The sequence below is a fragment of the Gymnogyps californianus genome, chromosome 5, assembly GCF_018139145.2.
Source record: "Gymnogyps californianus isolate 813 chromosome 5, ASM1813914v2, whole genome shotgun sequence".
Taxonomy (NCBI): Eukaryota; Metazoa; Chordata; class Aves; order Accipitriformes; family Cathartidae; genus Gymnogyps; species Gymnogyps californianus.
Window position 1 is genome coordinate 58,268,940 of NC_059475.1, and position 288,358 is coordinate 58,557,297.

Sequence of the window (288,358 nt, forward strand, 5' to 3'; positions counted from 1 at the left end):
ATTTTCTTAATAGGTATTGAATGGTAGGTCATTATTTTAGCTTTATAAAGAACTAGTTTAGACTTCCACAGTGATCTCACTGATTACTACCACATACTGCACTAAGTAAGGTCTTTCCCCATACATGAGCTGGTAAGAGTCAGTATTTCAAGTATAGGATATGTGTTCCATGAACACGACTTCAAAGAGTTATTAAATATTTATTGCTGTATTCTGCCTCTTACAAAGCAGCAATACTGAAGCCGGGAGGGAAATCCACAGGATTTCCCTTTTTCTCTTTTTTGTTTTTCTCCTCTACTCCTTTTGCTCTTTCCTTTCTGCTGCTGTCCAAGTTGTACACTCCTTAATGGTGAAATGGTGAGAAACAGAAAACTCGGTGGAGGAAATGCAAAAAGTACAGGTAAAACTACAGCTTCTCAGAGCCGGGGGTGAAATTCCCATAGGCTGCAGAAGGTCAGGCTTTCCTTAAGCTTTAGAAAAATCTCTCTGTTAGAAATACCAAGCTACATATGAAAAAAGGGCAACTGTGGAAGGTAACAGTCCTAAAGACCTAAAAGATTGTGTGAAGTATGTGTGTAATGGAGGAGGAGCTTAAGTCACAAGTTTTCAAGTAGTTTTCAGTTTTCTTTTCAGTGTGCAGAGCCCTGCCTAGTGAATTCAAGCCTGTCGATAAACAGTTTGTTTTCCTTGTTTACTTTTCACAGGCTGATGAGAAGCTGTCCCCCTCCCAGGGGCCACGGACTGAGAACCAGTGCTCTGGAGCTTACAGAGAAAGAGAGACTCCTTTAGAAAGCAATCTAAACCAGGAGCTTTACACATTAACTTTTGCTGGACTGATGCCACCCAGAGCAATCCCATGTTCTATTGTCCAGGGTATGTTTTAATGAAGGGAAAAAAACCCCCAAATATCTCCACTGGTGTCTTTTATTAAGTAATGCAAAATACAGTATTAATTATGACACTGCATGCATTTTAGACAATATAAATGCAAGCCTACAGAAAATGTGACAAAGAAACCCTCAATTACTTTTGAGGTAGTATACAAGGAAAAATAGGAAAGCAGAAACACAGTGGATTAAAAGAACAAAATATTAGTATCACTTTGTGCATACATTAGTCACTCATAAATACATTTGTATGAAATAACTTAAGATACAACTCAATTCCTTTTAAAAAATATACTTCTTCAAATTCACCATTCTTGTTTGTTTTGTTTTCACATGACATTTCATGGTATTTTATCAGGTGGATTTATCTTTTATCACTGCTGTCATGATTTTACCCATTTCCTCCAAGAGTTTAGGCACAGATGGCCTCATGCACAAAAATAAATAAGAAACCTGCTTGAAGGGAAAAGAATTCTGCTCAAATAGCTTAGGATAGTTTAATAAATACCATTTTGTATATAAAAATATTTCAGGTTTATAAAAGAGGGGAGGGGACGGTCTCCCACGTGGAAAGGAAGTTAAGTGAAAAGTGCTGTATAACATTTTTGAAGAGATTTTGTTTTAAACATATAGTACCATTATGAATATATATTTTATAATAATCCTGTTTCTTAGAACCTTATTGTTCACTACAAGTATCAAATGCTGTTTGCTTCCTTTTGTTTGTTGTCTTATTGCCATTTTGGAAGATGCCTAGTTCAGAAGGGTTCCGTATAATTGTGCTTTTGTAAGGCTGTCCTTCCGACTCAAACCAGTACTCCCAGTCCGTTGAAACTGCTGCTGTTTGCTGTGAATGCCCGAATGGCTTCCTTGCTCCATGGAAGACTGGTGGATTTCTGAAGCCTCCACTGAACTCTGATTGAGGGACTCTGCGGAGCTGTTGGGGCTCACGTCCACGTACTCTCTTTTCAATACCGGGCTGTTTTCAATGTTTTTGCTACTGCATAACTGGACGGTGATCCTTTCATTTTTTTGGTCTCTTGATTCTTTTGTTTTGTAAGTGGGCAATTTTTCCTGTTTACAGCTAGTGCTGATGTCAATATTCAGGCCACTGTCTGTTCTCAGGAAGCAAGAATCCACAAGTCTGCTTTGGCAGATATCGTCTCCCTCTGAGCAGCTATCTGCTTTGTAACTAGCGTAGATGGGGCTTGTTCGACTGTCTCCCTTCTTAATAGGGCTGCTGTAGTACTGCTCTGAAAAACTACAGGGCGACAGCCTGCCAGTGTTCCTGTAAGGGTACGCACCAATGTCCTCCACACTCAATTGTCTCCATCGCCCAGGCAAGTCTTCTTCTGAAAGGTGGCTGCTCCTGCACTCATTCCTCATTTTCTGGTTCGCTAAAGCCTGCTGTGGTGTTATGGCTGAGAAATGAAAAGGTTCGTTTGCATACGGAGGCAGAGTCCTGGTAAAAGTGGGTGAGTTCTCGTCGTCGGCAAGCTCCATGTGCTGCGCAGGTTTGGACTTGGCAAACCTAGGACTTCCCTGATGCTCGTAACCTGCAGGTGACTTTCTTTCAAACAGTTCGTCTCGGTTGCTCATGTAGATCGCTTGCTGAGAGGCTGTCAGAGTGTTGGCTTGGGCGTTCTCCTTCTCCTCGGATGTGACGCTGAAGCTGGAATAGGAGCTGGAAGTCGGCAAAGAGGTAATGTACTCTGGGAAGGCTTCGTGAGAGAAGCTGGAATGGAAACCGTCTTCTTCGACGGTGCTGTCTGTGGAGTTCTGGGACCGCAGGAACCCCACATCTTTCACTTGCGTGTCCACACTCTGCCTCCTCTCCCTCCTCCTCTCCTCGGGGCAGTAAAGGGCGGTGTCGCTGCAGTAGATGTCCGACTTGTACTGGGGCCTTTGTCCGAGTTTTCCGGCAGAGTCCTGAAAATTGAGATCCCTTGTAGATGGGCTTGACAAGTGTGAAGACAAGCTGTTTGGATCTGGTTTTTCCAGTACTTTGGCAATGACGCAAGTGGGTATGGTATCAGCGTAAGATGTGTGGCACAAGGGGACAGAAAGGCTGCACCCATGTTTTTCCAGATGGATGCTGACTCTTTCCTGAAAGTCAGATGGCAACTGTAATGTAAAGAGATGGCAAAGGGGAAAGGAGAAAAGGGTACATGTCAATACTGGTGTCTGCTTGGGCTTATACAACATGGATAGATGAGTGCTGTTTATGACATTACATAGCTCGCTATATATTTTTCTTTGACTAATGTGATGGCCACAATCTTTGTGCATTTCTGAAAACAAACGTAATCAAATAACTTTCATTTATTTACTTAACATTTGGAAATCTTCATCTGCTTCCCCTCATGGAAAACACTGTGAAACTGAAAGGTTTCCTTCCAAGTTAATTCAGGTTGGATAGGAAAGATGTAAAGAATGTAGTAAACAACGATCTTAAAAAGGCAGGTAGGGAATTATGGCCTACAGCAATACTTTCCAGACTGTGTGCATGGGTGTGATTTGCAGTTGGAGTGTGGGGGTGCAGAGGGCTCTGCTGGGGTGAGGAAAAAAGAGGAAGAGATCAGATCTATTCTGTTGTTCTTTTGCCTTTCTTTGAGCTCGTCTGGCCTCCAACCTGGTGCCAAATTGGCTCCTGCCCTCCAGCATTGCATTTGATGAACAATGCTGTTTGAAGAGGCAGGAAAGTTGGTTTCACTGACACTTAAAGCAATGGTACTGGCTGCTATGACAGGAGTGTTCCTGTGCTGGGAAGAAACAAATCAAACTGGCTTCCTTGCCCCAGCAGTCGGACACTGCTTGTCAGATCAACCATCCGCATAAGCCTCAACATGTTCCCCTCTTCCAGCAGCTGCTAGCTGACTGCTTTTCTAGTTTCTTAGTACACAACAGAAATAAGAGATAAGACCTGAATTTACATTATGATTCCTGTGACAGACTAGTCAGAATTAATCAATAAGTTTGTTATGCATCAGAAATCATATAGTTTTTGGAGAAAGTCAGGATCAGCTCTGTGGACGGTGGTTCCACCTGCCATTCTGACATGTGGACCAGAAGAGATTGAGAGACCACATTGCTTGTGCAGCTTGGAAGTCTGGCAGGTAATGCCTACGCAGGTATCACCAAGCATGCTTGCCAGTCAAATTTTATCTGCCTTGCTCATTTCAGATCTCTATCAATGATCAGACAGGGATATGAGAGAGCTGCATGATGGCTGTCTCTCAGTATTTCTTGTTGGAAATCAGAACAACTCATGTTTGGACTAAGTTTTGAGTTTGTGACTGTGATAACTCCTTTGATATCCATGTTGATTTACGCCACTTAGAAATTTAGCCCTTGAATGCTTGGCTGAACTCTGATTTACTCAGCACTTTCTTTTTATACGTAGAAATCAAGTTCCTCTTCACCAAATAATCAGCGGTTACCCTTATATCCCTAACAATCTCACTCCCTCCTTAACTTTGTTTCTCTAGAGGAAAGAACCCTACAAATACTGAGGTAGTCCCCTGCCCCCCCTCTATTTTAGGCCACAGAAATTTAAGATGCCTGCTCCTTGTAATGATCTCACATCCTATAAGATATGGAGCTCCTCTTTTAGCTTCACTGGGAAGTTTTTCAAGTTGGTTTAATCCCCAAAACTCAAAGTATTCAAAATATGGCATGTTGTGAAATGGCATTCTTGTTAATGTGGAGTAGGATGAGTGTTTTTTCAACCAACAGACCTTCCAGGATATTTTGGATTAATCATTATGTTGTTGATTAGCTCACATGTCTTCCATTGGAAATAAAGAGTATGATATTGCCAATCTGCTGTCAGACAGCAATATTAGTCATAGTAAGTACAGATGCAACAAAGATTGAATAAACAGATTGTAAAATAGGGCTGCTGTAAATTGCCACAGAAATGAGGAAAAGAAATACAGTTCATTTAACGTGAAACTGCTGTATGGGGCAGCTATTGTTTTAGTATCCTGTAACACCACTGTTTGGTCTATTTTATATACATTATTTAGATTATGAAATGAATTAAGAAAAAGAACATTATCTTCTGGGCATTGCACTGGAAACTGGAATTACTAAAATGATATTGCTGTCACATTACTATATTGTACTATAGTTTAGGCTTCTGGGTAATATACAATACTTTGTCAGGCAATATTTGCATTTGTAAGGAATTCATTGGCTATAACAGCACATTCACACTTGCTAAATTAATAAATACTTGGACTTATGAGTGGAGACTTTGCCTATTTAATTGAGTGTATGACAGTCTGGGAAATTGTGGGGAGATCCCACATTTGTGGTAGTTTTCTGCAAGTGAACCGCTAAGTACTTTTAAGGTCCTAGGGAGCTTTCAAGTGGGAGTAATGTCATGATAATTCCTGGATATGAATTGCTAAGGGAAGTCAGTTACTAGGAAAAAATAACAGGACCACGATAATGGTTAATTTGGAAGTTCTGTCTCCGTTCCAGAAAATCCTCACCCATTTGACAGAAGAATCTTGCTCTATCCTTATTTACCAGGGTTGTTTAGTGCTCTGAAGCCGTCTGCTGGCTTAGAAATGGTTTATACATTCCACATTCCATTTTGCATTATTCCGTTGCAGAATTGCACAAGAGAGACCGTTTGGGGGGGACATTAACCTGATGGGACTGATAAGGGAAGGCTTTTCTCTGTGACCTTCACCGAAGCAATATACGTGAGGAAGGTGCTATTGCTTTGTGTAGGGCCTGCATCCCTAAAGACAGTGTAGTTCACCAAGATAATATTTACCTCCCCTTTAAGGAGTCTGTCTCTCAAGCCTAGTTTCCTTGGAAGCAAGGATTATTAATTGAAGTTTACACCTTGGAAATCAATCATTCAGTGCTCTGGTTGCTTTAGAAAAAGATATTTGTTCTGTCAGTCCATTTTAAAATTCAGGTTTAGAAATTAGCTGGACTGGAAAATAGCTTCAGGAGGAAAATTGATTATATCAGAATCTCTGATGCCTGCAGCTTGTCATTTCCCTGCTCTCACCCCCCTGTTCCCCCCCAGCATTTTTCAGTCTAGAGTTCTCAGTACTTTCGTTTTGCTAAAACCTTTTTTTTTTGTGTGATCAGTGCAGGCCCGTTCTACTGGATAGCAGAGATTTTGGGGAAGAGAGTACCTCCAAGTTCCATCAGTGGCTATGATTTTGTCAGCACCTCCCTCAGCTGCACAGAATACCAGTAGGTGCACAAGCCCTCCTGTTGCTTAAAGGGAGGGGAGGAGAAATCAAAGCCTTAAGGGCAAACAAGTTCTGGAATTGATACATGTAAAATAACCTGTTTTCCATAAAATATTTATTTCTTTGAATATTCACCAAGTTCGATCACATTACCTCCGAAAGCTTATGTGCCCTGTCGTAATTCTTGCTGCACTGGAGCAACTGAGCAGCTAAATTGCAGTCCTTCCTATAGAGCTCCTAGAAAAACAAAAAATAGCCTGTTTTTTAAAGCTTGCAGATAGCTTGTGGCTTTGAGCCTTTCTCCCATGCCTGAGAAATCTTTTAAAAATTGACTTTGGGGAAATTTGGAGCATACTTTAACTTTTAAATACATTAAGATTCTGTGTTTCTTGCACAGTCCTGAGATGTTTGCCCCTTTGCTCCGTGAGGTCGGATAAAATTACTAAAAAGAAAATTTTGAGAACTGTTGCTACAGAACAGTAATCTGCATTTTAAAAGACAGATACTTACCGTTAGGAACTGGACTTTATACTCTTAACATGCATGGCACTATGAAGGCTAAAATAAACATGATCTTTTAAGCAAAAAGAAAATTTAAGAACAGACAATTTTTACTGAGTATTATCCAGATTAGCACTAAGATACTACTTTAGAAAATGCTTAAATAATCTTATGAGACTGTGGGAGAAATTCATTGCAGAAATATACATTGTATTGTTTTTTAAAAAGAAGGCCTTTGTCTCCTTATGAAACTTTCTTGCTGGTTCCTGGCTCCCTTCATATCTTGCAGAATGCAGCTATACAAATATATTAAATCTCACTGCAAATATTTGGTGCTTCAGAACAGGATATTTTTACTGGGTAAGAAATTACCATGAGAATTCCACACAGGGAAAAAGAGAATTTAAACAAGCTGCTTGTACCATTTTTGTATTGAATGGCTCCCACAGCCTATTTAATGGGAAAATTCAGTACATAGACTTGCCCTTCGTCTGAATTTAATTTAGCACATGTGATTGTGTAACTGTATCCTTCAACCAGTATCTCTGGGTCCCTGGAGGTAAGAGTTGTATGTTGCTTTTCCTGATCTAGCTGCCATTAAAAACAAAGTTGGCTTCAGAAGTTGACTTTATAGGTGGGCATAGATGAGATACAGATAGACAAAGCATAAAGGTACTACGGACACTAGGCTGTGTTAATCTGTAAAAATTAGGAAATGTTTATAGAAAAAAGGTGTTGAATACTGAAATGATTTGAATTTTCTCTGGAGTTAATGTTATAATTTTATTGCATACTGATTTTTACTGTTCCACTTGTTCTTTTAAAAACTGGTAAGGAATTTTTCTATGAAAAGGAAAGGTGGAAATTCCCTCTGTTTTGAAATACCATTTTAAAGGTATTCTGTGATAACAGGTGCAAGAAGATGTTCCTGGGAGTCTGTGAGGCATGGGGGTAGTAAATGTAGTTTTCCTATGATCATTAGTTCATTATATCTTCATATTCAAGGGCCTTTATATACTCTTGGTTTGTGGGGGTTTTTTGTGTCTGTGTGAGCTTTTATACATGCCACTTCTGCCTTAAATGTACTGGGGAGATGATACATTCATTTATGTAGGTCTTAAATTTTATCTTAGTACACACTATTTTTATTCCTGAAAACAGCTGCAAACAGTAGGAATCCAAGAATTCAATTTAGAAGCAAAATCTGTTGCATGTGCGTGTGATTCTGACACGTTACATGCACATCAAACACATAATATATTGCTGCACGATGTACAGCACAGACAAGTAGTCCAAGTCCCATATGGCATTACTAGGCACCTAAAAATGAAATCACTCCAAAATCTAATCCTTTCTTCAAAAGATGTGTGCCTCTGTTTCTGTGAAGCAGTTGTCATGGAGAGTACAAAAAGCATTTCTGACACTTTATTTTTAGCAGCTTTAAAAATTACTACAGAAAAATTACATGTGAGTTAAATGTGCCACGTGTACTTTGTTCTCAACATGCTGGGACAAGCCATGCGACTGGAGTCACTTTCTCTCCTTTAATGTATATCTAAATGGAAACTAGCCACATCTGTGGCAACTAGAACAATAATTGGCAATTAATGCCAAAAGTGTTTCCCATAGTCTAAAACATGTTTTTGCATCAAAAGCATCATTTTACGTATCTGTCAGAAGAATAAGGGGAAATATAATTGAAGGAATAAATATTGGCAAGACAAAAACATGTTCTCCCCATGTAGAATTCTTCAGTTTAACACTGTCTCTACATTCATATTAATGGTTTGTTTCATATTTCTTTATCTTAAAATTTGGAATTTAACCTTTAGTTTCATTAGTGATGCTACATAACTAAGGGCAGAATTTTGTCTGTGGATCGACCTAAAGTATGAAGAAGTGGTACTGTTATTTGAAGCTTCTGAACCATACTCTAATGTTCAGAGTAGTTCAGAATAATTCTTGGAAGAAGAGTACTCTGAACTCCAGTCCAGTCTAAGCTGCCTTAAAAACTATGAATAGTGAAAACATGTCTTCAAATGTGGGCTCAAACCTGACTCCATGAAGTAGTGCAAATGCATGCATACTTACTGGGAGAGTTTTACAGTTTTTGTCCCCCTCTGTTTTAGATCTGAAATAACTCACTGATTTCAGCTGAATTAGTCTGGACATATACCTGTGCTTCTAAAACCTAAATGTAGCCCATTGCATTTACCACCTTCCGTTAGTTTATAGCCATTAGAGTTATGAGGTAACTGTTGTTTCAACACAATTTCTGTAAAGTAAAAGGCCAGACTGTGAACTCTTTGTTTCCGTTGGAAAGCTATTAATTGCATAGGCACAATTCACATCAACAGGTGTATTAATGGGATCAAATGCTCCCTGCTATGATTAAGAGTTCATATGAAATATGGGAAGATTGAATGTAAGATGCTGAGAAATAAGTGCTAACAGAAATATGTCTTCTGTAGATGAATTTTTTATTAAGTGTCTAAGGAATGGCACAGTAATGAACTAAATGCCTGCAATCTTCCTTTCTTTGCTGTCTTTTTAGGTTTGTCCCTGGAAGGATTTCATGAGCTTGGTTGCCAGCTGCAGTATGCATGCCGGTTTTCAGCAGTGTTTAATGAGATGCAGGGTGACAATCGCCAGAGATGTTCCCTGTTTCGTTCCACACAGAGATAGGTAAATTGTTACACATGAACCACAGCTGAGGAAAACCTGGCTCCCGCTCCCTGCAATAATCTGAGTGACCAGGTTGGGTCAATCCTACCTTTTGCTAGTAGAGCTCAGTTGCGCTGTGCATCCCATTTCAGTGAGCAAAGACTGAAAGATCAGAGGAACTGCAGGAAATGTAGGGCTCTACACTGTGCCTAAAATCCTTATGATGAATCCTAACTCCATACATGTGTCCACGCAACAGCTCTGAGCATGTGCTTCCACCAGTTTGCTCTACTTGACCGAAACTGATGGCAAAATCAATCTGGGAATATTGCCATTTCTTAAAATGTTTTTTTCATAGTTTTAGGTTAGACATAAGGAAAAAAATATCAATGAAAAGTCTCACCCCAACCCCATAGCATAGGGAGAGCTGAATTTACAAAATGATGGGAACAATCAAACATGAATTTTAACTGTCGAGGTGACAAATTACATTTTACGTAAACAATAAGAAAATATTCTGTAATTTCATGGGAAGTGCATGGCCTAATTTATTTCTGAATATAATCTCAAGATGTATCCATAATTAAATACTTACATTGTCTTCTGACAACTTATCTATTGTCACCTTGGCCTCTATTAAGTGATTATTGAGTGCAATTATTTCATGGCTCAAAGCCCGTTTTTCCTCTTCGTAATGTTGACCCTGTGTAGAAAATGGAGTAGTCAGTATTTTTTCTACTGTCAGAATATTTCAGAAAAAGGCCCAAAGGTTGATGTCATTCTCAAATCCAGGGAAAAGCACAACAGACAAATATTTCTTTTTTTTTCTTAGTATTTTTTGCTATTTTCACTCAGCAGATGAGGCAAAGTACTTTACTTTGAAAATATGGAGGTCAAATTGAGCTCACATTAAGAACCTTCACAAAAGGCTCTAGCTACCCTGTGCAAAAGCATTCACCTGAGCGTCAGCTATTCCTTCCTCGTCACAAGGCAGGGTTTCTAGCCTGGAAGGGACTTGGGCTGCTCTTGGCTTTTGCTACAAGAATGTTTCACTTAGGCCATTAGCTCCCATTCTCATGAGGGAGGAAGAACAGTATTTAAAAAGGAAAGTAGCTGTGTTTGAGCCAATTTCTTTTTAGCTGTTGACTATGCTGGCTGCTTTAAAAGCCCTGAATGAGGTTGTTCATTTCTCAAGATGAATGTTTGCCTGATCGCAGGGTTAACGTTCATTAGCAGAATGTGACCCGCTGTGGGATAACAGGAAAATAGTCTGATTCAAACTTCTTGCTGCCCACTAATTTAATCTTGTTACCAGTAGGCTGAAACTCTTCATTATAAATGCAAAGAAATCAGCAGGAAGAGTAAAGTGCCGCTGGCCCTTCCCATGCTGTGTCCCATTTTCATATTGCAGTTTTTATTGCACCGCCTCATATATCAAAAATTATTTTGTAAAAATAATTTATAACTCTGCCTCCAGCCTTACCTTAGTATTAAAAAGTATGGTAGCGTCTGAATGCTCTAGCTGAGATCAGGGCATCTTCCTTGCACTCAGAGCTGTACAAGACCATGATAACATGAAGGTTTGCCAATTATCTGGAGGGGTCTTTTAGAAAGCAGCGTTGCAATAAGAACAGAAAGTAGGGTAAACTTTAATGTACATCTGTTTTGTTTAGTGAACTCAATCCAGTGACAAATTCACAATCTCACTTCCCATTCTAAAGTTGTTAGAGTAATTTGTGAAGGACTTTCTCCAGCAGGACGATTGTATTAGCTACTGAAATTTCCCAAGTGCCATATTGCCAGGGTCACACAAAAATCTTCCATCAACACACACTCGACATTGTCAGCTAATTGACAGCAATGGGAGTTGTGTGTTTTGAAGTCCGAATGAATATCAAGGTTAATTATCCAGCTGCAAAGCACCAGGCTATATTAAAGAAAGATGATTAAATTGGAAATGGCAACTCTCATCCTAAGTTGCTATTTAAAGAAAAACACCTTCTCAAATGCTCTAAGCAAACCTACAGCTTGCTTTAAACAGTGTAGATATGATTGAAATGTCTTTGTGAAGGTCTGGACTGTCCTGTTTTAATGTCAGCTTTTCTACAGACCGCCTGTTCCCCGCTGTTGCAAGACCTCCGTTCTGACAGCCCAGCTGTGCCTGGAGGCTGGTGCAGGCTTGACACCTCTCCCGTTCTTGTTCTCATTGGTCAGGTGCTCCTGCTAGCTGCCTGGGGACTATATCATGGAAAGCCAAAACGTAGCTTTGAGAGCTTGCAAGAGCTCCAACCTCACTCATTTTAACAAGACACATGATCTTAGGGGCTGTGGTTTTTAATTAGGCAGATCGACGTGGTTTTATATGAGGCCCTTAACTCTCATTGATTTTACTGTGAACTAAACAACTAGGCACTTTGTAAACCTCCTGGACATCTGTGCACCTCTAGAAATCTGTCTCCTTTGAGAGTATGACTGAAGATTACATTTTCAAAGGTATTTAGCTGCATAATGAGGTAGACAAGTGACTACCTAAGTATCTGGGAAAAATGTGTCCCCTCAATTTTCCAAGTCATTTCATGCTTTTGAAGGATCCAGGTCCACTGAGTACAGACTTAATCTTCCAAATAACCATTTGTATTGAAGACTTTATCAATCCTTGTATGACAAGTTGTCAATGTCAGGGCAGCTGATTTGTAGGACCCCCTTTTGCTCTAAGTCTCTCTGATTTCAGTAAGTGTTGCTCTTGCCTAACCAAATTGAACATCACTCAATATATTTTACAGTTCAGGAAAGATCATCTGATCAAGGATTTATAGTCTTCAGCAGAGAGAGAAACTCATAAAAGGGCAGAAGATTCAGGTTTTGGAAGCAGTACTTTCCATTGCATTGAGTAATGCTGAATCTGACTGAATTATGGTTTCATTTTATTTCAGTTATGATAACTTTTGGGCTGATGTTTTCCAGACTTTGTATCTGACCAAGCGTGACTTTAAAAAATATTTTATACTTGTTGAACTGTAAAATTTGCCTCAGTCCAAATTTATACTATACAGGTCAGCAGATAGACACCAAAGTAATAAACATCTCAGCAGTGCTGTGGAGGAGGGGGAATGAGAAAGAAAGGCCAGTCCCAATCTTCTCCACCTGTATATGGCCACATCTTTCTCTTGAAATCACTGTTGTTGACATGAGCAAAGACTCTGTCTCACTGTGGCAAAATGAGGTAGTCTAAGGGTGGACAGGACCCTGAAAGGCTTTGGCATATTGACCGCATACTGTGTGTCCATCTTTGAAAGTTCAGGGCTTCAGCCAGATATTATTGTGGTCCAGTGGTGGCAACAAGAGGGCAGAGGCTTAATCCTGACACCACCTTGGGGAAAATGGTGCAGCTGGAAGACATGGTATGGTAGTGCTGGATCACTGCGTTAAAAGGATTGCTGGTTACTGGGGACTGCAACTTTGAGCTCTCCAGTTGCAGTTGGACAATCATATTTTCAGCATCAGGTATAGATGTCAGAGAGGGATGAAAGGAGGACGGGAATCATAATATTAATGCTGTGATTGTGAGTTACAAATAGAAATGCTTATTTTACTGATAGCTACTTTTGGCAGATCACTCTATTTCTGGTAGCTTTTAGATGGTTGGTCCTCCTGCTCTTCTATAAGGCTGGTGACCTCTCTTCTCTCCTTTTGGCACTGCTTTCCGCTCTGCAGGTGCTAACAACCTATCTCTCAAAACTCAGTAACAGATTAAGTTAATGGTGTTATTGATATGCCAATAGCTTGCAGCTGAGCTGAGGGTTCCTGAAGTCCACTCCAAAATGCCATAGCTGTACTATGTACCAGGCTGAGCTTCTGGTGGGTCTTTGTTCAGAAATCTTTGTTGAGTCAGCTCAGTGCATCTTGCCCCTGCCTCCTCCCCCGGCACAGAGCCAGCATAAAAGAATACAGCTCCATAGTGTCTGACTAACATGAGAGAACTGCAATCATGTGCCCACGTCTGAGTCAGATCAAATTCGTACTGCTGGGTGACTCCAGCAGTGCACAGTGCTGATATTAATGTTAGGAGAACCAAGCGCTCGGAGCCCTGGCTCCTAGCCTGGATTTAGCGTGAGCCTCACTGCTTCCTTCTCAGATCTGGTGAAGGAAATGGGTATCATTGATATAATGGGATCAAAAGATATGGAAAGGGATCAAATGATATAATAAAAGAAATCATCTCTATCTGGAACCTTGTTTTTCTTATAATTTGTATCTATCACAGTGACAACATCCCTCACATATTTACAGATCCATTAAAATATAAGGTGTCACTTTCAAAAGTGTTTGGTATCATCTAGTCCCTGCATCTGTTATCTGTGATATAAGTGGGGTGAAAAGAGTTTTGGTAGGTTGATACAGCATGAAATAATTAATAGATAAGTGTATTTTGGAAAGTAACAAAAGCTGGATGAAAACATCTGCTTTTCTTGCGTATTAGTGGATCCACAAAGGTTCCTACTCCAGTCTTTCAGCAGAAATGGAGCAGCCTAAAAGTTGGCTGTCTCTCTGGTAATGTTTCAGTCTCCCTTCAATGCTTTCCAGCAGCTGGAGAGTGTCCTACCGTAAAGCAGTGTCAGCCTATTAGTCAAGGCTAGCCTGCTTACTGTCATCTCTGCTGTCCTGCGGGAGCTTTGAGATGTGTATAGACCTTTTGAAATCAGTCTCAATTTTGCAGATAAGCAGTGCTGGTCTGTGGAAATGTCAGCCTTTTCAAATATGGCAAAGTAAATCTCTTCTTGATATTCCTGTAAGGAACATTTCAACGGATAGCATTTCAATGCTACCGTGAGAATCATATAATGGTAGTAGTGACCATGAAGGTATTAGTGGCCAGCAGCATTCCTTTGGAAATACCTCTTAATAAGTAATGCCTGAATGACAGACAGAAAGAGAGAGAGAGTTGTTCTGTTACAAATACCACCGAAGTGGCATTGATATCCCATCCTGAATGCCTGGACAGAGGTTTACTGCGATGGTTTTGGATGTGGAATACAGGTAGAACTTTGTTCCCTTTTTTCTTTACTACTGTGCTTGTCCAGGAGGAAGACAGCACTTCCACGGGAGAAATTCTCCACCTTTTTGGACCAATGTAACACTGTTAACTCAGTACTTTTCTCACAGAGCACCAGTCATGATCTTTTCATTGCAAATAGTAATAGGTGCTGTAAGGTATCTGCTAAGCAACTGCAATGTATTTACTATTGTTCTGTGGATCGTAGTTGGCGAACAAGTGCTTATGGGGGTATACTTTCAAAATAAGATCTGTATATTTTAAGGTGCTATTTTATAATCTCTTTGAAATCATCTTATGCAAGATAAAACAGAGCAGTTGCAGATGACACAAAACTGGGAGGAGTGGCTGGTACACCAGAGGGCTGTGCTGTCATCCAGAGGGACCTCAACAGGCTGGAGTAAAGGGCTGACAGGAACCTCATGAATTTCAACAAGGGGAAGTGCAAAGTACTGCACCTGGGGAGGAACAGCCCTGTGCACCAAGGTATGCTGGGGGCCACCCAGCTGGAAAGCAGCTTTGCAGAAAAGCACCTGGAGGTCCTGGTGGACACCAAGTTGAACATGAGGCCAAAGGTAACCAGGGCTTCATTAGGAGAAGTGTTGCTAGCAAGTTGAGGGAGGTGATCCTTCCCCTCTACTCAGCACTAGTGTGGCCACACCTGGAGCACAGTGTCCAGTTCAGGCTCCTCAGCACAAGACAGATACAGACATACTGGAGAGAGAGTCCAAGAAATGGCCAGGAAGATGATTAAGGGATTGGAGCACCTCTCTTATGAGGAAAGGCTGAGACAGCTGGGACTGTTTAGCCTGGAGAAGACAAGGCTCAGGTGAGATCTCATCAATGTGTATAAATACCTGAAGGGAGGATGCAAAGAAGACAGAGTCATGCTCTTTTCAGTGGTGCACACTGACAGGGCAAGAGGTAATGGGCACAAACTGAAACACAAGCGGTGCTGTCTGAGCATGAGGAAACACTTTTACTGTGAGGGTGACTGAGCACTGGAAAAGGTTGCCCAGAGATGTTGTGGAGTTTCCATCCTTGAAGATATTCAAAAGCCGTCTGGACACAGACCTGGGCAACCTGATCTAGGTGCTTGAGCAGGAGGGTTGGACCAGATGACCTCCAGAGGTCCCTTCAAACCTCAACCATTCTGTGAGTTCTGTAACAAATTATGGCTACCATACCTCACTTGACTGCTGTGATAACTGGTATGTGGCATCTGGGGTTGTTATGATATACAGTATTTTAAAATCCTGTTATTAGCAAATACTGACATCTGCCATAGAAGTAAATGCTTCTATTGTTATGCAAAGATTATTTAATATATAATTAATACATCTCCAGGTCCTAATAAAATAGGGAGCCAGTATGCATTGAATATGGTATAAGTTCATTTATGTTTCTCCCTGTATTCCATCAGGACTTCAAGCAGACCTCAGGTTAGACTTGGTGCATTTGAATGCATGTCTTCTGGAGTTAATGAAGCAGCATCTAATTATTACTGATAATTACACTAATAATGGAGGATGAGAGTGTGTTATCTATCACAAAGAAAGGGCACCCAGATGCTCCATGCATTCTCAGTGATTGTTCAGTGACAGTACTTCAATGATGAGTGAGGATGAATTTGTTTTATAACATCTGTCAGTGCATATCTCATATCCTGGTGAGAAATAAATAAAAATAGTCATCTCTTATGGAACTGAAGGTTAGGAGAGTATGTAATAGTCTCTCCTACCAGGTATGGAAACTTTTCACTGTTGCAGAGGGTAATAACGTAGCTTAGTTCAAGCTTATGTGCACTCTTCTTCCCATCCAGGTGTGTCATGGCCTCTCCTGAGCAAGGCACAGTTTTGAAATACAGTGTTTGAACCAAGGGACCTCTTAGCTTGCTGGCAGACTCTTAAATAGAAACCAGGGTGGTGGTGGGGATGACTAGGCCGGGGCATATCCGACAATGTAAAGAAAACAAGAATGAGAAAACTTGTGGTGGAAATAAAACTTTTTTTTCTATTGTAACTCTTAAAGTTAACAGCTGTTCTATTTACAGTACTTCCCCATAAACCATATACATAACTGCCCTGGTTTCAGCTGGGATAGTTACTTTTCTTCCTAGTAGCTGGTACAATGCTGTGTGTTGGATTTAGTGTGAGAATAATGTTGATTGATAACACGCTGATGTTTTAGTTGTTGCTAAGTAGCGCTTATCCTAAGCTAAGGACTTTTCAGTTTCCCATGCTCTGCCAGCAAGCAGGTGTGCAAGAAGCTGGGAGGGAGCACAGCCGGGGCAGCTGACCTGAACTAGCCAAAGGGGTATTCCATACCATGGAACGTCATGCTCAGCATATAAACTGGAGGGAGCTGGCCGGGAGGGGCGGATCGCTGCTCTGGCATCGGTCAGTGGGTGGTGAGCAATTGCATTGTGCATCACTTGTCTTTTCTTGGGTGTTATTTCTCTTTTTTTTTGTTATATTCCTTTTCATTACTATTATTATTATTATTATATTTTTATTATTAGTTAGTTAGTGTTATATTTTGTTTTACTTTAGTTATTGAACTGTTCTTATCTCAACCCATGAGTTTTACTTTTTTTCCCGATCCTCCTCCCCATCCCACTAGGAGGGGGGAGGGATGAGCGGCTGCATGGTGCTTAGTTGCTGGCATGGGGTCAAACCATGACAATAACATATTTTATCAGTTGGCCCATAAAAAAGCAAAGTATGGTTTAGATTTGCAGATATTACTGAGTATTCTCTGCAGTAATTCATGATTTTAAGCATTACTGCATGTTAGTTTCTGCTCTGCAGATCTTCATGTTATTATGACAGATTATGTGTTTGTGTGTGTGCATGTTTATGGATGCTTTGGAGCTATGTGAGTTTATCTGCCAGTTAAGAGCTTAGCTGTGGATATCCCCTAGTCACACTCCCTTGCACCCCTGGGCAGAAACTGTAATAAAAACAGAGAACTGACAAGATGAGAACAACAAGTAAGAATAATGAAAAACATTTCAATAAATAATGAAACTGTATCAACAGATACCAGTTCATGACATGATCCTTGGGGTGCAGGTGCGCATCATTGCTTGAGAGCACCATTTAATATGTATTGCGTTTTTGGTTTTACTGCTTTGTATAACAATCTTATTTTGGTTTAACAGTAAAATGAGTATCCAAAGGAGCCATTCACTTACAGACTCACTGAACCCACAAGTCTGTTTAAGAATGTGCATCTTTACAGGCAACTAGAGGAAAAGAGCCAAACGTTTAGCTAATTTATTAGGTAATTCTTTGTCAAGTTACAAACAAAACTGCAGGAACGTGTAGGGACATATCAGGATGCTGCCACAGCCTCTGCATTGTACTTCATGATGTACCACTGTCTCATCTTTGCTTCCCACTGCAGTAATCCCCAGGACAGCCATCCTTGTCTCAACACCTCTTCATAATGCTAATAGAGCCTGGTTTTCAGGAATGCCCTTACATTACGGTAAGGAGTAATGACTAGTTCATTATATTTATTCTACAGTATATTAATATTTATTTAAAGTTAGTTTCTGTTTCCAGGCTGCCAAGGGTGCAGACAAGGCTGCATTCTTCAGAGACAAATGTATGGCATTAAGGATTTTAAAATGCTCGCTTTTCTGGGAGGATTAGAGAAGATATGTTGTTGATGTGTCTTGTGTCTGAGGCCTTACCTACTGCAAAAATCTGTCATGTGGGAGTTCTTCCAAGTAAAGAAGATAGTGGCAAGAACATTATTCCAATGTGACAGGCCTTTCTTATGATGAACACATGGGATAAAAGGAAGTGACAGCTGTATGAGCCTTGGGTTGGCTCAGGAAGACACTAGATTGTCTGCTCTTGCCATAGCTTAAGTTTTTTTGATTTTGTAATTTTACCTAGGAGCTCATCAAAATAATTAAAAAGAATTATATGGTCATAGTGAAATGAAAGGAATAAAGGCTTCAACTGAGCTACTGGTAAGGAGCGAAACATTTTGCAAAAAGAAAAAGAAGATATGTGAATGGGTAGAAAAGGAGAAGTACCATTACTGCAGGCCAGACAAGGTAGGCTCATCAGGCTTGAAGCTGTCACTCTAATAACTGATTGTTTGATACTCAAACTTTCTAGCCACACAGGTTCATCTGTGGAAATGGAGAAATTACTAGAGACAGGATGTTGCTTAGACTCTACTTAAATGGACTGGGAAGAGAAAGTTTCATTAATTTCTCTGAGTAAAGAAGTAAAATGGCCTAGGAAGGAAAATGTGGAATTCTGAACTTTGAAATCTTATATTGATTCATATTAGTTGCAGGTCATTTTAATACGCAAGTGAATTCTAATTCGAGTTGGCTACCTAAGCAAGGGCAATTTCCCAACCAAATAACAAAACTAAGGCTAGACTATTTACAGTACTTTGCTCTTTAATATTTAGTTCTGCTCTAGGAATTTTTAAATTCACATTTCCTGTTACCTTTTGACATTTTTTCTTAATAATTAGTTGGGTAGAAGAAAAATTAAACTCCCCTCCCCTTCCCGTTGTAATTGCTGTCTTAAAATAACTGTTTAGCTAAATGATCTCTCTTGGGAGTTAAGCTGCTTCTCTCAGAAAAGTTTGCTCTGATTTATCACACTCATGTGGCAAGGCTGACTTTTCTTCTCTAGGTTTATACTTGCACTCGAGTGCACAAGATCCGTTCTTGCAGTGAAGACTTGTGCTGAGCCAGATTTGCGTCCAAGCCCTGCTCGGTGGTGCCTGGCCAGCTCAGAGCCAGCCCCAACAGGTCTGCTCTCCCTGCAGTGCCTGTCACGATAGTAACCCTGGTATTAGTCTTATTGCTTTATTATCGTTATCCTGTAAGCTTCTGTCTCCTGACTACCCCAGTTCACATCTAGGGCTCTTCCTCTTGTTGACTTCAATCCTTAAAAACATGTCCACGTCCAATGTGTGTATGCTGTTATATTCTGCTCACCTCTTGAATCTATTTAATACACATTGAAACATCAACTGGGATATTGATTCGAAAGATTTGGTAAGCTGGCTGAAAAATTGCAAGTGTACTACAGGGAATAAGCATAATGCACTTGTGTCTTTTCTGTGTGAATTAGTCCCTCTTTTTTATTAAAAAATATCTCTGCTATTTACTTTGTAAAATCTCATGTTAGGCAAAGCTGTTTAAGGTTTGGTGGTTTTTTTTTTTTCCCCCCAATCAACCCCAGCTCCTTGAGAACATTGTGAGAAAATCCCTATAAGCTCTTTTCAAGGCAGAGCAGGGCAAGTTCATTAAAGTAAAATGCTCTGTTCAAATATCCAGCCCCTCAGACCCTTCTAAATAGTGTCTTTTTGGCAGCATCCCAATTCAATCTGCCATAACCAAGTATAATGACTGTATGAAATAACTAGTGTGAAAAAAGTCTAAAAAAGGAAAGAGTTATTATGTAAATTGCTTGAACAAAGAGAGAATTTTGCTTCCAATCTTGCTAATATGTTACTCAAGTCTCCTCTGCCTCCTAATGCAGTTCTCTGCAGAGCTGTTTTGGTGGTTGTTGTTGTAGTGCTTTTTTATATGGGTTTAATTGTGGCTCTTTGGAATTGCTGAGAAACCGTGGGTGGAGGGACACGCAGGAGTGTGCTAGAGAGCTGGAGTGACGTTTGCTGCATGGTTGTGGTCACATGAGGCTTTGCTAGGTATAGTCACATTTGATCCTCATATCAGGGGCACTGTTTCTGCTGACTAGTGTTTGAGGAGTAAACTCTCCTGGTATAAGGAAAGGCTGCAGAATGGATCTCTCAATGTACTGATTAAGCTTTACTATAAAGGAAGTGCAACACATCCTCCCCATCAGACTGCTGGGATGAAATCCAATGAAAATAAAACACAGATATATTTTTATGAAAGGATTTGCTCCTACAAGCAGATGGGAAACTCACTGATGTATGTTCCTTATGTTCCTATTCAGGGTGGTCACTTGAACCGTTGCCTCCAGAGTTTGTGTAGATGACATGTTGACTACCTTTTGGTCAAGAGAAATGTCATAACCTTTCATACATGTCATAAGATCAACTGTCTTACTTGAATCAGCTCTACTCTCCTCTGTGCCGTTTCAGAGCTATGCTGGGCTTTCATTTGCCTCCTTATCTGTTCTGCATTATACTGTAACGCCACAGTCCTTTTTTTCAGTTGTGAATCTGCTTTAAAAGGCCTTTGCTGCCACACAGTTCATGGCCCTATCAGCTGTGCTGGCACAACTTTGTTGCCATCCTGAAAGCCAGTCTGGTGAAAAATAACCCTTTAAAATGGAAAAAAAACTTTGTTTGGGAAAAAGGTCTTTTAAGCTATCTTTGCCATTAAGGAAAGCGTACATGGATTCAATACCCTCAGTATTTCTTCGTGGCATTCAGAGATCTGCCTCACAGTCTGAATGTTGTCCTGTACTATGTCAAGATTCAGTTTTCTTTCACCTTAGAGCTTTGCAAAAATTTGAACACTGTGAATTCTTGATACCATTTATCATAGCTATTCATATATTTCCTAATAATATTAAGTCTGTAAGGTATTATTTTCACAGCAGCTTATAAATATTAATATCCTGAATATCCTCTGCTGAAGCAGAGGTTAAGGCAGACCTTCCCTTATTTATATGTCTAGAGTGTCGTTGTCCAAGTCTAAGCCAGTCACCTTCCTGTCTTCCTTCAGTCAGCATAGAGATTTCTTCAAAACGTGAAATTCCTCATTGTATAGTGATTTTTCTGAGAATTGTCAGAGGAACAGCTCTCCAACGGTGCCTCCTTCTTTCCACTGTCTGACAGAGATGCTGAGGATAAAAATGCTTCAGACATTTACATGCTAAATAGATATCTAGCTTTTAGATACCTAAATGAGGTAAAATGAAGCTTGCTTTAAGTAACTAGCTCAATGGCATACAAATTGTGTTTGGCAGAGGCAAGGACTGAATCCATATCTCCCAAGACATAAGTCTTGTAATTCATGGGAAGCTCACTTTTCTGGGTCTGTAACTGTCCCCAGGGAAAAGCAGCATGAAGGGATTTTGCAACTAATGTGAATCTACCTGAGACAGTGTCGTGGTTTAACCCCAGCCGGCAGCTAAGCACCACGCAGCCGCTCGCTCACTGCCCCCCCACCCCTGGGATGGGGGAGAGGATCAGGAAAAAAAACCTTGTGAGTTGAGATAAAGACAGTTTAATAGGACAGAAAGGAATGAAAAACAATGATAATGATGATAATAATGTGACAATAGTAATACTAAAAGAATTAAACTATACAAAGCAAGTGGCGCACAATGCAATTGCTCACCACTCATTGACCGATGCCGAGTTAGTTCCCGAGCCGCGATCTGCCCCTCCCAGCCAGCTCCCCCAGTTTATATACTGGGCATGATGTCATATGGTATGGAATAGCTCTTTGGCCAGTTTGGGTCAGCTGTCCTGGCTGTGTCCCCTCCCAGCTTCTTGTGCCCCTCCAGCCTTCTTGCTGGCTGGGCATCAGAAGCTGAAAAATCCTTGACTTAGTATAAACACTACTTAGCAACAACTAAAAACATCAGTGTGTTATCAACATTATTTTCTACTAAATCCAAAACACAGCACTATACCAGCTACTAGGAAGAAAATTAACTCTGTCCTAGCTGAAACCAGGACAGACAGGCTTTCAGTAATTGATTGGAAATGACCTGTTGCCAGTTTTGATGGGAAAACCTCAAGAAATGGAGAATATGCTACTTCCCTGGGTAACAGGAGCTTTATGCCTCTGCATTTGCAAACACTTTTCCCCATTTGAACATGTCTGGACCCTGAGTGTAGTCATCATTCTTGTTTTGTCTGATTAAGAAGCTGTCTGACGTTTAGCATTTTCTCCCTGTGAAGACATTTATACAAGTCAGTCATCTTTCTTTGCTGCACTAAACAAGTGAGATCCTTGAGTCTCTTGCTGAGGCAGCTTCTTTACTTCTCATCTTATTTTTCAGTTGTCAGGCAGCTTGAGTGGTTTTGCACACCCTTTTAGAAAATGTAAATATCAGAACTTCAGCCACTGTCTTCAAACTGGATTTTCCCTTGTCTGAAACTGTGGCAAAATCACCATTCTACTCTATTCACTTTTTCCATGGTTATACAAATGCTACTTTTTTCATCTTTGTCATGGCATGCTGCTGGGAGCTCATGTTGAATTGTTCAGCCAGTCTGACTGAAGTCACTGACCTTTCCTGAGTTTCTGCTTTCCAGAGTATGACCCACTCCCTCCACTTCCCCATTCCCATTTTTTTGTTATGGTCTGCAAAGCACCTTCATAGATTTTATGCTTCTAGGTGTCTGTGGGAAAACGTATTTTGACTGAAGGGGCACAGCTTATGAAAGGCACCGGTCATTCTGAATGATTTGCTTATCAACATTTAACAATGTTGCTAATGATTTTTATGTCATTTTATCAGCAATAATTTTATGTTTACTTTTAGGACACTGTTGAAAACACTGATTAATGCTGAGCACTGTACCAATCACTGGGCTCCCCTGATCCAGCACTCTGAAAAGACTCTTTTATAATGGAAATACCCCAGTGCCTGCTACTTTTTGAGGTGGTTTTTGGTAATTTTGCAACCCATCTACTAGCTGCTTTTGATACTGTAGTTTTGTAATCACAATCCTATGAAGTGGTACTCGTCATGTATTACTATCCAAATGTATCTACTTGATTGCCTTTGCTAAAGAAATAGTGGTTTATTTAACAATTTTTCATAAAAACGTGTTGACTTCCACTATTTATAGTCCTGTGTTTCAGTTTTCCAGTAGCTGAACATCATAAACAATCACTTCGTGTTTTGTACAACCTCTATTTACCCCATTCTGTGCTTGACCTCTTGGAAGTTGGTACAGACGAGCATTTTTTTCAACCTCTCAGAGTTACCCCAACATTCAGAGACTTACTTAAAATAAACATCAGCTTAACACATTAGTATGTATTTTTAATTTAGCTTGGAGTAGGAAGCTGGGAATCTGCTCAGCCAGTTCTTTTAGGACGCTTAGGTGGAAGCTTATATAGGCTGCTGTTTTTAAAAAATGTATTTTTGCAAGTGTTCCCTAAGACATATTGCTCAACATTGTCTGTAGTTTCCATTGAATTTGGAAGTTGGATTGCAATCAGTAGGAAAAAAAATGTTCTGGCTTAAAGTAAAATGTGGCACAAGAGCTCTGCCTCCTGCTAAGAGCAGCTGAGTGAAGAGGGAAAGATGCTCATCTGGTTTCTGGCCCATGTGGCAAGGCAAGGACTTGAAGTGGCCGTCCAGGGGGACCTTGACAGGCTTGAGAGGTGGGCCCCTGCGAACCTCATGAAGTTCAACAAGGCCAAGTGCAAGGTCCTGCACATGGGTCGGGGCAACCCCAAGCACAAGTACAGGCTGGGCAATGAGTGGATTGAGAGCAGCCCTGCGGAGAAGGCTTAGGGGTATTAGTGGATGAAAAATTGAATATGAGCCGGCAATGTGCGCTCGCAGCCCAGAAAGCCAACCATATCCTGGGCTGCATCAAAAGAAGCGTGGCCAGCAGGTTGAGGGAGGTGATTCTCTCTCTCCTCCGCTCTCGTGAGACCCCACCTGGAGTACTGCATCCAGCTCTGGGGCCCCCAACATAAGAAGGACATGGACCTGCTCGAGTGAGTCCAGAGGAGGGCCACGAAGATGATCAGTGGGCTGGAGCACCTCCCCTATGAAGACAGGCTGAGAGAGCTGGGATTGTTCAGCCTGCAGAAGAGAAGGCTCTGGGGAGACCTTATAGCAGCCTTCCAGTACCTAAAGGGGGCCTGCAAGAAAGCTGGAGAGGGACTTTTTACAAGGGTGTGTAGTGATAGGATGAGGGGTAATGGTTTTAAACTGAAAGAGGGTGGATTTAGATTAGATACAAGGCAGAAGTTTTTTACTGTGAGGGTGGTGAGGCACTGGAGCAGGCTGCTCAGAGAAGCTGTGGATGCCCCCTCCCTGGAAGTGTTCAAGGCCAGGTTGGATGGGGCTTTGAGCAACCTGGTCTAGTGGAAGGTGTCCATGCCCATGGCAGGGGGGTTGGAACTAGATCATCTTTAAGGTCCCCTCCAACCCAAACCATTCTATGATTCTGTGATTTTATGAAATGCCTCAGTTAGGTCAGAAGGAGACATTTTCCAGCACAGGCAGTTTATGATAGAGGCTTTGCAAAGCTGGTGTAAGAAGCGCATGACAGTTATAGTATAGTCAGGAGGGAGCTGCTTCACATTTGGACAACACAGGGCCACAGAGACGAGATGGGGGGACTTTGCCTAGTATTATTGTCCCTGAGTTTTGAAGTGCCCCAACAGCAGAAGAATTTAGTATATCTTTGGGTGCTACACTGAGTGATTTTGAAAAATTCTTCTGCAAAGCATCAGAGATGGAAACTCTGTCTGTAATGAGCTTTTCATTCTAACCTTAACGCACTTGATTTCTTTTTTTAACTGTCGTGTTTGTCGAGTAACATTGCTCTGAAAGTTCATTACTGCTTATAACTAATTCATTTACTTTCAGACACAGCTCTCCGGGAAAAAGAAAAAACAAAACCCAAAACTCAAAACAAAACCAAAACACAAAACTTCCTGGTAAACACACAATGTTAAAATGAATTATTTTGAATTTGCTCTTTTGGTAATTTGGGTTTTTTTCCCTTCTCTAAAGGGTGGTCCTTCAATCATGGATGCTGAAATCATTTGACAGCTACTTCCTTCCTGCCAAGAGAATATGAAAAGCCCTGGGAGCCTGGTAGGTAAACTATTATCTGGCATTTGGATAATGAGATTTAGATACCATAACCAAATCCTCTCTCATTGTGAAGAGTAAGACTTTATTGGCTTATGGGAAATATAAGTATTGGGCAGGATGTTAGGCCCCCGAACCTGTCAGAAAAGGAAGGAAAAAAATAGGCTTGTGCTTGAGAACGGTGCTGGTTGATGCTTATGGCTTTGATCTTAGGAAGGAACTTTAGGGGGACTCTTTTTAATCATAAAGTTTAGGAAGGAATGGGAACTATTTGTCAGAGAATACCCCCACAAAATTAAAGGTTGGAGGCTAGACCCAAAGGCACCCCTCTAGAAAAGTCTGTATCCTTCTCCTCCTGTTGCTTGCCTTCTTATTCCTTCCACCCTCCATCTCGCTGTTGTTCAAAAGTATTTCTAGGATCATAGTTTTAAGTTCAGGGAAACTTTTAATTTAATTAGTCTGACTTTGTCCTCAACTTTTCGTTTATGACTTTTGTTTGTGACTTGGTTTATCGGCTTTTGTTTTCCTTGTATTTCCACATTGTTCTGTTTGAATGTATCCTCCACACAATGTAGTACATTGCATGTACCTGTTGTCTTCAGAATTGACATCTAATTTACTGGTCCTTTTCTAAGGCTTCCTGTCATAACATTTTATGCTTTAAGAGTAGCGATATAATTTGCTTTTCAGCTCCTGGGGTCTGTTTATCGAGAGAAAAGTGCTAATGTGGAAGGACACTGAAGAGCTGTGTTGGTTCTCATTAGTGGTAAGAAATTTGTGTCAAGGCTTTAGACAAAATCTCTGATTGTTAAAAGAGTTCCTTTATCCTAATTTTTAGCTCTAGCTTTGAATCTTAACAAACATCCTTTCCGTTCTGCCACTCCAAAATAAGGGAATGAATACTGTCCCCTTGCATGAGTATATTTGAGGTGAGTAAGAGGCTAACCTTCAGGCAACCTGACAGCTAGAAAGTAATGTTGGGATGCCTCTGCACTAGTCTCAAGTTGCAGCAGAAGTCATAGGAGTCGTTCTTAGAGGTAAGGAGGTCATGTACATTCTGAATCAAAACTTTAAAAAATCCCCTTCTGTAACCTGCTATGGTAGGGAAAAGTCTTGGTGTGCTCCAGAATCTAGCTCTAGCTTAAAGTCATCAGCAAAACTACCGCTTGGTTCCCTCTCAATTTACTTGTTATAGCTGTAGGAAAAAATAACCTAATATGGGTATTTTTAAATGTGTTAAAGTATAATTTAATACAGGTAAGTAGGAGGAAAAAAAAAACTTTCATTGCAGGCAATGGGAGATCTATACTATTTAAACCTCATCACAGGCTGTGCTAACAGCTTGTGGTGATAAAACTAGGCAGTATCAGAAGGTACAGAAACACTTCCTACCACTCTGGCGTGATTTCAAAGTCCATATTTTCCAGCAGATTAGATACGGGAGGTTGATTCTAAGCAATGTCCTAATTGCTATTTGATAGCTAACAAAAATGCAACTTAAGAGCTGGCATGAGGTGCCATGTCAGATTTTAGGTTCTCTAGATCTGTCTTGTGTGAAAATCCAGGCATTCATAAATACTTTAGCCAACCCAGTCAAAACAACATGTTTTTTTAAGAAGTTTTCTATGCCAGCAAGAAGACCACTGTGATCAACTCATCTGATCCATCTAGCTCATGCCATAAACATTTAAATCAGCAATTCCTGTGTTTGAAGAATCCATATTTTTTTCTGTTGGTGAGTAACTCCTTGAAGATCCTGCAGAAAGCTGGCTAACATTTCATGAGATGCTTGTTGCCTAGTTGAAGAAGGCTGAGTCCATACATGTTCCCTGCGTGTCCTGGTGCAGTGAAAACCACCGTAGAGGTGTCTCACTGCTCCATGTAGCTGACGGTCATTACCAGAGCAGCCTGTCTATTCCTTGGGTTTGGCGTTTTGTGAAAGCTTTGAGCTGTGGTGGGCTGCTCTGAATGGCCATATGAGTCTGTCCAGTCTTCCCTGGGAAAGCCTCAGCAGGGGTCACCGCACATCAGCCTCAGCGAGAAGAAAGGCTGCCATTGAACGGGACCTAGAGTCAGGTCATTGACATGAGGGTGAATGGGAGTGTGAGGACTGTAGGAGAAATGGAAATGAAAAATGAAAGTCAAACGGTGAGATCTTTAAACTCTACAACATGTTAATTGTCACTATTTATCACTGTCAAGTGACCACGGACCTGTTAGAAGTTTAGAACTGAAAACCTGAATGTATTCTTTATAGGGACAAAAGCTCCTGAATTATGCAGCAGCCTAAAATGTTCCTGCTGCAGGTGACTCAGCTGCTCTATGCATTATTTAAAGAGTCGTATGATATCAGTCTGCTGCTATGTAACTGCAATCTATACCACCCTTTTTCAGTGGCGGTTTTACAAATCCCTTATTCTAATTGCAATCATTGGAAACAGTCCTACTAATGGACTTCAGCAGTATGCATTCATCTTAATCTAGCTTTGTGGCTGTCTCCAGCAGTATTTTACATATATAGTAGAACTGATGGTGACTTCTTTCTAATTTTGGAGAATGAAAGCTGGAATCGTATTTGCATTTCTAGTCTAAGAAAAGACATTTCAAGAACATCTAAGCTCTGTGCTAGGGGATTGTCTGGAAGATGTGGAGCAGCATCTGAACAGCAGGTTAAGATGCTCAAGTCCTCTGTGAATAGGAAGGAAGAGGTGGAAACAGCACCTTGCAAGTGGTTAAACTATCTACCAAGACAGAGCCCTATACCCTCGCTCAGGTTGGTCTTTAATGTTAATGTGATGCAGATGCAGAAAAAAACCTTGAGTTACGGCTTCTGTTCAAGCTTCAATCAGAAAATCACTGACCAGAAGCCACACTTCTCATACCACTTCAACAACTTCTACGTCTCTGGAGGATGTGTATTTCTTTTGCTGTTGTTGTTGTAGTGTTGCTTAAATAAAGTGGCCTGAACATTTAAAAATATTAAAGGATTCCCTCTAAGGGTCATTTTCCATTATTCATGTGTTGCTGAAAGATTTTCTTCAAATTATCACTATAGAAATCCTCTTCTGTATTTCAAAATGCAACGGACAAAACAGAGCTTTAAAAGAGAATTTGCTTTCCGGGCTTAAAACTGAAAAGCATTACTCTGTGTTCATAACATGGATAAGATGCAGAACATTTCTTTTAAAAGAGGATTAAAATCCAGTAATCTCATTGGGAAATATTATGGTGTCCAGAGTTGATGAGAGAACCATTTTATTATCATACCACTTGTTGTGAAGATGAACAGGAATTTCCAAATTAAAGAGCCAAGTGTGTGTGTGTGTGAGTAAAATCCCTCCAGCCTGGACCTTTTCATAACACTGATGTTAATATCTCTCCTCTCCCAAATCTCATTTTTAAAAGCACTTTTCAACTGTCCTGAAAGTGGGGGAAAAAATATGATTGGCTGTTTCTATAATGATTGCAGAAGCTGCCACCTCCTGACTACTGGGAAGAACTGCTGGATAAATCAGAACTGAAAATCGAGTCAGAATAGAAAATGTGGTCATTTTTCAGCTCCTCAACTACATGCAACAGTACTTCTCGATGATATTTACTATCAAGACCCATTCTCAAAGTTACTCTAAGTTACTCTGTATATTAACCTGTGCAGGACTCTGAAAGTCCTGCTGTTCTGGTATTTGTAACTATGAAAAACCAAGGGTTAACAAGTACTGAATATACTCCTGCTCCCTCAGGTTGAGCACAAAGAAACTTTAGTGATTGACGAGAAGCTCAACGTGACCCAGCAATGTGCACTCGCAGCCCAGAAAGCCAACCGTGTCCTGGGCTGCATCAAAAGAAGCGTGCCAGCAGGTTGAGGGAGGTGATTCTCTCTCCTCCACTCTCATGAGACCCCACCTGGAGTACTGCATCCAGCTCTGGGGCCCCCAACATAAGAAGGACATGGACCTGCTCGAGTGAGTCCAGAGGAGGGCCACGAAGATGATCAGTGGGCTGGAGCACCTCCCCTATGAAGACAGGCTGAGAGAGCTGGGATTGTTCAGCCTGCAGAAGAGAAGGCTCTGGGGAGACCTTATAGCAGCCTTCCAGTACCTAAAGGGGGCCTGCAAGAAAGCTGGAGAGGGACTTTTTACAAGGGTGTGTAGTGATAGGATGAGGGGTAATGGTTTTAAACTGAAAGAGGGTGGATTTAGATTAGATACAAGGAAGAAGTTGTTTACTGTGAGGGTGGTGAGGCACTGGAGCAGGCTGCTCAGAGAAGCTGTGGATGCCCCCTCCCTGGAAGTGTTCAAGGCCAGGTTGGATGGGGCTTTGAGCAACCTGGTCTAGTGGAAGGTGTCCATGCCCATGGCAGGGGGTTGGAACTAGATCATCTTTAAGGTCCCCTCCAACCCAAACCATTCTATGGTTCTGTGAAATCTGGAAGATGAATGGCCTGGAAGATGAATGGCCTGAGAGTGCTGAGGAGCTGCTTAATGTTCCTACCTTCTCAAATGCCTGCTGAGATCAGAACAAGTAAAATGTATTTTGACCTTTAGGAAAAATTAGAGATAATGTCAATTATGACAGTAATACTGGCAAAAAAATGCAGGTGCCATATGGCGTTATGACATATACAAGCACTGCAAGGATGATCACCCACTGAAATGAGTAGAAATTTACTACTGGGATGTTACTGCATTCCCTAGTATTGCAGTAGTGCCTGGGAGCCTTATTCATGGACCAGGACCCCAGTCAAGAGCAAAATGCCATGCAGGGAAGAAAAATGAAGATGCCAACATCAGTGAGGATCACCGTAGGCCTCAATCGCCTAAACATACCTGAGCCAAATCCTATGTTCTTGTATAAAGGAGCCTGGTTTTGTTTCTTAAGAGAACACTTTGGGACTCATGCTGTTACATCTGCATCATCCCTTTGGATTCATCCTTAAGATGACTCTTGCCAAAGACACACAATTCTCAGACCTCTTCAGCTGGTGGACAATCTGGCAGGTTTCTAATATGTCAGCTAATGTATATACATTTTGTAGGAACAATGCTCAAAGAGTGATGGGTGGGGTCTGCTGCATTGCACAGGAGACGCTGTCACGGAGATGCTGATGCTTCCCTAAAAATGTAGTTACATGGTGGTATTCAGAAGAGGAGAAATTACCTTTTATGTTCTATTTTAGGCACTGTTTCTATGTCTTTGGATATAATATTTGGTATCAAAACTGTGTATGTTGGTAACTCACAGTATGTCCTCTTAGGCTTCATCATTGCTTTGCTTTCTCTCCCCCCACTACCTCCTTTTTGCAAACAACCAGCCCGTGTCACTTTTGCCTTAGCCAGACTCAGCCTGCAGCCAGCTGGCTTTCAGCCGACTCCCTGACTTCTGTGAAATATCAAGGAAACAAGGACCTCTTTCCTCTGGCTTAGATTATTTTGGTTGTAAGCCCTTGGTAGCCTTTATTTTCATTTCTGGCACAGAACATGGCCCCTGAAAGATATATGATAGGAAAGAAAAGTCTTCATCTGCTGAAGGGTAAACACATTCAGGTAGGTGTATCCAAGGAGAGTAGCCCTATGACTGCAGACCACTTCTGAAAATTTGGCCTTTGTCTCTGTGAGGCACGAAGGTCTTTGAAAATCTGGCACTACACATATAAATGCATTGAATACAGAGCAATGCTGAGAAAATGCTTAGTTCACAAAGAGAAATGCTTGAGGCCAAAGGTGCATTGGACTAGAAAGGACCCTGTGAGTTAATGAGTCCCACTCCTTGCTATTGCAGGCAGCTGTGCTGTAAATCCTAACCGTAAACTGATCACACTTCAGCATCAATGTAACTAAGCAGTGGAGCTGCCCCTAATAAAAGTTGTTCTAGTCCTCTGGGAGTTTGCAACCTTTGTCTAATATTCAGGCTAAATTTATTAATGGCTAGTGTCTATCCATTTGTTATTGTAGCAGCAGTGTCTTTTAGTTTCAATAGCTCTTAGCCTCTGCTAAGTTTATAGAAACCTAGACTGATGAGTTTATAGAAAGCAGTCAGAATCCCCACAACCTTTATTCTTTCAGGCTAAACAAGCCAGCATCTTTTAATCTCATTTCAGAAGATAAATTCTTCATTTCCTTGATTATTGTAGTCCTGTTACAGACTGAATTAATCTTCCTTGCATCTGCAGTCCCCCATCTGGGACTGCATATTGTATTCCAGATGGCCTCATCACGGCCTTGTTCTCTAAAAATGCCTCACAAGGGACATCTGAAACCAAATGACTTTTACAGCTATGATTGACTAATCAAGTCAGAATTTTCTTCCTTTCTGGCACCTCCAGTGGGCGATCCCTAATTTATAACAGATTTTTTTCATTAGTTCGAGGTCATAGCTTTGTCCTGCCTATGGGTGGATACATATCTGAGAAAAACATTGAAGCACAAGGCCCTTGCTGCTCATGCAGTCAGCTGAGTAACAGAGCCAGTTGCTCCAAGAGACTGATTCATGTTCTGACTGATGCTGGAAGTGCCTATCTTTCCTTGTTGACTATAGAAGGAACACGGGAGTTTCATGTTCCTAAATTGGGCTACTTGGTCAGGTGTGCCAACGTCCGGCCAAAGATGTGCAGCACGCACCTTGTAGTGTGTGCTGCAAAATTTCATATTGTTCCTATGACTCAGGGGCATCCATTCTCTCGTATGCTTCCCAGTTCCCACCATGGCAACACAGTTGCTGGAACTGATGTAGGACAAGTGATCACTGATTGTAGAAAGGCCTTATACTGGCTTTCTCTGACCGTAAAACTGCATCCTTTGTTCCCTAGAATGTCAATGGTTCAGCTGTCTTTTCCCTTAGCATGATCATGTCCTGCTTCCACGTGGTAATTTTCTATTTTGTATCTTCATTTGTACGGGTGAATTTTTTTGCTTTGTTCCACACAAGTGTCTCCTTCACTTCTTTCTGGGCTATCCTGAACACCAATTTCTCCACTCTCCTTTTAGATGACTTCTTTTTTTTCTTGTCCTACTATTTACACAGACAAAGTTCCTTTTGCTATATGTTTTACTTTCCCTTGTGAGGTCTAGCTCACCTTGAGTTTTGGCAATTTTAACTTTATTTCTATCCTTTATGACATACAGGTTTCTCCTTCCAAGCCTTTCAGATGCTCTGTTTATTCAAAATGTTACCTGCAAGGCAGTTCCTCATTCAGTTAATCCCTGAACTGCTCTATACAATTTTCCCCCCTAATTTGCAGTACATAATCCTGTATCTTTGATTTCAAGAGCTTTCAGGCCTTTTTCACTTTCCAAGTTCTTGAATTCTTTAGTCCAGTTAAACAGTCCTCTTAATTCCTCTGAATTTTGTCAGTCCAGATAAATGTTCCTCTTAATTTCTCTGAATTCTGCTGTAAAATCCAAAGTCAGAGCTGCACATACATCTCTAATGTTACTCTGACTCTAATGTATTTCTCAACAGAGTGTTTTTCTAAACATTAATTTCATTCTTTAATGACAACCATTTGAGTGTTTCTGCAAGTTAGTACTAGTTGAGCTTCTCAAACTACTTTTCCTTAGTGTGGATATCCCATTTACAACTGTGTGGACCTTTTCCGTGCACAGATCTCATGGTGCTGTTGTAGTGACTAAGCAATCTCCTTTAATTGCAGTCTGTGCTCTGTCTTCAATAGATATTCTGATAAAAATTAGTAACAAATAAGGAAGAAAAGAAGTAAACTTGTGTTCTGTTACACTTCTAACTGTGGCGGTAGCTGTTCCCATGACAATCAGTAAACTTGTTCCAACGTAACCATTACCCCACATTTCTATTTACTGGATTTTACTTACTTTTTCAATTTTATTGGGAGAATTATGGAAGAAAACACTTATATTATGGGAACTGTTCTTCCAGGCAATTCACATCACTATGGGATGAACAATTTCTCACCTCTTCCTCTAAGTTTACAAATACATCTGTCCTGGCTTCGGCTGGGATAGAGTTAATTTTCTTCTTAGTAGCTGGTACACTGCTGTGTTTTGGATTTAGTGTGAGAATAATGTTGATAACACTCTGATGTTTTAGTTGTTGCTAAGTAGCGCTTATCCTAAGTCAAGGACTTTTCAGTCTCCCATGCTCTGCCAGCAAGCAGGTGTGCAAGAAGCTGGGAGGGAGCACAGCCAGGGCAGCTGACCCGAACTAGCCAAAGGGGTATTCCATACCATGGAATGTCATGCTCAGTATATAAACGGGGGGAGTTGGCTGGGAGGGGCGGATCGCAGCTCTGGCATCGGTCAGTGGGTGGTGAGGAATTGCATTGTGCATCACTGGTTTTTTTTTCTTTTTTTTGTCCCTCTTCTTTTTTTGTTATATTCCTTTTCATTACAACTATTATTATTATAATAATATTTCATTATTATTATTGTTAGTATTATATTTTACTTTAGTTATTAAACGGTTCTTATCTCAACCCATGAGTTTTACCTTCTTTCCCAATTTTCCTCCTCATCCCACTGGGAGCGGGGGGCAGTGAGGGAGCGACTGTGTGGTGCTTAGCTGCTGGCTGGGGTTAAACCACAACAACAGCTCAGATGAAGTTATATCTTTTGGCTTGGTGGGGAGAGAATAAAATTAAAAAAATAGGTATTGTTTACCCAGATCTCAGTTATCTAACTAGGTGACTTTCAACTAGATTAAACTAATTGCATTGAAATTACAAGGTGCGTAACAGCAAAAGAACTTAAAAAATTTACGGATTTATTTATTAGGTTTACAGTGCTATCCACAGCAAATGACTATCCCAGCTCTATTTTTTCTTACCATTTCTTGCACAATGAGGCCCATTCCTTAGGCATATGTGTCTGTCCTGATACACCAGAGACTGAGCAGAGGATCTTTAAAACTCAAGACTTTAGCTAAAAATCCTCCTGTACAGGTAAGGCCGGGAGCAGACTGGTGACATACAGCACATGCTGACCACTGGGTTTCAAGTGCTCATTTAAAATAAACCATGGGTTATGGACTTTGGTTGACAGCTTATTTGGTTGACAAAATAAGCTGGTGTGCTCACTTGCGTGTTCTTTCTCTCTCTCCTTCTCTTCTCCCTCCTTCCCCTCCTCCTCTCCACCGGCATTAAAGCTAGCACCTTGGCGATTCATATGTGATCACCCAGCCAAACTTCAGTGAGACGGCTTTGATTTCTTTCACAGTTTATATCTTGGGATGTTTGGCTGAAGGTAATTTTAGCTCCTTGAACCGTATTAAAGCACGGCTGGGATTTCAGCTATCCTTGTAGGAACTAATTAATAGGTCATAAAAGTGTCACTGGAAGCAAATGTTTGCCCTTAATTTTGAAAAGAAGGTAAATTTGGAGATTTTTTCATCCTCATAGGAGGAAAAAAATCTGCTACAACACCAGTTCTATGTAGCTTTTAATTAGGTTATTTAATCAAGATGCTTTTGATCTAAACATTATTGTTCTGTATTGGAGTCTGGAGGGACTGATCAGTCTGAGATTCAACTTCCCATGGATAACCAGCAGCACTTGGCTGCAAAGCAGGATGGTCTCTTAAACTACCTGGAAAATTCTCTTAAGAGCTGCCTCAGAACAGGGGGATTAATCTTGACTGTGTATTATTTCAGCTCCATTTCAATTCTTTAACTGTTTGCTCACTGGAAAGGAAAATAAAACTTTACTGCCATTCTGAAGGGCTTTTTTTGCAGGCATCTGTGCATTTCAAGCACATAGGAACTTATGTAGAATACAAGCTGGTGATTTAAATAGGGTTGTGGGAATAGCACTGGGAAGGGCTGAACAAATAAAATGGAACTAGTTCATTCATCATTTCAATAGCACTTAGCTTGCCTCATAAAGAAAGTGGCAGCTTTTATTGCTCATACAAGGACTTATGCCACCATTAAAGAACGATGCTTCAGCTACTTCTGCTCTAAACTGCAGAGTGTAACAAACCCCAGTGGACTGAATTCCGTTTACTACTTAGCACCTAAATGCTAACTAATAAAGCAAAGTGGAAGGGCAGTGTTTGGAAACAGCAATTGCAACATTTAAAACCTGATGGTAGGGAGAAGAATAATACCTTAAACAAAAATATTTGGCTCAGCATGTTGAGATGTTAGATGTTTCGAGATTCAATTCTGTTGACTTTTATGACTTCAAGTGGCATTAAAACAGCAAGGTGTAATAGGACTAAACCTTCGTCTAAACGCGACTTCTGCTCTAAAAAGCTTAGGTGGTATGACTCTCAGTCACTGTGGAGAAATCTTGCTAGATAACTCCTAACTCTTCCTAAGCCCGCCACTGATTTTCACCGAGTCTCTGCATCCAAAGTTTTAAAGAAAAGCCTATTGGCATTGACAAATCATTTAGGCTCCCACAGATTTAGCACTTGTGCTGCAAAAATGAAGGATGCAGAAGAGAGGTAAACTCCCTGTTTTTGGCCAAAAATGTCATTTCAGAAGTGTTCCCTCCAGAGAACTGCAGTGTAGATAGCTCCTGCATGCTTCTGCTTTGTGAAATGGGATCCCTGGGCTACTGATGTATTCTGTAGTCTATTTTTGCTCTGAATCACTGCTGTACCTCATGGGAACTGTTGTTCATTCAGGGCAGGTGGTGCAGAGAAGTCAGGAAGACAAGGACCCAAATGACAAATCCCTGAGACACTTTGGTGCCATTTCTGACACAGAGTGTTCAGTTGAGTTTGCAGTTACAAACCGAACACCTTTTGATTACTTTCTAAATGAAAAGCTGAAGTTTGCCCTTAAAAATCTGACACTGTCTGAGAATAAAATCCAACTTCATCATTTTGGAGATCAAGGATCAGACTGGGTAATTTTCCACTGAAAAAGAGTTAAAACAAAACTTTTCTACCAGTCTTATAGAAGGCCTTCTAGGCTTTTATTCTCTGTTTCTACTAAGTTAAAGTTATCCACTCCTGCAGAGAGCAATGTGGGTGTCTGTCTGTCTTGGATGTTTCTAAATCATATCCAAATTCTGATTAATCTTTACTGATACCTTTACTCATGTGTTTCCCCCTCACGAATAGCTGGGGATAGCTTCTAACTGACTGTTGACCCCCTCAGTACAAATGGAGTAGCAATTTGCTAATGGGCTATGTAGAAAAGGATGGAGCAGGAAAAGCTGTGGGAGGTGGATATAAAAATATACTGGTAAGGTATCTGACCAGGAAGGAATGAAATACAAGCTGTTCCTCTCAGATTTATTTTGTTTTCATGGTTTACCCTTCTGGCCTATAGGTTGCATCAGCTTACATTTTCCAAACTAAATATTTTACTGAAACCAATAAAAGGTCTAAACAACAGAAGAATTGTACTCGTCAGGCCAGAGGTGCATCTAGCCTACTACCTGTTTGAGAGCAGAGGTGCTCGGAGTAGTGTACAAGAACAGAGCAAGCACAGAGTCATAATTTCCCAGAATATCCTCCCAGCCTCTAGTAATTTGCAATTTAAGGACTTCCTTACTTATAGGTGATACTATACCAAAGTAGTATCTTCTTATCACTTTCTTAATCCAGATGTGATTTTAGCATCCGTAATATCCTGTGGCAGGAAGATCTTTAACTAAGTGCTGTGTGGATAAGTGCCTCCCCTTTTTTGTTTAGAATCTGTCACTTGCTCCTGTCATTTGATGCCCTCTGGTTCATTTACTGGCTGGGATGAGAAATCATTCCTGTTAACTTCTTCCTTGCTTTCCCATGACTTTTCAGACGTCTTTCCTGGAATCCTCCTCTCTCTGCCATTTCTTCTACAAGCTGAAGAGTCCTGTTTGTGTATTTGCAGTTTGCATGGAACACGGTCCACAGTTTTCTCATCCTGTTGCTCTTCGCTGTATTTTTTCTATTTCTCCTATATCTTTTTTGAGGTGGAGAAACCCAAGCTGCATACAATAGTGAGCTTATGGATGCACCATTGACTTTTACTACGGCATAATGATGTTCCTATTCTGTTCTTCTTGGGGGTACTGGTGGATGAAAAGCTGGACATGAGCTGGAAATGTGCGCTTGCAGCCCAGAAAGGCAACCGTGTCCTGGGCTGCATCAAAAGAAGCGTGGCTAGCAGGTTGAGGGAGGTGATTCTCCCCCTCTACTCCGCTCTCATAAGACCCCACCTGGAGTACTGCATCCAGCTCTGGGGTCCTCAGTACAGAAAAGACACGGAGCTGTTGGAGCAGCTCCAGAGGAGGGCTACAAAAATGATCAGACGGATGGAACACCTCTCCAATGAAGTAAAAGCTGAGAGAGTTGCGGTTGTTCAGCCTGCAGAAGAGAAGGCTCCGGGGAGACCTTACTGTGGCCTTTTGATGCTTAAAGGGGGCTTATAAGAAAGATGGGGACAGACTTTTTAGCAGGGCCTGTTGTGATAGGACAAAGGGTAATGGTTTTAAACTAAAAGAGGGTAGATTTAGACTAGATATAAGGAAGCCATTTTTTACAATGAGGGTGGTGAAACACTGGAACAGGTTGCCCAGAGAGGTGGTAGATGCCCCATCCCTGGCAACATTCAAGGTCAGGTTGGACGGGGCTCTGAGCAACCTGATCTAGTTGAAGATGTCCCTGCTCATTGCAGGGCGGGTTGGACTAGATGACCTTTAAAGGTCCCTTCCAACCCAAAGTATTCTATGATTCTATGATAATATACAAAATAGCTTTAAGCTGGTGTTTTATTAGAAGTATCTATTATAACTCAAAACCCTGAGTGGTAATAGCTAGTTCTGAATCTCTCTGGGCATGTGTGAGGTTAGAGCTGGGTTTCTGACTTGCTGTCAGTCACTGCTCGGAAATCCTTCTGCGGATTGTTGCAGCCTCCTTTTACCCCCACCCCCCTGTGTAGCTCACTGCTGTCAGGGAATGCTCTCATCGCACTGGTCATCTGCCTTTTACAGGTCATCTCTAAACATGCACAGGCCTGAGATCAGATCTGCCCCTCATTTTTCTTCATTGACAAAATGGACCGCTTATACTTACATTTCATTTCCTGCCTTTTAACATTTCTTAACAAGAGAAAAATACTAATTTATAACCGGCATTATCAGTTATACCATAATTTAAATTTAACCACTCATGTCTTCTGTACCTTTTCTATGTGTAACATATGTTTAAGGTAGAGCAAGTTTATAACAACAACAACTTCAATACCTTTATTCTGGTTGCCAGTAAGCACTACAAGGGACATACCATGACTTCCACATGACGCATTTCTGGTGCAGATAATTAGAAATAATGAGTATGAAGATATGAATCTGGAGTTAGCCAGTTTGTTTAGACATATAATTGTGTTGTGTCGATCCATGTGTCATGTCCGTGTCATCCCGCCCCCTTCCCCTCCCCCCCCATTCTTTTTTATTTTGGATAAGTTTTGTCTTTAACTGTTGAAGACAACTTGGAAAGCGAAGGCTATGACATTGCTCCTGGATCCACCAGTCATCTGCTTGGTATCCCATTCTGATTAAGTACGTGCACTGCCAGATTGAAGGCTTTAATTTTCATGTTTTGCTTAGTGTTTGGTTGGAGAAGAAGTAGGAATAATTGGCTGTAATAATGGACTGTTCATGCCTGCAAAGTAAAATGAACACATTCATGGGCTCACTTCCTTCTGCTGTTGGTGCAGACTGCTTTATTCAAGCTGATTTGCAGTGGAAGCTTATCTCTAGGTTCTGGCTGTGAGAGGAAAAGTAAATAAGCCTAAGCAATTAGAATAATGTTCATGCAGGTGCAAAGAGCCTTCACAAAGCTCTATTTACTTTTGCCTTCAAGCCCCTTTAATCATCATTGCGGAGCTTAAGTTGTACATGAGGCTTTTGCGTGTGTATATTTCCCACATAGAGTATTTGAGTGCTTCTATTTCACTATAGAAATCCTCAGCCCTAGAGACATATCTGGTACCAAAATAGCTCTGAGCATCTTCTCAGTCCTTGATGGAATGAACCACTTCAGTAATGAGTGGACAAGTTGTAGAGTCTCCAAGGTCATTCAAAGGTTTATAGTACTGCTTAGTAACACTGTAAAAAATAATAATAATTCTGATCTGTGTAATTCTACAAACAATAGATAAAGGCAGCAAATGTAAAATGATGGGAATCAAAGGCTTCTGGAAAACATCCGCGCTACCTTGGTAGTTATCTGCACATCTAATGAAATGTAAACCCCTATGGAAATCAATGTACCACTGGGATTGTCTTTTCTGTAGTTTAATATTTTTTATAATCCCTTATAATTCTTTTCCATTGGTAATGGAATCTCCTTTTGTTTGCTTGCCCTACTGCTAATTTAAAATTGAGCAGTTAAAACTGTGTTGCAAGGATTTCCCAAAAAAGCTGTATTCATGTTACTGAAATTCACAATAACTGCTTATTTCTTTATCTTATGATGCATCCTAAAAAGTGAGCGATTTATCTATTAGGTTTACATTAGTGGTGGCCTGAGGGGATAATTTCAGGCAGAGATTCTGTCATATTTTCTGCAGCAAAGCTCTTCCTTTAAGGGCAGAAAAATCACAAAGCTGTTGAACTGATGCTTCTATTCTCTGGTAAACTACAACAAAAGAGCAATTTTAGCCCATTTATTAAGAAAGCTTTAAGTATAAGCAAATATTTGAACAATGTGTACTTTATTTTTGGATGAAAGATATGTAAAATTGACTGAGTCATAGATTTCAGGGTTTAAATTTAGTGTTAAATCAGCTAATATAATCTCATCTATAAATTAGTTCATTGAATTTCAGTCTTGCACCAAGACCGACAGTATGTGTTGGCTGAGGGACATCTATAATGTATGCAAATTTGATTGTACCTCCTGTCAAAATAATCCTTGGGTTCTTGTGTGTGTTTCTCTTTGGGGTTTTTTTTTGGTTTGTTCCTCCCCCCCCCCCCCGACTGATCTCAGACACAGAACTTAAAGGTAGCTGCAAATTTTGGGCATTTATCATCATCCCTGGTCGGTCATCAAACTTTGCCCCCATCTGCCACCACATCTCTCATCAGTTTTATTCTCATGTGAAAGTGTCTGCATATCTGTTTTTCTGTTGATGTCTTCTCCTCCCAGGCTGACAGAATAACACATTTTTTTTTTCCCAGCCAGGATATTACAGGGAGGAGAGAGGCAAATACTGTTAAAAAGGGAGCTGGAGTAATAAGGGAGAAGAGCCACCATCAAGCCAGTCTTTTTATTCACCCTTTCTCTTTGGGAATTGCAGGCCAGCCTCATATCTGAGTGATAATACTGGCCCAAGCATCTCACTGAGGTAGGTTATATTGGGATTTTGGAAGAACTATAGATGATGGGCTAGAAACAGGCAAGGAGGTTTTCAGGGGGGATCTACACAAGATGCTCGGGCTCCTACCCTCTTTCCCCCATTCCTCTGGAGTATGGGACTTCATCTCTCGTCACTGCCATGTAGTTGACAATCCCCACCATTTCCCACAAGAACTGCCTTGGTTCTCCCTCCTTCCTTTCCAAACTCCTGGGAGAGGATAAGGAAGATGGAGAAGGTGAAGGCCAGGGCCTACTGTGAGGGAAAAGAGATAAAGGCCAGGAAGGGGAGGAGAAAGGAAGCTGTGGAGAGCGATGGTGAGTGAGGCTTTCTGATCCTGGTACTACAAAGAGTAGCAGGGACATACGGCTACTTGAGAGATGTATTGACTACTGTCCCATGTCCTCCCCAGGCCATACCATAAATGTATGCCCTCCATGTTCTGTTTCCTGTGCTTGTGCCCCCCTCCTAAGCCAGCAAACTTGAAACCTTTTCTAGACAGCAAGACTTCAGGTTTGCTAATTTTGCAGTCAGTAGTACTAATTTCCAGGAATGATGACCGAACCCTATGAAAATAGTCATTTTGATGATTCATTTTTACTACGTCCATTTTCCTTTTCCTTCTTATTTCAGTAGTACATATATGTAACTTCCTTCTGTTCCCTGTGCAGAACATATCTGGCACCTTCTCTTTAAGTCAGTTTTAACTTAACTTCTTGTTTGTATGTCATGCAATCTTTTTTTTTTTCCAATGACTTTTGTGTCTACCCTTCCACGTTTATCCAATTCCAAATCTGCCCAAATCTATCCTATTCCGAATCTATCACCCCACAAGCCCATGCTGTCCTCCTTTTTCATGGGGAAATGGTACACCATATGCCTGAAAGCCATGTGTATCTCAGACATATTTCTGTTGTAATTCTGGCTGTTCTTCGCTGAATTAACTGTTATTATTTTCTGCAAATGCACTAATTCTGCTTCTATGGGTAGAGATACTCAGCATTGTCTAGGTTGCTGTATGTACATGATGGGTAGCAGAATAAAATATATACTTGTGGGTATAGCTGAATGTAACAAGATCCATGTATAAGGAACTCTAGTAAGAGCACTTCACTGGTAGCTGGTTCTACATTCAGGCCATGAGTAATATCTGATTCATTTGATACTTGCTTGAAGAGATACAGAAGGCATCTGCTACAAGAAGTGGAGGATAGTAACTTCTGGCCTAAGTCATAAGCCTTTTTGGTTGAGCATTAGTTGGTCTGTACTCAGTGCATTCATGTATTTTCCCAGTTACATGTTCATGTTAACCTGACAACTGACATGTAAGATTTACTTGCCCTTTATTTTGGCTTTTGTACAAATATGTTTAAATTATCCTCTTTTTCATAGTGCAAATGTAAGGTGTTTTTTCAACTATCATGAAGTAATTAATCTTGTAGACACCTGACTGCTTACTCTTTTGAATTATTTGACTTCTACACTTGTTGTTAAAAAATTAAAAGTTATGTATTAAATCCATCAGCTATTTTTTTGAGGGGAGATGTAGTTGAAAAACAAATTTGAGAGTTGGAGGGTTGCTAAATGCAAGAAACTGTCCTTTTCCATCTTGGACATTTTTCATTCTTCCTTATGGCAAAGCAGGTGTCTGAGTTTCAGCCCTAAACCTAGATGATTGCTGCAAGCATACAGCCAGTCACTTATGAGTAACCAATATTATGCTTAAGAAAAGGGTGAAGGTTTTGTATAGAACACATTTAAAAGAGGCTTAAGTACAGCACTGTCTAGTTGAAAAGTACTGAGTAAGTTGTAATTTTTCTTTGTGAGCGTACAGCAGCTGGAGAGGTCTGCTCTGGGAAGGAAATCGGGTGGACATGGGGAAAGGTGGAAGATGCCTGGGAGAAATAAGCCTGGAGTCTGTGGAAGTGATAGGACAACCATGCATGGGAACTGGTGAGTGAGGCTGTGGTTCTTCAGATCCGGTTAAGCACTTTGCCATTCAGCACCCACACTTTGAAACATCAGGAAGTGCTTTGAAAACTAGCATCTCCATAAGACATACCCCTTCTCTGGAATGCATTCTTTAGCCCCTATTTATAGAAAAAGTGCTGCTGAAGTTACATACAGGATAGCAGAAGTCTCAGACTGGATTTAAGTGAAATAACGCTAAAACTCCCTTGAAGTGCAAATTAATTGGAAAGAGTTTAATTGGGATCACCAGTTTATTGGGATATCTCCCAGGGAACTGATTTAGTCCAATGAGAATGGATGGCAGTATCTGCTGATTAACTGGAAGAGTGTTAGCATATGTTAAGCTTAATGGGGAGGGCTCCGGCAAGTTTCAAAGTGTGTTCAAGGTTTTTCCTAGGTCAGAAGGGTAAGGTCTGCTTTTGTGTTACTATTGTCAGAAGAGATTTTATTTAGGAATGAATCTCATCCAGACTGTTTTGCATACAAACTCTTCCTTCCACCAGCAAATTCCCCAGCTGTGATATAATAAGGGAAATATATATTTTTGAAAAGTCAGATCATCTGTCTTCCTACAATAAATATAATTAGAGATAGCTATAAGGTACCTTAGTAGAGAGAGGAAAAGCAATTCTGCTGTCGATGGACACAGCAGACAAGATAGGATTGGCAGATGCTTGTGATATTTTAACAGCTTTGTTCCTAGACTTTCTACTCTGTCTGCCTCAGTTGGGTGCTAAAAAATTATTCTTACTCTGATCACTTCAGGAACTTATTATTATATGCTTAGCTTTATAGAATTGTTGAAACCCCAGCTAGATCATGTATAAAATTTTGCCTTGAAAGTTCCTTGAAGTGCCATGTCCAAGATACATCTCCAGTCCTTGGTTGTACTGACTTTTCATGTTCTTTCCCTGTGAAACAATCTGTGTTCCTCTAAAACGCTTGGCATCCCAATTTAATATAATTCAGAGTGTCTTATGCAGTGTATGCTGTAATAAGCTATGCCTTAATATCTATTGATATTCCCCTTTGGTTATCCTTAATTGCTTGTATAAAGTCACTTAGGTTAAGAGCTTTTACTTTGAGTTCAAAAACTCTCTCCTGGTACAACAATGTCCTGCTGAGAAGGTTTTGATTTAAGACCTCCCTCTGTTTAACTTGGCTCATGCTTAAATATTTGTACTACTGAATTTTAATTCTTTGTACTGTACCCAGGGATTCAGGGCAGAAAAGTTTGAGTGCAACAGTAATACGAATGATTGATACAGCCTCTACCAAAGTTGCCAAACTTGCTAATATCTATATTTGCAATGTTAATGTTTTCCGTAAAATTGTCAGTTAACCTGTCTATTATGATATTAAATTATCCTGGCTGCCAGAGCCAAGCTGTGCAGAAGTCAGCTACACAGTTATTAAACACATTGAAGTAGAAGATATCAACAAAGAGTATTTTCCCTTCCTCCTGGCACCTTTCATTTGGTACAGGTGTTTGTTTGTATTTCAAGAGTTCTAGTAGAAAATCCATGAAAACAGGTTATTCTCCAGGGTCCTGTTTTACTCTAAAGACAGCAGTTTATATCACCATTCTGCTCCTTCTTCATTTCTACTGTCAATTCCTGTTACTTCTTTCCACTTCACAATCTATTGCACTCTTCCTGTGTGAGACCAGACCTCCCACTGACAACCTGTGGTCATGGAGAAACCATTCCTCTTTTCTCTCTAGCCATCATTTTGCAACCACTAGCCTGCTCCCATTAAGGCTGTCAATCATCTGAAGACTTCTTGAACTCAACGCCTCTGTCTGGACTCAAAGCTTTCTTCCCTGTCAGTGATATCCTGCTCTGTCCTCAGCCCATTGTAAGCATGATTTCTTTACTTTTGTACCACGCCATCCTCTCTAGGACAATAGCTGGTCCTATTCTGTAACTGAGCACCTACTGAGGCTACTTTTCTTCTGCACCTCATGCTCTAGCTTCAGCTTTCTGCTACACAGGTGACTATGCGTTACCAAGACAAATATACAGCATACGTTTCTAATCTAGGGGGAATGTGAAAATACAGTGTTTCCTACTCCATAAGAAGTGGTGTAACTTTATAAGGATTTTCAGACTTTTTGAGCCTATACAAACAAACTGTATTGTCAAAAAAACCCCCAACCAAAAAACCAGCGAAAAGCAACAACCCCCTGCCTAGAGTCCCCCAACCTACTATTTCCTGCAGCAGCTATATGCCAATAAAAGCATTTCATACTCCAGAAGGAGAGGTGTGGGGTAGAGCTTTGTGTTTTGAATAGAAAATAATGGATCTCATCAAAAGGAAGTATTCATCCAATTACTGAGTCATTTTCAACATTAAAAAGTTGCAGCTAAGAGCTGACTTTAGTATCTATATCTGTCCCCCAGAGTTTTGCTCTTGAATTCTATGGATGCAAGGTTATGGTTAAAAATACCTATTGCATTTACACTATGAAACCTACATTGACACTATTAAAGCTGATCTTCTCACTCTTCCTATTCAGGCGAATACTTGCTTGTAACTCACTTGATAGTGTAATGGCACAAATAGAAAATCCTAAAAAAGTCCATCATTTAGAAGACAGAGTCAGGAATCTTGGTGTCTCCTAATTCCGTTAGCAAATTTTGACATCATGAGCAAGAACTTCCCATCCTGCAGGATTGGAAATCTCTGAGAATTACTTAGGGCATCTGTTGTTAATGCAGGAGGAGGGAACAGAGTCTGAGTAGGATGGGAAAAGATGTGCGGACACACTGCAAACTCATCACACAGCATAGGACTACAGCAACTCTCTTCAAAACCCAATATGCTGCTACAAAGCTGAGCTGGCCTTAGTGTGTTTGGCAGAAGAAGGATCGCAAGCAAAGAAGAGAGCAGGTGGAGAGGCTCAGAAAATTTGTAAGAGGATTTTTGTAGAAATGACCTTCCTCTGAGGCTTTCTCCAACAGTTGAGACCTTAGGAGAGGATGATCTAAGCCCTTAGAGCTCATCAGATTTTGATTTAAAAACCCACAGGCTTTAAGCTACAGGGACACCCTTCAGGTTGTGCAAAACCTTTGTTCACTTCAGGTTAAATCTGATCTCCCCTTTATAATGAATCAAAGCTTTTATAACCCTCAGGCCTTGGTAAAGGAACTGTTTTGTTTTAAAAAGCACTGTTGGAACAACAGGAACAGCTAAGCCAGGAAAGAGCAAAATACGAGATTTTGTACCCTGCTAAACATAGAGCGATATTTAGGGATGCTACATGTACAGTCATCTATACAAGACCATATCCTCTCCCTCCAGCATACTATCAAACATTTATTGACATTGAACTTAGAGAATCATGCCTGGAATATAAGTATAATGTTTAGATAATGTGTGTTAAAAGAAAACCATCTGAAACTCTCATCACCAATGCCCTAGCACTGGGTAGCTATCCACTAATTCTGCAGTGCTCTTGGCTTAAGAGAGGACAGTAAATATGAAAACCATATTTAGAAAAGGAAGTATGTTTCAGGCCCTTGAGGAAAGTTCTGCATACTTAAGTAATGATTCCTGACTTGTTTTTAATAGTTGTTTTGCTATTCTTCCCAGTTCGATACATTGTTTTCAAGAAAATAAAATTTCATGGCACAACTTTTTAATGGATCGGACTATATTTTTTTCTGCTCTACTTAAATTTTGGAAGTCTTCAGTCTTTTTTTCTTCTTAAGAAGGATCATTTTAAATGTATTTCTCTTTTAGGACACAAAAGAAGAAACATAGATATCCATGGTGAACATAGGAAGGGATTCATAGCTTTGAATGACAGAGTATTATCGCAATCACAGGAGCCTGGTATTCATTTCTGGTAACTTAACCTCATCTTATCATCTACAGGTAAGGCACTGGATAAAGGTGCTTGTCTAGTCTGTAGTCATTTGAAGAGGTGTGTCCAAAGGGTGTTTATGCCCATGTACTTAGACACCTGTTTTAAGATGACAGTCACGCTGTAGAGGTGTTTCTATCTCTTATTTGACTAGAGAGGAGCCCAGAGACTAGCTGACCCCTTACACTTAATTAATAAGCTAGAAGTAGGTGACATGAAACACACATTTTCTCTTAAGTTCCAACTAGTTCTTCCTTGCATTAACTTTGTTGAAAATCTAGTAGGTGGCCAAGAGTGAAACTCTTAGGAAAAAAAAAAAAAGACCTCTAGTTCACTGCTCATTGCATTTCCATTTTTTATATAATGGCATATTAGTTTTCTTTCAATCTTCTGGAAATTCTCCATGATTCTCAAATTTCTTAGTAATACATATTAAAATCTCAAATGCATGTTTGATATGTGTTTATAAACTGTGTTTATAAAGAGTTGTTAAGTTAAAACCATCCATTTTTAGTTATGTGTTTCCTATCATCCTCAGTTACTGTCAAAATACAGAATATTGTCATCTCATGATATAAAAATAGCTTATCTTCCTGAACACAAAAAGCTCATTGTCTTCTCCTCCATTACAGTACTAAAACCAATGCACACTCCACCATGCCTAGTAGGTAAAATACTGAAGTCATTGTTTAAATTTCTTCTGGTTATATGAATTTCGGCTGCATTATTATACCTAATATCTTACAAATTCTTCTCCTGTGTTTTTTTGCTTCCTTTATCTATTCTCTGTATTTCAGGGCTTGTAATTGGTATTGACTGCTATCAGTTCTTCTTTCCACTTGCTACTTGTACAGTTTCCATTTTACATAGCAATTTTTACTTCTTCTCTTAAAGTTTTTTAATCATAGCTTTCTTTTTTATTCCTAAATGTGAGATCTGTTTTTAGCAAAACAATGTGAATGGTGATTGGTAAGTGTTTAAAATCTTTTCTCCCAGATGGTTTGGCTCAAAATAATTATCAGTTTTGCAAGATTCACTCTTTTTTGCATTAAATACCTGTATCATCAGTTTGGATTTTATTCTGTGTACAGATATCAGATGCAATAAATTCATGATCTCTTACCCTTAAGCTACAACTCATTTTAGTTCAAAGATGAGTCCCTGTATTTATCATAATGAAGGTGAAGAGAGAATTCCTTCATGTTTAATGCAGCATTTTCATAATCAGGCAATTGTTACTATAATTTTTTTTAACCACTTCTAAAAAGCTCGGTACTGGCTGTAAGTGACCATCAGCATAGGTCATTAAAGGTAAAGATGACAGCATTTTTTTCTCCAGTGTGCTACAAATACCTGTTTATAGAGATATTGCACAACTTGTTTAGTGTTATGGTCTATAGCAGGCACAGACCAGCATGTGATCTGCCTCTGGCTTTTATTAATAATTGAGGAATATTCAAGACTACTATTTTAGAGTTGCCAGGCACAATACAGAGTGCCATTCCCAAGCTCTGCAATCCACTTGATCTAGCCCAAACAAGCTAATTTAATCATTTTAGTTGCACGAGTCTTTTCCATGAGCTTCAGTCATAGTTTGACACCAATGCACACGCATTGCTTCCAATTCTAGTTTATTCCTAGATTCTTAGTGGTGGCATATAGGCAGCTAGAGAGTCTCTTTTCATACCCCTTGGTGACTGGTTTGGTTTTATCCTTGACACCTTGATTTTATGGCAAATGCGAACACTTTATTTTTTCCTTTCAATCCCCTTTTTGTTATTTAGGTTGATACCTGGCTGCTATAGCTCATTGGTTCCACAGATGGTACTTTGCTGTTTGCTTTAGCAGAGTACAGCTAAACCAAACAGCTTCTTTTCCTCATAGCAAACGGATCAGGATTCCAAAGAGCCCAAATTCACCACCTAAAGCCACGTGCCTAGTTAGCAGCTCTCTTCCTGGGCATCCTGCTTTCTATCGTGTTTTCCTTGTAGGATAAGAAGGCTGTCTGACCAGGAATTATATGGATGGCTCCTGTCTTTCAGCAGTCTAACTAGGAACTCTTCTTCTGGAGACAATAAAGCTAGCTGGCATTAGCCCCTGTGGGGAAATTACCATTAAAATTCCTCATTCTAATCTCTGAGCCTTTAGAACTGTGTTAAATCAGCTTAACGAAGAGTATATGTAGTTAAAATATTGGAGGAAGCAGGCAGATCCATGCTCCTTTAGCACTCTTTTCCAAAAGGGCTTCTGACCTGTATTTCTTCTTCCTCATGGAATATATTCTCACTCTTTATTTTTCATCTCTGACTATTTACCCAGAAGAAAAATTTCTGGAAGTTGAGCAATGGACAGCTGGGCAAGACCATGTAGTGAGGGTTTATCAAAATCTCATTGCAGCAGAGAAAGCCAATTATGTGTGTCACCATGGAGTAAAATAAGCCTTGTTCAAATGAATTTTCTCCCCGTGATGTTGTATTTACTGAGCTCCTGCATCACTGTAACTGGGAACCCTGAGATGTAGATACATTAATATAACCTTATGAAAATTCACAGAGGAGCAGAGCAGGTACTGGGGAGGCATCTAACGGGGAGAGAATTCTCCAGTCATGCTGGGAAGGGGAGACATCTGCTTTCCTTGGCGCAGAGTGTCGCACAGGGCTGTCGGCATCTCTCCTGCCTACAGACTATTTCCCTCCCCAGTGCACTCTAGGAAGAAATACGTAACTGGAGAAAAAAAGGAGTGATTAAGCAGAGACATTCAGCCTGAGGAGAAAAAGTTCTGCTTTTTGCAACCTGCTGGCAGTACCCAGCGCAGGGGTCTCTCCTGCTCACGGGGTGAGCTTGTCCCAGGACTCCAGCCAAGGACAAAGGGGTATCGCCACTCCTGGGGTGGCTCCAGGGGAGGGTTTTGCTTGCTCAGCTTCCCCCTCATGTCAACCTCATAAAGTCGGATGGCTTGAGCTTTACATGTGGGAAATCTTAGCGCAGCAGGTTGACACGGCCATATTTTGCACTCCCTACATTTTCTTACTAGGCTGTTTTTGGAGATCTAACAAAACTGAATTCCTCGTTGAGACATCTCTCATTAGCATCTCGAGTTGGGTATTGAATGGCTGCACCCTGTTAGAAGGAATTAAATCTATCTTGATAAGGTAGATTTAATAATTGATAACTTAGACATCTCTGATAGCCTTTAATCTACTTTCCTGGCATCTTGTATAGAAATTAAAGTTTTACTTTATTTGACATCCTTTGTCTATGTATGCACTGCATTCATTGATATCTCTCTGTATCAACACTAGAAATGTAAAAGAAAAATTGCTAAAATTTTTAAACAGGAAAGTATAGCAGTTTTGAAAGAAGCCTTAAAGTATCAGGTAATTTGAGATAAAACCATCCCAATGAATTGTACTGTGCTCTCTTCAATTAGTCCCACAACACAGAAAGCTACATTTTGTGACAAAACAGAACCTGTTGCTACTTTAACATCACCCAGCATTGGAACAAACTTAATTGAGCTTCCTACAGCTGGTGCATAAAGATCCATTCAGTAAATTATGCTTTAAAAACTGCATTGAGAGATTTGGGCTAATTTTATTAGAGGTTTTAATTCTGATTCTCTGTCTAGTAGTTGGGTAACTGTAAAAGAACTATTTATTAATTTAAAGCTCATGCAGCTGATTGATGCGTGCTAATGAATTTTAGATTTAATAATCACATCTTCCTTAATTGAATTGTACTTGCTCAGACAGAGCATATAATTAAATCAAGTCTTTTCTAATCCTTCTCATGCCAGATTATTCTATGGCACTTTGGGAAAGAACAGTCAAAAGTATGAATTTAGTTAATTTAAACTCATTGAAAAAATCCGTAGTCACATTGTGAATGTTTGGGATATTCATCATTTTCCAAAATAAAGAGATGTATTTTTCCATACATATCTTCTGCAATAATTAAGAAGTGTATAGAGGCAGCAAAACTGCAAATACGGCTAGGAAGGAAACAGTTTTAAGAAAATCCAGCAAATTTATACAGCAGATGATAGATAGTGAAATCTGCATACCACATGACCAGCAAGCTACTTCAGACAATTGCTCTCAAATACCTTTATGGAGAACAAGGCTATCAGAGAGAAAACACAGAAAACAAAGCCAAGGCATAGCTAAGAAATCACAGAAGAGAAGAATGAGAAAATACTTTGCTGAAACATTCTGATGTGCTTGTGTATACCTGGTCAGTTGTTTCCAAGACGCAAGTCCAGGACCAAGGCTATTCTAAGATGTAAAGGATTAAAAAACGTGGCTTGAATGAGGGGGAAAAGTAATTTAGAGTTGGGGATGTATTTCAGGAAGACATACCAGGGAAAAGACAAAGCAAGAAATGTATTTGTCAGGAAAGAGATTTATCTGTCACCTGAAATGGTTACAATCCACTTTGCCCCTCTACTAAAAGAGTTGCAAGAGGAGGAGGATAGAGTTTAGGCATACAGAGGTTTACTTTTTTAACACCTGTTTCTGATTGCTGTGGACCTTTTGATAGAAGAAAAATACAGGAATATAATTCATAGTGGGATGTTCAAGCTTGGCATTTTCTTCTTTTTATGATAAATAAGAGGAAATGGATATATGGATGTACTACCAATGCATCTTCTGTGTCCATAACACTTTAAAAGATTTATTCTGCAAAACAGAGCTATGGAAATAAGCAGCATCTTTTTCTCTGATAAATGGTGTGTTGCCTCAAGTCTAAATTACTGACCTGATCTAATTTGTCCATCAGAGTTAAATTATAGAATTTATCCTTTTTAATAAACAACACTGGTTTCTGATTGAAAAATGACCTGCAGCAGAATCTGATCTCTCTTCTTGATTTCCAAACAGTATAATGTTATTAAAGATAACATTGTGGGGCTATAGTATTTTGTCTGAGGATTTTGATCTCATGCTCTATGGCATTTCACTTGAAGAATGATTTGCTCTTAATATCATATTCAACCTTGTACTAGCAAAGGCCTTATAAAGATTTGTTTCCTTGACTACCCCATGTCACAGGCTTGAAATGTAATTCCATAGAAGTAAAAGAAAAATAATTGGACACTGGTGTATAATTAATAACATATCACAGAAAGGAATCTGGTTAGCGAAGTGCTGTCAAGGTGCTGCTTGTGAAGTAAAGGCATGCTTTTCTTTGCAAGTGATTTGTAAAACATATGCAGGATGATTGTTTTTCTTCCCAGTACAAAAAAAGTACTGGTGTTGGCCTTTAATGTTTCTCCATGGGGGCAAGCATGCATTTACTGAGGTCAATAGGAATATTGCCTTTCTGAGCAGGGTACATCAGTTCATACAACTTATTACTGACAGCTGTAGGGGTTTGCTCCTTATTTGAAATAAGGCCAACCTACACAGCATACACTGTGTAAAAGGACATTAGAATAAAAACTGCTTACATCTGCACCTCCTGCTAAAGGTCTTCCTGTCACAGTGTCATCTGGAAGTATTCCTGACGTTTTCAGTTCGATGAATACTCTGTGTCTAACAGGAGCTCAGGATAAAGGCAACTGTTGCCTCTTACCCAGCTCTTTTGGAATGGAAATCTGAGCAGCAAATTTAAGTTATGAACAGGGATACTTTATCTAAATTCAATGAGTGCAAACAAACCTGGCCCTAGGCTGGGGAAGGGTCCTGTCATTCCTGGCCTGGGTTCTGCTTAGATATACTCTTTGATATAAAATATGGATGAACAGGGTATCACTGCACATGCTGATTGCTCCTCAAAGCATGAGTTAGCTGGCTGCTCATCTTTTTCAAGTGCTCAGGACTTCAGGCACTAGATATCTTCTGTGGCAAAAAGTTTCTTCCTAGTTTATAACTGTTTTATCCTGTTGACTTAGGACCAGTTCTTTAGGAAATCAGCAGCACTGAGGATCTGCTGTTTATAAATGAACATAATCAGTTTGTTGCTTAACCCCACTGACAGCAGCACCAACTTGTTGGAAGCCAGAGGGGTGGTTTTACTTGCTGTCACCTGCCTTGGTCTCCTCCAGCATTGCAATTATGCTTGAAAAAAATATCTTGCCTATCAGCTTATTAAAAGACTTTCTAAGCTGGCTAGTCAGCTTCCCAGTCTGTGCTCTTTCTACTAGCAATTGAGATGAAGTTGACAAAATGTGCTTATAGTCTTTCTGTGTACCTATTGTCTCCCACATTTCACATCAGTGGCATGCCTTGCCAGGGTAGAGCCCTGCTGGATAATAAAATGCTAAATAAATTATAGCTGGAGGGAACAGAGATGGTATTGATTGATGCTAATTCCCTGAAGCCAATGTAATAGTATCTTCTGAGGCTGTGTTAGTGACAGTAGGTTGAAAGAAGAAATGTTTGTTTCTGGAGGAGAAAAAGAAAAAAGTACAAGATTACATATTACATCTCCAGTGAGCAAAGAGGACTCTGCTGGAGGTACAGGCCACTTGTGATAATAAAATTGATGAAAGATCTTATGATGTTGATGATCCTACACACCTGTAGTACTGTTCTGTGAGCATAAGGGATGCAATTAGAAGAAGACAATATACAAACCAGTCTTTCTCCATCCCTCTTTTCATTTTCTCTCCACAAAAGTCATTGTCTTCTTATCTCAATTAGTTCCACATTCCCTCCTGTACGGATGAAATGACATGGTTTTGAGTTCTGTAGCTGCTATACTATTTCCAAAAAGTAATTTTCTTTATTTAGAAATAAAATAGATTACAGAAACAGATGACAGAAAACCCCTATAGGGACCTGGACTAAATGGACCAATACTCCGCTTGTATATGCTTTTTTCTTTTCTTTCTTCTTTTTTTTTTTTTTTTAAACTATGAAAAACCCTGTCTTTGCCATTTTCTATTTATTTTGTAAACAGGAGATAGGTAACTGGCATCGTAAATTAGATCTAAGAGAACCTAGGAAGTCCTTTGATCTTTTTTGTAGACAGTGGATTTGGATAGAGAAGACCTAGAAGTTATCTGGAAATTTGCTCCTTGCTTCTTGATGACCTTGGCCAAGACAATTCGCTCTTCTGTGCCTTGTTTTCCACATTCATAGATGACACCAGCTTTTGTGAAGGTCTTTGAGATGTGAAGTGCCTGCTACAGAACACCTTTTCAGGCTTATTCTTATTTCTTCTTGCTTTCCTTTTCTTTGTGGTGAATTGGCAGATAATCACAAAGGACCAAGGCACAAGGAAGGCACAGGTCAAAGATACCACATCCCCAAAATATTTCTATTGTTTTCAACTGCTTTGAAAACAACAGCTTCTTCTATTCCCAGCTGGTCAAGATGGTAGCCCCAGGGGGTGTCCTGAGAGACAGAGACCAGACCACAGAGATCAGGATGAATAAAATGATTGAAAACCTCAGGTATCAGAAATGCATACCAGTGGCCAAGAGATAAGACGTATATTGAGAAGGAAAGAGTTCTGTCGTCATGCAACAGAGACAATGTTGGAAGTGAGAAGTGTCCATCGTCACTTTACAGCTTCTTTAGGCTACTCATACTTTTGGAAGATGTCCTACTAAGAGGGAGACACAGAGTAGAAGAATAGTCCCATGGCTTCAGAAAAAATGGAAAGTAGTTTCCAGAACAGTCTCTCATGATGTCATATTCATCTACAGCAATTAGGAAGAGGCTGGACTGCCTTATGAGTCTTTTGGGAAGAAGGATTGCCCTGCCAGCCGCATAACAATGGGATAACAATGGGAAATGAATCTCTATTCAGAGAGAGAGAAAGGCCTGAGGATGTCTGAAAGCCTGTGTGTTCGTGGGAGGTGGAGTCACGTTCCCAACTTACCCAGGAGGATTCATTTATTTGACTGCAGAACTAATGGATCTACTCAGTCTGAGCCTGTGTAGTTGCTACAGGTGTTAATGCGTGTAGGTTTAAAAAGCTGGTCCTATCTTCTATTTGGCAATTTTTTTTTAACCTGGAAAATGAGTGTGAAAAGAGTTAGTGAGAGATGCAGATCTTTAGCACAAAATGCCTGTAAGCATAAAAAGATGAAACCTAAAGTCCTCTTAGAAATGCATTTTTTCAACTGCTGTTTTTATAAATGACTTGTTTCTGTGGCATTTACAGTCATTTCCTTCCTTAGAAATGTTGTTTTGCAGTTGTTTTAGTCCACAAAGCACAGACCTTCTCTGGCTTCTGCCTTAACTAACCAACCAGTATAAATTTCTCTTGAAATTCACAGCTGTCTTCACTGAATGTGAGCAAATGAGCCTGTCAGGTTGAGCTGACTCTAAACTTTTCTTGTCTTTGGGATGCAAATCCTTTTAAGTATATTTAGGTCATCTCTATTTGATTTTCATGGGACACACAGTAGGGGGGGGAAGCAAGTTATTCTTCATGAAGGAAAGAAAATGAAGATGTGCTTTAAATCACTCCGTTCAAAGTCACTGTCAAAGTCGTCATGTTCCATGCAGGAACATAAACATGCTGGGCTTCTGCTTTCCTTAGGTTTGTGTCAGAAATAGGCTTTTTCTCCATTGCCTTCATCTTTCACTTATGATTTAAACCATATTGGGGGGTGACTGGTAGCTATCATGGGAGACTTAGGTGCAATCTAGTGACTGGTTTAAATTCCAAAGCCAAAGCACTGGGCTCGCCCTGGTAGTTAGGTGCTTTCAATGCTTGACTGAAATTGTTCATCAAATTCCTCACCACTTTCCATATTCTTTACCCTTCTGGCCTGGACACCCAGCAAGCTGCTTCCTTTAAAATAACATTCCCCTGACACAATGTCTCAGAGCACCACTTAAAATTGCCCAGCTCATATTTAATTCATCTTTGGATTTCCCCAGCTGGAGATGCTTAAGTACATATTATGGCCAGCAGACTGGAAAGCCCCAGATATTCAAGAGCTGGATAAATAACTCTTAATAACATAGAGCATAAAATATTTGCTGTACCTCTTAGTCCTCCTCCAGCTCATAGGCAGAGGAAGAAACAGGATAAAAATCAGTGCAGTGCTCAGATAGTAGAGCGTTTCAGACCTGATCGTCCTTAACACAAATCCCTCTTTACTGCTGGTTTATATAATAATTTCTTCCAACTTTATGGCTGAGTCACACCCCGCAGGCTGCCTTAATGTAAGTGAAAAATCAGGCATTACTGTGATGTAACAATTTTCATCTTGACAGATGATAAAACGTATAATGCGCTGTGTGCAGAGGGGTGATGCTGGCTTTGCAGAGGGGGGAACCAAAGCCCCAGTAGCTGGGGCTGTGCCAGGGACCCTGGCAGGGTTGGCAGAGCTGGTGCCCAGCATCTCCTACACCGCAGAGCGTAGGAGTCCTGTCACGTCTCTGATGTCTGACAGCATTCAGTATCGCCTATGCTACCGAAAGGTCCTGAACTGGCACTGAGGGAGAAGAAAGCAATTTCCTTCCTTAAAAACAGCAACCAAACCCAACAGGACTGGGGATGACACTTTGAAGAACCAGAGCTTTCGGTTTGGCAGCAGGCTTGAGGGAGATGGGTTGGCAGACCAAGGGGTATGTGGGACTAAGGGTTTGCGAAGTGGGTGCATTGATTTATCTGCTGGTTCCCCTGGTCATCAGAGGGCTCTGTCCCTTACCATAGGGCTGTCACCTTCCATATCCACCTCTAATGCTGCCTGTGTCTTTTTGTATTAGATGCAGATAGCATGCACTTTAGACCAAGCAGAGGTTTACATTCTGGCCTCTTGAAGGACTCTGCATGAGAAGTGAGCTTATACCATCGAGCAGTCTGTCTGTCAAACTGTTACTTTCTAGTTACAAAAGACATATTTTAGGGTTTTTCTGGAGAATAAGGTCTCATGAGCTCTTTGCAGCTGGATTTCTGTGATCAAGTTTTCAAGAACATTCAAAATGCAGATGGGGGAGGAGAAATGGGTGCGATTTTCATTAGCAGTTAGATTTATTAAGCAGCTATTATTAGGTATCAGTTCTTCCCAAATGTAGATACCATTAAAAATCTGGCTTATGGCTTTAAAGGTAAAATTACAGAACTAACTGCAACCAAAAGCCTTAAAACTTCAGAAACTTTTTAAAATACATTGCTTAATTCCAGTGAGGATCGTATGGGGGATACAGTTGGATTGAGATCATATACAGGATTTCTTAACATGTGGTTGGGATGACTTGCATAATCTACTTGTAATTGCAGTTTGTGAGCAACAAGACCATGGCAGAGCATCCTCGGGAAACTCAGAGAAGTGTCAGGGAAAGTGAAGACTACTGGTGACAACTGGAACTAGATATTATAAAAAGCTCTTTAACTGAACAGTCCTATAATGGAATCACAGTGCAAAATCTGAGGACTCTGCTTAGTCTTTTCCCACATCTTAATGGAAAAAAAGAGTTATAAAGCTTAATTATTTAAGAAGACAGCCTGTATATTCCCCTGCGTAACCAGTGCTTACAAGACCAAACAAATCTCCAGTTAAAGACCCCAACTGTGCTAAAAACGGGAGTTTTATGAGTAGTGACAGCGGAATTTTAGTTCTGTGCTACATCTGCCTCTACTGTGCCATGTGTTTAGTCTTGCCCGGTTTAATACAGCAAACTCTTCCCTGATTTCAGGATTGCATTTTTTAGCTCTTAGCCAACACAGACACTGTAGTTTATATTTTGTATTTTTATTTCGAGTTCTGATGTGACAGAGGTTTCAATCGGATACCATTTGCTGTGATCAGAAGTGTGCTTTCAAATATTTGTAAATATTTTATAGATGAGCACTCAAAAGGAAGCAGAGCCTAGAAGAAAAATAACTGCTACTTCAGCTTCTTTTCTGTGACTGCTGATGAATTAATGATAATTTTTTACATCCCTTATACCAATAGCAGGCATGAAAAGCTTTAACATTCAGGATACCCAAAAACATTAGAAGAGGGAGGCCAAGGTGGAGTCCTAGATTAGTTGTGATGAGCTGGGGCCAGTCACTGGGAGAGGGGGAGTTGTGGGTCACCTGTAAGGGCAGGGAGAAAGTGGTCTCCCAGGAGCATCCCAGGTCACCTGCAGGCAGTGGGAGTGAGGGACCACTGCCCCGAGGGTCTTCTTTTCCCTACTTGTTGCATTTGGACACTTTAAATGATCAAACTTGTGTAAGAATCTGAGTATATAGGTGTGTGTGTATACATATATATGTGTGTGTGTGTGTATACATATATATGTGTGTGTATAGAGGGATGGGGTAAGGGAAAGAGGGAGAAAGTAAACACAAGGTTTATATATTTGGATTTGTACAAAGGTAGAAAAATCAAAGGCTTTTGATTTTGGAATGACAAACTGACTAAATTAGACAAAAAAATAAACACAGCTGTTCCTCCGAAGCAGGAAAAGAAGAGAAAGGTATCCAAGAGCCCAGTCCACCATAAGCTGTTGATTAACCAGACCAGCTGTTATTTAATCCAAATTTCTCCTAAGTATTGAGGGTTTTTGGAGTGCCCTGAAAATCAAGTGGTTTGGCTTATCTAAATCAAATATGGTACTATTTTCCTCATCTTTTTGCTTTTAATAGACTTTCCATTTGACGTTTGTTTGGTTTTGTTTTGTGTCTTCAGTTTCAGTGTTTCAGAAGGCAAAGCAGCCTGGAGTTGTGGTGTACAGAGCCTGGCTGATCTTCTTCAAGCCTCTAAAGCTACCTTCAATGACTGTCATATTAGTGGGATAAAGAAAGGTACAGTGCTCCATGGAACCAGTCTTCCCTCTTTCTCTGCTGTGCTCTGAAGTAATTTCTCAGGGTTTTAAGTGGATGCTGACAGAGGAGTTTAAAAATTCTTTGCTTTGATCTGAAATACCTGATAAAAAAGCATGGATTTTCTGGAGTCCTTCTTTCTATGTTTCTAATCTTTTTATTTCATTTACCAGTCAGAATGCATCTACTTTATTTATCTTTTGTAGCGCATATGTAATAAATATTAAGCCACAGATGAAGACAAAATCCCTAAGCGATTTGGGTAAAAGGAGAAAGAATATAACAAAGGAATAGCGGAGGAAAAAACCAATAACATGAGATCAAATGTTATTTGTGCTTGTACAGTGTTTACACGTATATTTATAAACAACCATCAGCTACAACCCAGCTGTAACTTTGCCCTGTTGTTAGCCAGTTACAAAAGCATCAATACTCTATTCAGTCAGCTGTTTAAACAGACTCCTGAGATAAGAACAATGACATTTTCAAAAATTTGTTTCCCATTTCTTAGTAAAGGTTGATGTCTCTCCAGTATGTTGCCATAGTCCCTATTTACTCTCAAAGCACAATAATCTGTTCCCCTCATTCCAAGCTGCCCACCCATGCAAAAGTTACATATGAGACTTGTGCGAAATGTGGGCTTATCCTAACATCCTTATAGCTGTACATCAGGACCCTGTCTGGACCTATAAACCGTGTGTTTATGTGTGTGCACTGGGCTTGCTAGGGCCATGCTGGGTATGGGGCTGAGCAGAAAGGGAGCAGGGAATGACTGATCATACTGAGCCAGGAGAGGAGGAAGCAGCTCAGGCTGTGCTCATGACCTGAAGATCTTTGGAAGTTTAAAACTGTCATTCTTTCCCCTTTAAACATTACCCTCACATTTCTCTGTAGATTTTCTCCTAACAGTGAGTATGATGTCCCAGCAGCGTTAGCAACAAGCCAGGGCACTAAAGGTGCTGCCATTTCTTTTTAACATCTTCAAACTATTTTGAATGAGTGGTGCTGTGTCTTGAAATATTAGTCCTAGATGTGGCACCCATAAACGGTGCAGTGATTTCCTTGCTCAGTTATTAATTGGCCTGTGACAGTGACATTGACATTGCGGTTGCAGACACATGCAGATCGGAAATTAATGCACTGAGATTGATAGTTATGACAGCATATAAAAGTCAGACCATCCAAGCTCTATTAAATCACTTAATAAAAGCTGAGTGAAAGTATCTAAGAAGCATGAGAAAACCTTGGACTACCTTATTTAAATTTGTTACTTAATGAAAACATAAATATTTTAAATCCATGAAGTTATTATCTAAATTAACCAGAATTACTTTAAAGGTACAATTTACTCAGCCAGATCATCAGCCAATGCAATCTCCATTTAAACTGATGGAGCTGTGCCGTCGTACACGGCTTGAGCTCTAGATCATGATACTGATAAAGTCATATATCTTTTTTAAGCATACTGCATTTGGAGCATGAGGGGTTTTTTTGACAGCTACATATATGTTTGTCCTATGACTTAAGAACCATAAAAACACATTTAATATAAAAAAAAAAGTTCACTTATGATAACTTACCATTCTGTAAAGCTTATCCTCCAGATCCTGATTAATTCTTTGTAAGGCTAGGTAATTGTTTTGTATCCTAAAACAAAGATGATACGTAATTGAATGCATTGTTTTTCATGTTGTTTTTTACCTGTAATTTTCACATCAGTACAAAACGTTGGCTTGCACTACTTGAAATCTATTTTCTTATCACTCCTGTTGCCAGTCAGTGGTTGCCTTTGAAATGTAATTACCACCTACTTCCTATGCAAACTACTTTGTCATGTTTGCTTACTATATTTAGCAGCAAATTCCACTAGGAAGTGAAAATATGTTTGCTGTTCTGCACTTGTGTGCAGACATGCATCGCAGCATGGGAACTTGCACAAAGAGATTGTAGCTTTACATCAGGCTCAGGAATAATATGTTAGAGAGGAAGCTCGAGCTGTATGCTTAGTACAGAAAAAGATTTATGGAGCTCTCTTAATAAGGAGAATTGCAGCAGAAACTTAACGACTGTAGCAAAAGCAACATGTGGGCATCACCACATGACTTAGAAGAGAATATTCCTTCTTTTGATGGAAGTTCAAGGAATTACCTATTCTCAAGAGCTAAACACATCCTCTTTCTTCAGGAAATACGTTTAGATAGCTTAGCCTGGAAAAGGTGGGTATTTATTTTTATCAGCACTGAGGGATTCAATGGACTCACAAAATGAGACTTCCCTGCTTATTCCAGAATGATACACCAAAGAAAAATTTCAGTCTGTACATCTTTAGGTTGCTTAGATGGTAACTTTGGTATTGTAATGAAGAAGCTGCGCAGCCTGTGGGAAATTGGAACGAAGACCTGCATTCGAACCATGCCATGGCTGCAAATCGAGGGGTCCAGCCCACCCCTGGCAGTGAAGTGTCTCTCCCTGCTTCCGTTGCAGTGGAGATTTTCTTTCAAGTTAAATGATCAAAATTCTCCGTTCAGGGTCAGGCCAGCGGCTCGCGGTGCCCCTCACGAGGCATGCAGCGCTCCCGCTGGGGCTCCCAGTAATACCATAACATCCGCCACACAGACCTGGGAAGAGAGGTCTGTGCTGAGGACAGCTGCTCTGTGGGCATAAATAATGACATCCCCACGAGTGAAACTCCCCGGGGTACCAAGGGTCAGCCCAGACTCCGGGCAGCTGTTTCAAACGTGCATTGCAAGCCTGAGGGAAGTTTCAGTGTCGCGTACATTTTACAGAGCTGCTGAGCAGAGATTTCCTCCCTGTAAGGAGGATCTGTGGTAAAAAGTGTTTGCTAAGGTGGTGAACCAAATGGGCTGAAAATCTGTGAGACTTGCACTAACCTGCGGCTTGGTCATTACTCACCAGTTCTCACAGTGCCATTGTGTAAATGTCCAGGTGACTTAAAGGATTGACTGAAGTTTACAGATCTCTGCATTGTCCAAGCTCTTGTTAGATGCAGCATTTGCTACTAAGCCTCTGTATAGACATTTATTTGTGCAGCTCTAGGTATACTTGGGATTTTCACGGCTATTTAGCCAGAGTCAACACAACAAAGAGAAATCTTAGGGTACCCTGTACCCAGCTTTTCATGGCAAAGAAGAAGACAGAGATGATCTTGGTAAACCAGTGGAAGCAAGGAAGCTTAAACTGGTTTTGCCTGCAAACAGCTACTCAGCACTAACATAGTTAGGTTTTGCTGGTAAGGCTGCATGCCATGGTGTAGGGAACAAGGACTTAGAAAAACAAGATAGGGCCTGCTGGCTGAGACCAGAGGTGCCCCAGTATCTTGTCTGTCATGGTCTGCAGTTTTTCTCTAGTAAGGCAAAATAGAACAGGTTAAACATGCTTTGCACTAGGCAGCTTGTGGCTCAACTAGAGATGGTGTAAAAAACTGATGTAAACTTTTAGCACCTGCAACCTCCTAAAAGTTTGCATGGGTTCAAAAGCATCTGTATAAATTTCTGAAAGAAAAGGGGGAAAAAATTATTGGTTCAGGACTTTTCTAGCTCAGGCCTCTCTGTACCCCAGTCTGTTCTGCAGTATAGACCTATGTGGAGAGCTCAAGGGAGACATTGAAGGTTCCCTTTCCATATCTTTGAGATCATGAATTACCAGCAGTAATTGTTACTTGGATATTTGGCTTATGACAGTGGCAATGAATCACTGGGTTTGCTCCTTAGCTTCTGTTGACATTGTTTTTCTCTTGATATGGATGACTGGAAGATTGGTTACCGTTAATATAATTGTTCTTGGCTGGCAACACTTCCATGCCATAGATGGTAGAGGGGTTTTGCACGAGCTTATTACAGTCTGCTTCTCTGCTTGTAACTTCTTTTGTCTTTGCCCATCACATTTTCCTCTGTTGTATGTTTAGGTGAAAGTAGCCTACAAACCCTAGTTCTCTAACACATTCATTTTGCACTGAAAAAATTGACCACTTCCCAGTAAAATTAAATCCAATCTAAACAAAAAATCCACAGTAAGTAGGAAGCTGAGCTTCAAAAAGTGTTTCTATTGAGAACATTATGCAAAGGTAGTCAAAATAAGCACAAACGTGCACACACACAAGCACATACACATGCACATATACGCATAAAACCCAAACTGGAAATCCACTGTGCCAAAAGAAGTGTCAGCAAATGTGGGTGGCAAGGAGAGAAATGGACCCAGAAATATATGGAAGAAAGTGTTAAAGAGATAAAAGAGGAACAGGGTAATCAAATCAATCTTTGGGCAACACTGTAAAATAAAGGAGGAGTAGGGAAAATTATTCCAATTTGAAAATGATCAGATGAGCAAATGGTAACTTAACCTTGTTTGCAGAAAAAATACACCCAGATAGCCTGAACCTTGTGAAGTATGAAACATTTTAATGTTGTAAATCAGGCTTCTTTGTAAATAAAGTGAAGAATAGGTCAGCTTCACTACCCTGTGAAACTGTTTTAAGAATAAACTCCTGTGAATCAATAACTTACTATAATTTTTGATAGCTTTTTCTGTTGTTCGTATTATTAGGTGATACCCATGAGCCTCCAGGTGCATATATGTGCATGCATTAAATGCATGTTTAGATTCTTGACTAAATTAGGGCCTGATGAAAAGTATTCTAACCAAACTGAACATTACATATCTGTGCTCTAACCCAGCAGACAACACACTCCTCTCTAAGACTGCAGATCACCACTAAAGAGGAAGTCTGCAAAAGCCTCTGTTTCTCTGCTTCCGCTCAGTCTCAAGCCCTCTAAAGGCCATGAAATATATCTAAAGTAGAACACAGTCTTGGGCTGACTTTCTCTAAAGAGGGGAATTTCACCCAGAGTGCAGTTTAGCTTTAAAGGGTGACTGTTAAAATAGTAACTTCTTGTTCAAAAACCTTTTCCCTCTCTGTTATCACAAGTTACACCGACTTCCTTATGAAAACAAGAGAGTTTTTCCCCCATTTATTCCAAAGCTAATACAGGTACAGGATTCCTGTTCAGAACATCACTTCAGTCTGTGAAATGTCTTGCTTTTGGTGAAACAATTATGTGTGGGGGCTAGTCTCAGTGCTAAATATATGCTTGTATGGGTTTATTTCTTGTGTCTTAAAATAACTCTACTCTCTGGTAAAAGCTAGGACGTGGACCTCACTAAGTTGATACCCAGGGTAGGGTCTAAAGCAGGAAACCCAGCATGACCTTTGGAGATCAGTTTTGGTTCCAAGATTGGTATTTGAATATTTTTAAAATTTTACTTAAAAAAGCCATGCCGATCATGTCAGATAGGGCGTCACTGTGAGGTATATGAAATCCCCAATCTCTTTTCAGTCACTTTTCAAAGCCGAACCTATGCTTTCCAGCTAATATTTTCAAACCCACTCAGCACTCCCCTGATCTTGCTCCCACTGGGCTGTCCTGGTTTCAGCTGGGACAGAGTTAATTTTCTTCTTAGTAGCTGGTACAGTGCTGTGTTTTGGATTTAGTGTGAGAATGATGTTGATAACACTCTCATGTTTTAGTTATTGATAAGTAGCGCTTATCTTCAGCCAAGGACTTTTCAGTTTCCCGTGCTCTGCCAGCAAGCAGGTGTGCAAGAAGCTGGGAGGGAGCACAGCCAGGGCAGCTGACCTGAACTAGCCAAAGGGGTATTCCATACCATGGAACGTCATGCCCAGTATATAAACAGGGGGAGTTGGCCGGGCGGCGCGGATCGTGGCTCGGGAACTAACTGGGCATCGGTCAGCGGGTGGTGAGCAATTGCATTGTGCATCACTGGTGGGTTTTTGTTTGTTTGTTTGTTTGTTTTTTTCCCTTCCTCCCCCTCCTTTTTTGTTATATTCCTTTTCATTACTATTATTATATTTCATTATTACTATTGTTAGTATTATATTTTACTTTAGTTATTAAACTGTTCTTATCTCAACCCATGAGTTTTACTTTTTTTTTTTCCCCCCTCTTTCCTCCTCCTCACCCCACTGGGAGGGGGAAGGGGGAAGCGGCTGCGTGGTGCTTAGTTGCTGGCTGGGGTTAAACCACGACATGGGCCCAAAGAAAAAGGCCACCACTAAATGTTTGTAGAGAGGTTGAAAACTTGACCATCGAGCTACGTAAATGACCAACCTGCTTGGGTAAGAGAGGGGACATCTAGCAGCAACACAGGTAATTCTCAATAAATTAAGACAATAAAGGCTTTCAGAAAGGAGTAGAAAAGGGTAGCCATTCAGCCTCTCGGAAAAATTCTGCACTTAACAGTAACAGAAGTTTAATAACAGAAATGTTCTCTAGTATGCAAGTGGGATCTTGTTACACAGGGCTTCTTTATTAGGGGGCTGAATTTCTCTCCCTGTGCCGTGAATAAAGCAAGACACATTATTGAAACGAATTCTAGTTCCTTGTTTTTCTCACACTGATCTTCCTCTGTGACATGTTGCTGACACGCTTTTGGATGACAGTTTTGTTTCAGACATTATCCTTCTCCAGGTTGAGAAACCTAGTTGTTCAACTTGCGGTATGTCTTGCTGTTCTCAATAGAAACATTTTTAAAGCTCACTTCGTAAAATATTTTGGGCTTCCAATATGATGTGTCTTCAGGGGAGTAATCACTTGCCTGAAACATAATTTTGAATGTAAATTTTCTTCATAATATGGTACAATGTTCCGTTAGAATATTGGAAAGTCAGTTCTACTAATCTGATGGTATGAGTGCTAGACTTTGCCATGAGCAAAAAAGACTTTCTGGTCCAAGTTTTAAAGGGTGCTTAACTCATCAGTGCCCAATGAAGTTGATAAGAGGCTTCCTACTGACCAGGAAGACCTTTTGTTTTAACAGAAGTGGGATGGTCAGCCCCTCTGCTAAATATGACAGGATTTATGGCAGCCGTTCCTGAAATAATGTTTCAGGAGAAAAGTGTACCAATGTTCCCTGTCCTTAAAGCTGAAATATATTGGAACAAAACTATGTCAAGAGCAAAGTTACTTTCAATAGCTCTGCTCTAAGTGAAGTGATAGGAAAAATAGTGTTTGCAAGAAAACTATATGGACAACCTTCAGACTGCTCTTGATGCGTGTAGATTTCAAGATCATCATGACACCTGCTTATTTTGGCCTTGTTTTAAGAAGTCTCCCCAGTTAGGGAAGCATTTAAGTTATAAGACCACACTAGGATGTTTCCTAATTTGAGGTCTTACATCCTCATTCTGTTTAAAATTTGCATAAAATGGTTTGGTTGACTCAGTTTGTTGGTGGTTTCTGGCTTTGTTTTGGTTTGGTTTTTGCCTTCTGCAAGGAATGAAAAATATTTCTTTGGGTATAGCCCTGGAATGATTTGTTCTGAATTTCATTTTGACCCATCCAATGAACTAAATCAAACAGTTCAATTATCTACATCAGTTTAGGAAAGTCCTCACAAGAAATGCAAATACATTCCTGCATAAATGGATAATTGTAGATTGAGAAGTTTTGCAAACAAATGAAAAAATGGATATTAAGAATCACTGATAAATTTAAAGCTAGATTACAGACCATTTTAATCAGTGCCAGGAATGTCAGGAGTGCATGCTTATTATAATTTGTCATTAACATTAACTGTGCCCCTGATTTGCAATAGCACTGTACCACAGCTTCGACAATTTTAAATAATAAGTTTTCAGTATCATTCCATTCTACTTGGGACTAAAACCCAAATGATTTGCTATAGCATAATGGGATATTTCATAATATTATTTGAATTGAACATAGTCTCAGCTTTGAGCGATGGAGGGCCAAATTCTATTCTCTTGTATCAGTGCAATGGAGAGTAACAACAGAAAATATGCAGCCAAACTCACTAAAAAACATTTATCTGTATATATACAGTATACGTATATATATCTAGTGTGTTTATAACCTTTGTATGTGTAACACAATGTAGCACTAACCCACATGTATGTTTACATGTAAACAATGTCATATATGCACCTATATAGGTATATTTCTATTTGCATATTTACTTTCAATAGAGACATCTTACATATCACAAGTAAATAACTTCATGTGGTATGTAATATATATTCAGATAAGTGAAATATATATATTCAATGTGAAAACACAATGTGTAATCAATAAATAATAAATTATGTATGTTTGAGACTGTATGCTTATATTTTTACTTATATATGTCTTTAACACAGCCACTTGTAAATTCCCAATAACTCCGTTTATTTCAAAAAGTTAGCTACTAACCTTCTCAGTTTTTCAGTTACTTTTTCAAGTTCCTCCTGAGCCCGTCTCAATTCTATTTCAAGATACTGACGTGTAGAATCAAATTCCGTTTCAAGCATTTCCAGCTTATGGGTAGTGTACGATAGACGCTTTCGTAATTCCCCCTTCTGTTCTTGCAAAGTACTAGAAAAACAAAGACCACAGCTGTAGAATTTAGCTGCTCCCAAAAAGCTTTTCATGATCCACTCTTTGACCAATTCCCTAGAGTATAGATTGGCATTAAGCCAGAGAAGTGTGCTTAATAATTTGTTTACTGCACTTTGAAAATCTTCTGATTTAGACAGTTGACTATCTTCCCATCTGTCCTTTCTAGCACATTCATTGCTAATATCTCATTAGCCGTAATGGAATATTTTGTGAAAGAATCCTCATTGAAATACAAAATACAGTCTAGAGTTTGGTTTCACACAAGACCTTTCATTTAGAGTTATCTTAACATACTGTGGTTGAAGTAGCAGATATCAATAGAGCAGCAACGCTAAATAAACTGTGCAAAAATATTTCCTTGCCAATATTCCAAGTTACAATATATTTTGTGGAGAAAGCAAATTTTGTCTTATTTGATTCATTTTCCACCCCAATCCCTGGCCACAGAGCTGCTAGGGATGTTATCATGCAGCATTTCATCCGGAGAATGGTAATCAATTAATATTATAGTAATTTTAAAGTTATGGCTCTTTCCCCATTTTCCCACTTATTTGGGAGCAAAGACTTCCCAGACTCAGGTGTGACCCCTAATTTTTCATAGTTCTTTCACTAATAAAGAACTTCTGCTCTGCTTGTAAGCTAGCTTCAGTTACACTCTTTGACAAAACAAAGCACTAGGCACAGAATTTGGACAGAGGAGGTTTTTCACTTTGCTGTTTTCTCTTTGTTTTAGAGATGACATAAGATAGCATAAAGCCAGGAGATCCAAGCAAAATTTTTATCATGAAGGTCAAAATGCCATCTGCACCCAAACAGTCCATCTGGATTTGCAGTGATGAACCTGAGGATCCTTTCCCTGCTTTACTGGAGCTCGACTGTGTGTCTTCAGGTGACCCAGTCTGTTCTTGCCTCCATTCTTATCTGCACAACGGAGATCTTTTATCCTTGTCTATTTAGTTTGTAAGCTCCTCAGTCTTCTAGCATGTTTGCCAGTTGCACAGCAGGACAGGGTTCCAGTCAGAGCTGGTGTCTCTGGAGGTGACTGTAACTTGGTTCAGATACTGCAACCTCAGTATTGAGCTCATCTCTTGGCTTCAGGTAGGACCTCTGAGGCACTACAGAACTGGAGTCTGCCATCACCTAGAGGCAAAAGTGCCACCATGTGATGCATTGTGAATTGCCTTGCTTGTTTTTAATCATATGATAAAAATAATTCTTCATAAAAAAATAGCAAATCTTGATTCCCTTTGATGTCAAGTGAGTACTGCCATCAGCTTCAGTAGAATAAAGTTTTGGGTCTTTAATCAGACAAGAGAGTTGGGAACAACATGCCATTCTTCAAGAAACACTTATCTGAGCTGGCTTCAGTGTGACTGCCTTCTCCTCTACAAGCTGCGATAGGAGCTTCAGTAAGTTAATGCAAAAGCTTTACAATTGCTGCTTACTTGATCCATGCAGCTTAGGTCTACAAAACAGTCTAATGTTTTGCCAACACAGTGCTCTATTTCAATTACACATATTGCGTGGTTACAGTTATACTTAGATTACCACTTGTAGTTATATTCTCTTAAAATAATATATTCTAATTCAGACATTTAATGCAGCTCCAGTTAATGCAGTCATTTAGTTTTTATATTTCACTTGGTGAATAAAACCCCCAAATTATCTAGGGAAATGAGAATCTGAACCCATGCTGCTCATTTCTGCATTTCCTCATTCATGATGTTACCACACCGTACTGCCTTTCACTTGCTCTCCTCTTCTGGCCTGTTGTTCTTGCTACTCATCTGCTCATCTTGGGAAAGAAGAGTGGTCAGTTTTCCTTCCTGTAGCCTGGCAACTTGGATTTTCTTCTGTGAAGTGGGAGTTAGAGTGTCAAAACTGTTCAGAGTGAAAAGAGATTTGATCTCTAGTCTTCTGCTGTTCTAAAAATATAATCACTAGGATTTGTACAAAAAGTAGACAGTAGGTCCTCAAGCTATGGTTTTGGATAAAAATGCCCAGGCTGCTGCTCTATGCTGGGCAAGTGCAGTTAATGCAAGTTAAGCCAGATCAGGGCCAGTTACAACATCCTGCTGCACTGGAGACTTTTGGCCACAGGCACAGTTTGACCTCTGGGGCAAGGAGGGGCCCTAGGGGTACAAATGTAATGGGAATGCCAGGGATGTTTAAGTCAGTAATAGCTGGCGACTGCTTAACAAAAGAAGAAAAAGAGGAAAGTTAATGGCCTCCAATAACTTTGTCTCCTGCTTCCTCAGGTAGGTACATTCTTGCTTTGGGTCTCAGCTGTGTGAAGATTAGGCAGGAGCAAAGCACCTGACTCCTCAAATGAAGTTGCTTCTGCATATACCTGTGTGCCTAGACCTGTCTATGTGGGGACATTTGGGGTTCAAAATGTGAGTTCTGGGTAAATCTTGATCCTCAGGTGGAAGGCAGTGCTGGTCTGAGCTGCCAAAATGTGCTTTGGGATTCAGGTCTGGATGGCTTGGCAGGTTTTGGCAGCCTGAAGCTTGTGCTAGGGCCCCAGTTCAGCAAAATTTTGAAGGATAAACTTAACTTCAAGCTCAGCTTTTTTTTCCCTTTAAGTTCACTTCGAAATGTTTATATTCTTGAATTCTTTGCTTTCAGAATGGGATTATTCATTTCATTAAAATCAAGCCTATTCTAATGAGCTTTACCGAAACAGTCTACACACATGCACTCTTTCACATAACACTTTGAGTAGTAAAGCATAGCCGTAACTTTGTAAAAAAAAAGAAAAGAAAAAAGGTGGTTAAGGCATAAGTTAGGCAACTTCACAGATCAAAGTTATTCTCATTCAGCAAACCATAATTCTGAAAAAGCTCTACTCACTTCCACCCAAGCTGAAAGATCCTGAAACCCTCCCAAACCTAGCAGAACTCCTGCTCAGTGTGTACTTTGATTCATCTGATACACACAAAACTGGCTGGCTGTTTTTAAGAGGACTTATTATTTTTAGACAGGAACAATAACACCTGGTTTATGATGGGATTATTTAAGATTTAGTAGTAGTTACGTAACAGTGAATCATTATTAAAATACAAGTTATTAGACAGAAAGGTAAAAATTATAGAAACAAAGAAATCATGTTCTGACAAGAATATGCTGAATGGCAGGAAACTTATAGCCACTTTCGGGGGGGGGGGAGAAGAAAGAAAGAGAAGACCCCAACTGGGAAAGCACTTAACTATCTGCTTTAATATCCTAATTGAGCCAAGCAAGTTCTGAAAAGATAGCTAACTTAAGCAATGACACAACAAAACTTATGCTTATGATGGGCACAAATAGGGAAATTTTCCTGAATCTGGGACTGAAACCATTGAATGGGTACTAAAAGCTGTAACACTGAGAGCAGATTGCCCAGGATTCCCAGGACGGTTTCAATTTTTGCATGACTTGAGCCTTATCTAGATACATTATTGGTTTAAGGTAAAGCCTGTTGTTTTCACTTGCTTACAGTTATATATGAACAAATACCTAAGAAGCAAAGGCAAGGCAAGTGAGAGAAACAGTAGAAAGAAGAACAGACAATGTGTCAAATTTAGTATCTCTAACAGTAGGATCAGAGGTTCAATTTTTGTTTTATACAAATCAAAGGTATTTCATGAGCTTTTTATTTTTTTGCATTTCTCATGAAACAGATATTCTTCCTCTGAAAACCTTCCCCTTACTGTTAGCTTCCAGTGGTATCACATAGTGCCATGCCTGAATTCTCTTTCCTTATGCTGTGTTGCATACTTTCTTGTTCTAGAAGTCTGGACTTTTCATAAGGAGTGCTTAATTTTGTTGTGTACCCCTGTAAATTTGGTAGTGGTAATTTAGACAGGGTTGAAAAGAGGGAAAAAAACAAAAAGTCAAAATATGGAGACATGAAGTCAAGCATTTAGCATTTTCCCTTTTCTCCAAAACAACCAACTCCACAAACTAGCTGCATTTTGTTTCTGCTTGTCACATACTAGTTAATTACAGAAGTTCACTACACAATTTTTTTAATGTTGGTAAATTGATATATTTTATTTCATAATTTATCTCCTATGGCTAGTCGGCCCTCATGTTTCTTTATTATGTATTTAATAAAGAATATATATATTCAGCAAATAATACATTTTTTATATATATATATATTTGTTGTTTAGTTAAAAACTAAGAAAATAATTCAATGGAAAAAGTACAGCCAGGAGAAAAGAGAAGACTTATTTGCAAATAAAAAGTAGTCTTGGGAAATCTGGTAGTATTATGTCTTAGAAAACACCAATCCTATACTCCATGGATTTCCTGAACCTCTGACAGCTGAGAGGAATTACAGGACAGGATCCAAAATCCTGTAGAGTAGAACCTTTTGCATAAGTGGTTCTCTCTTTCTTCTAATGATCTCCAAAGTTCTGCTCCTGTGACAACCAGTGGTTTGCAAGTCATTACCCATTTTGCTTCATTAAGCTATTTCTCTAAAACCAAGGACAGTAAAAACAATATTAAATATTTATACTAGTGAAAGGAAACCTCTCAAGGGAAGCTACTTTAAAGGTTATTAAAAACAGGTCTTCAGACTTTCCAAAGCATTATATTCACCAATTAGCTCTGTTTATACTCATTGAAAATATAAAATAGATATGAAAACATATATTGGCACAGAAATTTGTGCCCGCAAACATTGTAATGCTGCCAGTAATTGCCAGGTTTGAATTCTGGAGTTACTCTTTGCCAGGGAATTTGAAGCCTTCTTCCCTTGGGCAGTGCTCCTACAGAGAGATTCCAAGCGTCACTGTTGAGTCCTGTTGCTGGAGTTGATCCTCAGCAACAGTTCAGAGGCCGTTCAGGGGAGATATTACCAGGTGGGAGTTAGCACTACTCAGGTTCTACGTTTAGTGAAGAGAGGTCTGTTTTACAGGAGAAAGATAAGAATACTATGCAGGCAAGTTCAAGTACCACCAAATACTCCTGGTACTTTCCTGGTGTTAAAATTTTGCCATCCCAGCTTGCGCAAGACTTGAAGCAAAGAAACGTTTGCATTCCTGGTGTTACCTCTCTCTCTCCAATAGACCTCTGTCCACAAAGCGTGGTGAGTCGTCAAAATGGATTTTTTTTTTCCCTAGATGTTCCCGCCAGCCTATATGTTAAGCTGAGCATCGGTGCCACTCTGCACAGCTTCAGCCCCAGGGAAGGGTGCGCAGGTCGATGAGCAGAAAGGAGATGGACAACATGTGTCTATCTCAGCCTGCAGCCGTCAGTTGGTATTCATCTGTAGAGCTGGCTGGAGAAGCTCCAGGTGCACATACTTCCACTGGAGCATTTCAGGCAAAGACTAAGATGCCGTGTGGTGACGGCTCTATTCTGAGGAAGGTGTGCTAGAAAACAAGCAGGTTTTCATTGTAGCTGTCTGATCTTCTGCCAGCTCATCTGCCTGGCAGATGGCCTGATGACAGAGGAGTGCTGGCATGCAAACTTGGGGCTGTTCAGCTGCCTGGAGGCTGGAGGATTTCTAGAGCTTGTTACCCTTGGACAGCCCACAAAGAGGGTGCTCCCTGAGCTGTTACTCTCTGAGAGTCAACGTCTATGGGGCTGCCCCATTGGTGGAGCATCCTGGAAACCCCATGTCACCACTCGGCTGGTGAACTGCTTCGGCAGCGCTTTCATGTCTGCCTGCCACCCCAGGGCTTTGCTTTGTAGATGGTTCTGCAACGTTGTTTAAAACAGGAGCAAACCCATTTTTTGCACTATTGAAATTCTCCCTGAATGGACTGATTACATTCCTTCACACAGCTCTAGGAGTGAGTAAAACAAAATATGATTAATGGTGTTAGGAGGGAAATTAGCAGTGAAAGAAATGCAAAACAAGGGCAAGATAGATGCCCATGTCAAATATACTGAAAAATATTGAAGGTTCTTATTTCTGGGTAGTAAAACAGAAGTTTTAATGCAGCTGTGAAATCCTAAGTCAAACTAATTGTATTTTGTGGGTAAACATCCTGCCTTGGGAGAAGGAACGTGTAAGTAGGAACTAACCTGGTTTGGGGTTTGGGGCTCTGAGTCTTGTACCTGGCTTTGCCAAATGTGTCCGGTGTTATACGGGTTGAGTGAGTTAAGGCAACACTGACCTGACCAGAAGCAAATGTCAATACTGCTGGTCAGCTCTGGCTCTTGTTCTTAGTCAGTCATGATGAGCAGGCACTATCAGGATGAAATTAATCTGACCTATTTTAGAAGCCTACTTTTAGATGAGGTGCCGCCAATCTGGAAGTACCCATTTCTGTTAATTACAAAGGGAATCTAGTCAAGTAGCTCAGATGTAGACAACCGCATCTCATCAGATAACTCCCCCTCTCCCTGACCCAGTACTGTGTGTATGAGATGAGGTAATAGTATTCCCTTTCTTGTTTGCTTAGATTGCATGGAGGCCCGCAAAAAAGAACCACTAAATGCTTTTAAAGTGTTTATCAGATCTGTTTCATGTCTACAATGTGTCACATTCTAAAAAAGGGCTTCATAGGATCAGGAACTTGGGAGCACTGAAGGACATTTAAAAAATATATTCTGGAACAGAATTTCAAAAAGCATCTTTTCTTCTTCCACCCTGTGGTTTTTTTTCTAGGGAAAAGTCAAAACCAGTCAGCCCTGCACAGGTACTTGCTGTGAAGGAGTCTAAAGACCAGGAGAGGGTCTCTGGGAAGGGCCAAGGGACTGCCTGTGAGCCCAGCCATGCTGTGCTGACTTAGACCACTGATGACAGCCAGGAGCAGTGACGTGGTGGGCAGCCAGAGAGCCTGGGACCAGGTTTGTGCACTTGCTTTTCTGGAAGCACTTTCCCAACAGTGTGAGGCTGCTGTGGGCCTCTGCAAAGAGATGGCCTGTTTGGCTCACAGCGAGCAAACAGCCACATCCCTGTTTTTGTGTCTGATCTTTGAATGGAGCCTATCATCACAGAGATGAGGGCGGTCAGCCAGGCAGGAGGCAAGGCCCTGGGGGACCTCTTCCTGATATGTAGCTCACACCCCAGGGAGCAGCAAGCTGGGGACAGAGAGCTCTGGGGGTGTTCACAGCTAGCAGAGATGCCAACAGGTCCTCAGTGCCACTGCTTTGCTACTCAATGGAGCTGGACTGCATTGCCAACTTGATCTTGGGGCTACCAGGGAATTCTGGCTTCAGCAGGTCCTGCTGATCCATGGCTGGTGGTCTGGATTACCCAGGACCTTTTATTCCAGCACAGCTCTGCTGCTGGTCATGGGGCATGGCTCTGGCATAGGTCACTCCAGATCTGCATGCTGCCCAGGGTGGACATGCTCCAGGAAAGGCACCCAAACCTTGCCTTAGGAGGAGTAGCTTTGAGACGATAGTTGTGTCATTGAATCTGACCCCTCAACAATGTTTTTTGGATTTGTAGTTGTTGGGAAATGAAGTCCAAGCATTTTATAAGTGTTTTCTAGATTAATGAAAGTTCTTTAATGAAGCAGTAATTGGATTTCTATGTTAATCAAGTTTTGATTATGTGTTACATGCTCAGGGTCACCGTTTCTAAAGGGTAATGGCAAAACTATCATGTTCCTTGTCTGCAGATTTTGTGGCTAACCTTGCGCTTGCTCCATCTGATTAGGAGGGGGATGGGATCAAATTACAAAGTCTAGATCCAGATTCTGAGAATCCATCTACAGACTTGAAATTAGTTTTACTGGGGAAATAGATTACGTTGCTGCAGCTCAGACCCAGAGCCCAGTCCACAAATCCCAATGCTCTTGTGCTCTTTATTCAGCAGCTTCATTTGTACCCAAACAAACGCCTCGGCAAATGTGTATCCAAGTTCTACAATAAGTATTTTCCCATAAATTCAGGCTCACACACACTTTGTTCAGCTCATCTATTTTTTGCAAATTTTCACCAAGGTCTGTCAGGTTTTTTTTCACTACAGCACATCCACCAAATTTCTCCATTACTTTCGAAGAAGTTAGTTAAATATTTGAAACTTTGGAGTATGAAGTTTGCCTGTCAAATTGCATACCCATCTTTCCTTCCTATAGATATATATACACACATATAGACACACATATATAGATAGATAGCTTTTGGAGGGGTATTTTTGCAAGTATTAAACTGTTTGAATTTTCTTTCCTGTACTCATTTTCAAAATAAACAACCTGAAGCCGGGTTTGGATAGTGAGAGGGAAGGCCTGTACATATGTTTCAGAACAAATGTGTGGGTGATCCAAATCTGGAGCTCAGATAGTTTCCAGATGACCGATGGACACATAAAAGAAGTAACAGAGTCCTTTTCTTAGGTCCCAGGCATTCTGGCAGAATTTAAACCAGAGAAGTGGGATACTTTACCAGAAACATTAAAGAGAGTATTTTGGAAGGGAGGTGGGGAAAAAAAGATGTTTAGCAGTTGAAGTCCGAAGTGCTGTGGGACAGATCCTTAGCATGAGAGCCTTTTTACAGCACCTGGAGAGCTGATACAGCTACCTTAAAACAGAAGTATAGCTGGATTTTGGAAGGTAGCTTTTCTTCACTTAGGAAGTGAGTACCTGACTCTTGCATAATTTGCACAGCTAAAAATTCAGACCAGGCAAGAAATATTATACGGTAAATGTGTCTAAACTGTGCTGGGCTTATTCATAAGAGGTAGAAAAGAGAGAGATCTCTTAAAAATAAAACTGAATTATGTTTTTGTTATATTGACCTGACAGTCTTTCATTGCAGAAGGGGTGACTTCTATAACAAGTATCCGAAGCCCACAGACACATCTATCCAACAAGATCATTCAATATTAACTGTAATATGAGGCAATTAAGATATGAAAATTCAGTCACATGTTGACATACAAAAAACCCTTAGAGGACCAGCTGTCAGCACTGAGTTGTCTTAAGTGAGTGCCATTATTGTCAGTGAAAAGTGGTAAGATTTTTGAAATATGCTCGTAATAAAGACATACAAATTGTCCTTTATTTAAAGGTACTATCCATAACCTGAGGCTCTGAATGGATTGACTAGAAATACCAATAATAAAATTACAGCTTTCAGAAATAGACACTAAAGGTGTTTTTATTATTTTAGATGAAGTTTCTTCAGCAGGCAATTGAGATTCCCCCAGTGTGCTGAAAACTGCAAAGTGCAAATGAAAATGAACAGTGAGAATCCAGACCTGCATCTACAGAGCATGTTTTTGTGCAGAGCACTAAGAAATCAAGGGTGCAGAGCAGCTCATGGAGAGGGAAGAACGGGGACTTACACACCGGGACGTGCACCGTCCACCACGAGCAGCTGCACTGGCTAGCCCAGCACTATGCTTGGTACAGGGCTGCACAGAGACTGAAGAGCTGAGCCAGCTCTCTGAGGACTGATTTAATACTTCTGCTAACTTGATTTGGATCTGGAGTCTTCAAAATACATTTCTGTTTCCTGTTAACGAGAAGACCACTTGTGCTTACAAGACTCTTTTGAGGTTAAATACCTGAGTGTAGTCAGGCTGGCCGTATGTGAGAAATGAATGCAGTGCACAGTGAAAAAGCAGGAGCCTTGTGCCCAATTCAAAGGTGACTAAAGCAGAGTGAAACAGTGGAAGCGGCAGAAGCTGTTATGATCTCTGCTTTCTTCCAAGCTGCCTCCTAGTGCCTCTGTTAGGGTCTTCCTAAAGTCTGTGGGGACAGACTGATTTCAGGTCCGGCAGGTAGACTCTTAGAGTCAGTGGCTTAAATGCAAACCGTTAGGTTCAGTAAATGATCCTACAGAAGTTTGAATAAAGACTGTCCCTGTTCAATTTGTTTCTCTGTGTTGCTAGAAAATGAAGGGATGAACAGGTGGAAAATAAGGTTGCAAGAGAAGAAAAAAGCATGCAATTCAAGAAGGAATACATGTTTTCTGACTCATTCTCTAGAGGTAGGAAGAGTATGTTTATTTTCTCATGATAATGGAGGACTCTGCTCATGTTCATGCCCTACTCCAAATTGTTTGCATTGTCCAAATGTTGCCTAGTGCTCTGGACCACTTCTGAAATGAGTCAGCTGGTGAAGCTGGGAGAGAAGGGAGTTAAATTCTGGCATGGTAAACTTCAGCCAGCATCTGTCCAACAGAGCAGAGACATAATGACCCTGACCATTTCTAGGGATGAAGGGATCTTCACACTGCTTGCTGCCCAGACTCTGCTCTTGACATGACTCTGGAAGAAGGTTCATCTCTGTAAGATGAACCAGAGAAAAAAGAAATAAAAAAACCGGTTGGACTCTATGATCTTGAAGGTCTTTTCCAACCTAAATGATTCTATGATTCTATGATTCTAAGAGCTGCTATTTTCTGGCTTTCCAGAGGCCAATAGGTTTACATAAAACATTTGGCTAGAAGAAATGGTGAGTTACAATGTAAAGTTGCAGGGTAACAAAGGATAAGAAAAGCAGCAGAAAAGGCTGACTGCAACGAATACTTCTTGCTGTAACAAAGGCTATTGGGGGGGCTGCCTCACACAGAAAGTCATTTGAAGTTGTTGAACAGACGTTTCCTGCTTTTTAATGTCTGGCAGAGTCCTAGCACTCTGCACTGCATCTCACTAGGGAATCCAGACTACTAAGCAGTGATGAGAAAGGAGAGAAAAAAAAGAGTGAGATATTGAGAAATTGAGGTAGCAAAATTAGAGGTAGACTTCAATTTATGATTTGGAAGCCAAAGAGAGCTCTCCAGGCAATTGAGCAAGCTGCCTTCGGTTGCAGCAGTTCTCCTTACAGCTTCGAGTGGCCAGCTTCTAGATTGCTTTGGTTTGTAGTCATGGATAAGCACTCCCTCTGGAAATTACTGAAAGCAGCCTGCCACATCAACTCACAAGCTTATAAAGTTATGTTTTAATTGTGTTATTAAACCTTTCTCACTTTTGCTTTCTTCTGTTTGCCTTCCTGATTCATCTGGATCAAGCTGTGCTGGAACAGAATGTGGTTCCTCCTAAATTGTGCTGTTTATTTGTAATAGGACATGTAATGAGAATGGGTGAAACCCACTGCGCAGAAGCAAGCTAAAATTTATTTTACTCCTTCTATTAAAGGACTGAGGTTGGAGGTGCGGTACAGAAGTACTATAGAAATGTGCTTTAGTAGTAGGGAAAGAATTTTGTTCCTGTTTCATTTGGTAGAAGACATCCAGGCATAGGTTGATGGACAGAGGTTATCATCTCTGTTCTCACCTTAGTTATTTCCTTCCTTTCCCAATCCTTTTCTCCTTCCTCTGATTTGAAATTCATCTTTGTCTGGCTCAAGGGACTCATTTTGGTGGGCTGGCTTAGCACTTCCCATCTGAAAGGTTATGCTAAGCAATTGAAAAAATTAAATATACTCTTTTGGCTCCAGGACCAGTCAGATAGAATTACAACTGGGACTGGGACTGGGGGGGAGGAGGAACTGCAGATGCCACTGCTTTTTTCCTTTATAAGCAGTGTATATTACCCTCTTTGAATAAATTGCTGAATTTTCTTTTTAATTATATCTCATCACAGTTGCATTCTGATCCTCTTTTGTAACAGAAGTCCTACAAGACAGAAGTTCCTGTTGTATCTTGAACTTGAATGCATAGGTGCTTGCCTTTAAAAAAATGCCAATGCTTGTCAGATATTATTACTAAAGAGTATAGGAGATAATGCTGCTGTTGCTTAGAGTGAGACACAGCACTGACCCCTCAGACACTTTCAGTAGCCATCGGTGCAGTCAGTTCTGCTGCAGTCTCTGTTCTTTATCATTTAGATCCCCCATCACACACAGCTATATGACGTTACTAAAGCAACATGCCACAGAGGTGAGCTCTAGGGACATTTTGGAAGGTTTTCTGGCAGTAGAATAGATCACTGGTTTGTTAACACAAGCAAACAATTAAATTAAATAAATTAATACATTGATTTAATAAATTGATTAAATAATACTCCTTAGCCTGGACACACCCAAATTCTCAGCTGTGCATATGTAATTCAGATTCTGAGGGAGACTATTACTACACACAGACTCATATATAAGGTGTTGAACAGGAACAATGAGAGCTACCGGCTGTTATCTGAATGAACTTATTTTGCCTGAATATTTCAAGATATTTTCAGTTTTCCTACAATAACAAATGATCCTCAGCTCTTTGATCAACTTGATATTACAGCAAAAGAAGAGAAGGAAAAAAAGAGAAAGGAATTGCCATCTGTCGTCTTTGGCTAATTATTTCGAGCTCTACCTTGTTTTATACACTGCAGCACACTATTTTAGGACTTGTTAACTGAGAAGTCTTCTACTCTGCAAGAGTATAAATGAGTTCACCTCTAGCAAGTTCCCCACCGCTCAGCATGTTGTGCCGTCATTTCATACAACCTTCCTCCCAACCTAATATCATGATTTATTAGTTCAGTCAAGTCTATTTTATCCTGCTCCCTCAGCTGAACTGGCTTTTCAGTGTAAGACTCTGTTTCGATGCCTTTTTTGTGGGTGTATGGGGAAGGAGATGGAACAGGACTGCATTCCTCCGAACTCCTGTCAGCAGTCCAGAACCTTGGCATTAGCTCTTCTGTAGTTTTTGGAGCGAGCCAGTAAATGAAGGAGGTCTCTGCAAGTGTGGAGGGACCAAATCAGGCAGCAGGTATTCATCTTAAAAGATGCTTGCACTATTCATGTCAAAAGCAATACACAACGTGCTTCTTCAGAGGTGACCCAGGAGCCCTCTGCTTCCACCTGCCCTGCGGACGTAGTGCCCCAAAGAACCGTGCAGGGTGGGGAAGCAGCTTCATTACTACAGACTTTCCCAAAAATTCCTCTTGTGCCCTGAGATGTGGATTACCTAAACACAGGCCACTTTTTTTTTTTTGCCTTATAACTGAACTACTTTAGCATTCTGGGTGAATTGAGACTTGGGTTTTTTTTGACTCTTTTGCTGAAATTTTTGTTGCTTTCTTATTAATTTTTTAAAGGTGCATCAGACTGGATAAAATAGAATCTATCCTCATTTTGTAAGTGCTGACAGTTGTCATACTATCTTTCATTTTTGCAAACAAATATTTTTTTTTTTAGTTCCTTCAGCAAGCTGCTATTTTTCAATATAATTGGAAAGCAAGTTTCCAGATAAATTTTTAAAGTCTAAATGTGTTGAAACAGTGTGATTAAGATTTGAGTTACTCAACAGGAAAGAAACAAGCAAGCTTTCAGGAAATACTAAAATCTCTCTGAAAATTTAGATCCTTGTGAGCTTTTTAAAAAGCAGGGAGGGAAATGAAAATAATCTTTCAATGGCTGTTTGTTTGGTTTTTTTTATAAAATAGTTAAATAGCCTGAGCTACAATCCTGGATTTGTGCATTTTAAGCTTTCGTATACTTGGAGATAAACTGTGGTATTGTTCTCCATTAAGAGTAAACTTATTTTTTTTTGAAAGTAAGAACTACAAGTGGACAGTGATGGTAGGAAAAGAGATTTTTTTTTTTTTTTAGAGCGCCCTACAGAAAGGCTACTAAATGTCATCCCAAGACTCTGAACTTCCCCACGGGCATCCATTTAAAAACACCACATAAGGTCAAACTCAGTGTTTACACTGTGGCTATGTGAATTTGTTCCAATTTTAAAAGACTTCCAAATATTCAATCAAATTGGAATCAGAGTCAAACATTTTGAAAAACAGCTTTATATGCCCTGTTTATATTTCACTTCACTGGTCATCTCCTGGTTTTAACAAAAACAAGCAGTAGAGCAAAGCCATTTTTGCATCAAGCTCATCTAAACCCAGGTGAGAGTAGAGTGCATGTGCAGAGCCCCAGGGGACTGAAAAACAGGAATTCAAACCACTTTTCCAAGATTGTTGTTTTTTTCATGCCACAGAGTATAGACCGTGCCAAAAAATACCAAAAGAATATCATTTATGTCTTTCCTACACTAGCAGTGCTCTTAAGATGAAAATTCACACACATTTTTCAAAGAAAATCAATAGACTGCAAGAAGGCAATCTAAAGCTTAGCCTGTCTTTATTTTTTTCTCTAATTAATTTCTTACTTTGAAATATATTTCAATATTTTGTATGTCTTTGAAAACTATAGGATCAGTGAATGACATTTCTTCTACATACCTGCCATTTGAAATAAAGCCAAGCAACAAAGAACAAAGAGTATATTCAGGAGAAAAGTAGAAGAGAATCTAAGCAAAATATGGAAAAATGAGTCATTACTTAAACTTATACTATATGTGCTGCATAGGAATGTGAACTAGAATCAGTCGTAACTCCTCCATCCTTTCAACATGTCTGTATCTATAACACTGAAAAAATTCTTACTTCAGGAGACCAAAGATTAATGTAAACCTGATAAAGGAGAGAGAATATATACATACCAGCAATTAAAAAAGGTGGGTGAACTGCTCGGATAGCTCTGGCATCAACAATGAAATGCAATGCACCTGTATTATGAGAACTACTCCACCAGAAAAAATATTAACTGGTAGTAGGCAGCTGTGGATTTTGCAGCTTCTTAAACAACTTTCAGTTTTTATACACGTTAATAACAATTATTACAGGCTTGACTGAGGCAAGCATCTACAGTACTATAATAAACAGATCTGCTGTTATTCCCCTAGTTCAGAAAATGTAGCACAACTGAATGATGAGAGACTACAGACTGACATGAAGAAATGAAACATTTTTACGGACATCAGAAAGTTAGAAAGAAAGCATAACTTCACAAAACATCACTTATTAGTTACCTGTCCCAGAGAGTAGGTGAAGATTTTGCGAGCCTGCCCTGGAGAATTCTAGGTTGCCATAGGCAGGTTGGCACCCAGGAATTTCGTACCCTGCAGCATGAATAGAGGATAAACCATGGCTAGGTATGGCTCATAAGACATACGAGTGATAACCTAGCTAGATTTGCTGCATATTAGTAGGCTATGGCATAATTTGGTACTCGTTATTATTCAGGTTATCTTACTTTAAAGCAGTATTAAATCTACAAAACAAGGTGATGTTACAGCACACACATTTAGTGATTTTCTTGTACGACTATTGTAGGTCAGAATAAGCATTTATAATTGACCTTATGATGGCTGTAAATGGGTGCTACTCCATCTATTTTACTGGAGAAGCATTTGGTCTTGAGATTTGTGAATCAAGCCCTTACATTTTTGCATTATAAAAACATTAGATTAAACAAATTTATGCTTCATTTAAAGAGGGTCAGCAAAATTCCTTCTGAGCACCGTAGTGAGAACATGTTTAACAGTGTTAATTAAATCTGGGCTGAGGTTCAAGTTCCACATACCAGGTTCCATGCACATCTACCAGCAGCAGAACAATAGCTGCAAAATATTTGCTGGAAATGAAAAGCACAAAGAGAAGCAATCTGAACTAACAATATAAGCTATGAATAACACACAGCAAAAGCAGATCCAGAGCCCAGGAGAAGGGCAACGAGGCAGGCAAATTAGCATTGAGAACTGTTGCCCAACATTAGCATCAAGCAATGCTGGTAAGATTCAAAACACTCTGTTCAGTTCTTAGTCAAGAAAATTCTCACTCAAGTCAAAGGTGGTTTTTCCTGAGTAAAGTCTGAGTAAGAACTACAGTATTTGGCCGCGCAGAATACCTCATACAGTATTGCTGTGTTCCTTTGCAATATCAGAAATGCAACATAACATGCTTTGAAGGATAAACTCAATAAAAAATCAGGTTTTCCTCACTCAAGCATATTCATATTTATGAACCAGAATTTTTGCATAAGCTTTCCCTGTGGTCAGTGATCACTACACATGCAGAAAATCCTACCTTCCAGTATTCACCATCAATTACCAGTGGGTACTGCAAAGTAGGGACCTTCTGGACTGTGAACATATCTTTACATAGAGGACACATTTCAGGAGCAATAACTGTGCTACAGAGAGCAGCAGAGAATCTCAGTGTTTATGGGAAAGGAGAACTGTGCTGAGTCTCTTGCCACTGCTTTAAGTCCACCCTGGGATCGGCTTCATGTCAAGAACTACTGGCAGCAAGATGATGCTCTTTATGGCACTCTGAGGAAAAGCACTAAGTGAATTCCAGCACATTACTCTAGTTGTACCACTAAGTTGTTCATTGAATAAGGAAGGAACATTTAAGTATCTTTTAACCTCTTCCGTACTGGACTTGGATTAAGTATATGAAGACACCCAGGGACAACAGAAAAAATGAAATGGCCCGAGGTTTAGGTGTTGTCGTCACATGAATCTACAGCAATATTAGCTTTAAAATCAAAGTGGAGGTGACAATAAATCTCTGCAATCTGTAATACCTTGGTATTGTCGGTTCTTCAGTGAACTGTCAGTATTACTTTAGATTATGTATCTCTCTCAGCTTTTCTGATGTTCCCAAACTGCAAATCTCATAATCAGTAGGTGTGTACTTGTTTAATACATACCAGTTCTGTGATACTTCACTATGTATTTTCATTCTCAACTATGGGTGTCAGGAAAGCAGTCCATTGTAGGAATACAGATTTGAAAATGGTCTCTAGCTGGCTCTCCATTTTGTATCTGCATACTTTTAGGTACAAAATTGTAAACTGCTCCTAAAAATCAGGTCTTTGAAATCTTAATTTTGAAAAAAAATCAGTGAATTCAGCCACAGGTTTTTCCAGAACCAGTGGAGATTTTTCCAGAACCAGTGCATCTTGCATGTTTCTCCACACCTCACTGAGAAACCCTCCATAGTAGTTTTCTAATGAAATAATAAAACTTGCAAATTCTGAGATGGATGAAATGAAAACATTGGGCTTTTCAGGCCCACAAAATTAATTAAATTGGGGCTCTTGGAGAAAAGAAGCCATTTGAGCAAGGAGAAATCTCTGCTGTCTTCAGATCCATTACCACCTCTCTTCCATGTAGTCTTAATCCAACCTATCTCATACCTTTTAATGACATATAGCAAATAGCTTTGCTATAGATAATCTTGACAAAACATTTTAAGGCTATGAGGTTGTGAGATGTTTTGACAGAGAGGGGAGCGGTGTGAATTCCACTTTAGCTGCTTGCTCAGTGTTTTTTCCTGACATCTTTTCGGTAGTAAGTCCCGTGTAATTGCTCCATAAATGAGCTAATGCAGAGAAAATCTCTCTGCTCTAAATGTGGTGGGTCTTTCAAAAGCTTCCCAAGGGGATTTAATAACATCCTGTCTCAGATAATCAGTGTCAGTTGTAGTCAGTCTAATCACATTCTCATGTGCAAGGTTGAAAAATAATTAGTAACTGTAAGTTTTACTTATTTGCCTGATATACAAACACAAAAATTAATTTGTCAGCTTCTGCAATTTACATGGGATATTGTTTTATCATTGGCAAATCAGAAATCAGCAAAACACACATACATTTTTGTCTAAAGCAACTGTAGATTTTGAAGGAAACAAAATGGAAAAAGCTCCCAGTTCTGTTACTGTGGTGTTTGTTTTCTGAAACAACAGTTGTAAGAAACTTGTAAGTACTGAAAATAATGAACAAGCCTATTTAAAAAGAATATTGTATAGTCACAGTATACAAATAGTAGTTTACTACAGGAAAAATATCAGTCCCCAAAACCTGATGATAAAGTACGTCAGATTATCAAATTTTAAAATGACTTTTTATTATGCCTTAGCATGATAAAGTAACTCATTTTCCTCTTCTTTCTACAGAGATTCCCTTATCCCTCACTGATGTGATTGAGACCGACTTCAGTGTCAAGTGAGGTTCGAATTTGGGCATACTGTTGTAATAGTCTGTTTCCTTGTCTTGTCCTAGAACATGCAGTATGTTACTTCAAATATTGTCTGTGGCTCATCTGACAATAATCACAGAGGATACTTACAAACCTATAGTCAATCTGAAAAAAAAAAAAAGATGGATTTCTCAGTGAAACACGATCAACAGTATTTCACTGTCTAGAGAAGAACAACTAACAATTCATCAGTTTTGGTGGTAGATGGTGATTGATCCACTGTGGCTGGAGTAGACTCATACAGACTGCTTTGTCTATTTAAGAAAGACTGTTATGAGAAAAGTAAACACAATGCACCTTATTCTCCCCTCTCCATATTTCGTAGGTGAGTAAAATTTATAACATCTGATATGTTTAAAGATCACTGGTTCACATACTACTCCTCAAACACAATGGTTTTTTTATGGTAGGTGTATTGGCTTTGCGTGGCAAGGTTTTGGTAGTGGGGGGGTACAGGAGTGGCTTCTGTGAGAAGCTGCTAGAAGCTTCCCCTATGTCCGACGGAGCCAAGGCCAGCCGGCTCCAAGACAGCCTGCCGCTGGCCAAGGCCGAGCCCATCAGCGACGGTGGTAGCACCTCTGGGATAACATCTGTAAGAAGGGGGAAAAAAACCCTGCAGAACAGCAGCCAGAGAGAGGAGTGAGAATATGTGAGAGGCACAGCTCTGCAGACACCAAGGTCAGTGAAGAAGGAGGGGGAGGAGGTGCTCCAGGCACCGGAGCAGAGATTCCCCTGCAGCCTGGGGTGAAGACCATGGTGAGGCAGGCTGTCCCCCTGCAGCCCATGGAGGTCCACGGTGGAGCAGATATCCACCTGCAGCCCGTGGAGGACCCCACGCCAGAGCAGGTGGATGCCTGAAGGACGCTGTGACCCTGTGGGAAGCCTGTGCTGGAGCAGGCTCCTGGCAGGACCTGTGGACCTGTGGAGAGAGGAGCCCACGCTGAAGCAGGTTTGCTGGCAGGGCTTGTGATGCCATGGAAAGGACCCACGCTGGAGCAGTTCATGAAGAACTGCAGCCTGTGGGACGGACTGATGTTGGAGAAGCTCGTGGAGGGCTGACCCCTGTGGGAGGGACCCCACGCTGGAGCAGGGGAAGAGTGTGAGGAGTCCTCCCCGCGAGGAGGAGGGAGCGGCAGAGACAATGTGTGATGAACTGACCCAAACCCCCATTCCCCATCCCCCTGCGCCGCTGGAGGGGAGGAGGTAGAGAAAATTTGGGAGTAAAGTTAATCCCGGGAAGAAGGGAGGGGTGGGGGGAAGGTGTTTTTAAGATTCGGTTTTATTTCTCATTATCCTACTCTGATTTGACTGGTAATAAATTAAATTATTTTTTTCCCCAAGCCGAGTCTGTTTTGCCCATGACCATAATTGGTGAGTGATCTCTCCCTGTCCTTATCTCAACCCATGAGCCTTTTGTTTTATTTTCTCTCCCCTGTCCAGTTGAGGAGGGGAGTGACAGACCGGTTTTGGTGGCCATGTTGTATCCAGCCAGGGTCAACCCACCACAGTAGGATATACATCGTTATTTTACAAATGCCAATGCAAATCTGAATGTTCTTTCTGAAATAATATGTTTTTCAGAAGATGGAGATTTTCATGGTTGCTCCACTTGTGAGTGGAGGACTTACTTAGTGAATAGACTTTGGCAGTCTCTAAGCAAAAGCCACCCCAAATCTTGCATCTGTTAAAGGGAGAAGGATTTTCTGTAGAGCAGGAAAGAATGTGTCCTGGTCTGATTTTAGCTTAAACTCAGTGCTCTTTAAGACCTGAAGGGGATTTGAAAGTCACCCTTAAACTGGGTTGTGCTATTATGATTTCTGTACTTGCCCAATTTAGCCCTATTTTACCCCAGTATGAAGAAGTTAAGCACAAGAACCGCTATTTTTGCTTCTATTAACACCATGCAGCTATTTTAAGGGCATGCTTTTATAAACACTAATAACCCCAGATGAAACATTGACAGAGCAAGCTGGAAGAACCGCAGGGACACCTTGGAACATACTGTCACGACTCTACCTCCACATCCTGTCCTCATTGAAGAGGCACGTGGCAGTGATACTGATTTAGCATCACAGACTTGCAAGATGCTGTCAGCTGTGCTTGCTACCTACTTTCCTACCAGTCATGCCAATGTAGGTAACTGGCTGTCATCTCCATGGAACAAAGGCTGGAGCTAATAACAATGTCAAACAATCCATTTTCTCTGAGGGGGTGGCAGTTCTGTTCCTGGAGTTACCCAGAACTATCTATGACCACAGCATTAAATAATGTAAAACTGCTGCAGGGACTGCAACAATATATCTTAATGAATATTTTAAATATAATTCCCTAATTGAAAAACAGGGTCCTACGGAACCATGCATCCCCCCCACTTGGGGTAATCTGCAGGGACTGGACCAGCAGCTCCACAGCATGGACACAGATGCTAACAGAGTAGCTGGGAATACAGGAGGCTGGGAACGTCCATCGAGAAGAAAAGGGGGGAAGATGAGGACACCTGTTATCAGTGAAGTTAATAACTATTTTCTGACAGTATAGGAATACAGAGATGTTGCTCTGCCAGCTCAGTTTAACACATTTTAGGAGAAGGTGTTTCACTGGCAAAAGGCCTGCTGGCTTGGGTACCTCTCAGTATCTTTCTGACCAGGCACAAAAATCCATCCTTTTTCCTCATCACATTTCTTGTCTTTTTTTGCCCCACTCTTCTAACAAGTTTCTGCCATGGTTTATCTTCATCGCCAGGTTTGCCCATCTGTGCAATCCCCATCTAATATGTTTCTGGTACAGTCACTGGCTCCTCTTGGTGCATCAGCTGCTGCAATGCTGAAGGTGAAAGACCACTCCCATGTCCCCTCTTGGGAAGCCAGACACTACAGCAAGCTTCATCTGCCAGGAGGAATGAGGGAGGAAGTCTTCTTCAGTCTTGAAACTCTGGGGTCAAGACCACTTAACTGAGATTGAACATATGTGAGATTTAGTTGCCAAACTAATATGTCTCTGTTAAACAGCTATGATCTTTTTTTTTCAGATGCTTTTGAAGTGTGCAACTTTGAATGTTTATAAAAATGATAGAATCATAGAATCATAGAATCATAGAATCATAGAATGGTTTGGGTTGGAAGGGACCTTAAAGATGATCTAGTTCCAACCCCCCTGCCATGGGCACGAACATCTTCCACTAGACCAGGTTGCTCAAAGCCCCATCCAGCCTGGTCTTGAACACTTCCAGGGAGGGGGCATCCACAGCTTCTCTGGGCAACCTGCTCCAGTGCCTCACTACCCTTATAGTAAAGAATTTCTTCCTTATATCTAATCTAAATCTACCCTCTTTCAGTTTAAAACCATTAACCTTTGTCCTATCACTACATGCCCTTGTAAAAAGTCCCTCTCCAGCTTTCTTGCAGGCCCCCTTTAGGTACTGGAAGGCTGCTATAAGGTCTCCCCAGAGCCTTCTCTTCTGCAGGCTGAACAATCCCAGCTCTCTCAGCCTGTCTTCATAGGGGAGGTGCTCCAGCCCACTGATCATCTTCGTGGCCCTCCTCTGGACTCACTCGAGCAGGTCCATGTCCTTCTTATGTTGGGGGCCCCAGAGCTGGATGCAGTACTCCAGGTGGGGTCTCACGAGAGCAGAGGAGAGAGAGAGAATCACCTCCCTCAACCTGCTGGCAGCGCTTCTTTTGATGCAGCCCAGGATATGGTTGGCTTTCTGGGCTGCGAGCGCACATTGCCGGCTCATATTCAATTTTTCACCCACTAATACCCCTAAGTCCTTCTCTGCAGTGCTGCTCTCAATCCACTCATTGCCCAGCCTGTATTTGTGCTTGGGATTGCCCCGACCCATGTGCAGGACCTTGCACTTGGCCTTGTTGAACTTCATGAGGTTCGCAGGGGCCCACCTCTCAAGCCTGTCAAGGTCCCTCTGGATGGCATCCCTTCCCTCCAGTATGTTGAACACACCACACGGCTTGGTGTGTGCTTGGTCAGCAAACTTGCTGAGGGTGCACTCAATCCCCCTGTCCGTGTCGCCGACAAAGATGTTAAACAGCGCCGGTCCCAATACCGACCACTGAGGAATGCCACTCGTCACTGATCTCTGCTTGGACATTGAGCTGTTGACTGCAACTCTTTGAGTGCAACCATCCAGCCTATTTCTTATCCGCTGAGTAGTCCATCCATCAAATCCATGTCTCTCCAATTTGGAGACAAAGTTGTCATGCGGGACAGTGTCAAATGCTTTGCACAAGTCCAGGTAGATGACATCCGTTGCTCTTCCCTTATCCACCAATGCTGTAACCCCGTTGTAGAAGGCCACCAAATTTGTCAGGCATGATTTGCCCTTAGTGAAGCCATGTTGGCTGTCACCAATCACCTCTTTGTTTTCCATGCGCCTTAGCATAGTTTCCAGGAGGATCTGCTCCATGATCTTGCTGGGTACAGAGGTGAGACTGACTGGCGTGTAGTTCCCTGGGTCTTCCTTTTTCCCTTTTTAAAAATGGGGGTTACATTTCCCCTTTTCCAGTCAGTGGGAACTCCACCGGACTGACATGACTTCTCAAATACGGTGGATAGTGGCTTAGCCACTTCATCTGCCAGTTCCCTCAGGACCCACGGATGCATCTTATCAGGCCCCATGGACTCGTGCACCTTCAGGTTCCTTCGATGGTCTCGAACCTGATCTTCTCCTAAGGTGGGTGGTTCTATCATTATCCCAGTCCCTGCCTTTGTCTTCTGCAACTTGGACGGTGTGGCTGGAGCACTTGCCGGTGAAGACTGAGGCAAAAAAGTTATTGAGTACCTCTGTCTTCTCCATATCCTGGGTAACCAGGTCTCCTGTTTCCTTCCAGAGAAGGCTCACATTTTCCCTAGTCTTCCTTTTATCACCAATGTACCTATAGAAGCTTTTCTTGTTGCCCTTGACATGTCTGGCCAGATTTAATTCTATCAGGGCTTTAGCTTTCTTAACCTGATCCCTGACTGTTCAGACAATTTCTCTGTATTCCTCCCAGGCTACCTGTCCTTGCTTCCACTCTTTGTAGGCTTCCTTTTTGTGCTTGAGTTTGTCCAGGAGCTCCTTGTTCATCCATGCAGGCCTCCTGGCGTTTTTGCTTGACTTCCTCTTTGTTGGGATGCATTGCTCCTGAGCTTGGAGGCGGTGATCCTTGAATGTTAACCAGCTTGCTTGGGCCCCTCTTCCCTCCAGGGCTGTATCCCATGGTACTCTACCAAGCAGATCCCTGAAGAGGCCAAAGTCTGCTCTCCTGAAGTCCAGGGTAGTGAGCTTGCTGTGCGCCCTCCTCGCTGCTCTAAGGACCTTGAACTCCACCATTTCATGGTCACTGCAGCCAAGGCCGCCCTTGAGCTTCACGTTCCCCACCAGCCCCTCCTTGTTGGTCAGAACAAGGTCCAGCATAGCACCTCTCCTCGTTGGCTCCTCTATCACTTGGAGAAGGAATTTGTCATCAAGGCATTCCAGGAGCCTCCTGCATTGCTTATGCCCTGCTGTGTTGTCCCTCCAACAGATATCAAGGTGGTTGAAGTCCCCCATGAGGACCAGGGCTTCTGAATGTGAGGCTGCTCCTATCTGTCTACAGAGGGCCTCATCCACTCGGTCTTCCTGGCTGAGTGGCCTGTAGCAGACCCCCACTGTAATGTCACCTGTCCCTGTCCTCCCTTTAATCCTGACCCATAAGCTCTTGGTTGGCTCCTCATCCATCCCCAGGCGGAACTCCATGCACTCCAGCTGGCCATTGACGTAGAGGGCCACATCCCCTCCTCGTCTCCCCTGCCTGTCCTTCCTAAAAAGCCTGTATCCTTCCATTCCAACACCCCAGTCATAGCAGCCATCCCACCACATCTCCGTGATGCCAATAAGATCATAGCCCTGCAGGTGTGCGCACGTCTCTAACTCCTCTTGTTTATTCCCCATGCTATGTGCGTTTGCATAGATGCATTTAAGTTGAGCCTCCGATGATGCTGACTTACTGGCTGCAGTGGCTGGAGTTCCTTTGTGCTGCTCTTCAGGTGCTCTTCTGCTGACCTGTGATCCCCCTCCAGGCTCTGGGCATCTATTGCTGGCACTGTCATCAAACTGGTAGGAGTGTGATGGATTGAGGTTCCCCTCCCCTGGCAACTTTAGTTTAAAGCCTTCTTCACCAGCTTGGCAAGCCTATGCTTGTTATAGCACAAATTCTTGACACTCTGGAAGGCTCCTTGGAGTATTTTAGGTCCCAGCTCCAAAGCAGGCAGGTTGAGGGCTTCTTAATGAAAAAAAATCATTGGCTATTTTTTTGGTATGAGTAAACTCACATTTTTTTCCTTAGTTATATTTTCAGAAATGTCTAAGGCTTTTTAACATAAAAATATGGCACGCAACATTCCAACTGATACAGTTAAAATTTTGCAAAACATTAAGCAATCTGTCAGTGGAAAATTTTGGGTGACCTCAATGATCAGTAATGCTACCGGGTCATCATATCTACCTTACCTAGCTGTTTATCTATCTATATTTATCAAACCAGGTGGGCAGCCTTTTGTGGAGTAAATATGTATGTATACGCACACACACATGTATGTGTATGTACATACTATTTTAAAAAACTTTAGAGTTAAACTTCCATGCTCGGACTATAAATACGTGAATGAATAATTATCACTGTATTAGGCATGTTGACAGAGCAGTTGTGGTAGGACTGGAGCTACTTGCAATGTTTGATTTTCTTTGTTGATGCTTTCAAATACTTGTGTAGCCAAAATAAAAATTATGTTTCATTCAGACACAAGGCCGCTGGTTCAATACAGGTGTATCAACAAAATGTAAGGATTTATGACTAAATGAATTAATGAACTTTCTGTTCTCAAAATGCTAAGACGCCATACCCTCTGTGAATAACGGCACAGGAGATGACATGATCGAATCAGTTTTACGTACATTTCTAATAATTAACAACTGGTTTAAGCTCTCAAAAGAATCCGTGGAAACAGACCACATTTTTCCAAACTTTTGCTAACTTTATTACATTAACTGGGTACTCCAGTTTGCATATGAATATCCACCATTGGCTTGACTCTAGTTAGGTATTACAACAAAATCCAAGACTGTGTGAAGCTTTGCAAGCTTGGCGATCACTTCTCTTGGTATCACTGTGGCATTTTATTGTGGCTTATGACTTCATATTTTGTCAGTCTTTAAATGCATGAAATATACTAACTGATCTGAAATTTAACAGCTGGCTGAGTGCAATTTTACTGATGATTAGATTTGGGGGAAGAGAAACAGGTGCAGAAACACTCCCTCCTGCAACTACAGAACAATATGATAGGAATTAATCATTCAGTATCTACATGGAAATAATCATAAATTGTTAATAATATTTTATTTTGAGTCTCCTACTTGGGAAGCTGATCATCTGCATATTGTGAAAAGCATTAGCTAGCTTTACTGTCCTGCAGCTTATAAACTATTGCTATAGAATGAAAACAGTCACACTTTTCAGGGTTGTAGATCATCTTTGCAATACAATTCAATGACAGCTGATAATTTGTATACTGCTTAAACGCATTTTCTTATTTCCTGTGGGAAGCAATATAGGTGCCGAAATCTACCCGTTGTCTGTAGACATTTCCCATTGGAACTATACTTGCTTATATGTTTTATTTGTCTCATGAAGTTTCAGTATTAGTAATGGCTCTCCAATGCTGTCAATGATAACATCCAACAGCTTCTCTGAGGCATTTTTTTTGATGATGAGTTTTTGTATAACGGCAGAACTCAGTTTTCATGAGGAATGGTTTTCCACATACAGGAAAACAAATATCAAACTGACCCAAGGGCTGTCCTTTCCTCCATTTCCCTTGGGTTCTTTTCTTCAACTAGCTGAATAAGTGTTCTTTCTAATGTAATTAGGCCACCGTGAATCATTTCCCTCCTACTTTTCTCTATCATAAATGCTTTGCTCCAGTGTCCCAGCAGCAGATCCATTTTTCGCCCTTTTTTATGGTTTGACTTCAGGCAATCTTTACAAAGCTCCAGCTGCTTTCTCTGAGTGCACTTAACAAAGCTTTGTTTCAACATGGAGAACATTATAGGGTAGCTGGCAGTAAGTATCTGGCCAAGATGACTTCTGTGTCTAGAAGTGAATTTTTATCAGTCTTAATGAGACAAATTTGGAAAGATGTTTTGGTTTCCTAATACGGAATATTAGGATGCTTAAGGTATCAGCTGCATAAATTAGTAATACATTAAAAGCTACCTTCTAAATCCTTTATTGCTAGTGTAATTGTCCCTTTTCCCCATTTTTCCACAGTCTTCCTTGGAGCCTCTAAGTTTGGGAGCTTTGGATAATCACTGACTCATTTTGTCATCTAGGAATGGACTATGTAAGAGGACTTTTCTAAATATATAGATGTATTTACTGCAGACATCAACTGTGCTTGTATTTATAATTCATACCTTTTCCAAAATCTGCGATGATGTTTTTAAGTGGGCATATGAATGTGTGAATAAAATCATACTGAATATAGAGTAGGATTAACTTTACTGGGAATAGCAGCTCTTTTGTGCAAAGACTGGTCTGTGCTTGCATAGTTCCAGCAATCCATGCCTGGTGCCTCCAGAGAATCTGAAAGAACTAATAATTACAAGACATCCCTTTAAAATGGCACGTTTTACATGGTAAGTAGAATAAAGCTAACACTTAAGACTGAAATATACTCTTTTCACCCCAAAGAGATATCCTAAATTTTATCTGATAGCTCAATAACTTTCATTTGCTCACTGAATACATAGGCTAAAGATCTGTTTTCTAAGCAGCTCCAGTAAACTATCGTAAGAGGTGTTTCAGCAAGAGAGGGAAGTGCTGGCATGCCAGGGAAAGGGCAGTGGTGTCTCTCTGGGAACGCTATGCAGAATCCTGGTCACCTGTTTTCAAGAAATGGATTCAGTCTTGAAGAGATGCACAGAAAAGGCTTCTTCTGAGACTCAAGAGGCATCTTAGAAAACAAACTCAAAAGTAAAGCTGGTCTAGATCAGTCCAAGAAAAGAAAGACCGAGTGGGGATATGGCTGCCATTTTAAATGTAACAGGGAGAGGGGAAAAATTACTTTCTCTAAAGAAAAGCAATGGCTTAAGAAGAAAGTGAACAGAACTGATCATGATTACATTTTCTTCTGGAAATTAGAAGACTTCTAATGATGGAACAGCATGATTCTGGAACAGCCTTCCAATAAGAGTAGCAGATAGAAAACCACTTAGAAGATGGAGTATCTGGTTGCCTGTAACTGCAGATAACTGTTCCAAAATGTCCAGGTTCCTAAATGTCTTTTTTTCCTAAATTGCTTTTTCACAAAAAGGCTATTGTCAATAGATTTATTCTAACAATGGATCTCAGCCCTTCCAAATCCTTCTCCCTTCAGCGTTCAGTTACGTTCAAGTAAATTGGTACTTGTGGGAGAACAGAACCAAGCACCAGCTCAGTACTGCCAATGGTGCGAGTCAGAAATGGAAGAAATCTCATTGAGAAAGCCAGTTCTACATTTCAGAACCTGATGCAGCTAATGAATTTGTCATTTGATCTCTGCTAGCAATGCATTTATCAGTCCAACACTTTCACGTGTTTATAATACAAATGCACTGCAACAGAGCAGTTGTATTGTCAATTGAGAATGCTATGATTACAGAGATAATATCTAGAGAAACATTCCCAGGAGATGCTTCCAGGCAGCTTAAAATCAATAGAAATGATGACTATTTTACATCTTTTCAGATTTTGCTTCTGGTTTGTTTATATAACCCTTGTCTTTTACCCCTGAAGAGCATGGGTGCTTTCACTGTGGATAGATTTCTACCTTCCTTTTGCTGAGAAAATTAAGCACTGAGTGATCTGCTTCAGAAATCTGCTCACTGGAGAATTGGTAAATATGCATGTAAACAAGTGCCCTAGAGTATCATCTGAGCTATTTTCATGTTATAGTTTGGTAGGTTAGAAGAAGGAATTAATTAAAAAAAGAGAGACTAGATTTCCATTCAGAAATTGTTTTTCTGTCTGCTCAGAAACCCAGTCGAGTCCTCCTCTCCTGCCTGCCGCCATAGATTTAGATTATTTTTGCTAAATTCTGCTCTTAGTGAAGAAGTTATTCATCACTGACTATACCTCTAATGAAATAATTCAGTGGAATTGCCTGGGCTGGTTGGCATGGAGTTTATCCCTTGTATATCCATATAGGTTCTCTCAGTCCATCTTGCACTCTGTGGGGCTATTTGAAATTGATTCTTTCTAGTTTTATGTGTCTTCCATTACAAAGGACTGATTATCTGTTGTCGTAGGGTATACTACATTCATTTTGAAGACACTTATCTATGCCAGGCACTGTTACATTGGACTCTCGGGTATGTCAAATAAACAATATGGCTCCCAACGTAGAGAAAATCAGCTCACCTATCTGTCACTCGACTTGCTCTCCTACCCTTGTCCCTTCTCATCTGCTTAAAGTATGAGTTCACTGAGGGAGAGGAAATCTGTTAGGATTTGGGGAGAACAGCATGCAGTGTAATGAATCCTTATCTCAGGATGGGACTTCGAGCGATATAGTAAAGAGAAAATGAAAGAAAGATTCTGGTGGGGTCACTTAAGTGGAGGGTCCTTTGAGAAATCAAGAAAAAGGCTAGAAAGAACGATGTCTGAGGGATGGCAGTCCTTGAGATGTATTAAAAACATCCCAATACTCTCAGATTCGTTTGGGGTTAAATTTCAGATTAGCTAATGGGAAGATTTGAAAATTATTTCATTATCCTGAATCCCATTTTAAACCAGACATATATCAATGAAAAGGCTGAATCCAAAATAATGCAGGAACCAGAGCAGGCTCAGAGGTAAAAAAAATGCAGAATTTCACTACCCCGTGGATGAGCACTGCCAGGGGAGAGTGCAGTGCTGGGATGAAGCAGCAGGCATGGAGCTCCTTCTTGTGCCAGAGCAAGGGGCCATGACTGCTGCTTCTGCAAGAGGGATGAGCAAGAGTTTTTAGCCTACTCACAGCATCCTTTCCTTTGGCAGTAGCAGTGCCAGGTCTCTGGCAGAGGCAAATCAGGCAACTGCCCCAGCAACTGCATACTTTGTCTATGTCTAGAGCTGGCTCTGCAAATCCCATTCCATTTATTTCAGGGCTTGAATCATATACTATACCTGGCGCAAGGCCCATTCTAAGCTTTGAAAGTGCTTTGGGGGAAAAAAAAAGTGCTGCAAAACAAAATTGCCAGGTGTGAGCAATCAGAGCACAATTAAATCTATTATGAATGGAATGAATTACCTCCTTAAAAAAAATATTAGCTGTTGTGGAACATGTCTCATTTAGCAATTAAAAAATGTATACGTTCAGGTGAGTCTTATTACTGCTTGGCTAACTCCTGTCATGTGCTTCTTCATACTTTCTTCTGCCAGAACTGGCTGTGTTGCAGAAAACAGACTCAGTCTTCATCCAGATGTACATCAGTGAGTCACGGCACGAGACTGCTTTACTCCGTATAGACAATGTCTAACTATGATAACAGCAAACTCATTGATACTTTTAAAACTAGAGAGATATAAATGCAGAATGTGTAATGCTGAGAATTCAATGACATGGAATACACCTCTCAAAGGGAAGGCATCGAGGATTAAAGGTGAGACAAGATCTGAAGAAGTACTTGGCTGAAGTGCAGGTCCTGTTTTTCAAGACATGAATACAGAAAGGTTATTCTCTCTAACCAGTCTCACAGACACCTACATTTGGGATTCTGGAGTGCCCTGGGAGGCTGGACAGACACTGAGCTGCCTGGGGCAGTGCAGCCGGGCTCCCCAGCACTACTGTGATTCCTCTGCAAGGCAAGAGGTACAGGTCCATGGAGGACCTTGACCCATTCACAGTGCTTCAAATCCACCTAACCCGTTGGGACGGGCAGTACAGAGTTAGCACAGAGCCCTGCAGCTGTGATCTCTTTTTTTAAGAACCCAGTGGTGATGGTATATATCCCACAGTTTTGGTGATTTGAGCAGGGAGCACCGAATTGTTTCAATTTGAGAGACCTTAGTCCTGTTTCTACTTTTTCTCAGGATATACCCTTGCTAGGTGATTATCAGCACAGATTTCCATGCCTTCCATTGAAATCTGGCACTGGATAACCAGGAATACAAAGTCATGAAGCCAGCAAGAAAGGAAAAAAAAAAAATTGGTTCTGTAGCTCTTGTTTCCTTGACCAGATGGTATTTCTCTCTTTCTTCAGCTGTTTAAGGACTCAGGGCTCCTTATTCAGGTGGTCTGAAAGTCCCCTCTGGTCCCAGGGATCTCTTCTTGAGGCAACGTAGTGCCTGTATTTTGTGCCCAGAATATGATTTGGCTCAGATACCAGAAGAGCAATCATGCATGACTTTAGGTGCAGTACGCTAATGCTAACTAGGCTGTGCAAATAATTGAAATTTTAATACATTCCTTTGAATTTGGCTGCCAAGTGCAACTGATGGCTAATTGGGCCTGAGGTTTGTAACAGTGTTAACTTGTTATGGTACAAACATAGAAACCAGAAGGTCTGATCTGGTAGCTGATCCCCTCAAACAAAAAAACCCCCACATGCAGGAAGCCAGGGAGGCAGAATTTCCAGTATGATAGCGGGGGCCAAGACACATGGAAATCTGGTTCCTACTTGTGCAAGCTTTACTGGCCATAAGCAATTAGAATCAAATTCCCATCTCAGCCAAAGGATAGCATTGTAATACCTCTCTAATGTATACTGAGGCTCTGGCCCAGTGCTGAAGGAGTTGGAAGAGTATTGTGTGGCCCGTATAGCCAAATCTTTTAGTGATGCAGAGGTCAAGCGTGCCTGTTAATAGCAGACTGTACTCCCTTCACGCTCATGTAATTCTGGATCTTCTAACTTTCCCATGGTCCCTGCTAAAAGATATCATCTCCTTTGCCAGAAATGTGCTACTGCTTAGTAGCTGAGTAATGGGTTTTGTTTCTTTGTAAAATACCAGCTTCAGGCTCCTGCCAGTTCCAGACCAGAGCTGCAGCCTCTTAGCTCCTACAAGTGTAGAAGGTATTGGATTAAACCAGGGTAGATTAAAGGGTTGTGTCTAGGTAAAAGAACTACTTTGCTTGACTTTTGAACTGGGGAAAGCATCATGCCTGATAAACAGACACCACTACTCAGCTAATAAAAATGACAGGGATTGGATAGCACTTGATTAGCAGGTAAGCAGTCCTCCCTGACCCTGATCAGCTGGGTGGTATTTGCAGAAGCTGGTGACTACTTAATAACGTTATAGTCTGCAAGGGACCCCTGGGAATGTGAGAGGAGAGACGAAGTGTTTGTGGGAGAAAGAAGCACTAAATAAGTTGAATGACCCTATGGCCATGTTTAAGGTAGCTCAGGTGTGAAAACAGTAAGTCCTTAATTCTTAGATAGTTGATTCACAACAGTCTGGGTTTTCTTTTTGCTGTGACATGTTCTCTTTGCTTTACAGAAAGACAATTTTGGGAGCTGAAGGACTACCTCCGCTCAGTTTCAATGGCCTTGCTTGTACATTGCTCATTCCTAACATCCCTGTGATTTCCTCCACATAATGAGAACTGAGAGTACAAAATTAAGAGAGGTTTAACTTTCCCATGTCCTTGTATTGCATATGTACAGCACAAGATCGCAGAAAGGACTGAAATTTCTGTTCTGTCTGAGCAGTAGCTATTCTGCAGGAAGGGTGACAACCTTGACTATCACCAGAGGCTGCTCTGACTCACTGCTAACCACTGCACCATTGCAACTGGTGAACATCTGAGTTCTGGCATTAGAATTCAGAATTTTTTTACAACATATTATTCTCTATTTCTCTCCCTCTGAGCATAGCTAAACAGTGCACCTTGTTAGTTATTTCAGCAGCTGCTAGTCACTTTCTCTCAATCTATCCATCCTCTTTTGGAAAGAAGCTGCGCTCTTCCATTGTTACTGGAAGGCTTAGGCTTGATCCTGGCAGCTGTTTTACACCTTTAGATGAGCAGTCTTCTTGACTGCTCACTCGAGTATCCAGTTAAGGTCTTTACTGCTTGTTCTGACAGAATTTTTTCTTCCTGACTCTATTCGTCCTTTGCAAAGTGTATTTCAGCATCATCTCTGAACTTCCTACTGGCAACTACCTCTTTGCTGAGAAGTGACATCCTTTCACGGTCTAACGCCCAGTATCTTGTTCCTGTCTTGTTTTCATGTAATCTACTTTTAAGAGGTCCAGACATCTTGGCAGGAGGGCCGAAGCATACTCACTATCTGTATTTCTTGGCCTTTTTCTGATAAGACTTAGAGTTCCTCTGCTCCCTATGGACCCTCGAATGAACATGGAAGGGGAATACAAAATCCTACTCTCTTTCTCTCTTGCTGTGTTGAAGTGAAACAGGAATGCCAGTTCCTGCACTCCTGGGAATACAGACATGCTAAACTGTTTGGATAGCAAGAGGGTGGAAGGGTATGGGCCCAGCCCTGTCCTCTGCCTGCATCGCTGGCCAACATCTGGGAGAGCTCCATGGGAGTCTAGCAATGAAGCTCGACAATTTCTTTTTCATAAGATGTGTCTTAAAGGCACATTTTGATACTTCAGGATGAATTCCTGCCCTGGTGAAGTTAATGTTGAAGAGCCAGTGGGAATTTGGGGTTGAGTTTCTTCCCTGATTTCTTGGGAGTTCTCTGGCCAGACCTGTGGCCAAAGTTAACACTTAACACTTGTATCTCATGATATGACAAGAGCTTTATGCTCTTAGGTGATTGTCTACTAATAGATTATGCATTTATACCCTGGCAGAGCCATGAGCTGCTACTTTCTGACTCCTGAAGACTAATCCAGGTAGATGATCAGCTCTATCACCTCATATTAATCAGACCTGAGTTAGCAAAAAACTCCACATATTAGATTTTTCTGATATTTGGCCCCTTTTCCTTGCTTTTCTTTCTCAACATATTTCAGAAACATTTCAACCAAACGATTTGTCTTGGATGATTAGACTCAGATAAGGCTACAAAAATGGGAAACTGAGGGAGAAAAAGGAAAAATTTAACATTAGCTAGTGATGCGCTCACTTAGCTGTGCACATTTCTGATTTATAGCATGAGTTAAAAAGAATTAGTACATTGAGTGTCAGTATTAAGTGTGTGAATAGCTCACTAAAACAAATGTGGATTTTACACACCTTGTAGAAAGTTGTGTGACCATTTCAACCTGTGCTAAATACTTCATTAAGCATTATGGAAAATAAAAAAATTATTTCCACTTGTAAGGGTTTTACATCCTGGTGTGAAAAGGCCTTTCATTTCAGACAAGTCTTGCTCTCTGATTAACTCCTATGGGTAGGGTAAAAGTATTAACAGATTTTTCTGTCTTCACCTCACTGATGTTCAATCTCAGGTTCTTTCCAACTCTGCACTTTTTTAGAGGACAGTAATTTGCTGAAGGAATTCTTAGCAAGTTGATGTCAATCTGATTACAATTAACAGTATGTTCCATTTCCGTTTCCCTCCTTCAAATGAAGTTGAATGATGGCAGTACAAGTCAGAAAAAGGATTTAAAATAAGCTGAGATCTCTCTAGATTTCTATAAATACAAGGTTCATTCTTTTATGGTAGGCAGCTATTTTTTGTACGTATCCCAACACTTTTTTGTTCCTTTGGACCTGACAAGGTAAATGAGTAATAAAAGTGAAACAGGAGAGGTAGACGCAAAGAAAATGCAGTTGTCTGGATTTATTGAGGCCACTTGATGGTGTTGAAATCATTTTTTCTTATTTTTATAGCCATTCATTTTGTTCAGGCCTGCTAGTATATGTCAAACACCACATAAATGAAGAAACAAACCTTTCTTATGTGTTAATGGAAATGATGTACTCTAAAATTAGTGTCTACTGCGGCACAAAATAATAGATACTGAACAACTTGTTCTCTTCTCTGTAAATTGAATTTAAATATGAATATGAAATATAACAGCTTTTAGTTAGAATGAACAGTCTTACTAATTCAGAAGGTGGAAACACATGGGTAGCCCCACTAAAGACAAATAAGAAGCAGGCAGGCAAACCACCACAAGCGCTGGGGAGGTAGAACACAGGCCAAGTGTGTTAGGGTATGCTCTCAGCAGCACATGTGGCCACCAAATCATCAGACTCTGGTGGTAGCAATGGGCCATAGGAGTGCTTTGCTGGGAGGCTTTGACTTGCAGGTTACCTGGTGCAGGTGGGCTATGGGGACTGACCCCAAGGAAAGGAGGCTCACTCCCAGCATTGGCTCCCTCTAGCATTTGCTGAGGACTGTCTGAAAAGTTCTTGAGAGACAACACTAGGATTTGGGAAGGCTGCAGAAAGAGGTGCCTGACACACAGCTCCTGAGAAGGCTATCGGCAGCCTACATCTGTGCTGCTCCAGATGAACTGCGATGGGGAAAGGTCTTTGGAATCCCCATTTGGAGAGCCTGGACTGAAGCAGAAAGGTTAAAGGATGGGAGACAAGGTATGGAGACAGAAAAAGAGCACGCACTTCTTTCTCCAACAATTTGCTAGGTATTTGTGCCTCCTTCTACACCACAGCTGAGGTGTTTCTTTCCTGGGGCAGCTGTAGCCTCACCTGCCCTATGCAACCTGGGAAAGGAGCAGTGAGTGAGCTCTGTCAGTCACTCCATCCTTCCTAAAGCAGACACCTCTACCCTTGTGGAGCCTGACGCAACCAGTAAAATCTAAACCCAGGGTCCCCTGCGGAGAAACTTTTGGCTGAACCTTCAACTCACAGGACTGACGTTATTGAACCTACAGTGTCTTGTACCAGGTAAGCTTTTGGATAACGATATTTCATGCTGTCTTAAAAATAAGGATTATGTTATGGCTTTAGGTTTTGTTCCTCATCCCATTTGTTTAGTGTGACTGGGAGTACTGAGAAAAATCTGAGGTAGAGATATTTTAAGTATCTGCCGTCTTGGAACAATAGGTCTACACTGAAGCATCATTGGTGTGAAATATTCCAGTATGTTAATTTAGATGTAAAGCTGTGTTTGTTAGAATTTGGGTGCTTAAGGTTAGGGCCATATGCAGAAGCTTGGGTAAAATCTGTGCTTTTGATGCTGAAGTGTTGATGGCAGATTGAAAATACTTCTCTTGTGGTAAATGTCAGACACGAAGGTTTTAATCAAGTAATGTACTTTGGACCTTCCTCCTCCCCCCCAATCTATGTGCTTTTTTCACTCTTTGTGACACAAACATAGCTTCCATACAGTCAGAGAGGAAACCTCTGTATTTAACAAGATAGATGCAGTGTTGGTGTGTCTCTCCTGTGGCCCTGAAGTACTTTGGGTGTATGCAAATACTAAATGAGCTACATGAAACACTTTCAGATATGCACTGTAGTGAACAGGCTGCAAACACAGTCTTTGGGCCAAATTAGCACTGGTGTGTTACCCAGTGAATGAGTACATTGCTGCTATTAAAAATGAATACAGTATGGTGTGTTTACCTATTTTTCAACCATAGGAGTATTTTAGAATCACTAAGGGGCAAATTAAGGCCATTTCTGTGTGATAGTATAGCAGAGTATGCTTCATTCTTGTACTTCACAAACCAGATACAATAGTACAGGCAGTATTTGCAGAATGCAAGAGGAGTGCTTCATTTTCCCAGTCTCCACCATCTTGGTGAACATAAGGCTTTGAAATTCCAGAACTAATGCAAGGAAGGCAAATATTAGGACCCAAAATTATGAGCACCTTCTAACAGAATAAGGCGCAGTAATAAACACGTAATGGACACTCAATAGTGAACTACTTGGGTACTGCTGCCAATGCTAAAGGTAAATGGCTTATTGCCCTAATCTCCCTCTCCCTTATTGCTCAGGGGTAAAGAAAGATCATGCCTGAAGGTATATCGAATTTGCCTTTTATCGTGTAGTGTGAATAGGCTGTGGGCTATACAGTTTGTCACCCTCTGTGCCTGATTATCTGCCCTCCAATGCTGTTTGGCCAGTGCACTTCAAATCCCTGTTTCTCTTTCTCCAGCTTCTCACCTGATCAAATCTCACAGACAATCTGAACAGAAAACAAGGCACAAAGAAACAGTTAAAGAAGGTATCACAAACTTTATAGTAATGCAAGTCTGAAATAAGTATTTTTGGCCATAGGGATGTGCTCCCTACTATCATGTTCTATAATCCACTTAATCAACTGATCAGGATTTTTCTTAAAATTAATTTAGTTTTAGTCTTCAGCCCCATTTTTATGGTTACAAATAGTCTTTCAACTGCAAGACTAAATGTATTCCTGCTCAGTTCATGCTCATTTGTTTTTATACCTGTGCTGCCCTGCAGCTTATAGCATTTATCTCCCTCTCTGCTCGTTCATACCTTTTGTCTACTTATAAAGAACAAGATGGGGGGGGGAGGCAGTCAGAAAAATTACTTGGGAATAAGTGAGGTTTACCAAGGAATCTCCAGGCAGTTCAGGTGTTTGGTGAATTTGGAGATTGACCTTTTCTTCTCCTTTGTCTTCCTGCTAGTGTTGGCTTAAGTCAGTTATATCCATTGATTTGTGAGACTTGGCTCTGTGAAAAAGGAATCACAGAAATCCAACTGAGGAAAATGTAAGGACAACCTGCAAAAGCACCCTAACACCTCATGGGGTGAGGTTAGAGGGGACTGAGCAGGTCAGGACAGGGTGCTGGGGGGAAGGGGCTGACCAAGAATTGTGTGAGGTGAAGAGCACTTTTGCTCTGTTTCTATCTTGAAGACTGATCTCTTCTATTGGAACTCTGGATGTTTGCTGTTGTCAGTAAAGCAGTTTCAAAATTTCAATAAAGATTGGATAGTTATTTTGGTAGTTTTTTAAGGAGGGCTTGCTGATTGCTGCTGTTGGCACCCTGCTTCCCATGTTCTCCAAATGAATGGTGTAAATGTTTGTTTACTGCTCCCAACTTCAGAGTGCCTTTGTTACCACAGTAACAATGCAATGAGACTTATAAATACATCGTCTCTCCCGGTAAAGATGAGAGCACTGAGCTAAAGAGACCCAGGCTCAAAGCCCAGTGTCAGAGCCAGGGTGGGAGCTAAGATCTTCCTGCCCCTGAATTCTCTGTGCGATGCTGATGTGCCCCTTTCCCCAGGTGTCTGTGGTTTTGCCATGCTTTGCAGGCAGGCCTGTGGAGGTGGCAGTGAAATGAAAAGGGTTTCATCGGAAATCATTCCTTTTTAATCAGTAACATATTCCCTGCATAACAAGGGTGCAGGCTCCCCCAGAAGAGAAGAATCCATCCCTTGGCTTAAGCTAAGGAGCTTCCAAGGAAGAAGCCTGCTCTATGGCAGAAACACATGTGTTGTAAATGTCAAATCACTGGAAGATTTGTATTTTGTTGTGTCGTTTGTAGCACAAGCTACAACTATTTTTCATTCAAGTAATACATCTTGGCTGCGGAGCTGATAAGGAGACTCTGAGGTTTTTTTTTTTTCCTACCTTGCAGATACTTTCTGTGTGACTTAATCCCTTCCAGTCCTAAGGAAAAGCTTTGATCTTCTTATGTATTCTCATGAGCTGCACAAAATAATCTCAAATAAATTTTTGGTGTTGTGAGCTTCTTTGTTAGTGTTAAGTTCCCTGCCTTCGCTGGTCAAGTGAAGTCCTCTGGGGCAGGTTCAAAATTCTGGCAGTGGATGGCTGTACTTGTTTGCTCTGACCGGTCCCATTGACCGCTGGACTCAGTGACGCAACTCTCCTTCCCACTGGTGCCTGTGATTTTTCTTTTTTTTTTTTTTTTTCCCAGGGTGCTCTTTGATCTTCATTTTGGCTTGTTTTTAATAGCACACTCGGTCCTCTGGCAGGTGTTTTTATAGTGCTACAACCAAGTAACCTTCTTTCCCCTTGCAGGCTGAAACCAGTACTGGGGTGTTCACAGACTGAAAATGTTGTTCAGCTTTGCATGTCGGGGAAACAGCTTTTTTGTGAGATCACAGAGTGAACAGGAATCTTCGTTAAACACAAGACAAGCTAAAGACTTACCTCCTCCGAAGCCGCCTGAAATATGCTGGCTGTGATTATGGGATCTTGAGCAGGGATTTTTAAGATTTCCTCACAATACTAAATCAATATGGGTTATTGTAAGATCTTTTTAGGAAGAGATTGAAGCCTCTGGCTTTCCAAGTAGGTGCGTCTTATAAACTGAAATTCATATGAAAAACTTATAGTGAGAAGAGGGCAGGAAGGCACAGTGATGGACAGGCTGATTACACTATAATGGAAGACCTATTGATTGGGCAGTGCATCCAGTTCAGCATGTTTAATCACTTTCCACTTTGCGCAGGCTGCTTTATAGCCCTGAATTGGCACAGTTCTTGCCTGTACATGTGGGTAATGGAACAAAGAAAAGGGCTCTGAGGGATTCTTGAACTTGAAGAAACATCATATGCTACAAGTAATAATCTGTTCTGGGTAGGTGTGTACAGCTTGGTAGGGTTTTTTTTTATTGTTATTTTATTTTGCAGCATCAGGCACTTAAAAACTGTGCCTGGAACCACACCATTCACATCCCTATTGTAAAACATGACTGTCATCTGTCTATTAGTAGTAATGGCAGAACCTTAGCAGTGCTAGAAGAGGTGATTGGAAAAGGTGTCTGTGTTAATCTGAAGAACGCCACTGTTTGGTTCCAAGCAAAAAAATAATTTTATACAGCTGCGTGCCACACATTGATTAATTTTCTCCCTAGTGCTGAGCTGTAGCTAATCTATGTATTTGCAGCATACCTATTACTGCAACATTTAGACATTTTCAGATTTGGTGTTTAGAAGTGTTTGATGTTTATTTAACTAATTGGAGAAAATACAGACTATCCACTTTCATAAATGAAAGAGCAAAAATTAATCGAAGAGTAACCACGTTGTTCTGAAGTACTAGATCAACTAAGTTAAAATGGAGTTCCGCGCTAAGGTTAATTATGTTCTGTGCTTCCTGTTGAGTAATTATGTTCAATAAAAATCTTTCTGTACAATTCAGTACAAGCTGCCATTCCAGTGAGTATTTAGTGGTGTGTAATGGGCTGAGATGCGCACCCTGATGTGTTTTATATAAAAGACTTCCACAAGTCTGCTCCATTTAGTCTCTGAGAAAGGACTTCTGCATATTCACGGGAAATGTGGGGCCTGGCTTTACCTGGCTCTTTGGGAACAGCGATATAACAAATGTGCCCAGCAGCGGTGCTTTTCTAGCAGCTTGAAAAGCACTTCCCCCTGGGCAGTGGCTCTCAAATGGAGGTTTTTTTTCCTCTCCCATGTAAGCGCAACCTGAGGAAGTGTGCTTAGGGACTGGGAAGCATGCTGGGAACAGACTGGGAGAGATGGTGGTGTCAGGAATGGGACAGAAGGGTTCTTGTGAGGCACCACGGTGAGCAGGCGCAAGGGGAACTTTTGACTTTCGGAAGCTTCTTGGGCACTTACTGTTGTGACTATTTCCCATCCTTGGTTGGCATAGAGGGACAGAGAGTAGGATGCTTTCCAAACTGTCTGGCTGGAGTAGCCTTCTCTGAGGCTCCAAGTTTGTTCCTGTCATCTGTTCTCTACTCTGTTCCTTGATGTTTTCTCTAAAGCCCCTCAGATCTAGTCCCCAGATGAGAAAGAGGCCCTCAAATTGGGTCAGATAATATATCCCATTATCCTGGACAAATGCTGACCCCTACACTCCATCTGGTTCTCTTAAGCACCTTCTTCACCACAACTGCAGTTGTAGGGGCACTCTCTTGACATTTTTCCTCGAGGGACAGGTATCGGATCAAGAAAAGATTCATAAAGGTTTTTCTAAATATTTCTAAACTTATCACCCTTTAGATAGCATAAGATGGATGAAAGGGTCATCAAGAACTGGAATAGGCTGCCTAGGGAAGTGACTGAGTCACCAGCCCTGGAAGTATTTAAAAGACATGTAGATGTGGTGCTTAGGGACATGGTTTAGTGGTGGACTTGACAGTGTTAGGGTTACGGTTGGACTTGATCTTAAGGGTCTTTTCCAACCTAAATGATTCTATGAAAATAACATGTACATGCATTCGCCCCCCTCCCTTTGGTTTCCTGCAGTCCTGGAAAAGACTTTTCTGAGCCCTCTGAGACCGTTCCTTTCCTTCATTCAATTCGTCCCAGTTATGAACACTCTCTTGGGGCCAGACAAGTTCTTTGTTTGCTAAGACCTTCTGCTATGAGAGGGTGCTGCCCAAATTATTCATCTGACCTTCCCATTGCTTTTTACTTTGACCCTACTCTGAACAACAACCGAGCGGTGGTTTTGGCCAGCAAACCAGTGGCCAAAAAGTGGTCTGCTCTCCCTGCAAATCTCTTCAATTACTGTGATGCTCAGTGAGAAATGCAACAGAAGTATTAGGAGTCCTGCCAGAGTACATCCAAACAAACTGCGTTCAATTGCGTTATAACTGTATAATTGCTTTTGTTAAGCAACCCATATTCTGATGTCTCAAGTGATTAAAACTTTTCTATAGGTGTTTGGGTATTTACTTACCAGGTTTATACTCTGGCTCTCAGCTATATTCTTACATCGTATTGACTTCAATAGGGCTCTAGTTACATTGCCAATGTCAGACTTTTGGCTCTTCATCTTTACAATGATGCAGAGGAACTTCATCAGGTAAAACAGCACATAATATTTCATGTATTATGAGCATAAGGATACACAGAAATCTAATCTGCATGTGCAGACATGGAATCAGTCACCTAGCTGACCACGGCTACAACCACAAATATGATGTGCATAGCTATATATGAGAAGTGAGTGTGTGTGTTCATGTCTGCCTACCTCTGCACACAACTCAAGTTCCCTATTTTCCTTTAGAAATTTTACCACAGTCATTTCTGATAGAAACACTTTGTCTCTTTTTGGTAAATGCCTTTCTTTAAATGAAATAGAGTTGCAAAAACACATAATTATAACTGATTGAGCTTGATGTTTATCAGAAATTACTCTGCTGGATGACATCTTTCACAGGGGGGAAGAAGTAAATACTTATGTCCTTAAACTGAATCACATAAAAGAAAAACTACTGAAATGAAATACATCTGCAGTTGATACAGATGTTGCCCTTCAAACTCCAGTTCCCTCCAATTGGAATTCTAGTGTCTTTAGCTTGCTTCTTGCTTTCTGCTCTGATAGTCTGAGCATTTTCTGCCAGGCTTACAGCTTTTTCCCTACTGAGGGGAGGGTGGCAACTTTCCTATCACGGGACCCCAGTGCTGGTGGTCCTCCCATTGCGTGACAGAGGAGGTTGCTGGGATCCGACTATGCAGGCATTGATGGGAGCACTACTGCAATGGGAATCAGAAAAAAATCCATGTATGCTTGTCTTTCAGTGTCTTTAAGAGCTGCTGCGTAGTGAAAGGCTGGACATCCCTACTTTTTCAGTTAATGAAAATTTCTTCACTGAACTCAAAATAAATACACTGGATTAAGGAGGAGGCATATCTGTAGCATGCAGTAGACGATCCAGTTTTGTTCTTGTGCTTTAGTATCATCACTGGTGTGACTGCAGGAATGGTCAAGAAGACAGTGTTTCTCCCAGTTGCGTGCTTTTTAGCCAACTCTTCCCAGTGCAGTTGCAGCACTTATTCATTCTCATTCCAATCTTGTCTCCTTCGATATCTTTTTAATTGGATGCATGACACCTTCTCTGCTAGGGCAAAATGCCACGAGCAGACAAGGTGCTCACTTGTGAGGAAAAGCAGCCTGATCTGCAAATCACTTCCCCCTCCCCCCATTCCCTCAGTTGGAAAGATAAGGCTTACTGCTAGCATTGCAGAGTGCAAGCAGCTCTGGCTTAGCATTATTTTTAGGAAGAACTTTTAAAAGTGAATTTTAGAAAGACTCCAGTGACAGTTAGAAATGGATGTGTGTATAAGCACATGTACGTATTTACAATGTACCCAAGCCTAATGCTTGAATAGATGCAGAGCTGGGACAGTTTCCTTCTTGGAAACCACAAGAAGCTAGGGGTGTCTGTCTGGGAGCCACAGAAAAGGAAGGAAGGTGAGTGCCTTAGAAAGCAGAGCTGAAAGCTGCAACTACAGAAAGGGGACTTGGAGTGCAAGGTTCCCATTGCTGAACCCCGGGGCCACGTGCTCTCATGGGCTGCGGATGGCTATGAGCTTGGAACTGTCACCCGTAGGCTCTTAGATGCTGGGCTAGGGGAGCTGCAGTTGCTGAGCTTATTCATGTAAGTGCTGAATGCTTTGTTTTAAATTACATGCTTAAAATGTCCATTTGTTCCCATTTGAATGTATTCCATTCAAACTTGCCAAGAATTATGTTCTAAAATGGGAACTGATGTCCCATTCTTTACAATCACTGTATTAGCACTCAAATAGTCTTGCTACCCAGCTGGAGAGTCCTTTGAACAATCAGAGCACCTAAATATGAGAGATCCATATCAAGAATGCAGTTTATAATGCAGAACTTAAAGTCCAAACAGTACTTCTGAGAATGGGGGCAAAAGATACAAAGATCAAGAAAAGTAAAATGGAATGTTTCTTTCGAAGTCAAAGCAAGTGTATAACTCAAATGTGAAGAACTACACAGAAAGTACTGCAATACCATATTTATCTAATGAAGACTGAAGTAACTCATGAGCTTTTAATGACATAGCATCAAACAGCAAATATTAACTCATTGTGCAGTGACTCTTCTGCAGATCTGAATCTTCCTCTGGTGTAGTACTAATCAATAAACTCCCATGTCCTACCTGCACCTGCTATATTTGAATTAGATAACCAGTTTATGGAGGTGCCTCATAGTTTTCTATATGCTTAATTCATGTTGTCCTTTTTAGGCTGGGAAAGAGCTCTCCATCATCCCCATTTTACAGATGAAAACTGAGGCATGAAAATGTTAAACGTCAGATCCATACAGTCATTCGAACCTTGAATCCCCTCTGAGATGTTTGCAGTATCTATTTGCGTTTTAGTTGGTTTTGAGAGGTAAAGTAAATTTCTTAAACTTGTCCGCTTCAAGCATTTTCCTACAAAGATGCTTCCAGCTTGGGTACAAAGTTCACTCTTACTAAAGAGCCCTCTTGGTTTCTTTAACCTTTGCCTTTCAGACCTGTAAGGAGGAGTCTGTGTGGTGTACCCTACGGCACCAGCAGCTTTCTGCCAACAGCCATTGCTGTGCTCCTGCTCTTCCTGCCTGGGCGCAGCACGTGTTACCATCAGTGACTGGGCTGCAAAAATGCCTCAGGTTTTCCCACGTGGCAGAAGACTCTCTTTGCTTTGTTACATCCCTCTAAATGCCTCCTCTAGTGGTCTGTGCAAGAAGAAAAGGATCTGAAAGTCTATTTGATTGATATCTCAATCTGTCTTTTGATTTCTCCTGCTGCCTGTTTCACCTAGCCTCTGCCACTAGACAATTTGCTTTTAAATGTAATGGATAAGCTTCCGAACCATCCATCTCCTCCTTTAACCACAACTTCTTTCAGTGCATTAATGACTGAAAAGTTACATTTTCATTTCATGTGAATTTGCAAAGAAACCTTTAGATAATAGGCAGCTCTAATATTCTGATGTCGCTGAAGCTATTAGAAGAATAAATCAAAAGAAAATTCTCCTGCTGCTGCCTGCACAAAATGGGGAGAAGGATAGGGCAGAGGCCCCAATACTGTGACACTACACAACAGCAATTACCATAAGCTGAAAAGGGCATAGAAATGGTAGTTAGAGCTGGGCTTCTCTCTGAAGCTGAGAGATGTCAGGAAGAGGGGGGGAAAAACCCACTATTGAAACTGAAGTCATGTTAATTGCCTTCATCTCACACTATGTTTTTTATTCCTTATTGGCTGACCTTTTTTAACGCACAGGAAAACATCGGGATAAATCAAAGACGTTACCTGTAGAAACTGCAGTAACTATTTTGATCTGAATGCAGTCCACTCACGCTGGCGGTGGATTTAGCTCCTAAAGCTACTGCTAGTAGTACCTTGCTTGCAAGAACGTATGCAGTGATGCTTATCTGGTATCCCTAAGTGATATTAAGAGCCTGTATCTGTGCAACGAGTAGCACTGATTTTGCGGGGATTATTTATACTTGGGGACAAGTTAAGGACAAATCTGTGTATCTGGATCCTTCCTCATAAGGGGTCTATGCTACTGTGCTGTGGTGAGGAAATAGTGATGGGGAGAAAAACAATCACAAATGAGTTTTGAAATGATTTGTGAAACAGGGAAGAAGCAAGCAGTACCATGAGCATTTTGATTTGGTTGAGGGATGTTCTGCTTTGGAACTTGTCCCTGCTTCTTGGCTGAATGAAACTACTCATTTCAGAAATGGTTATTCTGCTCCTGAAGCAAAAACTGTGTTCTCTTGCTCTATGTCCTCTGCCTTCTTTGTCTTAAGGCAAATAACTTACATGTACACTCTTGGCTTTGACAGAAGCCCCTCAAAGAACTTGGAGAAGTCGCTTAACCATTCTCTGTCTTGCCTTTAAGAAGGCAATAATGCTTGCAGGAGCCACAGAGGGTTTCTGAGACATGGTTGACATCTAGAAGTGCAAATGTTCCTTTGTTGGCCAAACCAACCTACACAGTGCAGAGGCAGAAAGTAATGATTTCAGATTTCTCTCTCTCTCTGCTATGCTTCTGCTCTTTGTTCAAGGAAGGGTAGGCAAAAAAGGCATGCTTTATATTTCCTTTACATTACAACTCCAATGCAACATTTACAATTTTAATGCTTTGCATGCTGATCTAGTGGGGTTTTTATGTGACTGATATCCAAGTACTTTAATGATTACTCACATCACTCCCATTATGCAGATAAACAATCCATCTACCTTTACAGTGCAGATAATGCTGTACAGCTGATGAGGCTCCAGAATCATTAGTAACTTGACCTTCCTGTCTGATTTGTACTTATGAATCTAATAATAAATAATCACATGTGGAAGAGTCAATAGAGAAATAACGTAACACACTTCTTTTAGTACCCTAATTCAGCAGAATAAACCATGACAAGCATTTCAGTAATTTACTATAGTAAGTGCTCTCAGCAGCTTCTGTATTTCAGCTGTTTGGTGTTCCAGCATGAAGATAATTATCTTGGTAATTAGTTATATTGTTATTTAATAGTCCCCAGACAATATTCTATTTTTTGAAGGAACAGGCCTTTCCTTCTATATCTTCCTCCCCCATTACAAAAAATGTTTATCTATGAATCTTTCCCCTTGCCAAATGTTTTGTTTTTTTTTTTTTTTCCTGTCTACTACTTTCTCCAAAAAGATCCCAGCTATTGAAAGACAGCTTCTGCTTAGCAGCTGCATCAGTGGAGCTGCAGGAGACTCCCTCTTCTTGCGTCTCTCTGAGAAAGCCGTGGGAACTGCTCCTGAACAAGCAGGGCTGGCAAGGGAGCACAGGTGAGGGGAGAGCAGCAGTCAGCAGCACTGCAGACTGAGACCACAGAACTGTCTTCTAAAACCGGGGTTTCTCCTCACCTGGACTTCTAGGGAAATAGGTAAAGGTTGATGAAATGGACTGGCATTGAGGAGAATAGTGAACCTCAGTCTCTGAAGTTTGATGAAAATTAATCTCTGTTACAGTTGCATGACCTTAGGCAGGGAATTTTCAACTGTTCCTGGAGTAACAGTGGTGAAAAACAACAGTCCGAGGGTAGAAACCAGGAAGAGAAAGAATGAACTACTTCCTGGGAGGACTCGAGCTTTGGTAGCTTAAATAAGCGATTAATCTCCCAAAAGTTGCTGGAGTGGGAAACGTCTGAGGTCTGCAGAATGTCAGCTCAAGTCAACATTTGGGGAGGGGAAGGGGTAAAGCTGTTGATGGAGCACGAGGAGAATCCCTCCAGAAGGTGAAGGGGTGGGAAACACCTTAGGAAAAGGTGTAAGGCTAGGGAGAGGTGGGGGAAAAGGCTGGCGACTTTTGAGTTTGAGTGTAGGTGGTTATGACCTCAATAAAAAGACACTTCCTCCAGTGTCACCCTTGCTCTCGATGTGATTTTTATTCCTCCTGTTTAAGAGGAACAGACTGTCATCTCTCTTTTTTTCTGTCTTATATCACTCCCTCTGTGGTATTATTTCTTACAGCCTTAGCAGGAAATAGCTTGTTTGCATATACCTCTTATAATAAATAACATAGCTTCTAGTTTATTTAATGCCTCCAGATTTTGTGCTTTCTGGGTAGTGGCCTTGTTGCAGTTTTCCTTTCAAACAACTCTGGTTCTAAGAAGCCAAGCTTTTCTCTAACTTTTTGACTGTACAGAAGATGGTCTTTTTTTTTTTTTTTTTTTTTAATTCACTTAGTGACTCAAATTCCACAAAGTATCATTCCTACTTCTCACCAGCTGGTGGTCCATATGCCACTGCATCTCTACTCTTGTAAATACAAGTTTGAAGTCATGCTCACAGATCAGACTTTTGGTGGTTAATATGGCAATATGTTAAAATGTCAAATGATGCAGAATGAGTGAGTCGGGGCGGAGCGGAGGGGAAGGCAGTATTCTGCACATTTATAAAACTTGCCTTCTAAGGAGATCCCAGTGGTTTGCAAACATCAGGGAATTTCTGCAAGTCTGACAGGGTCAGCATAGGGCTGGGATTTGGGTTCCACAGCATCTTGAGAGAAGCATCTGTGAGAGGCAGTGGCTCCCAGCTTCTCCGTGTTGTCTACCAACATGTTTAAGCTCCAAATTAGGAACAAAAAATACAGGCTGGCACAATGCCCATGAAAGATTGCCAGCTTCTAGCTGAAACTCCTCATTACTCTGGAAAGGGTGGCGAGTGTTCCCCTGAGGAGATGGAAGATTGTGACTTATACAGTGCTGGGAAAAAAAAAAAAGAAAATCCTTTGAACTTTGACAGTGCTTCAGAGAGAATCCTAATGGCTGTGGCTGTAACCCGTGTCTGTAGAGCAAGACTGTCAGATCCTTCAAAGCTTTAGACCTCAGGCCGTGTTGTCAACTCAGTAATGGCAGCACCTTCACCACCTGCATTTCAAGCAGATGTACAATCTCTGACCTGTTATACTTCCTCTTTCCATTGCATAATTGCCCTTAATTTCGGCAATCAGGGCATGACTCTGCAAGTCAATGCCCTAATGTCTAGTGCTGAAGAAAATAGTCAGGGTAAGAATAGAAAATGCAAATAATAGCTTTCTGCAAAAGAGCTGCCACTAGTAAAGGGATAACAGTTTTTGTTGATTTTACTGATTCTGCTGTTAATAAGAATGTCTTCTGTCATTGTGAAAGTTTTAGTTAACTAGTCTCCAGTTCAGTGGCTCATAGCAAAGGTATGAGGAAAAGTTTGAAGTGGATTTGGAAAACCTTAAATAGTGTAGTAGCTTTGTGCCATGAATCCATGCTGCAGGTGTATGCCAGCTATGGTTTCAATTAATGCAGACTTCTAGCAGGCAACACTCCAGATATGAGTGACAGGAGTATCATGTGAGTGCTTTGTTCTTCACATGAGTGTAAAAAAGTATAAATAACATTGTCTTTTAGATAAAAGAATATGTTGCTTTCTCAAGTCTCTTTCTGATTCCATTAATCTCTCTGCAAAACTGTAGTTAACTGTTCTCAGTTTCTGTGTGGTCTATGCAAACCAGTACGTAATGTAACTAATCTATGCATAATGAGGTAGATAACACTCAAAAAGGAGTTGTAGTTCTGGGAAAAATTGGAGTCCTCCAAGGATGCGGTAATGGATTCATTCAGTTACTTAGAATTCAGCATGCAACCATATCTATGCCTATTTATATCCTAGGATGCTTTCCCAACGTTGTGTATATAGAGATGATGAATGAGGAGATGGGACAGTCTACAAATCCAGGCTGGCAATTTAATCAGAACTGTCTGCTCTCCATGCCATTATAATTAGTAGTTCAGTGCTATAGGAACCTTAAGATGAAAATCCTGGTAAACTTTGTTTTTACTGTGTGATAGGATTCGGAGAGCTCTTCAGGGGATGGAGATGAGAATGCAAAGCAACTGCAAAGCCACAGTAGAGAAGTCCAGTCCACATTGTATTACCAGCAAAGCATTCATTAGAATTTTACTATCAAAACTGTAACTGAAACCTTCCACATTCCTTGAATCTAAGTAACATGTAGCTGTTGTTGCTTATTTGCTACACCTTCCTAGGTTATAATAAAAATTGTTTTCCACAGTGGACCATGGGAGGGTTATCACTTCATTAAAAAAAAGAAATGCTTTTAGACGAGAACAAATGTTCTTCAAAGCAAAGTATATTAAGCAAAGCTGGCTGGATTAGCATTGTTTCTCTCAAATGGCTCCAAGTGCACTGTGTGCTGGAATTAATAGGACACCTCTCTTGGAGTCTTTTTCTTTTACATTTAGATGATATTCAGTCCTGGTTTGTAAAGAAAACCCTCCAGAAGCTCACAGCATGTGAAACCCATCAGTTTTAGTAACTGAATCTGCTGAGGCTTTGTCAAATTAGAAAGCTAACACAATTAAAGGAAAACAAGTTGAAGTCTACAGTTACTGTAAAAATCTGCATCAGCAGCCTAGTCAAGGTGGAGGAAAAAAAAGTGTTCCTGTTATTGGAAGTTACCTGTTATCTAGAACCTTTTGCATCATAGGCAGTGGACAAGACAGCTTTACTCCTCTAAACAGACATTTTGTTAGCAGACTACCTGTTTAGTGCTACAATTTCATGTACTTTTAATTTCTCAGAAAAAAAATTTCATGACTTTTAGGTTGTGATTTCTCTTGTAAATTGAGAAGGAGGGAAGGGGGCTGGGGGGGGGAAGTTGCTTTGCTACCAAACAGTATAGGTCAGCTAAATTTGGCCCAAAGAAACTCATGTCAGTCTTCTCTATGATTCATTTCTTCCCTCTCCTGCTCATATGCTCTGTTGCCAGAACTACCCCTTGAGTTATACAAAGGGCTAATTAACCTTCCTTATGGAAAAGTCAAGACTCTTGAATTTGGTCCTTCCTTCACATGGGACTGGGGAGGACTGTGCATCTCCTAGAGCCTTCCTGCTCTTGGTTCCTCCAGTAGGGAAAGAGTTTAATAAAGAACATTTGATATAAAGACAGGACCCAAACTGGTGGCATCTTGTGAAGAAATAAAACAGGACCAAAGAAACATGAAAACGTGCTTCAGGAGACTCCACAACTGGGAACATCATTTTAGCAACGGGTCTCTGGCACCTACCACAGCAGTTCTAGCTGCAGGGCAAGGGTACTGCTTTGCCTTCCACAAGTGGGAAAATGGAAGCAAAGCAAATGACAGGACTTTCTGTCAGCCCTCTTTACCACCTCACTTCCCTCCCCGCAAGCTTGTCAGATATGTAGGGGCTCCAGAGCAAAGACAGGCATTAACTGGGCTATCCTAGACTACATTTCAAAGCATGGGCTGAAAATCTACTCAGAAGCCTGCCTCTCGTGCCCATTGCACTTGGTGGCATTGGTACAGTAAGGACAGGGATAAGACAGGAAGATTTTGCTCTTCCTAAAGGCTTGTGAGGGGTCTGAAATGAAGTGGAACTGTTGAGGCTCAGATTTGGCAGGGTCGCGCTGCTGATGTGGGTTGAGAAACCAGGTGCTTCCCTGCGTGGCTCTGCCTGGCACTGTGTTTGCAAGGCTGGAAGAAGATGGCAGAGTGGGGGTACTAGGGCCAGCTGCTGTGCAGATTTGGACAAAAATAAGCCAGGCCAGTCAGACACCCCTTTCAGCAAGAGCCTGTCTATGAATTCAACACTGGAAAGGCATAGGACTGAAGGCCCATTTGGACTTGTGTAAAAACTTCTTGCTCGTTTTTTTTGACTAGGACAATCAAATTTTCCTGTGTGTTGAGCTATGTTATTGCTTTCCAAGTAATTTATTTAAATATCATTGCTGCTCTGTCTTTTGCCACTCTACTTGCATTGCTTTGGGCTAGTTTGCTGGGCTTCTTATTTTTATCCAGCCTTCAGAGTATTTGAGTCGCTCGATCATTCACTCTTTAATTGTTGGTCTCTCATCAATCTAAATCAGAATGTAAATACAAATAAAAGCATCATTGTTATTCACAAGCTGAGAGTCAAAACTAAGCATACAATTTATTTTGAATTCAAATAGGACTGTTTCAGTGCTATAGATTGTTTGTATGCAGTCTAAAAATCTTTATTTCCCTATAGAAAGCAGCACTTTCCTCATCATGAAGGATGTGCCTCTGTCCGTGAATATACTTTGTTACTAGTTCCCCACTGAGTTGTTAAGAATATTGGGTAGAGCTGCAGAACATTTATTTTTCAGCCACTCATGGATCTGCATTAAGTCTTGGAATATATTTGGTACATGTTGTTCTGGACTGTTTCTGATTAACTCGCTGGAAATACTACTTCCTTGTTACAGGACAGACATAGGATTCATACCATGAGGAAATAGTATCTCAAAGGGCAAGTGACCCAGCAGTTACAAATTTAGTTAAATATGCATGTGCAAAGTCATTTGCCATGCATTTAGTGCTACTTAAATGTCATTTCAAGTACCTACATCTGTAGGACTTCTTGGCAGTAAGACCAATTATACAGATATATAGACAATTTCTTTTTCTATCTGTAGACTACTCTGTACAGGCAAAGCATTGAAAACTGTTAATTTGTGCAGTACCTTGGCTAAGCCAGCATCCCTGAGTTAAATAGCAGCACAAAGATTTAATACTTTTTAAACAGAAACGCACAGAAAAGAGGAGTGCTGATTGCTTATCTCTTCAAATTGCCTACTGCAAGAATGAGCTCTTGGGGGATGGTGAGGGAAAAGATTAAGTTGCTATTCATTGCTGGGAATTCCAGTATAGCTCTTGGAAGGCCTTAAAAATAGAGCAGCTCCTTGAACTGATCCTCTTGTCTAAACGGCAGTTACAGCTAACAGAAACATAAAATGAGCTCATTTGTTTGATCTGATTTGTACAGAAACTTCAAAGTTAAGGCCCTTTGCTCTGACATGGATATGAAACTTGGTCTTGTTGAACAGAGGGCAGCAATTTGGAGCTGTTGACTCATGAGAGTTTCTTGTGAACATGAGGGTCTTTGTAGCACAGTAGGGACTCCCTGAAGAGCTCAGTGGATTCCAGAAAAAGTTCAGAAGCTCCTGTCTTCTTCTAAGACACCCTCCTCCTCTTCTTCCTCCTCCTTTTAAAGATGGGCAAAATCAAGGTGAGGTGGTCAAAATTTGCATTTTGCTCTGAGTAGCTGAAATGGCATTTGTGTAGTCATGACATCCTAGTATGTCACGTAAGTCAGTCAGCTACTGCTTTGCCAACAATATTCCTCTCAAATACCGTTTGCCCTCCTAGATGCAAGTCTGCTGTATGAGTCTTGTGTATGTTCTCTTGCACACAACTTCTCAGTTATGGTTTTGCTGACACAATGATGGGCAGGTTCAGGATGAAAGCTGGAATTCTCAATGCTTTTCGGAGCTTTGCAAATGCATATATGAAGAAAGTCATGCTCTAAGAGGCAATATAACTGCATGTGACATGGAGGCCCTTTTTATCCCAGTATAAACAGTGCTACAAATCAAGCAATGAGCAGTGACTCCGTGCACTGTTCAGTGAGGTGGATCTTGTTACTCCTGGAAGAGTTGAATAACAAGAGTTGTGCAGTTCACATGAGTGGTAGGATGGTCACACATATGAGAGAAATCCAGCAAGGAGCTACAGGCACTTATGATCCTGCTATCCCGCTCGAGGGCTCTGTAAATTATACAACCCTCATGTTCATGAATTGCCAAAAGCATGATTATAGCTCACTATCTGCTGCCTATTTTTCAGCACATTGTACTTCATGCTAAGCTGGCTCTAGGTCATCACTAAAACATTAAGACAATTCAGCCCCTTCAATTTTTTTAATGTGAAAAGCTTAATAGTTCTGATATATTTCAGATGCTTTTGATTTTTAAAGAACATTGAATCAAATGTGGTGATACAGAGTTTTTATTTGAATGCATTCTAAAGTCACTTGTGTGTAAATCAAGAATTGATTGGTAAATTAAATTGCCTAAGCCATGCCAGCAGCAATGGAGCTGGCAATTGCAAAAGCCTGTAATAAAGTGTTGCAGACAAGTTATCTCCTTCCTTTCATCTGTCTGTGCGCTGTAGCAGCAGCAAGCATTCAAATTGTACTTGATTTTACCACAGAGCACGCTCAAGCGTGGTTCACAAACTACATTGCCCTTGAACCATCTGGGGTTTGCAGCTTGGAACCTCTTACACTCTTCAGCTTATAAGATTGTTTTGTTACTGTTGCAGTCGTTGCCACTGTTTGCTTTGTGAGTCGGTGCTTTCACTGTTCAGCACTTATCCCCCGATAGCTTTGGTCAAAGCACTTACATAAACTGAAGCCTAGTCACTATTAGCAATAAAGGGGATGCAGAGAGCATCCAATTTTCCCACCTTTGAATTTTCTCACCATCAAGGATCATTGCATCTTTGCAAGGGGGGGAACCCAACAACAAAAAAAGAAACTGTCTGGAAGCTCTACTCCCTATGCTACAAGTTTTGAACTAATCACTAACACTATAAGAAATGGACCTTTTTTTTTTCTTAAATCTTTGTCCAAAATGCCCCCTCCTTTTTTTCCTGAGCAGCTTATAGTATTGCTCAGTGATGCACTTTGCCTTGCAAGAAAAGTGTAGGCAGAGCATTATTTGTAAGCTTGGTATCACCTAGGTCCAGCTTCTTCCCCGTGACTCACTGCAGCTCCCAGTTGATGGCATGGCTCATCTCCTCCTACCTACTTCCTTGGTCTCTTCAGATGTTTGCTCAGCTCCCACTTGTCCCTGCAGGCCACTTTACACAGCTATCCCTGGTTTCATTCAACTTGAATCTGCTCTGCCCTCTGTTCCTGTCATGTTTCTTGTTTGCTGGACACTTTTACTCCACTCAATATTTATCTAGAAGTAAAAGATATTATAACACAACACTTGTTACAGCAGGTGACTGGAGATGATTCCTTCCATACCGGCATCACTGCCTTTTTAGATCATTCTTCCAAGCAGCAGACAACAGTTCAGGGCACAAGGCTCTAGGACAACATAACAGTAACCCTCCTGCCTCAGCTGAAGTAGTGCTGATTTGACTGACTAGCACAGGTAACAGTAACAGTGGAAATGAAGTGTGATGGACTTTAGTATGAGCTACACAAGCGTACTGTGCCCCTGACAACATTAATAAAATTCTCAGAGGTGCTAGTATAGGTGGATCAGCATAGCTCTGCACCCCAAACTGTCCCAGTTCCAGGGCTATAGTTCCCCTGGGGGCTGTGAATATATCCTTATGTGTCCATTGCTCCCATTGCTATGGTTGACAACCACCAAACTTGAAGCTGAGCGTAGTCTCAGGGGGAGAGAGATGTGTGGTTTAGCTGTGCTGCAGTCACACCTTGGATGGCAGCGTGAACAAACCAAACGTGCTGGAAACAACGCTGCAGGGCTGTCACTGCTGTTGGGACTGCCTGGGAGATGAGGACATCTTGCAAAGCAGAGAAAAATGAAAACCTGCTTTACCTGTTCGAATATAAGTAGGCAGCTCTCTTTTTTGCTTTTCCTTTTTTCCCTCCCTCTTTCAAAACGGACCCAACATTCACCTAGCTAGGTAACTTTTCTACCATAACCCCTAATGACCCCAAACTCATGGTCCTTTCACACCAGCTTTTCCCTATGCTCTATTTCTTCTGAGCTTGCCCTATGCCATCTCTTTGCCTGTGTCCTCAGCTGCGGTTTCAAGTCCCAGCATCAGCTAGAGCCTGCAGACACTGCTGAGCAGATGCTGCAGCTGCTGCTTGCACAGCCCTGCCGCTGTCCTGTGGCATTGTGCCTCTGTACAAGGCAGTGGCTCCCAGCATATCAGCTGTGGATGTGAAGACAAGACCTAGGGTAAAGCAAACCATGTTTGTTGGTTAACTTTCTAGAAAAAAAATCCTCTCCTTGTGTTCAAGTAACTATGGCAAAATTAGTGTAGACACAGGCTGAGAGAAGGAACAAGGACAAGGTGGGGATGGCAGGAAATTGGAGTGTGTTCATTAGCATATGAAGAGGGCTATATTTATACCAAGTGCAAGGAAGGCAGCATGATCTAGTGGGCATTTAGGAAGGTATTCACATTTTCAGTAAACTACTGCAGAAGCTTTTCCCTAGGACTGCACGTGCCTCTGGTGTTCCTTTTGAAGGAACTGATATTCATTCCTTACCACAGATGAACTCAAACATGCTTGAGAAAAGTCCAAATCTGAAAATTCAAGAGACTTGGATCGAGCTGCTGACTTACTACCAGCTGTGTATGCAAAACAAAGCACTTGGCTTTCACATGTTCTGAAACAAGGACTACAATGAAATGAAGATGTTGCCTCACAGGTTCCTTGAGACATGGATCACTTTTACCAGAGATCCCTGAATGATTAGTAAAGTGCCACTACTGATGCTACCAAAATAAAGTAATCCTCAGCTGGGGAATACCATGGTTACATTGCAAAGTAGAAAGACAGCTTCCTTACAGATACTAATTATGTGAGCCTGGCAGCTGACGGTGGTGATGATGTGTCCTGTTTTATGTACTTTTAGATACACAGTTCAGCCTATTGTGGATCTTGAAAGCTTAGAACTAAGAATATTGATTTATAGAGTTTCTGAATTGTCACTGAAATTTCAGGAGTGTATTTAAAAAAAAGAAAAAGCTTTTATTGAAAAATATCTGTCACCTTAACTGGCATTTCCTGTGGAGTGAGATACTCTTCAGTGTAAGAAACACTGAGAATCTGGTCAATATTTGTGTACAAAAATATATCTGGAGGTCTCTTACGCCAAACCTTACAACATTTTCACTTGAAAGGTTGAATGTTATAACCTGTATTGCAGGAGGATTAAATCGAAACAAAGTAAAAGCTACCAGGAGTTTGTACAGGAGTTGTGGTGGAAGTGGTCTTTTGTTTGCACATCTAGCCATGCTATGGATTCAATCTGACTTAAAGGAGCAGTTTCCAGAGTACTCGCAATTTTGTGTGCCAGCCACCACAGATCTGCAAGGCCTCAGACTTGGAAGGCATGTGCTCCTCTTGAATATATGCACCAAAGATAGCACACTGCTAAGAGTCAAAATAAGATAGTATAGGTATGTTAGAAATTTACTTTAACTAAGATTTTCAGTTCTTGTTTATAGACATGAAAAAGAACCAGATCCAAAAACCTGTATTTAAAAGGTTGTAGTCAGAAGTAATTAATGTTTAAAGTGACTGTATAACCATACACAGCCAACCTACATAAGTGCAGATCCTCAAGAGGTTTGTGATTAGTAGTTAGCCTTACTTCCTGCCTAATATATTGGTACCTTGAGATGTTATAAACACTATGTACTGCTAAGAATTGTTTACAGTGTGAAGACTTCATTGCAGTAACTGATTCTTCTAGTTGAAGTTTTAGCACAAAATAGCATGTTTTCTCTTCTAGAGGAAGTAGTCCCTCTGTCAGGCTAAATACTGATAACCTCCCACCTCTGCTTCCTACTGCTCCTTCCACCTGTAACGCTGTCACAGCAAGTCCCTGCTGAAAAGGACAGGATGTGACGTTACAGGTCACAGCAGCTCCTTGGTCTGCAAGGGGAATCGTTATTGCCCTACATGAGATGAATTGCATCTTTCCAGCTAGATTCTGAGTGAAGGAATGTAACACTAAGAAGTGTATTAGTTCACTGCACCATTGCTTGTGCTGCCCTGGCTCAGTGAATTTGGGGCTGAATAAAGCATGGGTCATCAGTGGATCAATTTTGCAGGCTCCTGCATTTGCCCCTCTGTCTGAATGGGCCTGGCTACCCCAGTCCTTGGGGGTGCCCCAGATGCACTGGGCTGGAGAATGTGCAAAGCTCACCCAAAGACTTCCAGAGCTGCCGCCTTAAAATGTTTGGCCCTGTGAGCTCCCAAGGACTGTCAGTGTGGAGCAGCTCCTCTGAAAAGTGTGATTCTCTGCACCTGTTCTTCATATTTAAAAGACTTTCTTATCTTGAAGTGCACTGTTGAATGCAAACCTGGATTTCTCTAACCCTAAGGGTTTTCAGCCTGACTGTAGGTTGTCCTGTGGGTATCCACTTTGCTCCTCTTCTCCTGTTTCTCCAGCAAGGCTTTGGTTTGTTTCCTTTTTGCTAATTCCAAACCCCCTTCTCCTCCCTCTTTTGCAGGGGCCTCGTACCCTCTGTGCACCACAGCTCCGCAGCTGGTGTGGGCTCACCCTCTAGTCCTCTGGCCGACACCGTCCCAGCTGATGTGGGATGGCACGTCCTCAGCTGGTTGCAAAAAGAGAGTGGGGAAAGAGCTGGGCCCAGGGGATAGGGCAGAACAAGTATCATGTGGGAATGGCTTTTCCTGTGGTGTTAACACTGGTTTCTACCTGTAACAAAAAATGCCTCTTTTCTCCTGGTCTGCCATTTTCCCTCTTGTTTTTTTCTTCCTTCCCCTGGCTTCAGGCTATCTCTCTTCATGGCCTCTCTGAAGCCACTGTGCTTAAAAGACAAGGTAATTTGTTTTTTACCTGGGTGCCAGACTTGGACAGGTTTAGGAAAAATCTAATTCTCTCAGGTCTGTGGGTTCACCAGGTATTTAAAATAATGATTCCAGATTTGATTACTGTTTCCTTAAACTGCTGAGAGTTCTGTCAGTTTGCGTCCACAACGATGGCTATAGACAGGGAGTCTGGAAAAGTTCGGGATGGAGCAGTGCAGCTTCGGCGCTGGGTCCTGCCGGAGCTCCCCCAGCCCAGCTCGCTGTTCCGCTCAGGAGCACAGGGAGCCCTTGCACTGGCTTTGCACCGGCTTGGGTGATGGGGACAAACATCCATCAGAAGCAACTCTTACACACAAGAATTGTAAACAGGAAACTTCATTAACAAACTCCTGACCACAGCCTGACCCTTCTCTTGTTGGAGTTAATAGCTAAACTCCCACTTCCTTCAGCTGGGCAGTATGGGCTTTTCCATCTATACAGTGCTCAAGGAGTACTGAGGTAAGGGCTGCTGCATGCCTGACAGCTGCAAAACTAGGGTGCTAGGAAAATGGAGCTTTATGGTTGTTTACTCTTGTCATAGCAAATTCTTTCTTTTTCAATACATTCCTGAGCTCATTCTCCTGGGCTCTGCAGCCCGTTATTGCAAATGTGGCAAGAGCCTGTCTACTAAAAGCAGAGGCCAAGGCATGCTCAGGAAAGTATTACAAGTATTGTATTGCGTTTGTGCACACATGTTTAGTATGCAAACATGTAAATATATATTTGCTTGCATCTTCTAAGAGAAGACATGTAATTCATGACATGAGTGTGCATATACCACAGGTGATCTTGTTTGGAATTTTTACTAAACACAGGACCACATACCGAGGTGCTTTCTCAGTCATTACTCAGGAAAAACTCACAGCTTTAACATTATAGTGCTTATACACATGCAAAACCATAATACATCACACAGGGTTTTTCTTTCAGCTCAAAAGTTATAATACTTTCATCATCATGAGACACTACAAAAAATGTATGACTGAAGCACTTTATAAATATATTCTATTTGAAACTTTCATACATGCATCTTCAAGTCCACTGTAAGAGACTTAACCTCCTCCTTTTCAAAGGAAAAACAGGATTTCGTTTCCAGCCCAGAATTCATTAAACACTCGGTCAAATCTCTGCATTTCTACTAACTCAGGATAGCCATTCCAAACTCAAGGAATCTAAAAAGTTGTGCTTGGACAACAGTTGTCACTAACCAAACTGAGTCACCAGGTTCGGAGAAAGAATTTGGGCTTGTCCAAAAAAAATCAAATAAGAGCATGGCCTGTGTTTTGGGTTATTTAAATAAGATCCATAAAGTATTTAAAGGGTAGTAAAAAGTTCAGATTTTACCTATCACTTTGATAATACCTGGCGATTTTATTAGTAGACAGGATTTGATTTTTTTTTTAATTTATTTTTTAAAAAGGGCTAGAATGCTTTCTTCTTTCTTTTTCTTTCTTAACAACATACACAAAAGCAATATCCCCCAAAGCAGACTTGCACTCGGACATGAGATGGAAAACTTATGTTTATAAAAGCCATCTCCTTTTGCTTAAAGTAGAGAGATGTGCTGAGAAACTGGTACAGTATGACAACATTTTAAACACAGAGGAGACAAGATTTATCTGGCTGGTATACAATATAAAACAAAAATCGAACACCAATGTTACAGCATTATATTGAAACAAACCACAGTAATTAGATGCTTTGAAGTCAAGCCTATATTTTCTTCAGCTTTTTCATGAATTATTGATCCACTTTCCTCATTAAATGGAATGGCAGGCTCTTGCAGTAAATGGACAAGTGACTACAACGTTTATATAATCAAATATCCTCTGCATCCGGCAATAAAACATGTTTGTGTGTAAAACATCCTTTCTGAATTGACATCCCTGCAAAACAGATTTACTAGAATAACCACATTCCTTTTCTTTTGTCTCTAAAACACAGCTTCCCTTGCATCATCATGCAATCCAGTATTTTACACTGATCGTATTAAGCAAAATATTTTCCAAGAGCCTGTATCGTCCATTGTGCAACAGAACATTTCTTCTCTATAATGAGATGTAAATAAACTGTCTCACTTACCTTATTTTCTCCATCTCTGCCGCAGAGGCCTACAAGAAATCAAATAATAGGAGCAAGTGAATGAAAGAAAACATTCACTCTGCAGATTCATGCATAGTTAAGGCTTTCCAAATGGTTTTCGACAAGTGTCTACAAAGCGACGGTAAGCGAACCCCACATCTGCATTAGCCGAAAATAACATTGACAGATGAACTGGGGAATAATGCAGCGCGCTGCGGGAGCATTGTATACCCACGAGCCATGGGCAACAGAATGACTCAGTTGTAGCGCTGAGGCAGAAAATGGGGAGTGAAAAAAAAAAAAAGCAAGCAGCAGCAAGTAACAGGTTACTGTGCCTCCTGGGTTTCAGAGGAAAAGTTGAAATGCGGTGCTACCCTCTGCACAGTGGGCATGGCAGCAGTGCTCTGCTGGCTGGGAAATGACAGTGACTTCATCACACGTGAATTTTGAGTTCAATTCGTCATCTTTCACGGAGCCGACAGATGGAAGGGACACAAGCTTGCCTCCTTAGTGGGAGTTTCGAGTAATCAAATTACTTTCCTCAAGTAATACACTATCTTGACAATTAGCATCTCAATACATGAAGGCTTTTCGTTAACCCTTTCACTGGTACTTACCCGGGCTGTAGCTTACAACTCCGGTAACTCCTCAGGTCCCTCTGCCTGCCACTGCAGCCAGGCTCCCATTAACCCTTTGACAGCGGCTCGGCACTCCTATAGCCCCGAATCTTTACATCCCGGCAGAGCCGTAGGTGGTCATTTCATTAATCTGTCTGGTTTCTTTTTACCGTATAGATGCTGTAAATCCCTACTTATCTATAGCACGGAGACTCATTAATCTTTCTGACATTACTTATATCAAAAGCATAGTCTTGTTAACCCTTTGGTTTCTTTTTCATCATTATCTCGTGCAGATCCTTAATAGCTGCTTCCATTTCATTTTATCACACCACTGGCACAGAATCTTATCAATCCTCCTGGTCCCGCTTTATTGTAACTAAGGAATGAGCACTCGGAGCAATCCTGCAATCTCTAGAGCCAGATAAATCCCAGCATCACAGAATCTCTTATTTATACTGAAGGCATTACCCATTAATCATGAACACTTTAAACCTTATTGATTAATGGCTAACAATCATATTTGAGTATGAAATAAATTAAAGATTAAAAATAGGGAAATGTAAATTTAATCAGTTAACCAGCAGGAAATTTGTCAAACTGCCTAATAAAACATCCCAAATGACAAATTGCTGGTTCTTCATTGGGTCACTCATCTTTCCTTCTTCTCATTTACTTTTGATTTGCCCATTAGATAAGTTGTCAGTCAGGCTGATGTTTGCATGATAATTTCTGATGACATACATTAAGGATTTTAGGCATTCACCATAACTTGGTATGCAAGAAGCCAGCTGCAGGAAAAGCCCTCCTCAGCTTCCCAGTAACGGATGTAATACACATCTTACGTGGTCCCTGCATGTCTGTTGGAAGCACAGGGTTGCCCATGATAAATCCCGGATTTTGAGATTAAAAATCTAACCTAGGCACCCATAATTGCTTTCTCTAATTTATATCTGTCCATTGATTCTATCCGTATTCTGTAGTATGCAGGAAATAGTTTAAACATTGCTGACCAGAAAATGAACCACAGGGGCTTTCTCTCTGGGCATGGGAAGCTACTGGCAGCCCCATGGGCTTGCCAGTTTGGTTTTCTGGAGATGAACTCTCAAAAACTGCCCTAATCATCATGTTCCTGTTATTTTGGGGAGACTGCACATAAATTTTTCCAGGGCCACTCAGTATTGCTTTGCCTTGAACTGTGGGAGTTACCCATAAAGACAGAGTGCTTAGAATATCTGATTTCAGTCCTTCTATTATGGCAATATCTACAGACGTAAGGGGAAGCTGCCTGGCCTTGCTTTTGCCTAGTGCTTTGAATATTGCTGTACTCATGGGGTCAGGGCGGGGGTTGTTTTGTGTGATTAAAGCGCAGGATGGAGAAGAGGAGCTGTAGGCTGCCTTTCTGGCTATACTCATCTGTGAATGCAGGTGAGTCATTGGCTGCCAATCCCGACAGGAAATTAGTGCGGAAAAAAAGCACAGCAGATGCCTGACACCAAAACAAACTAGAAGACTAAACCAACCTGCAATTACTTCCGTATGAATTATTCACCTTCTTTTTTTTTTTTTTTTAAATGGTAGGGCTTTTTTTTTTACTTCCTTACAGTAAAAGGTGCTTGTTTCATGTAACATGGCCAATTTTCCTTTGGACCATCGGGGATGTTCTCCTCTGCCTTTCCCTGACAGCCTGTGCAGCGAAGAGAGGGCTCCTCTCTGATGTGGAAGCAATGGGTTCAGCTCAATCCTCCTCAAGGAGGATGCTCTGACCCTGGTCAGAGCCCTTTCTGGGCTGCGGCACTGCAACGCTCTGTTACTTCTTTTGATGGAGATCCACTTCTAGTAAATAAATAAGAGCACGCAAAAGGACTAGCGCCTATGTGTTTTTCGGGCGAATGCCCTAGCTTTCAGGCTAGAGACTCAAATGAACACATAGGAACTTGAGATGGGGAAAACAAAGATAGGAGCATCTGTAGAAATGTAGCTTTCATCCCAAGCACTTTATTTTTTCAGATAATTGTGTTCCTTATGAAAGTCCTTTTTTCATCCTTTTCTTTTTCCTATTTTCTTTTTCTTCTTCTTCTTCCTTTTCTTCTTCTTCTTCTTTCTTCTCTTCTTCTTCTTCTTCATCCTTTTTTATTTTTTCTTAATTTCTTTTTTCTCCCAAAAAAGCCTTAGCAACTCAAAATTATTTTAAAAGTCTGTGGTTTTCTGAAACAGCTCTGTTTTCACAAGGTGACATTTTTACTAAGGCAAAATTGCTGTTTCCTAGCCAGATTCCTGCCATTGATATAGCCCGTGGAAGTTTAGAGGTTACATCATCCTCCCACTGCTCTCTACAAAGGCTCCTATCCTCCTATCTGAAATATCCTACTGAACTGATTTTAAAATATATTTTAAACAGCTCTGAATTGGCTACTTTTAGGACCAATCTTGTCCTGGAAGTCTTGTGGGACCTATTTCAAGCAGAAAGACTGAAGTAAATGTTGCTATAAGAATGTCCTTTATGGTATGTCATTCATAAGTTACTGCTTGCTAGTGGGTTGATTCATTTCAAGTGCCTCTTGATGCCTGAACTGAGCAGTGTGATTGAAGCTGTGAGATTTTTTTTTTTTAAATAAAATATTTTTTAATTAAGATCAGTAATTACCTTTAATTACAGAAATATCAGATGTGATTTAAATACCTGTTTTTTTTAAACAATATCAATGCAGTGTGACTAAAGAATTTATTTAACCAGCCTAAAAATAACAATTTTTGCTTTTAACAAAAAGGTTGGCTTCAGTAATTCAATATGCTACATTTCCATATACAGTCTCCTACTTAAAATACTGAGATGGGTTTGAAGACTTCCCTTTTTACAGAAGTACGTGGTGTGGCAACTTTGCCTGGAAGCACTTTCAGGCACTGCCTAAGAGTACTGGTAGAAACTTGACTTGTTTCTGAGTATTTAAAGAAAGCAAGTGTAAAACACAGAACAACTGTCAAGACTCTCCTTTTCTGGAAGTGCTGAGCATTTAAAAGTCCATTTTGGAGCAGGTATTCAAAAGGCAAATCAGTTGGTTTTTTTTTTTTTTTTTAAATCATCTCCTCCCTTGCCCCGCTTATTCTAGATTGCAAGTTGATATTCTTTGATATTCCTTGAGATCAAAGTCATTCGCTGGCTTGAATGAAAGCAGGGATGCTGTTATTGGAAACCCCAGGAAATTTTACTGTGGTTTTTTTTCCCTTTAGAATATGGTTACTGTTTTTCAGACAGCATGACAATCTCTGAGTTGTTTTCAAGTCAGCAGAGCGAATGAAAAATACTGTGATCCCCTAATTTTTTATCTCCCCATGTTTGATTAATGAGTCAAACAACCTCAGGACAATGGCAGAACATTCTTAGTCATTGACATACATAAAACTTAACGTAGTGATTCAATTCTTTGATTTTTTGTTATATGATTGGTGTCTATAGTGTTGATTATTGAACCAAAACCTTTTTAAATAAAATAAAAAGTCATGCTGATAGTCTATTCAATTCACATGGTGACTGCATTGGTAAAATACTGTGTTTATGTTTTATTTCCTTTATTGTATTATCACTTTCTGAAGGACAAGCAATCATGAGATTTCAGATCTTCCAGATATCTAATGAAATTTCCTTCCCCTAAGATCTTGAGGTCAATTTTCGTCCTTCTGCATCTTCGCAATGTATGTGTGAAAAAGGAGGAATACCCTGGAGGTGACATCTTTTTTTTTTTCCTTCTATTCTTTTTTGTTTTCTTGGAAAGAGATGTTTCATTCTAGAGGGAGGGACAGGACCCAGAGCCTGGCTCAGTGCTCACCGGTCTTGCCTTTGAGTTCAGTGGACTTTGGATTGGCATGTTGGCTAGTTGCTACCAAATGTATGAGAAAAGAAAGAGTAGCAGGAAGTTACTGCCACTCATTTAGTCTGCCTGTTATTACTCCAACTTGTTAGTATTGTGGGAGTTGCTTTTATTTCTGTGGTGAGGAAAGCTATAAATGAGAGTTCACTCATAAATAAAGTTGTCTGGACTTGTGGCACCTTTGTAAACTGCCACATGTTTTCAATCACAGCTACTTCACTTCAGCATTTCTTTTGTGCTCGCAGTTGTACTAAAGTTTTATTGATAGGAACCACTGTGGCTGTTTTCCTTTTTTTCCCTATAGAGTACAAGAGTAAAAGATTTGATTTAATAAAATTTACAGACTATATAATTTGATAGGATCAATCTTTAATTAGACTCTTAATCAATTTTTAGAGATTTCTTTGTATAGGCTTTAAAGTACCACTTAAGTGATGCCTGAAGAAAGACTAAAATTCAATCCATAGAAACTTTAATAGAGCTGGAGGCAGTGTCCAGCTGCGTTTGATTTGGCTTCATGTTTTGAATGTATCTACTAGATGTTTACAAAAAAAGAAGAATCTTTCTGTAAAACTCTTGCCTGAAATTGTCATGTAGATAGAAAAGAAAATTGAGTCCAGTTCTCCATGGTTGCCACTGTAATAGACATTTTGTTCAGAAAGCACCGCCTCCAAGTATACCTCCACACCACGGGCCATAAAACACCTCCACTATTCTCAGACTGTCTGAAGACAGTTAGTATATAAAAGGTGAAGAGGCTTAACACTGAGGGAAGAAGGCACAAGAGGTCAAGACTAACACCCTATGTCCCTGCAATACTAAGGAACTTGTTGGGACCATTGGACATTTTCCCCTGGCAAGAGGGACATCACACATACTAGAAAGAATGGGAGGGTTTCATTAAGCTGTAGGGTTTTTGCATGTCTGACCTGAGGAAAAGTATCTGTCAACCAGTTTAGACATAAGTAACCATGAGTAAGACATACCAAATCTCTCAACACCACCAAGAGTAGCATTGCACCTTCCCAGTATTCCCTCCCTGACTGGGACCACCTTCTGGTGTCTCTTAGCGTGAAAGAAGAAATCCTCCACAGCAAAATTAGGTGATAAATAGAAGCTCAGATGTTTGGGACTAACTGCATACAACAAAGATATGGCATAAATGGACCCAACTCAGTAAAGAAATAGATAAATTTTCTGTTTAATTCTTAGAGCAGATGGCTAAGTTCAACACCTAAATTTTCACACCACACCTGAACATGCATCTCCAGAACACCACTACTCTGTCATGCAATGTCCATAAGGCTGCTGGGCTCCACCTTGAAAGAGTTAGGGGTTTTTTTTGCCCTGTGTGTTCCCGAACACTACTAAACTGATTGAAATCAGAGGGTGATTCTAACCATGTTAAATTTTGTATGACCAGTTTATCTCTGTTTGATCTTGTACCAATTTTATATTTAAAGCTTATTACTCCCACCCTGTTTTTAAATTCCTGTATGCATCTATGAAGAGATGTCTTATTTGAGAGGGAAAACAAGACATGATTCTTTGACTGCTCTCAGAAGATTATACTCCTTTCCCTCAGTCATGTCAGTATCCCTTCTCTGGATCTATTCCAAATTAACTTAAATCTGATTTGAAAGTGGATGATCAGAGCTGTATGTCACGTACAAAACACCTTGGCGGTACCTTGTATAATAATTTGAATGTTTCAGTGACTCTAAAGAAAATATATCTGCGGGGCTTAGGCTTGTCTCAGATTTCCTGTGGTTCTGTCACATTGGAGGCTCATAGCTGTTTTACAGTCTAACAGTACACCTAGATCTCCGTTTCTCTGCTGCCTCCAAATGACAAGCTCCATACATGAAATCTTTATGTGGATGGTTTTGTGTTAAATTTCATCCTGTTTCCATTATTCTGCTTATAAATAAAACAGTTCTTATATGAGCTTCCTAATTGTTGTCAAAACCTCTGGACGCCTTTATCATTTAGGCAAACCTGTTTATTGACTCAAAGTCACTAATAAGTATTTGTAACAAGATGTGTCCAAAAACTTCTTCCAAAGTTCCAATAACCTCTTCCCAACATGACAGGCTTCCTTTTTAACATGCTACTTTTTTTAAACACACTTTTCATTCAGGTTAATAATCTTGAATTGCTCTCCATTATATCAGTTTTAGACAGTAATTCTCAGCTGAGCACTTTATGAACTGCTTCATGCAAATCTAGATAGATCAGGACACATTCCTTGAGTATGAAATCGGTTCTTTTAATGAAAAGTTACTTTTGCTAAAACTGTTGTGGTTTATGCCACTTCTCTGCATCCTTGATTGCTCAGCTTGCTTGACCATGAAGCCTTCACTCCACTTCATGTTACGTTTTCTCTTTACCAGTTAGAATATAACTTTTGAACCCATGCACACAGTAAAAAGCTTTGCTTCTGAGCTTGCCGCTTCATGTGTCAATCGATCAGGATTTTGGGCTGGGGATTACCACAGGATTCCTGATATCAGCAGGGTGAACAGGCTTAGTTTGATCCTGCCTTAATTATGGTAGTTTCTGTTAAACATTCCTCATTCTTAATCAGAGATCCTACCATTATTCCCGTGTTCACTATCATTCTTACTGAAAGATGAGGCAAAATATCCCTTTAATAACTGGACCACATCTAAGTTATCCTGAACTTCTGTCTGACCTTCAGCATACACTAGGTCTTCCTTCTTTTTTTCTTTTTCTGTCTGTATGGTTGAAGATCTTTTCAGCACTAGTCTTCTAAAAATCCTTAGCAGGGTCCAAACTCACCGAAATTTTGGCTGAAAGAGACTGGCGAATAACTACAACAGAAATAAGATAAAAAGATATCTCGGGCATTTTTCTCATGATAGGCCTTTAAGTCCTCCACAGCACATACTGCATGTGTGAGCAAGTATCAAATAACCACAAATTAAATTGAAACTATAACCTACAGGCTTCTCTTTCGCATGCTTGGGAAAACATAGCATTCTCAAGCTGTTTTATTTCCTAATATTTTAGGATCTTTGTTTTGCTTCCTTAGTTTCATTTCCACTCTGTAAAGTCTCAGAGCTAGATTCCCAACAGGGGTAAATTAGCAGAGCTCCAGTGAAGTCAAGCCTTGCTGATTTATACCACTAGAGGGTCTGCTCTTAAATGGCTGTTTTGGTGAGTCAAGCTGATTTCTGTCAAACCCAGTACTCTCAGCTAGCATGAAATGCCATAGTCCCTCTCAAAAAACAGTCCCAAAAGAACCCACACCTCTCTCTATGTCGCTTGTCAAACCATCCAGTGAAACCTGAATGAAGACTATTGAAAACAGGAGGCTTCCTGCCCTAAAATGACAGTTCAGACTCCACTTAAATTGTTCAGTATGCTTTTTCTCAATCAGATGATTTGAACCTGTGCATGGAATTAACGTGACTAAAGTGCTTATTTGTATTAAAATAGTCCTTGTAGCCATCAGCAGAGATGAGGCTCTGTGGTGCTAGGAGCTGTACAAACTTCTCATATGAAGAGGAAAGCCTTTCCCGGACAATCTGACCAGCTAAAATACAGACAGCTATGTGCAGTATTTTTGTTTCCTTTATGATGCAGAGACACAGCAGCACTTTTGTCTTGTGAGAATGGATTGATGAACTATGTTTTCTTTACAGTTGTTCAGCATCCTATGATGCCATAGAATTACAAAAGGTTAAAATAGTGAGGTGAAGACACACTGCTTGTCCAGCTGACCCTCTGTACACTTCACTTGCAGCTAGCTTGACTCCAGTGTGATCCCACCAGCTACAGTATAACTGTAAATATTGTAAGTGAGCGGAGACTGAGGAGCCAGAGGAAAATGCAATCTAATTGACTAACTGGAGTCTGTGTCTCTTAAACTAATACATGGCACTACTGACTGCACATTGCCAGTATACTTATGTGGACGTCTATATTACAGACACCGGTAACTGTAATTACAGACATTACGTTACAGCATTTAGCCACAGCAGTTGCCATTTAAAAAGCTCCTGTTTGTAAATAGATAATATAAAGTAATATCTGAGACAGTCAGGAGTAACTGAAATATCCTGGTACACTGACTCCTGACTTGTTAAGGATGGCCGTGTACTGAGCAGGACCAAAGCTTGGGTCATCATGACCCAGGATGGCAGATGAATTCTAACATAGCGGATCCTATGCATTTCTGTGTTTGCATCTTTATATGTCTGCATATGTCTCTACATACTGGAGATGTTTTGTTCGTGAATGTTGGCAACGGGAAGTGGGAGAGAGAGATGAGAGGGGGAGCAGAACTGCAAAATTCCTACATCCTACACTTGTAGAACTCTGTTTGTTAAAAAACATGCATTTTCTGCTCTAACTACATCTACATCTATCTAGGTGATAGGAGTAATCACCTGTGGTCCTGTTAAATAAAACTTCACCTTTTATTATTCTCATCGTGGTCACTGGCTTTGTGCCCTGTTTTCAGCACTACCCCTAAAGGAAGGGTTCAGAGGAAGGCAACCAGAATCCTAAGACAGCTAGAAAACTCTTCCTAGCAAAACCAAGACTGAAATGAGTAAAGATAATTGTTTTCAAGCAGGGAAAAGATGGCTGTAAAGAGAAAGGAAATCTACCATTTTCCATGTTCAGTGTGGATTGAATAGGAAATAATGGACTCAAAGTGAAGCCAAAAGATTTAGAGAAAATGTTAGGGGGACTATTTTAATCACAGAGATAGTTATGTACTGAGGGGGTTGCCCATAATAGCTGTGGGATGTCCCATAAAGTTTGGAAGGATTTACATACAACTTTCCTGTCTTGGGGTGGGAGGACAGACTAGACATTTTTCATGGTTCTTTCTGACTGTTCTGATTATGACCTCTCTCCCCCGAAGAAAGGACAACATAAACCAGCGTAAACATTTCTTCCAACAAATGGAATTTGCTCTCTGCTTTACTGCCTTCAACATGAGTCAGTTCGTAAGGCACCGTTGCTTCCCTAGGACCCATGTGCTGGGGAGTTGAGTGAGTCTCCTGAAAATAGGACATTTGTGCTCATGCCTTTTGTCACTTACGAACTTGTCTGTGGACAGGGAAGAGTAAAATAAACAAGGTGCAGTGATATACCCAGACAATGTCACAGATATTTCCTTGAAAGAAAGCCGAACTTCAAAGCTTTCACTTCTGTCACACAGCACTGGTGGAAAACAATATCTGTTTATTGATTCACCTTATTTTTTTATCCCTTTTCCAACCAACGTGTGTGGTGCTTCAAAGTCATACCAGTGGGGCTATATCTATTTCTGGAACAATGGTTATTCCAGTGAATAAAAAGCCATGGCCTGTGATAGATCATTTGGATTTGTGCCTGTAATTGTTTAAGAGAACTTTACTTAAGCAATAAAAAAATGAGGCCAGAGAATAATATTAAGGAGATCTTTGATCTTCCTCCTTCAAACCACTCTCTCTCTTCACCAAAGGAGTAGGATCTTCCTAATAATATTATGGATGAGATAAATAAAAAACCTCCCCAAACTCACAGCACACTAGAAGGGAATTAAGATGTTACTTGAATCAAAGGAACTGGTTCTAGTCACCACTTTGGCTTATGGGCCAGGAAAATCTAAGTATGGGGAAGAAAAGAGGAGATCATAGTCCTAGAAATGCTGTCGGTTGATGCTGGTATTCTTTTTACAACAACATGGTAGTGCAAAACCTACTCTGTACATTTGAGCCCTCAGTGGTGTTAAGGTACGTGCAAAATATGCATCTGTAAAACAGGCTTAAAAAGTTGCATGCCTCAGACCTTCACTGTTAAAGTTATGAAGTGTCTTCTGCTAACTACCTGGAGGTCAAGAGATGACAGGGGACCATTATATATTCATAATATATATCTATATAACATGTAGATGTATTTGTATGGATAACTCACTGAGAGCCTCAAGATGGTGAATATTAATTACCATCAAACTAATCTTGGAGATAAAACAGAGCTTAGAGAGCTACCTATTTTACAGAGAGCTTGAGTTCCTTAAGAGAGTCCCAAGGTTGGACAGTGATCTTAAAAGGCAGAAGAGACTCGAACCTTACTCTCTCAAGTCTTCAGCTAATTTGCTAACTACTTAATCTACCTCTTTCTTCACCTGTTTTTAGGCAGGGTCTGCGAGTAAGAAAAGCTCCTTTTGCCTGCTCCTCTCTGCACTCCTGCATAAAAGCCAGCCAGATTCTTACTCCAATATTCTCTAGCAAATAAGGCAAAATATTTCCTAAGCTGCAGTGCTTTTGGTTTCTGCAAAGCCACAATGTTACTGGTCTCCGTCAGCATTGCTGAGTCCAGTTGTGTCATTGTAATAATTTTAAGTATAACGTGACTTCTGTGCTGGACTTGGATGGTGTCTTAATTGCTACAGGGTCATAAGAGGTCTTTTCTTTTTATATTCACCACGCTGTGCATTAGCGTTCTTCTCAAGGGTTCTTTTCTGCGAGTTTAAAGAAGTCTGTTCTTACTCCTACACAAAACGTGGAATTGTTAGGCTTCACTGTGGAGACTTTAAATCAGACTCTGGAGATTCCTTTGTCAAAAAGGAAGCTGTATTGTTAAAATTACATCTGGTTTTTGCACGTGTCGCATTTCACAGGAGCATTGAGCCTCTATTATCTAGTGGCTTTGCTTGCAGTCTTTCTTCACACAGTGTTATTTTTAGATTTTCATCCTGTTGGAATTCAATAGTCTAGTTGTCAAGGCAAGCAAGAGAAGATAGCTAAGGTTGAATTTGTCAATGATTCAGCCATGTTCGTTGTTACTATTACTATATAATCTTACCATAGTGGGGGACAAATACGACATTCAGGACATATAATTGCATGGAACTGTCAGGTTTTACATTGAAATTATAAAGTGCTTAAATATAATTACAAATCAGGTTTGAATCATTACAGAATAAGCAGAATGTTATCAGAAGACTCTAGGGGAGGCTGTAGTTTTCCTGAAAGGAATGACAGTCCACCACACTGACTTCAGCTCAGATTTTGCCCTTTTTCTCTCTCTGTTGCCCCTTATGTCCCCATGGGCACTTTCTTTCATATACCTTTACTGTTACATGAAGGAGAAAAGAGTTTGGCTATGGTGTTAGATGAGGACAGTGAAGGATCAGATCAGAACATTATCCTGTCCTGGTGCATGATAAGAAATGAGGGCATTTGTAGTTAAACAGAATCAGGCTCAAAATCCACGAAAAGGCTGACTCCAGTGGGCTACAGATTGGGGTTTAATGTTGTGATGTTACACCAAGCAACTGAAAAGCCATGAATGAGAAAATAGACGTAATTCTTCGTAGGTGAGTATCTTTGTAATGTATACTTATTTAAACAGTACTAAAGGCAATGATCCAGCACAAAAGCACAAAACCCATATGCAGTTCTGATCACAAGTGTTATTTCACTGAAAATAGTGTGCTCTTGTGCTTAGCATAGCTCCTGGGTTATAAAGAATACAGAATTTTAAAGATCACCAAATTAAAACCCTCAGTGATTTCTGAGATTCTTACTGTGCCCTCTCAGACACTGTAACAAAACCACTCTGGTTTAGAAGATATGGGATATTTCCTTTAATTAAGCTAAAATTAAGAAATGCAGTCAATGTGGCATTGACTCCACAATGGCACCCGTGTCACTAAGTGTATGTATCCTGAGATGTTTAGGTGCTGGGGAGACAAATGCGCTTGCTGTTGCTGTAGCTGTAAGCTGGGAGGCCCCAAAGGTGCAGGGAGCTGCAGGTGGTAAAGGTGCTGGTTTGAAGCTGCTCAGGGTGCAGATCGTGTGTGTGTATGGGAATGGAGATGGCAGGCCTGGGAACGTCAAAACTCTCTGAACTTTCTTAAATGAGCTCAGCACTTCCTATGCTGGCTGAAACCTGCCAGTGCACTGAAACCAAGTTTCTAGATATCAGACATCTAAGGTATTATTGATTAAAAAAGGATTTAAGGGTGGTATATTATAGATACAAGATAAAATACCTACTTGGAGAAATCCAACAACTCTTAAATTTTCCTGTTCTACAAATTTAAGGTTAAATCACAATTTTAAACAATAAGCCATAAACTTCAGTTGTGTGAGTGCTGTCTGGCAGGAAAACCTGATTATTGCCAGTTTGCTCTTTGCAGTGTGGAAGATTTGCAGGACTGAAGTACCAGTCTCCTAGCAACCACAGATCCTCTAAGAATCTTCTCTTTGATAGTCCCTAAAATATGTTAATGCCACTAGATATTGTAAAATAAAACACTGGGATGCACACCTAATGAAATAAGGAATTCTGATCTATATCTTCAGTCCAGAATAACAATGCACTGGTCTGCAACTGTAGCACAGTTCTGACAGTGACTCAATCCAGTTTGGGTTGCTAACCATTTTTGGGTTTTTTAATTAGATTCTCATTACTAAATCCCAATAGTGCAAATGCTTATACACATAACTGTGTACATGAGTAGTCCCAGTGAACTTCTTGTGACTATTTATGTGTTTAATTACTTGCTGGACTGAAGATTTACTGTCTGAATTTTAGCAGACAATATTTTAAAGGACTGTTCCTCTCTCTTCCCCTGGTTATCTACATGCATCTTACTAGGAGATTATTCTCTGACAATCTGTTATACATATGCTGAGAAATAAAGAATTTAAATCTTGAAAGCAAAGTTCAAAGCTCACATTCTTATGGGAGATTTTGATCCAGCAATTATGTTGTCCTCAGAGCATCCACAGAGTGCCTCATCCCTCCAAAGTGCAGTAAATCTTTCAGGGTGCAGCCCTGAGAGCAGGAGGGAAATAAAAAAGGAGCAAGCATGTTAATCAGTTCAAATGCCTACTATGAGCGACAGCTCCAGTGGTGTGCCAAGAGACATCAAAAGGGCTACACAGATGTAAGCCAGCCCAGGATGCAAGACTCTGCATTTAATGTAGAATCCCAAAGGATATATTCATGCTGCTGCATTGCTATTTTTGATGAACGAAGCAGGAAGGACCGTAGTGCCAGGCAGAACTTGTTGGAAGGGACTGAAATTCCAGATTTCTGAAAAATAAGGAGGAAAGTTCACAGATGTTTTTTAAAAAGGATTTTTCCCCCTCAACCGTGCCTTTCTGAAGAGACAAAAGAATTCAAAGAAGACCAAACTGTACGAAATATGTTCTCAGTATCTTGGAATTAGCAAAAATGGATCTTCCCATATGGAGCTGTGCTATAAAGAACACATATATGCTAAGTCTCTGTAGGGCAGTTGTGATAATTACACAAAGGATAGCATTTCTCATCCATTTCTACTTATTATTGTTTAAGTGCCATAGAATCTCATTAGTTCAGTCTTTATTACATTCATTATAGAGGCTTCACCAAGAAGAAAAAGGCTTCCCCTTATTGCTTTTATAGGCAAAGGACAACTGACCGTTTGTGGTCAGAATATCTGATTGGCTTATTTCAGAGTGAAAAAAGAGATGACAGAACAGAAGTGAAATGTATGAGAGGCAGTGTCATGTCTACCTCCTCCAGAGCAGCCCTGCCTGAGCTCTTGAGTGCGAGAAGGAAGGGAACTTTCCTTCTATTTAAAGCACTTCTATTTGTAGCATATTGAAAAGAGCTGCCACTAATTTCTATGCAAGTAATCAGTAAGCAAAGCTACAGTAAAGTGGAGGGGGATCTTCCAGGTAATGAAGTCCTCTGTAATTGAGGACTATGGCCTTTTTGGAGTAATTATAAACAGGTACTTCTAGATCTTCTAGATTTCTGAAACTGCTAAGAAATATTGCAAACATCTGATTGTGTGCTTGTATGGAGCTCTGACATTCAGTATTTTTTAGAAGTTACTGCAAAGGCAAGGAAATTTCTTTCTGTGAGTTCTCTGGTGTGTGCTGTCAGTAGATACAGCCAGTCAGATGATTACTGCAATGGTCCAAAAGGAAAGCTTTTTACAAACTTTATTTATTTATAAGTGAGATTATAAGTGAAAAACCAAGATCATAAACACGCCTAAAATGTTTCTCTATTTTTATCCTACTGCTTAACTAGCAAAAAATGATGATGGAATTTCATGACTGTAAAGAAATATCTTTTTTCTCTATTCAACAAGATCATTTCTTTCTTAATGCCTGCATCATTATTTAGTACAACAGTAAAACTTGTGCCCACGTCAGGGAAGTTGTTTGATTTCTTGTATATATAGCAGACACGTTATACAGACTGTCCTCCGTTGTGACCCCAAATGATTTCTGAGCCACAGACCATATGTGAAGCAGTGCTAATGACCAAGGTCAGTCTGTCTTCTGTTCACATCCCAGGTGGCTGCCACTGAGACAAGAAAAAGGGACTGAAACATAAGGAGAGCCTACCAAAAGGCTATAGAGAGGACAAGAATGGGGAGGTATCACATAATGACAGCCTACACCTGCAAACATGTCATGTTGCACTGATGAAATTTTTAAGAGAAGTATTATTGCCTTAGTAATGCGTCTTCCAGTGCTTTGCTAGGCTAATGGTTTTCTAATGAATACCTGGCAAAGATAGGTAGGGAACAGAGAGGTTCTGGCCTTTCCTGAGCTCCAGAGACATTACAGAACTGCTCTCTTTCACCAGAGGTCAACAGAAAGTCACTGGACTCTGAGTGCTTGTATAAGAAATGCTTTTAATATGGGCCAGGGAAGTTTCTCCCTTGCCAGGTGGCAATGAAAGAGACTGAGCAGGCCACATCAAAGTGACTTCAGCCAACGTGTCCCTATTAATTACTCCAAAAGAGCTTCTGGGGAGATACAAATGGAAAGAGAGTCAAGGTGAATTTCCTCCACTGCCACCAGAACTGCTGTTTTGAGGGTGAGGTTTTTTTAGTTGTTATTATTTCAAAGGGGCTGGGCATCTTTTGAACTCGTAGGTCCATCACTACTAGGAGAATGGCAGGTTTGGGCATCAGGAAGACAAATGCATAGAGATGAACAAGGACAGTCACTTGCAGAGACTCGAGGATATTGCACGTGTTTGGAGAAACAAGGAACGTCTGAGTGGTACCCTAATAAATTAATGAGCAGTGCTTTATAAATAGTGTTACCACATGCTAGCTTTCCAGCCAAGGTTAAATGAAGACATAGTGACTTCCTTTTAAGAAGTCAGCTAAAAAGGGAGCTAGTGTTTCAAACAGCAAAGGGGATGTTAACGACCTTGGTTCAATTCCTTCATCTACTTTGCATTTGCTTTTCAGTAAGCCTCTTGAACTCTACTATTGCAAAAATAATTAACTGTACTCACATGTGGAGGTTTAGGATCTAAATCTGCATCTATCCTATAACTTACAGTGTACCTGCACTACAAATGTCACTGTTTCTTCTTGTATATTTATGTAGCAATTCATACAATGACAATTGCAATCCTAATTCAATTTCAGTTAGGAGAGCTGTATTATTACTGCACTGATTTGATGAAAAAGGCAAGGAAAATACAACTAATAAAGATCCATCTTGTTAAGCTCTATAAACTGAAATACATTTAATATCTGTTAAAGGTTTTGTTTTCCATTTAAGTTGAATTTTTGTATCAAAGAGGGAAGATGTTGCTGTGGTTCAAGACTCTATTTCATCTAGCTTCCCAAATCTTGCTTTTCAACTCATTCTTTGTGTGACAATGGGACTAGTCAGAACATGGATTTGGATCTTAGTGTCTCTGTATTGATACCTGTAAAATAAAGGTTGTAAACAGCACTTTCCAATACCACAAATATGCAGAGAGAAGAAAAGAACCAAGGACTGTGAAATATTCAGAGACAAAAGGAGCTGGACTCTAAAAAAATCACAGGCAGTGTCATAGCTGTAAAACACTTATGCCTGACTATGGCAAGGAAATGGGGCATTAAATTAGGTATAAATTAAACTGAAGGCACTTTTGTATTGGTAGTGGTCCTTGGTGCGACAATACCGTTGTGAATATCAAGCAGTAAAATAATTGCTCTTGTGCAGAAATAAACAAAGGGAGGCTATGCATTTGCCAAATGCTTTGTAGCAAAGTGGATGGGATTTTAGTGCTGAAAATCTGCTTGAGAAATTAATCAGCCTGATAAACTGGGGACAGGCAGACTGATAAACACTAAAGCATATAAGCAACTACAAAGTATGTAAGGGTATTTTCTTAAAATAGCTTTCTGGATGTTCAAAAAAGAAAGAGTCACAGTGAGAATCTGAACCTCAAGGTAGAGTATTATCATCTCTCACAGTTGTACATTTCTTCTTTGAACAGTGTAAACATGAGGAACTGAGGGAAGAGAACCAGGGAAAGAAGCATTGTCACCAGTGTAGCAGAATAAAGAATCCATTGAACCAAAAAATTCATATGAAGCATAAAATAAAAGGGAATGAGATAACTAACTAAAATAGGGAAAGGGTTAAAAAGGATATATCTAGAAAATCTGGGAGTAAATGGAAAATAAAAGGCTCAGCAGTCAAAATAGAAATTTTAGTATATAATGTTAATATAACTACATAATTACAATCAATATGCCAGGAGCCTTTTTTCACATACATTGTAGGAAAATGCCAGAGGCAGTCAGAGAAAGCCCATCCTCTGATGTCCTTTTTCAGCTGGGAAAGGACCTAAATTTATAGACTGAAATTCTGCCTCTCTTGATCTCTGCGTGATTTTTGCTATTTGATTCGACTGTTTCCAGAGTTTCATCCAACAGGCATATTCCTCCGGGGTAGAGAATTCACTTCAACTTCCAGTTTGATATTAGTATTTATCAGGGAGAGGATGACATTACTGTTCTCTCTCTTAAACCAAAGGGGATAGCAAGGATTTGCCTGTAAGCCTGTACTTCAGACATCGCTAGAAAGGGCTGTTAGGATCATCTCCTCTTTAGGCTGCAGTGAGGTCAGTCTAGCAGTCTGGTTATGACTACGGAGCCAAATGAACCCTCTGAAAGAAATATTTCATGCTGTCAGGTCATTCTTTCAGAAAGCAAAGCTGCTTTTTTCTCTTTAGAGCAATAACTGGCACATATGAAATGAGCTAGTCAAGTTTTATAGGGAGAATCAATACATTTTATTACATCAGTTGGTACATTCTGAGAAGCAAACAGAAAAGCCATGATGTTTCTGAAACTTTATTTGGAAGAAACAAAGGTTTAAACACATAAAGAGGCTTTGTTGTTGTTTTCTTTCCCCAGCTGTATCACTTGGCCCAATAGAAGTTCTCTTGCCTTGCAAACATTCCCTGTTTATATTCTTACATTTTCAAAGATAGAGTAGCCCTGCAAAAATGTATGGTATGGATGTTGTGTATCCTTCCATATTTGGCTACCACTGTATATGGTTATCTTCAGCTTGGTGATGACCTAAACACTCCCCTCTTTCCTAATCTTCCACATCAATGGTCTCCAGAGGTGCATTTTGGAATTTATGGCTCCTGGTACCATAGCATCTAAACTAAAGGTCTTAACCCTAATGTTTCACAAGAAAATGTATGAATTGACATAGTGAGTGATTATGGAATAACCCGTAAGTAGGAACTAACTTTCTAACTCCTGTCAGGTAGAATTTGGATTATACCTTTCTGCCTGAGGATTTACATACCTTCAGATAAATGTCTAACTTTACTCTGATTCCTATTGATCTTTTAGACCTTCAGATTGTTTTGTGACAATGAACTCCATATGCAACTCATTCTGTTTAAAAATCACTTCTTTTGATCAGTTTTGAATGTATTGCCTTTCTGTGTCATTTGAGTCTTTCATTCTTGCATTATGAAAGTAGAAACTGGAGCACTTGACAATCATTTTCCTACCCATGGTTTTGTACATGCTTCTCCTAAACTTAATCCATTCTTTTTGTTGTCTCTTCTTAAAGAAGTCTTTTAACTACTTTTAGTTCCTCTTTCCTAAAAACTTTCTGTTTCTGCCTGAGGTTGGCAAGATGAAGATCGGAAATTTTTTCAGTACTCTGGGCTGGAGTTATATGGTCACAAAAATTACATTTTTCTACCTACTTTTTTGATTACAGCAATGTTTAGCAAATCTTCCTACTGGGTTTTCTATGAGGGTTTTTTGTTCTGTTCCTGTCTTTTCTCCCAAAATAGATTTAGACTTCTTGCCACCAAACACGCTTGGATTTGTCAGTATTGAATTTTGCCTTCCCTTGTACTATACCTTCATCCAGCTCTGCTGGTTCTCCTTGAAATCTATCATATCTCGATTTTCCTGAATAAGTTTGTGCTATCTTTAAGGTTTTTTTCCTTCACTCTTCATCTGCTTTTCCTACATTATTGCTTAAGTATGACTCACTAGTCACTGTGTTAACCTATTATTAACCTTTTGGACCATTTAGTCTTACAATTTATTTTTCTTAGCTTGTTTTGAATGACAGCAAAACTTTACTTCTCTCTCACTCCTTTCTGACTTCTTGATTCAGCTAATAGGAGCTCATCTTCTCTACAGAGCTCCCCAGGACATAGCAAATGTAGCATATGCAATCTTCTGGAATGACTTGGAGAACACTAACTTTAAGAAACCTTTGAGAAGGAAGTGTTGGGGAATTACACACCAGTTAACCTTGCCTCTGTGCCTGGAATGACCATGGAGCATACGCTCTTTGAACCCACTTCCATGCACATGAATTCCTTCTGGTGCGGGATAGTTCTCGGGTCTCTCTTCAATGCCACCCTTGAATTTTTTGTCAGTCTTTCTAACACTGATCTTCTCTATTCTGTGCACAGAGGTGAAGATACCTCTTTAACATTCCTATCCCTCTAGTTTTAAATCCAAGGTTATGTTAGCTTCTTTTCAGCTACATAGTCAGAACTCCTTGACTCTCAACAGAGTCTGTTTTACAGTCTCCTAGTCTAAAAGTATGACCTTTCCTTCTTACACCTAGATGTGTAATTTTATCATTGACTATATTAATGTTCTTTCAAAAAATTAAAAGTGAGATCACTTTGTTTGCTCTGATCTCGTCATCATTTACAGCACTGTGAATGTTTGCGTTATCAATGAATTAATCATAATTTAAAAAGTTTTCCTTGCAATCACCAATGAAAAGGCTTAATATTGTTAGGCCTGATTTCTGAGATCCTTGTAAGGTGATTTCCTTTAAAACAACCCTCTAGAGAGCTGTTAGTCAGTTCTGTATTCACTGAAAAATTGTTTTATTGCTCTTGTATAGCTCTATACATTTTTTAAAGGAAAGCATCATGTCATATTAAATCAAATATCTTTAAAAGACTGTTACAGCTTGTCCTGGTTTCAGCTAGGATAGAGTTAATTTTCTTCCCAGTAGCTGGTATAGTGCTGTGCTTTGGATTTAGTAGGAAAATAATGTTGATAACACACTGATGTTTTTAGTTGTGGCTAAGTAGTGTTTATACTAAGTCAAGGATTTTTCAGCTTCTCGTGCCCAGCCAGCAAGAAGGCTGGAGGGGCACAGGAAGCTGGGAGGGGACACCGCCAGGACAGCTGACCCAAACTGGCCAAAGAGCTATTCCATACCATATGACATCATGCCCAGTATATAAACTGGGGGAGCTGGCTGGAAGGGGGGATCACGGCTCGGGAACTAACTGGGCATCGGTCAATGAGTGGTGAGCAATTGCATTGTGCACCACTTGCTTTGTATAGTTTAATTCTTTTAGTATTACTATTGTCATATTATTATCATCATTATCATTGTTTTTCGTTCCTTTCTGTCCTATTAAACTGTCTATCTCAACTCACGAGGTTTTTTTTCCTGATCCTCTCCCCCATCCCAGGGGTGGGGGGCAGTGAGCGAGCGGCTGCGTGGTGCTTAGCTGCCGGCTGGGGTCAAACCACGACACAGCTGCTCTTTTAAACTCATCAGTCCTTCAGGGAATGTTGCCCAGAGTGTGAAGCTGACATTGTCTATAGGGATAGAAACAGCACAGTACTTCTTATCAGAGTAATGACATTTTATAGAACTTTGAAAAAACCCAGTTTTATTCCTTCCTTCCAACCTGCTGTGATTATGCAAGACTCAGACTGAGAAATCGATTGTTACAATTATTTAGCAGCATAAATTGAGACTCAGGCTTTGCAAGGACTATGCAACCACTCCTTTTCAGGGTGCCCTTTGGTCGTGGCCCCTCTCTGTTCAGATTGGGGACATGACTGAAGCACACTATTGCTTCCTTCTGGAATGGGCAGCTGGGTTTTCCTCCCATAAAAAGCATGACAGGACATCAGTAGGAGAGAGTGCAATCTGAAGTCTCACGTGACATAGAATCAGGATTACTGGGGACTTGTATGTGAGCATAGAAGCATGGAAAATCGCCTGAAATTAACACCACGAGAAAGAAGACATAAATTCTTCTACTTAAATATATGGCTAATTCAGAAGGAAAAACAGGTTGGGGGAGGAAATGCAAAAATAAAGAATGGAAATGTGTTATCAGATAAACAGCCTGAAGGCAAAGCACCGTTAAGGAAGAACTACTGAAATTCCTATTCAGAAATCGTGAGAAAGTTATGCCAACTTAAAATAAAAAGGTATTTTAAAAGTATAAACAAGGTAAAGAAAGCCCTGTTCATAAAAGAAAGAGATCTTTTTCCAAAGGAACCAAAAGGAATGGAAGCACAACTTGTTTAAAAAGAAAGAAAAAAAGAAAGAAAGAAAAGATATAGCAAGATTTTATTTGTAACATTTTTTAAACAGCTATACCAAAAGATTACAACTTACTTCTAATTAATAACTTATGTAGATGGAGTTTTAAACAAGCTTTTGCTTTAAAGACATTCTTACCTCTATACTAAGTAGTTTAGTTAAATAAATGATCAAATATAAGGCTGTGAAGTTCTGAATATTCATCAAAATGTTTTGAATCAATGCTGGGTAAACTATTAATAACCAAAGTCATAGGAGCAAGCTATTTTTAACCAAAGGGAATTCTTAACGTTCATTATCATCAGAAATTAAAGCATCTAATTCTTGGTGAAATTATGCAAATCATGTTGTCTACAAAGGTTGTTAGCAGTGCCAGGTTTTCTCCATGGTTCCAGAATGGAAAGACACATCATCCTTTTCCATTAAGAAATTAAAGGCTCAGATAAATGTGGCCTCCACAGCATGCGCCCTACTCCCTGATTCCTGTATAAACTTTCTCCATGTCCACAACAAGAGCTGTATAACTGGACAGTTTTCAAGGCATTTCAGGACTGAGCAGCTCAAGTGCAGCGCCCGTGCTGATGAGATGAGCAGGAGGGTGTCTGGCAGCAGGGGTTTGGGGTGATCTGAATCTTTCTCCATGGGAGAGACAAGCTTGTGGGGGATGCTGCAAGCTTACCAGGCTGCCAGGCTGACCAGCTCATATGTGATGAGATCCCAGGGAAACCACCACCATTTACCTCCTGGGAATCAGTCCCAAAGCTACTCCCCTCTTACCTCCAGGCAGTACCTGTCACATGCATCTCATCCAGTTTTGGTGTACAACCCAAAGAATAAGGACGAGTGGTGACTTCAAGCACATGCAAGCACTTGTCTGCCTGTATTTGTTTCATTGCCTAACACATCAGAAAGCACAATGCTCCACAGCGAGTGTTTGCAAGATTAGGCTCTCACACCCTACAGCTTTGCCTTTGACTTCACGTCTCGGTAATGAGCAGTTCCACAGTGGCCATAATGTATTACACATTGATAATAACAGCACAAGTATCATTAGACTTTCCTACTTGGAGTATTTGTCATAATCCTCAAATCATATTTTTCCACAAATAAATAAAACCCAGTGATAGATAATTTAAGGCTTTTATGCCAGAAGTGCATGAAAAGCTGTAACTCTTTTACCACTTGTTTCTTTTTTTCCCTGAGTTCTCTTTTTTGTTTTCTGCTTTTGATATTTTGAGAGGTAAAGTGTTAATATAAAACAGTAACGTGGCTGTCACTTAAGTTTTAATGATGTGTTCTGTTAAGTGGAGACAGGTGGAAATGCATCACTGAATACAGAGAATTTATTTGAAGTACTGTAGGCCCAAAGTGAACACACAACATGCCACTGCACCAGTTGTAAATAAAAAATACAGAAAGTATAAAGAGAAGCAGAGCTGTGCAAAGGTCTGCTACATCAGGTATTTTTGGAAATACAGAAGACAACTGGAAAAGATTTTAATGGTGCACCTATCATCTGTGAAAGTAACGGATGACAATGGAAAGCAAGATAATGAAAAGGTAGAATTATTTCTGGAAGTAGCAAGTTCTGCTGCGCTTTTACTGAAGTTAATAGTTTCCAGTTAATCCAGACACAGCAATTTAACTGCAAAATTGCATTACAGGGGTTTGAGTGCTGTACTTGACATAGAAACATAAGATATTTTTAACTTTGAGCTATAAAAGGAAAGTGCAAATATAGAAGGTCTGTGACTGAACTAAGTCTGAACTGCATCAGCCTCGCAGTTCAGAGAGGCTGTGAGTCCTGGGCTGCAGCTGGCAAAAACGGCACCGACTGCTGGAAGACTCAGGAAAAACCTTAGACACGACAGTTAAATTTGCCACGTCATGCAGTCATTCCATGTAGATCAAAGTTTTCAGGGGTTGACAGTGCACTGACATTATAGATGGACTTGATTTAATTTTGTTGGTTACATACAGCCCAACTGGAATTACATAAGTACAAAGGAATACTTTCTTCAGGGAGAGAAATTTAGATGGCACACATGGGGGTTAATATGTTCATAGATTTAGATGCCCTTAAAAGACCAATGCAGACAGCATTGCAAATATATTTGCGCACATCCAACACCTTTGCTGGAAAATGCTAAGTTATATTTGATACCCAAGAAATCTCCCTAGAAAATATAACACTCGTGCCATTACTAAGGCGTACAGAGATGATGCCCTGATCGGGAAGAAAAAGAAGGAGTTAATGTGATAATAGGGTACAGGTAACTTTGGAAAGAACCAGACTTACTGGTCTGGAGCTAAGAACCATTTACTGCCGTACAGAAATTTTCCTTTCAACAAACTGAAGCAAACTAGAAGCTAGTCATTCCCTAGTTTTTTATTCCTGTCATCCTAGAGGGACATACCCATGCTTTTGTAAAATTCTGTTATGACTAGGAGGTTCATAAGCTATATCAGGTGTGAAATCACAAAAAGGTGTTAGTGGCACAATTCAGTGTCAACTTGTCTGCTCTGGTAAAAAAAGAACGGTGTACAGATGTTTGTGGAAAAAGGTAATGCTTTTGGCGAATGTGTGTCTAACTTATTTGCTGAAAGAAGGACCTGGGAGTGACGCTCATGCAAAAGCGCCCACTGAAAAAGGGCTGCTCACTTTAAATAATTTTAGGAAACTGAGGAGTGACATAAACAGTTGCCAATGTCTTGAGGTATTATGACAGTAAGCACAAGCCTCAGTTGTCCCTCAGTGCCTCAAGAAAGTTTATCCCATGCTCCCACCAAACTAAAATAATACCTTCACCTATAAGCATCTTGCAGCACTATACCTTTACCTTGCTGACCAGACTGCACACAGTGTTCTTAAAGTTATTTCCTCTCAGATATAAAGATTATACAATATTCTAGCACTCATCATAATTTAATTTTCTATTCTGTAGTTCAGGAAAAGATATCATGTTTTCAGTGACAGGCTACATCTTAGAAGTTTTTAACAAAAAACCAAGCAAGGTATAAACATTTACGAATAGCAAGAACAGAAACACTCCTAGGCAGCATAGATCAAGTACTTTGGTTTTGTATTTGGTAAGCACTATAGAGGTATAGGACAAATTTCAGGTATACATTAGCATAAGGACTCCTCAAACTATGCAAATAAGGGAATTAATTGATCACTCTATGAGTGAATTCCTTCAATTTTCTAAGGTAAGTTTTTGCAACACATCCATTTTATGAGAGGATCTTGAAACACTACACAAAAGTGATTACTTTAAGAGTTGTTCTTATTTTACAGCTGGGGAAACTGAGGCAGTGCCAAGATCGGCCTTTACTCAAAGTTACACAATAAAGCAGTAGAGGCAATTGTAAGAAAAGCCAGTATTATGCCCTCTCTTGCTTTGACCATTTCAGGAAAGCTTTCATCTGTCTTGGGAGCTTCCATTATTGTCCAGATTTAAGAGAAGGGTCTCGTATGTAGTGGTAAACCCTATAAATCTATGTCCAATTTTACCTACATTTTGCAGCAATGCTTATCTGGAAAAGAATTGTCAGTACACAAAATGACAATCAGCACTGGAGCAGCTGTGGTGTTAACAATTGCTGTTCAACAGAAAGTAAGGATTTAAAAGACATTTGTTAGCTAGTTCTTCCTGACGTATTACAGCAGTGCACATACACCTTCATAAAATTCCATTATAGCTTAGAGGATACATGCTAATATTTATTATAGCTTTTAGGCTTCATAGTTTTGAGAAAAGCAAGAATCAAACTATCGATCTGTGGTACTAAAATAACTGAGTTACTAGAAGAGCTACCTGTTTTTTTCTTCCGATGATAGAAGTCCAGTAAGAGTGGAAAATACTTAATCCCTAGTTGTCATGATGTTTAGCTAATTATTGTATTACTAAATAGTGACTGAGCCAGAAGGGTTCATTTGTTTCTTCCTTCTCAAAGAACTGGAGAGGTTATGCAATGAGAAAGCGAAAGCTGAAACTTTCTTCTCAGCATCCTGCTCTTCGTCACTAACATTTCCCAACATGGGGGAGAGATGTATTTCCTTCAAGGAAGGAAGGAACACTTAAGATGTGAATGAATACACGAAAAGCAGAAAACCGACCACGGCTGTCAATACATGATTTGTAGAGCTGTAACACTGCTGTGGTAATATCAGACAGAGACACAATAACCTGTAAAAACGATTCCTGCAGACCTGAGCTCAGAAATGAAGCAGTTAGCTATGTCAGTACCCAGCATTTCTTCTGAAGGCCTGGTTTCTGAAGAACAAAGCCTCTTTCCTTCCCAGGTTGCTTCCTGCAATGTTAGCTTGTACACTCCAAAATGGTTATGAGCAAGGTACAAAAAAGCTGCCAGTAGCTTGTGAGGGGAACAGTCTTACTTCTTTCTGCTCTTGCCTATTTCCAACATAAACAGATAAATAATAATTTGCCAACAGCTTCCCTCCTGCTGTAGGGGAATGTTTCATATTTTGTTGGAATAATTAGCAGGCTTTTTGTTATTTTCTACCACCATATGCTTCCTTCCTGCTCTGTATTTGCAACTCCTCAGTCCAGCTCCCAGTTTTGCAGCACTGGGAGTTGAACGGCAGACTGGTTGCAGAAGGCAGGTAGAGCAAGGGGAAGGTGGGAAAGGGGGGCTTATGCACTTACACCCTAACACTGGAAGGAGAACGTAGAGCTGCATAAGGTCTACAGTTGTAGCTGTCAATGAAGTAAAAAGCCATTTACTTTTAACTGGGGACTGAGTGGCTCAACAAAAGAGCCAAACTAATTTTGTTTTAATTATTTATTGTGTTCCAATTCTCATTACTGTTTCTGTTTTAATTGTATTTTTAATTAACTGCATTGATTGTAATGGACTGTACACTTCCCTCATGTGACTGCTGACTGGTTTAGCATCCATTTTGGTTTACTACAACATCTAAAAAGGAAGCAAGAGGAAACCTCAAAATGCTGAAAAGTGGAGAAGACGGGCATATCCAAGGCAAATGAAGGGTCTTTTCTGCATTGTACTGCTTAATATGGGCACCCATGCAGACAATATTAGTAGTTTTTTGTTACCAATTTGTTACTCCATGTAAATTCGTTATGATGACTGAGTAACTCTGGCTTTGTATGGTTTGCAATATGGTGATTCTGTTTCCTCCTTGCGATAATCTCTCGTGTACTGGGCAATATTTTATCTTCTACTGCTGTTCAGGGATCGGCTCTGCTGGAGTGGCAGGAGGCGAGTGTCTAGCACAGCACTGCCTCCATCCACCTTGTGTTTGCGTGCCCCATTGTGGGGCCGGGGACTCCCTGGGGCCCAGCACCCACGGGGCTCCCCTGGGGTCCATCCGGGCAGGGCCTGGCAGTCCAGGCCTGTCCCACCGCCCCAGGCAGCAGCAGGGCAGCTGGGGGGCACTGGGGACAGCCCCAGCCCCAGGCATTGGGCACCTCCCTGGGGACAGGGTGGGGCTGGGCTGTGGGCCTGCAGGTAGACCTGGCTTGATGGGGCCCATGGCCAGGCAGGGCAGGGCTGCGGAAGGCTGAGACTGGCCCTGTTGTGGCATCGCTGGGGCAGGGACTGACGGCCCCGGGGGGCTGACATGGGCTCCTGGGCTGTGGACAGGGTGGGGGACACCTCAGGCAGTCAGGACCATTAAGGCCTACCAGTGCCCTCCCGTCCTTGACTGTTCATCAGCGGCAGTTGCTGTTTTGTTTCATCCTGCTGGCTTACAGGCAGTCCCGGTTTTCTTGTTGCAAGACTATGATTCAGCTCTGAGTTTCCAGAAATAGGACGCATCTGGTACTTTCTGTGAGCTCACAGCACAGTGCAGCATAGCAAGCAGTGCGAAGGTCTGGCTGGCTGCTGTAGAAATAAGTGGTTGTGAACCAGTTTTCGAATCCTCAATAGCTGCTCATTTTAACCGTGTTCACACAGCAGGTTTGTGTTACTACAGTTATCTAGGGAATAGCTATTCTTTGGGGGAAATGTCTCTTTATTTTCAAGAGAGAAAGTGTTGCTGTACGAACAGGCCTAGTATTTATTCCTCATTCTCTTTTGTTTCAAATGCTCTCGCTATCCAAGCAGGGAGCAGGAGGCAGAGACTGCCATATCACTGATCGTTCTTGCCCAACTAACATCAAATATTAATGCAAACAGCTCATAAACTTGACAGATACAGATATGCATTTGAATAATTTTCGTTTATCTTTGCAGGTATTGAATTTACTGTCAGAAATTGAGAGCTGTTGGCCAACAGTGTCAGAACAGAAGGCTTTACAGACTACAGTCTATGAGCTAGCTGTTCAGCAATAGGTACTCCAGTGCTATTGTATCCAGCTCACTTGAGTTTTTTCAACATTAAGCTCTGAACAAGTTCTGGAATATCCTTTTGGCAGTGAAAAAGGAAATAAATTTAGTTGTAGATACAGTGGTGATTTGAGGGATGGAAGACAAAGTGGGATGTTTAAACAACGTCTGTCCATTCTAGGTACTGAATAAGTTTTCTACAACACAGAAAAAAAGACTTGAAGGCTTTTCCACCAAGGCTGATTTTCAAAAATTGGAAAGCTTCCTTTAAATGCGGTAAGTGCCTGCTTATTCTTGGGAAGTCAGTGTTTTGGAAACTTCACAGGCATTCTCTCAAGAGTATTACACAGGGGTATAAATGTGCTACTGTAGTTTCCAAATCAGACAAAGGAGCAGAATTGCATGTTTTATCTTCTGTCTGTAGACAGACAGCAATGGTATCTCAAAGCAAATGCATCTGCTTGCTAATACCAAATAGTATTGGTCCCCCTGAGACCCCAGTCACAATTGAATATTATGAACTACCCTCTCAATAAGATTTTCCAATCAGTTTTGCATCTACCTTTTAATATTTTCCCCCATATTTTCCTGGCTTGCTTATGAGAATATCATGGGAGACTGTTTTAAAGCCAAGATTTATAATGTCTGCCACTTCTTTCTTATCCACAAGATGTGTTTTCCTGTCATCTAAAACTCCTGGCACTGAAGAGTTTCATCTGAGAAGGTCAAATTTAAGCCCCTTTGCAAAGAGGAAGTCATTGAAACAAATGTCTGAGCTAATCTGTGAAAATGCCATTTTTTAGAGCTTTATGAAAAAATACGTATTTTATAAATATAAAACAGCTTCCCAAATGGGGTCCTGCTTCTCCTTATCGGACCTGAGGTCAAAGTCGGCAGTTCCTGATATTCTGAGACATAAGTCATGGTGCTGGGGCAGGTAGGCTTCATTTCTGAGGCCCACATTTAGTATAAAATCCTCCAACCCATTCTGTAACTCATAAAAGTTTCTGCTCTTGAAATTTGTCTGTCTCAAAGTTTTAATGCTACAGTTTCTGATGTGAGACTAAAACCCACGGAGCACCAAGCCTACAGAGAAAACAGAGTATTTCGAGTACAGCTTTGGCAGAGTAACGTAATACTGATTCCTTCTTTTCTGTCCCCAAAATGCATGCTGTGCTAGGTTCATATTAAGAAGTGAACTTTTATTTTACTCAGGTTAGACATTAGAGCATGGTGGGGAGGGGAACAAGGTTACATCTATGTTTCTATTAATTGTATGCAGTACGTCAGTGGGCAGAATTTTAATAGAGCAGAAAACCTTAGAATAAGTGGGGCAAAAATATCAGTCACAAGTGAAAAATATATCAGAGCAACGTCTGGCTCTGGGCAGTGCCTTGCACTTGAATCTTCTCTTGGTAGAAATCAGAGATTTTCGCTATGTTGACCAGACAAAATGGTTGTGTTAATTATTGCATATGTCTGTGGGAGAGAGTCACTGCATGCTGAGGTCTTCTGCTTCTATGATACACGAAAGCCATGCTACGGCAGGGCAAAAAAACCTGTTTCATAAACATGACAAACACAGGCTGCTGGCTGAAGGAAGAAATGAAAAATGGGTTGAAACACCTTTAAAATCTTTTGTCATAAATTACACAGAAAGGTTTTTAGACCAAACCTGGGCCAGAGAAGGAAGATCTATTGGTCTTTTCTACCTCTTGCTCTTTTGCCTTCCTTTGTCTGGCTCCGCAGTTTTCAGGCATCTCTGCTGATGGTACTTGTTATAAGCCTGTTGTAGCTTCCATTACTCTGAAAGTACCATTTCTTTCTAAAGGCAGCCAAAGATAGAGAGCGCAATTCAGAAGTGATTTTCAAACTCAAAGGAAGGGGAAAAGTCATGTTAACAAAAATCACTGGAAAAGGAACACTAAACATTTTTGACTGCCAATGTTGCTTTCCTCTGGCTGGTGCCAAGAGATATCGAAATCAATGTGAACTGCATGCACTCAGCATTTTTCTCTGGCTGACTAGCTGCCCCTCTGAAGGCAAATAGTAGATTTGGCTGGAAAATGGTTTTGTGCTCTGGTTGGAGCCCTGAATCCTGTGCGGAAATTCACCGTTATTATAACATCTGTTCCTTTATCCAAATATCTCCCTCCTGACTCCCTTGCTGCACCCCTTCTTCTCTAAAAATGGGGTGGGGGTGGGGGTGGGATAGGGAGGGAGGACAACCCAAGTACAAACCCTAACTTCAAAAATTGCAGGCTTTATGGTGGGATACTTAATGTCATTGAAAAAACATTATTTTTATTGTCAAGCAGCTCAGACTGTCTTTATTTTATACTGTCTTGAATAAATAGCTTACTCTTTTGAGTACTGGCTTATAGGTGTCTATGCTCTGTAACGAAGATTTTGATCTAATTTGTATTTGATGAGCTGAGAAGCTGTAAATGACCATATGTGTCATCTTGGGAACATTGTAGCTTTATGCACTCTGTTCGACTAGACGAAGGATCCATTAGTGACCCAACGGAGGTGTTTTAGAGCAGGCAAGGAGAACTCTCTAAACACCATCTGCTCATACTGTTGCTTGTAAAACGATGTCACATCTGCTGCTCTAAAAACATTATGCTGATCTCTCCTACAGTACATGGCTGCTGCACTCCTCTTAGCAGTGGAAAAAGGCGTCAATGCCACATTATTGGGACAAGAGGTGTTAAGTTAACTATAGATGCAATTGCACATGGCCTTGGCTTCCCATATCTTGTGACTGTACCACAAATGTCACAAACAAAATGAAGGAGAGGATTCAGCACTCTATATTTAACTGATGAAGCTGGGTAAATACTTGGACTGTTAGTCTTTGCTAAGCTCCATCTTGCCCGAGCTTGGCTGCTGCTGGTACGACTAATACTATTACGTGCTTCAAACCTAACATGGCTAAATACTCTCAGAGATTGAGGAGATATTTAAGATAGCTTGATCAGTGGAAAATGAGGTTTATCTCTGATTTCAGATGGAGTGAGGTCAGAAAGCAGTACCATTTCTTTTGGCCATCAGATTTTATAGCTTAGAGTATTTGGCTGCCTAACACCTATGAGGTGTTATGAAGCTAATTTACCTACCCTGGAAGCTCCAAGTGTACACATCTGCATACATTTGCAATACTACTCATTACTACTGCACCCAGAGTGACAATTTCATAATAGTGGTGTATAGAATTAGAAAAACAGTCAGTGTTGGTATCAGAAGGAAAGAGGTTATAATGATGCAATAGGAATACTTGGAAGTACCGGGGAACTGCAGCCCCAATTGACTAAACATGTGGTACTCAGCTTTCCACACCCAAATTCAATTGTTTTGACCTGTGATTGTTATAGAGTGTTACCAGACACAGAGACTGTTTTCAGGGATCTGCAGATGAAGAAAAAATAACAGAGTGAAGTTGTTATGGTTTATATTGCTAGCAGCTCAGTGGCTACGCTCACTTCATATGATAATGAGTTTAAAGCTATTAAGTCTGAAAATTGCTGTATTTGTCTGATGTCTCTCAACGATGAAAAGAAGTGACCAATATCTTCTCTCAATCAAGTTTTTGGTAAAGGAACTAAGCCATGCATTTTAATATCTATTTTGACAAAAAATTTTTAGACTACTGACAGCCTGATGGTCACCTCCAATTTGCAAGGCAGAGGGGAGCAAACGTCTAAGCAGTATCATGTGGGATACATGGCAAGAGAGAGGCCAGGATGCCAGGAAAGGTGGCCATGTGGCATTTTCCATTGCCATATGAGACTCATATGAGGCCTTAATGATATGATCTGTCATGTGCATGTCATGTGCTAAAGAACCGAAACATCTGATATAGTTCTCTTTCTTACCTTCCTCTGGTAACCTTGAGTTACCAGAGCTGTGGATCAGAGCTTCATTATTTCTGCTATTGAGGGTAGTTCTACATTGTCCTGCCTGCCTGAAAGAGCAGGAACAGACCAGAAAATAGGACATTGGAAGGCTTTTCAGGCCTGTGTTCTGCTGCTGGCTTGATCACTGACCTGGGCAAATCACTTCATCTCTCTGCGCTTCTGGTGCCACCTCTTACTATTTCTCTTTTAGCATATTGCATGCACGAGTCAGTGAAATAATAGATACTTTCCATTATAATGTATTTGAACCCAAATCTTACCTGTAAACATCACTGTACTGTAAATGGAAATGAAAGATTTAGTATTCATCCAAGAACAAAGCAATTGCCTTTTTTACAGCATAGTAGCAGGCTGGAAGGGCTGAAAGAGGACTGAAAGCCTTCTTGTATAAAAGAGCTTTGGCCTAGAGCAACAAAGATCACCATCTTGTCTGCTCTTTCAGTGAGATTCTGTTAGAACTCAGGTGCCCTAGAAACTGAGTTTCTTTAGAAATGGAAGATTAGTTGTATTTTCTACTGCTATGGCATTCAGTCAAAGCCTTTGCAGGACAGTCTTACTCTACCTCAGGTTCCTTCATGCCTGGGAAGTTCAGGTGTGTGAGGCTATAATTACTAAAGATGCCGCTGCACCTTCAGAGAGCCATCCCCATGCTAAAGCATTCTTCTTGCAAGAGAACCTGTAATGACCAGCAGGAATCCTCATGCATAACAGATAGCAGAAAGAGCAGAAATTAGTATCACTTTCCTTGTTTTTGTTAACGTCTGTGACACTTTACTTCAGTAGGCTACCTATGGGGTTCCTTAAGAATTAAACAGCCTACCTGGATTAGATATATACATCATCAGGATTTGAATCTTCTTGATATCCTATATAAATGTCTACACTGGTCATATTTCTTTTTTACAATAATTATTGTAATATTAATTCAAATATGCCCAATTCAGGCATATTTTATAGCATCTGAAGTCCTAACTTCCAAAATGTTTTGTAGAAGTGCCATTATCCCTACCCTAGCTTGTTTTTTAAGACATTCTCTGCACCAAATTGGAAAATTATATTTCTAGCAACTCAGAGGAGATATTGCAGCTTGGTAAGTCATTTGTATTGATCAGGCTTGACCTTTCTTATTTTGTGTCATGAGATAATGTCATGGCCTTAGGTGACAAGTGCACAATTCTTTAGGATACGTATGCATATAGTTGCAATGATGAGGTCAATAATTAAGTGCTTCTAAGACCTTTTGCACGCAGAATGTGTCCTACTGATAGTTTCTCATAAGATGGAAAGATACAACTATTCTAAGAACAAAACAGGACTGCTTTCCTGTGATCGAGAAAAATCAGTGTCTAATATTGTGTTACATGGTCCCTTATGCAGGCAAAAGTAGATACGTAAAGACGAGATCTTGTTGGAAAGTTGATCCTCATTCATGTATGACTAAAGTTAACTGAAATGTAATATTCAGGTTGATTAAAATCTAAGATGCTGCAGACTTACTCAGGTCTGAAGTCAGTCTCCTGTATGATTATTTAAGAATTAATTTTTACTCATAGTTTCCTCCTGGAACAATAGCAGTGGTATCCAAAGCTTTCCTGAAGGCATTGGTTACTTGGAACAAATGTATTTAAGATAAAATGTGTATTAAAAGACACAGACCAGTCTTCTCTCATGCCTGGGTTTCTTTGAAACATACCCTGAATCTGAGGAACACACGTATTGTTTGGACCCATCCACATTTCTCTCTGTGTTGATCTGTCCTTTGATAGACTCTGACAAGCATGTCTTCCCAGTTCTGAGAAACTTTCCATTGTGTACAACCCTTTTCAGACTATTCCTGCATTTTTCAGCCTACTGAACTGGTCATTTCATTTCAGCCTGGAAGTATGATGTAGTCTTGAGTTGGGCACCCTGCTCTACATTGGTGTGGATTCAGCGGCTTGCTTTCATCTAGTTAAATCATTTTGCTTTCCTGCTTATTTATCCAGTGACTCCAAATTTAGATCAATACATAGAAATGAGAAATAATTTCATCCTGGTGGCCAGGTTGCTAAAATATTTAGATCATAGCAATGTCATGTCCATCGTATTTTGTAATTGCTTTCTACCTGTTGGAATTCCCTTTAACTTCAGTCACTAAATGGAGCATCCTTTTTGATCCTGCTAGCTGTCTGGAAATTCCTCTGCATAGATCTACAGTGAAGATGGTTTCTTTGTAAGATTTCATTTCAGTGACAGCTGTTTGCAAACCGATAAATACTTGCTGCAGAGATGTCCCTGAACATTTTGACCAGTTCTCAGAAGTCTGAAAGTTGAAAATCACTTTAGTGGCTCTGGATCCAATATAGACACATCAAATGTAGTGCAGACACGGTTGTGAACACCTCAGGGCTCTTCAGAAAACATAACAAACAGGAGGCAATGTCACAGCATTCCTCTCCTAAGTCACATCTTTTTTACTAGGTGCAACTTGCTTAACCTCAAAATTTCAAGCATGTTCTTTATGCTCTTCAGGATGTGTGTTGTTATAGCTCTGCTATCCTGTTTTTATATTTAAGTCAATGTAACCGGATCCATTTCTTTCTCTCAAAGAGTATCTTCTACATATGAATAATAACTTGGCAACTAAAACATGAAACAGTTTTAGGCAATGTTCTATATGTGTATTCAAATTAACATTACGTAACCAAGTACTTTTAAAATATCTTTACAATAATGTCACCCAAGACTGTCTGTACAGTTATCCTTTTGCTTCTTAGTAGGCATGCTTCAGGTGAGGACTTGCACTAAAGAAATTGCATTGAAGTCAAAGTTTTTGCATGTAGGAGACATGAATCTGTAGATGTGGCTGAACGTGTTTTGCTTTTGTTTTTTGCCCTGCCACTTCTTTCTTTTCTCATATTGAGCTCTGCAGTCTGAGGCATTGTTTGTTGAGGTAAAATGCTTGGTAACTACTGCGTTTAATTTAAACTACTAGATTTAGAGCAGGCTGATGCTTAAATTGAAGTAGACTGATGCCTACATTAACTGAGTGGAATTACAGAGCACTCGGGAGTGTTTAGTCAGTTAGTACTCGATCGGTTGGACATTCCAATCTGTACAGTATGAGCAAGTCCACTGGAAAAGATGCTCTGACAGATGGCTAATTGAAATGTGAAAAAAGCATATCCTGTCATGGGCTCAGGCTGGAGCCTCCGGCCCCCTTTGCAGGACAGCTCCCATTGTGGAGCTGTGACATAACACAGTGTGCAAATTCTCTCTGTATTTCATTATCTTTCGCCTCTTCTTTTCTCCCTCCAGCCATCTTTGATAGGTGATAATTAAAACATCCAAGGACATCCTATAAAATCCTAAGCTTGCATTGCTGAAGATTGCATGAAATTCTTAAGACTGGGATGTTCTCCCACTTGCTACAGTCCTCTGTGAAAACAGACAACCTTTTGTTTCTTTGTTTTTACATTTGAATAGACATTTTAAAGAATAATGCAGCTATAGCAGCTCCCATTTTAGCAACATCTGTGTACGTGTGTATAGTCTTAAGCAACAGTTCCTGGACCTTTATTGTTTTAGCAGGATTACAACTACTGCTCTGGAGACATAATAACATAATGTATCAGTTCAAGGTTTGGCAGCTCAGGATTTCTGACAATGCCATGCAAGCAAAGAACAACAATTTCCCTTTGCCCTCCTTCATAGGCGTAAATACCTCTTCCTCAACCAAACAAAGAATCTCATAAGAAAAAATTAAAAACATAAATATTTTTTACCAGACCACAGAAGAAAGCTTTAGCCTTTTTTTCTTTCTTTTTCAGTTCTTAATTTTTTTTTTTTTTCAGAAAAATCAGGAAAGAAATTATCAATCTAGATGTATTAACTCCAGACATACAAGCCTTAGCAACGTTTTCAGGATGTCAGACCTCTTGCTAGCACTTAAACACACTAACTGAGCATGCCTGTTTAGCGTAGAGATACCTGAGCAAGTTCTAAGCTAGTGAGCTTGACTACCTGAGTAGTCTGTCACAGTACTCTCTTCACTCTTTTCTGAGGGTACCTTTGCTGCTCATATCGAGCTGACCTGGTTACGTATATGCTTCATTGCATTGCTGGAATACCTTTCTTGTTTGATCTCGTAAAGTCTTCCTTTAAGACATCAAACTAAAAGGACTAGGGGGTTGTATCCTGTCTTTCCTCCCTCCCATAACTCCTCGAGCTGGTTTCTTAAGATACTAAAAATAAACCCTCTATGTTTGTTCCAGCCTGGAGAAAACTTTGTGTACGTGGTAAAAGACCACCCAGGAAGACAGAAACACTTCTCAAATAGTCACGTTAAGGCACAAGTACTTGTCACATACCACCCAAAGAAGTGATTTGAGAGAGAGCTCACCATGCTTGTACTTCTAGGCAGGGACGCAGATTTTGTGGCTGGCATTTCTTTGCTTTGAGAAATCATAATTTCTACAGGCAAGCCAGATCTTGTTCTGCATGAAGCACCATTATCAAGTGACCTGAGAGAGGGACTTGTATCCAGGGACAAGGATTTCTCTAATTTGCGTGTTCGTGCTCCAGCCACAATGTCGTCACTTCTCAGATTCTCTAAGTCTACTTCTTCATGGGTTTTCCCATCTAGAATGTTCTCTTTCCAGCTTTCAGGAGACTTTCTCTTAATATGCAAATCATCTAGGCTTCTCACACTGGATGGAAAGGTATTTTTCAGTTTAGCAGCTCGGTATGCCCTCAGGCTCATGGGATCAAGCACTCTGAAAGTAACTTCATTAATAAATTGAGAGAATTTGAGTTTAGCTTCTATTTTTTCTTCCACAACAGACAATGAACTTGATGATCCTTGACTCACCAAGCTCAAATCAGATGCAGAGGAACTGCTTTTCTTGTGAGTCTTCTTCTGTCTCTGGAGCTTTTGGCTTGGGTTTCCCACTTCTGCTGGATATAGAGAAGAGTGTTCCAGTCCGTGGGTTTTTTCACCCCCTTTCTGACAGTGCTTTGATCGATGGGGTCGATAGCCTTCATCCTTATTTTTGCTTTTAACAAAGCTTTTAGCTTCTGACCTTGCGCTACCCTGTAACTCAAAGCTGTCCTCACTGGAGCTGCAGCGTTTTGAGTAACTGTTCATTGTCAAATCTCCAGAGAGTTTCCTCTCCGCATCAGTTCCTACTTCTGGTACACATGCGGCGGTGGATGCACTGCATGCTCTTTCTTCAGTCACCCTGCCAACCCTCTCTTGCTTGGCCGGTCTTCCAGGCACAGCACCCTCTGGCTTAACAGGGGAAATGGAGCCCTTTGACAGTGACTCCATTTATTTTTGTGTCTGTATGTCAGCTGGCATCAGTGAAAGTGACATTCTCATAAATCCTTCTCTATCTTGTAAGACAACAGGCATGATTTTGAAAGGCATAACAGTGCAGCCACCACATTTTGTCCCATGCATCCCAAATTATGCATATGTTTCATAATTAGATCAATAGCACATTCTCATAATTTTAATTAGCCATACTAATGAAGAGAATCTATAGGACATGCAAATTTTCCAGGGTATTGAGTGCTTAGTGGATGAGTATGGGCTTTCATTGATCCAAAGCAGCATATGATATATTCCTGTCTGTTGAACTGGAAACCAAACTACCATGATGTAGATCAATTCTCGCTAAGTAAAGTCTGGGGTGGTTCTGTTTCAGGGCTTTTTAAAATCCTATAGTAGAGAAGGTCACGCTCTATTGTCCTAATGCTACTAGTGTTTGCTATTCTATTAGAAAGCTTAGCGATAGATCTGCTAGACCCAGAAGGGCAAAAAGAAAAAGTGATTCTTACTTTCTACCTGCTTGTTCTTGCCATAATTTTCATTCTAAAATAATCTTTAAAGGTTTGAATCCAAAGTGAGGTGCAATATTTCAGCATTGTAAATGAGCCTGGAGTAGTAGTGATGGGTTCTTCCAGTACCTTGCATGTGAAGCTCTTCTCAGTCTTTACTGTCTTTGTAGACAGGCAAGTCTGAACTGTGAAGTGCGGAATTTCTATTTTTGCTTTGTACATGCGGGAACATAAAGGCTAGTTTAAGTGAGGTTAAGGGCTTTAGTCTGACTTTATAATCAGCATGAAGGTTTGGAGTGTTCCAATGATGTGCTGCCACAGGAACCAACCAGAGAATGAACTGACTGAGAAACTCAAAAGGGTTTTTTTACATCTTCTTACTTTAGCATAACAGTGAAAGCAAGTCATTTAACCCTTTTTGTCTGGCGGGAATCAGACTCTGCTTACATCACTGCCATTGCCACCACCATGGCTTTCTGACTGATGAAATGCAGCAGGTGGAGAAAGAAAAGAGAAGCGAATCACAAGCAGAAACCTGAGTGACCTTCCTTAAACACTGAGGCAGGGTGACATGAGGAGGATCCCTGGAAGGGACTGAGGAGTAGGAGAAGGTGGCAAGGAAGGGGAAAAAAGTCAGTGAAGAGCACATTTAAAAGTGTCATACATAGCTGACAGGTCAGTGGCAGCTTGGGTTGAAATGTAGTTCCATGCGCTTTTGAAGCAGACATTGTATTTATGTCCCTCATTTCAAGTCAGTTTGCCCACTGCACAGAATTTATTGTCTCCACATTGGTAATTCCAGGACTCATTTAAACCACAGTTCATAAAAGCTGTTGAAGTGTTGCAAATCTCTCAAATTAACATAGTAAATGCATTAATTTTGCAAATAACAGGAGGACAAGAAGATCCTTTTAACACATCAGAAATCAATTGCTTTTACTGGAATTACTTTCTGAAATGCTTCCATATTTTCTATGGGACTGTGCCATTCCACTGCATGTTACAAACATTACCCTGATCACAGAGACAATGTGGCTTAAAATGCATAAATCCTGTTCACACTGTCTTGTTTTAGATGAATTTATTCCTCTCTCACTTGAAAGTGAATGGTGACAGTTTAAAGGGCTGGTGAATGCTTTCTATTGTCAAAACAAAGATTTTCATGACCTTTTCAATGCAGTCCGGGAACAATACAGCACTACTATCTTCTTGTAAAGACAGAATTTGGGGCTTTTTCAGTATGTCCTAATACAGACTTCTGCAAACTTATGGTTACTCATTGAAGCAAACAGGATTCCCCAAGTAGGTAGGGTCTACGATAATGCATCTTAGGTCTTTTGTCTCCTAGGATCCATTAGAGCTTGGCAAAGAGTGAGTTCTGCAATTTTAATGGACTTTATTAATATGTCTGTTCCAGAAAGAAAGCAAGCCTCATTGTTGAGCCAGAATCTGTAATGGCTTGTACATATTTGGAGAAGAGCTTTTTTATTCATGAGGGATTGGACTCATTTGTGCATGAACAAAGCTATGTTAACTACAAGCACAAATTCAGCTATCCATTGCGTATGTGCAAATGTTAAGGTGTGAATCTGACAGAAGTCTGTAGTACAGCCAACAAAAATGGCTCATATAATTCTCTTCTATTGTCAGGAATGAGCCCATTTGTTCTGAAATATGTCATCTATATAGCAGTCAAATATAATTTTTAAAAAAAATAGGAAAAACATCAGGTTGTAGGTTATAGGTAACCTAGGTAAGGTATATAACACTTCCGGGTTTTTTATACTGCTTATACTGCTGCTTCTTTCTTCAGATGATTTCTGCCTAATGACTTTAGACATATGACATAGACATATCAAATTATTAAGAAAAAAAAATTAAGCCACAGGTGAAAAATGACAAATAAGTCTTCTTACTTGAATGATATAGATCTTTTCACATCAATCCCTCTAAATCTTGATTGGAATAGATGTTATCAAAGTTTATAGTAACGATAACTATTCAGTGGTCTGCTTTAAATAAATTCACCAAAATATTCTCTAGAGACTGCCTGAATCACAGAAATTATTTCCACTAGTCACATGTACAAATAGAGAAGCTGGATATTAAACCAAAATATGCTTAAGAACCTGGATGTTTGAGACTTTGAACTGTTTTATGATGATTTGATGTTCATGATTTATTTTCCATATGTTAAGTGACTTTTTAAACTGTTAAAATTATTTTGCCTTATATATCTAAATCTCTTTGAAGACATTGCTGATAAAGAGAATTTCTCGTTCCAGTGCAAGCAGGTATGTCTGTGAATAGCAATGCATTGCTGCAGTAGTCTGGGCTGTACTCTTGGGAGAAATACCTTCAGAGAGCTCAAATTCTTCTGTTGTTTCTTGCTACAACATGCCTCTGCTAAGGGGATGTTTGCCTGATTTCTAAGTTCTTCTAAAACTGTCATATTAACATTAAAATAATCTTAAGAGAAAAACTTACGCATTAATTTTGCCCTACTTTAGAAATGGTGGGCACCATTCTTGGAATAATACAGTATGCCTGTGCAAATCAATTGAAAACTGTCTGACCTAAGTGACAGACTTCACTGTAAATAAGACGTCCTTTGTTAGCAGCTCTGACATTACCTTGTTAGTTGACCTTTGGTGAACACCTGCGCTTTCTTCTGTAGCCACCATTAACTGTCCTTAAAAATTGGGGAAGGACTGTCTTTTTCTGTGCATTGGTACACCATCTTGCATAATGGGACCCTGATCAAGGTGACATCTCTAGGTACTATCAAGACTCACCTGGTGATAATTCATAAGTGAACCATTTCTAGGGACTCAAGTGGATCCAGTTTGTAATTTTGTGTAGTGCAATGGCTAAGATGTTCTATTCTAGTTTAGTCTTAATATAAGAATATAAACAGCAATACTAATCCTTTCCTGCTAAATTGGCTGCTGAATCTGAAATATTTATAACAGAATCATAGCTAAGATCACAGCTTAAATGGGACTTTCATAATGATTCAGTATTTCATTTGACAAGACTGAAGCATTCAGGGACTTGTCTAGTAAACTTGTTACTTAGGAAAACATAGGAAGATTTTTCTAAAGGTTAATTTAGGCTTATTTATATTCTGAGTGTCATTTTACACAGACATTATTAGAAACCTGCATATTTCGTATAAAAATGGATCATAACAGAGTTACCTGCAAACATGACTTGATGCAATGTAATGTCTCTACAGACCACTGTCTGAAGATTTAAAATTGAAAGCTGAGTTTTGTGGGAATTAAAAAAAAAAAAAAATTATATTAATTCTCCCCTCCCTTTTAAATAATATCCCTGCTTTTTAAACTTCAGGAGATTTTAATTTTTGCTAATAGTATCAAAAGCAAATACAAGCTATCTTGTAGGTTGTTATGACAACTGGAAGTTTCTTTGTGTAGAGCTCTGGAAGATATGATCATTTTTTGGTCAAAGCAGACAACATTCAACAGTTCTAGTACTAAAGAAGTGTGCAAAGTTTTTGTATATCTAAAATTATGCCTTTTGATACATTAACGATAATATATTCAGCAGATTATCTACATTAAAAAACAAACAAGTCTAAAGGTTTTCCACATTTTGAGATTCATAAGAAAATTTTAGGTTATTAATGAAAAAAAGTGTAAATCTTCTTTTAAGCAATACTTGGGTTTATTTTAATTCCAATTAAGGTTGGTTCCAGAGCCTTTTGTAGTCAGTGAATAGACTCCAAGATTTTGGATCAATAATTACACTGTTCTCTGTGCTGTTCTTGTTGCAGCCAAGGGTGAGTTTTTCCATTATAATGGAGTGTATTTCCTGTACGTAATTTTGTTTCTAGATCTCAGTCAGCCTTTCAGCTGCTCAGAAATACTGCCTAAGCACCAGAGTCAAACCCACCGGAGTTGGTAGGAATTGCAATTCATTTCAAAGTTCTCAGTTTGCCCTACAGATGTGTAAGTCCTTCAGCGTATAGTCCACTCTCAAAATAGCTATATCCCAACTCTTCCAGTGCCCATTCTTGTTCAGATATACTCTTCCCTCCTGCCTTTAATGAGAATTTTATCACATCTTATCCACTACTCTTTGCACTTAATGCAGTTCATTTTGCAGTGTTTTATGGGACCTTTCTGTTTTACAATTAAGTTTATCCCTTTAAATAATAAATACGGATGTTCCTCTCTGGGTTTCTTTTAGCAGATGGCTTCTTTTTTCTTTTTTTTCTGTAATGGTTGCCAAATACCAATTTGCTTTTAATAAAAGGTTGTCTAGCCCAGTTCACTCAGCAAGACAGTGCTGGCTTAAAGTCTTCTCAGCATTGTTTTATTTAGTTATTCTCCAGAAAGTGTATCACATTTCCAAATTAATGGAATAATGTCTATTTCTAGGATGCTAGGTGTCACACAGCAAAAATTCCATTTCACTAAATATTACCTTCACCATCTTTTTTTTTTCTTCTTAGAACAAATAATTTCTAACGGACAGGAGACGCAGCCAGCATTGCCTGTAGTCATTTTACCTCACTAGGTCCTGCTTGAAAGTCTTGCAGTCCTAAGGAAAATTCCAGCAGACATTTGCTCTAACTCTATAAGATCCAGCTGTCTTCAGGACCAGTAGAATGAAAGTTCAGTTCCTTTATTTTAATGAGTGACTGTTAATAGGAACAAGTTAAAAATCTTAAAATAAGTTTTTCCTTTCTCCATCAATTGTTTGTAGCTCTGTATCATGTAACGACAAACAGAAAATGGGACCAGTACTGCCACCATTAAATCAGCCTCGATTCTTAACAAATGGTAGGTTTTATGGGCATGAAAAGGACATGAAAAGGTACTGTGGTGTCTTACAGACCAGAGACATTTAAGAAACTCGTGCTTCTATGCAGGAATCTGCATGGTGGACAGTGACTGCATCCAACCTTGAATCTAAATCTAAAGATCTAAAGGATCTAAATTCCTCTAGATTCTCATTAATCTACCTCTCCACCACGATGAGGAAAACATTTATCTGTCTTACAACTACAGAGTGACCAAACACAATGCAACAAATTGCTGTGCCATCTTTCTTGCCAACAGTCACAAGTCTGGTTCATTTAATTTATAGCTGTATACTAGACAGAGCTGTGGTAAGCCTGTAAGAAGTGTTGAGCATTAGAGGAGAGATGTTTTTTAGCATAAATCCTGCACCACCCTGAAAACAGAGTCACTGTTCTCTGACAAATGCTACAGCTGCAGTAAAACTAGAGCCAGCCACCCATTTAACATGCAAGCTATATTTATAGCTTTAAAAATGAATTAAAAATTAAGGAAGAGAAAAATGTAAGCACAAAATGTTTTAATATAACAGTTTTAAAATTATTTTTATGGCAGTACAACAGAAGAAAAGAGTCTTTCCATTCGACACAGGTCCTTACTGCATTCAGTATCATACTGTCAGAGCGCCTTCCATTACTGTGCAAGCAGCCAAATTAATATCAGTTGTAAGCTGTTGGCTGTTGTGTGTTGTGTTGTCTGCTCCCTAGCAGTAGAAAATTGCACTGTGGACACACGTTGCTGTGTATATTTTTGAAGCTGCTCAAAGAAATGTACCAGGCATTTGTGGCATTAGAGAATGACATTTGGTTACTGTTAATTCCCAAGGGACTTTTTCCCTTTCATTCTCCCATGAAGAGAAATTTTGCTCTTGCTGAGAACAGCCTGAGGAGTGAAGCTGCAGACTGTGATGTTTTTTCCAAGGGTTTTAAGTGTTCTTTTATTTATCCACAGTTCAGACAATGGACTGCTTTGAAGAGAGGAATACAAAATGATATGGAGGCTAATTTACAATATAGGGGAACAGATTTGTGGTCTAGTTAGGACGATCTTCAGAGCATATACACTATAGTATTTTCTACGTGTTGGAACTTCTTACCACTAAAAGCCTGAGATATCACCTGCCTGAGAGATTGTTGTCCTCATCCAAGACAGATAGAGTTTTCTAGCTAACAGAAGATAATAGCATCTGTGAATAACAGTTTCTTTATCAGATTAGTGTTTAATGATCAACCGCGGCTGCGTACCTTGACTGTGAATGAGTCCTCAAAATGCTTTCTGTCCTCTGCCAACATCATCTTTTTCTTGCTCAGCTTCTGCTTTAGCCAGCTGCTCCATGTGCTCTTCTTCACGCGCTGTACCTTCTTTGTAGCCGTGCTGTAGGATGGGTAGAGCTGTAGGTCATCTGCATTACACTAGGATTTGATTCTGTGTCTCCAGTTCACTTTGTAGTCGCTTGGTGAAAAGACAGCAAAATAATTGATCCTTCTGAGAATATATAGATGAGGAGTCTTAGTTTCTTCCACTGCTCCTTGAACATGTGTGTTTTTAGGAAAGTGTCAAATCCTTTGAGTCTATTCTTAAACCTGTCCTTCTTTGAGGTAGGATGGCAGTGTCATGTGGCTTTCCAAATTAGGTACACCGTTTTCCTCATTTTACTCTCCCTTTTCTCTCTTCCTATTTCCCAGCCTCTATATCCTTTATTATTATTGTTATTATTATTAGGCAAAAGAGGAGGAAAAGGCATAAGAAAATTTAAGACAGTAGAGAGGAAGAGTGAGTGGAAGAATGGAATTACTTTCTCATGCAAACTCAGACTTGGAATAAAAATACACTTCCTTTTTCTTCAGGTGGAATGAAAATATTTCCCGCCCACTGAATTCTGCTTTATTTTAAAATTCATGGCATTTTCTATACCAATTTAATTTCTTTTACTTAAATCCATTCCTAGTTTGATGCTGGATGCCACAGTCTGCAAGGCCTTGCTGTCTCTGAAGCCATATAACATCCCTTTTTGATGTGATACCACCTTACTGGTGAATTAAGGCTACCCAAAGTCCATCCCAGTGATGCCTCCAGCAGTATTGAAGAGATTTTTCAGTACAGCAGCATTTTTCTTGTCATCTTTTTTACATCTGCAGGAATATGTAATTCTACTAATTAAATGTTAAACATAGAGGAAAGTTTAAGACTGGGAGGAAAGTCTTGTTAAATGCATAAACCACAAAGGAATAAAATGTTGCTATGATTTTCTCTTCCCCCCCCCCCCCGCCCTGTTCAGTGAGCTTATTCAAATTAGTAAATTCTGTGTTAGACTGAGTTGTTCAAGAGCATAATACAAAAATTCACAGTTCTTTGTAGTGGGTCAAATCCCTGGGGGCTTTGACTTTCATGAGAACAATTGACCTGTACTAGGTTTGTGGGATTTCATTAGGATCATTCTTTTGGAGGATTAGGAAATCACAAAGGATAAGGAAGGAATGAGCCTTTTCATCTAGGCAATGCCGTCTCCTTGATCATGAAGTCACCATTTCCCCTTGGAGGCCTCACAAATGCACCCTCTTCCTCCTCCTCACCCTCCTAGTCTGTCTCAGAAATAGTTACCAATGATTTCTTCCTCTTGTTGCTGAATAGTAATAGCTGTGGAAGTGATCAAAGCTTGTTAGTGGTGTTACTAGTCACTGATGTCTCCTGTAGTCTTGTGGAGATGGTACCGTGTTACTACTTACTGGCCCTGTTATAACTATCTTGTGTTTTCCTGAGGTTTTGGGAAGGGCTGTGGGATGTCAGGCTAAACGTCTTCTTTATTGGCTTCTAATTTATTAGGCTGTTCAGAGCTGGCCCTGGGAAGCTTAATGTTGCTTGCAAAAGGAAGTATATATTATTGTTCACCATAACTGTAACACAGTAATTTTGTTATCTCTGCTTTCATTCTTTATCTCTCCATATGCATAATCTGCCAAAGACTTTCTATTTCTATTACACAGTAAATAAGGAAATGGTTGTTCCAGTTCCATGCTTCAATATGTCCTGGAAAAGTTTGCTTAAAAAAGCTTGCCTGCATATAAATGAGTTGGCTTGGCAGTATGCTTTTAAACTTGTTGTCATGAATAATTTGAAAATAACTAGGAGAAATAAATGGTAATTTCTTGACTTCTGTTGTCATGGGGTGTTGGGGGATGGATAACTTGAGCAGGAGGAAAATATGTAGTTTTCTGTGGAAGTTAACTAAATAATTTGATTTTTTGGAGCATAAAGAATTATGATAAATAATATTGTTTGGAGATATAGGACATGTTTGTGTTAAAAGTTTCCAGGATATTAGTGCCAGAGCTGTAATGTCTCAGATGCAGCTACAACACAGTTTTGCTGAGTGCTGCAAACCTGCATGTTTGCAATCACAGTTGCATGTCATGGGAATTGGTGCTAAGCAGCTAGGACTAAATGAGGAAAAAAAATGTTTGTTTGCATGTGGATATGTGTGTGTTTGCGCACCAAATGTAAAGGTAGCCCTGTGGGTTGCCTGTTCCTAACTCCTTTCTGCTACAACAGTTGCGATTTAAACATAAAGCAAAATATTGGGTTTTTTTTCTTCAACTCCCATAGTCCCACCCCATCTCATTATATTAAAGAGACATGTTCATCAGAGCTGTTTAAATACTCTTGCAGAAAGCATGCTAGAGTATGTGCTGTTTGTTTTGGCAAATGGCATGCATTTATGTTGTTTCTCATACAATTGTTTCATCTATACTCTGTTGGGTTTAACAATAATTGACTAATACTTTGTATAATTATACAAAGTCATCCATTACAAATATTTTCCTTCAGCATTTAATACAAACCTGAGGTAGGTTTAATGTGCACATATTAGCTTTATTAATAATATTAATGCAACTATCTGACTTTTTCCTTTTTTGAAGATAGAAATGATTTTGTTAATTTCATACTTAATGGCCAGTAGCATATTCAGAATACATATTCCAGTTCTGATGAGATCAAATAGACATGTTACATGACATGTATTAGGCAAATAAAAGATACATAACTCATTTTAAAAAACCCTATCATGACAGTCAATTATAAATCATTCTATGAGCTTTCTAGCACTGCAGCTTTGGGAAGCTTCATCCATATAATTTGCTGTCTTGTACCTTAATGTATTAAATATTTCCTTTTTAAGACAGTAATGTCTGCCAAATGAAACAACAGAGCATGTTAATTCATGTTTAAAGCAGGCATTCAGTTGTCATATTGCAGCACCACTAATTCAATGCTGGAGACTTCTTTACTACCTGTTATACATTTTAAATGAAAAAACAAACATGCTGTTAAGAGAAAGCAATACTTACTTGAGAAGGACTCTGCAAGCTCTGTTCTGCTAGTCCACAGACTGAAATGATGGAGCCAGATTTAGAAGTAGCTTATTAGGTGCATGCTGCTTCAACAGTTACAGCTTTTCTTTTTTTTTAACTGAAAGACAGGATCGTTTTCTTTTAATGAAGCCAGCATAGAATGATACGCTGTCCATGTTGCTATGAGAGCATAAACTTGCAAAGCAAAGTCAAGCAATTGCAGAAGGACTTACCAAGGGTCATTCGCTACCAACTTGCCAGTGCTTTTCTGTCTAGTCGCAATCTTTAACAGCATCAAGGAGGGTCATGATATGTCACAAATGCAGGAAATTACTAGTTAGTCATGTACACCCAAGATTGAAAGTGATTGAGTCAGTATTGTTTGTGAATATAAGTAGAAAACTGGGTAGAGCCAAAATCTTTCAACTGAAACACCCACTGAATTCCCTTCAGAGGGGACAAGGCTCTGATTGCAATCAAAGTGCAGTACCTGCTACTCTCCTTCACTCTGGTGGTTGTATGCTACTTCTAGAGCTCCAGCCCTGAGAAAGGAGTGTAGGAACTGCCCCAAAGGGATCACACAAATGTGAAAAACTAAGTATTTTGTTTTGCCTTTTATATTTTGGGATAAAAATTTTTAAGCATCATATTTTTGAGTGTACACAAATCATTGCAATTATAAAGGCATGTAATTATAGTTATAGAATCATCCACATGTATCTATATTTTTAATATATAAAACCATACACACTTTTGGAGTTTTAGTGATGTCACCATTTAAAGTATTTAAATGTTTTTAGAATTCTGCCTGTGTAAAGCCCAACACAAATATGTACATCATGGTCCAGTAGTCAATTATATCTGCAGTATTGCACTGCAGAGAAGAAACCATTCTTTAAATTTAGCCCTGCATTTTGAAAGATTCTACTTTAAATTGTCTTTTGCCCAAGGATGCTTTTGGATAGAGAGAGATCTCTGATGTATTTATGTATTGGAAATTACTCTGTGTAGTCAGGTTTTGGCTTATCCTGATTCGGCTTGTCCAAAAGACTGGACCTTTCATCTCTAATGTGAAGACAGAGGTGAACTGTGTTATCACCCATGCTCTGCATCATTAGCTTGCCAGCCTGAGGTGGGGCGATGGCCAATGGTTAGCTACACCTCCATGCCTTGACTTGAAAAAAAAAAAGGTGTCAGGGGAAAGGGAAGGATAACTTGTTACATTAAGTTATTGCACTGCTGCTGTTGAATTCCTATATGCATCCCAGACAGTGTGGGCATGCTCAGGAGCTTCCCCTTACAGTTGCTCCTCATCAGCTGTTGGGACATTTGGGTTTTTTGCTCCCGCTGAGTTTTGAACATTGAACAATGTGCAAGACCTGGGTGTTCAAGGAGGCAGATCTTCCCAGCATCCTAGGGGCAAACTCCTAACAGCAGCACCTTCCTTTCACCAGAAAAAACAGACCTTGCCTCTTAAAAGGCAACGATTAATGCCTCTGGACTGACACTGAATTCAAAACTCATCAGAAGCTGCTGAAATCCAGCACTCATTGCTTCTAACAGCTGCAAGATACAGACGTAGAGCAGAGGTTTCTAGTTCACGACTCCTGGTGGCTTCAGTAGTAGAATGGCTCCTGTAGCCATAGGACCTTGTAACCTCATCCCTGCTTGTGTTCCCATTTGCTTTAACCACTGGTGGCATGGAAAATATTTGGCTGCTCTTTATTCTGTTTTTTTTTTTCTGCCCAGCAAGGCCACTGCATAGCTCTGTAAATAGTTTTTCCATGATAAGAATTTTTGACTAGCAAATTCTTCCCCTCAGGCTCCATTATATCTTAGGAGGAGACTGGTGACTTCAAACCAAATGCAAATGGGCAGTCATTATATGCCAGCACCTCCAAGACATGTATGGAGAAGGGAGGAAGAACATTGCATTTCTTACGAGAAATGGCATTTTTTTTCCAGTGAGCTGACATGAGAGGAGAGGAAACGACTTCATTTGCAGATTTTGCTTTAGCCACTGCCATACTTACAGATGGGAGGTTAGAGAGACAAAATATTGCCCAGCTGTGTGTATACCCCTTTTTTCTTTGGCTTTTCCAGGTGTAAAAATGTTTTTCCAGGTGTTAGTGGTCAATTCTAAATTGGCCCAATGAAATTCCAGTTCCAGTTTCCCAATGAAAGTAAGGCAAGGCAGAGAAACTCCTCATTGAACAAAATTTCCATCATGAACTACAAATAAACTCTCTTTTTTCCTACCTCCTTTTCCATTTCTCCATCTTCTTGGCTTGCTTTTCCTTTTGCACGCTATGCAGTGCTGTACCAAACAAGTCTCCTTTCACTCCCTGCCCCTCTTTGAGCAGAGCTTTCTCCTGAATCCATAATCCTATTGTGAATTCCTGTACAGGAAACATGAAGCATTTCAGAATGAATGGCTGGCACAGCCACTGAGCTTGGGGAAAGATACAGAATTTATGATCACTAGCCTGGCTGAGAAAACAGTAATATGATTGATTCTAAGTATATCTTGCAGAACAGTGCTATCTAACCACTCATTCTTTCTCATTTTTTTTCTCCACTTCCCTCTTCTCTCAGTAAAATAATTGCTAACAATAACCTCAGCAGCAGTAGGAAAAGAAAGTACAGTCAAGGCTCAACTTTGAATTTCAGCAGTAACGTGACTGGAATCTTTATTCTTGCCCTTTTATGGGATTTGAACTGGATATTTTAAAACTCATTCAATGTGAGGGGAGCAGGTCTTGAAAGGGTGAGGGAATGAATGCAGTGAAGCAGTTATTTCTAAAAGTTGGTGATCCAAAAGGTAACAGCAAAAGTCTAGGGCAAGACTGATACCATTGTTCAGTTGGTCATTGATTGTGTAACTTAATTTGTCGGAAACTTTATGAGGACAGCATGCAATTTTTGTTGCACCAAACAGAATAAGGATTAACTCCTCCAGTACCTTCCAGCTCAACTTGAATGAGTAACAGGGATTGCCACAGAAATACCGTTGGGTAACTTCAAGTATTATCTAAGTGTTTATGAAGAAAGAGTGCATCTCCAAGTGATCCTGGGTAATACATGTGAAAGCAGTCACAATACTTGAAAGATAATAGAAGCTTTGGAAAGTTAAGGGCCTATTAGTGCCACCTTCTTTCAGTGTCATGTTTTAAATCCCATTGTCATAAATACTCTCATCACCTCAAATCTAGATACAAAATAACTAAAGTTTAGAAGCTAGAAAACTACTCAATGCAAAATAAAGCATTACTCTTAAACAAAGAGAGTAGTTTTCTCTCAAACAAACCGCTATGGAGCGTGATAAATTCTTGAGCATTTGGAATTTTTACTAACTTTTTAAGTGTATACACACACACATATAAATGTATATACATATGCACATATTTTGATTTGCAAAGTAATTTATGCTTCCATGGGAAAAAAATGAAAAACTCCCTTTTTTCATTTACTTGACAATGGCCTTCGAAGTCCTTCCCTGACAGTCCAATGGCAGTTGTGCAAAACTTCACAACCTCCAGTCTTTAACAGGGAGAGAGAAAGAAAGGAGGCATTGATGTTCCTTTACTAACTCAAACCCTACAGAGGTTACAGGGGGACAGGGGACAGCCAGGGCTGTGGGCTCCCAGGGGCGAGGAGCCACAGGGGCTTCCCCGGAGCTGACAGGACAGGGGCCTCACCAGCCAGGGACTTGTGTTTGCCCTGTAGTGCCTGTGTACATCCCTTGGACAGTCTTGGTAAAAGTCATATGCTCTTGGTGACTGGAGTGGCTCATTAAGAGCAGAAGTCTTAGGAAGGATTAGCCCTGCAAATGGTTTACATTGGTGCAGCAGGACTTTTGAACAAACATAAAGTCATCCCTTAAAAATTGAAGATCTGGCTAAAGCTATTTGCTGAATTTGACCTCCGTCTAGAAATAACCTCAGCTGCTCTAAACCTACCTTTCTAAACAAAAAATAAAAATGCCCAGCTTGTATCCTGAAGACCTAAGTTGTACCTTGGCTGGGGGATTATTCTGTCTTTCTAAAAGTCCTCTGGGATTGTTCAGTGGAATAAATGTGTCTCATCTGGCTGCAGTACTCATCACTGTCAAGTGTAATCAAATACGGGGAGAGGAGAGGGGAGATAACCTTGAGAGAGGGGGTGTGCTGCAAATACAGGCAATATATAGCAAGTTCCCTTTCACGTGTGCACTAATCTTTTCTCCCACCATGTTTATCATTCTCCACACATAGCCTGCTATCTGCACATCAGTCACGCTCAACTTTTAGCAGCCTGGCTATTGCACACCTACGCACAGATTCCCACAGTCTTCATTCATTTCACGTTTGTATCAGCATCTAAACACCTCTATGGAAACCATAGCATACACAGAAAATGAATGTTGTTAATGAGTCTGTTTATGAGGAGACCTCTCTTTTGCTGGGAAATGGTCGTTCTGGACACTTGTAGGTTAGATTTTGTGTTCCAGTAAACCTTGCCTCTTTTATTAAAAAAAAAAAGCTCATGCAAATGTCATATGCCATGACTTTTGAGGAACATAAACTTTACTTTTGTCAAAAGAAACACATAGGAATTTGACGGTGTCAAGCTGAGAACATTATTAAAAGTAGGGGATATAATACCACCCTGTTGAAACTACTGATTGCAATATAGCTTGGAGCAAAAAATACTTAACCTTGGGTCTGTACTGCTAAGAACATGACCTGTTAGCAATCTCTACCTTGAAATTTCAAGTGTATTTGGTTAACTCTGGAAATAAAGCTACTAAGCTGGAATGCTTTTAGAATTTATGAACTATTTTTGTATCCCATTCTTTTTTTCTGTTGCTTTGAGTCTTTATGGATTTTCAACAAGATAGTGTTCTTTATACCATCTGTAACCAGCATTTTTCCAATATGTTGCCAATGCTGCTTCTCTGGTTATTTCTCCTAAAATTGCTTCAAGAAGATGTAGGGATGGCAAAACAGAAAAATCAGACTCCAGATGCCAAACTGATTTGCAGAAATGCATATGCCTGTTAAGCTCTATTTAGTGAGTTTTTTGCTAAGTATATTTGTTGTGCATTGTTAAATTTGGCTCTCTCGAAAATGAGTCTCTTTTTCAGACCCTTAAAGGTACAAAAGGGACATTTGTAGCCTTGTATCATGCTAGCTAATGTGAGAAAATAGGCCTTCCAAACCATAAACGTCTCTCGTTTCTGAAGACAGAGAATGTAAGCTACTTCTTAGAACTGCCTTTTTACCATTTTTCTAACTGGTCTTTCCTGATCTTTAGCAAAAGTAGGAATAGAAATGGTGTAGAGTATTATAATGCATTACAGGTAGGAAAGATCACTTGTGATTTAGACATAATATTCTCACTTCCTGGTATGCAGACGTTGATCAGCAACAAGTTCCAAAATAATGTTTGCTTGTTTGAATGACTGAGGAAATACTGATTGCTTTAGGGTGCATGTTTCAGCCCAGGACATAATATGGCTATTGCTTTAGAGCCTTACTTGAACAACCCGCTTCTCCCTCAGAAGGGAATATGAAGAACAGATATTTGTAGGGGCTGTAACTCACCAAGATCCCCATGTAACCCTAACCTGGTCCAGAACCCAAGCATATCCATCAGCTCTGAAAACTGAAAATTCTGTTTCAGGGCAGATGTCATTAACATACTGCTAATGGGACATGACATTCCATTCTACCAGGTGGTATGACAGTTGCAGGGTGGTAATAATGTGGGCTATTTTCTTTGCCGAAATGTAGTGTCTCTCTTTCGGGGACTGATGGATGGTTTCTGTCAACAAAGAACACCATAGTTACTCACCGGCTAAATGGCAACAGAACAGGATCAGCATTCTCAAGGTAATTCTTTTGGGGAAAAGAATTTTTCACCTGTTTATACCACCTATCATGTAAACCAGCCCATTTTCTTCATCTCTCAGTCTTGTAAAATGTACTATAGTTTAAGTACCCTACAATTTATTTACATTTCAGATCATGGAATCATGTGATTCTTGGATTTCATTTATAAAAAGAGGAAGCTGTGCTTTAGCAAGAATACCTGCTAAATGTTGCATCTGCAAAGATACAGAAGTGAGAAACCCCAAAACAAAGATCCAACATTTATTTTAAACTGTAATTAATTTGTATCATGCCTGACTCATAAAACTACAGTTTTCATTAGCTGGGTACGATAGTTTGTTCACATTGCAATTTGCAGTTTAAAGGTGTTTCAGGACACCATGCAAACAGCATGACCCCTCAAGAAACATGATCCAGCTCCAGGTAGACTTAATGTGTTGAAAAGTGTTAATCTAGACTAAACCAGATCACTCTTGAACATATTTGATTCTACTGAGGGAAAATAATAGTATCTATTGCAGTAATGATTAAACTCCAGAATGCAAGTTCTAGGTGATCCCTTGTAGGTGCATACATACTAGAGATACTTTTAATAAGCTTTTAATAAGTTTGTGGCAATGAGGAGGCTCAAAATTTCATCATCCAAATGGTAATATTCAGATTAATTTTGAATTTTTGATCTTCCCATAAATTCAAGGAGCTTCAGAAATTTAGCCTGAACTTGTGATTGAACTGACATATCCCATTTAGGATTGTTACGTGAGAACACTGCCGGATAGCCCTGACAACTTATCAGAAGTCTGCCACATAGTGTGGTGTTTCAGTCTTCCACAAGGATTTTAGCAAAGCTGTGCTTTACACAGTACTCTATATTTCATGTCTTAACTCCTGAAGAATTTCTCTGTTACTGCTCTCATCCTCGATGAATTTCCCTGAAGATATATTGTTTAAAGAGGCTTTCTTCTGCTAAAATATCTTTTATTTCTGGCAGCTAATAAGACCATCTCTTACTTCTGTGCTGTCAAGGGGATTATAATGAGGTAGGCTGCATTAAAAGATACAGAATAGAAATTCACGATCAGTCTGGCAAAAGTATTCAGATACTGATGATGGATTGTAGTGATAGTGGACCAACAAAACACCAACTGTCATTATTGCATTATCTTTATTTTTTGCTGTATGGGATGCTTTCTCTTACCTTCCCTCTTGTGAATCGTAAGGCTTGTATTTGAGTATTCATGTTTATTTTGCTCAACAGAATTGTGAATCAAAGTGTTTCTGAGAGGAGAAAGTTTGTTTATGGGGGAAGTTAGATTTGCCCTTTGATACAGTATGTCGCTCCAGGATTGAGGGCTAATAACTTCTACCTGCATTCCTGCTAGGAAAAGTGAAATGACTCTTCTATAGTTATTGTTACAAGGTTGGATAAAATTATATTTTACATGGAATTTGTGGGATATGCACCTTCGGGGCCTTTTATTCCTGCAGAATATTTTGTGATTCTTGAGTTTGAAAAAGAGAGATAGGGAGGAAGCTGAGGAACAGAAGCATGTCTACGAAGTTCAGAGCAACCATTTCAGGACTCCCAGGAATGGCTAAGCATGCTATTTGCGATATAGCGGTCCTTGTAGCACATAGTAGCTATGTGTACTAGCACTGTATCAAATCCTAGAATGAACAGAGATGGCTGTCTGTTGTAAATTAACTACCTTCAAAATTGCAAAACTTGCCTTAAGTAATATAGTAGACCACAGGCTAAGAGAGGCAATCTGGCAGGTAGGAGGAATTGCTTGGGGAGATGAACATATGTGGAATATAATTTTGTATTAAAGAAGAAGGAAAGCAGAAAGGGTGGATTCATGAAGCTAATGAATTAAGAAAATGGATAAATTCTCATCCAATCTAGCATACTTACCATGTAGCGATCCTCATGTTTTCAGGGCAATTTGGATGAGGTTGCTTTGCTGATCTGAGTGCAAATGTAAGTATTTCAGACAGTTATATGACATTAGAGGATGATAATTTTCAGAAGTGCTCAATGCTACTGCCATTGAAAATTCAATCAAATCCCTGATATTATAATGTGGTAGTACCCAAGCATCCAGCACTGGATTTTTTTGAGACCCACTAATACACAGGACAAGATGATTCCTGGTTGTGTTTGCTGCCCTGAGGCATTAACAGTTTTCTCAGGGGACAGTAGATCTCCTTGCTTTAGCAATGTCTTTGGGCTTGGCCTTCTCAGCCTTCAAGGAGGGGCTGCTTATCAGAGCTCCTGGGCCACAGGGATCTGGATCCCAGATCCCTTCATTTCACTCCTTCGCTTGCATATCCAATTTGGCCAGTAGTTTTCTGGTAAAATCTATTACCGTCTTTTCCAGATGTGAACAATACTGCTGTTTTGATACATGTTCAGAGAGGAGAAACAAGAGAAAATTTGATGAATGCCTGAAGTCTGGCAGATCTGAGTTACACTCCATGAGCCTCTGCATGACAGAGAGTCAGCTCTAGCGGGTCCACGAAGAGCTATTCAAAGGCACAGCCCCCACAGGAAATTTTTGGGAAAATTATATATCCCACAGGAATGGAATTATATATCTCACATGAAACCTTGTGCCACATCAAATTAGGTTACTTTGGAGGAAGGCGAAGTGCCTTCCTTCCTGTAGCATGTTTTCTCCAGTTGAAGATATTCAGATCCTATATGCTAGTAACCAGTTGTGCTAATAACCTTACAATAAAGTATAAGGGCTACATATGAGGTACTTTATCAAATCAATTGCTGCAAACAAGGAAATGAAATATTTTCCCAAATGCTGCATAATATTTTGCTACGATTGGATTGCAGTAATAATGTATTTACAGTTACCTGTCTAATGCAGGATAAGTAAATGCAGAACCAGCAGAGTCAGAATTTGTCAAGAGTACAGAATATCTAGTTAATGCATTTTTATGTAGGTGAAAAGCCCTCATTAGATTTTGACAGAAATACACGCGTTATAAAAGCTAAAGTACTATTTATCAGAGCAATGTACTATATTTAATAAGTGAAATATGTGATGTCAGGAAGACAGGTTCCTGTTTTACTCTGACCAAGAATTGTTTAGACTAGACCTACTGTCAAACTGCAACTGGGGAAACTTCATTTTCCTTTCATAAGGCTTTCCCTTTAATTTCAACTTAAGAAGGAGATTACTTCTGTCTGCTGCTTAGCTAGAACTGCTTATGTAGTACTGTGTTATGTAGCAGTTCCCATGGACTTTCCTGAGGTGCCTACAGTCAGTGATAGATGAAATGACCTCTGTGTAAAAGAAGAGGTGTATTTCAGTTTATAAAATGGCATGGATTCTCATCAATTACTTGAATGCTATCATTGTGTTCAGCATGGTGCAAATATGCACCTTGTTTCAAAGAACATGAGCTATAACTTTAACTGTGAAATGCTTACTTGAGTTAGCAACTGGCCACACGTCATTCCTTTTGCACTTTATGCCTGTTCCACCGCTCTGCTCAAAATGGGTTAACCAGTAGCTTCTCAGACAAAACATTTGGCTGACAGTTGCTGTGCAGGGTAGCCTCCACTTCTGTGCTCGTCACACCTCTTTATGAGGCAAAGTGTTCTGTTGCTTGGGGAGCACTTTTGAGGCCAAGCTTTTTCTCTCCCATGTTAAACATGGTTTAATCACCACATTTTTGCTATTAATACCTCTATTTTGAAATACCTAATTCACTGAATTAATCATAGAGTCTTTTTTCCGAGCACATAGTAAAGGTGCATTATATATTAGTCTTAGCATAAAATAACTTACATCCCTCATACATAACTGAAGCAAATTGTTCTTTTGAAAATTTTTCTGAACCACTGCAGCTCAACAATTTTTGGGTCCAAGTCCCACTAAAATGATGAGCAAAACTACTCCTGGGACTGGGTCTGCAGACTCTACTTTTGCAAATCGGACTGGCTGTGTCTATATACTAGTAAATTAACATCTCTAGCATTGGGGCTAACTGGCACAAAATAACTTTGTCCATACTGTTGATCTCTCCTAGCCTCCAAAATAGGAAAGTTATTTGCAGATTTCCTACTCGGAATGTTCCTTTGTCCATATTAATTCTTAGACTGTGCCCAGGAATTATTTAGGAAAGGGCTAGTTATCTTGAGTCAAAGCTGTGCCAGGCTATAACGTCATTATAATGTTGTAGACAATTGTGTTTCATGCCTAGGAATGTTTCTTCATACTGTTCACTAACATAGGTCTGGTCTACCAGGACAGTTACATTTCTTGTAACTGTTTATCAAACAGCCACAGGAGCTCCATTCTGTCACATTTCTATTTCTGCTCCAATTTTTAGCTGTCTAAACTCAGCTAAGATAACGGCCTTGATATTGCTGCTGTTTTATTTCATAGAACTATGCTGTTGCACCTATTTCCATTATGTCTGGGTCTTGAATAATCCAGTGAGCTCTTCATCTACTTAAGAGTCACAATCAAATTGTGGTTTGGGGCTGTTTTTATTTTATTTTTACCTAGCTGATGTCACTTAACTTCAATGCAACATAATGGTTCAACTCAGTGTTTTCCTGAGTTCCATGCAGAAAGTCCTCCAGGGTAGCTGCTTTTTACCTAACCAGCATTTGTCAATTCTATGATGCTGATTTCCCAGAAATAGCGCTAATTTCATTTTTCATTATTTCTATTCCTCTTTTCCCCACCTCCCCACCTGTATTTTTACGCTCATCTGTTCTGCTCATTGCTTAGAACAAGTACAGTCTAAAATCAGCATACTCTTCTTTTATTTCTTAGTGCATGGATTAGGAATTCTAACTTTAGATACCTAAGCTTGAATATTGTGTCACCACATATAAATATAATCCGTGCCTAGGAACAGGCTAGCGCTAGGATTCATAAGTTTGTCATTGCTGGTGATAAGTAAATCCCCCAAAACTTAGTCTGAATAATTACTTTTCCAAATAAAGTTTGCCACAATGTTTATCAAGCTATGTTTTATGAAACTTTCAGGAATGTTTTCTTGACTTCTTGACTGGGAAAATGTATTATTTTATACACAATGTAGTTTAAGAGTTAAGGAGCTCTAGAGTGTATGCTGTGAGCTACACTGTACTCTGTGATAGTAACCTTGCAAATCCTTACATAACCAAGTGAATAGCCCATAAATAATACCTTTTATTGCATAGAGACTTAAGAAGATTAGGGACCAAGTTTGACGCTCTGTGTGTATTTACACTCAATGCATTCATCATTCAAGAATTTTTGACTTTTCAAAAACATGGCATCAACTATGCTAATTAAAACGGGTTTCAGCTGGAAATCTGCCTTTGTTACAATCTTTTGGCAGCAGTGAACATTGTATTTCAAGTTCTTCTCAGTTTCTCATTTTCACTTCAAAAATATTGTTTTGGGGGTTGAAATGGAAAGAATATTTGCTGGAGCAGCTTCTGCTTTTGAAAGGCAAAGGGGGAAGTGGTATCATAGAATTGAACAGCCCAGGTTGGAAGGGACCTCAAAAGATCATCTGGTCCAAACTTTCATGGGAAAGTGAGCCTAGATGGGATTATCTAGCACCCCATCCAATCACATCTTGAAAACCTCCGGTATCGCCATGCCTAGAGTAATTTCAGATAAGTAATCTGAAAATAGTTGGATTTTTTTTTTATTTTTAAGAATGCAGTGGTCATTGCTCTAAGTTTTCTCTGTTCAACCATTTGGGTTTATTTTTACAGATTTTTTAAAGTGGAAAATGAACTTTTATTCATTGCAAGAAAAACAAAATTTTGTGGGTCATGGGATGATATTGTCAGAAAAGACATAATCTGTTTAAAGCTTGCAAACTAAAAAAAAAAAATTCATTGCACCAATGGGTATAAGCTAAAATACAGTCAAGCCAGTAGAAAATATTCTAATTTAGCTGGGTGCATTAGACACAGCAGGATGAAAGATTGACATCAATTAATTAGGTATTCTAAGGGGAGGCCTGACATTTCTTTAAAAATCCTGAAATACTTAAAATGGTACAAAGCCTGTATGGCGCTCAGGCCATGTCCTGACATCTTGTCAGGGACAAGTTGTTCTAGTGTTTAGCCACTTTCACAATAAGAAGATTTTTCCTTATGTTTAAAAGGAATCTCCTTTATTTCAGTCTGTGCCCATTGCCTCTCCTCCTGTCACTGTACCACTGAGAAGAGTCTGGCTCCATCTTCTTTACTCCCCATCAGAGTTTTATACATATGGATAAGATCCCCACCCTGAGCTTGTTCTCCAGGCTGAACAACCCCAGCTGACCCAGATTCTCTTCATATGACAGATGCTCCAAACCTTTCATCATCCTCATCACCCTTCACTGAACTCACTGCAGTAAGTTTCTCTTGTACTGGGGATCCCAGAACTGGACCCAGCTCCCCAGGTGTGTCTCACCAGGGCTGAGTAGAGGGGAAGAATCACTTCCCTTGACCTGTTGGCAGTGCTCGTCCTGAAGCAGCTGGGGACGCTGTTGGCCTTCCTTGTCACAGGGGCACATGGCTGGCTCATGTTCAACTTCTTGTCTACCAGGAACCTCAGGTCCTTCTCTGAAAATCTTCTTTCCAGCTTGTTGGCACCCAGCCTGTACCAGAGCATGGATTATTCCTCCACAGGTGCAGGAATTCCTTCACATTTCCTTTTTTTGAACTTCATTCCTCTGCCAATTTCTCCAGCCTGTCAAGGTCTCCCTAAATGGTAGCACAACCGTTTGGTGTATCAAACACCCCTCCCAGTTTTGTGTCATCTACTGACTTCCTGAGGGTGCAGTCGGTAAAATCATCTAGGTCATTAATGAAGGTGTTGAACGATATTATCCATGATATCCATCCTTGAGGTATAGCACTAGTGACTTATGTTTTATTAAAGAGAGGACCAATGTACTTGTGCATGATAAAATGAGTAGAAAGGGTAAAGGAAGGGGAAGGGAACAATGGAATTTTGCATGTTGTGCTTAGAAGCCCTTGCTTAGCTCAGATACCTTGGTATTTCCTGTTTTGCCTTCCTTCCTTAAAGATCAAAATCCTGCAAGGGGTATATCCATATGGGTTTCAAGAATTTGGTGGAGAAGGGGAAACTGTAGACTTTACATGCATCTACTATATTGACATGTGGAAGAGCAGTTTCACTTACTGTGGAAACTCCTGATTGTTTCAGTCTCTTTTACTGCTAGTGACCAATAAACCGGGGTGCAGAGGAAAGCTGACAAGACTCAGATAAGGAATGAAGTATCTCAAAATGAATTTTTTCATATCCAGATGCTGACATCATCAAAGTATGGGGTTTGATTTTGGACCACTTCAGAGAACAGTTCTAATCAATTAATATAGTTAGTTATGCATTATACTGAAATTGAAAGAGAACAGAGATGCTGGCAACAAGTCATAGTTGAAGGTACTTATTTGTCATTTGATAAAAGAAATGAATGGTTTTCCAGCACAGCTTCTGAACTTTTAAGAAAGGTCACTCACTCACTGCAAGGGAAATTGTCTTTCAATCAAGTCCTCTCCCCACTTTGGCTTGATTTATGTCTTACCATTGCAAGTATCATCTGAAAATGAAAAATAACATAATGCCATAAAGGTGTTATTGGAAAACAGAAAATAACATCACTGCCATTATTGCTGACATGAAACCAAACTGATCTGTGAATAAAAGCACTGCAGCTGATCAAAAGCTCCCATTTTGTTGTTGCTACCAAAGACACTTCTCAACATAGCGTCTCTCTGTGGTTACTTACTTTATTTTCAGTGTTGTTCTTGCAGAAAGTCTTTCCTGATTCTGGGAAAAATTAAGGCTCGTTATTGGCCTAATACAAGCTCACAGTTGTGGAGATGCTTTGGGCAACAAGATAAGCACTGAAGGGATTTGAAAGAGGGAAAAGGCATTTCCCATGTGGTTAAGTGAGAAGCCCTTCCAAGGCTTAGAAGGCAGAATGGAGCAGGAAGAGATAAGATAGGATGAGCTGGAAATAAAGGATGCAACTGTGTAAATTAAAGGTGGTTTGGTAGACAAGGTGGCCTTTAGAATGGGTACACACCTTCCACTACTTACTGTGTGAGCTTGGAAGAGCCAGTCAGTCGTTGGTACCTCGGTTATCCATTTCCAAATGTGTAATTACCTCACAAGGACAAAACCATGCCAGATAGTGGAATGCCCAGGAACAACAGAGGAGTTGTAAGATCCCATGGGGCATGAGGTGGAAGAGTTATGACACACTGAGAGCAGACAACCAGGAAGATGCTGAGATGTTGTTCAGTATGAGAGGAATGAAACCCAAACACATGTATATACTCTGCTGCGGTTTATACACACTGCATTGCACAAATTGGTTGGTATGATGCACCCAAACAGATTCTCTTTTACAAATTAGAAAACAGGAATATCAGGGGCTAAAAATGCTGAACCGTCATCCGAAATGGCCAATTTTCAGAGTTGTCTGTTTTTTAATTTCTTTTTTAAAAAGGGTAGATTAGAAAGAAACATTCCAGAGAATTTGAAGAGAACGCACTGTTTTGAAGTTGGCCGTTTATTCAGCTTTGTACCTGGGCAGTATGGTATCTGACAATAATAAATTCTGTAGAAAGAATGCAAATGCATTCTCAGAACAAACTGCAGCAGAGAAAACTTCACTACATAATTACTAAAACATGCTCAGGCTTCATTCCCCAAAGCACCTCTGTCAATCAGCTGGTGTCTTCCAGTGACTCTCAAACGTGTTGACTGAATATAATGAATAGTTAAATCACTGGAGATGTACACCCCGTCACTAATGCATTATTATACGCTCCTGCATTTTATTGAATGTTATTATTCATAGTGCAAGACATAGGTTTTGGCTGAAGTCTACTACTTGGATCTCAAAGAGTTTTTTGTTCTAAAATGTAGGATATTTTGACTGTTCATTCATATTAAGCTAAGACAAAAAGCCTTGCCTGTCAGCTTTCTGTCCATGTGATCATTATTAATTCTGTTTTACAGATGACACAAAATCCCTGACTCATCTTTATGGAGTGCCTTGTAATCTGTTGCTCCAAAATACTATTCAGCAATAAACATGATTATTGATGTCAGATCTCCAAGCAAGCTGCTGTAAGACAGTTTGAGTATCCTATGAATTACATGATCCTGTCATTTTTCTCTGAAACACAACGCAGAATAAAGGTGCAGAATGAAAGGCCTACATATGGCTTCTTGTATGACAATGAAATACTAACAGTATAGTAAAACTCCTTTGTTTTGTGGCTTTGAAAGAAAAAAAAGGAGCCTGCCATGATTAAATCACTGTCAAATACACAACTTGTCTTTCTCCCAGTATTTATTCAGCAGACATTTTCAGTGTGTTTGGGAATATGATTATTCACTGACGAGCAAGACTGGCTATATACTGAAAAACAGATGACTGACACCTAGCTTCAAATATGGATAATTCTTATACCCACTGAGCTGCTTGTACAAATGCTGATAGGGAATCTGACATGGTGCTGATGTCTATGCAGCAACAGCAGGAGATTAGACACTGTAGTATAGTGAAGTTGATTTCTGAACTGGAATTCATCGGAATTAGAGCAGCATTTAAAAATCTTACCTGCATGGTTTGGAGCTTGACCAATCAAAAAGTAGAGAAAACAGTACTGCATACATGCTATATGCAGGTATGACAAGACTGCTTGTCTTTTTACTGGATTTCTGCCTTCTTAAGATGACTAGCAGGAGTAAAGTATGGGAAATAACTACGCAGATGGAAGGAAAAAATAATTTTCTGTATCTTCTGTCCCTACGCTTCATGGGGTTTTCTTGTTTACTAGTACAGAAGGCATTTGAGAGTATGGTCTTGTTTGCTATGGTCTTAATTTTAAACATCAGAGTAACCTAAACTGAAATGTTATCTTCGGATTGTAGATATTAAATGATAACAAAAGAAGAACTAATTTAATAGATTATTTAGACAGGGACTGGTTTTGCTAGTTCTTTACAAGATTTTGCCAAAAGCAGCCCAACATGCTCTCTCCACTTGCATCTAGAAATTGCCATGCTTTACTTTTACAAAATAAATGGATGAGTGGGAATCTGAGCTTTGACATAACCCCTAAGATCACAAGATACAAGTAGTACCTTATACAGAATAAGAGTGGATCTGGCTGCTCAGATATCGAATTCAATGTTGAAACTAAAATATTTGCGGTTCTGTCTTGTGGGCAACACCTTGTTGACTCAGAGATAAAAAGGAAGCTGTGTTCTGTCCTGAGCATAAAAATTGAGTCTGTACACATGAGGGTGGAACTATTTCTACTTTGCATGGATTGACACAGAATGGCATTTGTAGTACCTCTTTGCTACAGTGACTACTAGAAGCTGAAAGGTTTAGGAAGGAATTTTTCCATTAGAACCTATCCTGGCACTGGAAAAACACCCTTACAGAAATATCAACAATGTGCTGAAGATGCAGACTCTTTCTGTGTTGGGCTTTGTGTCACTACTGTGAATGGCTTATATTTAATGTTCTCCTTAAAGATATTTCTTTGACTTAACTGGTAGTAGTGTAGGTTTGTGACATCAGTCTCCAGTTCTTTGGTATGTGATCATTAAAGAAGCTAAAATTACGTTGTAGGGGTAAGTTTTGATCCCTCATTCTTACTAATAAAATTTAAAAAATATTGTCTGGGAATGTTTTATGCACTGATATATCTGAGGCTACAGACAGCTTCAACCTCTAACTTTCATGGGAAAGACCTCCCATGGATAAAGCCAGTGGCTATAGCCTACAGCAAAAGCAGACTCTTCCCCTTCCCCCCACCTCCAAACCTCTTCTTTCAAAAATTACAGGGAGGAAAGGTGATATAAATGAAAAGGATCGATGCATAGGCCTGAATTCCACTTTTGTTGTTTTATTGGGTTTGGGAGGCCATCCTGTTTAAAGAGGAAAGAAAGCATTTCAAGTGGGGAAAAAATTGTAATTCTAATAATGTTGAAAGTCTAGGGTAACTAATTAATGCCTTATTGTGCCTGGGCTGAATGGTCAACTTAAACTTAAGCAAAAGGTTAGGAGCTATTGAAATGCAAACATTTCATCCTGCAGTAGGGAACGAGAAGGGTAAGAGACATTTCCAGACCACAGGGGACTTGCAAAGAGACATCTCTTCAGATCTCTGTGCTGGGAGACTGCATTAGTCTTCCATTTTCTGTGCACGGCTCAGAGCTAAAGCAGTGAGAGCCACCTATTAGCTGAAGTGAGGAGGATCATCTCCTGGGAGCAGGTAGTGCAGAAGGGAGAGGCACTCAAGAAGGGACTAGGCAGCCAGCAGCATGAAGGCAGCTCATCTCAAGATCAGTGGCAGCGTCATTTAGGCTTTGTTGACAGGCAAGACCTGACAGCCCTCAACCGTGAAGTAGACGTTGCCCAAGATTAAAAGCAATCGGCTGGCCTTGGCAGAGGCAAAGACTGTAAAATAACATTGGTTACACTGTAGAACTAGGCAGTGCTCCCCTAGTTATCTACTGTGGTGGGACTTTCTTCTCTTCCTTTAAAAAGATATTTTGAAGGCAATAGATTAATGGTTGCAAATGATGAAAATTAGCTCATTAAACACCAGGTTTAACTTTCTTAGATTGGTTGAGAGGCTTAGGACAAAGTTTTATTGCAGTCCTTTAAATCTGAGCCTGGCCCTTGTTGCTGCTATTTAAAACTTGTCAGAAGAGTTACAGCTGCTCATGTTTATCCCAATCAGATACTAGTGGCTCTGCAGCTGGCTAGTAGGTTGGTATAACTGCCAATTCAAAACACTGAGGCCTCAGGTTGATTCAAAAGACGAAATGAAAAGTAAAATAGTGTTATTTTACTTAACACAAGTGTCCTATTGAAATGTTTTGTTTACAGGCACATAGGAATGGAAAGGGAGGAATAGATTTATAGGAATGCTAAAAGAGGAAGTGCTCTGTCAATCCTTTTCCCTTTCAACTGTCCTAGCAATTAGGTTTTAAGGCTTGAGGGAGCTTGAGGCAAGTCTTTCTTCTTACCTGAGGTGTCCAGGCTTCTCTCAGAGAAATGCCCTAACAACCATACTGGCAGAGTTTTAGAATTTGGTTGCCTTTGATCATTCCTGTTAATGCTGTTCTCCTCACATCCTCTAGGTTGAGGATGAGTCCCGCCTTTTGAGGTATGTAGGTTGATATTTAACGGTATCACAGTTCTGAGGTGGATCTACAGCTCTAGAGTTGCAAAGTGTGGTGCCGAGGTTTTCTTAAGAAAATAAAAATGAGTCTCTAGCATAGTGATTTGGACTGTCACCAGGGGAACAAAAGATTTTGGTTTCTGTTGCTGATTACAAAAGCAAGTAAACATTTTTTAGAAGTGGAAAAAGACCAAAAAGAAGGATTGCAGACATACCGCCAAATAACTACTGATTTTCATCTTACTTAGAGAAAGCTGGCAGTTAGGAGATGTGGGCTTATCTCCCCATTTCACCAAAGGGGACTGTGTGTCCCATGCCCCACCTGAGCTGCAAAGGAAGGGGACAGTTGTTCTTACTTCCTCTATGGATGCTGGCCCTCCTAGCAGAACTGATGTGTCTAATTTAAACTGAATTGGAATATTTCCAGGGTGACTGCATTGTTAGTTGCGTATGCTGTTTTCCATAAACAAATACATGAAGTGCTTCAGGCTGAAAACAGTGCTATCCCTAGCGCTATCAACTCACCCTCAAGAGTGTACGTTTGACATGAAGAGTCTCGTTTGTTCATCTAGACAATGAGGGAACTGTACCAGTGAATTGGATGCTGGAAGGAGAAGAATGCTTGCTCTTTATCCCATCCTCAGTAAAGAGGTAAGAGGGCTGACAGAATGGAAGATGGAGATGCAGCATGTGGGTCAGGCTGCAAGAAGAAGCTGTCTTGCAGGTAATCAGGATGAGCTAACTATTCCAGCCAGGGATTCTTGGATGTGCAGCCATTTTAGCTGGCTGAGGAGAAGAGCTGCCAGCCTTCCTTACAGACTGGATGGGGAGTCTGCATTTTGCTGTTTGCAGCTGGAGTGCTCCATGCTGGCTAACCCACTGCTGATTTCCCTTGGCTCAGGACTGGGAGGAGGCAGCTGATGCCGTAACCTGACTGGATCTGTGGAAGTTTCTGCAAATGTGAATTTATACACAATCAATTATAAAATCTGTATGTGCAATGTATTATTTGCTGGCTAGCAAAGTAAAAGAGCCATTGCTCTGAATTCTTATGTTTCCAACATAGCATTTCTTCAACTACTAAATTAAAACAATATCACTGGTATATGAGTGTTGTTCTAATCAGCTATTTAAAGGTTTCAGTTATTCATTGCTCCCCAGTAGAGGGGGTCATTAAAACCTTGACACTCCAGTGTTTAATTAACTTGTGTTTCCTTATTCATTTAAGGCCACGTATTTCAACACTAGCAGCAAGTGATACGTTTGCCTTTCCACAATATCGTTAGAGAATAAATTGCACTATGTACTTTCCTCAGTCCTAATAGTCTGGAATCTTTGAGCTGAATTAACTTGACTGTAATTGCAGTGCTGTGACAGAGGCATTATGAAAAACAGAAGATGTTTTATATAGGCATTTATTTTGAAGAAACATTCTGGTTATTTATATGTAATTTTAAGGTAGCAAAATGGTGGTAGCCCAATATAGCTTTTAATCTGATGTACTGTAGCCTAAACAATATCTGCTTAAAAACTAGAATTCTTTAGCTGGAAATCTTCATGGGCAGAGCTGGTTCACTGGCTCTTCTGAAAGTTAATCAAGCTTTCAGCTGTTTGTAATGAGAAGATAAGATTAAAGTTTGGCTAAATGTTAAATGCTAGTTATTAGAGTCAATCTTGGGAAAGAAAACATTCCTAAGAATAAAATTAAATTAAGAAACAGTTCTGGTAAACTTGCAAAATATCAATAGTTCCTCTAAGCTCTTGAACTGTGATTTTAAATTTGGTAGCAGTGCCTTTTGTGTCAGAACGTGTTTTTTTCAGTGCCTGAAATACCACAGAAATTTAGCCAAGGTACAAGTCTTAAAGTAATTGAAGTTTGCACAAGCTCAAGAGAGACTTCAGTTTTATTGGCTAATATGTCCAAATATTCCATCATGATTGAACATAGTCAGGCGCAGGCTACAGAAATAATGCGAACTTGATCTGTAATAGCTGTTCTGGACCAGGATAAGCATGGACATTAAAGCACGGAGCAAAGAAGCTGTTTGTCTTTTTCTGATCTTCTGTGACATCTGTGCCCGCATCTGGTGAAAGAGGAGGAGGAGGAATACCTGATGCAAAAGCAAAGAGAACAAAAGCTGCACTGCAGAATGGAAAGATGGGGACAAGGGGTCTGATGAAAGTGGAATGATAAAGAAATTAAGTGAAATGGGAGTTAATTGAAGTGGGAAAGAAATTAATGGAAAATGAAGAAGCAGATAGGGAGTGATTGCATAGAGACAAAGAATTAAGGACACGGACATAGCTAAGGATAACTAAAGAAGTGTAGTTTACACATGGAGCTAGTGAGGGGTGATATAACTGCCTGCAAAAGAAGGCTGATGTAGGGAAGAGAATCTTGAAGAAAGAATATTGAGTATTGTCCTGGTTTTGGCTGGGACAGAGTTAGTTTTCTTCCTAGTAGCTGGTATAGTGCTGTGTTTTGCATTTAGTAAGAGAATAATGTTGATAACACACTGATGTTTTTAGTTGTTGCTAAGTAGTGTTTATACTAAGTCAAGGATTTTTCAGCTTCTCATGCTCAGTCAGCAAGAAGGCTGGAGGGGCACAAGAAGCTGGGAGGGGACACAGCCAGGACAGCTGACCCAAACTGGCCAAAGGCATATTCCATACCATGTGACATCATGCCCAGTATATAAACTGGGGGGAGCTGGCTGGGAGGGGTGGATTGCTGCTTGGGAACTAACTGGGCATCGGTTGGTGAGTGATTGCACTGTGCATCACTTGTTTTGTATATTCTAATTCTTTTAGTATTATTATTGTCATTTTATTATAATTATTATTATTTTTTTTTCCTTTCTGTCCTACTAAACTGTCTTTATCTCAACCCACGAGTTTTATTTCTTTTTTCAGTTCTCTCCCCCATCCCACTGGGTTGGGGGGAGTGAGCGAGCGGCTGCGTGGTGCTTAGTTGCCGGCTGGGGTTAAACTACAACAAGTATTTTAGCCCTCTAGGTTTAGCTTTCATTGATTTCAGCCACATCTGTGAGCACTCAAAGACACCTGTAAATCCAACCCTATGGTGTCCAGCTGGATACTCAGAAAATGAGGCATGTAGTGTGGCAGAAGTCCTACGAAACAACCGCTTTATGACACAGGTTTTAATGACATAATCACATATATTTATACCAGGGAACATCATTATGACAGTACAGGCAATTTCTGATACTTTCTGCTGGACTTTGTGGTTTTGATGTTCATGTAAGCATGTACAAATATGTTTATTTCTTGCATGAGAACCTTTTAACAACCGGTGTAGTTAAGTTAATCTGCCTTGTAATACAGCCGCACTGTGAATATAAATTATTATAATGGTGATTGCTCCTGAGCTGTGCTTGAATTAACCGCACCTATTTACTTGGTCATGTTAAGATCTCCACTACAGCATGAGCACCACTGTGCTTCCTGCTAAATGTGTAGGAAAGGACTATATCCACGATACATAGCCAAAGAGGTATATCCTGGGTCTTGTGTCACAAGCTGCCTCTTGGGGAAGCCTGCTTCTCCTCTACAGTAATATCCACAGAAGGAGCCAGGCTCTTCCTTTAAATACACAATTGCCTCCTGGCATGAGCAGGAGTCACAGGACAAGAGCTCAGCTCCCCAGCAAGAAGGGACTCGTTTTCCCTCTGCCTGAGCAAAGATGAGGCATACCTGACAGCCTCTCACAGGCACAGAGGAAGACATAAGAGACTTTCTCTAATCAAGCCTTGATGCTAGTGTTTCTATTTTTGAAACAGGCTTACTCCAGTCCTTGAGCTTAAATCAAAACAAAGCTGGGGTCCTGTGAAGCTAAATGGATTATATTGTCACAACCTCCTGTTCTAGCAGCATAACTCCTTGAATAGTTTTTCATTATTTGATCCGAGATAAAGACATCAGCTTATTACTGCTGTGTAGCAGTTCTCCATGTCTGTAACTTCAATCTTTAACATTTCCAAAGGGCACCTGAACCACTTGGTTTGCAATAACTTTTTTTAATCTAGACTCTTACAGATAAGATTTTTATTTTTCCCTGAGAACAGTACAACATCATAGTTCCAGAAGCTAATAATCACTAAAGGCTAAAAGCTTTAACCACATTTATTCCTTGTAACACTAGTTGTTTCTTTCTCAGTATCTCAGATTTCTCATTGACACTTCTGGGTCACATTCAACTGATTTTTTTAACCTGCAGCTTTTTTCCAAGCTTTCTCTTATCATTTTGAAACTCCTGTCATTAAAGGAAGTCCTGATTCTTTGCCCAATATTTTCTCCAGCATTATCATTTGGATTTGTAAAATCCCAGTGAGCAAGTTAAACATTACAATTAGTGCAGCGGAAAAAATTGCTAGTTTTGTGTCAGTTCTCCTTCCCTACGCTTCCCCCAGAAACAACCCACGTGACTTTCATAAAACTATATTATGGTCCAAATTATCTGTGTTCTTTTTTGCTAACTGTTGGGCAATTTCAATTGATTAAATTCACTCTTTGTGTCTGAGCTTTGTTTCTCTATTCTAGGCTCTGCTGATCAATATACCCTATGCTGAACGAGTTCAAAATGGTTCAGACTTGCTCAATGTGTTTTTGGCAAGTGTTAAATTATATTTAAAAAAAAAGAGCACGAGCAGTTTTTATTTCAATCTCTTCCTTTGCATTTTGGGCTGTATAATTAATTCTAGTCCATGTTTTGGATTTTGCTTTATCAGAGTTTATCAACAAACACCCTCGCTCTTTGTTGTGGTATTCAATTCCAGTTGTCAGAAAATCAGCCATTTCTCCTCTTTCCTCCTTGTCTGCGTAGTCACCGAAGTAGAGTTTAGAAACCTTTCCATATCCAGAATGACATTTTTCTCTTACATATTTTTTTCTCAGAAATGACTATGTATGATATAAGGTAAGAAAGAAACAAGAGTTTGGATTTTTGTTCTTTTGTTTTGTTTTGGGTGGAGTTTTTTGCCAACTATGTCAGTAAACTAACTGTAGTACTTGTGACTTGCATTTTGCTTTTTCTACACTCACAACAGGAGCAGTGATTCCCACCAGCAAGATTCATCACTTATTTTTGTATCAAAGCTGGCTGACACAGAAGAAACCTGTATTCTGGTGTCACTAGGGAAGCATCCATAACTTTGTTTCCAACTCTTCCCAGATCAAGTTTGACATTTTTAGAGGTGTTAAGTGTATAAACCATGTCTTAAGCATCAATCTTTTTTTGTCATATATAACTGTGACGCTCTTGCATCCTGACTAGGACCTTTACTACCTCTGTCTGACCATTACCCTGCAACCCTTCCCTGCAGTTTTCTGAAAAATCTGCTCTAGTGAGTGATATGAATAATTCCTGATCTCCAGAATTACCTTTGCACTCTTTTGTCCTGTTATATAGGCCTCTTCAGCAACTATACTGTTAAAGATGGCTGTAAATATAGAGAAACACTTTCCGTCCATTCTTAAAAAATACTTTATCTCTCAGTACATTTGTGAAGCTGGTAAATATATCATTATATTTGCTGTTGATGTCAGAAAACTGCAATCCAAATTAAATGACAAATTCTCTAGTTGTATAAGGCTTTGCTGAGGAGCTGAGAATTGAACATTGGTTTCCACAATCCTGTGCATTAGCTACAAGTGAAGGGGATGATGAAAGGTGAAGTGGGAAAGGCACTGGGGTTTTACGTTAAGCTTCGGCTGTGCCGTAGGTAGCTGATAGAGAATGCCGTAAGCTGAAAGGCACTGTCTTTATTCAAACAGTATCCACTGCACATGTGACTCAGACTCCTACTTACTGTTAAAAAATATACTTTAAATACAAATTAAGATGCTCCTTCTACTCTTCCTTCCTCACTCCCTCAAAAGAAGTTTCTAAACCTTTAGAGTTCCTCGAAGTATTCATTGGCAGTATGCTGCCATGAGCTCAAATGTCTCCAAAATTGCACACCTTTCTCACATAGGAGGGGTGAGTACAAACTGACTCAAACAGCTACCAGTTGGGCTTTATTTTTAAAACTGAGTGTGATATCTACCAGATTTGTGGTACAAATGTTCACACACAAATCTGTCTCAGATTAGTAGTGTCTTTAGCCTTTCAAAATCTATATGCTGTCATTACAAAGTCTTTTGAAGGAAAAAAGCTCCTTACTCCCTAAAATGGACAAATTGTATCTGTCTTGTATTAATATTCATGATGCTTTCCAGAACAAACATGAAAATTGTTTTCCATATGGTATTTAAAGGAGCATGATTATCTCAGGAATGATTCACAAACATATGAAGTTTTTTCTTTTGCCAAGCAAAGCTAATACGCCTCTGTCAGAATTTTAATCTTCTTGCACTCTCTGTTTTTTGTAATAAATGTTGTTGCATATTGTACACACTTTACAAAATGACAGAATCACTGAATAGGAAAATTAGCTCCAGTGCCTAGCGCAAAATGACATTCAAACATTTATATCTGTGGGATAGTTAAGGACTTTCAAGCTAGTGCTCCAAGGCAAGATGTGAGGGACTCTGATTTGGTTTTGGTTGTGGAGGAATAAAAGGTAACTCCATTGCTCTGTTCCATGACGCTGCATGTGGACATTTTTTTTTTGACATGTTGGCCCTCTGCATGGAAATCAAGTCAGCAAAATCATCCTGGTAAGGCGTTGCCAGAGCAAGTGCCTTGCTGGTGGGAAAGGATGGCTTGCGTCTCTCAGAGAGATGAAGTAAGCCTGTTCCTGCCATCGGGATGGACCTGTTACCCAGTGCCACAAAGTGCAGGGAGCAGTGCTTCAGAAGAAGAACATGGTGCTTTCGTGTGATGGTGTCTGTGCACAGCCTTTTTCTCCGGTACTGCTTGACAGGGGCAATCTGTCCCCTTGTTGCACCTTTCATCGCTGATTTACACTGCTCTGGTGGCACCTGCCTAGAAGACCAATTGCTGTCAGAGGAGCTCTTGCGGCTGCCAGGCTTCGGCTGTGGCTGTGCTGTGTGCCAGAGCAGCTTCGCCCAGGTGAGCAGTGTGGGGTGCTGGGGGTCACAGATCGCGGCTCTGCGAGGCCAGTTCTGCCACCTTCTCTCGGTGCCATTGGAGAGGTGCTGGCCTTGGGCGCTAAGGAGCTAGGCACCCTCTGTGACTCATTTGCTGGCCATTGCTGTCATTTTCCACTTGTTAGACAAAGAGGGACATTGATTAGGGGCAGGAAAGTCCAACCCCTCTCGTCAAATTGAATTCTGTCGCGGTGACACCTGGAAAGCCTCTGGTTTGGAGTATGCCAGGAGGCAAATCTGGGTTATTTTGGACTGAGGAAATGCAGAGCATTGCAAAAAAAGGCAGTGTGTTGAGAACACTTTGGCAGCATCCTTTTCTTCTTATAGCAATCAGGGTAAATTTTCACTTGATTGGAGCTGTAGCAGAATGCTACGAGCAAGGGACCCGCACAAACAGCTTGGATTCAGGTTCCATTATCCTGAGTACCACACATGAGAGAGATGCTAAGGATTCATTGGAGGGGGGCCTTTAAAATCTCAGTGGGAATTTTGTCTGAATGAGAGCTAGGGAAAACTTCAATAGTGGGCCAGGATACAGGAATGTAAATAAGTCCCCAGACGGAGAAGGAAGCCTGTGCCTGTCAGACACTAAAATAACAGTTGCCTAGAGCCAACTAAGCGTCTATTTATGATATAAAGATTAATAATCTGAGTGGCAACCAAAGGTGAAGTGATTCAGAAATCTAGTTTTCAATTTTTAGAAATATGGAACAGGCTGGGTTTTATAGCAGCAGATGTAAGAGGGGAGGAGGAAGGGGCAGGCCTGTGAAGGAAGCTGCAAGATGTTTTTTAGATTGTATGAAAAGCATTTGGCTGTGAACCAAAGAAAGGCATTTAAATTCTTTATTCTCCTGAAGATAATCAGGAATTTATAGAATCAAAACCCATGAAAGGACAGTTCGTATGGCATGAGGTCAAAAGCAGTTACGTGAACATGCTAAATAAACATCCTTTCTAGCCCATCTGTAGGGAGATATGGACCATCACTCTGCAGTTTCTCAGCAGTACTGGCAGGTACTGTGCGATGTGAAAGGAGGGAATGAGACAGCAAGAAGTGACAGTGGTCAGCTGAAGGTCTTGTTACTTTAGTCCTAATTTAGGACTGTTATAGCCAGTATGATGTACATTATTCAGAGGGATAATGAGTCTCTTGTGGTGCTTGGAGATCCTGCTGGATGTTGCAGTTGCTCAAGTTATCACTAACCTAAATGTGGTCATCACCAGTCAGGGTTTCTTTCTCTTCATGAGCCTTCCTTTAACCCCTTTCTCTCTCGCCTCTGTAGAAAGGCGATTCCTTATCCCATGGGACAGCTTATTAAGGCAACTACTTTGGGCTTGATCCTAACTAGGGGGCAATGGCCACGCTGGATACCTTAGCAGGGCCAAAATAATTTGATCATGTTGTGTTTGGAAATGCATGCTCTAGCATCAGCATGAGAGACGTGTTCCTTGCTAGATCAAACACAGAGAAACATTTATAAATACGTTTTAAAGAATTTTAAACTTTTCAGTCCATGTTTTCAGTCACAATCTTCAGGTTTTTGTACTCATGCTCACACATACACCCCTGTTTTCCGGGGTAAAGAATCCTTTCAACAGACATTCAAAACTTCTCACTTTGAGTCTTATTCTGAAAGAAATTGATAAAATGGTCAAATACTGCTTGCTCACTCTGGCTAAGGATAGTTTGGCACCGGCATTGGTAAACGGTGTGATTTCCAACTCCAGTAGAAGATGCACATGCAGAAATTCAGCCTTACATGAGATCTGAGTGCAAACCAACTTCAGAAGACCTAAACGCAGTCTGCAAGATTGAAGCTGCAGCTGACATTCTTTTCCCATAGTCTGTATTTGTGATGGCACTTACTAAATTTAAAGAGACCTTATTTTTAATCCCTGAATTGTTGTTTTCTAAGTAAATGCTTTGTACAAGAACTGTTCCACAACAGAATTTGAGAAATTCAGGGGTTTGACAACTTCTAGCACCTTATGGAAATACATCACTGCATGTCAACTTTGTTTCTCAAAAGCAGAGTGGAGTTTCTTGCTTTTTTCAAAAAGCACCAGGGATCTGATCAAACATTCAGTTATCTTTTTCATAGTGCTCAGTGCTGAAAACTATGGGGTGGAGGCACCGTGTGCAGTAAGTTGGTTTCAGTAGTCAGCACAAATTATGGATTGCATCTGGATTTCTTGAAAAGGTGATAGAAAGCCAAAGAGATGACTGGATGTACAACATGTAAAAGGTTCTTCTTCAATAACTTTAGGTCCCCTTAACATGATAAAATCTGTATACAGCTGTCAAAGCTGACTGGTCACAAATTCCCTACCTACTCATTCAAACAGTTTTTCCCACCTTTCTTCTTTCTGCCAGATGTTTCAGATGTGGATAAGAGGGGAGGAAAGATGAGCTATGAAGGTCATCCAATGTAGACTATTCCCAGACAAGGTTCTAGGCTCCATTCCAGTAAAGCCAGAGCTCCAAAATGGCACAGGTTCAGATTTCCAGTGCTTGGCACTGAAAGCTGTGGCCAGATGTAATACACTCAGCACCCCCTGGCTTCCAGCTGCAACATTCATGGCTGCATTTCTCAAAAGCTTTTTTATGTATTCATTTTTTTTTTCTTAACATAATAACTATATCCTTAAAACCCAGGGTTTTTTACAGAGATCTAAAAATGTGTTTGCCAGCCAGATAATCTGAAAATGAACCAAGCAGGCAAATACTGGTTCTCTAAATTGCAGAAAAACATGGCAAGAAGCTTCCATTATGCAGGCAAAGTGAGTCTTTCTTTTCCAGTTGATTGATTCATTGATTGATTTCCATTTTGAACATCGTACAATTGTGATTTCTTGGGGGCTTTTTCCCACTCTGGTCATTTATTGCTTATTCAAACAAGCAAGTACAATATTTTTTTCTAATATGTCATGTATAAGCATACTGTTCTTACCACTCTTGATCATTGTATTCCTATGCTGCTCTGAAGCAGTCAATTAAAATCATTACAAAGAAACCAACTTGGAAGAACTTGTGAGCTTTTTTTTTTTAATAAATGAGAAATTTAAGTGAATTAGTGCTATACATAGTCTCTGGTCCCAAGGGGCATTCAAAGGGAGACTGAGTGCATAAATTCTACTTAGAAGAAGGTTGCTCAGAATCAGATAATATGCAGATTACAGATTTTAAATGGAAAGCTCTACCAAGGGTACTGCTCTGTAGTTCTGCCAATAAAAGCCCTAATTGGTCCTGGGGAAATTCTAGCTTATTTATGAGCAGAAGTAACATGGAGAAAGGGTGCATAGACGGGAGAACACAGCTTTTGTTTATTTCCTCAGCCTTTTTTTCCTGTTTATTTCCTCAGCGGTTATTTTATTTATTTCCTCATAATAAATGTTTTAGACACAGGCAAGAATTTTGAGGGCAGGGGGCAGATTCCTCCCTTAGTTTTTTCTTTGTCCCAATTTTGCTGAAAGGGTTGGCGGGGGGGGTTGTCTTTTTTTTTTTTTTTTTTTTTTTTTTTTTTTTTTGTAAATAGGAAATCAGGTTCTATTTTATGGCTATTCAGAAAGCTTCCTAGGTTACTTCTGTAGACACTGGAGATACATGTTCTTTGAGGGACTAATTCAGAGCAGGAGCTTCATCTACAAGCCTGAAGAGAGTGAATCCAGCATACTTTTCTGTCTCCCTTGAACAGAGGACAGAGATTAGCCTCAGTATGGTAAAGTATACCTTTCTGAGTATTTACAGACACGGAGCCAGTGCTGAATGCTGGTTGAATTGTACCTGTCATCATTCAGAGGTACTGATTTGTAGTTGCACTATTACAGAAACCATTTTTTAAAATTTCAGATAAATTATATGAATACAAGGGGAAGAATAGAAAGAAAGACTAGTGGCAATCCATGGCTACCTTTGCGATGTAGAGGCTGACTGTGTGGGAGTGGGAGTGACAGCCAATATTGGCCTGACCACATGCACCCATCCTACTTCATTAATGTAGGTCTTTCTAGAGTATATTCCCTCCATGGAGAAGTTAAAGCTTTCTTTTTTTTTATGGTGCAAGCTGTAAGATCCCTGCTAGATGTAATGGATAATGAACGGGTGCCGTTGTTACTGACAAGAATTGTCTGAGCATCCACTGCTTCCTCACATACCTGAGATGGATACACTGCTGCTGTGAGGAGCATTCAAAGCCAGAAATGCTTCTTGACCACTGCATCTGCAGTAGGGAGAGAGTAACAGGCTTCAGAGGAGTCCATCTGTCTCCCTACTCACCATGGCCAGCCCTTTGCAATGGCTGATTTAGGGCTCAGTGCTGCTGTTCTCCTCCCTGTTCTCCTTCTTCTATCTTTGGCATCCCTCTGTTCTCTAGCACCGAGCAACCTGCTGTGTTTTTTTGGGGGGGGAAAAATCCCAGCTATTTGGGCAGAAGGCTTTCAATGTTGCCTCCACAGCTAGCTCAGGTTTGTGCTGAGGTAGTGTGGTGGGTTGACTCTGGCTGGATGCAACATGCCCACCAAAGCTGCTCTATCACTCCCCCTCCTCAGCTGGACAGGGGAGAGAAAATATAACGAAAGGCTCGTAGGTTGAGATAAGGACAGGGAGATCACTCACCAATTACCGTCACAGGCAAAACGGACTCGACTTGGGGAAAAAATTAATTTAATTTATTACCAATCCAATCAGAGTAGGATAAAGAGAAATAAAACCGAATCTTAAAAACACCTTCCCCCCACCCCTCCTTTCTTCCCAGGCTTAACTTTACTCCCGAATTCTCTACCTCCTCCCCTCCAGCGGCGCAGGGGGACGGGGAATGGGGGTTTCGGTCAGTTCATTACACGTTGTTTCTGCCACTCCTTCCTCCTCAGGGGGAGGACTCCTCACACTCTTCCCCTGCTCCAGCATGGGGTCCCTCCCACGGGAGACAGTCCTCCACAAACTTCTTCAATGTGAGTCCTTCCCACGGGCTGCAGTTCTTCACGAACTGCTCCAGCATGGGTCCCTTCCACGGGGTCACAAGTCCTGCCAGTAAACCTGCTTCAGCGTGGGCTTCCTACGGGGTCACAGCCTCCTTCGGGCATTCACCTGCTCCGGCATGGGTCCTCCACGGGCTGCAGGTGGATATCTGCTCCACCGTGGACCTCCATGGGCTGCAGGGGGACAGCCTGCCTCACCATGGTCTTCACCATGGGCTGCAGGGGAATCTCTGCTCCAGTGCCTGGAGCACCTCCTCCCCCTCCTTCTTCACTGACCTTGGTGTCTGCGGAGTTGTTTCTCTCACATATTCTCACTCCTCTCTCCCAGCTGCAATTGCTGCTGCGCAGTAACTTTTTTTCTCTTTCTTAAATATGTTGTCCCAGAGGCGCTACCACCAACGCTGATGGGCTCAGCCTTGGCCAGCGGCAGGCTGTCTTGGAGCCAGCTGGCATTGGCTCCGTTGGACATAGGGGAAGCTTCTAGCAGCTTCTCACAGAAACCACTCCTGTAGCCCCTCTGCTACCAGAACCTTGCCATGCAAACCCAATACAGATTTTTTTTTTTTCTTTTAATGGAAGTTAAGATATCCAAGTTTTCAAAAAGAAGAGACTGAAGCTCTAGGACAAGAGGGACACAGATCAATGAAGAAAGTTCGGCAGATCCAATCTTTACTTAATGATACGCTAATCAAATTTAAAAAAAAAAAAAGGTCAGATCACAGCTAAGGAATAGATTTGGAGGCCTGATCCTTTAAAGTTTTGCAGGGACATTCACTAATACCCACCGTTATATTTAATATAAGTCTGGATCCTCATTTGCCCCTTCCTGGTGCCTTTTTCCAGACAGTACTTAGTTCACTGCTATAAAAATGTTGGAGAGAAAAGAGACAGAAAGGGTATTTAAGAGTAATGGAGAAGCAAGATGTTGGCCTACTTTTTGACCATGAAGAGAGCAAGAACATTTTCTTGGGACACAGGGAGATCATATATAATTTTTTAAAAATAATTTTACACAGCAGCTTAAACCACATCCATACCAGTTCCACAAACCAGCAAAATTAGTCAGAGATAACAGTCTTTCCCCCTTTTTCACTCCAAGTTTAGAGATTATGAAGTGATTGTGAAGTTTAAATTATTTTTATGATCAGAAATGGGTTATTTAAAACCAAAAACATGAATTCTGGATTTTTGCAAAGGCTGTATTTTTTTGTGTGTGTGTGTCCTGAGGGAGAAGATGTAATCTGTCAGTGTGGCTAGATTTGGCCCATCATCTTAATGATGCATCAAGGGACCTATAAGGTGCATTTCGCCTAAGATTTGTATTCTCTGTGCCTGCTGTGAATTCTCTGCTGTCTGCCCTTCGGGCATGAGATAAACAATGTTGGCTTCAGACAGTTCTCTGTATCAGGACGTTCATGTGTTTCTCACAAAGCAACTGGAAAGTTTCACAATCTTTTGCTCTCTCTCTCTTTTTGTTTTAATTGAAAATGGAAGTCCATCTTTTAAGCTTTCTACCTTCTATAGCCCTTAAAACCTTCATGGAGAAAAGGAGAGGAAAATTTGTTAGCCCAGAGTATGCACAGAACATTTAATTACCAATTTCTTTGTAGAATTTTCTGAAAATCTGTATTCTGGCACCAAAGTTGAAGGAATGACTTTTCAGCTAAGGTACCTTCTAATTAAATTATTTATTGGGTGGCATTTCAAATATGGCAAAGGTTTGCCATATTGTTCCTTTAAATTTCTTTAAATTTTGGGTGTCTGAGTCCCATAGACTCTAGCATAAAATCAAAATGCTGACCTGCTCTATCCCTAATGGCTATATGACAGAAAAAGAATTGCCTAGAATTATTAGTACTAGCATCATAGAAATAAGAGATGCGCAAGTGCATAACGTGTCCAGGTTTTAATATGACTAGCCAGTATTACAATAAATATAGTGCAAAGCCAAGCAAGAGCATGGCTGCATTAAGAGAGGTCATGCATGCAACACATAGATACTAGACAGATGACTTGCTGTAAGTGTTGCAAAACAGTTTAAAGAAATGTAAATACTTTAGGAAGCCTAAACCAATGGGAAAAAAAAAATATAAGAAAAAAATTTGGCAGGCTATTTTGTTTTATTTTAGGTTTTTAGTGAGTTCTTGAAACCTTCTGAATTCAGACAGGTATGTGAGATTTTGTGTGATCAAGGGGTTTTACTGACATGTGAGTAAAGTCATTAACTAATTCAGTTTTGTATCATTTTTAAGTTAGGAAGTTTAAAGGCATATATGGCCTAGATAGCACTGCAGGCTTTCCTCTGTTACAATATCTCCTTCTGTTGCTCTGTTAAAACTAAAAGGATGTTTAGGTTCAATGGATTTGCTCAGGCAGCAGATCTGACAGGTAACGACTTTCAACCATCCCTTTCATTGCGATTTCCTGCAACGTTATGCAGTTTTTTCCTCTCTTTTACCAGGGAAAATTGTGAGGAGGAGTCTGATGGGACCCGCGAGCTTGTGCTTTTTGTTTGTTTCCAAAGGTCAGTCAGTAGCTTGCTGCTAAGGAAGCCCTGAGAGCAGAGCTGGGAGCAATGCCAAGGGCGGGAGGCTTTGCTGAGCTGATTTGGAGACCAGCTCGTTCTGCCCTATTCACTCTCAGGCCAGAGGCATATTATGTCTGCTGACATATGGGGAGATGTTTCTAACCACTCACTGAGGCTAACTGATGAACTCTACTTTGAACTGACATCTTTTCTAGGGCAAGTTATCCCTCTGTGCCAATGCAACAGCATTGTCAACAACCACCACTTGACAAATGAACACATCTGCTCATGTGCACACAAAGTGCAGGAGCAGGTCAAAGAATGGAGACCATCTGTTTTTAATTCTTTCCTTATGTGATGTTCAGACTGTGATTCTGCTCCTGAAGCCACAAGCTGCCCCTCCTAAAAAGTTTCTTGTCCTGTTTTGTCTCTAACTCAAAAGAGTAGATCTTCAGAAATAATAACTAATATATTTGGATGCCTATAGTAAAATTTTGAAAAAAACCCTCAGACAAAATACTTTAAACAAAAATTTATGCTCTCTTTCCTAAATTGCCTGAAATGACTAATATCATTGAAGACCTCTAGCCTTGATGACCAGCTTGAGATTGATGGCTCTAACATAACTGACTTTTTGTGAGCAGATCTTCAGCATTTCTTTGAAACCATTCTGACCTCCAGTTCCAGAGCCTCAAAACCAAACCACCCACACTCACATGGATAGTATACTTAGCCTTATTTGAAGCTGCCTTCTCTTTGGGATTGTTGCAGCTGGTAGCATACAAGTTTACGTATTAGCAAATTGGTTATGTTTGCTGCAGCCTTCTCTTTGCAAGGAGAGTTTTAGGCTTCTGCATTGGTGGCTTATGTTGGTGGTAACTTGTCACAATGACTCAGGAGTCCTTTAACTCCACAGTAAAATGAACTCTTTCAGATAGCTGATTGATACAGCAGAACTCTGTCCTTCACTTACACATGCAAAGGTGGCAATCTTTCCCTTATGTTGTGCCTTGCCAGAATATGTGTATTAGGCACATAAGTTTTTAAGTGTTAGGAATCTATAGCCTCTAATGGGCTGGGAAGACAGCTGGAAAAGAAAGTGGGCTATAAGGTTACCATCCTTTCATAAACATGGCCTCAACCTCTCCCAAGACTAATTTTCAAAAAAATCTAGGGATGACCAAGAGTCCTGGCCTCTTGCCACTTCTAATCTGACTCAGAAAAGACAGATATTCGCTTGTGCTTTATTTTCACTCAGAGAGCATTGTAAAAATATTTGCTGAAAAAAATCCCTTTTGCTTCTGTTTCTTGTACAACTCACAGTCTGTGAGTCTCCTGATCAGATCCAAAGAAAAACTCTTTGATAATATAAATCAGACAGTGAGTTCACTGTAGATCAATTGCAAATTTAAAAATTTTTCACATAACCCACAAAATGTGTGGTCAGCTCCAACATCTTGGTTTGGAGCTAACAGTGGTTTTTAGTCTATAATCAAGGATAGCAGATCACTAAGTGGTGGGTACTGGTATTGCTCTAAGGCAGCTACAGTGAGGAGAACGGTGAATGTTAGAAGGGAGCTAACATTTGCACTGATGGTATAAAGGCTAAATAACATTAATGAAGATCACCTTAATAATTTCAGTCTTTCAATGGACTGACAATGGGTTTGTGATAGCATCTGCGAAATACATTTGCGTGTTCATCTTTTGATTTTCTACTATCTTTTGATTTTTCTACTCCACTCTGGCGAGACCCCACCTGGAGTACTGCATCCAGCTCTGGAGTCCTCAGCACAGGAAAGACATGGACCTGTCAGAGCAGGTCCAGAGGAGGGCCACAAAAATGATCAGATGGATGGAACACTTCTCCTATGAGGAAAGGCTGAGACAGTTGGGGTTGGTCAGCCTGGAGAAGAGAAGGGTCCAGGGAGACCTTATTGCAGCCTTCCAGTACTTAGAGGGGGCATAGAAGAAAGATGGGGACAGACTTTTTAGCGGGGTCTGTTGTGATAGGACAAGGGGTAATGGTTTTAAACTAAAAGCAGGTAGATTTAGACTAGATATAAGGAAGACATTTTTTATGATGAGGGTGGTGAAACACTGGAACAGGTTGCCCAGAGAGGTAGTAGATGCCCCATCCCTGGCAACATTCAAGGTCAGGTTGGACGGGGCTCTGAGCAACCTGATCTAGTTGAAGATGTCCCTGCTCATTGCAGGGCGGGTTGGACTAGATGATCTTTGGAGGCTCTTTCCAACCCAAACTAGTTTATGATTTTATGATTTTGATAGACATGCTGATTTACACTAGCAAGGCATCTGACACAAGTATGAAAACTGAACATTGTATCAATCACATGTAATATTAACTTTTGAGTCTCTCCAAACAACTTTTGCAATTCCCTTTTCTGGATTCATGTGTTTCAGCCCAGATGTATAGGAAAACCCTGATGGTCTTCAAGGAGCAGCGCACACAGGGTGAGGCTACCTGGTGTTCTCCCCATGTCTATGCTAACTGGTGTGAAAGAAAGAGCTTTATCACACCAGCCCACATGTTGTATTTGCTTGAGCCATAGGAATCCTAGGCTAGGATTCTTATGCTATTGCTCTGTTATACTCAGATGCTAACACGAATTTAAATAAGGTGAGTCTATTTCAGTCTTAGTGTAAGGAGAGGCAAACAATTATTTCAACAGAGTTATGCCTACATCATAGTTACCCTGCAGAGTATGCAAAGTCCAAAGTACCTCTTGCTTAGGTTGAATATATTCCAGTAAGTGTAGCCCTTTCCTGAAAGCCCAAACTCGCTAATTGTATTATTCATAAGTCAACTCCCATAAGTATAAAACAACACATATTATGTCAAGTAAAGTGAATCCTGAATAGAGAAGGGAATTTTAAAAAATAAGTTGCACCTAACTGTGCATGAACTGTGAAATGTATTTGTAAATTAATTTTTTATTTCCCCTTGTCATTTCTCATCTTGAGTGCAGTTGTAACCATCTTGTACCCATCACTTCTGACACACACAGCTAGCCAGAGATGCAGACAGCAACCTTGCTAAATTTACTTCCCCTCTTTCCTCTCTCCTGCTTCCCATCCATATTAGTAAAAACATTTTACTGGGACAATTGCCTTTCACTGGGAGAAAGCTGGTCAGAGTTTTCATAATCTTCGTTCTTTGGTGATGGCACTTGTGACTGCTCCTGAGCTCCCCTACCCTTCCATTTTTGCACACTTTGGGAAGTAACTGCATCATCTCATCTACCTTTGTGCATGGCCTTACAGGAAAACTAAAGCCATCTTATAGCTAGCTGCTACCAAGAAGTGTGATCTTGCTCTTGCCCACCTCTTTCCAATGGGATTATCAACACTGTACTTTCTGCTGACTTTGGTAATCATCTGATCCCTGAAGAAGGATGTTAAGAAAGCTAAACCAGAAGAAAGGTAATCACTTTTTCCTTTTTTTTTTTTTTTTCTTTAGGGTTGGTTCTCTGCTGGTTAAACACCATAAACCAACTTGGCATGCGATTAGACAAGTCCCAGGGAGGAGTCAGAAGCACATGGCCAGGCCTGGAGCTGCAGGAGACTGATGGGACTGCCCCTGTGCATAGCAGCCAGACACTAAGTTGGCTTGGCTAAGTCACAAGTGGCACATTCAAGTGCCTGAATTAGCTTGGTCTACTCTCAGCACTAAAGTGGAATTTAAAAAAACATGCTCTCAACTCCCATTAAACACCTTTGAATATTCAAATGTTTAAATATTTAGGTGACCTGAACTGCTTCTAAGAGGCTCCAATTGAGGGACAATAGTCTGCTAATTCAGGTACCCATTCCTAATGGCCTGAGCACCCTCCCTGAGTAGAGAGAAATATAATGATTTCTGATAATTTCAGAGTCCATAGTAGCATTTTGGTTTGGAGCACTTGTGTGGTTTTAAAGTCCATTTCCCAGCTGTTCCCACTTTCATTTGCTGGTTCAGTTCAGGATGTCTTTACATCCTATGTTAATGATAATTTTTTTCCTTTAAATAATTCAGGTTTGCTGTCCGAGCCAGATATATTGTAACAGAGTCCATTAATTGCTTGAATGTTATATCAGAGGTGAGTTTGGTCCAGAGATATAAAATCCATTAGGAAGTGTTTAAATGAAGAAATACTGCTCTTATTGGAATAAATTCCACTAAAAGACTATGAATACACAGAACAACATGTAAAGGGAAGAATAGCTCAAGGGAGTCAACATGCAAGTCTTTCTACGTTCTTTGTATCCATCTTCAGATTACACTATTCCACTTTTTAATTTCAGTTATTACTGTGATAATGGCATTGAGATTGTCAGTGCAGTATGACAATTACAGTAAAGAAATTATCTCTAATTCTTCAGAAGGAAATTCATCATTCAGTCTAACATGTACAATAGCTCCTGCCAGCATAAGGAGAAACCATTGCTTTTATTCAAGTGACCTGGTAACTACTACCTACCACATCAACCAATAAAACCTTGTCTCAGCAAATCAGCTCTTATAACACTGTCAGAAACTTGCTGTTGTTATCACTAGACCAGCTACTTGGATTTTAAATCTTTCTTGGTGGAAAGAGCTAACTTAACATCTTAGTGAATGCAAGGGAGTTTACTAGATTTACAGTGAGCACGTCAGATGAAACCCACTCAGATGCAGATTTACTGGGGAAGAATGGAAAGAATACAAACCCTACCACTAGTTTCTGACTTCTGCTCCTCTGCCATGGGACTAGGAGTTCGTAAGCTTCCACTGCCTACTGCAAATTTTCTTTGAGCTCCCCACATTTGATGCACAGAGAGAACCTGTAGCACTGTGCAGAATCCTAAGCTTTTCCCTGGCTTCTGCCCTACATTGCTGCCCAGTCCCATCAGGTAATGCTCCAGTGACATGCCCCTGTTTTGTAATAAGGCTTAATTTAAGTGAAGTCCACACTTTCCCTTCTATAGTATAGATACAATTTCAGACAATCAATGCTCTGCTTGAGGTCCTCCTCCTAATTATAACAAAAGATCATATGTTCTTGTTCCCCCTGATGCTCCTTGTTGTAGCTTGTGATGTAACTCATCGTATCTCTGTCTTGCCTCAAAAAAACCTGAGTAATGAACGGAAATGTTGAATATCGGGTGAAGTTTTTTATCTCTGACTGGTTACAGGAACTTTACAGGTAAATCTGTCTCTATTGTTAAAGCCTTCATCATCAGGGCTTCCTTGGGCTTTGCTTTGCATCGTTACCATTACATACCCAAATGAACTTCCTGGCTGACATTGGATAGACTGTGTAGAATGAAGTGAGGGCAGAATGAAGCATTTAGTATAAATCTCTGCATATCCTTCATGTCAAAAAGTAGCTTCCTGAACAATCTCCTGGATTTCTGAGGGCTTTGCCAAAATTGACAACTGTGTGTCAAAAAGACTGAAGTAGTTCCAGTATGAATAAAAAAATTATTTAGAAAAAAGGTCAACTTTAGAATATCTCTTTGTTTAGACTGTTAATTTTAATTTATTCTGGGACTTGATGTGGTGAGATAGTCTGTTAGTCTGATGAAAATCCAGGATGGCTATAGTATTTAGAGATTCCTAGTGTTCTAGTGCAACTTATTTTAATGAAACTTAGAATCAAAAGCTAAGGGGTCTCAAGAGGCCATTTTGGCCTTGTCCCAGCCCCAGGTCATGATGGTCTATGCTTCTGTCATTCCTGATAGACTTGTCCCTCTTACTCTTGATGACTCATGATTGTGGAGATTTCAGAGTTTCCCCTGACAGCATATTACATGCCTACACTATACTTACTGCTAAAAAGTTCTCCTAATAGCATACTTGAATATTCCTTGCAGCAATACGTGCCCATTGCTTCTTCTTCCCACCATGGACTTCTGAAATGGCTCTAGACACCTCTGTGTGGGTGTCTGAATAGAAGTCAGTATTCCAGCCAGGGCTTGGATGGGAGGATTGCATCACGTCTGGTGAGCTATTCCTATTAATAGAACCTAATGCAGCATTCGCTTTTCATTGAAACAGCATGGCATTGTTGACTCATGTTCAGTTGATGGCCCACAGCATCCCTGTGATGATACTTTTTTTCCAGGACTCTTTTGCAACCAATTGTTTCCTGGTCTTTATTTGTACAGTTGACTATTCCTGCCTAAATGTCTCTTACACCAAAAAAATGACCCACCCTGATTAAGATTCCCCAAGCACGCGCTGCAGCAGTATGTCAGATTAGCAATGCAAGTTAAGTGCATTTCTCCCCAGTTCTGCACTCCAGTCCCTGGCTTCACATTCATTGCATGGGCAGGCAACTTCCATATCCTGACACTCAGATCTTTGGGAAGGTGGAATGTGTTTTGCCACTTACTGAAGGTAAATTTGCAAACTGCAAATCAAGTAAGCTGTATCCATGGAAACATCACTTAAACATATGGGTATGCAGTTTCTCCTCTAGCCCTCTGATTAAGATCTGGCTGTTCTGCAGACCAAGTCTTTCTAGTTCAAAAAATAAATAAATAGGAACATTCGTTGCATCCAAAACAGTCTGTGAACATAAAGGACATTTGTAGACTTACTTAATTGCTTCCATCACAGTTTAAGACACATCTGTACTAAGTAACATTTTGTTAATTGACTATTTAAAACCTAGTTTAGAATTCCCAAGTGGGCTGATTTTTTATATTCTTTATTGGGCTCAACTGTCACAAGAATTGGGCGAGGAAGCAGAAGTGTTTGGACAATTTCAGAGGGTATTTAGCCAATAAGTATGTCACCTTCTTTGTGACAGTGCTTGAAGAGCAATACTGGAATCTGTATTCACCATATGAACTGACATAGATGCTGCTCTCAGTTTCTATTCTACTAGTTAGCAAGCTGTTATGAAGTCATGAGCAGAGATGTGAGAGAACACCTGACCAGTTGATCTGAATTCTATTCCCAGTTCAGATACTAATTTGTGACCTTGTTCAAGACATTTTGTCTCTGCTACCCAGTTTTGCAGTTAGACAGTGGTTACTGGCTTCCTGTTCAGAAACTTACCACTTTGACAGCAACGAGAGTAGAGGATTATTGTAAGTCTTCATTGCTGTGGTTTTCAGTGAAGAAAAAAGATTTTTTTTTTGTCCCTGAAGAGAGGACAATACTTTCAAAATTAACTTTCCAATGCAATATTTCAAACAAGTTTTCTATCAATTAAATATTCTGCAACATTCACTGTTTTGCCACATATTCCCATCAATGAAAATATTTAGAAAAGTGAATTCAGAAGAAATTTGAATGCTGCCAAAGATAATTCACTTTAAAATGTGAATGAAAGTGTATATATTATATGTGTTGCATACTCAGCTATGAAATTGGCCACAGAACTTCAAATGTTTTGTAAAAATTTCTGGGAAGGAATTTATCTGCAAACTGTTTTCATGATGTCCTTATGCCTTTTCCTCTTTAGGAAGTAACAAATTTTAACTTTATATGTCTGCCAAATCTGAATAGAATTCAGGTGACAAAGAAAAGACACTTCTGAGCCAGGTGTTAATCCTTCTGCTGAATACCAGACTATGGCAGATACTAGCAGTATGAGAAACTGTCAAAGAAAAGTTCAGAAAAATCCTTAATATGAGAAAATATTTGGGTTCAAGATTAGCTCCACCTATACCAAAGACCCTTAATTTTTCTTTCTACTGCCATGAAGCTCTGTGAGGGGGCAGAAACTTATTTCAGATTTCAGATTTGCATTTCCATTGCTAAATGTCCTTTTGGCAGGAGCATTTCTAACTTTTTCTTCTAAAAGTACAATGTTTAAACAGTATTGCTTACTATAAAAAGGAGAATGAATTTAAATTTTAATAAGAAAAACCCACAGTGTACACCAGCATAAAATTAGAGGTTTCTTCTGCTGCCTTTTGTCCTCTAGGGTTTTTCAAGAGACTGGTTCATTCTAATATTAATTGCCTTCTGTATTTCCTATGAATGTTATGATTAGGATTTACAGTTACAATCTTTTTATTAGATAAACAGTTTCATATAGCTCAATAATTTCATTAAATCTAAAGCTTATGGGAGGAAATACATTCTGAAACAAATACAGGCAGGTATTTTTGTATTTTCAACTACAAAACTCAATGCACCATAGATTATTTTATTACAACGTTTGTCTAAATTTGCTACAATTATGCTTAACTGAGCAAAGATGCTGTTGGGTGTTGGCAAGGCATTGTTACCTTATCCTTTATTATTGAGCAAAATCAGAAAATGACAATTTCATTAAAATATACAGCCATAATTAAAGTATGACATTATTTTTGCAATCAGGAAAAATTTGAGCAATTATGATTCCTATTAGCGTGAGATACAACTTTTGGGGCCTAATTCTGAAATATAATGAACAGGAAGGAAGGCTGCTTGAGTTTATTACTATTATTGTTGTTGTTGTTGTTATTATTATTATTATTATTTGTAGATTTGTGTGCACAGCTGTGTTATGTTATGAAACCCAAAGAAGAAATATTGCTTAGAAAAGAAATCACTTGATGTGGCAGAAAAGGTAAGATGAGAAGATATTTCAGCTCTTATATAGCTCTTTACAAAAGTTAAACAAAAATTAAATGTGCGGCACTGGTTAAAAGGGAATATCTAAAGCTTGATTTTTAATTGATGCAGTAATAATTCCAGAGGTAGTTTCGCTAGAGAGTTCAGGCTTTGGTGTATCTTCTTTTCCCTGTCACAGAAAAGGAACTTGCCCTTCTCAGAATACATGAACCAGCCTATACTAAACTCAATGAGCATTTTACTTAGTGGTTTCTAGCCAAATTTTTGGTCCTGCTTCCCCTTGAATTCACATGAATTTTGAAAATCCTGCTAAAGATGTACCCGTGAGTTTAGGTGCCCAACTACCATCTGTCTAGCACAGAATACAAAGTTGTACTATTTTGTGCATTTTTTTCCTTTCTTTTTTTTTTTTTCTTTGTGTGCTGGGGTCCTAAATTAAGCTTAGTTGCCCATGGGGGAATTGTATTCAGCTTGGATAATCACAGAATCATTTAGGTTGGAAGAGACCCTTAAGATCATTGAGTCCAACCCTAGTGAATATCAATAGAAATTATGATTGCAAAAAGCAGAAAATGTGGATTTGTTTTATAACTTAACATTGCTACTCTCTTCTGTTGACACAATGAAGGTAGTAAAATGAAGTAAATAATAGATTTTTACAAGAAGATATCTATCTAAGGCTATCTCCTATCCGCTCATCAAGGATATTAATTAACCAGTTCTAGCCTTCATTCTCTAAATGTTTCCTTGTGGAGACTTTAACTCACTCAGAAAAAGTCACATTCCCCTTTAGACTTCGTTAACGCTGTCTAAAGTAAAGGAGGTATAAAGAAAATAAAACTCTTTTCTCATTTACATCTGTGGTTCTTCACACAGTTCTCTTCACTCAGAATGGGTCTGGTTGGAGATCTGTGGAGTTAAATTATCACAAAAACTGTAGTCTGTATAGGTCTCAGCACTGAGTTGTGACTGCATATTTATCAGGCCAAATGTGGTAGTTGTAAAGTAGTTAGCCTGATGTGTAAGTGAAATTACAATTTCTACACTTATTATGTTATTGCATTTTAGCCAAGATTTGTTTCATCTTTGTTGCTGTGTGACATTGACAGGCATACACTGTTTAGATGCTCTAAAAGTTGGATTTTATGCATTAATATTTGGGTTTAAGACTCAGCTTCTCACAATAGTCTTACAGTTTTCTGTAGGAGGTAGTGCTTTGCATTTATTTTATTTTTTTAATTTATCATTGTGTTTGTTCTTGGTGGCTTGTCATTCAAACTCTGGAAACTTCTCTTCAGATTTTGGTAGTATGTGGCTAAGGAGGAAACTCCTGTGTTGGCTTCAGAATCAGTTGGCAATATCTGTAGACCTTTATTAAAAATTTACACTAGAAATATCTATTTCTCTACATTTCCATTTACCCTAATTAATTCATAAATCTTGTCATAAAAGGAAAGACAGAGAACTCTGAGCTAAAACTAATCTTACTTCTTGACCGACCTGCTAGCAAAATACATTGTGCCAGACTGTCTGTGAAACCAGTGGGTATTAATCACTTGTTTAATTCCACCTCTCCTCTTGTTAAAAGGCTATCCAGCACTCTGATAAAACTGAGATCAAGTTTCAGCTGCATGAGAGGTTGACATGGTTCTCCTTCTAAAACTCTTTCATGTCAGCTGTATGGTAAGAAGGCAATAAACTATAAATTCTCGTTAAAAGACTTTGATTGCCTCTTTGTTAGGACTTTGTGATTTTCTGACGCTTAAAGGGGAGTAGGTGTCCAGCTGTCATCAGAAGTTGCAGTGACTAGGACAGCTAGTTGCCTTAGGAAGCCCTTGCCTTAATATTTTGAAATGTCTACGATATCCATGTGATCTACAAAGCATGTACTGATTTCAAATATCTTCTGCAAGCTTCTAAAGAAGTCATACCGCCTTTAAACATATTCCTAAGGCTTGTTTGAATTTAAGGAATGTAAATCAATATAACCTCAAGTTGTCTTTATTTGCACAAGGATCTAAGAGATTTCTTGTGATGGAGAGCAAGCAATAACTTGTCTTTCAACAGAGAATGGGCACATTTAATAGCACTTGGCATTTGCATACTTTTACCATGTCTGCAGTATGTTGGCAGCTTTTATTGTGCCAGAAAGGTCACTGGACTGGAACGAGTGGGTGATAAGGACAGAAGAGCTGGCTGTGAGCATCCCACATGTTTGACAGTGGCAGATTTGGGTGTTCTTGAAAAGGCCGATATTGACTGATGCTTCCAGGATGTGACTTTTACAATAAAGAGCATAGTGGTGCCTGGGAAGCTGTCTCCATCTGTAATGAAAGAATAAGCATAAAAGTTATTTTCGAAAGGGGTGAAAAAGGTTGTGAAGCCAAACAGAAGACTGATATGTTAAAATGTAGAGTGAGAAAGAGAGGGCCTGGTGTAACTACACTTATTAGAGCTATGAAAAAATGAAGTTAATGCGCAGTTCATTTTCCAGTTCATCCAATCACTATACAGAAAGCCTGCCTGTGCTTTGCTATTGCTTCTCTTGGGTGCCTGACAGATAGATATCTGCCACATTTCAATCACATTTCAGTTTGCTGTGGGAACAATGGTATTTGCCTGTGGAAATTCCAGCACTTTACATGATCAGGTCTCTGTTGTGAAATAGGCTCTGCAGCTGGGGCAGTGCTGTGGATCCATGACTATTCCTCTTTGGGATCAGTAAGGTAACCGTTCAGACTTGCCAGCTCAGCTGGTATTTTTTAGGCATCTAATATTTAGTCTCAAGAAAGTATAGCTTGGGTTCACATTGATGGAGTTCTTCTGGTCACTCTGCATCTAGATAAGATGCTTGATCTCATACTCCCTATTTCAGTTCTCATTAATTCCAAGGTATGTGTGTTCTCTTGAGCTCTTGATCATCATTTACGTGTGCAGTATATGTGCACAGGTTCTGTGTTTCTTCTTCAACATGGCAGCACTTCCTTATTTATCTAAGAAATAATGTTAAAGGGAAGAAGACAGCTTTGCTCTGCAAACATGTGGGATCCTTTCAGATGAAATATTCACAGCAAAACATATAGAGATTTGTTTCCATTTGTTTAGACATCAGAAGTCTCACTGGATTTGAGATGCTTGTAAATTATCCGAGCTTAGCTTAGGAGCTTGCCGGTGCTGTCTGATTTGGGACAAGTTTTTAAATACTGTTTATTCCCAGACAAGAACTGCAGATATATAAATATTCTTGTTTAGAAGGAACAATGCCTTGATTTTTTTATAATTGGTATAAAGGCTTGTGTTTAGTTTGGTTTGTGGTTCAATTGATAGTGTGCATTGATTCTTGTTTTATCCAAACATGTCTGCTGGTCTCTAATAAAGATGGCAATTTGTGTGCTCCTGAGAAAGCTTGCAAAGAGGGTATATGATTACAGCATTCTGTGGCACACTCAGGCCTATCAAGCCTCTCTTATTTCGAACAGATGACTCATGATAGTTTGATACCATGCATAATGGGGTGCTTTGACTGGTAATAGGGTTAAACAATCAAGTAGAGAGGAGTTTGATCTGCATTGTGCCTCCATCTAGGAGTAAGAGAGGTAAGGTCTGAATAAAGGAGGATTAATTAGGCAGAAATATTTCTGTAACAAAGGCATCAGTGCAAATAATAGCATTGATATTTTGTACTGACGTCTTAGTGTCAAAATAGTAGTGCATAATAGAATTCAAGCTTCAGAAAGTAATGTGCCTCTCAAATGTTTACGTGTATTACTGGCTCTATGTTCAGCGGTGTCGTGGTTTAACCCCAACCAGCAACCAAGCACCACGCAGCCGCTTCCGCCTCCCCACTCCCAGTGGGGTGGGGAGGAGGGAAAAAAAAAGTAAAACTCGTGGGTTGAGATAAGAACAGTTTAATAACTAAAGTGAAATAAAATACACTATTAACTAAGAATAATAATAATAATATAATAATAATAATTGTAATGAAAAGGAATATAACAAAAAAAAAAAAAGAAATAACACCCAAGAAAAGACAAGTGGTGCACACTGCCATTGCTCACCACTCGCGGACCGATGCCAGAGCAGCGATCACCCCTCCCGGCCAACTCCCCCGTTTGTATACTGGGCATGACGCTCCATGGTATGGAATACCCCTTTAGCTAGTTCAGGTCAGCTGCCCTGGCCGTGCTCCCTCCCAGCTTCTTGCACACCTGCTTGCTGGCAGAGCATGGGAAACTGAAAAATCCTTGGCTTATGATAAGCGCTACTTAGCAACAAATAAAACATCAGCATATTATCAACATTATTCTCACACTAAATCCAAAACACAGCACTGTACCAGCTACTAAAAAGAAAATTAACTCTGTCCCAGCTGAAACCAGGACAAGCGGCTCTTAGGCATTTGCTAATACCTGCCCTTCATGTTTATTCACAATGGGAGGATTTGTATTTATATACTGCCATTTCTGAAAATCCAGCTGTTGGCCCTGGACAATGTGCAACATGCATTTCAGATGTGCAACCTAGTTGTTTCAGACTCTGATTTGCAAAAAATAACATTAAAAATGTGGAAGAAAGAAGTAATGCTCACTGCTGTGGTGGCACAGATTACCAGTTCATGCACAGAATGGGATTTCTTGTCCTGGATCCAATAAGATTGGCAATACAAATTTAGAGCATTTTGGTGAAGGTGCCTTTACTCTGCCTAGCCTCCTTGCCTCCAACCAATCCTATTTGTAACCTCAGCTTTGTCCATTTCAATGGCTATTTTCTAGTTTATAGGGATGCCTGTTGCTTAGTGTACTGACAAAAGGCAAAACAGCTTAATGAACTTGACTCCCTACTACTTCTGATTTTGAAGTGGCATTCATGGTATAAACCATTTTTCACTGAGAACAGGGACATATTCCTTGGGAAATTCTTCAAGATTTTGCAAAAAGCACTGAGAATAGCAATTGTGAGAGGAAGACTTACCTCTCTAGGACGGATTGTAATTGGGAGGAATAGAAAACAGCAAGCAGACTCATAGTCCTCAAGTTTAGGGACCTAAGACATCATTAGACCATATCACCTGGTTTCCTTTACAACACAAGCAATTATCTTTCACTCAGTTATCCCCGTACTAAGCACAACTCCTTATTTGACTGAAAAAAACCCAAACCTAAAATTTGTCGGGCTTTCCCTCCCTCCCCTCCCCTTTTTTGTGGCGGGGGGAAGGGAAGCTGGAATAACCTTTTAATACATGACATTTTCTGCCTGGTGGAGAACTTCATACTCTGTAATCAAGTTATCTTTCTGCATCTTCTGTATCTTCCTATGATACAGTCTTTTTCTAGTTTAAATCCTTTTTTGTGGGTCTCTTAAATAAGCATGAACACCATATCAGGGCTAAGCATTACTCCTGCCAGTTCTCCATGGAGGGAGAAGCCACATCCTTTTTCCTGAAACATCTCAACCCCCCCCAGTACTTTTTATCCCAGCATGGCTTGGGAGGTATATGGTCACTGCGACCTCTAGTACTGAAGAACTTATGCAGTGCTCCCATGAGTTTTGTGATTGTCCACCAAGATACCAAAGCAGTTGCATTTCCCCACTTATATAAATTGAAATGAAAAACAATTTTTTTCTTTTTCCTAAATTAATTGTATGCTCCATCCTTGCAAAGCTGTTTTTTTTGATGTCTCCAGATGGAGTATTCAGCCATTTCATCCACATGCTGTGTGCCCTGTTACCCATTCCAGCCAGAACGTTCAGCGGTGGGGTCCCCTTCTGCAGAAAGGACCTGCCTTTGCCTTCTTTGGCAGAGAACTTTTCATTTGGAGGAAACATTTTTTTGTTTTGTTTTAATGGGTAAATGGGTAAATGTAGTTAAAGTCACCCATAGTGCTCTCTACTTGCCATTATCTATATTTTGCAAACATTTCTTTTATGTAGGTTTGCTAAGCTCATAAATTAATGGGGGAACTTGTATAGGGATGGACCTCATTAAAGATATTTCCATTTCATTCTTCTTTGAGAGCTACTTTTTGAGGTTTGCCATTTTCATGGTCTTTGTTCATTTTAGGAATACTGTGGAGAGCTTTTTTTTTTTCCTCAAGAGAATGCAGTAATGTAGAAAAGCAGCTTAACAAGTCAGGCATATTTTGCAGTTGCTTATGTACATCAAAATTTTCTCCTAAAAAATGAAATCAGACTTGTTCTACAAATACTATTTTCTATTAAAAGATGTTGAGTGGCACTAATTATACTCCTGTCCTTTATCAGCTAAGTGAATGTTCCATTATTTTGGCTATGATTGACATTAGACTTACTAGCCTATAGTTGCCTAGGTCATTTTGCTTATCCTTGTGAAGTACTCACAAGTATTAAGATTCTTCTTGTTTGTTTATTTCCTACATATTCCACAATTTTTTTCTAAGATGGGAATGCCCAGGGCTTACTATGGAGAATTTGTAGGATTCTTGGGTGCAAATTCTCCAGAACTACTTGCTTTAAAAAAAAAGTTAAGCACTGATGTAGGGTAACAGCCCCTTTATCTACTAGTGTACTACAAAGTGTTCTCTCTGGATATGTATATCATCTGCTTTTTCCCAAGTATGGATTATAAATATTTTCAAATAGTGTTGCCTTTTCAGTATCACTTAAAATTTTATCATGTCTATCAAGTAATGGATGTGTTTTATTGCTATCAAATCATATATCTTATACATGTGTATAAAAATTTGGAAGCTATGTTTCCATAAATATTCATAACATTATTTTTCTTGCCAGATATTGATTTTTCCCTTGTGTCCTTAGATTTTCTCATCAGTTTTCTGTATTTTATAAATTCTAATTTACACTGACATCTATTTCTCCTGTTTCCCTTTCTGTCATTTTCCATCAATGGTAATTGCTGTCTTTATTCATCCACTGAGTTGTGGCTTTTTAACAGTCTCTGATAAAATTTGTTCATTAAGAAATCCCAATTTCTTTTAATATTCCTCCCACTAATTTTTATTAACTTTCTTGAGCCTTGGCAAAATTACCCTTCTCGATGAACTGTGATTGCGTGTGCAACAAAACATTTTAGGATTATCCTACTTACTTCAGTCAACATCAATGAGTTATTAACATTGCTTCCAATGCATTCTTCAACATCAGTCCAGTGATTAATTCATCAGGAGTTACCTTGTGAAGTGAAATTACTCTTGAGTTAAGAAATTATAGACTGCCCTACAGACTCGAATATTTTACTTTTTGGCGGCAGAGTGCCTCCTGTGTCTACTTCCATAGTCAAAGTCCTTGTTAATACAATTTCATTTCTTTCCAGATATATAAACGTGGGCTTAAGGATTAGCTTACCCTGTTATCCGATTTGATTCAGTAGTGATTTATGTATACTCAAGTTTCTATAGATCAGGATTACCAGTAACTTAAAACAATTCATGGAATTTTTAATACAGAATACAGGTATCATCCTCTCCTTTTCCTCCCTCCCCACCTTTATTTTGTATTTGGTCTCTTCTTCATATGCTAGCCATAAATGCACAGGAGTGAACAGAAAAGTGCTTAGATATTTATGCTAGTTTCCTGCTGCTGTTGCAAGCTCATACTGAGATTTTATCCCTGGTGTGCTGGCACTGAAATTTGTTACACTCTAGTTCTCAAGAAACTAAAGTCAAAAGGTAGAAACAGGAAGCTGAGTTCACCCACAAATTGCTCAAGGGAGTGAACTCAAAATTTAAATTTTGGCACTCTCCGTTCAAAACAGAAGAGCCACAGGTTCATATCTGCAAACAGAGCTAAAGAGGAAGCAATGCAAACCAAAGTCCATTTCCTCAAAATAAACATTTGATTTGGTATGGCACATGGTGTTGAAGAAGAAAACATAATGAATATCCCAGGTCTATGAGGTCTCCTGTATACTTGAATTCCCTTTCCAGTTGTCTTTCCATTGCTTTACTGGCACTGCAAAATGTCAATGAGGGGAGGCTGCCAATGTCTTCCAGAAATTTAATCTCTGCTATCTACTCTGAGCAGGTTGATGGCACAAACTACACATAATACACCCAGATTTGTGCAGGAAAACAAAGATCTTTTTGTATCCTTTTCATATTTTTAGTAAGTGCTTCCCAATAAGCCTATTTCTGTTTCTTTTAACAGCAATGAAACCAAAAAGGCTCTATAAAATTAATATTTGTCAAAATTAATGATACCTTTACTTATCTCCAGAGAATATGCATTCCTTCCACATAATTTCAGTAGCTCAGAGAAGCCTTTCTACCTGGATTATCTGACTCTTCTCTTGGTTTGGAATAAAATAGGGACGTTAAAATATATTTGGAAATTTGTTCTGATTTTTGTCTTCGGTTGCTATCTCTGTAACATGTCGTATATCATTGGCTGGATGAATTAAAGAGCCTTTGCAGTGAGTTTTATTTTTGTTACATTAGAAAACTTTTATGGCAAAAATAGCTTTCCCAGTACCTCTTTATAACGACAAAGGCTATATTTCTGCCAATACTCACTTGAGATTGAATTTTCTTTTTGCAGCTTTCATGACACTTTCTGTATTCATTTTTCTGTCACAGTTTGAGCCGCTGGGTTTGACTGTTCGTGAGCCACACAAAACTCCCAGCAAATGCTGACTGGAAATGAATTTTAGAATTAAAAACCTGCTAGTGTTATTCAGTGGTGAATATACTGACTCCAGATACTGATGCTGAGAACTGAAAGAAGCATCTAGCAAACTGGGCAAAGCAATTTGTGACGGACTCAGAGCATAGCAACACTGTAAATCTTTTTAAGGCAACTAATTTTTTGGGCTTGATCAGAACAGCAAGAAGTCTACGCTGGAATTGTAATGCATATGTGTGTACAAAAAGGATGCTGTTAGCTTTCATCTTCTTACTTCAGAAGTATCAGTCCAACACACATGACTTTAGTTCAGTTGCAGTGAGAATTCAATTTAGCTGTAACTTGACTAAAATTATGGGGTTTTTACTGTTTCCTATATTGAGTGCACAAATACTCATGATCTAAAAACTTCAACTGAAAAGAGCTCGATGTCCTATATTTTCTCTTGGCTGTTGTACCTCCTTTCAGCAGTAACTAGAAAGAATTAAATAATCTATCGTTGCTCTACAGGAGCAACTTCCATTTAATTAAGTTGATGTCTTCTGCAAACTTCCATGTCAAGCTCTCACAGCCTTTAGAACTGCAAGAGGAAAGGAGGAAACCAGAGCAGCCGTGGAGTTCCCATGCTGCAGTACCTGCCAGCTCTGCAGGGGCCATCGTAACAACTGTGTGTTGTCCTGGATACAGGGATATAGTTTAATTAGATTACAGCTTTACTTAGTAGGACATCTAGGGACTACCTGAGGTATAATTCATCCAGTACAGGTCAGTCTGCCTAGTGTAACCACCTCCATGTGAAGGACAATGGCTTCCATCTTCAAGCTTCATAAACATGTCTCTAGCAGAGTTACTAAGCGAAAAGCCTTCTCTGGCTTCAGGGAGTGAAGGGGGTCATACCTTTGCAACAGGAGCTCTAGTTCTATTTTGCATCTTCTTTACTGATGACCAGGGCACCTTATTGCTCATTTACTTTCACAAACACCTACTGATTTCTACCTAAAATATAACCCACCAATGAGGTTTTCAGGCAGCTAAGAGGATGGTGAAAAGAGCATTGCTGAGAATAGTCTACCTGTGAAGGCTGGCTAGTCTTCCTAGCCTTGAAATTAGCTTAGTACTCATCATAGAAGTTCAAAAGCCTACCCCATTTCTTGTAAGGCCCCTGGGGTTTAAGGAAGAGGTTAACAATATTCTGTGGGATTTCACTGGCATCATTATGCCAATCTGCTCAGGGTTCCCCTTCTCAAGGATACAGGACCCAGTGCACAGGCGCTCCTTAACAGAACTGTGTTTTTTTCTCACCTTTCAAATCCAGATCACTTTATTTCTGGGATAACACAAGAAGAGCAGATGCAGAAAAGTGGTATCTGTGGACCCATACACACCTGCTTGCCTGTCCATGAAAATCAGTATGACTGCCAAAGAAAGACATTGAGATCTGAGCAGGTTTGAATGTGCATTTGAACACTGGAGGAGGCTCAGAACAAGGAAGCAGTATAAAAATAGAACAAGGATGTTATTTCTCTTTGCTGTAGAGGCACCATAAGCCACAAGGCAGGATCATGACCATTGGTTGTGTTCAAACTGATGCATACCAACAACGGCATAAAGCCAACAGTCGTCTTAAAATTAAAACCCATTGCTAGAGGGATAATAGATTTTAAGAAACCATTGTCTTTTATGTGTGTATTTAGGCAGGTAGGCAGAGAAAATGGAAGTGGCCACATGATCTTAACCATGGATGTGATATCCAAATAATTTTTGCAAAATGCCACTCGTGGTGTCACAGTTAATTACTCGTCTCTGACAAAATACAGACTCCTATATCAGGTATTCCTTAGAAATGACAATGAAGGAGTTCATATGTGAAGCAACATATTATTTGTATTCAGACGTGCTGTTTAGCTGTTATGAGGGGACCTTCTGCCTTGCCCATTGCATGCTGAGCCACTCAGAGCCATGCAAGCAGGGCAATTGATTGACACTGAAATTATGGCGTTTCTCAACCATTCTTCAGATGCCCATCTGCAGCGAGGAAGTGTGGAACAGCTTTACAGAGCAGGCACTCAGCAATAATTTCTCCAAATACCCCCTACCAGGTAATTATTTCTCTTAGCCTGATTCTAATGTGAAGAGTATGGCCACAGGTCTGGTCTTGGATACAGCAGAGGCAGTTCATCATACTGTCTTTCAGGAGTGTAATTTACTCCTTTGGGGGTCTTTTATGCCTTTTCAAGGGTTCAGCTAGAACATTGTCCTCCAAATGCAAAGTACAGTATTTTATTATTTGTTTCTCTAAGCACGACTAGTAGTTTTGTTTGAAAAAAGGAGAGGGGAGAGAGGGGAAGAGTGGCTGCGATGAGGGAGAATATCTGATAAAGTGGTAGAAATATAGAAAAGGTGCCACCACTTAGCCAGCTGTTCTGGAAAGCAGGCTAAGGAGTAGTTCAAGGCCTAAAAAAACTTTTAAGAACTTGGACAAGCAGAGAAAAAAATGAAGTGTTATATGCCTTCAGAAGACTCTCTCTTGACCTGAGACTGCAAACCTGTAATTATGCTGACCTTTTCACTTAACAGCTAATCTAAGATCCTAATGCTCCTTTGTGGGTGTAACACAGCAAGAATAGATAAAAGTTCTCCTGGAAAAGTATCAGCAGTGGTCTTTAAGCAAGAAAATACCTGAATTTCTGATACTTTTTGAATTTTCTTTAAGAAAGTGAAAAGTTGCAACTCTCCAGAGCTGATGAGTATTTTACTCCTTTCATCTGTCACTTGCAAAGAGATATGAAACTTTTATTTTCCCAGTCTTCCTAGAATCGGTAATAAATTGTCAGAGCCAAACATGCATATCTGGTGGCTTTTTAAATAAAGGATTAGCCCTTCAATATTTCACTTTTCTCCAGAAGTGCTCTGTAAGCTTGACGAGAAGGAGGTAATATGTAAAAGTCTGTGTGGGAAAAAGCTATTTGTCCAGTGGCAAAAAGATGTGGACAAGCAATTCTAGGAGATATTTTGTTTTCTCTCCCTCCTGCTCTGTGCGTATATATAGATGTATACATGTGTGTGGGAGAACAGAGGGAGACAGACTGGCTGTCAGAACTGCCGGCTTTTGTCAAAGTTGTTATTGAGGACTTTTGCAAGCCGGCAGATTTCTGACAGAATCAAACTGTTGATAGGAAACTACACAGGGGAATATATCTTGCTATTACCAATATGGATGTGTTCTTAGAAAAAAACTTAAGTGCTCAATAATGCACATGGACCTTCTTTGCAGGCTGGTTTGGAGGCAAACAGCAGCCCTGTGGGGATTTAAAAGAGCAGTCTCTGTTCTTCTGCAGCTTCCCTCTGCTTGGCCACTGTGTTGAGTTCGGTCTGGAAGTACTGAAGCGAACAAAATGTGGATATCAGAACATTTCCAAAAAACAGCATGTTGCTTTTGAAAGGTCACTGAAAAGTCTGTCCTTGGGGAGGATTCACAGTTTCTGCTTTGCAGCCTGGTGTCTGTCCCCAGGCGTGAACACGCGAAGTGCATGTAACTTCTCTGTGGCTTTGTGTTGAAACAGCTCTTTGGGAGCCACCCTCCTGTTCTTGTTTGAATTTCAGCCTTTATGGTCAAAACAGAAAGGAAGGAAGTTTACCTGTGTGTTAGGTACTCTATTCTCCCATGCTGCTCTCCAGTGATGAGTGAGATGCCATGAGTATATTATACATGACAGAAGAAATGTGAAATGACTGAAAACCGTTTACATCCCTACTAAAGTGCACATCCCGATTCCTTGGTTTTGGATTGATGACAAAGCTCTCAGGATACGGAAAATGGCATTTCCAGAAATCCTCTGGTCTGTGTGCAGGTGTGGTCAAAGAGAGTTCCTGCTTTTTAGCATCAGGGCTGGAATTCCTTCTGTCGTGAAATGCATTACTGCAATGAACCCTTAATTTTAAGGTGTAGTGGCTAAGTATAGAGATGAAGTTAGAAAGAGCAGGGATTATATAAACAACTGGTGCATGAGTTGCTCAGACCTTACTGAGAGAAAATGCCAGATGATACTTTCTCCTTCCAGACGCTGAGTAGGACTCCCCTGTACACCTGATTAACTCCACAGTAACAAGCATCACATCTGCGTGTACTCAGCAACTAGTCTGATGATGGATGTAATTACTTTTTTGTGACTTAACTGTAGAGGCAACCAATATGTGAACTTGCAGTAAAAAAGGTATAGTTATGCTCTGATAAAGACTGCCAAATGCCTTCCAGTCCTGCCTGGAAACCACAGCTCCCACCCCTCTTCACCAAGTCTTTGCATTTCCCTGACCATTTAATTAAATTTTAGATACCTGAAGACATCTGAAGAAAATCCAGTCAGAGACGGAGAGAGAAGGTTAACACTGCAGGAGCTCACAGAAGGTGGGGAACTAATTTGGGGTTATTAGGCTATGTTGGGCAAAAAGACATGCACTTCATTACAACCCATGTAGCAATGACGTTATATTGCAGCTGGCACTGCAAAAACTAGTACCTTGGTCTAGTCAAATGAGGCCTGAAGGTGATCAGGCAGAAAAGGACAGGAACAGTGGTAGTGAAATGAAATATTTACCATGACATGATGAAACCATCAGCAAATCCAGCCTGTTTCTCCGGAATGAGTGACAAGGTGCTGAAAGCTTCTCAGCTGTGCTATAGGACTGTGGCTCCAGGCAGTGAAATTGTAGAATCTCCTTGAAGCGCAGAGTGAGAACATGGAAAAATAGTTTACTCAGCCTGAGGGAAGGGGACTGCGTTGACTGGAGTTACTGAGGTTCTGCTCACACCTGCTACTCAGAAGACATGATCATGAGTAAAGACTTGGTCATATCAAGAAGTGTATACTAATGCAAAGTAGCAATAACAAAGAAGTCGTCTTCAGTCTTCCCACTCCATACTTGTATCTACACCAGGATCTGCACAAGTCCTTTTCCTCCCTGGAGAAGCAAAGCAAAGCATCAATGGATTTCAGACCTCTAATAGCAGCAAGTTAGCTCTTATATCCATTCCCCCTTCTTCCTTCCAAGTCAGTATAATGAACCTAGCAGCCAAACTGTCCTGACTTACTGCTAACAATTCAGATGCAAGAAAGGAAAATAGGAATTGGGCAGTAAGGAATGCCTCTGAGTCACAGTACCTCCTGATGTGCAATTGCAATTGAAATTGTAGCAATTGAAATTGTAGCAATTGAGACAACCTCCACAGGAAAAGATAAGGTTACTCATACCCTCCACTGTTCTATAGAAGATGATCTCTCAGGACGTCTGCTACAATAACACGGTTTCTAATGTGTACCAATTATTTCAAAAAGAAGTTCAACAGTGCATATTAGAGACCTTCCAACATCTTATGGAAAAGTCTGTGAAGGCTTTCTGTTAAAAACTGTACTGTAAAAACTGAAGTTGCTTCCTTATTCTTTATCACTAGAGACACTTGCAAGGTACCAGGAGTTTTATTGCTCAGAAGTGGTTTGTTCACATTGCTTATTCCTCACCCAAACTGAGTCCTCTTTCTGTAGCATTTGGTTGCTGTAAAGGTGATTGTCAGGCTGCAGATGGTGTGCTATGTCACAAGGACAAGAATAAGTACCAATAGGAGGTCACATCTCCCTCAAATTCCTCCCTGAGATGTAGCATTTCTGGCAGCTGGAGCTCAGGCTCTGCTCTCCAGAAAAGACCCTTGGCTATTCTTATAAACACATCTACCGATTACAACGCAGACCATATGGTATTGTCTCATATGGAAGGGGAAGATGGGTATTTCTGTCAAAGATATTTTATGTCTAGATCAACAAGAGAAAGCAAGGAGTCTTTGTGCAAGATAGCAAACGATGCGTATCTGTCTTTTTACTGCTATGATCTGCTTGGAAGTGAACAGAAATAGGTAGGTTCCCTCTGCGCTCTTAGAGATGTGGCAAACATTTTAGAAGATAAGATAAAAATGAAACCTGTAACAGCTTTCACAACAATTTAGAGCATGTGGAAATGGGAATACAATAGTTAGATCTGTGGATCCCATTTTTTAAAAGCTCAAATATAGCAAAAGTTTCACCAGAATTCCCCTATTCAGTAATAAAATGACGCAAAAGAGAATGCATTTTTAATAAGAAAAATTGTCTCTTAAATGTAAGTATTTTTAGATGCTACTGCTCAATAAGATTTGTAATGTGCAGCTGCCATGCAATGCAGAACTTTGAAAATCAAGTAATGTCTGTGGTGTGTTTCCTGTCAAATAAAAGGGAAGTGAAAAAAAGTGTGTCTGACTTATCTGAACAGTTAAAATGTCATCACACAATCGTATTTAAAGGAGTTGGAAATGAAATATACTGAGGATAATGTTTGCTTACCCTTGATATAGGTGCATCATGCCTGCGGCTGATAGATGTCTTTATGGATACAGTGTCAGTAAGAAAAAGCTATTTCATAGAAATCTGGTTATTATAAGACTTTAAAAAAACAAAACCACACAAACAAGAATCACATATGACTGTACTATGAAATATCGTGAGGAATACAGACACATACACAGGAAGAGGAGGTGCCATTTCAGGTATCCCACTAAGAAACAAAGAGCTGTGCAAGCAAACTGACTCCAAAAAATTCCTCTTAACTTTTTTTTCCCCCATAGCTCATATGCTATTTGTTTGGTTCAGCTTTCAAAAGGGATTTATGTAGTACTTTATTTTAGACTGAAATGCAAAGATGTGAAAGGATTATGTTGTTGACTTGGCTAGGAACTCCCTTTTCCAACTGTTTCCTTGTTTGTTTCATCAACATGAGTAATCACTATTCTATGGAAGGTGTATTGAATTTTAAACTTACCCTATTAGGTGAAACATAGTTACTTGCAATGATAAATAGTTATTAATTCTATAATAAATTACTAACAGTAACCTCCTCTCTACTGCAGGATGAATTTCTCTCATTCGCATGTATACACAGGGCTTGTATCAGATAATTTCCTCTAATTTGAGGACTGAAGGAAATATTAATAAGACTTAGGAGGGGGAAATCCTTTGAACATCTGACTGAGTAAATGGGCCTGATATTTTTGTAAAAGCTTAATTTTTGGCCCAGTAGACTTTTAAAAGTATTCCTACGAGGGAAGAGTAAGAGTGATGACAAAACCTGTCAGTTCTGTTGACCTATTTCCCACCCAATAAAAATATTTTTAATGCTTTTGAGCATTGCAGCACCTGTGGTACTTGTTTTCTTTCCTGTGCATTCATAGTAAGCATTTTACTAGCAGCCCTGGAAGCAGATATTTTACAATATCATGCAAGCCCACAATGCCTTTGTCAGCCCAATGTCAGTTTCCTCGTATACTTTCCTTTTGCGGGTTTGCTGAAGAAACCTGAAGGAAGAAAGAGCCACCATTGACCATCTGGCCTTCCAGGCCACGTCTCTGACAGTTGCCAATAGCTGGTGTTTAGAAAAGCGCAGGATGTACAACTCTTAAATACTAGGTTTCTTTCAAAATTAAGGCCAAATCCATTCTGATGAAGTTGGGGACAGGGATATTCATTAGTGGTCCATTTTCTTCAGGAGCCCAAGCAATTGCAGGGGTAGTAGAGCTGAGGAGATCTCAAGGGTCAGCACACACAGTTTGCAGCAAGCAGCTATTGCACTCATTGATCTCATTCCTCCCATTCCCCAGGGATCCAGAAGGGCTCAGCGCTGTCTCCGGAGAAGGTAACCTAGCCAACAGACTGCAGCAGCTGCCTGTAAATTCTCATGGAGGTACCATGACAAGTAAAGTCGTTCTCTCCTCCAGCAAAGGCAAAGGTGAGTTTCTCATCCCTCATTCAGAGCACAGTGAGGTTTTCTGGCCCAGGTGGGTGCACTCTGCACCAACCTCATCTGCTCTGCTGAATTTGGCCCCTTGATTGCAAATAGGAAAAAAGCAAGCCAGTACCATAGGAAAAAAAGACTTGAAAACTCCACACCCCCCCGCCTTGAGTTTCTCTGAAACGACACTACTGAGAACTGCATCAAATTTGTGGCTATTGATATGCAGATGTTACAGTCTTTCACTTCATCGGGACAAAGATGACTGCATTTCCATGTCTGTTTTGCACATAAATATGTATATTATCCCAGTGCCCCCGCTTCCGCCAAAATGATAGGAATTGATGCTCAAATAGGACAGGCTATGCGAAACAAAAACCACAAATAAATTATGCTCATGAAATATTCTCTTCCCTTTCCTTGTTTCTGATTTTTCTTTTCCTCTGCTATACACAAAGCTCAGGCCAAGCAGGGTCCCTCTGGCTATATGTGTGGGCGGCCAATCTGGTTTTCTCCCAAGGTAACAGCTGCTTGCTTTTCATTAAGGAATATGACTGCCCTCACCTGGTGAGAACAGCGCTTGGAAACTTGCCATCCCAGTGATCTCATTGCATGTGAGCGTCTCTGTCACTTATGACAACTGAGCGATGCCTGCAAAACAAAGGGTCACCCACTACATAGGAGCACAGTTGCTAAAAGAAGTTCTTTAAAATAGCTCCTGCTGTCTGACTTAAAACACAAATGTGGTAGATTTGATATTATTAGATCAAATGAAAGACTGTTCTGGCATTTATTCTATTGTTACAGATTTGAAGGCATTTAATATTCTTATTTTTAACCCTGTCATAAGTCTCTGTGATTATTCACAGAAACAGAGCTAGCTAGTAAGTGTTTCTATCCAAATCTGCTTAGTCTATCATACTTGATGAGAGATTATTTTGGAAAAAAAAATAATCTCAGGGTGTAGTTCAGGTAAGTCAAAAAAGGTATTTGAAGAGCGTAAGAAAAAATTGTTAAAATGTTTATTTTTCATTTTACTTTGCTCAATACTGTTGCTTTGTAAGATGTGATTTTGCAATGTTAAAAGTAAAATTAAAAAAGCAACTTCATTGAAACTTTTCTGATAAACTCAAACCAAAATGCCTTCAGTCATATCATTTGTGGAGAATTTTGGAATAGTGGACTTTCATTTCTATCTCAAAACAGATTTCAGAAATCTTCAGGCCCTCCTTGAAACACGAATTTTGAGCTAAGTCATGAATGTGGAAGAGGATCAGAGATTGAAAATGGTAACTGGGGTGGCAGTTCAATTTTTCACATCCAGTAAATTATTTCTGCCACCATGTGAAAAAGAATAAGTATTATAGTGTAAGATCCAATTTTTTAATTGCTCTCTTGGAAATTGTTTACAGATGAGGAGCCCCTTTCCCCATTGCATTCAGAGAAAGCTGAAATACAGAGAGCCCTGGGGATCAAGTTGACTCATAGACACAAAAGAGGAGTCAGCCACCTTAGCTGGATTCAGAAAAGTACCTAGCACCTTGTTAATTCTATCCACACTTAGTAAAATGCCTAAGGGACATGTTTAAAGTTGAACTTAAATATTTCGTTCACCTGGGACCGTTTGCTGAGTTTGAGTCTTTTCAGATGTACATCCCAGATGCTGGGAGGCAGTGCCTGTCATTGCAGGACATGCACTCTTGTGAATAGTGAAGATATGAAAACAACTTGAGTTTCTCTCTCCATATTCGCTTCTTGAGACCTCACCCATTAATCTAACGGGTAATGTCGAATTGTCCACACCAAGGTTGTGATGGTTTTGGTTCTTTATACATAGGGATTGTGTAGTGCAACTCAGTATCACATGAATCTATGCTTCATGTCACTAGCAACGGGGATTATTTATCCATCATAAACAAATTAACTTGCTTGCAGTTATAGTGAATCCATATGTGGTTTGCCAGTCATCTTCAATTCAATTCAGTTTATGTATACCTTTTTCCTAAACAGAGGAGGTTTCAAATAAGAAAGTGTCCCTCACCTGCCCCACCATTATCACGAGGCTTTTCTAAGGACCATGTTCCTTGATGTTCCCTTGACAACTTACTTTTCATCTCTCTTTGGGTGTTTCTTATTTAATTTCTTGCACATACCCCTTAGGAAAACAAAATTCAATGTAGTCCTTCATCTTGCTTCCGAATGTGTATTTTCTGTGTTAATGGTGACAGCTTGTGATGTGAGTGTTCAGCACAACAGCATTAGCATAACAGCGTTCAGATTCTATAGATAATTCACTGTTAATTGTTAACTGTTTCATATCTTTGCTAACCTCAGAAGTAGCAGTACCCACCCACTAGTTTCAACAGGAATTACTCAACTCACTGTACCACTGTACAGCTCAATATCCTGATAGAGATTAAAATAATGACACTCTGAACAACACATTCCAAATAAAATAGCATAACAAACACAACTGGTGAATTTCAGCTAAGCAGCTATATGGGTAGCATCTGTGTTAAAGGATTTTTACACGTTACCATCTGTCTTGTTTTCAGCTAGGACAGAGTTAATTTTCTTCCTAGTAGCTGGTATAGTGCTGTGTTTTGGATTAGTAGGAAAATAATGTTGATAACACACTGATGTTTTTAGTTGTTGCTAAGTAGTGTTTATACTAAGTCAAGGATTTTTCAGCTTCTCGTGCCCAGCCAGCAAGAAGGCTGGAGGGGCACAAGAAGTTGGGAGAGGACACCGCCAGGACAGCTGACCCAAACTGGCCAAAGAGCTATTCCATACCATATGACATCATGCCCAGTATATAAACTGGGGGGAGTTGGCTGGGAGGGGCAGATCGCGGCTCAGGAACTAACTGGGCATCGGTCGGCGAGTGGTGAGCAATTGCATTGTGCGCCACTTGCTTTGTATGGTTTAATTCTTTTAGTATTACTATTGACATATTATTATTATTGTCATTATCATTATTTTTAATTCCTTTCTTCCTATTAAACTGTCTGTATCTCAACCCATGAGGTTTTTTTTTCCAGTTCTCTCCCCCATCCCACTGGGTGGGGGGAGTGAGCGAGCGGCTGCATGGTGCTCAGTTGCCGGCTGGGGTTAAACCACGACACCATCCCAAAACAACACTGCTCTCACTCAGGTAACATCAAACAAGTTTCAGAGAGTTAATCACTGCCCATTTCAAAGTACAACAATGTAACAATTCCTTTTGGGCAGAGGATTTTTATTGTTATTTTTTCCTGAAGAACCGAAGCTGTCACAAGCTATCACCACCCTCAGGCTTTCCATTCCCTCCAAACCACAAAGTATTAGCCCTGGTTCTTAATGTGAACGGGAAGAAATTCCGAAGCAGTACTTCAGGCTTCTTTTCAGCCCTGAAAGGATTCAGTTATTGTGTATTCGAGAAAGGCTGTAAGGATTTTTGCCCTGCTTACCCGACCAGTGACAGTGGTTTGGAAACAGCAGTTGTTCCACAAGAAAGTCAAGACCTCAGCACTGGTTTTGTGTGGCCAGTTCTTCTGGCTCAACTTCATTTGGGGAAAGGGAGGTTCCATGGGGGTCACTAGCTGTTCTCCCCATCGCAGGTCATGTCCTCAAGGTAAAATTGTCTTCCTTCTGAAAAAAAATCACATTTCTTTGGGTGAGGATCATGAACTTATCATGAGGGCTGCTTATAAAAACGAATTCTTGTTGAAAGGCTTCACGATGTATTTGGGTCTCCTCTGGAGACATCCAGCCATCTGACTGGTATGCAAGACCCAGCCAGCCTTTGTAGAAACTCGGTAGTGCATTGCATCAACTGGAAAGCAGTTCTTCAGCTTGTCAGAGGCCTTCTCCTGCTATGAGAGCAGTTTTTTCCTTGTCCTCTGGGTCATTCTGTTCTGCCAGAGCTCATCAGGAAGATTCAGCATGGGAAAAGAGACTCCATGCCCCGCCGCAGCAAAGGTGCTACTTGTGCGTGGAAGTAGAGCTGTGACTCATTTTAGTGGCTCAGTTATGGCTTGTTCTTACAAGTTCTGACGTGGCGAGGATTTCTGTAGTATCTTCTATTTCTGGAGAGACTGTGTTTATTCTGCCAATCCTTTCTGCCATTCCCAGCTCCTTTTCTGACCTGAGTAGTGCCACTCAGGAATGTCATACATTTCTCCAAGCCCTCCATCTGTGTGTACTTCAGGACTGACATGCAATTGCAAGTCTCAATTTCTTCAGCCTCTTCCACAGACATTTGAATGTCTTTGACTTCCATCAGTACATCCATATCTACAAGCTCAGGTCAAGCAAAGAACGTATAATCCAGCTCATTGGCCACTTTCATCCTGAAGTTCTCAGCAATGTACAAATCTTCAGAGGTCCTCTGCCAGCTTACATAGCCACTTTTTTCCCCCCCTTTAGCTCTTAGCTAGCCAAAACACAATGATAACTGGCTCCAAACCATGTTATTTTGGTCCTTATCAAACATCAGTCAGTTCTGTATCATTTCTCATTTTATTACTGAGTTAGATTCTGCAGCATTATTGTCTTGACCACCTAAGATAGCAGTGACAAACTCACCTTTGAGGTTGTCTTCCCTGCCAATCAGTAAATTTATGCTATTGAATTGAATCATGTAAACCCAATGAAATATTTTTTTCAGAGATAATGCATTATCTGAGACAAAGCATTCTCTCTTCCCTGGACCTCTTCAGGTTAGAAATGGGGTAGAAAATAGAAAAAATTCTTGCCAACCTATCCACAATGATGTTTGCATCGTGCTGGTGTACCAGAAGTTAACAGCAGGAGGAACCCACCCCTTCAAAGCCGTCTCCCCTGTTAGCAGGAGTGGAGAGGGAAGGGCCATGGAGAAAAGCTCCTTAAGTCATATATGAGATTGGAGATGCCCTAAGTGTGAGCTGAGAAAAATAGCAGCACCAGATTTGGTGTATACTACAGAAAATGAGAGGAATGAATAAGGTCAAGGTAGTTGTAAATATAGCTGGTTTCCAGAGGGGATCTTAAAGGGCACATTGTCAGAAGTAAGTGGAGCCAAAGAGCAGAGAAGAGACTTTTGTCTCAGTTAGAAACAATCCTGCAGCAATCTAAAATGATGGATTTCAATTTGCACAACATGACTGTCACGTTTAAAAGGTTAATGGAAAGGATACTTTCTGCAAGTCTCTGTTGGCATGTTGATTAAACCTAGATGACACACTGGTGCACATGAAAGCCCTTGAACAGGAACAGATATGTTCACAAATGCCCTGTGAGAGCTTTAGTATTGATGCACGGAGAGGAAAAAAATAGAAGCCTTGTTTCAGAAAAAGTAATTTTTTTGTCAGTGAGAAGAGGTAATTCCACATACAGGATGTTAACTTTGCACAAGAAAAAATCAGAGATCTTCACACCTATGGAAGTCTTAGATGCTTTTTCTATTGTTGCTACGTGGGCCAGGGTTGGTGAGGAAAGTAAGACCCCCCTCATGCATTTTAGCAGCAAGTAAGATGGCTGAGAAAAGCTATTGCCTGCATAAAGTCAGAGAGCAGCTAAACTGAGCAGTGAAACGGGTTTTGTGAGTACTCTGTGATAGCAAGGAACTTTTAGTGTGCTCCAAAGGAAAAACAAATACTATTTTGAGTCATATGTGAAAGGAATATTGTGCAAGAGAAACTGCTTCTTCTTGGATGTATTCAAAGAAACAGAGCTTTGCAAATAATTGACTTAAATAAAGACTACTGGGTTTTTTTAAAAAAAAGTACCCCCTCAGTTTCTGCTCATGGGAGCCACCAGAGAGCTCTGCCTCACTTCTCTCGTGCAGATAGACAAGAGAGAACTGCTTCATTTTATACGAAGTATAATAGATGGTGCTGTATGTTTGGGAAGGATAAGCACTTCCCATTTTACTGTGGCTTCTCTCCAGGTGCAGTGTGCTGTGGGAAGGTAATAGCAGTTCTGCCAGACTGCTTTGTGATGTCTGACATGCAATTGCTTTAGCATTTTTGCTGCTTGAGGAAAAAGCATTTTCAGCTTTTGCTAAAGGAGAGCTCTTTGCTTTCCCAGAGGACTTTGAAAGACTCAATCCGTTTCAGCACAGAAGGCAAAGGAAATACTCCCCTTGACTTCAATGAGAGTTGGGTCTAAGCCCAAACAAGGGCTGATGAATGAGCTGAATCAGCTGCAAGTGTTCTCTGCTGATGTGATTGCCATCCTTTATGTGGAGCTGAAAAGGAAAGGGAATTGGGTTTTGTCCTCCTTTCACTACCTTCTGTGTGCCTGCTTGAGAAGGCTCAAGAACAGGACATGTTTCACCCCAAATCTAAGCTCTTTGTTTCTTTGCCAATCACTGCAATAGAACACCAGTAACCTCTGCCTCCTTTTCTTCTGCATTGCAGGCCTCTGTGCTGCAGATCATTAATTACCTGTTCATAGTGTACTTGCTGTGCACGTGCAATGTAGCCTGTATGTATGTGTTCTGGCTGATAAAGAGTATTAAACAGATCTCCAGTCACATATCCCATTCTTGGTTTTCAGTAAATCCAGCTACGTTGTTCATTTCTCCACTTTTTTTATACTAGCCAATAGAATTCTTTATTATATTGCTCTGAGGGCAAAGGGATTTGTTGTGTAGTCACTGGTCGTTCTTGTATCTCTGATATGAAAAAAAATCAAAAGAATAATCAGGGTATTTAAAAATACAACAAAAAATTTTTGTTAAATATAAAAGAGGTGTTTAATAATGTATACACACTACAGAGCATATTAGTTTAACTATATATGTTCTGACTAAATGTTGTTGGCCACAAGGAATAAGAAAACAGAAACTACTGGCAACTAAGCTTTAGAAATCTGTAAGGTGTATTTTAGACATAAAACTGACACTGCTGAGTGCAACATATCAATATTGTGTCCAGTGGAAGGAGTTGCACTGCTAACCATGCACGAAAATATAGGCTTGTCACATTTGAGATCATCCCAATCCTTGGGAAGATAAGGGCATTTTTTTTTCAGGAAACTAACAGGTTCCTCCATAAACTTGCAAAAAGAAATTGCATGGCCAGAGCAAACTGTCTGCTGATGTTCTGCTCTTTTATGTTATTGAAAATGAGATTAGCATTTATGTATGCTAGATTTGACAATGCTGGAAACTGGTGGCACAGATGCATGGAGAGCAAAGACAATAAAGTTTCCCTACCTGAAAGTGGTGGTTTGCCTCCCGGTTTTTTTGGAAGGACATTCTTCTGCAGAAGAACAAAATGCTGGGCATGAATTATTCTGTCCAAGATAGCCAACCAACAACTTATGCATTTCTTGCCATCACAGTTAATTTTAAATTTAATTAATTTTCAAATAAGCCACCAAGCACAGATCAATATAGAATATATTCGGCCACTCTTAGAAAATTTTGTCACAAGGCTTTTTAAATGAAATTCTCAATGTTCTCAAAAATGGCTTTTAAAATAAATTGCTATGGTTTTTTGTCATTTGTCTTTGTCCTGGTTTCAGCTAGGACAGAGTTAATTTTCTTCCTAGTAGCTGGTATAGTGCTGTGTTTTGGATTAGTAGGAAAATAACGTTGATAACACACTGATGTTTTTAGTTGTAGCTAAGTAGTGTTTATACTAAGTCAAGGATTTTTCAGCTTCTCGTGCCCAGCCAGCAAGAAGGCTGGAGGGACACAAGAAGCTGGGAGAGGACACCGCCAGGACAGCTGACCCAAACTGGCCAAAGGCATATTCCATACCATATGACATCATGCCCAGTATATAAACTGGGGGAGCTGGCTGGGAGGGGGGATCGCGGCTCGGGAACTAACTGGGCATCGGTCGGCGAGTGGTGAGCAATTGCATTGTGCACCACTTGCTTTGTATGGTTTAATTCTTTTAGTATTACTATTGTCATATTATTATTATCATTATCATTGTTTTTCATTCCTTTCTGTCCTATTAAACGGTCTTTATCTCAACTCATGAGTTTTTTTTCCTGATTCCCTCCCCCATCCCAGGGGTGGGGGGGCAGTGAGCGAGTGGCTGCGTGGTGCTTAGCTGCCGGCTGGGGTTAAACCATGACAGTCTTTTATTCAACAAAAGAAAGTTCTAGGTGACTTGAAAAAAAGAGAAGTAAAGAAACTGGCATTTTTTCCACACAGTTCTAAGTCCCCATGTACACTAGGTGCTTTCCAGTCTGGTCTCTGGTGGGAAGTGGTTCCATCTCCATTTCCAGAGCATAATCTAATAATTTTGCTTCCTAAACTGCATATTGTACCAACATCTGAACGTAGATGAAGATCATGGACTAGATTCTCTCTCTGATCCATGGTTGTAAATCCTGATCAAAGTCCCCCTGCAGCCCAAGTGGTCATTTGGACAATGCATTCAACACGTGTATTTCTCTGAAATTATTCTGCTTTTGAAAAGCTGCTTGGGAAACCAAGTTTGTCTTTAACTGAAAGATAACCAGTGTTAGTGCAAAACCTGTCACCAGTCTAAAGCTGGCCAGACTGGGGTCATTACTTTGTTTACATGGGCCTTTCTGCATGTAGAGAATTATAACTTTTGACAATTGGGATAGTATTTCTGTAAAGTTATGTACTTTGGGAAATGAAATCAGACAACAGAAGTTCATTTAACAAATTCTGGGTTGTCTAACAGCCAGCAAAGAGTGAGATTTTAAATCGTCACCAGTCTGTTAGATGTATGTGTGTGCGCATGTGTTCAGATATTTGATTGCCTTTTGACAATCTGCTGAGTTGCATTTGTTGGTCTTCCAGGGTGCCCATTTTATAAATTACTGGCAATGATACTTCTGAAAATGTAGTTGATGTATTATATTTAATTTTCCTGTATGAGGTAATTATCCTCTGTTCTTTCTTCTAGATGTGTTCCCAGACACTTGGCAATCTTCTGAGTTTCTGAATTGGAGCTGTCTCATTCTCCATCACTCTGATAGTTCATTGAGAATCAATGGAGTCTTTTCCCTGATATCCCTTTGCGTTAGGTAAGGACCCATTTAGAGTGCACTTTTATTTTCTGTGTCACTAAGTCTTCCATCTGTTTTCCAAATCTCACCAGAAATTTCATTACCGTCTTATGCCAGTGTAACTGCAAATTGTCATAGTGACTCAGTTGTCACCTGCATAAGCAAAGTGATGAGATTCTACTCCCAGCTGCAAGATCACTCCAAGCCAACACAAGGCAGGCGATAGGAATAACAGGTACTGCCCTTTTTTCATGTCAGGCCACTGTCAAATGACTATTAGCTCACTGTAAAATCAATTTAATTATCTGTGAGATGTGTTGGAAGCAAGCTGTGTAAGTAGGAATCAGGTACTTAAAGATCTGTTTCAATATTTTTTTCATTTTGAAGTCCTAAATCATCAAATTTGCCAGTTCGTGCCTTTTCAGCTTTGAGGTATTTTTCCTTCCGTTTTCCCTGTTCTTCCTTTGCTCCCAAATTTTCTCAAACATCTGATATTAAGCATTGGGGCTTGGGGGAGTGTGCTTTTTCTTCTGTACTCTCACTCTCCAAATCATCAGCAACACTTGAAGTATTCAGTAGATTGAGGGATACCTTTAATTTGTTTGATTCTGTACTCTGTACATTTCAAAAAATTAAAGTTGGATAAAGTTCAAAGCTATCAAAATGAGGAAAAAGGGGATGGTTTAGGGAAAATACTTTGGAAGTCATTTAGCTGATTGTACTCACTAGTGTAAGTGAAAAAGAAAGGGGAATAGAGAAAATCCCAAAGAACACAACCAAAAAAGAATCCCATTTTAGTGACTGATTTCAGGGGGAAAAAAAAATCAGTACCTAAAAATGAAAAGAAAATTCACCATTTACACACTGATTCCTCCTCCCTGGCTGTTTTTCACTGTTTCTCGTTCAGACACACATGGCCATTTGCACTGTATTGATAGCACAACAGTGCAATTTCTGTGAGAATAGCCACCATTATAAGAAAGTGTAAAGCAGATTCAGAAACCTATTAGCTGTAGTAGAAATTGAAAGTCCAAAATGATGAGATGCTCTTGCTCTGTGCTGTGTGGGCAAGGATGAATCACTGCCCCAAAAGCCATCCAGCAGATGAAGCTCCTTTTGAAAAATCCCTCCATACTCTGACTCACTGCTTCTTTCCAAAAAAGCCTGTGACAGACAAAACATTTATTTTCAAGCAAACAATTGTGAAAAATAAAATAAAATAAAATGACTGATGACCAGTTTCTAATATGAAAAGCATCCTTTTTAATGCCAATTGATTAATTCATCCTGTTGGATTAATTAGCTCTGCTGTTTCCTGTTTGAAGTTAAATTGCTTTTTAAATACATTCTTGCCATTTTCAAACTCTTAAAAATATTGATGCATCAGCAACATTTGAGGAAGAGTATTTATGACCAGGAAAAAACACAGCAAAGAGGGCTGTGAGGATGATGGCCATAGCTGGCAGCCTGGCCACAGATGTCTTGGAGCAGGACAGGAAGGGGTGCCACCATGGACGTAGAAGTACCGGAGTCAGCAGAAGCTCAAACAAGATAAGAGAGAGAAAATGTTCATATTTGTCTCTATGACTAAGTGACAATATTTAAACAGATAGTCTAAGCTATTGTTGTTCAACTCGTGTCCTAAACCAGCCTACATGTTTCCACCCAGCATGCCAGCTTATCTCCCAGGAACGTGGGAACATGGCTTGGTAAAGGACGTCAGTATAACTTGAAGATATACCACATGTAATTTGGGAAGACTTAGAATAGTCACATTGCTATTTGTCACATGTTTGCAGATGCCTTGGAAAGGCTGAATCTTACACTCAAATGTTTGGATGTTGATGACCTGGATGATTAAACTTAGAAAAACATTAGAATTAATTAGATACTGTATACATCCCCTCATACTAGCTGTTGTCTCCTGCTGGGGTGTTGCAGTTTAGAAGTTAATCTATTACTGCAGCAGAGTGTATTCAAAGAAACATTTGCACTGAAGAGACCTCTGAATTAGAACAATTTACACAAATGCGCAACATTACATAATGATAATGGACCAGATTGGAGTCCTAACTGCTCAGTTTTTCATACGAGTCATGCAGTTGGTGACTGATTTCATGGAGCATCTCACATGAGTAATAGCTGAGTACTGTGAGTAAGGGATCTGCAATCTGTCTTTCTATTATTATTTGTCTAATTATAACCTTTATTAACTTGAAGTGCAGATTTACAGTAGAACATGAACACACTCACCTGCAAGTTGCATAGGTACCACTCAAAGCAATAAGATATGAATTCTGTCCAGGAAAGTTTACAACGTAGAAAGCAGTTGTGTGAGAACAAGAGAAAAAGGAAAAAAAAGAGAGAGAGAAATGAGATAGGTTTAATCAAAATCAAACAGAGATATAAGTAGGGTTAGGAAGGAGGCATTATATTGTTGTTTTCTGTAAACTGTCCAAAAAACCTGAAATTTATAGGACTTGGCCCTTCATGGATGAAAGGGAATAAATTTGGTCCAAGCAAATCTTACAAAAATTTACTAAGACAGCTCCAGAACTTTCTACATGGGTAAATATGTTCACATAAGTATTTATTTTTGTCTTGATTTTTTTTGCATTTGCTGTTAACACAGAAATCGGTGGCAAATTTCAAGAAGCTGTGCTAATTATTCTCTGTAGTTAGAACATTTTTTCACTTGCCTCAAGCTTTGCTGGCATTCAGCTTTTTGGACTGATAATTCTAAATGATGTTTCAATGATTCTGGATAGTTTAAATGGCTTGGAAAAATTTCAGCTCAAACTAATTGTAAGGCTAAGAAAAATACCAAATTTGGCCCCTGTGGAGGGAAAAAAAAAAAAAAGCTACTTCTTGTCTGCAGACTACCTGAAATTTGGTATGCTGTTTGTTTTACGCTTGTTCTTCTGAAATTCTATCCAAATTGGGTTTGCTTATAGGACTTTGAAAAGCCGCAGTTCAGATGTAATCTGTAGATGATTTGAACTGGGAGTTACTGAGCACAGATCGGGACTGAGAGGAGAGGCGTGTGAAATGAGAACCATGAGATAGCTAAGACACAAGACTGCAAAAAAGACAGTTTGGAGAGGAGAGGGGAGAACGGGAAATCGGCAGGGAAAATTGAGGCTTTTAAGAGAGCACGCTTCAATCAAGTGCATGGAAATGAACTGGGAATCATCATTTCTCTGCTGTCACAAATATCTGTGAAAAAAGCTAGTAAAGTGTCCATTCCTCTCTAGCACTGATTCAGACTGAGAATGACAACCTAAGATTGCTATCCATTATTCCATTAGCTAAAATGACTGCAATCTCCTTAGCGGAGCCAAAGGTTCGAGCCCTTCTGTTGAATCACACCAGTGTCAGTACAATCCTAGATGATGGCATCCAGGGCTCTGGCTTTTAAAAGCCAGGGAGTGACACTGAAAAGATGAACTTGGAATGACTTTGCTGAAGATGGAAAATGCACGTATGCTCTTGTTAGGAACTCCAGCATGAAAGTTTCTTGAGCATCTTTGTTTCGGCACCTTCTCTGCCTACATGAAACTCCAGAGGCAGTAGTGTAGGCTGGATTCAGCGAGCAGAACGGTCAGTGCTCAGTTTAGGAGCAACTGCTCAATATTTTATTTATTACTCTGCTGGTCAGTGCAGGAACGGAGTTTTTCTGACAGCCAGGTGCCTCTGCCCACTGACCCCTTATCCCTGCCCCAGGACCGGCAGACCAGCTGGGTGGAGGGGTTGTACTTGCCCTGTTCATTGAGCAGCTCGTATTCTTTTACTGCATGGTGTTCAAACTCTTTGGCAACACAATTGCTTCCTCATGGATTTTTTTTTTTTCTTTTTCAAATCATGCCCATTGTTGTAGTATCTGAGCACATCACAAGCCTTAATTATTTATTTTTATTGACTGTGAAATCAAGAATTGCCGTTTATTTGTGAATGACCACAATCTGGATTTCCAGAAAATGAACCCGTTGATATGTTGAAAGCACAATTCCCATTGATTCCAGAAGCAGTGAGGACTAGCCAGCTTTCCTATAAATCTATATGTTAGATATCCATAGAGACACACAACTAATGCCCACTTTTGAGACTCTCAGTGTAAATGACATATATTCCACCACATAACGTAGTAGAGGCAGATACTCCAAGGCAGTATTCAAATCCCTTAATCTTGAAATGACCCTTACTCTGGCTGGAATCCCCTGTCTCATGCATCACATAAGTTCCTGCATCTGCCACATGGGAGGGAGGGTCCTACAGACACAGTATTTTATATATATTTATTTATATAGTATATATATATTTATTTATATATTCTATATATATGTGTACATTTATATATATATTATATATACTTATATATTATATAAATTAGATCGGTAGAACTATATTATAGTCATATTGTTATAAGTCATTGTTCTGGAAAAAAAATAGCGTAAGCATGAAACTTAAGACTGCATCATAATTCCTCAGGGTTGCATAGGTGTTCTTAAATTTTGTGTACTTGATTCTGCAACAGTGGTGGTATTAATGTACTTTGTATTACACACAGAGAGAGATTCTGCAGACAGTTGTGTAGCACTGGTGAAATCTTGACATGGGGATTCAAAAACGAGCACCCCATTTAATTCAAGCAGGCCAGGATGTCTTTCTTGATATTCTGTCAATTACCTCTTTTTTGCAGAAAAGTTATAAATTAGTATTTTTATATGTTAGTTATAAATTAGTGTTTTATATTTTTATTTAGATATTGACTTTCTTAATGTGTCTGAAACTTGGAATACCTATCAGTCACTCAAATACTTGTCTAAGCAAGTGCAAGACATAGTCCAAAGCACATTACTGAAGGTCCAAAACACATTATTGAAGTCCTGGGCCTGGAAAAACTCAATTATGTATTTAACTGAAAAGTTCTGTGGATGTAAATACAGAATGTGGGATTAATCAGGTACATACGTGCTTACAAGATCTGAAAATGTTAAAATAGCAATCACAAGTTTTGAACAGTTTTCAAATATGATGATAAAATCTGATATATCTTTTCTTAGTGAGATGCTGGAAATGCGTTATAGCAGCCTTTACCACATAATTAATATCCTTTTGAATATGTCAAAACCAAAAACTCCTCACTGAAAGGGGAAATCCCAATGAGTTATATCTGGCAATTTTAGATTGAATTTCTGTAATATACAAAATAAATAAGGTGGTTTAGGGATTGCCTTCACTAAGCATATTATTGTGCTTTAATACTAATTATTAATACTGTAGTTGTTTCTGGTTCAAATACTGGAGCACTGCAATTGCTTCTAAGTTTAGTGCTATTTCCTTGGCAATGGCCAAGGGTAAAACAGCACATTACATAAAATTGCTGATCACATGATTTCTATGTTAATGTTTGATTCTCCTGAAAATGAAACTAATGGGAAGATGCTGGAAAATGCACCATAAATTAAAATTGTAAAATGCTACAGCTTATTTAATCTTCCATGTTGAAAGGTGGACTGAGTATCTAAATAGTTCCACTGAAGTTGTGTTTGTTTAGAGAAAATCTTCGACCTTGATAAATTATTGAAGAAATTTCATTAACCCTTTGACATGAATGGGGCAGCTGTCATACTTAAAGTTACATTGGGAAGACTTGCAGAAGTTGGAAGTATTTTTATACACTTTCTGCAAGTTATACTCAAATAGGCTTTTCTATATTTAGGGAACATCTAGATTCTTTGACACACTGCCCCAGAACTGTGAAAGATTTACTGCTCAAAATGGTTCACTGGACATCGTTATCTTCATGTACTGCTTTTTGCAGGCATTTTAGAGAACGTCAGAGTTGGAGTGTAGCTGTTCAGACATCTGAGAAACATGGTTCCTGATTACAGTACACATATTTTCATACTTAAATAGGTTAGCAGTTATGTTTTAAATAATTTATCGGATGACAGATTTTCTCTGCACACACAAGGTGTTGGAAAACACATATCACTGCTTCGCTATTCAGCCACATTATTCAGTTCTCTAAATGAGCTTAAAAAACTATTCCTGTGCTAGGCAGTATGGCTGTTCTTATCAGCTTTTGCAGTCAGACAGCCTAGATACCGATACACACAGTCAATTTCTTTGAATTCCCATGTGGGACTTTTTAGTACCACACACTTTGGGCAGAGATCGGTTAATTTTTTTGTCTAAGTAAGTCTTCTGTCCTCCATTGAGTTTTCCACTAAGCGATCCTCAATTTGGTGTTTTTTTCCAGATGAAAGATTGCATCTAAAGAATATGTGAAACATATTGACTTCATATCAAAATACAATTGCATTTGTTCTCTCACCCAGCAAAAATAAATTACAGAACTGATGTTCCAGGAAGTCTACTTTTTGTGTAAATAAAAGCTTCAGTCCTAAAGTCTTAGGGTCTCACTGAAATTCAGAGCTGGATATTCATCTGGGGTAAAAACTGCACTGCATTCATTTTCTGTACATGGAGATCAGGCATGCAGGATTTTTTTAGACTTAATTAATCATCTGGCTGTGGAGTTTTAATCTATATTTCAAGATGATACAAACCAAAAAGGCTGATGGTAAAAATGTAAATGTAACAGCAGACCCTTAAGCACTGCATAATCGTGAATCAGGCTAACTTGCACAGAATCTATAATTCATATTGTAGGTGATCATCATTCATTATGTATTTTCATTTTTTTAAAGAGACTTACTGTATACTTCAGGGTTGGTCAGCACTTATATATTATAAACATCATTTATTTCCAGAGACATCAGACCAAAAAAGATGGTAGCAGAACTCCTTAAAGGGAACTCATGTTGTTGTTTTTTACCCAGTCCCCAACTGCTAGTGGAAGCATCACACATTTAAAGTTGAGATGCATCTGTCTATGCATCCTCTGTGTGCAGTTTTCACAGCTGATAAAATCACCTTCTCATTTACAATTGTATAAGCTCAGAGTAATTTCAGTCAGGGCCCTGTAATGGCACTTATGTGAAATTATTCTTTGTACAGTCAAGCAAATTGCTCTTTCTTTATGATATCGTTTCTATTTAAGCAAAATATTTTCCAGTTTGTATGAAAAACCTCACGCACCAACTGAGTGTTAGATGAACAAAAGATAGAGGAACAATGTTCAGGGTAAGGTCTGGACTTCTATTTTAATAGAAAGCCCAACCAAACGATGAAGTCTGAATTCTCCATCCATTTTGGAGGGTATTCCAAATCTGGATTGAAGTACTCCATCTCTAGCCTGATTCAAGTGATTTCAGGAGCATCACGTTATAGTAAAGCTAATGTCAGTCATCTGTATCAGAAGCCTGTGCATTGGCTTTGCATTCGTTTGTGGGTATCTGCAGCACAAGGGGGTTAGCTCTGTAGTTACTCTAACTGCAGAGCCGTAACCCTCCTGAAGCAACTGCAGATTTTCACTACTGCAAGCACTTACCACAGCCCCATTGAAATGAATTACAAGGTAAGAATTTGCAGTTTGGCCCGTTCTGTTTAAAGAATCTGCATTGGAACAACATCTGTGATTGATTTAAGCTTGAATCTGGGGAAAAAGACCTTTAAAAATAGCAAATAGTTCCCAGGGTGTGGAAACTATAATGCTAATAGATCTAACTGGAACAAAGCATATTAGCTCAAGAGCAGTTTGGAAAAACGTGTTCTATCTGGCCATGATAATTAAGGTAATAATGACACATCTGTTCAAAATAAGTTCAAAATGCTTTACCCACACCAGGAAGAATTGATCACTGCTAGGTTTTCACAGATGTGCAAGGTCAAAAATAATTATAGGGGCCTGATCCAAAGCTCATATTTCTCTACGGATCTGACCCATAATTATTTTCTGTATTTTTGTTTCTTCCTTATTTATTACCTAAGTACATTTATATTTTAGGCTTAGCTAAATACTGGGGCATAATGACAGCTGATGGTCTTGAGACTGACAGGGGGTCTGTGAGCAGGGAGGAGAAGGAAAGGAAGAAGATGTCAGGATCCTCTGTCAGCTGGTGGCACTGTGGGAACAGGTCTGCTGGGATGCTTGAGAGAGGGTGGAAAGGGCCAGCTTACACCCACCCCTTCAAAGAGAGATCTCTGGGCACTGAAGGAGGCCAACACAGGCAGATGGATAGATAAACAGATAGGTGCAGAGTGGCTTCTTTCCATCTGTCCACACTTGTGTATTGTTCTCCTTTTAAGGAAAGTGTCCAAATCTGTTGTACAAACATTATGCATATTTTTTTGTGTAGTTTTAATTAGAGTGATATATCTAGGGTAGTTCAGTCTCCCAGGCAAAAGGTCTACCTACTACCTAAGCATAATTTCAGCCAAATTTTAGCACTACTTCAAATCATCATTTTTTTGTATTCCCTGACTTCTTACTTGTTCTAGACTTCTCAGTGTGGAGAGAAGAAGAAAGCAATGTAAAGCGTATGTGTATATATATGTATTTCTATGTATATGCATATATATTCAAGATAGCAAATTGTGGAAGTAAATTTCACGTTAAGTGAAAAAGCTGATGACACTGCTTAAGGACTGAAGAATCATAATGAAAAAAAATTAGTTGACAGTTTGAAAGAGAAGCTCTTTGCTATGGATTACTTCAATTGCAGCAAAATCACACTTTCTGAGAGAAATTTCTTGGGGGGGTGGGAGGAGGAATTGCCAATGAGGCCCAGGTGTCAGGATTCAGTCAACAGCTGTAATGGAGCCCTAGCAATTCACCTTGCAAAAATTATCTTAAGCAGTCTCTCAGAAACATCCTCCCTTCCTGATGTACTCGCTTGCTCACAGGGAGAGGAATAGCTTTGTGTGGTGCCTCTTACAATTATCAGCCACTTCTAATGGTAAGATGTGTTTTTCAGTTCCTTATGGCTTTGTTAGATGTTACCCATTTGGACTAAAATTTTTGCATGTAAGAGGAATCCAGAGAAATGGAGGTGGTCGTTAATGGGAAGAACTGACTGTGGCAGAGGAGCGTAGCTGCCACCTAAGGTACTCCAGAGCTTGAGGTATAAAGGCAGAAGGAGGCTATATCAGTTGCTGGAGTAATGCTAGAGCTGCTGAGGCAGAAAGGTGAGCCCAAGAACGGAGTCAGAGAAAAGAGATCAGCAGTAAGGTTGGGTTGGCCCCAGAAAAAGAGGTCCAACTCGGCAGAACCTGCAGCTCTGCCTATTTTTAGGCCCTCACCACTGATACTTGTAAGGGAATCCAAGGCTTACATGGTCTGTCCTGAAGGAAAATATCTTCTATTAGCAAAGCATGGTCCTTATCTCTACCTGGCAAAGCAGGACAACAGCTGTCAGCTGTTATTGTTGGTCAAATGCATGTGGTGAAATGCAGAAATTTTTTAAACTGTTGTCAAGTGTAAAATACTTTCTTATTGTCAAGCACAATCATATTGGCCTCAATGCAGAGGCTTTTAGTAAGGAGTAAACTCTAAAAGCCAGCCCGCACTGGCCAGCACTGCAAGGAGTTCTTCACCCCTGTAGCAGGGAATTTGCTGCTTCTTGCTCAGTACAAGAAGTAAGGACACTATCCAGTCCTGGGAAGCACAACCCAGCTGCCACTCAGAGAAAGGTGTCCAGCTGCTAAATGAAGAATTTCTGAATCCCAAAGAAGTGGTGGCCAAAAGCTTGCAGGTATTGACCTCTGAGTCGAGAGCCAGGTGAAGGGCCAGCTGGAGTCACAACACTAGTGTAGTGATAAGGTCCGCCCTGGCAGGAGGTACCTTATTGTCACCAGGAAGCAATCCTAGCCTTACTTTCAGCATAATTCTGGCTACTCTCAGTCCCTGCCCTAGCTTTATAAGTACACTGTGCATTTCTATGCTATGGTCTTCTTGTCATGTTTTCTCTGTGTGGTAGATTATGAAGCTTCTTTCCTTTTCTCTTCTGTCAAAAGATGACATAGTGCATGACCACAGGAGTCAGTGGGATCCCTTGCTGGGCTGAGGATTTTCTGGAGCATCAGGAGTGCTTTTCCTTTCAAATAAGAATGGGTATCTTTAGCCTGACTGGGACCTCCTTGAGTTTTTGTTTGGTGGTGGCACAACTCACCAGTATGAGCATAACCCAGCTGTAAGCAGTCTTCATAAAGACATGGTGATTCTGGACGGCCTTTCTGAAACTGGGTTTCTTGTGTAGCCTGCCCATACGGAGAGAAGCAAGTAGGCTTCCACCCCACTCCAACTTTGCTCAAAGCTGTAGTCTGCCAGCAGATTTGTCTGGGTGCTTTGGCTCCATATTTTAAGTAAAGTAGAGTGTACACATAAAAGAAAACGGCTGGGATGTGGGGTCACGGGCAAGCACGTGGTAAGGAGGTGCTGCTTTGTAGAAAAAGTGTTGGCTAACACTAGGTCTTTGAGATGGAGGGGATTCCCCACCCCCCAGGTTGGATGTGCAGGTTGTCTGTGTTGTAAGGGCTCCGGGGGCTTCCCATGGCATTTGGGGTGGGGAAAACTCACAAGTCAGAGTGTGCTTTGGGGAGCACCCACACAACCCATTGTGTGTGGTCAGGAAAGGTGGCTTCAAGGGTGCCAGGAGACTTGCAGTGATGTGACAGTGGAAGCCTCCCTAAAATGGGGGAGCTCATAACAGTGAGCAGTGCTTAAACACCTGCGAGGAGAGAAACAAATCTGTCGGGAACAGTTTGAATTGTGTGGCCTTTGGGTTTATTTATGGCACGTCTTGTACAACAGAAGTTGTACAAAGTCAAAGCTCGTTAATTAAGTAGTGCCCCTCCTATTCAGTGAATGAGACAGGTGATTGCAAAGTAATTTTTCTGTAAGATGCCTGAGTAAGGCTATGTCATAAAGCATGTATTTAAACATCCAAAAACGGATTTTTCAGGTGATCTTCAACAGATCTTAGCCAGCTTTTAGGTTTTGAGTGTCTGTCTTAAGCTGCTAAATGTTTATATAGTACTGATTTTAGTGCAATATATTTACACATTTAGCCTTTTGGATTGAGCTGAGAATTTGGTCATCCTCACTGTAAAACACAGCTTTCTTGGGAATAATTGTCCAAAATAGCCATTTTCAATAATCACTTTTAAGCATTTTATCAGGAATTGCTCAGTGCCTTGCTGTAGAGTGGCTTAAACTCTCAGGATCTGACCAGAATATTAATTTGGTCTTGAATATCAAAGCACAGAAAAGGACAATACATTCAGATTACTTAGTGCTCTTATTTTATTCCCATAGCTGTAGAAATGTTGGGGTTTTTTTGTGTGCCAGTTATAAGAACAGACTCTTGGCTCCTCCATCTGGTTACTAACTACACATAGTGAAGTGGTTTACTAAGGGCTGATCATAACACAAAAACGTACTGTTGTGCAGTTTGTTGTGTTTTTTTTTTTTTTTTTAATTTTTTCCACCCTCTGATTGTCTTTATACTCGAGACAGTGCTGTGGTATTCTAATACACTTTATACAAAATACATTTTATACAATTTTCATAAGAAGTATACTGTGAAACAAGGTAATTATCTGACTATAGATATTCTCTTGCCAGTCTGACCTGTCATTCAGGAAATACTCAGGTTTTATTCAAAACTATGTCAACAGGAGATGCACTAATTTTTGAGGACTTGGTAAGGAAAGCAGTGGGAAAAGCTGACACTGTTTATTATCTTGTGAAGATATTCAAAACCATCTTATATAATCATAAAACAGCCCTCCCAAGTGCTCTCTTGAGAGATTAATATGGATGTTACGGTGCCTCAGGATAATAATATGCATTTTCAGTAACCATCTTTGGAAGACTTCTTGTTAACAAGAAACACAAAAATGTATTTTACTTCATGTTTAAATAATATGGGAGGTATGAATACAGACTGGCATAAATAAAGAATGCTCATATTTAGGCTATTACTATGCAACTGAATGCCCACATGGTTCTGGACCCCCTTAAGAAGACAAGCCTGTAGTGCCACACCCTCTTCTGCAGGCTGTTCTCCAATCCACTGTCCTCCTTTGTCTTTCTGTGTCATTTTTGTGGGTTTATCAAATCTCTTGGGTCTTATTACTCAACATGCAGGTGCGAACATGCAGTAAACATTCCAGCTGCATATACTTAATCATAAATTACTGTGCTAGACAACTGCTTTGCCAAAAAAAAAATCAAAAACGTCCCCCCCCAAAAAAAAAGTCTTTGGCTTATAAAATGTTCCAGAATTTGTGGAAACAATTTAATAAGGCCTTGAAGGACAGGTTATCAATATTCTGTGTTTAGCCATTATATTATATGTGAGGTGTTGACTTAATTATCTTCAATATATAATTAAAACTTGCACATTCAGAGGTAGCGGTAAAATCTGTTGCCTGCAAAACTTGCTATTGCAATAGTAAAAATTATAATTACAGTTAAGCAGTCTGGAATGACAGCTTTGCTGTCCTAGAAATAAAATTAGTGAAAAATGTTTCTGTGCCAAAGGTCCTACTGTAATGGAGTCATGCTGGTCTTCCACTGCTACGCAAGTGCTGAAGTAGGACACCTAGATCTAGGGTAGAGCCTTTATTATAAAGACATTGTCATGTGAGATACTGTAACAACTAGCTGACTCCATGAACCCCCAAGTTTATTGTCACTGTGCAGTTGGCTGCATCTTCTAAGAACTGCAGAATGACAAGGATGAGAGAAATCACTCCTCCTGATCCAAATGGAAATGCCCCTGCTACCTAGGTTGAAAAGCCAATGTCAGTTAGCTTTAACTGGGATGAGATCTCTGACGGCATGGCACAGTGAAAGCCAGTTGGTAGCGGGGAGTGATACATACACCCAACACTAGCAGAGAACTTTGTTCCTTTTTATGGATCCTGGGCTCGGTACTGAACTCATTTCTCACAAAACTGGAGATTAATGTGGATTTAAACAGAGGGCATGGTGGAAAGTGTTGTAGGAGAACACATGCTGTAACTTACTGACCTGACCTGTCACCTTCTGACTTTAAGCATATCTTAATAAAAGCTGTTACTTAGTTTTATCTGTAAGAATTTAAACCTTCAGTTTTTTTAAAAAAATGAATTATATGGTAGGTGGTACCTCTCATGTTTTAGGATCACATACTTTATTAATAATTTGTGAACTATTAGCTGACGGGCTGTTGTTTCATAGAATAGGTCCTAGTGGATTTAATTATACTCTTTGAATGGGTTTTTTTTTTTTTTTTTTTCAAATTTGACTTGCTGGGCACATATAGCTTTAACCCAGACAGTTCAATTTTCACAGTGTTTATTGGGGATGTGGGATGAAGTACAAACCAGGCCATTAAACCAAGGAAGCTCATGATGAATGTAGTTCATGGAAGAGTCATTGGACTGGAAATAAAGACTTTTTCAATGTTTACGAAAACAAAGCTTTTCCACATATGTTTTCCATTTTTTTTTGGTTGGTTTTTTTTTTTTTTCCTAAGGAAAGAACATGACAGAAAGGGCCTGAGCCCATATACTGCACCTACTATCTCCAGGGAAAAATTTTCTTAGGTGTTGCAGCTGGTTGGTCTCTTTTTCAGTGGGCCAGGCCAATGCGTGAGGGTGGGATACTCAGTAACATTGCACGTACTGAGAACCTGACAGGGACCAGGATGCCTGGTGGATTTTTCAGACCCAGGAGCCATGTGTTGGACCCACTTCATGCTCTTTTCTAACAGGCACAGCTGCTGTGCGTCTTCAACCAACTGTGCAAGGAAGCCTTTTAGCGTATGTAAGTAGCACCCTTATTTTTATTCATGCTCAAAGCAAGCTCCTGCTAACAGTAATTCCTTGTAACAGTAACTGCTCAAGCCCATCAGGGTTGTGGCAGCCTGTGGCCTTTAGTTTCTAGTCCCTTGTGCATACTTTTTGAATAGACAGTCATGTACCAATTCAAAGTATCTTTGGTTAACTTTCATAAACCACCTAGTCATCCTCATCTTGTAAGTGTTCTTCCTCTCTCACTGGGAAATTATCTGTACAGTACACGGTACCTTAGTCTGTGCTTTCAGCCAAAATTTTGTATTTTGGGACTCTGTTTCCACCTAGAAGAGTTGATTGCAGTCAGTTTTTCATATTTTTTTAATGTTTATTCATGTTAATTTACAGAAATCATGTAAAAAATCTGTCCCTTGGACACATGGTATTTAAAACAGAATTTTTTTGAGAAAGATAAGAATAATTTATCTCAAAATTATTATGCAGGTGTCTGGTCAGAGACACTGTCCGAGTGCTCGATTTGGGATTTGCCTGACATTTCATTCAGTTTGTGTCTTTTCTTCTTCCCTCCTTTACTGTTTCTGGAATACACCCACAGCTCCACCTCCCACTGTCTGGCCCCAGCATTTAAGTTCAGTGGCCTCATCTGTGTTGTGTGATGTTCCTCTTGTTTCACTTAACCATATACATAAAGAAGAACATAGGAGGTTTTTTTTCTCACCAAATGCAACATCAAACATCCAAATCATAGAAATAAATTTCTCCCTGAGGAAAATGACATATATGAAGAAACAATGTCAAGACACCATAAAAAGATTTCTAACTCCGTTACCTTTTATACCTAAATAATACAAAAAGGTGTGACACATGAAAGAAATACAAAATCCCCTACCTCCTCTCCAGCTTCAAATCCCCTTCCTCTCCAGCCCTGAAGTTCTTTGAGATTTCTTTACTGCCTAGCCTGGGAATATATCATCATCCTGAGCACCTCTTCTTCCTTTTCTCTGCTCATCTTGACTTTTTGGTTCCTTTGAGAGTGGGATTCAGAGAACTCCTTGTCTTTCTATAACTTGTCCCTCCTGTAGGCGGTGATTTTCCAATTCATTTGAAAGCCCAGCTGGGAGACTTGATTCTTAATAATCATCCTACCCAAGTTAGTATTTGTTAGCACTTTACTGGAGGTTCTGTCCAAGTGATGATGATGAACAAGCAGAAAAATTTTATTTTAATGCATCTTTTCATCTTAATATTGAGACTACAGAAATAAGATATAGGCATAAAACATTTTATAGTCGGAAAACAGGGAACTATTTAGAGTGCTCTGAATATATTCAGATGATATACTGACCCATCATACTTTACATTGACATATGAATTTGATCACTGAATACGGTGAAATTACACTTAAGGTAACTTTGACTTTGGTTTCTAGTATTTTCCCTTGTTTTTCTTTTCTATGATTGAAATATTAAGCTACCCAATTTATTTTTAATAATTTACAGTTACAATTTAAAGTTCAAAGTCTTTACATATGTTTTCCTTGTAATATTAATAAGTGAACTGCGGAGATTTTTGCATTGTAATCTGAAAATGATTTTTTTGGGTTCTTTGTGGAGACATCATTATTTAGAAATTATATATCCCTGGTGTTTCTATGGAAACATTTTCACCTTATGCTAATGAAATATATATTATGGGAAAATAAAGTCTTTTCTTTTAACATAGAAGAGTATTAAAAGAATATTTTTTTGCAGATTGGAAAAGTTTAATGCAGATACTTAGTCAACTCCAGTCTCTCAGCACAGCTGTCAGTACAGATTCAGAAATGGGTCAGGTTCATCCTGTTAAATGTTGAATTCCAGAAGCTGGATGGGTTATCATGAAGGTAAAACAAACATGCTGTTTACTGGCAATGACATGTCAAAGACCTTTATTTTAATCTGAGTCTAGGCATCTGGGCTCTGCAAGCACTCTGTCTATGCATGTTTCCTGCTTCAAATAACGTTTTTTTGGGTTTTGCCCTATCTGACACAACGTAGTTAGCATTTACTCACTGTGATAATTTTATTCTTCACAGCACTGGGGAGTAGGAGGCAAAAGCTGGTAGCACTACTATTGTAATCAAGAGATGTTGGTTTTATTTCCAGTTCTACCATAGGGGTAAAGCTCTCATCCATTTTCTTGCAATGGATGGCAAAATTTCTTCTGACTTCTGTGACAATTGCACCAGCTTTTCCAGGATCTCTGGATCCTCTTTGGGCTAGACCCACTGAAGAGCATGGGGTGGCTCTGAAACAGGGTGCCTGGTTGGCAGTCAGGTGGGGAGCAGAACAAGCAATATCAAAATGTTCTTTATTCACTGCAGTGAACAAAGCCTGTGCTGTCTTCAGCTATGCTCCCAAGCAGAAGCTGCTGCTTAGGCACTGTGCCGTGCATCTGATCTGGGGAGGCTCTGCACCCAGTGAGGGCAGGTGTGATCCATCACCACTGGGCACAGGCTGCCCCACGCAGTCACGGCCATGAAGATAGTCCTATCACAAATATTTGTAGCCCAGTGGTCCCAAGTGTCCTAAAAGACCATCCTGGAGAAATTTTCCAAAACGTTCTTGGTCATGATAGCAGATGGGGGGTGGGGGGTTGTTGATGGTGCTTTTTGGGATTTGTGGTTGATTTTTGTTGGGGGTTTTTTTTGGTTAGGGAGCTCTCCTGTGGGAAGAACAGGAAGAAAGGCAAAGTTCGGTTTTAAAAGTGTTTTTATTTTGGCAAGTTCTTCAACTTATCACAACAAAAACCCAAAATTGATCAAAAAATATCAAGGAATGTTATTTTTTTAATCGATTTTTGTAAGGCATGTTCTCTCCGACAGGTTCTTTCAGACCTTTTGGTCAGCAGTTTCGCTTGAGTTGCATTACTTCCACAAGAAGAATTTATATATAATCTGCCATGTTTTGCCACCTTTTCATTGTGAAAAGTCTTTCCAAATTCCGTTTACATTGCAGGAGATGCATGTTGCTGGATAAAGGCCATGCACTGGTATTGTAAAAAGCACCAATAGGATCCTATGTGCATGTTCAGTAATATAAAGGGCTAATCAGAATAGAGATGATTTTTTCTAGTTATGGACATAACATATACCCACAAGCCTTTATGCACATTGGTTATAAAAATGAAACATCAAAGTGCTTCTTCGCATGTGGCATTACCTCATTCAGTGTGTGCAAATATATAAATGGATATGCAGGGATGTCCCCTTCTCTTCACCTCTTATGACATTTAATAAGGACTAAATAAACCATTCCAGCAGGAAATTAATTATTTTAAAATATATAACAGACCAAACATTTTATTCCATATTATATTTCTGCAGGTACAATATTGCACAGTATTTCATGGCAAGAGAAAAGCATACAGGTACTGTAAGCTCTAATACGTAACTACCTATACAAGAACATGCACAGTGCTGAGCACTGTGTATGTAAATACTACATATGCTTGGAAAATACATATATCTTTATGCACTAATTACCTATAAAATTAGTTTGGGAGAGTTGCATTTTCATACTATTTGACCTTAAATAACTTTGAAATCACTCAATAAAACTGACACGGCTTTTTTCTTTAAAAGCAAGCCGGGCAACAGAAATACTACCTTATTCACACTAAGAATTGGCTGAGTTTGGAGCTTTGATGAACCATGAAATAGCTCCTGGAAGAGCAACCATGAGATGGTCACATACAAAGCTTAAGAATATGTTGCTACCAGATGCCCTACGCAGGTTTTACTGGCAACATACAGTAACTATTAATCTCAAAAACATCAAGGTGGTAGTTGAAAAGATCCATCAATAGTTGGGGGGAATAAAGGTTAGAGCTACTACATAAAAAATTTCATATGGAGAAAATATTGCTTCTTGAGTGGTTGCTATTTGGAAACAGCTATAATTAGAGTAAGAATTTACTCTGTTAGCCTAGATTTTGTTCATGTGACTGATGTTAACAGACTCGAGGCCTTTGCGGTCACATAGGTAAGAGGCAAATATAATCTCTAGCTCATTTAACTATTGCTGAATTACACTGTTCTTTTTGGTTAGAAAATAGAGAAGGAAGTTTGCCCTGAAAATCTGAAACAAACAGCCATCAGTAGCCTCAGAAAGTTGCCTTTGCTGATAATTGTATTCAGCCAGAAATTTTCTGCCAATTCAGCCTCCTGCTGCCACCCACAGCCAGCTGTGTTTAGGAGTTCTTCAGCTGACAATAGTCAGAAAGGAGGTGAAGGGGTTTTTTGTGTGTTAGGAACACAAAGTCTGGAGAAAAATCAAAGTGGTAAGGGACTTAAAAGAAATAAACAAATTTAAAAAAAAAAATTCACAAAGCATTGGTTTATGGTGACTGTTTCTTCCAGGTTCAGAGTAGCAGCAGCAGCTGTTTTCTTTCTCTTGATCTTCTCTATCTACTGTATTTCTATTGCACAGTATTTAGGCTGAGAGTTTCAATCACTGGAAAATAGGATTCAATGATTGCTTGGGGTCTTGGATAAAGCAGCTGCCAAAAGCAAAGCTCCTGGTACTGTATGTTTTTGTTGACCTTTCTCGGCCGCCAGTGAGGCTCTTCAGTCCCGTTCCAGGCTGGAATGGAGCCATGCTGAACTGCTGCTCTTCCAAGGACAGGCTGCTGTCCCTGAAGGGCCTTTTGTGAAGACAGAATATGGCTCTAAATAGAAGGATTAGATATAAATATATGTATATCCAATAAATAGTACATTACAGCACATGATTGGTGACAGACTGGACCCTCAAGCAACTTGATAGGTCACATGCTTGAAACTAACTTGTGTGTGGAGCAGGATCATTTTTCCTTTGTGGAAAAGGCGAAGCATTCATCTTCACAATTGCAAAAGTTATTCTCTCCTCTTGTAGCATAACATGAAGTGTTTATTCTGAATCCTTCAGAATTAAAAACTTGCATAGGTCAGTCTGACTTGACCTCATCTCACAGGGAAGGGAGGGCAGAGCTCGCCACAGGCTGCACTTTGGTCTGTTTGTGATAAAACTGTGACATTTCATGGGCACTTAACAGGTGTCTCCACTGCACAGTAGTCTCTTATGAAGCCCTGTGTGACTGAGGAACGCAATGAGAAAACAGAAGTGGAAGAGTGCTTCAGCAGCTTGTCTAAGACCACAGAGGTTATTTGTATCAGAACCAGGTTCAGCAGCTCTCCCAGCTTTCAGCCCAAGGCTCTGTTCAGATTTTTTCCCTGTACCCACTTTGATCCATAAACTGAAGTATCAGTCTCTCATTTCTGCTGCTGTAAGTACCACCGTTCTTGTCTCTACTTGCATGAGTGTGTTCATCTGGACAGAACAAGGTCCTGATGGGAATTTACTCCGAACACTGGACTAGGTTTGTTCATATGTCAAGGGATGGGGGCCAGGGTTGGCACGGAGTACTTTGGCTGGGCATGTCATTATAATTGTAGCAGGAATCTGTCTATCTTGGACATATTAAACTACTGTGGTTTATCAAATATGATATTCTGCTTTGACCTTTGGCTTTCCCCCATTAGATTTTTAATCGATTGGCTGGCTAATTACAGACTTTCCAACCTGTGGCCAAGAGGAAGAGTTATAAACATCCCCTCTTGGCCTGAGAACAGTTAGTATGCTGTGAATGCATGGGCTGTTCAATCAGCATATGAACTGAGCCATACTAATGTGCTTGTACAAAGGTGGTATGGCAAAATCTCTGACATGGCTGACTGTTTGACACACAGCTTCCTGCATAGGCAGCATGACACCATCCACACAAACATAGCGGGGTTTGGTTTGGGTTGGTTTTTTGTTGAATTTTTTTTTTTTTTAGGGGGGGAGGAAGGGGGTGGTCTGATTTTTTTGTTTGGTTGGTTGATTTTTTGGGGGTTTTGTTTGTTTGTTTTTTTAACGCCCAATACCTGACTTGGCCTTTCTTCAGCAAAAAAGTCCAGAAGAGTCATAAATCATAATACTTTATGGCATAAGTTCCTACCCTTAGATCTTTATCTATAAGTTGATAGCTTCAGAGAAGGGATAAGAGAGAAAAGGGAGACTTTCCATTAATCAGATATAGTTTACCTGGTAGGTTTGCTCAATCATTCAGTTTCAACCATTCATACTGTTGCAAGTTGAGGTGTAGCAAGGCTAGGCTTCTTGATTAAAAGTGTTTCACCTCCAAAGGTTGAAAGGAAAAGCTTTTGGATTAATTTCCCTAGATCTGGACCCAAGGGATATGAGGATATATATACTTCTGGACCAGAACTGAAGCAGGAATGTTTTCTTTCACTGCTTTACATCAGAGGGAGCCTGAATTTCAAAATGCTGATATTTGGCACAAATAAAGAAAATTTCTTGAAATCATAGAATGATTTAGGTTGTGAGGGACCTGTAAAGGTCACCTGATCCAACCCCTTCCCTCAAATCATGAGATCTTGCCTACCATTTATGGTCAAAAATGTATTCTGAAGATGTACGTATCATGCATTCAGAGTATTTGTATATGACTTGGATTTGAATCTGTGATCCTGCCTACTCTTGATATGAATGTCTTTTTTTTTTTTTTTTTTAATGCATCTTCTCCTCACCATCTCTTATATAAGTCCATGTTTCTTGTGAAGGGTATGTACGGATGTGTACTGGCTAGTCAGATTGTCAAGCCTGAAGGATTTACTGTCGCTATCTGCTAACTGTGAGCAGTACCTTGGATGGAGGATAGAGCCCCATCAGCTCATAGGTGGCAACCAGTCAGCCATTTTGGTGTCATGTCAAATAGGTCCGCTTAGGTGGTCTTCAGAGGTCCAGATTTTTAGGTGAAGATTGTCAAAGGAACAGTGGAAAAGTTCTGTATCAGAGGAAACTTGGAACAGGTAATCTGTTGGTCTGGCTCCAGATGAAGTTGAAGAATAAATGCAAACTGAAGGGGCAAAGTAACATCTGTTGATCAAAGGTGCTCAGAGGAGGATGGAAGGGGCATTTGGAAAAGAGGAAGAGCTGCAAATTTCCTCAGAAAGTTAGTCATGTGGGCACGGAGAGGGAGACACAATCATGATCCAAGGGTTGAGTTAAGTAGCTGTGCTTTTTGGTGATTATGTGCACCAGTCCCTAATGCTGATGCTTAAGAGGTCTGTATTTCATCTGATCTGTCCCTGTGCTTAAATGTTATGGGGAAGAGTTACCAATGGCTTCTCACTAGGAGATGGGGCTAGAGGGGAATATTAGAAGGGTGTGATTAGATTTCGGAGACCCACACTGGTACATCATCCCAACCTCCATATCCTGGAAATACTTTGGGCTATAATTTGGTTTCAGGGGATGTGGGAAGTAAACAAACATTCACTTAAACCTTTTCTGCTCATCAGTGTACACCCTAGTGTACATGACATTCGGGGTTATAAGTTTCCCTCAGAGCTCCAGCTACCCGCCTGTCCAAATGAAGAATTAATGACATGAACACAACAGAGAATTGTGCATGAAAATAAGTTACATTCCTCAAGCACTAATTTATTTATTGGTGCTACGCAGTTTCTAGTCATGTACAGAGCCTAAACTAATTTAATCTATGCCCTTTTTTATATCTAACATTTCATGACAAAGAACACGCTTTATTGCCAGCATTGTAACACAAGAATTAATAAATATGTGAAGTTGTCTGTTATTGCTCAGAGTCATGAGTAATGAACATCTTGTATATCACACTGTGATGGCTGCTCTTGTTTATCTGTCTTTGGCTGCTGTACTACTGAGATTATTTTCTGCTATCCTTGCTTTGTAATTTATGTTTTTGCCTTATTTTAGAAGCTCTCTCCTGTAACAACTGCTGTGCACGTCTCTTGATCTAAAATACAAGTTACAGTGTATTAAATCCGCTCATTATTTTAAAATGTTTTGCATAGATGCTTGGTAATAAAGTATATCTCATGCATTAGTAGAGAGCACATTTTTGTGCATTTGGATATGGAACAGCATGTTCAAAGCCGGGCAGAAAAAAAAAACCTAAAAATACTGAACAGAGGTGGCTGGAGGTTGACTTGAGAAGCATTGAGATTTACCCAAGACTGTTTTTCTAGCTCATGTCCAGTTGTAATCAGGTGAAAAGTGTCTGCTACTTTTTGAGCTGATCCTTACAAAAACTAGTAAGCATAACAAACACCTCTTCCAAGCAAGATTTTGAATGTTCTCCTTGGGATCTTTGATTGGTCCCGAAGCCTGATTTCCAGAGTTAAAACTCTCTTAATGGTAAAGCTTCTTTCTAAACAGCACAAGCTTATTTTCTCAACATGATTTGAATTTCTTCCCCACACTACTCGAACAATTTTTCCGGAATATATCAGAGGCTGCATAGTTTTCTCAAATACTTTGTCAGTCTGGGTTTTTTTTCTCTTAACTCACAAAATAATATTTAGAGCGAAGCCTTGAAATCACGCAGACTGTTCAGTCTGTGCAGTCTATGTTATACAAGACTGACTCCAAAAAAGAAATTTTCACATTCAGTTTAATTTTCATATATATAGTCTGCCTTAGTGTTTTTCCTGATCTTTTTATACTTTCTTACTCCTTTCCTCTGTTGCTATGTATCTGAAAGCAGACTTTGGTGTGATGATTCTTTAAATGCTTAGTAAATATTAAATCTGTACAAAATTTCTTTTTTTAAATCCTATAAGACACCTAAAAAGAGATCCCTTCATTTACCACTAAAATCCTGCAAACTGAAAGGTAATACTGGCCTAGCGGTAAATAATAATGCCTAAACCACATATTAGTTCAGGAATATGTAATACCCTCCTTACCTTTGAAACTGAATTGGGTCAGCAAAATAATCATCTCTGATCAGATTCTCTTATGGCTGCTAGAGCCTTTGGAGTACTGGGAAATGAATGGCTGTGGACTTTAGCAGGGGAGCCAGGATTTGGGAGTGACTGGCTGTAAGGGGAGGGAGCAACACAAGTAGGTCAGCCTGGGGAGGCATTCCTGGTTTTTTTTAATTTTGTTTTTTTAATTTTACATAACAGAATCAGATGCCAGGAACATGAATTTTGCCTGAAGGTCTCAGCAGCTTCTGTACCAGCCAGTTGAGGTTTATCCAGTTTGCATCTGTTTGGATAATGTCATCTTTAATAGTCCGGAATTTAAGCCAAACCTCTGGAGGAGGTTTTAAGCCAAAATTCCCCGGAGATGGGGAGGGAGGAAAGCAGTGTGAGGATGTTTAATGGTGAGGAGTGGCCTCAGTGAGAGGGTACCCACCCATGGATGAACTGTGCTGCTAGTGGGTGCACTGGGTGTGTGGAGGTGCCTTGCTCGGACAGAGCTAGAGTAATCATGCTTTTCTTCTCAGTCAAACTCTGCTGTTATCACCGGCCACACTGCTGGTGTGAGGGGTGATGGGTGCCTTCATAGCCAGGAAGGCAGCACAGGCGGGCAAACTCGGGCTCGCCCCTTCCCAGCTGCTCTCTGCCCTTTTGCACAGGCATGTCATCTGCCTCCAGCACGGCAGTGGCTGTGTGGAAACCTCTGCTGCCTCACTGGAGGCTTTAGGCAAGAAGGGAAGTGCCATTTGGTATTGGGGATGGGGGCGGGAATATCAGTCAGGTGGCCCAACTCTGGGGAGGCTGTGGAAACTCCATCCTTGGAGAGATTCAAATACAACTGGATGCAGCCGTGAGCAACCTGATTTAACCCTGAAGGTGGCTCTGCTTTGAGCAAGGGCTGGATCAGATGGCTGCCGGAGACCCCTTCCAACTTATGTTATTCTGCAACTCTGTGACTTGGCAATCTCTGGCTGCCAGTGGCCTGTCTGTCACTGCTTCCCTGCCACACAGGCTTTCCTTCTGAGGAAAAAAAGATTTTTAAATCTGTTCCAGTCAGATGTCCAGCTCTTCCTAAGAAAAATGCCAGTATTTGGTCACTCTGCACAGTGCTGCCTTTTCTTTGTGGACAATCTTTTGAATTCCCTTCTCTGGATGTTTTACCTTTTTTGTCTCGCATCCATGATCTCTGCTGTTCTGCTCGAGGTGTCTGCTGACTGCTGGGTTGAGCCCACTTTGTTCTGCTGATCACTTTCCTGGGACAGTCCTGTTGAAGGAGAGGTAGGATTGCTGAGTCCCACATCACCTGCCATGTGGTGAATGGGGTTGCATGGACCTCCCACACCTTCTTGTGGCAGCCTTTGGTTTGTCATCTTCTGTGAGGAGATGAGCAAAGTCTACAGGAATGCAAAAAGTTAAGAGATGGCCCCAGTTTTTCAAGTATCTTTAAATTTGAAAATAAAAAAATGTTTTGGCTTTTGTTAAAAAGGAATTTCTAAAATGAGATGTTAGTAAATCTTCATTAAAAAGAAAACAATACATAAACCCTAAGAACTTTACAAAAGTGTAAATTAAACAGGATCACCAAGGTCATGTGGTGTTTGCCATGGAGTACCAGCAGAGTTCAGAGGTGAAGCTGCTGAGCTATTTATTGAGTGTGCTGTGTAACACAGTGCTTCAGATGGTCTCAATGCAAAGGAATAGTAAGGGGCAAAAATGACACCACTTAAAAAAAAAAAAATTTCAGATGGCATATAAGGTACTATACACCAGTGAATCTGACCTCCATACCAGGCAAATTAGTGTTTGGGGAAAAAAACCAAAAGACCTGAACAAAAAACCCACCCTAGAACAAATGTTAAAACTTACAGATGCATTGTTAGGCATAGAGAGGAACAGCTAATATAGCTATTCTAAAAGAAGCCTTGTGGTGCAAATCTATTAGTTTGATGGAGCATGTTACTAAAACTCAGTTGATATATATTTATATATTTATATATTCAATTTCTGTGTCTATTTAGGCCTTCAAAAAGCTTTTGACCAATGTTGCTCATTGAAGGCTCTTTTAGAAACCAAAACTTGTCATGGGATAAAAGAGAAGGTCCTTTCCTGGCCTGGTAACTGGTTAATGGGTAGGAAACAAAGGGCTAGAACAAATTTGTAGTGGAGGGAAGGTATCAATGACAACCCACAGGGATCCATGAGGGGATCTGTGCTGTTCTGCACATCTGTTGATGTCCTGGAAAAAAGAAGAAAAGTGAGGCAGCAAAACTCGCTGATGAGAGGAAATTTTTCAGTATAGTCAAATGGCAATCCAGCTGTGAAAGAGGCATCTTACACTAGTAAGTGACTGGGCCATAAAATAACAGAGGAAATTCACTGTTGATAAAAGCCAGTCGAGCTTTCAGGGAAAAATAACCCTAAATATACATACATGCCAAATATCTCTAAATTAGCTCTCACTATTACAGGAAGGAATCTGGGAGTGATTTCAGCTAGTGCTCTGGAAACATCACCTTAGTACTCAATTGTGGTCAAAAACGCAAAATAGGGTGGTAGGAAGTACTAGGAAAGGAGTAAGGAAGTAAGAAGGAAATACGGTTATGCCACTATTCAAATTCACAGTGCACCTGCAGCTTGAACAATACGTGCAACTTCGCAGTTGCTCCCTTTCAGGTTACAGAGGAAATGAAAAGCAATAAAGAATGACAGCAAGGGTGATGGGAAGCTTCTGTGTAAGGAGAGACTAATTGGATTAGGACCCTTTGCCTGAAAAGATGTGACAGAAGGCGGATATTCTAGATATAATACAGTGAATGTCATGTAGGAGATAGGTAGGCAATATTATTCACTGTTTCTCAGAACACAGTAACAAGGGAATAGCAAATAAAATGCTCAAATATCAAGTTGAAAACGAAGGCAAGGAAGTATTTTTTCCATGCAACTCCTACTGCATGTCTGCAGAATGCTGTGGATGCCGGTAGCTTAGTTGGGTTCAAAAAGCTGTTACACATGCCAATGGAAGGAATATCCAGGTAGGCTGTTGTAAAGAGGAGACGCAGCTGCTGGTTTCCATTTTGGAGGATACGGAAGGGTGCATACTTACCCCATTATTACCCTCTGTCCCATGCAAAGGTTGGGGAAGATAACCATTCTTATATTCTCTAGCAAAAACTTGTTCTGGGCTTATTCAGTCTGTTGCGGATCACACATTGCTACTACAAGAGCAAATTTTGTAGTATCATAGATCTAACCCCAAACACATTGAATCAATGCAATCTTTTCACTGACTTCAAAGTGCTCAGCATTGGGGCCTTAGATGAAATCTCATTTCTGTTACAAACTTTGTTAAAACTGACAGATTTCAACAAGGGCAGGATTTCACATAGGTTCCTAGTATTTCTAAAGCATAAGAGGAATGTCTCCATCAATGTAGCTGAGTTTGAACCATGAGGTTTTATGGGTTGGGGAGTAACAGATTGCACGTTTGAAAGGAAATGGAAATGTGTTTGCCAAAAGATGAGATCACTGCAGATGCATTCTTCAGTATTGTTTCATGTCTTTCAGTCAGCCCAGTGTCAAGAACATTGTTTCACACATTCTTAGGTAATTAATCCTCCCCTAAACAAATTACAGCTCTGACTGAACAAAGGTAGAACAGCTTTTCTGGACTCAAGTGTCTGCAAATGCATCTTTTTCAACTGATTTCAGATGGAGAACTTTTAAAAGCTGATGGGACAAAATATTACGGGCCAAAGAGGGGTTAGTCTGCATTTAAGGTATGTTTAATATGCTGTAAGTATAGTTTCCTTTGACTTATTTTGACTTTGCTGCTCTCCAGGCCTAATTATGGCCTTTATGTATGCATGCAAATAAGTACAGCTCCTGGGCTACCATCTCTTGTGCGTTAGCTTGCTGAGCTACAGGAGGATGTAGGATTATGACCATCTTTTCTAAGGCCAGCAGACAGCTTGAAAAGCACAGCTGTGAATGCTGCTCCCTGTTGTGTGGAACTGCTATTTCTGTGCTCCTGTTTAGCACTGGAGAGATTTCAAAGATAGCTTTGTTTTGTGCTCAATAGTAGGAAATGTCTTCAAGTCATAATCTTGCCTCACACCTAAAGACAGTGAACCATGTTTGTCTAAGTTGTGAAACCGATCTGTATGGGAGAATTAATAAATCTTAGTTTGTAATTAAGCCTACTTAAAGCCACTTTTACTATTAATAGTTTATCTGGGCTAGAAGCCATCTTCTATTGTACAGCTGACAGGAACAGTGCAGGATAATAACACAAGAGAAGGATCATTTACCAGGTTTCATTGGCTTAAATAGTATCTTAAAATATTTTCTGTATAGAGATAAGGGTACATGTTTAGTATAATTCACAGAGTTACAACAAGCTAAACTGTTAAGTTATGCTGTACAAAAATAGATACTGGAACTTCAAGAAAACACGATACCTGTACATTTTCTATAGTGCCTGTAGCTTCTATAGTTCTAAACAAATTTGTAGTCAAAGTTAGGCAGCTGTAATCAAAGATGTACTCAAAGTTAGAATTGCCACATTGAACCGAATCATCAAGACCTAACCTCTAGTTATCCCTCGCCTTATGTAGGAAACACAAAGTCTTTACACTCAGAACTGCTGAAAAGACTTGTAAAAATGGCTTTGGATGCTCTAGTATTGCATTCAAGTCTTTCCTTTCTTCGCCTTTTCTAGTATATAAGAAAACTCAAATAACAATTATTACAAAGCATACTTCCTAATGTTAGGTAACTGATTAAACAAACAATGTGGATCAAAGGAAATTCAATAATTATGCATCTAAGTCTGCATCTAAGTTTTAAAAAACCCATGTTTTAAAATGATGAATTATTCACAACTCAAGATGAAATGGGGAATATTCCAACTTGTGCTTTTGAAGTGTCATCATATTAATCTAGGCCACTTTATGCATATCTATAGTCTTTTCATCTCTGGAGATCTCTGCAAGATGGTGGGTTCATGTCGCTAAATTTCTGTGGGCAGAGAGTCAAGAAACAAGTATTATAAAACTTACAGTTTATTACTATTGTGATTCAATTAATATTCAGGATTCCTAAAGGAGCTGTGAATGATATGATCCTTTTTTTTTTGCATATTTTGTGCCTTCCATGGTTTTCTTTTCTCCCCTTCAGTTATTTTATTTATGCATATTTGTTAGATGATTTTTTAGTTAGTTACCCTCATCCTCAGGTATTCATTTTAACCTTTTCTTCCCTACCCCCACTCTCCACCACCCTAGTCAGGCAGCTTCAATGTAATTCTGTTACTTAGAATATGTGTAACTCAACAGCTGGGTCCAAACTAAAAACTGAACACTTAAAAAGAAAAACAATTGAGAGAAATCAGCTCCAGATGCAAGTTTTTCAGTCAGTCCCTATTTTTGTAAGACTAAAAAAAAAAGTAAAAAAGAAGAAAGAAAGAAAAAAGCTTGATTTCAGTGTTACAGATTTGTGTCTACTTTCAAACTTTGATGGTCCTTTTTTCAAGAATGAGGTATGTTTTCATTCAAAACATTTAAAAAGATACCCTTCATGGCTTTGTTAGACTAGTCTTTTACCAAGCAAGTGCAAAAGTAACAATACCGTAATGTCATTTAAATGGGAGAGTCTCATTGTGCCTTTACCATAACAAAATCCATGAATGACCTGTGAGCTTGCTAAATTTCAAAATGTAAAGAATATGCAACAGGATAATGGGATTAATGCATGCATGTTGATGCTGGGTGAGTAGGGTAAGATGGGAGCTAGGGTATATTGTGTATGGGGTGCGCGACCCGCCCCTCAAACTGAGATCTGATCTGCCCCTAGTTCCCAGCTCCTCTGGTCTAAGGAGCCTCTGGTTCATCTCAGTCCCTCCACTAGCCCCTTCCTCCATGCAGTCGCAGTCTCCTTCTGCCTGCCCTAGAGCCAGCTGTACCCCAAATTTCATCCCAATTTTTTCCTCCTACTCAGAACTCCTCTCCTCACAAGGTCAGCCTTCCTCAGATCCTTCTTCTTGGAGCCTCTACCCCTACCCCAGCATCTTTCCCATTAACACACTCAATTAGACATCTTTAAGCTTTAGGTTTTCACATATTGACAATATCAAATACTGGATTTTTTGGTTTTTTAAAGGCAGACATATACTAGATAATGGGGTACAACTGTGCCAGGTTGGAAAAGGAGTCTATAGGAAGAGTGCTGTAATAGGTTGACCTTCCCATCTGGACCCCTTACCCTATTATGATTCCTGGGTTCTTCATCACCTACCTCTCCCTCTCTTCTTTCCAGTGCTGTATTAGAGATAACACCTTCTGAATTCCTTGATTTTTGCACAAGAATTCAACAGACTTTAATGAATATTATCTCATCCATAAACATTGCAGTATGATGCTATAATATGCTGATGACCTACCTCCACAAATTGCTACTATGACCATCCACAGAAAGTAGAGTATGCTGAGCTCAGCTGCTCCTTTCAATATAGGATGGAAAGGAGCCTGCAGTACCAGTCACCTACATCAACAGTAAAATGATGATAAGAGCCTGAGAACTGCTCACAATAAATGAACTGTGTATGAAGAAATACTTTATAATTCAGATGTTTCCTGTGTACTTGTAAAAATGAAATGACTCTTTAATAATTCTCAAGCAAAGTACTTATTAATGTCTTTCCTTCAAATTCTTCATAAATGTTTCACAAGTATTTCAGTAATAGGACTTAATTTTCTGGCTAATAGAGATAGTCTTAATAATTCTGTACATGAAGTAGTGTTCTTCAGTGAGTCTCCTTGCTTGCTCTGAATATTTCTGTACAACCCAGACAATTTTATTCTATCTGAAGCATATATAATTTCTCCTTAGGGACGTAGTGGACTAAATTCTGTTTCCACAATGCAGGTCTTACTACTAGAAACTGTGATTGGCCTCAGAAGCACATGAGGCTGGTGAAGGTGTATCTTGCAAATCCCTTGCTCCCACTTCCATGGAAAGAACAAAGAATGGCCCCATGCGGGAGAAACACCTCCTCACTTGCCAAAGGCATAGCCATACGAAACAACTTTAAGGAGAGAGAATATGTAGTAGGTGCTAAATCTGTTAAGTACTGAGGCTCCTTGGTATGAAGCATACACTTTGCCAGGAGACTCCCATCAGAAACCTAGCAAAAAGCATATACCCCATTCTATGCCTAAGGTTTGCCAACTGCTGATAAAGTTGGAAAGATGAATACAATGCCCCATTCTTGCTTAAAGGGAGATAGATGAAAGCTGTTACCTGGCCATCAAAGAAAAGCTTACTAGTTCTTTTCGTCCCCGATTAGTTCAATATTTGTTTCAATTGTATTGTGTTAATTACTTCTACAACAAGCATTACATTTGGCTGAAGAAATATGCCCAATGTCCTGAATGCATTGCAAAGAGACCCCAGCTCCAAAGATGATCACCGCAGCTTTGATGAGAGAAGACAGATTTTCTCCTTAAATGTATGAGAATTGCAGCATCTAAACTCTGCACTCTTTGCCTGGACAGAAAGAAGGATTCAGCTTTATGGTTTGCAAACCTGCATGGCATGGGCCTGACCCTGGTGGAACAGTACCGTCTGTGGGGGAAGTGAGCATGTAGGTGGGTTACACAGTCATAACAAACTATTTACTGGAGCTGTTATGCCAGCTTATGTCAGATCGCTTGGACAGTCAAGTTAGAAAATTTTGCCTTGTCAAATATTCCAGTTCCTGTCTATGCAGGTAGAGTTCAGCGTTACTTGGATCTGTAGGTTTTCTACGAATTGGACTCATCTGTATTTCTGTGCCAAATTATCTCGTAAGACTCAGCTACTTCCTTGTGTGGAATGACTCATTTTATTAATTTAATAGTTTATAACTACATGTGTCTTTTGACTACAAGCCAGTCAACAAAACCCAAATCTATGCAAAACAATTGCAGGCTAAGAGCTCTATTCATTAGAAATGTTCTATGGGTTTTTACATACAAAAGAATAAGGATGTAAATCTCTGCTTTATACCTCACAGTCTATTCATCTGAACTTTTGACAGGGGACAGATGCTTTTCTTGCTGTATTAAATTATTAGAGACAACGAATTTAAAATATAGTGTATACAGCTGTTAGGGACTGGGATGAAAAAGGGCTCAAAAGACAGCAGCTTTTCGAAATACAAAAGGAAGTGTGTCTTTCCCTGACCACTGCCTTTTGCTTGGATTATACATGTTAAGAAATCTATGCTTTATGTGATTTATTATAGATATTTACAAATGGAATCAGGAGTTTTCCATGGGAAAAAAGATAGCTGTTTTCAGACTATATACCTTCCCTGCTTCTGCCTGACTCTAAATTAAACTAAATATCTTCCTACTTACCTTTACTTAGGATACTATTCTTATTTGAAATCATCCTGGCAATATAAATATAGGCATGCAAATTGATGTTATACATTTTTCCTTTACCTTTTGACTTACTCCTTTTTCTAATAAAATAGTCATTACTATTTTGCCACATGAAGTGCCAAGTGCATTTGCCTGTCATTAATTCCTTGTCTTTTTGCATATCAAGACGTGGTTGAGCAGAACTCAAAAGCCGTTTCAGACTTTGAAATAATATTTTGCATCCTTATGGCTGTTTCCACCTGAAGAAGACAAAGTAATTTAAAAATGTGAATGGTTTCAAGCTCCAAAGCTTCTTCTAAGTGACATCTGAATCAATGTGGTCATATGGAAAATACAAAACCAAGAACGTTGAATGACTTTCCTGAGGTACAAGAAAATCTGTAACACAGCTAGGAAGAAATATAGATGACAATTCTTGACTTGCCTTACTCATGGGGTACCTACGACCTGCCTTTCATTTTCTTCTGTTGTTTGGGTTTTTTTTTCAGTTACCACTTACGAGGTATTTCTAGCACAGAATTTATTTGCATTTTCTGACTCTTTTATTGTATATAATTTGATCACTTCCAGCTGAGTAGATCAGGGGGATTCTTCTGTACTTTAGCTGAAAACAGCACATAAACAAATGGAAGAAAAAAGGTCTTTGCAACAGTGAAAGATAAATAACTTCTGTTGGTGCCCAGTGGACTGTTTGACCCTTTGATTGTTTTGTTCCCCATGGATGTACCCATAGCAGTAAACTAAGTGTGCCATGAGCATTCCCAAGTACTTAAGCCAACTGTCATAGAACGGCTTACATCTGGGCTAGTAAATTAACTTGCCCTTCCAAAAAGGAGCAGCTTCATGCAAACTGCGTGTTGGAAAGGTCTGTGGTGTACAGTAGATGTTCCTGGGAATGCCTGAATTTCCTGGTATAGACATAACCCATGGAGGAGTGAGGTGAAATACAAACTGGGCAATCTGAAGGATTGTTCAGTTTTCCTCAAAACACACCCCATTGCTTATTTTTTTAGCACATCAGCAAAAAGCACTCAAAGCTTTAGTAGACCTGAGGGAAAAATATGCATGAAGTACTTGAAGCATATATGCAGCTTTGATCAAGTTATAGAAGGTTCACAGCATATAGGTCTTCATAAATTGGGTATCTCTAAAAATACACTGATGACTCTTGCTCCTGTTGAACTCCCATGAAACTTATACTGTTCACTAGCAAGATTTCATGTGTGATAGAAATCTTACTGGCAATGAGACCTTTTAGGCTTTGCAGATAAACTAACCAAAGCCATTTGGCAGACAACACTAATCTGAACTGACACCATCATGCCATGACTACAGAGAAAGATGAGCTGGGTCATCTGATAGTCCATTCTACCTTTTACTTACAATTCTACAAATGATGCAGGTTTTCAAAGGTATGCAGCGCCACATAGCTGACTTTTTAATACAAAGAAATCTATTTCAGGTAGCCATGAGCTCTGAAATAGGACTGAGAAGAATGAGGCTGTCAGTGAGACTGTCATCTTCATCTGGCTGTTTGCCACACTGAGTCATGAGAAGTGCTGTAGTGAACTCAAATCAGTTTTATATGCACAAAATCTATTTTAAAAGACCATCAACTAGGAGAGCACTTGGGAAGCTTCCCTTCCTAGGAAATGTTAGATGGCCCCAGAACCTCAGCTTGATGGTCCCTGCACATGTACAATATTATTTAATTGTGTGCTCAGATTTTTTTTTCTCCCGTCTCACAGGAGGACCACTTCCTCATGCTTTGCATAGTATGAGTGCTGATCCCTTAAGGAAATATTTTATTATTTCCCTTGTGTCCATGTTCTGTACTGTCTGTTGTTCAAGCCCATATATGAAGACAAACAAATTAATTTCCATATAGAAAGCTTCAAAGTTTCCGCTGACTTGACTTCTCATGGAAATTTTTAATTTCCCTTGAAAGTGACAGCAAAAGTTTTCAGCAGCACGAGGCAAATTAAGTTCATTTCACAAGGAAGTTCAGTGCCTGATTGACCTCCAGTTTGGGCTGACCTGCCTCCTGAAAGTTAAGAAACTTTGATGCCCCGACGGAGTCTTTGACCTGGTCTTCCCAATTTGGCAGCTGAGGTGGCAGGCAAGTCATCAGGAAACCAGCCAGCCATGGGACCTGTTAGATCTTGAACAAAAATGTACTTTGAATGATTAACAATTTTTTTTTTTTTTTTTGAGAGAGAGTTATCTTTTGCTGGAAATTGTCTGGCCAACTCAAATTGCAAAATACTGTACAAACAAATCCAAGTACTTGATATACAGCTTTGAGCTTCACCCATTTTGTGAAAGAGAAGAAAGACTTGAACAATATTGCTCACCATCTTGTAGCTTTTATTGTGGAAAATGAATATTCAGCATGTTGTGTTTCCAGGAACTTTGCTAAAAATAGCACAGTATCCTTGTTTTAAAAATGATGAGCATAACTGTGAAGAATGACTTTGATGCTTTTCCTTCCTTTTCTTCCGTCTGGTTTGTTAACTCCTTATATGATAACACTTCTGCTCGCCATCAAACTGCCACCTCCTCAGCAGACAAACCAGAGAAATGTGACGGCACAGACATATGGAAAAGCGAGGCTGGAGGGGAGTTCCAGGTGTTGTTCCCTCTGCTCTCAGCTTTGTGGTGGGATAAAATATATCTGGGACACTCTTAGCATATTTTCATCTAACCTGTTCGTCAAACCTCCAGAAATGTTGCAGCTCTGCCAGTGCTTCATACTACTTATATTTTTCATCATACATAATCTGCTGCAAAAAAATTATGAACAAACACCTAAACCTCTATAGCTGCCTTTTAACACTTTTTATCCTTCCCTCAGTGTCCAAGATTTATGAACTCCTCAGCCCTCTTGTTTCTTTCCACTGGATTCTCTCCAGTTTGTCATCTCTTTTGGTAAATTGTAGTATGTGAATCTGTCTTCCAGGTAAGTGCTTCCCAACAGCAGCTGCCCTCAGACATTTTATACTTCGTCTGGCATGGTTCTCCTGATGCATGTCAGAATGACAGTTGTGCCTTTTGCAGTAGGGGCCAGTGGTCCACCATTTAATTGTGTTCAGTTTGTCACCTAATATAACTCCCTCATCCCAGATCCTTCCTCCTGTACTATTCCACCTAGGTTATATTCTCCAGATTATATTCACTATTACAAGGGCAGGGTTTCCTTTACTAACTATCTTTTTGTTTAATTTCATTCTGTTGATACATTTTCTACATTTTCTAATTTATCAGCAATTGCCAATTCTTCTGACTTCCTTTTTTCCCTTAGATTTTTTTTTTCCCCAAAGAGACCCTACCAACAGTCCCCAGAGTCTCTCGAAGCCTATTTTGGGAGTTCATTACCCTTATTGTGTGAATTTGTTCTTTTTTGGAGTTCAGAACTGTGAACTCTAATATTTCGTGCTCCCTTTCACTCCACTTCCATCTTCAGATTCTTGTCCAATTCCTTTTTATTTTTCAGGCTCAAATATAAAACATATATTTGGAATGTTATAATTTCCTTTGCCTTCTAAAACAGAGAGGAATTCCTAGCATCTTCCAACTCAATGGAGGTGGCCAAAGTGCTGTTTAAGACATGAATGACCCAAGTTCAAGTATTTCCTCTGCCTCATACTGAACAAAGAATTGAGTCTGAGTAAGAGGCATCAGACTACAGTGTCAGTCTCCCAGGCATAGTGGATATTCCACCAAAAGAAATTTAGAGAACAAATCAGTCATTGTAATCTACTCTGAGATACAATCCCATGGCAACTGGATTTTCTGAGATGAGATAGTGGGTCTGTGTGGCCTTCAGGATCTGTTTGAGTTTCTTCATGAAAGTTTCACTAAAACAAACACGTTCTCATTAAGAGTTTCAGTTTCAAAACAATAGTACTGGCCAATGTGGGAAGGAGGGGCGGGGCAGGGAATCTGAGTCAAAACATTCCTAACCAGGATAATTTTTGTTTAAACAGTATAGATCTACCTTCCAGCTACATGTGTCAAATGTTGGCTTCCACACAAAGAAGAGGAAGTGGGATTGTTGTTATCACTTCAAATGCAATGTTGGAGAGCTCATAAAACAGCTCAAATTATGGAATACAATAGATGTCACCAGACTGTGATGGAATTTTGTTGAGTTTTAAAGCCTGAGGTGTCTGATTCTCCTTAAGAATGGTGAGCAGACAGCATGGATATAGTACTACTATATACTGCTATACTAATTTTAAATTCATCCATTTAAATAAATGCACTTCTCTATCACACTAGGACCTAAATGGATGCTGAGAAAGAAAACAAGGGTATGATCTGTTAGCTTTGGGTACCATTTAGTCTGAACCAGAGGTGCATTCTTATGGTTCATGTAGAGATGAAATCTGGTAAACAAAGACTGCATAAAATGAACAGTGTTATTTAGGGCTTAGCAAAGCATCTGGCTCTAATTTTAGATAAGCTACTTCTATTGATGTCTCCATCCCCATCAAACAGCTGTCTCTGCTTCTTTAGGCTTTTGTTTTCAATTGTCATCTTTTGTGTGGCAACAGCTACACTGATACCAGGGTACTCCTTGCTTGAACCTTAAAACATGCTTAAAGCATGCCAAATGTAAAGATACAAAAGGATGCACGTGACTTCAGAAGCCTGCAGTTGAATATCACAAAATTAACATGTTACAGAATATTATGAAAATAAGGGCCTTTTACAAGAAATACATGCAGGGCAAACCTCTTAGGTTACTTCTTCCCCTGTTCTAAATGCGTAGTTCCCACGAAGCAAACTTTTCAGATCTCAGTACATAGCTGACTCTCATGGTCTGATATAAATTATGGAATGTTAGAAGTTTCTTAGTTCTGTTGATATTATCATGGTTGAAAACAAAATTATTTTTTGTTATGTTAACTTCTCTTCTACTCAGAGAAACTACATTTCACTAGACAAACTGCACAATTCAAAATTTATTATTAATGTATGTGCCACTTTTATTCAGTTCACTTCTATATGAAGGTAAAATTGATTTATAAGCTTTAGTCTCTATTGAATATAAATAAATCAATTAACTTGCACATCACTGTCTTGGGTGTTTATAAATGTTTATTGGCTTGTGTTTTTATGAATGATCATATATGCAGAAGTTTGTGTTTGAATATGCAGCTCTGAGCTCAGAGGAAATTGAACAACAACAGTGAGAGAATGCATGATGAGGCTCCACCTTGCAGCTCAGCCCTATACTGCTATAGGCATTGTGACAGCAATTCAGAAAGGTGCCAACACTGTTACAGGTCAATGAAGTCTGGAAGGGGAAAAAAAACCCCAAAACAACAACAACAACAAAACCTTTCTTCCTTAAGAAGGGTGTAATATTGCAGGAGAAAGTTGAATAAATATCAAGGGTATTGAAAATGAAACCCCCTTATGTTTTCCTGTCTGGCTTTATGGATTTTCAAGACTAAGCATTTTCTATAAATACACTTTATAGCATTTTAGGTTATAAACAAATTTCCGGAAGTTTCAGGAAAACTTTATGAAAGATCTAGTCAAGGGGTCATTGCATGAAGGCACTTTCGCTACTTCTTGACTAAGATTTTGCAGACCACAAGGATTAAAAGATTAGATGCACCCAGTACAAGGTTAAAGCTGATCTAAAGCCTCATTAAATTACACCTGGGCCCAGTGAAGCCAATAGCACTTTCAGTAACTTCAGCAAAGATAATTACCTGTTTAACTTGAACACTGTATAACTGACAAATTGTTTCCCTTAAAATTGCATTATCAGTTTTAGCATGTAACTCAAACCAGACATCACTGAAAGTTACTTTCAGCATATGTTTAGCATGAAAATATCTCTGCTCCAACAACCAACCTGTTTTTGCAATCATCAAAACCAGTCTGAAATTATCAGTGTGCTGGCTGAATATATCTTAATAGCTGTACATTCAATGAAGATCTTTGATATTTAAGAACCATAATGCTAACAGGCCATTTTCTGTCGACAGATTTTGATTAGCTTTAACATACTTTCTTTGATGTTTCCAATGACTCTGCCTCATAGGAAAGATATGGGAATACAGAAAAATTTGATATATTCTCATCATCATTTAATAGGTCCATAAAGGAGTATATTGCATACAGTTGTAATTTTTTTTTATTCCCCCCCCCCAAGCTTTCAGATAGAGACTGCAAATGGTTACATTAGTCTGAGAAAAAATGGCCATCATTGCCAGATGATCAGTAGTTTTGTCTTTTATTATGTTATCCTGCTCTAATCAAGGATGTTGTAAGGTCTTTATCTAGATAGTAGAGTGACAATAGCAGCTTCCTTGCTGACTGCTGCCAGTTCACATGTCCTGTGGCACATTACATTTTTATCTTCCATTGGGGTCTATAGGAATTTCTTACCCTTTTCCAAAGTAATCAAGTGGCATTTTCACAGTGTTTCTGTTTATTAGGATCCAAAACCTTTTTCTATCATACTCTTTTTCCTATCCTGTGCTATTGAGGAAGAAGCCCCCATCCAGGGGAAAGCACATAACGTAACCTATGTGTGGGCTAGTACAGCACAAAAAAGGCCAGAAACAGCCTCTTTGTCAAGACTAAATTCCCTTGTGTCATCCCCCACAATCACTAACCACGCCTCATTTCCAAATTCGTCTCTATGAATCATCTGGAAAAGATATTTTTCGTCTTACAACAGCCATTAGTATATCCTCCTACTTAACCCTTTCTCTGTTAAAGAGTCCTTAAGAGGATCATTGCTGGTCAAAGTTTGAATTTTCACAGCCAGGTTGTGACTTTTCTGTCCCTTGCGAGGAATAGAGCTAGTCCTAGGAACCACCCATACACTCTCCTCAGTCAAATGGTGAAGGACTATTCAATTTTTCACTCTTTACTTCGAAGAGGGCTTTCCGCCAGCCTTTGAATTTTTGACTAATTTTGTGGATATAATCAGATACATGTGGAAAATGAGAGCCTTAGATTATATTTAGCCTGTAAATTTGAGTATGCATTCTCCAGATGTTAAGTCCCTTTTTATGATATCTTAAACACCTATTTATTTTCACAACTAGAATTCTTTAATGACTTATTGGGCAAAATTATTTTTCCTTAAAGTCTCTTTTGTTAAAAAAAGTTATGTTGCTGTGATTCTTTTGCCTCAAATCAAATATGTTCAGAAGTTATTTCAGTTCCTACTGTGATGTTTCCCATTAAAATGTAAAGTGTTAATAACTAGATTTTTTAAAAAAAGCAACCACTTTATATATTTCTTCAGTACACTGAACTGGCAGGCTTTTAATGTACCCTGGAATCTCACTGTTCAGTCTCAGATAGCTGGTTTTGATATCAGTCGTCTCAGATAGGTGAATAGGTATTATCATCTCTATAGGCAGGGAAGCAAAGACAAATACAGAGTCTGAGTTAGCACAGTGCAGAATAATGACAGCTTCCACTGACTTGAGTAGCTGTTACTGCTCATCACTTTTAAAGATCAAGCTATTTGTGTTGACTGTTAGACAAAGATAGACTTGTTTTTTAATGAGTTTTGTCCTTCTAAAGAGTCACATGAAAGCTATTAAAGTTATTCTAGGATATACTGTATTTCTCTACACCAGCAACTTCATGATATAAGTTTAACACTTTCATTAATATCAGGTGAGCATTAATAAAGTAAATTCTTTAGTAGTCATTATCATATTTGCAATCCCTCTGGCTCAGCAAGGACAAGACAAATGACAGATTTTAGAGCTCTCATTGTCTGGGATCATCTCTTTCTCTTTTATATTAAACAACTGTACTTCTGTGTCCAAAGTTCTATGCTTATTTTTGCTATGTCAAATACTCATACCTATTACAAAAACTAACACAGGCTTCAGGTAGCATCTCAAAGATCTAATTGCTTCTATGTCTCCTTTATTACTCAAAGGTTCAATAATAAACAACAAATACCTTGCAGTGCACAAAGCTGTTAACTAGTTGCTTAAATCCCAGAGAGTCTTATGTACTTACAGTTGTACTTAAACGCTTTGCTGAATAGGGATAGAGTGTTGATCTGAGGCCAGAACACATTGCCTGGGGCCACCAAAGTTATTAGTTTCAGCACCAGAATTAGAACTCGAGTTCCCCATTCCCAAGCACGTATGCAGGTCACTAAACTGTGCTTTACTTCATAGTGAAGTTGATTCTACTAATAAGAATAGTCTTTTCACTAGGGTAACAAATCAGAAAAGAATACTTGGACATGGAGGAAACAGTTTCATAATGCAATTTAATGCATCAGCTCTTTTTACTCCATGAGTAATCTACATTTCTTATGAAAGCAGAGTAAGACTGTATTTCAGATTTTTTTTTTTTCTCTTGGTTTTATTGCTGGGAAGATGGAAAGGGGATGCGATTGCTTTTATTTCCACATACCTGTGATGATGATAATTTTTAATTAAATAAAATTAAAGTAGGAGTTTTTCTTACCAGCAAAAAGATTTCTTTTTCTCATAGAACCTGAAGACAAGTGGGTGGAAATTTCTTCATGTATGTCATGACGTACAGATCACACAATTAATTACTTGTTTCTTTAAAGTTATATCCAGTTAATCTCAAGACATTTTGAATAACAACCCCCCTCAAAAAAAAAAAAAAAAAAAAGGTTATTTGTTTCCAGCTGTTGCTGTCTTAGTGTGTCAGACTCAATTCTCTTAGTGTGCCAGACTCGGTTCCTCTCAATAAAATACAGAAGAAAATAATATTCTGCGGCATTGTAGCCACTGGGCTTTGAGGAATGCTTTAGAAATCTTACAAATACTCCCTCTCAGCATAGCTGCAGAGACTACATTTCAGCCCCATTCCAGGAAACGTGTGAGTGCGTTCATGGATGATGAAGGCAGAGATCAATTATTCAAGGCTGATGTATGTAATGAAGGATGCTTAAACATCCACCTTCTCATCACCCAGATGGAATCTGTATGCTTTCACTGTGATGAAGATAGATTAGGCACCGATTCAGTAAAGCACTTGCAGGTATGGATTTGACAGGGCAGGAGGGCAAGAAAGAAGGGAAAGGATTTTAAAAAAAAGTCTGCTAAAGATGAAACAAGGTACCTCGTATCACATTCATAAAGAAATGGTTTTTGGATTTTCTATTCAGACTACAGAATTCTTGTTAATAGCTAGTTGCCAAAACAGATGCCCTGATTAATGAGAACAGATGGATTTCTCCAGAGAGTCTGCAGATTTAGACAGTACTTTCACTAAATGAAATGCTAATGATCTGGCACTGTGCTTCTCTGTGTGGATTAGACACCAGTAATATTATTTTATTTGTATTTGGTGGAGTTAGAATGATCCCTTTTAGACTTTTCAGATACAAAGTTCAAGTATTTTGCATCACCTCCATCTCACTAAGGGCTGTACATAAATGACCCAAATGCATGGGGTGGATTTCACTGCTTGCAAAATCTTTTGGTAGATTATGCATTTCTTACAGGTTCTTCTCAAGATCTAGAGGAATATCTGGGTTTTGCATTTTTAAAATGCAGCTTCCCAAGGCAAATGAATCACTTGATTAATTCTTGTAAAAAATAAGATTACATGAGAAATTTTCACTGTTACATGCAGCACAAGCTAGTGTCCTTGAATTTCTTTCACAACAATTTCCAATTAAAATTAATCTGAAAATTTTGTAGCACAGACATTGTTTGTGGAGCTGGTCAGTTTTGTTCCCCAAATCTGCCATTAATCAATACTTCTCTTACTAAAAAAACCCCAAAATTAATACAGTTTTTTTTAAAAGGTTAATGAATTCTGCTCTAAAGTAGCTGGCTCAAACCCCTCTCTTCTTCTTTCATCTAAAAATCTTCTTTGGTGCAATGTAATTTTTTTTAAATTATTTTTCTTATTTGCCAATATGGCTATTTCAAGACAAATCCATTATTTGCACAATTCACACCTGCCTAGCTATATCCTTCTGTCATCTTTTTTGTTTCTGGAAAGACCATGAGGAAAATAACACAGAACAACTCAATTATTCATATGGATATTTTAGGGCTAATCTGTCTTGTCAGTAAAAAAAATTCTCATTAATCTCAAGAGAAGGACCCCTCGCTGTTACTCGCTTTAAAGAATGTGCATCTACAGTCTAGCATGTATGTAAGCCACAAACAGCTGATTTTCACTTGTAAACAGATGTTTTTGTTCAATATGATTCCTTTTGGAATCATAAAATAACAGCAAACTCCTTTAGGAACTTTTGCAAATGTACGCACCAGAGGTGGGTGTAAAAATTAGAGACCAGGACTAGAAAGTTGACAGGACAATAAAACAGTATAATGAAGATAAAGGAGCTTGCAATTTGCAATCATCATACTGACTGACTGGGAAATTTGCCACTGACATTTCTCCTAAAAAAAAATCCTATGTTCAGGTACTGAATGCTGGCACAAAGAAAGATGAATCAGTAATAGCCAAAAGTGACAGTAAATTTAAGGCAGCAGAGTCTGAAGAGAGACCTACCAATAGCATGCATCAGTGCTGTAAACCGTGTCCACAGCTGAAAAGTGCCAGTGCGGTAGGGATGCCAGAGAATTTGTTGAGTGGTCTCACAGAATAGCCTGGCAAGCGGCAGGCAGTCTCATTTTGTTCTAATATCACCGCACCATCGGTGATTTGCCAACCTGTTACTTTGCATAACATTTTGTCAGGAGTATAATATTTGTGGCAGACTCTCTAATCCATGGTACTACACTGAGGAAGAGACGACAGCTTAAAATAACTGAAATTTGATGCAGAGTGTCTTCAGTTTCCATGATGTAATTAAAGAAAGGATAGGAGACCACTTGGAGCAGACATCTGATGATGACTTCCCTTTCAGAATTAATTTTCCATGCCAGCCGTCTTGCCCCTTCTAAATCCGTTTCATGGGCACTCCAGTTTCTGTTCTTCTCATTTCTTATTCAGAGCACTGTATGTTATCTTGCCCATACACTGTACTGAAGTCTAAGTTACATTGACACTATTGCATTCATCAACTATATTTGTACTCTCACAAAAAAGTATCAGATTTGACAGGTTCTGGATGCCATGAATTCATGCTGATTGACATTAATTATATTTCCTGCCTTCAGTTACTTATTAATCATATAAGCTTCTTATTCAGTTTTCTCCTTCTATGGGGTTGTGTAGGACTTCAGATCTGATGGGAAAAAAACTCAGAATAAGGCAGTGTGGGATGATGTGGTTCCAACTTAGTAAATAGGCAGAAATACCAAATTCCTGGAGCTAAATAAGTAATATTGCCAAATAGCCAGTGAAACTCCTCTGTTCCCATCCCTCATAGTAAATATACCAAACAGTCAAAATTCATTTTCAACACTTCATTGACACTGGAGTGCATTAATGTACATCAGGATGAAGGTTGGCTTTAAACTTTCAAATAGATTCTAGTTGTAGTGCAGCAAGCTTGCCCACTAGAAAAAAGGATGTGGACTGTCCTGTTGCATGTTATACTCTGCTTAAATCCATTGAAATTCAAACCCTTTACTGCAGAAGTGAAACGTGAGACCCATTTTGGTACTGATGCTGAAGACCATCCTCGCTTCAGCCTTGTTAAACACGATGCAAAGTGACTATGTTGTTGTAAGTGAGCCCTGTATGTGACAGTGGGAAATCACTTCTTTTATCTGTAGCACTCAAAAAACCTCAGCAAGTAGGTTTTGTATTTGAACTGAATGTGGCCATAAATGCAGCCATCTGTGCTGCTTGCTTTGCTGTCTGCCATTAAAAGATGACAATAGATCAGCCCTGACCATATGATATTTATGCTGCATTAACTTCCTGATAGATTCCACATATGTTTCAGTCCAGCAGGGTGAATACTGTGGATCCTTGCCCTCTCTTCCCCTCCCAAAACAGTGTGAAAACATCTTCTCTTGGACTGTGGACCCCAAGCCTGTGTAGTGCTGGAGGCAGACAGCACCATCCCACTGAGACAGCTGACTTCCCTCCGTGGGACAGCGGGTTTTCATGCGGAGGGAGCTCTCCACAATGCTCATGCTGACTGATGGAGTAGCCTTGGGGCTCTCTCCCACTTCAAATGCTTCAGGAAGGAATTTCACTCCCCTGAATTTGCAGAAGTATCTGGTGAGGAACTGGTACTTTATGAAATTTTCTGTAGAAGCACCAGGAGAAAAACATTTATGAAGGTAAAAATGAAACTTCTGGAAAGGAAGAGGGAGCTTAAAGTTGTCAGCCTTCTGTGGGTTTTGGTTTTGTTTTTTCTGGCACTGTTAAGCTTGCTCTGTCAAATGGCCACCTTGTAGTATACAGCTTCTTTGGCAAATTATCACAGGAATTAAAGGAAAATCTTTAAATTCCCACATGAAGCTAAAAAGCACTCTACCAGATCTGATTTATTCTAACATAACCTGCATTGGCTTCCTTGTATGTACAGTTTGCATCAAGTTAAGATAGCTGAAGCATTGAAGAAAATGTTAGAGTATAAATTACTCAGGTCTCACTCTATATCAGATTGAGTACAAGCATCAATTCTTCGGTTTTAGACACACTCCAGCAGCTTCTGACACTGGTGGAGAGAATGCTGTGGGCTTTGATACATCTACAAACCCAGCTCAGTCCCTGAAAGAAATATAGTGAGAGAACCAATTCTTATAACTAGATAATAATGAATGCAAAACCCATCTTTAAACATTTCCATGATCATAGTTACGTGACAACTACAAAACCAATTTGTACAGTTTGCAAGGAAAAAACATTTTTATTTTCATTTTGCAAACTCAACCTGGGATTAGAGACCCAGGTGGATTTTTTCCAGCTCATGCATCAGCATGGAAAAAAAATTACAAACATACAGCAGCTACAGCTTGGCTAAGAAGTCTGTAAGTGATGCGTAAGGCAGAATTTGAACCTAGCTCTCATTCTCAAAAGTTTAATTGGCTCCCTGGGGCAAACTGTCAAGAAAGGAAACAGATACTACTCTGGATTTGAGGTGGCCTAAAAGCAGTTTCAGATCATAGGAAATGTAACCCTTGGCTCTCTGAATTACTTTATTTGTGTATCTTGAAAGCAGGATTTGACACAATTTGTAAGTGCATAACAAATATTTATTGTTTAACAGACATAGTAAATTGCTGGGACTAACATGCTACCAGGTCAAACGTTCGCAGGCTTACCCCCACCTCATCCCTACAGGCGCTACAGACAAGTCTTCGATGGACACATAAACTTTAAGGAGATATCGGGGGAGAACTTTGTTACTTGGAACAGGCTGATGCTTATTTTTGCCAAGCTGCTGTTTTCAAACTCAGCTTTTTTTTTGCTTTCTTTTCTTTTCTCCTCAGGTTCTTATACCTTTTCATGTCAGCATTCCTCTCTTGAGACTTTGAGTTACTGACTATTCCCAAATCAGCCCTCTGATTCTAGGTTTTTTAATCTTACATGGTCTTGCTTTACGGGCTGTTTCATTTACAGATTGACAACGTTTTTGACAGTAAAACTGAGCCAATGTCATGTAACTGAACATCACGAAATTGGATCCTTGCTCACAAAGGCACAGTTTTTCAAGGAGAGGCTAAAGAACTTTAGACACCTCAATTAGTCCCCATTTCCTCTGTCTTTGTGCCATCATCTTCTGTAGAGTTGCTGGAGTGCCTCAGTTATGAATGAAGACCAGGATATATGGAAAGAAGGGAATAGTGGTTAAAAGTTGAAAGTTATCCCAGAAAAAGTTCCATGAGGATCTATGTACATTCACAAGCGGTGCTGTCTGATAAAGCAGATCTTTAGAAAGAAACTGTTGCTGTCAGGGACCAGATTTCCACATCTGTATATATTTGAGGGGTTTACTTCAAGCTAATCCTATTCCACTCCAGCAGCCCAAACTCCTGCCAGTGGCTGAGGTGTACTACATGGGCAGCTGGAGCAATCTTCTGATTTGGTTTCATTCAGAAGGAACACTGCTCGCATGCTCCAAGACCCAGAGCACAGTAAGTGGAGTGAAGTAAGCAAGCAATTCACTTCAAACAACCACTGCTGATCCAAATGTTCATGCCTATGTAGATGTGGAGAATACTCAAAACCAAAAACAAAAGAAGAAAAACATTATTCTCATTGATCTTTCTGCACAGAAGCAAATCATGGTCATCCTTAAAATATGAGATTGGAAGGCATGCTTTCGGTGTAGACCTTTCCCCCACCCAAACAGATGCAGTCCAAATCTGTGACCCAACAAAAGTCCAAACCTATCCAACTGGATGCCTTTGTAAAGTCTACGGCGTAAAATATTGCTGTAGGTTTTGTGTTCTACAGTGTCAACAATAGATGTGGAAATCACCAACGCTCCAGTTCCTCCTCTGTCCTCCAGCACCCTGAATCTTCACTATATGTCTCTTCTTTCTATTACAAAATTTAGCTTACAAAATTAATCATTCTCTTGACCCTTACAATCCTGCCAACTACAAGTAACAATTCACTGCAGCTACATAATTGTCCTATTATGTTTACTCCAGTAGTGAATCACTGAAAACTGAAAATGTACGGAATTTTGTTTTTTGCCAAGGGCTGGTTCAGTGAATAGGACAAAGAAAGAATTTAGACTTAATGAATGGTCATAAGGACAGCACAGAAAGCACCCAGGTGTTTAAACTTCTCACTGTCTTAAAGCAAATGCTCATCAGCCCTGGTCCTCAGTGAGAACCCATTGTGGTAGGCATCACTGCATTGTCAGTTAATTTTACTCTCTCCTTTTAAAACTACAGTGTTTCCTTCATATTTGTTTTCTTCAGTCACCTGGCATCATACAGCTGATTAAATTGATCTAGATTTAATGTGTTGCCTAAGCCTTCTTTCATTAAAGGAAATGGTAAATCTTTGGCTACAAAGAGGAACATGGGCTATGTGCTCATTAAAACATTAAAATTTATTAAAACAACTTCCCTCGATATCTAGTTCAGTCTTAAATGGTGGCTACACCTCATGAGTATTTGGAGCAATCTAATCTCCCAAGGCATAAACTAGGCTAAGCCAGTTCTGTGCAGCATAGCACGTTGCTCTCTGGTATAAAGCGGAGCTGCTAACTCCAGCACATACACTGGTTCTTTCACCTGAACTCCAGCCTCAGACTTAATTAATAATAATACTGGTAATAGTAATAACAGAAACAGGAAATGGGAAGGAGAACAAAAGATGGAAAGACAGAAGGACTTAAATTCTTCATGTGATACAATGTCTAAGAGCCAGAAAGATGTGTAAACTTAGCTTGCAGGAGCAGAAATGAGTACAGCATCAGTGTGTATTGCCATAAAAATAACAAACACATCCAGATATAATCAAGGAAAATGAATGCTGATACTGTGATTCAAAGTATTTTCTCTAGCAGGTGGATTCAAAGAGCCTTGACAACACTTACTGATGCTGTGACAATGACTGGAGAGAATTGTTTCTGTGTGCTGCCACAGGGGACAATTTGACTTTTTGCTCCAATCCAGGATAAGGATTTTTCAGAAAATATGAAAACAGTTGGGGACTAAACACAATCTGATTCTCTTCTTCACCTTTTTGATTTTTAATCTGAGCTGGGAGGAGGGAGGAATATTGTAGTCTAAACCCAACTGAGGTTAGCAGGAGCAGGAGCTGGGGTAGGATTCACTGCTGAGAAAAGGCTCCTGAATCTGCTTTGTAGTTCTTATTCTTGCTTATCTTCCAGCTTATGCTTCTACAAAGAAAAGATTCAATATACAGAGATAGGCGTAATTTGTTGAGTACAGTTTCAGTTCAGGACACTGGATTCCTGGTGAAGCTGGAGAAAACTTTATTCAATTGTTTTCCCAATGAGGTTAAATTGTTCCTGAAAGTGGGAATCAGTTTCATTATTCTTTGCTGTGAGATGATGCCAAATTATCATTGAAATTGAGATGACTGATGAACCAGAAGCTGATGCAGAGGGACAATGCTGTGTTTTAATCAGAGGAGCCAAACGAAAGCTTACTGCCCTCGTGAGCACAGTGCTGCCGCAGGGCAGGCTGGCTGTCCCTAGCTTTCCCTTCCAGCCAAGGGCTGGCTCACACTCTTGCCCATGCTTTGTTCCCTTCCCTGATGGATGGCAGACTGCAGACTCTGTAAGAGTTGGAGTGGAAGCCTACTTCTGCTTGGCGGTTCTGCCCAGAGCCAACTGACATTACAAAAGAGCTGAATATCAATGGTTTGTTACAGCTGAATGACCCTTTTCAGGGCCAGGCACCAAATGTTTGTGTTTTTCCAAAGGCAGACACTCTCCCTAGCCTTTTTTGCTAGCTGGCATCTGTGTTAGCGCCCAGAAGCTTTCCAGCTTTGCTGACTGGCTGGAGTTAAGCTGCTTCTTCCTGGGTTGCTGATCTCTTTAGCCAGTCATCATGGGGAAGAACTTGTGTGTGTGCTGCTCTAGCTGGTATTTATGGAGGTCTAAGGGAGGAAAGGAAGGGTTAATAGAGTTCTTTTAATCCTTGTTAGTCAAGTAGTGTTTCTTTAGAGCTTTATATTCTGAAGATCCAGCCAACAGCCCAGAAAGGAAAAATGCCTTTTGCCATATTCTACAGAGCAGACCTGGTATAGTAAGGGAAACTGGGATCACCATCACTCAAAGATTATTTGCATTGCAGCCTCTCTTGAGGGTTCCTTGTCTTGAACTGACAGGAATAAACAGATATGGGTTTTTAACAAGCTGTTTTCTCAGTCAAGTTAACACATTCAGAAATCATATTGAGAACTTTTGAAGCTGTAAACTGTCCAACAGTGGGAGCCTTATGAGCGAAGATTGTGGTATTGATAAAAGTTAGCCAACTTAAGATCAGACTTGCACTCCCCTTTAGTGAAGTAAATGTTATGAAGTTTCCAACTGTACCTGAATTCCCATCAAGGTAGATACAACCATATGAGAAGAATGGTACCACACTCTCATTTTTGAGAACAGTAATATGTCTTGCAATGGCTGAAATGTGTTACATTCTTAGTCTGCGTTAGCAAAATGCAATAATAATTGGTCCAATTCTGAATAATAATTGGTAGCATCATGAATAGGGTAGATAATCAATGTAGGAAATTTCCTCTCTTTGGACTGACTCTGATCACACCATGTTTGCACTTGCATTATTCCTTTCTTCAGAACAGAGGGTTATGAGTAAGTATGGATGCATACTTGTAAGAGATCTAGAAGATCTCTTCTGAATGGAGTCTCATTGGCTTCAACAGGTTAATGCATCTCTGGGACCTTACTCCATGACCACTGAAATTAACAGTAATTTGGCATAATACCTCTTCTGCCGTGTTTCTTATGCTTACCCATCATTTTCTTGTTATAACCTCATAAACCCTCCAAAGCTCCAGTACAAAATCAAATTCTCTGCTTGCTACAATTTAGACTTAAAGTCAATTACCCCTGTTCCCATCTTGTCTGGATAGTATAGCCCTGTATGGACAATAAAACAAGAAAAGGTATGGTAATTACAAAGCCTACAGTGCAGTATTTATTGCAGATGACACAGGCAGTAGCTTAAAAGTTAGCCTGATTTTTCTTTAAGTGGTTTGTCTTTTTATTTGATGACATCAGAAACACAGTAGGCTAGATTTTCTGCTGGGGTAATGGGGTGAAACTGCACCCATTTATAGCAGCAGAGAATTTTGCCCAGCATTTTTAAAGCTCCCACAGCAGCATATAATTTATGGGCTTTTCTGTAACAATGTTCACTGTTACACAGTATGTCTGAAACCAAACAAACCTTTGTGAGACAGATGGTTCTTATTATTGGAACCAAAATGATTTCTGAAAAAAAATCACATCCATAATTTTCCCAGAAAGGGGCAGTGGTGTTATTTTTGGGTTTTTTGGCTAAGGAAGAAAAACTGGGCACATGAGGAATGCGGGAGGTTTGGGCCAAATTCTCAAGCTATTCTCTCCATTGTACAGCTTTAAGCTGGGACATGTATAAAATCTGTCCTCATATAACCTAAGTATTGGCCTGTATAAAGGTCAAGCTTAGAGGTTCAAATTCTTCAGAAAGTCATATGTTCTTTTAACTGCTTCTTCCTTGTCTTGCTGTGGAGAAAGTAGGTACTGATCAACATCCTACAGAGCATAGGAAACTGTGGATTTACTATGTGTGCCTCAGGGTTTCCGGGTTTTCATGTCTATCTTCTAAACTACTAATGTATCGAGACATTTCAAGACTTGTTTCCTTTGCTGCTAGCATCTCATAATGTACACCTAACCTCAAAATTAAAAATTAGTCTCTAGAAGAGATCATATCAGTGAAACACTTTGGAGAGGGTAGGGGGCAAGCACAGATCACAGATCAGTACAGAATGCCACTTGGCAGGAAAATCCACTGCTCCAGTAAGTTTTTGTTTCAATTCAGAACTGAACTAAAAAAACTTCAGAAACAAATCCCAGAAGTGCAACTACAGCAATTTTAAATTAAAAAAAACAAACCAACCACATTTATTTTCCAGCATGATGTTCTTGAAAATGATAGATATCACTAAGTGGTTTAGGACATTAGCAAAACTCCTCTTCCAACAGGAAAAGCATTCTGGTGCCCTGAGTCCATCCCTCTGAGGTGCACAGTGGTACAGATGGGAGGAGGGGTGGTAGATGCTTCCATGTATCAGTTACTGCCCATAGTATTGTCATAGCAAGGGAAAACTCAAGGTTTGCATTCTTTGGAGACATGGAGGACCTAGAGGCCATGTGTACCTTTTTTTTTCTAGGGGAGTGTTCTGTGCTTTGGAGGGATCCAGCTACCCACCTTTACTATATGCAGAGCCTGGATGATTAATTCCAGCTCTCAGAATAACCTTGTTAATTCTGTGAAGGGAACATGTTTCCTATCTTGTGGCATCTCAACAGCCTGACTCCCCAAAGGTAAGCATGATTTGCCCTCTCATGCCTAGTTCACTTGGAACTATGGGTTCCACAGAAAGAGAAGGAGCTGAAGAAATATCAAGAGAGCTAAAGAGCTTTTGGCAGTCAGCTTCTTAAAAAGAGTAAGAAAGGGATTTTCCTCCAGGATGTGCATCTCATAGGCAATGAGTGATACCGGAAGGTGTACTTTTCCTTCAGATTAGTTGAATGATAGACACTCCATTCCTCCATACTATGTGGTCTCCATTTGAGAGCTAATTACAGTTATCACAGGATCTCATAATAATCAAGACAATGAGTTCATGCAGTTGTCTGAGCTCTTGGGGCTTGGTGGTAGGTAACCTATGAGGATAACAGTGTCTGATTGCATATTGGCCATAAAACTCACAAAAATGTGGAGTCATAAACTAGTTGACGGAAAATCCACCATCCATCTATGTGAGCTGGGGTAATATCATACCTGAGGTATTAGGCTAGTAGATTTTTGTAAATGCGGATCTATTGAAATCAGTTCTCGCTTCCCACTCTCACAAAGAGAGAGGACTTATTTCAGGATGGCACGTGGAATAGGATTTTTTGTCTTGTACATGTGTTATATTTTTATCTGTTCTTTCTTTGCCGCATGTTAGTGAAAATAATTTATCACTGGCAGAGAAAAAAGTCTTTTCCTGCATGGCAAAACATTTTCTTATTTTTGCATATAAAATTGTCTTCTTTGCTTCTAGTATCTCATAATGGTACAGCTAACCTCAAAATCAAAAAGCAGTCTCTATCCAGAAGCCACAATGCATATACTGAGGTAAGCCTGGGAGAAGCATAGGTAATAAGGGTCTCTTTG

At 39.9% G+C, this 288,358-nt stretch overlaps 1 protein-coding gene and 2 long non-coding RNA genes across 3 annotated transcripts; 2 read left to right on the forward strand and 1 right to left on the reverse strand.

Annotated features, from left to right (window-relative positions):
• Window positions 1–1,640: 1,640 nt before the first annotated feature.
• Window positions 1,641–161,175, reverse strand: BEGAIN (brain enriched guanylate kinase associated). Its single transcript, XM_050897760.1, has 9 exons — window positions 160,432–161,175; window positions 124,699–124,727; window positions 81,056–81,145; window positions 66,173–66,334; window positions 64,503–64,559; window positions 59,504–59,570; window positions 9,870–9,977; window positions 6,263–6,346; window positions 1,641–3,011 (listed from the first exon to the last, which is right to left on the reverse strand). The coding sequence occupies exons 1-9, from the start codon at window positions 161,173–161,175 to the stop codon at window positions 1,641–1,643; spliced, it is 2,712 nt and encodes a 903-aa protein (XP_050753717.1).
• Window positions 100,713–186,138, forward strand: LOC127016928 (uncharacterized). Its single transcript, XR_007766530.1, has 3 exons — window positions 100,713–100,888; window positions 152,312–152,406; window positions 185,939–186,138. It is a non-coding gene; the product is annotated as an uncharacterized LOC127016928 (long non-coding RNA).
• A 60,325-nt stretch (window positions 186,139–246,463) lies between these two features.
• LOC127017318 (uncharacterized) lies at window positions 246,464–256,955 on the forward strand. Its single transcript, XR_007766567.1, has 5 exons — window positions 246,464–246,517; window positions 251,321–251,373; window positions 253,115–253,245; window positions 254,728–254,771; window positions 256,437–256,955. It is a non-coding gene; the product is annotated as an uncharacterized LOC127017318 (long non-coding RNA).
• Window positions 256,956–288,358: the final 31,403 nt, after the last annotated feature.

Bases quoted from the DNA above. Each gene is read 5' to 3' on its own strand.
- BEGAIN (XM_050897760.1), bottom strand. From the start codon at position 161,175: ATGAACAGTTACTCAAAACGCTGCAGCTCCAGTGAGGACAGCTTTGAG. The intron at 66,335-81,055 runs GTAACTAATAAG...TTGTTTTTCTAG, and splicing joins TCACCTACTCTCTGGGACAG to TACTTTGCAAGAACAGAAGG. The intron at 59,571-64,502 runs GTGAGCTTTAAA...TCTTTGTTTTAG, and splicing joins AGCCCAAAATATTTTACGAA to GATACAAAACAATTACCTAG.